General features: G+C 45.0%; 13 protein-coding genes and 6 long non-coding RNA genes across 52 annotated transcripts in view; 9 read left to right on the forward strand and 10 right to left on the reverse strand.

Moving 5' to 3' along the window:
- Positions 1–26,090: 26,090 nt before the first annotated feature.
- LOC129603068 (uncharacterized) lies at positions 26,091–29,366 on the forward strand. The gene is made up of 3 exons (XR_008692645.1): positions 26,091–28,540; positions 28,748–28,876; positions 28,989–29,366. It is a non-coding gene; the product is annotated as an uncharacterized LOC129603068 (long non-coding RNA).
- A 3,019-nt stretch (positions 29,367–32,385) lies between these two features.
- On the forward strand, positions 32,386–33,773 carry LOC129603066 (uncharacterized). 2 transcript variants are annotated; one of them, XR_008692643.1, is made up of 3 exons: positions 32,386–33,355; positions 33,542–33,601; positions 33,732–33,770. It is a non-coding gene; the product is annotated as an uncharacterized LOC129603066 (long non-coding RNA). The 2 variants fall into 2 exon arrangements; XR_008692642.1 differs by having other exon boundaries at positions 32,393–32,834; positions 33,393–33,601; positions 33,732–33,773.
- A 289-nt stretch (positions 33,774–34,062) lies between these two features.
- LOC129603067 (uncharacterized) lies at positions 34,063–34,718 on the forward strand. The gene is made up of 3 exons (XR_008692644.1): positions 34,063–34,199; positions 34,288–34,371; positions 34,484–34,718. It is a non-coding gene; the product is annotated as an uncharacterized LOC129603067 (long non-coding RNA).
- LOC114841799 (uncharacterized) lies at positions 34,499–38,221 on the reverse strand. 2 transcript variants are annotated; one of them, XM_029126945.3, is made up of 5 exons: positions 37,423–38,221; positions 37,257–37,321; positions 36,713–36,825; positions 36,445–36,534; positions 34,499–34,634 (listed from the first exon to the last, which is right to left on the reverse strand). In XM_029126945.3, the coding sequence occupies exons 1-5, from the start codon at positions 37,808–37,810 to the stop codon at positions 34,607–34,609; spliced, it is 684 nt and encodes a 227-aa protein (XP_028982778.1). In that variant the 5' UTR covers positions 37,811–38,221; the 3' UTR covers positions 34,499–34,606. The 2 variants fall into 2 exon arrangements, with proteins under 2 accessions (XP_028982778.1, XP_028982777.1); XM_029126944.3 differs by having other exon boundaries at positions 37,248–37,321; positions 37,423–38,218.
- Positions 38,222–42,341: 4,120 nt separating this feature from the next.
- LOC121202783 (uncharacterized) lies at positions 42,342–45,282 on the reverse strand. The gene is made up of 3 exons (XR_008692646.1): positions 45,080–45,282; positions 42,953–43,249; positions 42,342–42,363 (listed from the first exon to the last, which is right to left on the reverse strand). It is a non-coding gene; the product is annotated as an uncharacterized LOC121202783 (long non-coding RNA).
- On the forward strand, positions 43,999–46,218 carry LOC114841803 (uncharacterized). Its single transcript, XR_008692647.1, has 4 exons — positions 43,999–44,407; positions 45,261–45,335; positions 45,647–45,835; positions 45,967–46,218. It is a non-coding gene; the product is annotated as an uncharacterized LOC114841803 (long non-coding RNA).
- A 7,561-nt stretch (positions 46,219–53,779) lies between these two features.
- LOC114842220 (uncharacterized) lies at positions 53,780–54,483 on the forward strand. Its single transcript, XR_003783278.3, has 4 exons — positions 53,780–53,801; positions 53,881–53,963; positions 54,052–54,136; positions 54,249–54,483. It is a non-coding gene; the product is annotated as an uncharacterized LOC114842220 (long non-coding RNA).
- A 12,067-nt stretch (positions 54,484–66,550) lies between these two features.
- Positions 66,551–70,085, reverse strand: LOC114842166 (uncharacterized). Of its 2 annotated transcripts, none has more exons than XR_008692641.1 (4): positions 69,809–70,085; positions 67,844–67,969; positions 67,669–67,706; positions 66,551–67,077 (listed from the first exon to the last, which is right to left on the reverse strand). XR_008692641.1 is itself a non-coding variant. In XM_055502718.1 (4 exons), the coding sequence occupies exons 1-4, from the start codon at positions 69,885–69,887 to the stop codon at positions 66,839–66,841; spliced, it is 468 nt and encodes a 155-aa protein (XP_055358693.1). In that variant the 5' UTR covers positions 69,888–70,019; the 3' UTR covers positions 66,551–66,838. The 2 variants fall into 2 exon arrangements, 1 of the variants encoding a protein (XP_055358693.1); XM_055502718.1 differs by having other exon boundaries at positions 67,844–67,955; positions 69,809–70,019.
- Positions 70,086–70,250: 165 nt separating this feature from the next.
- On the forward strand, positions 70,251–74,885 carry LOC114841870 (E3 ubiquitin-protein ligase Midline-1-like). The gene is made up of 4 exons (XM_029127067.3): positions 70,251–73,576; positions 73,646–73,741; positions 73,830–74,187; positions 74,284–74,885. The coding sequence occupies exons 1-4, from the start codon at positions 72,932–72,934 to the stop codon at positions 74,883–74,885; spliced, it is 1,701 nt and encodes a 566-aa protein (XP_028982900.1). The 5' UTR covers positions 70,251–72,931.
- Positions 74,886–74,893: 8 nt separating this feature from the next.
- On the reverse strand, positions 74,894–78,603 carry habp2 (hyaluronan binding protein 2). The gene is made up of 13 exons (XM_029127670.3): positions 78,454–78,603; positions 78,148–78,346; positions 77,964–78,044; positions 77,785–77,895; positions 77,567–77,683; positions 77,369–77,479; positions 77,115–77,286; positions 76,939–77,036; positions 76,524–76,863; positions 76,309–76,451; positions 76,079–76,213; positions 75,846–75,991; positions 74,894–75,766 (listed from the first exon to the last, which is right to left on the reverse strand). The coding sequence occupies exons 1-13, from the start codon at positions 78,511–78,513 to the stop codon at positions 75,599–75,601; spliced, it is 1,881 nt and encodes a 626-aa protein (XP_028983503.1). The 5' UTR covers positions 78,514–78,603; the 3' UTR covers positions 74,894–75,598.
- Positions 78,604–78,733: 130 nt separating this feature from the next.
- On the reverse strand, positions 78,734–81,526 carry LOC114842130 (probable E3 ubiquitin-protein ligase TRIML1). 3 transcript variants are annotated; one of them, XM_041067576.2, is made up of 5 exons: positions 80,850–81,526; positions 80,510–80,743; positions 80,379–80,401; positions 80,153–80,295; positions 78,734–80,077 (listed from the first exon to the last, which is right to left on the reverse strand). In XM_041067576.2, the coding sequence occupies exons 2-5, from the start codon at positions 80,732–80,734 to the stop codon at positions 79,506–79,508; spliced, it is 963 nt and encodes a 320-aa protein (XP_040923510.1). In that variant the 5' UTR covers positions 80,735–80,743; positions 80,850–81,526; the 3' UTR covers positions 78,734–79,505. The 3 variants fall into 3 exon arrangements, with proteins under 3 accessions (XP_040923510.1, XP_028983507.1, XP_028983508.1); XM_029127674.3 differs by having other exon boundaries at positions 80,379–80,425; XM_029127675.3 differs by having other exon boundaries at positions 80,379–80,425; positions 80,510–81,526.
- A 140-nt stretch (positions 81,527–81,666) lies between these two features.
- On the reverse strand, positions 81,667–110,495 carry LOC114842126 (actin-binding LIM protein 1-like). Of its 19 annotated transcripts, none has more exons than XR_003783261.3 (24): positions 105,852–106,367; positions 96,726–96,863; positions 94,945–95,128; positions 94,538–94,647; positions 93,292–93,418; positions 93,094–93,187; positions 91,210–91,297; positions 90,897–90,961; positions 90,581–90,625; positions 89,853–89,930; positions 89,572–89,730; positions 89,435–89,479; positions 89,258–89,293; positions 88,955–89,084; positions 88,331–88,450; positions 87,525–87,629; positions 87,219–87,266; positions 86,282–86,422; positions 85,414–85,499; positions 85,122–85,245; positions 84,969–85,030; positions 84,783–84,843; positions 82,942–83,022; positions 81,667–82,709 (listed from the first exon to the last, which is right to left on the reverse strand). XR_003783261.3 is itself a non-coding variant. In XM_029127652.3 (24 exons), exons 1-24 carry the CDS (start codon positions 106,084–106,086, stop codon positions 82,596–82,598), a joined length of 2,373 nt encoding a protein of 790 aa, XP_028983485.1. In that variant the 5' UTR covers positions 106,087–106,350; the 3' UTR covers positions 81,667–82,595. The 19 variants fall into 19 exon arrangements, 3 of the variants coding, with proteins under 3 accessions (XP_028983485.1, XP_040923509.1, XP_028983495.1); XM_029127652.3 differs by lacking the exons at positions 86,282–86,422; positions 90,581–90,625 and adding exons at positions 83,978–84,052; positions 84,556–84,563 and having other exon boundaries at positions 105,852–106,350; XR_008692635.1 differs by lacking the exon at positions 105,852–106,367 and adding an exon at positions 109,986–110,495 and having other exon boundaries at positions 82,642–82,709; positions 82,942–84,563.
- fhip2a (FHF complex subunit HOOK interacting protein 2) lies at positions 109,857–119,662 on the forward strand. The gene is made up of 18 exons (XM_029127668.3): positions 109,857–110,003; positions 110,992–111,146; positions 112,030–112,108; positions 112,253–112,422; positions 112,627–112,731; positions 112,856–112,978; positions 113,092–113,301; positions 113,389–113,585; positions 113,725–113,839; positions 113,975–114,051; positions 114,163–114,355; positions 114,703–114,866; positions 115,582–115,728; positions 115,804–115,894; positions 115,969–116,112; positions 116,773–116,913; positions 117,003–117,106; positions 117,194–119,662. Exons 1-18 carry the CDS (start codon positions 109,946–109,948, stop codon positions 117,303–117,305), a joined length of 2,385 nt encoding a protein of 794 aa, XP_028983501.1. The 5' UTR covers positions 109,857–109,945; the 3' UTR covers positions 117,306–119,662.
- srfb (serum response factor b) lies at positions 119,578–135,160 on the reverse strand. 4 transcript variants are annotated; one of them, XM_029127672.3, is made up of 8 exons: positions 134,028–135,159; positions 130,864–131,130; positions 124,730–124,982; positions 123,211–123,375; positions 122,873–122,983; positions 122,116–122,313; positions 121,936–122,037; positions 119,578–121,567 (listed from the first exon to the last, which is right to left on the reverse strand). In XM_029127672.3, exons 1-8 carry the CDS (start codon positions 134,676–134,678, stop codon positions 121,533–121,535), a joined length of 1,782 nt encoding a protein of 593 aa, XP_028983505.1. In that variant the 5' UTR covers positions 134,679–135,159; the 3' UTR covers positions 119,578–121,532. The 4 variants fall into 4 exon arrangements, with proteins under 4 accessions (XP_028983505.1, XP_028983504.1, XP_055358690.1 ...); XM_029127671.3 differs by having other exon boundaries at positions 121,961–122,037; positions 134,028–135,157; XM_055502715.1 differs by lacking the exon at positions 130,864–131,130 and having other exon boundaries at positions 121,961–122,037; positions 134,028–135,160.
- A 1,323-nt stretch (positions 135,161–136,483) lies between these two features.
- ptk7b (protein tyrosine kinase 7b) lies at positions 136,484–184,717 on the reverse strand. Its single transcript, XM_029174949.3, has 20 exons — positions 184,146–184,717; positions 153,130–153,426; positions 148,144–148,246; positions 147,795–147,979; positions 146,497–146,644; positions 144,582–144,712; positions 142,931–143,197; positions 142,592–142,728; positions 142,353–142,488; positions 141,687–141,806; positions 141,342–141,491; positions 140,882–141,029; positions 140,638–140,765; positions 140,003–140,203; positions 139,519–139,680; positions 139,183–139,415; positions 139,025–139,105; positions 138,629–138,780; positions 138,321–138,499; positions 136,484–138,215 (listed from the first exon to the last, which is right to left on the reverse strand). Exons 1-20 carry the CDS (start codon positions 184,240–184,242, stop codon positions 138,055–138,057), a joined length of 3,216 nt encoding a protein of 1,071 aa, XP_029030782.1. The 5' UTR covers positions 184,243–184,717; the 3' UTR covers positions 136,484–138,054.
- Positions 184,718–186,718: 2,001 nt separating this feature from the next.
- Positions 186,719–204,699, reverse strand: klc1b (kinesin light chain 1b). Of its 7 annotated transcripts, none has more exons than XM_029174952.2 (17): positions 204,570–204,699; positions 199,380–199,642; positions 198,927–199,157; positions 198,150–198,228; positions 197,682–197,910; positions 197,449–197,536; positions 196,985–197,086; positions 196,318–196,491; positions 195,864–195,963; positions 194,924–194,976; positions 194,604–194,671; positions 194,240–194,348; positions 194,090–194,098; positions 193,658–193,810; positions 188,133–188,257; positions 187,980–188,037; positions 186,719–187,841 (listed from the first exon to the last, which is right to left on the reverse strand). In XM_029174952.2, exons 2-17 carry the CDS (start codon positions 199,626–199,628, stop codon positions 187,767–187,769), a joined length of 1,902 nt encoding a protein of 633 aa, XP_029030785.1. In that variant the 5' UTR covers positions 199,629–199,642; positions 204,570–204,699; the 3' UTR covers positions 186,719–187,766. The 7 variants fall into 7 exon arrangements, with proteins under 7 accessions (XP_029030785.1, XP_029030784.1, XP_029030787.1 ...); XM_029174951.2 differs by having other exon boundaries at positions 198,150–198,231; XM_029174954.2 differs by lacking the exon at positions 194,090–194,098.
- Positions 204,700–205,704: 1,005 nt separating this feature from the next.
- Positions 205,705–208,086, forward strand: mrpl2 (mitochondrial ribosomal protein L2). The gene is made up of 8 exons (XM_029175198.3): positions 205,705–205,857; positions 206,215–206,311; positions 206,397–206,565; positions 206,774–206,915; positions 206,999–207,114; positions 207,215–207,325; positions 207,581–207,654; positions 207,736–208,086. The coding sequence occupies exons 2-8, from the start codon at positions 206,240–206,242 to the stop codon at positions 207,943–207,945; spliced, it is 894 nt and encodes a 297-aa protein (XP_029031031.1). The 5' UTR covers positions 205,705–205,857; positions 206,215–206,239; the 3' UTR covers positions 207,946–208,086.
- Positions 208,059–241,563, reverse strand: zmp:0000000755 (phosphofurin acidic cluster sorting protein 2). 2 transcript variants are annotated; one of them, XM_029175196.3, is made up of 25 exons: positions 241,204–241,563; positions 228,131–228,218; positions 224,265–224,354; positions 223,306–223,431; positions 221,535–221,697; positions 220,496–220,587; positions 220,298–220,378; positions 219,892–219,951; positions 218,340–218,491; positions 217,940–218,033; positions 216,909–216,992; positions 216,294–216,421; positions 215,999–216,131; positions 215,810–215,914; positions 215,621–215,727; positions 214,711–214,865; positions 214,516–214,626; positions 213,676–213,778; positions 213,076–213,108; positions 212,124–212,166; positions 212,000–212,042; positions 211,642–211,780; positions 211,324–211,547; positions 210,918–211,031; positions 208,059–210,659 (listed from the first exon to the last, which is right to left on the reverse strand). In XM_029175196.3, the coding sequence occupies exons 1-25, from the start codon at positions 241,431–241,433 to the stop codon at positions 210,544–210,546; spliced, it is 2,814 nt and encodes a 937-aa protein (XP_029031029.1). In that variant the 5' UTR covers positions 241,434–241,563; the 3' UTR covers positions 208,059–210,543. The 2 variants fall into 2 exon arrangements, with proteins under 2 accessions (XP_029031029.1, XP_029031030.1); XM_029175197.3 differs by lacking the exon at positions 213,076–213,108 and having other exon boundaries at positions 241,204–241,562.
- A 42,518-nt stretch (positions 241,564–284,081) lies between these two features.
- Positions 284,082–284,735, forward strand: part of LOC114842170 (transmembrane protein 121) — a 2,862-nt gene continuing 2,208 nt past the window's right edge. The window contains exon 1 of the mRNA XM_029127748.3: positions 284,082–284,735. This exon is cut by the window's right edge and continues 239 nt beyond it. The gene's annotated coding sequence lies outside the window, so the exon portion shown is untranslated.

A 284,735-nucleotide genomic window follows, 5' to 3' on the forward strand; every position in this document is an offset into this window, starting at 1 on the left:
AGAAGTACAAGCACTTCAGATGCTTTCCGCTCCAGTCCTTTAGGAAGGTTAAACCTCTGCTACTGATTGGTAGTGACCATCCACAGCTCATCACTCCAATTGAGCCGGTACACCTTGGTCCTCCAGGAGGTCCTGCGGCAATGTGCACCAGATTAGGCTGGACATTGCAGGGCCCTTCCAGCCTTATCCACCCACTCTCCCAGCCACGGCAGTGCCTGTTCACCACCGCTCTCTCCCCTCAGGTGAATGAACTATCTAGACACGTGGAGAAGCTCTGGCAGGCAGATGTTATTCCAGTGAAAGACCACAAGATGGTAACTTGCTCCAGAGAAGATACCCGAGCCATTGACCTGCTTGAGACAAACGGCGTCCATGTAGAGGTGAAGGGCATGCATCGCTACGCCACGCCTCTACTCCGGCAAAAGGAGTGCACCTGCAAGCCACCGCTGATGCTGTCATGCGGAAGATCTATTTTCTATCTTTCTCCTCCATGTCGCTACACCTTGTTACAAACTAACAGTACCGCTGTCCTTCTGTAAAACAAAAGCAAAAAAAATGATTATATATCATAAATTTGCTAAAAACACAATTATTAGAATAATATCTATGTATGAAACACCCTCTTCCCCAATAAGCTAAAGAAAAACATATTAAAATTATGAACAATATCTATCCTCCTAAAGTATTATTCAGACTTCAACATAGCATCGACGATACCAACCATGTAATTTTTGTGATACAGTTCAGAGGTTCTGGCTTGACGTACACAAACAGTAAAAAAATTCATCCCCATCCCCCACGTCATGCTTCTCAAAGGTACTACTAAATATTTGTCTTAATTTCAAATAACACAGAAGATAAACTATGTATTAATAATGATTGAACAGAAGCAAAACAGAATTTTTTCCATGAATTAGTTTTCTTTTCAAGCGTCAAGCTAATGCGATATGTATTTATAATCCTAAATTGTTAATGAACCCATAGCCAGAAATATAGTTTCTTAATTAATTTATTTTAATTTTAGTATTTTTAATGATTTTTTCTCTGATTCTGAGTAGTGCATTTGCAATGCTGATTTAGATTTAGTTAAATGGAAATCTTTAGAAAAGTAATAAAATAAAGTACTCACCCCTTAGGACTACAACTACCAGGAAGCACGGTGGCCGCTGGCCATTTTGGAGATTGAAGCCGTAGTTTTAAGACTTTAAGACCTGTGCCACGCGCCAGTCAGTGTACCAAACTGCCTTCTACAGTCTGTGACATTCTAATGTCATGCATTAGTCATGCATTAGTTTATTGTGTTACTTGCATTCTTTGCAGGTCTTTTGCACACTGATGGTTATAATACGCTCTCCCTCTGTTTATTGACTTGGCCGGGCTGAGGCTGCCATCCTGAGACCTGCAGTCACTTCCCTCTGAGGAGATTTAACCTTATGTTCCATTATTCATTAAAGCTTTATTAACATTTATATACTTAAGACAGTCCCACACAAAGATGGACTTAATAATAATAAACAAGGACCCTGAACCTGAACTCAGAAGACAAACTGGAAACATAGTGAAAAGGGTGTCACTAGAAATACTTCCTGTCTGACTAGTATTTTCTACACATGGAATTTACTGCCTATGAATGTGTTTGGACATTTGAAATCTAAAAACTGAGGTTGTCATTGTTGGAAAAATACTGCATTTAATCATTGAAACCAGGACCTGATTGAGCATCTTCAAATTAAAATGGCTGTAGTTCCTACTGTAAATGGTAAGGGCTACATTATTGAGCTTGATGTAATTGGAAAGGAAAATCATTCTAATTTTGCCAGAAAGAAACTGAATTTGTTAGTTATAGTGAAGCAAAAAAACAGAGACAAGAACCTGAGGCATAAGGGACATGGCATTCATCTTGAATTTGCTGGATTACCTTCTTTTCTGTAGCGAGTTATTGCTCAGATAAAAATTTATTTTTATTATTTTTTTAGGAAAACCGAAACGCTTTACTGGATTATATTCACTAGACCATGATGAACAGAATGACACCAAACACGATGGTTATAGAATTTTGAGCCTCGATCGCTTAGAGGCGCTCTCCCTCTCACATGTACATTCCTAAATTACTCACACAACCCCCTAGTAGTGATCACTTGTTGTTTGTTACTTTTCGGACTAAAACTTTGGCTGAATAGTTTTTACTACATGTAGACTGCCTAAATTTTTGTCTGGACATTTTAAATCTGCCAGAGAAACAGAGGCTGTGATCAGTTCAGTATCCTCTGAGGGTGGAAGATCTGCGAGGTGAGTGTGGGACAAAATAGATGGCGTTTCAGCAGCTGATGAATGCCACCGGCAGTTACCAGCTACTGGCAGCTTCAAGGTAGAAGGCTAATGCTATTAGCTGCTTCCAGCTAGCATGCTAAACACTAGATGTCCTACCTCTCTCTATTGCAGTTGTTTTGGTATAGAACTCTCTAGATCTTTCTCCTGTTAGAGGGAGTGAGTTCCATGTTGCCATGGTTACAGCACATGACCATTGATTAAGTGTATCTGCACATGTTGAAATGGTCTCACATGAGCATCAGTAACATTTGGCTCATCAGAGCTGTTTGTTCTGCAGGAGCAGCAAACTGGACCCACTTTAAACTGTTTGCCTGAATCTTTATTCATGTTAAACAGGTTCAATAAACAGGTAAATGCCGTTTCTCCAAATGTTCATCTTACTTTTAACTATTTTATGATGCCAGAAATCTAGCAATTGCCCTCATTAATTCACCATACATTCAAAATGTGCTGTAGTGCACAGACACTGGTTTGTACCCTAACATGCAGATCAGCATGAGGAACATCCTGTTTTCTTCATGTGTTCTCTTCTCAATTTGTTGGGTGAAGTCGTCACGTGTCCCTTCTGTGGCGACGTTGCTGAAAAGAAAGGTGACCTGGCAGCCTTCAAGCCCATCATTGCAGACTTTGCCCAAGGTTGACAACAATCCACACATTGGTGCACTTCTTGTTTATGCTATGGATCAGATATTCACAGTAATCCAAACATTAGTGTTTGTAAAGAAAATTCCACTATCTTAAACTCAGTTTCTGTGCAGGAGCCCAGCATGTTCCTCAGGTCTGTGCTTCACATGCTGCAGTTTGTGTCATTAGATCTGCAGAGCACAGCAAGAGGCCAGTGCGTGCGTGCGTGCGTGCGTGCGTGCATACCAAGCTGTAACAGGAACTGGAGTATATCAGCAGACATCACAAAGTAGAGCTTTAGTAATGAAAAGGCCCAGTTCATTAAATAACTGTCTGAGAGAAACAATCAAAACAAAACTCATCTAATACTTTTGCTGTGGTAATGTATGATGTTAATTGTTAGTAAGTGCTCTGTTCCAGACAACTGCTGTCACTGGGTGGCATCATCAGCCATTTGGGCCCTTCAGCTACTTGTGGCAAGTGTTTATAGACACACCACTTATCAACTCTAATCACACTTTCCATTACAGTACGTCTAACACTGATAGAAAGAATTTGTATCAACACAGAATAAATCTCAGCCTCTTTACCTTTTCAAAGATGAGCAGAGTCCACACTATAACTTTGTATCATGAACTTATTTTGAGCGCATTACGATGAGAGAGGTATATATTTAATGTATAATCTGCTGCATTTTAGCTATAATCATTAATGATTTATTAATGAATAATTATGTATGCATATCTTCAGATATACATGTAGGTCTGTGAGGGGCGTCCTATGGAAGGACTGGGGGGTTACTGGGAAGTGGTCTCATCCATTGTTCCTCTCAAAGTAATATGCCCCTCTGTTTTAACTGCATTAGTCATATACACTCATCCAGGACTCTTGAGGCTGCCTTCCTTTGGGACCAGTGGATAGGGCTTTCTCTTAGTCTGTCTGCTGGGCTCCTCGGTGACTTGTCTTACAGGGTTCCTCAAACTTAATCACAAACACATACATTTAGAGCCGGGCGAGTGGACTCTGTAACTGAGGCCTGGAGGTGGGGGCCAGCTGTGGCAGCCCTGTCACCCACCAGTCCTGGTGCAAAGGATACTTTATATACTAACCTTATAGTGAGACACACAACACCAGTAACTGCTATTATTTATTGTTATCACTATGAATAATGTTTGATTATGATAGCTATTAAGTTTTATGTGATCATGTGTTACAATATCTGTGCATACAGTAGGTATGTGTGTATTTGTGTATTTATGCACACGCCATAACATTATTATAAATATTAATATTTAACAGTTAACAACAGTACAACAGTTCTTTATTTATGAATGTGTTTGCCTCAGGTGTATCTTTTTTATTTATTTGTCTTGTGCCTATTTATATTTTTCTGTTTTTCCTCATTGATTTGTTTGTTTCACGTCTTTTAGAGAATATTCTGAATAAAAAGAAAATCCCGATCCAACCGCCCTTTGATGACGTCACGCCCGTAAAACCAAACTCGCCATGAATTACCCGCTCCTTCGCCGGGTGCGGTGGCGCGTGCCTGTAGTCCAAGCTACTGGGAGGCTGAGGCTGGCGGATCGTTTGAGCTCAGGAGCTCTGAGCTGCAGCGGACTATGTCGATCGGGTGTCCGCACTAAGTTCGGTATCGATATGGTGCTTCTGGGGGAGCCCGGGACCACCAGGTCGCTTAAGGAGGGGTGCACCGGCCCAGGTCGGTAACGGAGCAGGTCAAAGCCCCCGTGCCGCTCAGTAGTGGGATCGCGCCTGTGAATAGACGCTGTAGTGCAGCCTGAGTAAAACAGCGGGACCCAGTCTTTTTACACTATTTACACTGATCCACTAACAGCTGGGACGAAACGCACCCTCCAGCTGATGGCTGATCATCAAACAACCGCTTCTTTTTTGGGTTCATATCAACTAATTTCTACGAAAACCTTCGCTGTTTGTTGGTGCAACACCGCCTTCTCCTGGACAAGAGGAGCAATGACATCACTTCCACCACAAAACGAGCAGAACGCTCTGGACGCTAGTCTGTCTGAAGTACGGTTTTAATACATGACATTAAGCTTCTCTACTTGAGCTGCTGTTACTTATGCAACTACACAAGCTGTTTGTATAGCTTTAGTTTCCAAGATAAACTTGGTAAAATGTCAAAATGTCTTGGAAACTAAAGTTATACAAACAACTTGTTGCATAATGTCGACATTTTACCCTCTAAATATCAACTGTCTCCCTCATCACATTTGTCGTTTTAGTTCATTTATTGAAATCAAACCTGTGTTTTTACATACTTAAGACTAAACACCGGTAACATTTTTAAAACACCAGAAAAGATGCAATTCTCATCCCACTGTATTTACGACAGTGTTCACGTCTTTTAGAGAATATTCTGAATAAAAAGAAAATCCCGATGCAACCGCCTTTTGATGACGTCACGCCAGTATAACCCAAACCTGCCATAAATGACCCGCTCCTTCGCCGGGTGCGGTGGCGCGTGCCTGTAATCCAAGCTACCGGGAGGCTGAGGCTGGCGGATCGTTTGAGAAATCTGACTTCTTCTATTCTGAAAAGGACTGAAGACTTACAGACACTTATACACAGAGAAAGCATAGCTTCATTAACTTAGGCTTGTGCAGATGTTTACAATTATGACAATAAATAAAAGATGAGGAATTATAGTCATAAAACTTGTTTTTCACATTCCACTGTCAAACATTAAGAGGACAAATTTCAAAAAAGCAGCATTCCCACAACGATTTTCATGTCGTTTTACAGAATCTACTGAATAAAAGTCATAAATTGATAAAAGAAAATCCCGAGCCAACCGCCCTTTGATGACGTCACGCCCGTAAAACCAAACTCGCCACGAATTACCTGCGCCTTCGCCGGGTGCGATGGCGCGTGCCTGTAATCCAAGCTGGTGCTTCTGGGGGAGCCCGGGACCACCAGGAGGTGGTGCATCGGCCCAGGTCGGTGACGGAGCAGGTCAAAGCCCCCGTGCCGCTCAGTAGTGGGATCGCGCCTGTGAAAAGACGCTGTAGTGCAGCCTGAGTAAAACAGCGGTCTTTTTACACTGATCACAGCTGGGATGACACAAACTCCAGCTGATGTTTGATCATTATACAACTGATATTTTTCTGTGTTCATATCTTCTCCTTTTCAGGAAAACCTTCGCTGTTTGTTGGTACAACACTGCCGCCTCCTGGACAAGAGGAGCAATGACATCACTTCCACCACAAAACGAGCAGAACGCTCTGGACGTCGTCTGAAGTACGGTGTTAATACATGAAATGAGGCTTCTCTACTTGAGCTGCTGTTACTTATGCAACTACACAAGCTGTTTGTATAGCTTTAGTTTCCAAGACAAAATTGGCAAAAAGGATTTGATTGTGTCACAATTTCAAAGATGTGAAAGAAAGTAGTTGAGTAGAAATAAATGTATGTATTACATTCAAATTTTTCTTTCTTCACATTCAGTTTCATAGGGAGAAGGCGATGACGGCACCAGGATACAAGTTAGTGCCCTCATCGCTCTCATGGAGATAACAGACATCATAGAACCACCTGGAGAGAAGTTGTCACCGGTGTCTATGGAGGCTCAATGCTGTAAGTAATCACCTGAGCAGTAATTTACCTGAGTAGTAAAGTGGTGATAAGCTTAACATCTCAATGCAGACTTGTATGTTAACAACACATCTGTTTGTGATGTTTCTTCTAGCATCCTTCAGCTCTTGCTCCCTCCAGCCTCCGGTCCAGACAGAGGGAGCCAGTCCTAACCACACAGAGGAAGTGTCTTTATCACTGCTCTCTCTGTGCTACTGGGTTTGGGAGACTCTTCACATAATCAGTGGTGTTGGCCTCCATCTGTAAACAGAAGTCAGTCAAGACAAGTCATTTTCTAAATATTTTGAAACTAATTGTAATAAATACGTTGCATCTTTAACGTCATTTATTTGTATTTCTTTGTGTTTTACTGTGAGATTCTGAATATGTTGGTAAAATGGTAAAAATAATGACTCATTACTTATGACACTTTCATAACACTTTCATGAAGCGATAAATAACAGACTGAGATGAGATTTTTGTTGTAACACTAGTCAGGTTGTTCATTTGTCCATAGGAACTTCCTCCTTACTTCACTTTACTACATACATCAACTTATTGAATACATATGTAATAATTAGCAAGTCTGCAACAATAATGATGTAACTGCATGTTGCGTCCACACTGGTTCGTGACAATCTCCAGGTCCTGAGTTCATCTCTAGCAAAAGGAGACAAGCTGATCTAATATCAGTGGGAGAAGTAGAACACTGTCACAGCCTAATAATCTCACATAGGAGAACCTTCAATGTCCATGTGCAGATGTTCAGCACAGACCTCCTTGAAACGCAGACGCTGCTTGTTCGACCTCTCTCAAGCTCTGCGCTTAACTTAAAAACTTTGTTTAAATATGCTTTAGTAACATGTAGCCTACATTAGGTAGCGGACGGTGTAAACGGCTGTCGGCCGTACTGACTTCTGTCAGTGTGGTGCATTTCCATCAACTAATCCCAACTGGATGGTAACATCACGAGATTCTGGGAACATTCTGTGCGGCAGGTTAGTCACATGACAGTACCTTGAAATACTGTATGGATGAACTAATAAACAAGGAAATACTAGTGACGGTCTAGCGTTATGGACCAAAGCCATTTTATTCAATACCAAAGTTGACAACTAATACTGTTTTTTAGCATTAGATGCCACTTTCAACTACTAACAAATCCTATATTATACAGTAAAAGTGCACAACCATTGTTAGATGAGAAGTTTATGGTTTATTTGTATATTAGCTATTTCTTTTGCAGATTTCCATAATTACATCTTATTATGAAAACAGAAAGTAGTGATGATAGTGAGTGTTTTTTGGGGGGGGCTCTAGCTAGATTATTGATCAATTTAAAAAATAAATGACAGATAAACGAATGTCGATTCCTTGAACCGCAGTGTTTTACTCTGATTGAGCACCAACCACATCCTTCGCTATCCAAATACGGCCATTAACGTTCAGTTCAAATGTAAGTCCATGTTGAAATTCCTGTGCATGGTAACCACGGAATTAATTTGCAGGGACAAACAGGAAATTAAAAAAAGATTGACTTGGTTTCTGACCTATCAGAGCTAAGAATGTCTTATAATTGGAATTGTTGTCACAGACTCGAGATCTGATTGGTTACCGCCTGGCGACACAAGCCTGGTGTAATATGATTGGATAAAAACTTTACAATAATATACAACAGTCGGAGCGGCGAAACCGAGCGGATATAATATGACACGAAGAAAACAGACCATGGAGAATCATTTATGACCTCTCTACAAACAAAATCTGAGCATGTTTAGGTTAGCAGAGAACGTTTTGCTGCGTCTGATGGCCGCCACTGCGTCCGAGTTTGCGTTGCCACGCACGTCCGTGCACGTGCGTCAAAACCATGGTAACCAGCGCTGAGTTAATAAAAGGAGCGCAGCTATGTGATTTTACACATTTGCCTCTGGTCTTGGAGACATTGGCAGCAACACAAAAATCTGCGACCGTATTAATTTGTTTTGCTGGAGCAATGGAGCGCCACTTGCCCCCGAGGATCTGGCAGCTCTGGAGAAGGTTCAGACGGTGGAGCCGCCTAGGCAGACAGCGGTGGCAGCCGGAGGGGGGTAAGCGGTTCCTCCTAGTGTCTTAAGTGTGTACAGTCTGACGGTCAACAATTTAAACACTAAATGAAAGGTTAATCAGTACGGAATGCTAAGTGTAAAAGCAGTTGAATATGTTAACAAAGGTAGAAGCGTTGATATTTTGCTTTGCTTTGGCATAATTCTTCCCCATTTATCATTTGAGATTTGGTAAAAACAAAAATAAAGATGGCGCCTTCGCGCCTTTTCTTGAGCACCATGGCAACAAAGTGCCCATGTTAGCTTGCTAAGCTAGACTTTTTTTTACCAAGTGCTATTGTTTTTCCATTTGGAGCTAAAAATGTGTTTGTTTGTCAGGCAAGTGTAGAGAATGTGTCTCATTGAAACAAGACACACACACATGTGAACAAGACGTCTGAGTTTGTACTTTTAAAGAGCTAAAAACTGTTGTTAGTGTTGTACTGAGTGCAGCATTACCTGTCATGTGTGAAAACACGGTAGAAACCTGACTACTAGATGATGCATGTGATGCAGAGCGGTTAGTGCAGCTAATGTGAGCATAAATGCAGTTTAGGTGCTTAGTGTTACAGGCCTCCTGTTGTAGTTTGAATGAAGAAGATGAAGTGAGTTACAAATGTCTGTTCTCTGACCTTCACACACAGTTGCTGTGCACGGTCCACCTAGACTTCCTCCACCTAGACGTCGGAGACCTCGTTGTGACCCACCCACTTCCCACGTTCAGGAAGTTGGTCCCCCCACCTCTGACATTGAGGTACCCCGCTCTGACCTGCCTTCTTACTTACATGTTCCACCACGCTGGGGACACACACCACTTCCTCTTTATTCAGATCTTTTTCCTTCTTATCCTCCTCCACGCTCTCCTGTTCCTCCTTCTTCTATTCCTTCCACACCCCCTCCTCCCTATTCTCCTGTTCCTTCTTGCTCTTGTGCTCCTCCTCATTCTCCTCCACGCTCTCCTGTTCCTTCTTCTATTCCTTCCACACCCCCTCCTCCCTATTCTCCTCCACGCTCTCCTGTTCCTTCTTCTGTTCCTTCCACACCCCCTCCTCCCTATTCTCCTCCACGCTCTCCTGTTCCTTCTTCTGTTCCTTCCACACCCCCTCCTCCCTATTCTCCTCCACGCTCTCCTGTTCCTTCTTCTGTTCCTTCCACACCTCCTCCTCCCTATTCTCCTGTTCCTTCTTGCTCTTGTGCTCCTCCTCATTCTCCTCCACGCTCTCCTGTTCCTCCTTCTTCTGTTCCTTCCACACCCCCTCCTCCCTATTCTCCTCCACGCTCTCCTGTTCCTTCTTCTGTTCCTTCCACACCCCCTCCTCCCTATTCTCCTCCACGCTCTCCTGTTCCTTCTTCTTCTGTTCCTTCCACACCTCCTCCTCCCTATTCTCCTGTTCCTTCTTGCTCTTGTGCTCCTCCTCATTCTCCTCCACGCTCTCCTGTTCCTCCTTCTTCTGTTCCTTCCACACCCCCTCCTCCCTATTCTCCTCCACGCTCTCCTGTTCCTTCTTCTGTTCCTTCCACACCCCCTCCTCCCTATTCTCCTCCACGCTCTCCTGTTCCTTCTTCTGTTCCTTCCACACCCCCTCCTCCCTATTCTCCTCCACGCTCTCCTGTTCCTTCTTCTGTTCCTTCCACCCCCCCTCCTCCCTATTCTCCTCCACGCTCTCCTGTTCCTTCTTCTGTTCCTTCCACACCTCCTCCTCCCTATTCTCCTGTTCCTTCTTGCTCTTGTGCTCCTCCTCATTCTCCTCCACGCTCTCCTGTTCCTCCTTCTTCTGTTCCTTCCACACCCCCTCCTCCCTATTCTCCTCCACGCTCTCCTGTTCCTTCTTCTGTTCCTTCCACACCCCCTCCTCCCTATTCTCCTCCACGCTCTCCTGTTCCTTCTTCTGTTCCTTCCACACCCCTCCTCCCTATTCTCCTCCACGCTCTCCTGTTCCTTTTCTGTTCCTTCCACACCTCCTCCTCCTATTCTCCTGTTCCTTCTTCTTTGTGCTCCTCCTCATTCTCCTCCACGCTCTCCTGTTCCTCCTTCTTCTGTTCCTTCCACACCCTCCCCCCTATTCTCCTCCACGCTCTCCTGTTCCTTCTTCTGTTCCTTCCACACCCCCTCCTCCCTATTCTCCTCCACGCTCTCCTGTTCCTTCTTCTGTTCCTTCCACACCCCCTCCTCCCTATTCTCCTCCACGCTCTCCTGTTCCTTCTTCTGTTCCTTCCACACCCCCTCCTCCCTATTCTCCTCCACGCTCTCCTGTTCCTTCTTCTGTTCCTTCCACACCCCCTCTTCCCTCTTCTCCTCCACGCTCTCCTGTTCCTTCTTCTGTTCCTTCCACACCCCTCCTCCTTATTCTCCTGTTCCCTCTTGCTCTCCTGCTCCTCCTCTTTCTCCTCCATGCTCTTCTGCTCTTTCTCTTCTGTTCACCTTCACCCCCTCCTCCTTCTCTTCTGGTTCCACCTATTGTGGCTCCTTCTGAGCTGCCGTGTGTTCCCGATGCTGGCCTTTTCCTGTCTCCTGTTATTCAGGACTCAGGCTCCATAGTGGAAGGGACCAGCGAGGCCTTAGCGGTTGGGGAGAACAACGAGGCTCCTAGCAGCAGCAGCAGCACATCTGCTAGAGGTAGGAAGGACAGTGATGGGGAGGGGGCTGCTCCCAAAAGACCATGTTTTACTGTGAGACACTGTGTCACACAGTAAACTTGGTCTTTCCCTTTGTTGGATGGCAGCAGCCACCTCTTCATTCACGGATAACTGGCTTCTGTTTCTGACAGGACCAGTTTATCCTACTGTCTTCTTTTTTTCTTTCCTGATTTCTTTCTTCATAATTTTAAATATTCATCCAAACCCTGAGAACTAGCCTTTGCGTCTGGCTGGGCAGTTCTTGTCCCAGGTAGCGTCTGGCACTGGGACCTTTCTTTCTTTCCTGGATGAATACAGGTTTGAATGCTAATATTTAACCTGAGAACTAGCCTTTGCGTCTGGCTGGGCAGTTCTTGTCCCAGGTTGCGTCTGGCACTGGGGCCTGCGTTTAGAGTTCAGCATGGTGGTGGGATGGACTTTTCTTTCACCCTGAAGGCTGAGTTCAGCGCCTGGCAGGGCCGTCGACCCCCCCCATACAAGTTGCTCGAGCGTCTGGCAGGGTAACTATTATGTTTATTGCTATGTTTTCCTCTACAGCAATAGGTCAGTTCAGTCACAGTGGCACTGGGGACACTTGTCATCTCCCACTGAAGCTCCTCAAGGGCAGAGGAGGATGGACTGCAGTGTCATGTGTTATGGAGGGGACACATGGTTGTCTGCTGTTCTAATCATGCTCCACACCACAGGGAGCAGTGCCGATGATACTGATGTACTGACCAGTGTGTCTGTCAGTCCAGTGGACAAAGGTGAGTACAGGATTTTGATTGTGTGACAATTTCAAAGATGTCAAAGGACGTGGTTGAGTGGGAATAAATGTTTGTATTACATTCAAATTTAACGTGATCCTACAAATTAATCATCTTTCGTCACATTCAGTTTCATAAGGAGAAGGCGATGAGGGCACCAGGAGAGGAGGAGAAGGAGGTGAGGAGGCACGTACAACTGTATTTGTTCTATTAGGGTTAAGATAAAGAAAAACATAGGAGACGTTACACTTATCTCGTGACACTTTATTTGTTTTATTATTATTTTTTCTATAGATTACGTTAAAAAAACACAAGGTAAGTAATTAAAGATGTTAAGTTGGGATAAGTTTTCATTTGACTTTTTATACATTTTAATTGACAGTAATGTAATATTTTGTCGCTCTGCCTTTTGGCTGCACAAGGTGACACCAGGCAATGGTAAAGACAACTAAAATGTCCTTCAAGTATTTCTCTGATGTATGTACTCACTCTGCATTCTAATGCTTTCACTTTACCAGAAACGACCGATCTGGACCCAGGTCCTGCAGTCCAAGGAGATGCCAAACTGATTGCAGGAACTATGGCTGCACAATTACATTCAGTAAGCATGAGATGTCGTGGCTTATTCGTAGTATGTACTTTACGCCATGTGCTCTTAAAAGCCAATGTTTTCATTTTGGTTGCGACAGGTGCAGCTGTGGAGGATGGAGACAACAGACATCATAGAACCACCTGGAGAGAAGTTGTCACCTGTGTCTATGGAGGCTCAATGCTGTAAGTAATCACCTGAGCAGTAATTTACCTGAGTAGTAAAGTGGTGATAAGCTTAACATCTCAATGCAGACTTGTATGTTAAGAACACATCTGTTTGTGATGTTTCTTCTAGCATCCTTCAGCTCTTGCTCCCTCCAGCCTCCGGTCCAGACAGAGGGGAGCCTCCCAGTCCTAACCACACAGAGGAAGTGTTTTCATCACTGCTCTCTCTGTGCTACTGGGTTTGGGAGACTCTTCACATAATCAGTGGTGTTGGCCTCCATCTGTAAACAGAAGACAGTCAAGACAAGTCATTTTCTAAATATTTTGAAACTAATTGTAATAAATACGTTGCATCTTTAACATCATTTATTTGTATTTCTTTGTGTTTTTGTATTTCTTTGTGTTTTACTGTGTGAATATGTTGGTAAAATGGTAAAAATAATGACTCATTACTTTTGACACTTTCATAACACTTTCATGAAGTGATAAATAACAGACTGAGATGAGATTTTTGTTGTAACACTAGTCAGATTGTTCATTTGTCCATAGGAACTTCCTCCTTACTTCACTTTACTACATACATCAACTTATTGAATACATATGTAATAATTAGCAAGTCTGCAACAATAATGATGTAACTGCATGCTGCGTCCACACTGGTTCGTGACAATCTCCAGTTCCTGAGTTCATCTCTAGCAAAAGGAGACAAGCTGATCTAATATCAGTGGGAGAAGTAGAACACTGTCACAGCCTCCACAACAGCCAATACACACTCTCTCTCAAGATGATTGAGAGTGATTCGTTTGGTCATCGTACAACTGCTTCTTCTGGGTTCATATCTACTAATTTCTTTGAAAACCGTCGTTGTTAGTTGGTACTACACTGCCTCTTCCTGGACAAGAGGAGCAATGACATCAGTTTCACCACAACAAATACAAAAAATATACAAACAATTTAAAATAATAATAATTAGCTTAGCTCGACGAAACCTGTGCAAAGTTCAAGATGAATATAAGTTATTTTTTACTTTTCTGTCAGAATATTTATTTTCTGTATGAACCCAATTGGACAAAAGAAGCAGCAGAAATACAGCAGCAAAATGAAGCAGAACATGCCATCAAGGACATGGAGTCACTCTATGCACAAACTTAAAAACGTTTATCACAGGCCATAACAAAGATGCAAAAGAATCAGCAGCACATTGAAAGTCTGCTGTAGCAATAATACATGATTGAAAGATTGAATGAAACCACGGAGGCTATGAAATACATATGATTTGAACACATGTATGAAAGCGTAGAATTAACATAATAAGATAAGATAAGATAAGAAAACCTTTAATAGTCCCGCAGTGGGGAAATTACTTCTCACAACAGCAGTACAGATAAGCGAGAATACAGCTACAGAACAGTTTGTGTTGGCACAGTGCAAAGCAGTACAGTACAGTTGGAGTGAGTATGAGGTCATTGCAGGGTTATTGCACAGTAATGGGTATAAGATTTGTACCGGTAACAATATACATGATTGTTCACAGATCACAAATATTGTGCAGAGCAGGTTGCTATATAAACCACTGATTAAGATTAATGAGAGTACGAATACCTTCATTAGTCCCAGAGAAAGAAAATTGCACCTGAGTATTAGGAATAAACAAAGAAAACCCTGAGCGTGTACATTACAACTGTAGATGAAGATACTGAGATGCAGGTGTACACAGTACAAGCATGTCACAAATAAATGAGTGACAGGTGGTGAAAAGTGTAAATATGGAAACATGGATGATGATTATTGCAATTTGTGAACATGTGCCAAAGTGTCCATGGCTGTTTCTCCACTGTGGGACAATTAAATGCTTACTTATTTATATTTTTGATTAGTGCTTCAGTATCAAGACATTTAGTCTTAATAATCGTAAATGTACCTAAACCAGCAACCAAACGCTAAGAACAAACGTGTTGGAGCAGTGTAAAGCAGAGAGGAGAAGAAACATACAGAATAAGTTTCAGAGGCGGGGATGGAAAGAGACCATCAAGTCACTTGTTGCTCAGTGTGTCCCAGGTCATTTCTGAAGTTCTGGTTTTGATCACCTGCTGCTGATGGGTTCATCAGAGTCTCCATTTGACAGATGTTTGCATCCTCCGACGCTGGAGTCTCTGAGCTTTCTCCCAAAAAGATCTCTGAAAACATAAACACAGTTTGTGATGTAGTTTTAGAAAGAAACATGTAAGTAATACTGCTGTTCCAAACACACCATTACATATTACTACATTCGTAATAAAATATATATGTAGAAGTTAAAAGTATTAAAAGCTATATCAAAAGTTAGATCTAACCACTTAATAAAATAACCTACTGTACGGATCTTTCTCCATTTAACCAGGACTCCAAGACCAGCCCCAAAAAGGCCAGCTCCGAAGAGGCCAAGACAAACCCAGGCAAAGGCAATGACACCGGTGTTCTTCCCTTCTGAAGAAACAAGAAAGTCTGAGAAAAAAAGTAAAATAGCAGCTTCCTCCAAGACAAACTACTGTTTGTCCTTTTTCCTGCGTTACTACCTCTTTGTAGCAGAAAATCATTTTACAATGATATATAATATAATCCAAGGCTGCTTTCACACTTTCAGATTTAGAACAAGTTACACCACTGTCAGCTTTCTGTTTTTAATCATCTGGTGAAAACCTCGCGGCCCTAACAGCTGGTGTAGTAAAGAAGGGAGAAGCTTTCTGAAGCCGAAGCTATGAATCAGCATACTAAGTTATCAGTAGGTAATTCCCCTTCCACAGGATGACTGACAAATAAACATGGAGCAGCTCTAAAACACAGACAATGACCAGGCCAATGATTAATCCACACTATGAACTTGTTTGTCGTGACGACAGAACATTTACCAGACGTACAGTAGTCATCTCGTCTTTCTTCGGAAACCTTGTTATGTTGGGAAGGACTTTTCTTGTGTTCATCACTGTTAAAAAAATAAAATCAGTTAAGCACCCTTTAAATGTTAAAGTGATTACGTCTTTATTTTCTCTGTTACTTTACATCAATTTAAATCCATGCCGTTACCAAAGAGCATGACTCGCTGGGAGAGCATTTCTGAACCCCGGCCTTTTGGCACATTACAGGAGAAGTTGCCAGTGTCACTGAGCTGAGCCAAGATCTGCAGTGTCATGACTCCTCTGCTCAGGTCTTCATGCCTTAGAGCTGTCCTGTGTCTGAACTGCGTTTCCTGTAGATCAGGACAGTCCTTTCTATCGCGGTAGACGTGGACCACCTGCTTGTCATCTTTTTTCCAGTCAACTGTCCGAGTTCTTAAATTCAATGAAGCATCAAAACAGCACTGCAGAGTGACATTTTGTCACACTTGTGCTGTAACTTGGGGGGTGAAATGACACATTCCTGCAAAAAAAAAAAAAAACATTTTAGTGCACATTGAAATGTACAGCACCACCTCATCAATTAGCTTTGAGCAATTCCCAGCAATGGTGGGACACACATGAACTGCACATTAATACAGTCTTTTTTTCATTTTTGAAAACTGGTTACACTTGGTAAAACATACTTTAGTTACTGTATTTGAATACTTTAAATCAGTGCAATTAACCAACAGCATCTAACTGAACATTTGTCAAATTTGTATCTAGTACTTTCTCCTGTTAGCATCAAAACACTTGCTTCTGTTGAAATTATCTAAACCTATAGATCAACTCCCTAAACAGCGCTGCATCATCCCTCAATAAAAAAACCTGCCTCTCTAGTCGTTGAGAAAACACTGTTCAACCCTGACACCTTGAGGAAAAACCGACACCAAACATGCAGATTTCAAGTATGTTGAAATCTGACTTTAAGTATGTTCAAATCTGCCTTTCACATTGTCGGTGGTTATGTCTGGTCGCTTACCTGGTATCGCTGTAGCCGGTACCCAGATCACCACTAACAATATTATTACAATCTTCATCATGCGACATGAACTACACAGCAACACGTTTGGAGAATGTAGACTCTCTCCTCCGTCCTATCACCCACTCATTGGCCTGCGTTACTCTTCCTCCTCTTTGGGATCGCAGTTCCTTCGGCCAGGCTCCTCGGTCAGGCTGAGAGGGGGCGGAGCTAAACCATTGGTCCAATCATTGCAGCTCAGGTGATTGGTCAAAGCGCAATGCATTCTGGGTGTTTTAGGATATGACTATTTCCAGCAACAACAACCAGAAGCAGCAACTTGCTTTTCAGCCGTGAAGTATCACTTTAAATATAAAAAAGTCACTTCACTTCGCTTCACTAATAAGCAGACTTGGCAACAATGGACCTCGCAATAAATAGCGCTATCAAGCCAACAGCAAGTCCCATGCATACCAACTGTATTTACAAAACAGTTAAAATGGCTAAAACGAACGACGAACGACATTAAAGCTGCTGTTGTTTTAATTATTGTTGATTTCATGGAGCATTTTAACACTTTGTATGGACATGGTCCAAGTAATCCAAAACCTTAGTGGAGTCGAGCACTGGGGGAGAGAGTCGTATGGTGTTATACTGTAGGTTACAAACAGTTAAAATGTACACAAACCACCTTAAGATGGTACATTGATTATTATTTTTGCTCATATTAAGAGAAACGAGAAAACCGGTGTGTTTTGTGTTTAATATTCAGGACAAATCAACCAGAAGACGACTTGATTGGCAGCATAAATACATTACATGGTTTGCAAGTGAGCACAAATTCGACATTCCCACTTACAGTCACCAAACTTCTGAACAGGTCTTCAGCATCTAAACAGCCCATTTGTTTCATTTTATTCCTCCTTGTGAGCCAAATACTCATCTTTGCCTGTACAATCAGATTAACCAAGCACACATGTCTACCTTGTGATGCACTGTAAACAGGTCAAAACATAAAAAGCTTATTGTCCTCTGTGACCACTTATCACATTCAGTCTCAGTAAACCTGTTTCTTTGTAAGAGACATGATGTGATTTCTACTGAATTTTAAGGTAAACTGTCAAATTGAACAACACACTTATTATTTTTATATGTGTATTTGGTAAATCTATATATGTACTAAAGTGAAGTAAGGAAGAAGGTGATAGAAACAAATGAACATCCTGATTTGTGTAACAACACTATTCTGATTTACTATTTCCAACAGATGTTTTTACCATTTTACCAAAATAGTCACAATCTCATAGTGGAAGTAAATCGTGAAACATTACAGAGAAAAGTATATGTTTAACATTAAATTGATTTATTGAAGCTTGTATTACATGGTTCTAAATTGTGAAAGTGATGCTTGATGTCTCGTCCTGACCATCTCCTGCTCAAAGGGAGACCAACAGTGAGTTGAAGAGCTTCCATACCCAGCAGCACAGAGGAAGCAGTGGTCCAGTCACTTCCTTTATGTGGAGCGATCAGAGAGGTGCAGGCTGCAAGAAGAAGCATCATAAACAAATGTATTGTTAACATACATCTCTACATTGTCAGTTTATGTTTTTTGATTATGTCACTACTATTATTCAAGTAAATTACTGCTCGGGTGATGACTTACCGTACTGAACCTTCAGAAACAGAGGTGATGACATCTCTCCAGGTCCTGTGGCCGTCATTTGGTCTCAAGGAAACTATTAATGAAGTTCTCCAGCCTCCACAGCTACACCTGTCATCAGGACTCTACACACGCTCACTTAGCTCTGGTATTCCTCGACTGAATTAATTTTTCTAAGAAGGCAAAGAGGAAACAAAGAGAGGGAGCGAGATAGAAAAGGGAGCGAGCTTGGAGAAAGCGGTAGGAAGAGAGTGAGTTTGGAGTGAGAGAAGGATGGAGGGACAGGGAGCAAGAGGAGGGAGAGAGGGAACTTGGAGAGAGACAAGGAGGGAGGAAGAGAGACCTGGAAGGAATCCAGGAGGCATCTAAAAGTGATGCGCAGGCAGTCAGACAACCCTAACTCCAAGCCTAAGCCCAATCCTCCTCTCCATGTGGAGGAGATGCGGCCTGTTTGTCAAATGGTCATGGTCATGAGTCAAAGATCATGACCATGGGTGAGAGAAGGTACATGGATCCACTGGTGAATGGCGGGAGGACAGGGGGCTCATCTGAAGGGGGAGGAGCACACTCATCCTCATCAGCTTTTCCAGTCAGGGCTACTGAAACCAGTCGCAGCTGTCATTTGTCCTAAGGCTGTGGTTCTGCTGGACTGGGTGAATTGAATAATGTATCTTTCTATGTGTGTATCTGGGTGAAAGGCAGCAATTACCCAGGACAGGTCGCCAGTCCATCACAGAACCACATACACAGGCCAAGAGGGACTAACTATCACTAGAGTCTTTAGACTGTGGGAGGAAACACGGTGATATGAGAAGAACATGCAAACTCCTCAGAGAAAAGCACCTGGGCCACCTGGGAATCGAACCCACATCTTTACTGTGAGGCAGCAGTAAGTCATTCCAGAAATTTCAGCCCTTCTGCCTACAATTAAAAGCTTTATGTGTTAGGTTTAGTTGTGTAATGTCCTTGACCTTTGTAAAGTGCCTTGAGATAACTTTAAGAAATAACATTTATTAAACTGAAAAATTCTTATCTTAGTTCAGTAAATTCAATTTTAACTTAGGAGCAGCCTTATTCTAAATAAAGGTTTCCAGTATAAATGCACATGGCAACATCCTGATGACACCCAACACTACCACACACACAACACTTCCACTCTAATGGGGGAGGCTGGGGGGATGCAGTCTTGGTGTAGCAGCCTCTCAGGTTATCATGACTGTGCCTCCGGTTTTTAGGTGGGATCTTACCCGTCACAGGCGAACCAGCCTTCCCAACCTGGCTAATGTTAGAGTAAATATGATTTACTGACTGATTTATGATTTGTTATTATGATGTTACGTCACTCACAAGGTTGATTTATCGTTTGTTACTTATTGTCATTATGAAGGATATATGTGTTCAATGTTTTAATCCTGTCAGAAACAGGAACATGTTATACTTTGCTGAAACTGCACCCTGCACACAGACACAGAAACAGGAAGTGGTTTTGGCCTGCTGACTTATTTTGAGTAAGCTGGAAAGGCCGTAAAAAGGTCACCAGTCTTAGGGTTAAACAGTTCATGATGCTATATGCCTTTACTTATGCAAATCAATCAAGTGTTTTATCCTTATATGGAATTTTCTTGTCTGCAGTATGATCTTCGTGTATTCATTGTGTTTCGCCTCCTTTTATCTTACTACTATCCCTCTATTGCTCGTCTCTTAACTTCATCAAGCTCACCTCCTCCTCCCTCTAAAACAATATAATTATTTTATTTAGTTGGGAGTCGGAGTGATAAATTGCCCTGGCTGTTTGGTGCAATGGTTAGTGCTTTGCATTCCTGACATCTAGGTTTTGGTGTCGCGTCAGGAGGGGCACCCGGTGCAAGATCTCACCAAATTAATAATGCAAATCATTAGCTGTGGCGGACCCTGATGCGATAAGCCAAAAGGAGTGGGATAGGGGATGAGGGTGTGTAAGTTTTTAAATTTTTTTTTTTCTTTGACATCCTGTCTATGTGTTGAATTTTCAGTTTTTAAAGTCTTTCCGTTTGATCATCTTCTTCTTTCTTCTTCCGTTCCCTTTCATCTTCTTCTTTCTTCTTTCTTTCTCTCTCATTTTCTTGTTGTGTCTTTATGATGAGGAGGGTTCGAATGACGGCGGGGGAGAAGGGGGGAATAGAGGTGGTGGTGGAGGGGGAAATCGTGATGGTTTTAGTGATGAGGATTGGTAAAATTGGTTGTTTCTGTGTCATCTTCTTCTTTCTTTCTTCTTCAACTTCCTTTTCACTCTTCTTTCTTTCCTTTTCTCTTCTTGGGAGTTCTTTTTTTTCTTTCTCAAGTCTTTCCTTTTCTTCCTGCTTTTGTCTGTTCTTCTTTTCCTTTTCTTCTTTCATCTTCCCGTTCTTCATTTCTCTTGCCTCTTCTTTGTTTTCCTTCTTTCTATCTTTCTCCTCCATGTCGCCTTGTTACAAACTTACAGTACTGCTGTCCTTCTGTAAAACAAAATAAAAATAAAATTATTATATATCATAAATTTGCTAAAAACACATTTATTAGAATAACATCTATGTATACTGTATGAAACACCCTCTTCCCCAATAAACTAGAGAAAAACATATTACAATTACGAACAATATCTATCCTCCTAAAGTATTATTCAGACTTCAACATAGCATCGACGATACCAACCATCTAATTTTTGTGATACAGTTCAGAGGTTCTGGCTTGACGTACACAAACAGTAAAAAAATTCATCCCCATCCCCCACGTCATGCTTCTCAAAAGTACTACTAAATATTTGTTTTAATTTCAAATAACACAGAAGATAAACTATGTATTAATAATGATTGAACAGAAACAAAACAGAAATGTTCCCACAAATTAGTTTTCTTTTCAAGCGTCAAGCTACTTCAATATGTATTTATAATCCTAAATTGTTAATGGCCCCATAGACAGAAATATAGTTTCTTAATTAATTTATTTTATTTTTAGTATTTTTGAATTTTTCTTGGATTTGAGCATTTGAAAAAAAACAACCTTAGTTAAATGAAAATCTTTAAAAAAGTAATAAAATAAAGTACTCACCCCTTAGGACTACAACTACCAGGAAGCACAATGGCCGCCTGCCTAATGGAGATTGAAGCCGTAGTTTTAAGACTTTAAGACCTGTGCCACGCGCCAGTCAGTGTACCAAACTGCCTCCTACAGTCTATGACATTCTTTTTTTTTTTTTTTTTTTTTTTTTTTTTTTTTTTTTTTTTTTTTTTTTTGTTCTGTCCAGCAGTTAAGCAAGCAGCATATATTACGCTGAATGCCATATTGTGATGGACAGCTTTGCTTTAACAAGAAGAGTATATATAGAATATATATACTCTTCCTGATTTATGGTTTATTTAATGGTTTATTTAGCTAATCCAAAATGTGTGTGATGTTGCTGTGTTGGTGGACAGGTTAGGTTTCTGCTTTAGGGTGTGTATGCGGGAGGGTGGGGGGGGGGGGGGGGGGGGGGGGGGGGGGGGGGGGGAAGGGGTGCAACCAGCTGCTGAAACCAAGCAAATCTGTTAAGTAAACAATCGGAGCAAAAAAAAAAAAAATAAAATAAATAAAATAAATAAGAAGCATGGATGTACCTTAGGCTAACACATTCATAACTAAACAATTTTTGTGCTGTGGTTTACCTTGGAGATTAATACTAATACCAATAATAGTGCTAAGGTATGTGCACATACTAATACAAACGAATACATACAATATACATACATATGTGCATTATTATACATATCCCATACTACTTAATAAAAGTCATGACATACAACACCACAAATTCCATATTCACACATTATTCATGTTGGTAGTGATAAGTATCAATAATACTTACAGTTGGATTTGGAAAGTGTCCCACTACAAGGTTAGTAAGGCTGTAGCTTAACATTATTCACCCAAAGGGTGAGGCAGACGTTGGTGCATGAACAATGCCACTTGTGGAAGCCAGGGTGATGTGAGGGGCTCCGCCACTACGCCCATCCAGCAAGCAGAGGAAGGAATCCTAGCAGCCAGGGAGCACACACACCTTCAGTTCCAGGAGGGCAGGTGTTGCGACCCAAGCCGCCCACACAGAGCCCCCCAGGCAGAGCTGCAGCAGCCACAGAGACAGCACCCGAGGCCAGAGTGGGCCACCGGGGGTCAACGCTGTCCGCCCATGAGAACCAGGGGCAAAACACTCCCCCCGGCGGGAGGGTCGGCCTGAAAGAGTAGAGCCCGAGGACCCACGGTCCTAGGGAGCCCGCCAGAAGATGCCCCCGCCCAGAGTGGGGCCCGCCCCGTCCACCACCACCCCCACACGGGCGGAGCGGGCCTACCCCATCGGCCGACCTCATCCCCTGGCGCTACAGCGGCCTGCAGCACAAGGCCAGCAATTGGTGGGGTCAGCAGAAAAGAGACCCAGGCAGACGATCATCGTACCCCGAAAAAACCGGACCCCCCACACTTCAACCGCACCACACAACCACCAACTCACACAAACACAGATGCATACACCCACCCACATGTGCAAACACATCATCACATCAACACACACACACACCATAGACTCTCTCATAACAAACTAGTCAATCATACGTGAACCAATGCACTCTCAGATACATTCTCCCACCCACACCATTCGCTTGATCACATTCGTGGGGAGGGTAGGTCTCCGGCCTGCCGTCCATGTGGCCCCAGGCAGGGACCGCAGCTCCTCCCGAGCCCCGACCAACCCCCCCAACCCGGAGGGGGCAGAGGGCAGCAGAAAAAGGCACCCCAGAACCCTGCAACCCAGCTTGGACGTGAGTGTGTGGAACTAAAGTGCACTGAAGGTGGGTGACACCTCCAGGAGCACAACCGCTGGCTGACGGTGTGTCCCCCGGACAGTGCCCCCCCGCGCCCTAAATGTCTTTTTGCAGTTAAAACTGGGTGGTAGTACTCACCCCTTAGGACTACAACTACCAGGAAGCACAATGGCCGCCTGCCTAATGGAGATTGAAGCCGTAGTTTTAAGACTTTAAGACCTGTGCCACGCGCCAGTCAGTGTACCAAACTGCCTCCTACAGTCTATGACATTCTAATGTCATGCATTAGTCATGCATTAGTTTATTGTGTTACTTGCATTCTTTGGAGGTCTTTTGCACATTGATGGTCGTGACACGCTCTCTCTCTCTATTTATTGACTTGGCCGGGCTGAGGCTGCCATCCTGAGACCTGCAGTCACTTCCCTCTGAGGAGATTAACCTTTTGTTGCATTATTCATTAAAGCTTCTATTAACATTTATATACTTAAGACTGTTCAACACAAAGACTGATTTAATATTAATAAACAAGGACCCTGAACCTGAACTCAGAAGACAAACTGGAAACATATAACAATAGGGTGTCACTAGAAATACTTCCTGTCCGACTAGTATTTTCTACACATGGAATTCACTGCCTGTGACTGTGTTTGGACATTTGAAATCTAAAGACTGAAGTCGTCATCAGGTGACAAGAGGATGCTCTCCTCTATGGACAAGGAGGAAAAGCTGAAGAAGTGACGGGGCAAACTGTCAGACATTCTTCTTGTTTAATCATCAGCACCTGTTTCAGATGATGGATCAGATTCAGTTCAGATTCATTTTGTGTTAATCTCCAAGCCCCATTTTGTGCATGTTGTGCATTAGGACCTGATTAGGCATACTCAAATAAAATGGTTGTAATTCCTAAATGGTAAGGGCTACATTATTAAGCTTGGTTTTGAGCTTAGTTTTGCAAGAAAGCAACTGAATTTGCTACAGGTATAGTGAAGCAAAATAACAGAGACATAAACTTGAAATAAAATTCTGATAAACCCTTGCCTAGCAAATATCAAGCAAGTAATGTCTCCCCTGGTGACTGGTGGGGAGGAACTAGAGGTTTGGAAGGCTCAAATGAAAGCTTACATGTTGTAAGGCGACCCTATAAGGCTTAATTAGCATTCAGTGTAACCTAAAAGCTTATATGTAACAATCTGGGATAATATTTCATAGGGTAATACTATGAGTCTGCGAGTGGGGGAGGGGAGGTCTCAGGGAACTGACCCTGATTGTCTACTCCTGGCAGATGCTATGCTATACTTCAGCCTTTTCCAGCATTCTCAAGTTCAAACAAAGCATAAGGGACATAGCATCCATCTTGAATTTGCTGGATTAATTTAGTTTTTTTCTGTAGCGAGTTATTACTCATAGAAGAGAAAAAATATTTTTCCCTCAGGAGTTGGAGCAGACAAACTTGCAGTTTTCAAATAACTTTTTTTAACGTTTTGGACCGAAACGCTTTACTGGACTATATTCGCTGGACTGTAATGAACACAAATCTGCCAGAGATATAGAGGCTGCAAGCAGTTCAGTAGATAATTATCCTCTGAGGGGGAAGATCTGAGAGGTGAGTGTGGGACAAAATAAATGATGTTTCAGCAGCTGATGAATGCCACCGGCAGTTACCAGCTACTGGCAGCTTCCAGCTAGCAGGCTAATGCTATTAGCTGCTTCCAGCTAGCATGCTAAACACTAATGCCATTTAGCATAAGCAGATCACATATCGTTGAGTGATGCTAATGCTGCCAACTTTAAAACATTCTTCAATTTTCTCCATTAAAATGTGTCACATTGTTACCTTTTACTCAGAAAATGTGAGCATCTATAATCTACTTACACTTTAGATAGGTGGTGTTTTAGCAGCTGATGAATGACATCAGCAGTTTTTTTAGCTAGCATGCTAATGCTAATGGGCGTTTAGCTTAAGCAAAACATAGTTAAGAGCGATGCTAATGCTGCCAACTTTAAAGGATTATTCAATTTTCTGCCCTTAAATGTTTTACTGTTACCACACACTGTGAAACCATGTGGTATCCTTTCACTCAGACAATTAGAGCATGTATGATTTAGTTACACTCACATTTATGCTAATCTTACTTTGATGGTGATTAAAAATTTGTAAAACTAATATAAAAAATTTGTAAAACTAGTATAAAACTTGACAGAAACACACAGGGAATGTAAATACATTCTTCCTAAACAGTTTGGTTCAAGTGATCACAAAATACAATGTCCTACCTCTCTCTATCGCAGTTGTTTTGGTATAGAACTCTCTAGATCTTTCTCCTGTTAGAGGGAGTGAGTTCCATGTCGCCATGGTTACAGCACATGACCATTGATTAACTGTATCTGCACATGTTGAAATGGTCTCACATGAGCATCAGTAACATTTGGCTCATCAGAGCTTTTTGTTCTGCAGGAGCAAAGAAACTGGACCCACTTTAACCTGTTGCCTGAATCTTTATTTATGTTGAAGTTGAAGTTCAATGAACAGTAAATAGCGTTTCTCCAAATGTTCATCTTACTTTTTATGTTATGACCCCAGAAATCTAAAATGTAGAAACTGACCTCATTACTTTACCAAACATTCAAAAATAATAAGTGATGCTTTAATAAAATAGCTTGTATGTGTTCGTCACTGATGAAATTAGCTTATTTTCCTGTTTTAGCTCTATCGGCTTCTGGAGGTGGGGGCCAGCTGTGGCAGCCCTGTCACCCACCAGTCCTGGTGCAAAGGATCACCACTCAGTTTTAACTGCACAATAGACATCTAGCACAGGGGGACGCTGTCCAGGAGACACACTGTCAGCAAGCCGTCAAATCTCCCCCACTTTTAATTCACTCTAGTTCCACACTCTCACATTCAAGCTGGGCTGCATGGCCCTGACCTCGGTGCCATCTCTGTGGCTGCTGTGGTTCTGCCTGGGGGGTTCTGTGTGAGTGACTCGCGTCGCAACGCCTGGCCTCCTGAAACTGAAGGTATGTAGTCTCCCTGGCTCCTAGGTTTCTGCCCTCCACTCGTTTGACTGGGTGTAGCGGCTGGGCTCCTCTCATCACCCTGGCTTCCTCAAGTGGCATTGTTCACGTACCAACGTCTGTCTCATCTGGTCATGGTGAACAATGTTATAGTACAGCTTTACTAACCTTATAGTGCGACACACAACACCAGTAACTGCTATTATTTATTGTTATCACTATGAATAATGTTTGATTATGATAGCTATTAAGTTTTATGTGATCATGTGTTACAATATCTGTGCATACAGTAGGAGTAAATATATGAGTGTATTTATGCACACGCCATAACGTTATTATAAATATTAATATTTAACAGTTAACAACAGTACAACAGTTCTTTATTCATGAATGTGTTTGCCTCACGTGTATCTTTTTTATTTATTTGTTTTGTGCCTATTTATATTTTTCTATTTTTCCTCACTGACTTGTTTGTTTTCATCTATTGACTTGTTGTTATTGGTCAAATTTCAACAAATCACATTTCCACCACCGTGTTCACGTCATTTAGAGAATTTTCTGAATAAAAAAAAGAAAATCCCGATCCAACCGCCTTTTGATGACGTCACTCCCGTAAAATCCAAACTCGCCATGAATTACCCGCTCCTTCGCCGGGTGCGGTGGCGCGTGTCTGTAATCCAAGCTACTGGGAGGCTGAAGCTGGCGGATCGTTTGAGCTCAGGAGCTCTGAGCTGCAGTGGACTATGTCGATCGGGTGTCCGCACTAAGTTCGGTATCGATATGGAGCTTCTGGGGGAGCCCGGGACCACCAGGTCGCCTAAGGAGGGGTGCATCGGCCCAGGTCGGTAACGGAGCAGGTCAAAGCCCCCGTGCCGCTCAGTAGTGGGATCGCGCCTGTGAATAGACGCTGTAGTGCAGCCTGAGTAATACAGCGGGACCCAGTCTTTTTACACCATTTACACTGATCCACTAACAGCTGGGACGAAACGCACCCTCCAGCTGATGGCTGATCATCAAACAACCGCTTCTTTTTTGGGTTCATGTCAACTAATTTCTACGAAAACCTTCTCTGTTTGTTGGTACAACACCGCCTTCTCCTGGGCAAGAGGAGCAATGACATCACTTCCACCACAAAACGAGCAGAACGCTCTGGACGCTAGTCTGTCTGAAGTACGGTTTTAATACATGACATTAAGCTTCTCTACTTGAGCTGCTGTTACTTATGCAACTACACAAGCTGTTTGTATAGCTTTAGTTTCCAAGATAAACTTGGTAAAATGTCAAAATGTCTTGGAAACTAAAGTTATACAAACAACTTGTTGCATAATGTCGACATTTTACCCTCTAAATATCAACTGTCTCCCTCATCACATTTGTCGTTTTAGTTCATTTATTGAAATCAAACCTGTGTTTTTACATACTTAAGACTAAACACCGGTAACATTTTTAAAACACCAGAAAAGATGCAATTCTCATCCCACTGTATTTACGACAGTGTTCACGTCTTTTAGAGAATATTCTGAATAAAAAGAAAATCCCGATGCAACCGCCTTTTGATGACGTCACGCCAGTATAACCCAAACCTGCCATAAATGACCCGCTCCTTCGCCGGGTGCGGTGGCGCGTGCCTGTAATCCAAGCTACCGGGAGGCTGAGGCTGGCGGATCGTTTGAGAAATCTGACTTCTTCTATTCTGAAAAGGACTGAAGACTTACAGACACTTATACACAGAGAAAGCATAGCTTCATTAACTTAGGCTTGTGCAGATGTTTACAATTATGACAATAAATAAAAGATGAGGAATTATAGTCATAAAACTTGTTTTTCACATTCCACTGTCAAACATTAAGAGGACAAATTTCAAAAAAGCAGCATTCCCACAACGATTTTCATGTCGTTTTACAGAATCTACTGAATAAAAGTCATAAATTGATAAAAGAAAATCCCGAGCCAACCGCCCTTTGATGGCGTCACGCCCGTAAAACCAAACTCGCCACGAATTACCTGCGCCTTCGCCGGGTGCGATGGCGCGTGCCTGTAATCCAAGCTGGTGCTTCTGGGGGAGCCCGGGACCACCAGGAGGTGGTGCACCGGCCCAGGTCGGTGACGGAGCAGGTCAAAGCCCCCGTGCCGCTCAGTAGTGGGATCGCGCCTGTGAAAAGACGCTGTAGTGCAGCCTGAGTAAAACAGCGGTCTTTTTACACTGATCACAGCTGGGATGACACAAACTCCAGCTGATGTTTGATCATTATACAACTGATATTTTTCTGTGTTCATATCTTCTCCTTTTCAGGAAAACCTTCGCTGTTTGTTGGTACAACACTGCCTCCTCCTGGACAAGAGGAGCAATGACATCACTTCCACCACAAAACGAGCAGAACGCTCTGGACGTCGTCTGAAGTACGGTTTCAATGCATGAAATGAGGCTTCTCTACTTGAGCTGCTGTTACTTATGCAACTACACAAGCTGTTTGTATAGCTTTAGTTTCCAAGACAAAATTGGCAAAAAGGATTTGATTGTGTCACAATTTCAAAGATGTGAAAGAAAGTAGTTGAGTAGAAATAAATGTATGTATTACATTCAAATTTTTCTTTCTTCACATTCAGTTTCATAGGGAGAAGGCGTTGACGGCACCAGGATACAAGTTAGTGCCCTCATCGCTCTCATGGAGATAACAGACATCATAGAACCACCTGGAGAGAAGTTGTCACCGGTGTCTATGGAGGCTCAATGCTGTAAGTAATCACCTGAGCAGTAATTTACCTGAGTAGTAAAGTGGTGATAAGCTTAACATCTCAATGCAGACTTGTATGTTAAGAACACATCTGTTTGTGATGTTTCTTCTAGCATCCTTCAGCTCTTGCTCCCTCCAGCCTCCGGTCCAGACAGAGGGGAGCCTCCCAGTCCTAACCACACAGAGGAAGTGTTTTCATCACTGCTCTCTCTGTGCTACTGGGTTTGGGAGACTCTTCACATAATCAGTGGTGTTGGCCTCCATCTGTAAACAGAAGTCAGTCAAGACAAGTCATTTTCTAAATATTTTGAAACTAATTGTAATAAATACGTTGCATCTTTAACGTCATTTATTTGTATTTCTTTGTGTTTTACTGTGAGATTCTGAATATGTTGGTAAAATGGTAAAAATAATGACTCATTACTTATGACACTTTCATAACACTTTCATGAAGCGATAAATAACAGACTGAGATGAGATTTTTGTTGTAACACTAGTCAGGTTGTTCATTTGTCCATAGGAACTTCCTCCTTACTTCACTTTACTACATACATCAACTTATTGAATACATATGTAATAATTAGCAAGTCTGCAACAATAATGATGTAACTGCATGTTGCTCACACTGGTTCGTGACAATCTCCAGGTCCTGAGTTCATCTCTAGCAAAGGAGACAAGCTGATCTAATATCAGTGGGAGAAGTAGAACACTGTCACAGCCTAATAATCTCACATAGGAGAACCTTCAATGTCCATGTGCAGATGTTCAGCACAGACCTCCTTGAAACGCAGACGCTGCTTGTTCGACCTCTCTCAAGCTCTGCGCTTAACTTAAAAACTTTGTTTAAATATGCTTTAGTAACATGTAGCCTACATTAGGTAGCGGACGGTGTAAACGGCTGTCGGCCGTACTGACTTCTGTCAGTGTGGTGCATTTCCATCAACTAACCCCAACTGGATGGTAACATCACGAGATTCTGGGAACATTCTGTGCGGCAGGTTAGTCACATGACAGTACCTTGAAATACTGTATGGATGAACTAATAAACAAGGAAATACTAGTGACGGTCTAGCGTTATGGACCAAAGCCATTTTATTCAATACCAAAGTTGACAACTAATACTGTTTTTTAGCATTAGATGCCACTTTCAACTACTAACAAATCCTACATTATACAGTAAAAGTGCACAACCATTGTTAGATGAGAAGTTTATGGTTTATTTGTATATTAGCTATTTCTTTTGCAGATTTCCATAATTACATCTTATTATGAAAACAGAAAGTAGTGATGATAGTGAGTGTTTTTTTGGGGGGGCTCTAGCTAGATTATTGATCAATTTAAAAAATAAATGACAGATAAACGAATGTCGATTCCTTGAACCGCAGTGTTTACTCTGATTGAGCACCAACCACATCCTTCGCTATCCAAATACGGCCATTAACGTTCAGTTCAAATGTAAGTCCATGTTGAAATTCCTGTGCATGGTAACCACGGAATTAATTTGCAGGGACAAACAGGAAATTAAAAAAAGATTGACTTGGTTTCTGACCTATCAGAGCTAAGAATGTCTTATAATTGGAATTGTTGTCACAGACTCGAGATCTGATTGGTTACCGCCTGGCGACACAAGCCTGGTGTAATATGATTGGATAAAAACTTTACAATAATATACAACAGTCGGAGCGGCGAAACCGAGCGGATATAATATGACACGAAGAAAACAGACCATGGAGAATCATTTATGACCTCTCTACAAACAAAATCTGAGCATGTTTAGGTTAGCAGAGAACGTTTTGCTGCGTCTGATGGCCGCCACTGCGTCCGAGTTTGCGTTGCCACGCACGTCCGTGCACGTGCGTCAAAACCATGGTAACCAGCGCTGAGTTAATAAAAGGAGCGCAGCTATGTGATTTTACACATTTGCCTCTGGTCTTGGAGACATTGGCAGCAACACAAAAATCTGCGACCGTATTAATTTGTTTTGCTGGAGCAATGGAGCGCCACTTGCCCCCGAGGATCTGGCAGCTCTGGAGAAGGTTCAGACGGTGGAGCCGCCTAGGCAGACAGCGGTGGCAGCCGGAGGGGGAAGGTAAGCGGTTCCTCCTAGTGTCTTAAGTGTGTACAGTCTGACGGTCAACAATTTAAACACTAAATGAAAGGTTAATCAGTACGGAATGCTAATTGTAAAAGCAGTTGAATATGTTAACAAAGGTAGAAGCGTTGATATTTTGGTTTGCTTTGGCATAATTCTTCCCCATTTATCATTTGAGATTTGGTAAAAACAAAAATAAAGATGGCGCCTTCGCGCCTTTTCTTGAGCACCATGGCAACAAAGTGCCCATGTTAGCTTGCTAAGCTAGACTTTTTTTTACCAAGTGCTATTGTTTTTCCATTTGGAGCTAAAAATGTGTTTGTTTGTCAGGCAGGTGTAGAGAATGTGTCTCATTGAAACAAGACACACACACATGTGAACAAGACGTCTGAGTTTGTACTTTTAAAGAGCTAAAAACTGTTGTTAGTGTTGTACTGAGTGCAGCATTACCTGTCATGTGTGAAAACATGGTAGAAACCTGACTACTAGATGATGCATGTGATGCAGAGCGGTTAGTGCAGCTAATGTGAGCATAAATGCAGTTTAGGTGCTTAGTGTTACAGGCCTCCTGTTGTAGTTTGAATGAAAGATGAAGTGAGTTACAAATGTCTGTTCTCTGACCTTCACACACAGTTGCTGTGCACGGTCCACCTAGACTTCCTCCACCTAGACGTCGGAGACCTCGTTGTGACCCACCCACTTCCCACGTTCAGGAAGTTGGTCCCCCCACCTCTGACATTGAGGTACCCCGCTCTGACCTGCCTTCTTACTTACATGTTCCACCACGCTGGGGACACACACCACTTCCTCTTTATTCAGATCTTTTTCCTTCTTATCCTCCTCCACGCTCTCCCTGTTCCTCCTTCTTCTATTCCTTCCACACCCCCTCCTCCCTATTCTCCTGTTCCTTCTTGCTCTTGTGCTCCTCCTCATTCTCCTCCACGCTCTCCTGTTCCTTCTTCTATTCCTTCCACACCCCCTCCTCCCTATTCTCCTCCACGCTCTCCTGTTCCTTCTTCTCTTCCTTCCACACCCCCTCCTCCCTATTCTCCTCCACGCTCTCCTGTTCCTTCTTCTGTTCCTTCCACACCCCTCCTCCCTATTCTCCTCCACGCTCTCCTGTTCCTTCTTCTGTTCCTTCCACACCTCCTCCTCCCTATTCTCCTGTTCCTTCTTGCTCTTGTGCTCCTCCTCATTCTCCTCCACGCTCTCCTGTTCCTCCTTCTTCTGTTCCTTCCACACCCCCTCCTCCCTATTCTCCTCCACGCTCTCCTGTTCCTTCTTCTGTTCCTTCCACACCCCCTCCTCCCTATTCTCCTCCACGCTCTCCTGTTCCTTCTTCTGTTCCTTCCACACCCCCTCCTCCCTATTCTCCTCCACGCTCTCCTGTTCCTTCTTCGTTCCTTCCACACCCCTCCTCCCTATTCTCCTCCACGCTCTCCTGTTCCTTCTTCTGTTCCTTCCACACCCCCTCCTCCCTATTCTCCTCCACGCTCTCCTGTTCCTTCTTCTGTTCCTTCCACACCCCCTCTTCCCTATTCTCCTCCACGCTCTCCTGTTCCTTCTTCTGTTCCTTCCACACCCCCTCCTCCTTATTCTCCTGTTCCCTCTTGCTCTCCTGCTCCTCCTCTTTCTCCTCCATGCTCTTCTGCTCTTTCTCCTTCTGTTTCACCTTCACCCCCTCCTCCTTCTCTTCTGGTTCCACCTATTGTGGCTCCTTCTGAGCTGCCGTGTGTTCCCGATGCTGGCCTTTTCCTGTCTCCTGTTATTCAGGACTCAGGCTCCATAGTGGAAGGGACCAGCGAGGCCTTAGCGGTTGGGGAGAACAACGAGGCTCCTAGCAGCAGCAGCAGCACATCTGCTAGAGGTAGGAAGGACAGTGATGGGGAGGGGGCTGCTCCCAAAAGACCATGTTTTACTGTGAGACACTGTGTCACACAGTAAACTTGGTCTTTCCCTTTGTTGGATGGCAACAGCCACCTCTTCATTCACGGATAACTGGCTTCTGTTTCTGACAGGACCAGTTTATCCTACTGTCTTCTTTTTTTCTTTCCTGATTTCTTTCTTCATAATTTTAAATATTCATCCAAACCCTGAGAACTAGCCTTTGCGTCTGGCTGGGCAGTTCTTGTCCCAGGTAGCGTCTGGCACTGGGACCTTTCTTTCTTTCCTGGATGAATACAGGTTTGAATGCTAATATTTAACCTGAGAACTAGCCTTTGCGTCTGGCTGGGCAGTTCTTGTCCCAGGTTGCGTCTGGCACTGGGGCCTGCGTTTAGAGTTCAGCATGGTGGTGGGATGGACTTTTCTTTCACCCTGAAGGCTGAGTTCAGCGCCTGGCAGGGCCGTCGACCCCCCCCCATACAAGTTGCTCGAGCGTCTGGCAGGGTAACTATTATGTTTATTGCTATGTTTTCCTCTACAGCAATAGGTCAGTTCAGTCACAGTGGCACTGGGGACACTTGTCATCTCCCACTGAAGCTCCTCAAGGGCAGAGGAGGATGGACTGCAGTGTCATGTGTTATGGAGGGGACACATGGTTGTCTGCTGTTCTAATCATGCTCCACACCACAGGGAGCAGTGCCGATGATACTGATGTACTGACCAGTGTGTCTGTCAGTCCAGTGGACAAAGGTGAGTACAGGATTTTGATTGTGTGACAATTTCAAAGATGTCAAAGGACGTGGTTGAGTGGGAATAAATGTTTGTATTACATTCAAATTTAACGTGATCCTACAAATTAATCATCTTTCGTCACATTCAGTTTCATAAGGAGAAGGCGATGAGGGCACCAGGAGAGGAGAGAAGGAGGTGAGGAGGCACGTACAACTGTATTTGTTCTATTAGGGTTAAGATAAAGAAAAACATAGGAGACGTTACACTTATCTCGTGACACTTTATTTGTTTTATTATTTTTTTTCTATAGATTACGTTAAAAAACACAAGGTAAGTAATTAAAGATGTTAAGTTGGGATAAGTTTTCATTTGACTTTTTATACATTTTAATTGACAGTAATGTAATATTTTGTCGCTCTGCCTTTTGGCTGCACAAGGTGACACCAGGCAATGGTAAAGACAACTAAAATGTCCTTCAAGTATTTCTCTGATGTATGTACTCACTCTGCATTCTAATGCTTTCACTTTACCAGAAACGACCGATCTGGACCCAGGTCCTGCAGTCCAAGGAGATGCCAAACTGATTGCAGGAACTATGGCTGCACAATTACATTCAGTAAGCATGAGATGTCGTGGCTTATTCGTAGTATGTACTTTACGCCATGTGCTCTTAAAAGCCAATGTTTTCATTTTGGTTGCGACAGGTGCAGCTGTGGAGGATGGAGACAACGACATCATAGAACCACCTGGAGAGAAGTTGTCACCTGTGTCTATGGAGGCTCAATGCTGTAAGTAATCACCTGAGCAGTAATTTACCTGAGTAGTAAAGTGGTGATAAGCTTAACATCTCAATGCAGACTTGTATGTTAAGAACACATCTGTTTGTGATGTTTCTTCTAGCATCCTTCAGCTCTTGCTCCCTCCAGCCTCCGGTCCAGACAGAGGGGAGCCTCCCAGTCCTAACCACACAGAGGAAGTGTTTTCATCACTGCTCTCTCTGTGCTACTGGGTTTGGGAGACTCTTCACATAATCAGTGGTGTTGGCCTCCATCTGTAAACAGAAGACAGTCAAGACAAGTCATTTTCTAAATATTTTGAAACTAATTGTAATAAATACGTTGCATCTTTAACATCATTTATTTGTATTTCTTTGTGTTTTTGTATTTCTTTGTGTTTTACTGTGTGAATATGTTGGTAAAATGGTAAAAATAATGACTCATTACTTTTGACACTTTCATAACACTTTCATGAAGTGATAAATAACAGACTGAGATGAGATTTTTGTTGTAACACTAGTCAGATTGTTCATTTGTCCATAGGAACTTCCTCCTTACTTCACTTTACTACATACATCAACTTATTGAATACATATGTAATAATTAGCAAGTCTGCAACAATAATGATGTAACTGCATGCTGCGTCCACACTGGTTCGTGACAATCTCCAGTTCCTGAGTTCATCTCTAGCAAAAGACAAGCTGATCTAATATCAGTGGGAGAAGTAGAACACTGTCACAGCCTCCACAACAGCCAATACACACTCTCTCTCAAGATGATTGAGAGTGATTCGTTTGGTCATCGTACAACTGCTTCTTCTGGGTTCATATCTACTAATTTCTTTGAAAACCGTCGTTGTTAGTTGGTACTACACTGCCTCTTCCTGGACAAGAGGAGCAATGACATCAGTTTCACCACAACAAATACAAAAAATATACAAACAATTTAAAATAATAATAATTAGCTTAGCTCGACGAAACCTGTGCAAAGTTCAAGATGAATATAAGTTATTTTTTACTTTTCTGTCAGAATATTTATTTTCTGTATGAACCCAATTGGACAAAAGAAGCAGCAGAAATACAGCAGCAAAATGAAGCAGAACATGCCATCAAGGACATGGAGTCACTCTATGCACAAACTTAAAAACGTTTATCACAGGCCATAACAAAGATGCAAAAGAATCAGCAGCACATTGAAAGTCTGCTGTAGCAATAATACATGATTGAAAGATTGAATGAAACCACGGAGGCTATGAAATACATATGATTTGAACACATGTATGAAAGCGTAGAATTAACATAATAAGATAAGATAAGATAAGATAAGAAAACCTTTAATAGTCCCGCAGTGGGGAAATTACTTCTCACAACAGCAGTACAGATAAGCGAGAATACAGCTACAGAACAGTTTGTGTTGGCACAGTGCAAAGCAGTACAGTACAGTTGGAGTGAGTATGAGGTCATTGCAGGGTTATTGCACAGTAATGGGTATAAGATTTGTACCGGTAACAATATACATGATTGTTCACAGATCTACACAAATATTGTGCAGAGCAGGTTGCTATATAAACCACTGATTAAGATTAATGAGAGTACGAATACCTTCATTAGTCCCAGAGAAAGAAAATTGCACCTGAGTATTAGGAATAAACAAAGAAAACCCTGAGCGTGTACATTACAACTGTAGATGAAGATACTGAGATGCAGGTGTACACAGTACAAGCATGTCACAAATAAATGAGTGACATTGGTGAAAAGTGTAAATATGGAAACATGGATGATGATTATTGCAATTTGTGAACATGTGCCAAAGTGTCCATGGCTGTTTCTCCACTGTGGGACAATTAAATGCTTACTTATTTATATTTTTGATTAGTGCTTCAGTATCAAGACATTTAGTCTTAATAATCGTAAATGTACCTAAACCAGCAACCAAACGCTAAGACCAAACGTGTTGGAGCAGTGTAAAGCAGAGAGGAGAAGAAACATACAGAATAAGTTTCAGAGGCGGGGATGGAAAGAGACCATCAAGTCACTTGTTGCTCAGTGTGTCCCAGGTCATTTCTGAAGTTCTGGTTTTGATCACCTGCTGCTGATGGGTTCATCAGAGTCTCCATTTGACAGATGTTTGCATCCTCCGACGCTGGAGTCTCTGAGCTTTCTCCCAAAAAGATCTCTGAAAACATAAACACAGTTTGTGATGTAGTTTTAGAAAGAAACATGTAAGTAATACTGCTGTTCCAAACACACCATTACATATTACTACACTTGTAATAATATATATATATGTAGAAGTTAAAAGTATTAAAAGCTATATCAAAAGTTAGATCTAACCACTTAATAAAATAACCTACTGTACGGATCTTTCTCCATTTAACCAGGACTCCAAGACCAGCCCCAAAAAGGCCAGCTCCGAAGAGGCCAAGACAAACCCAGGCAAAGGCAATGACACCGGTGTTCTTCCCTTCTGAAGAAACAAGAAAGTCTGAGAAAAAAAGTAAAATAGCAGCTTCCTCCAAGACAAACTACTGTTTGTCCTTTTTCCTGCGTTACTACCTCTTTGTAGCAGAAAATCATTTTACAATGATATATAATATAATCCAAGGCTGCTTTCACACTTTCAGATTTAGAACAAGTTACACCACTGTCAGCTTTCTGTTTTTAATCATCTGGTGAAAACCTCGCGGCCCTAACAGCTGGTGTAGTAAAGAAGGGAGAAGCTTTCTGAAGCCGAAGCTATGAATCAGCATACTAAGTTATCAGTAGGTAATTCCCCTTCCACAGGATGACTGACAAATAAACATGTAGCAGCTCTAAAACACAGACAATGACCAGGCCAATGATTAATCCACACTATGAACTTGTTTGTCGTGACGACAGAACATTTACCAGACGTACAGTAGTCATCTCGTCTTTCTTCGGAAACCTTGTTATGTTGGGAAGGACTTTTCTTGTGTTCATCACTGTTAAAAAAATAAAATCAGTTAAGCACCCTTTAAATGTTAAAGTGATTACGTCTTTATTTTCTCTGTTACTTTACATCAATTTAAATCCATGCCGTTACCAAAGAGCATGACTCGCTGGGAGAGCATTTCTGAACCCCGGCCTTTTGGCACATTACAGGAGAAGTTGCCAGTGTCACTGAGCTGAGCCAAGATCTGCAGTGTCATGACTCCTCTGCTCAGGTCTTCATGCCTTAGAGCTGTCCTGTGTCTGAACTGCGTTTCCTGTAGATCAGGACAGTCCTTTCTATCGCGGTAGACGTGGACCACCTGCTTGTCATCTTTTTTCCAGTCAACTGTCCGAGTTCTTAAATTCAATGATGCATCAAAACAGCACTGCAGAGTGACATTTTGTCCCACTTGTGCTGTAACTTGGGGGGTGAAATGACCCATTCCTGCAAAAAAAAAAAAACATTTTAGTGCACATTGAAATGTACAGCACCACCTCATCAATTAGCTTTGAGCAATTCCCAGCAATGGTGGGACACACATGAACTGCACATTAATACAGTCTTTTTTTCATTTTTGAAAACTGGTTACACTTGGTAAAACATACTTTAGTTACTGTATTTGAATACTTTAAATCAGTGCAATTAACCAACAGCATCTAACTGAACATTTGTCAAATTTGTATCTAGTACTTTCTCCTGTTAGCATCAAAACACTTGCTTCTGTTGAAATTATCTAAACCTATAGATCAACTCCCTAAACAGCGCTGCATCATCCCTCAATAAAAAAACCTGCCTCTCTAGTCGTTGAGAAAACACTGTTCAACCCTGACACCTTGAGGAAAAACCGACACCAAACATGCAGATTTCAAGTATGTTGAAATCTGACTTTAAGTATGTTCAAATCTGCCTTTCACATTGTCGGTGGTTATGTCTGGTCGCTTACCTGGTATCGCTGTAGCCGGTACCCAGATCACTACTAACAATATTATTACAATCTTCATCATGCGACATGAACTACACAGCAACACGTTTGGAGAATGTAGACTCTCTCCTCCGTCCTATCACCCACTCATTGGCCTGCGTTACTCTTCCTCCTCTTTGGGATCGCAGTTCCTTCGGCCAGGCTCCTCGGTCAGGCTGAGAGGGGGCGGAGCTAAACCATTGGTCCAATCATTGCAGCTCAGGTGATTGGTCAAAGCGCAATGCATTCTGGGTGTTTTAGGATATGACTATTTCCAGCAACAACAACCACAAGCAGCAACTTGCTTTTCAGCCGTGAAGTATCACTTCAATATCAAAAAGTCACTTCACTTCGCTTCACTAATAAGCAGACTTGGCAACAATGGACCTCGCAATAAATAGCGCTATCAAGCCAACAGCAAGTCCCATGCATACCAACTGTATTTACAAAACAGTTAAAATGGCTAAAACGAACGACGAACGACATTAAAGCTGCTGTTGTTTTAATTATTGTTGATTTCATGGAGCATTTTAACACTTTGTATGGACATGGTCCAAGTAATCCAAAACCTTAGTGGAGTCGAGCACTGGGGGAGAGAGTCGTATGGTGTTATACTGTAGGTTACAAACAGTTAAAATGTACACAAACCACCTTAAGATGGTACATTGATTATTATTTTTGCTCATATTAAGAGAAACGAGAAAACCGGTGTGTTTTGTGTTTAATATTCAGGACAAATCAACCAGAAGACGACTTGATTGGCAGCATAAATACATTACATGGTTTGCAAGTGAGCACAAATTCGACATTCCCACTTACAGTCACCAAACTTCTGAACAGGTCTTCAGCATCTAAACAGCCCATTTGTTTCATTTTATTCCTCCTTGTGAGCCAAATACTCATCTTTGCCTGTACAATCAGATTAACCAAGCACACATGTCTACCTTGTGATGCACTGTAAACAGGTCAAAACATAAAAAGCTTATTGTCCTCTGTGACCACTTATCACATTCAGTCTCAGTAAACCTGTTTCTTTGTAAGAGACATGATGTGATTTCTACTGAATTTTAAGGTAAACTGTCAAATTGAACAACACACTTATTATTTTTATATGTGTATTTGGTAAATCTATATATGTACTAAAGTGAAGTAAGGAAGAAGGTGATAGAAACAAATGAACATCCTGATTTGTGTAACAACACTATTCTGATTTACTATTTCCAACAGATGTTTTTACCATTTTACCAAAATAGTCACAATCTCATAGTGGAAGTAAATCGTGAAACATTACAGAGAAAAGTATATGTTTAACATTAAATTGATTTATTGAAGCTTGTATTACATGGTTCTAAATTGTGAAAGTGATGCTTGATGTCTCGTCCTGACCATCTCCTGCTCAAGGGAGACCAACAGTGAGTTGAAGAGCTTCCAACCCAGCAGCACAGAGGAAGCAGTGGTCCAGTCACTTCCTTTATGTGGAGCGATCAGAGAGGTGCAGGCTGCAAGAAGAAGCATCATAAACAAATGTATTGTTAACATACATCTCTACATTGTCAGTTTAAGTTTATGTCACTACTATTATTCAAGTAAATTACTGCTCGGGTGATGACTTACCGTACTGAACCTTCAGAAACAGAGGTGATGACATCTCTCCAGGTCCTGTGGCCGTCATTTGGTCTCAAGGAAACTATTAATGAAGTTCTCCAGCCTCCACAGCTACACCTGTCATCAGGACTCTACACACGCTCACTTAGCTCTGGTATTCCTCGACTGAATTAATTTTTCTAAGAAGGCAAAGAGGAAACAAAGAGAGGGAGCGAGATAGAAAAGGGAGCGAGCTTGGAGAAAGCGGTAGGAAGAGAGTGAGTTTGGAGTGAGAGAAGGATGGAGGGACAGGGAGCAAGAGGAGGGAGAGAGGGAACTTGGAGAGAGACAAGGAGGGAGGAAGAGAGACCTGGAAGGAATCCAGGAGGCATCTAAAAGTGATGCGCAGGCAGTCAGACAACCCTAACTCCAAGCCTAAGCCCAATGCTCCTCTCCATGTGGAGGAGATGCGGCCTGTTTGTCAAATGGTCATGCTCATGAGTCAAAGATCATGACCATGGGTGAGAGAAGGTACATGGATCCACTGGTGAATGGCGGGAGGACAGGGGGCTCATCTGAAGGGGGAGGAGCACACTCATCCTCATCAGCTTTTCCAGTCAGGGCTACTGAAACCAGTCGCAGCTGTCATTTGTCCTAAGGCTGTGGTTCTGCTGGACTGGGTGAATTGAATAATGTATCTTTCTATGTGTGTATCTGGGTGAAAGGCAGCAATTACCCAGGACAGGTCGCCAGTCCATCACAGAACCACATACACAGGCCAAGAGGGACTAACTATCACTAGAGTCTTTAGACTGTGGGAGGAAACACGGTGATATGAGAAGAACATGCAAACTCCTCAGAGAAAAGCACCTGGGCCACCTGGGAATCGAACCCACATCTTTACTGTGAGGCAGCAGTAAGTCATTCCAGAAATTTCAGCCCTTCTGCCTACAATTAAAAGCTTTATGTGTTAGGTTTAGTTGTGTAATGTCCTTGACCTTTGTAAAGTGCCTTGAGATAACTTTAAGAAATAACATTTATTAAACTGAAAAATTCTTATCTTAGTTCAGTAAATTCAATTTTAACTTAGGAGCAGCCTTATTCTAAATAAAGGTTTCCAGTATAAATGCACATGGCAACATCCTGATGACACCCAACACTACCACACACACAACACTTCCACTCTAATGGGGGAGGCTGGGGGGATGCAGTCTTGGTGTAGCAGCCTCTCAGGTTATCATGACTGTGCCTCCGGTTTTTAGGTGGGATCTTACCCGTCACAGGCGAACCAGCCGTCCCAACCTGGCTAATGTTAGAGTAAATATGATTTACTGACTGATTTATGATTTGTTATTATGATGTTACGTCACTCACAAGGTTGATTGATCGTTTGTTACTTAATGTCATTATGAAGGATATATGTGTTCAATGTTTTAATCCTGTCAGAAACAGGAACATGTTATACTTTGCTGAAACTGCACCCTGCACACAGACACAGAAACAGGAAGTGGTTTTGGCCTGCTGACTTATTTTGAGTAAGCTGGAAGGCGTAAAAAAGGTCACCAGTCTTAGGGTTAAACAGTTCATGATGCTATATGCCTTTACTTATGCAAATCCAATCAGTGTTTTATCCTTATATGGAATTTTCTTTGTCTGCAGTATGATCTTCGTGTATTCATTGTGTTTCGCCTCCTTTTATCTTACTACTATCCCTCTATTGCTCATCTCTTAACTTCATCAAGCTCACCTCCTCCTCACTCTATAAAACATATAAATTATTTTATTTAGTTGGGAGTACGGAGTGATAAATTTGCCCTGGCTGTTTGGTGCAATGGTTAGTGCTTTGCATTCCTGACATCCTAGGTTTTGGTGTGCTCGCGTCAGGAGGGGCACCCGGTGCAAGATCTCACCAAATTAATAATGCAAATCATTAGCTGTGGCGGACCCTGATGCGATAAGCCAAAAGGAGTGGGATAGGGGATGAGGGTGTGTAAGTTTTTAAATTTTTTTTTTTCTTTGACATCCTTGTCTATGTGTTGAATTTTCAGTTTTTAAAGTCTTTCCGTTTGATCATCTTCTTCTTTCTTCTTCGTTCCCTTTCATCTTCTTCTTTTCTCTTTCTTTCTCCTCTCATTTTCTTGTTGTTCTTTATGATAGAGGAGGGTTCGAATGACGGCGGGGGAGAAGGGGGGAATAGAGGTGGGTGGTGGAGTGGGAAATCGTGATGGTTTTAGTGATGAGGATTGGTAAAATTGGTTGTTCTGTGTCATCTTCTTCTTTCTTTCTTCTTCAACTTCCTTTTCACTCTTCTTTCTTTCCTTTTCTCTTCTTGGGAGTTCTTTTTTTTCTTTCTCAAGTCTTTCCTTTTCTTCCTGCTTTTGTCTGTTCTTCTTTTCCTTTTCTTCTTTCATCTTCCCGTTCTTCATTTCTCTTGCCTCTTCTTTGTTTTCCTTCTTTCTATCTTCCTCCATGTCGCACTTGTTACAACTTACAGTACTGCTGTCCTTCTGTAAAACAAATAAAAATAAAATTATTATATATCATAAATTGCTAAAAACACATTTATTAGAATAACATCTATGTATACTGTATGAAACACCCTCTTCCCCAATAAACTAGAGAAAAACATATTACAATTACGAACAATATCTATCCTCCTAAAGTATTATTCAGACTTCAACATAGCATCGACGATACCAACCATCTAATTTTTGTGATACAGTTCAGAGGTTCTGGCTTGACGTACACAAACAGTAAAAAAATTCATCCCCATCCCCCACGTCATGCTTCTCAAAAGTACTACTAAATATTTGTTTTAATTTCAAATAACACAGAAGATAAACTATGTATTAATAATGATTGAACAGAAACAAAACAGAAATGTTCCCACAAATTAGTTTTCTTTTCAAGCGTCAAGCTACTTCAATATGTATTTATAATCCTAAATTGTTAATGGCCCCATAGACAGAAATATAGTTTCTTAATTAATTTATTTTATTTTTAGTATTTTTGAATTTTTCTTGGATTTGAGCATTTGAAAAAAACAACCTTAGTTAAATGAAAATCTTTAAAAAAGTAACGAAATAAAGTACTCACCCCTTCAGACTACCAGGAAGCACGATGGCCGCCTGCCTAATGGAGATTGAAGCCGTAGTTTTAAGACTTTAAGACCTGTGCCACGCGCCAGTCAGTGTACCAAACTGCCTCCTACAGTCTATGACATTCTAATGTCATGCATTAGTCATGCATTAGTTTATTGTGTTACTTGCATTCTCTTTGGAGGTCTTTTGCACATTGATGGTCGTGACACGCTCTCTCTCTCTATTTATTGACTTGGCCGGGCTGAGGCTGCCATCCTGAGACCTGCAGTCACTTCCCTCTGAGGAGATTAACCTTTTGTTCCATTTTTCATTAAAGCTTCTATTAACATTTATATACTTAAGAGACTGTTTCAAACACAAAAGACTGATTTAATATTAATAAACAAGGACCCTGAACCTGAACTCAGAAGACAAACTGGAAACATATAACAATAGGGTGTTCCTGTCTGACTAGTATTTTCTACACATGGAATTCACTGCCTGTGACTGTGTTTGGACATTTGAAATCTAAAGACTGAAGTCGTCATCAGGTGACAAGAGGATGCTCTCCTCTATTGGACAAGGAGGAAAAGCTGAAGAAGTGACGGGGCAAACTGTCAGACATTCTTTCTTGTCAAATCATCAGCACCTGTTTCAGATGATGGATCAGATCAGTTCAGATTCACTTTGTGTTAATCTCCAAGCCCCATTTTGTGCATGTTGTGCATTAGGACCTGATTAGGCATACTCAAATAAAAATGGTTGTAATTCCTAAATGGTAAGGGCTACATTATTAAGCTTGGTTTTGAGCTTAGTTTTGCAAGAAAGCAACTGAATTTGCTACAGTTATAGTGAAGCAAAATAACAGAGACTTAAACCTGAAATAAAATTCTGATAAACCCTTGCCTAGCAAATATCAAGCAAGTAAATGTCTCCCCTGGTGACTGGTGGGGAGGAACTAGAGGTTTGGAAGGCTCAAATGAAAGCTTATAGCTAATTAAGCCTATAAGGCTTAATTAGCATTCAGTGTAACCTAAAAGCTTATATGTAACAATCCGGGATAATATTTCATAGGGTAATACTATGAGTCTGCGAGTGGGGGAGGGGAGGTCTCAGGGAACTGACCCTGATTGGCTACTCCTGGCAGATGCTATGCTATACTTCAGCCTTTTCCAGCATTCTCAAGTTCAAACAAAGCATAAGGGACATAGCATCCATCTTGAATTTGCTGGATTAATTTAGTTTTTTTTTTCTGTAGCGAGTTATCACTCATAGAAGAGAAAAAATATTTTTCCCTCAGGAGTTGGAGCAGACAAACTTGCAGTTTTCAAATCACTTTTTTTCACGTTTTGGACCAAAACGCTTTACTGGACTATATTCGCTGGACTGTAATGAACACAAATCTGCCAGAGATACAGAGGCTGCAAGCAGTTCAGTAGATAATGATCCTCTGAGGGGGAAGATCTGAGAGGTGAGTGTGGGACAAAATAAATGGTGTTTCAGCAGCTGATGAATGCCACCGGCAGTTACCAGCTACTGGCAGCTTCCAGCTAGCAGGCTAATGCTATTAGCTGCTTCCAGCTAGCATGCTAAACACTAATGCCATTTAGCATAAGCAGATCACATATCGTTGAGTGATGCTAATGCTGCCAACTTTAAAGCATTCTTCAATTTTCTCCATTAAAATGTGTCACATTGTTACCTTTTACTCAGAAAATGTGAGCATCTATAATCTACTTACACTTTAGATAGGTGGTGTTTTAGCAGCTGATGAATGACATCAGCAGTTTTTTTAGCTAGCATGCTAATGCTAATGGGCGTTTAGCTTAAGCAAAACATAGCATAGAGCGATGCTAATGCTGCCAACGTTAAAGGATTATTCAAATTTCTGCCCTTAAATGTTTTACTGTTACCACACACTGTGAAACCATGTGGTATCCTTTCACTCAGACAATTAGAGCATGTATGATTTAGTTACACTCACATTTATGCTAATCTTACTTTGATGGTGATTACAAATTTGTAAAACTAATATAAAAAAATTGTAAAACTAATATAAAACTTGACAGAAACACACAGGGAATGTAAATACACTTTTTCCTAAACAGTTTGGTTCAAGTGATCACAAAATGCAATGTCCTACCTCTCTCTATCGCAGTTGTTTTGGTATAGAACTCTCTAGATCTTTCTCCTGTTAGAGGGAGTGAGTTCCATGTCGCCATGGTTACAGCACATGACCATTGATTAACTGTATCTGCACATGTTGAAATGGTCTCACATGAGCATCAGTAACATTTGGCTCATCAGAGCTTTTTGTTCTGCAGGAGCAAAGAAACTGGACCCACTTTAACCTGTTGCCTGAATCTTTATTTATGTTGAAGTTGAAGTTCAATGAACAGGTAAATAGCGTTTCTCCAAATGTTCATCTTACTTTTTATGTTATGACCCCAGAAATCTAAAATGTAGAAACTGACCTCATTACTTTACCAAACATTCAAAATAATAAGTGATGCTTTAATAAAATAGCTTGTATGTGTTCGTCACTGATGAAATTAGCTTATTTTCCTGTTTTAGCTCTATCGGCTTCATGTTAACATCTGTGAGAGTGTGTGTGTAAATAACTGGTCCATCAGGCCCGTATTCTCAGATCTGTATGGTCTGATCCCTTTGTCTGTTAACTGTCGGCTGTCATTTTGCTTCTTTCATGAAGGTGCTGTGGTGCACAGACACTGGTTCGTACCCTAACATGCAGATCAGCATGAGGAACATCCTGTTTTCTTCATGTGTGCTCTTCTCAAGTTGTTGAGTGAAGTCGTCACGTGTCCCTTCTGTGGCGACGTTGCTAAAAAGAAAGGTGTCCTGGCAGCCTTCAAGCCCATCATTGCAGACTTTCCCTAAGGTTGACAACAATCCACACATTGGTGCACTTCTTGTTTATGCTATCAGATATGCACTGTAATCCAAACATGTATGTGTTTGTAAAGAAAATTCCACTATCTTAAACTCATCTTAAACTCTGTTTCTGTGCAGGAGCCCAGCATGTTTCTGAGGTCAGGTGTGTGTGTGTGTGTGCGTGTGCGTGTGTGTGTGTGTGTGTGTGTGTGTGTGTGTGTGTGTGTGTGTGTGTGTGTGTGTGTGTGTGTGTGTGTGTGTGTGTGGCCTGGAGGTGGGGGCCAGCTGTGGCAGCCCTGTCACCCACCAGTCCTGGTGCAAAGGATCACCACTCAGTTTTAACTGCACAATAGACATCTAGCACAGGGGGACGCTGTCCAGGAGACACACTGTCAGTAAGCCGTCAAAATCTCCCCCACTTTTAATTCACTCTAGTTCCACACTCTCACATTCAAGCTGGGGCTGCATGGCCCTGACCTCGGGTTGCCATCTCTGTGGCTGCTGTGGTTCTGCCTGGGGGGTTCTGTGTGAGTGACTCGCGTCGCAACGCCTGGCCTCCTGAAACTGAAGGTATGTAGTCTCCCTGGCTCCTAGGTTTCTGCCCTCCACTCGTTTGACTGGGTGTAGCGGCTGGGCTCCTCTCATCACCCTGGCTTCCTCAAGTGGCATTGTTCACGTACCAACGTCTGTCTCATCTGGTCATGGTGAACAATGTTATAGTACAGCTTTACTAACCTTATAGTGGGACACACAACACCAGTAACTGCTATTATTTATTGTTATCACTATGAATAATGTTTGATTATGATAGCTATTAAGTTTTATGTGATCATGTGTTACAATATCTGTGCATACAGTAGGAGTAAATATATGAGTGTATTTATGCACACGCCATAACATTATTATAAATATTAATATTTAACAGTTAACAACAGTACAACAGTTCTTTATTTATGAATGTGTTTGCCTCACATGTATCTTTTTTATTTATTTGTTTTGTGCCTATTTTGACGTTTCACATCATTTAGAGAACTTTCTAAATGAATAGAAAATCCCGATCCAAACGCGCTTTGATGGCGTCACGCCCGTAAAACCAAACTCTCCATGAATTACCCGCTTCTTCGCCGGGTGCGGTGGCGCGTGCCTGTAATCCAAGCTACCGGGAGGCTGAGGCTGGCGGATCGTTTGAGCTCAGGAGCTCTGAGCTGCAGCGGACTATGACGATCGGGTGTCCGCACTAAGTTCGGTATCGATATGGTGCTTCTGGGGGAGCCCGGGACCACCAGGTCGCCTAAGGAGGGGTGCACCGGCCCAGGTCGGTAACGGAGCAGGTCAAAGCCCCCGTGCCGCTCAGTAGTGGGATCGCGCCTGTGAATAGACGCTGTAGTGCAGCCTGAGTAAAACAGCGGGACCCAGTCTTTTTACACCATTTACACTGATCAGCCGAACAGCTGTGACGTCACACGCTACAGTTGACGTTTGATCATTAAAGAACTACTTCTTTTCTGGGTTCGTATCTGCTCGTTTCTATTAAATCCTTCGCTGTTTGTTGGTACAACACTGCCTTCTCCTGGACAAGAGGAGCAATGACATCACTTCCACCACAAAACGAGCAGAACGCTCTGGACGCTAGTCTGTCTGAAGTACGGTTTTAATACATGACATTAAGCTTCTCTACTTGAGCTGCTGTTACTTATGCAACTACAAAAGTTGTTTGTATAGCTTTAGTTTCCAAGACAAACTTGGCAAAAATGGCAAAATGTCTTGGAAACTAAAGCTATACAAACAACTTGTTGCATAATTTTGCCATTTTCACCCTCTAAATATCAACTGTCTCCCTCATCACATCAGTCATTTTAGTTCATTTATTGAAATCAAACCTCGGTTTTTACATTTTGATATAGACTAAACACTGGTAACATTTTAAAAACATCAGAAAAGATGCAACTCTCATCCCACTGACAAATATTAAGCGGCCAAATTTCAACAAATAACATTTCCAATACGATGTTCACGTCATTTACAGAATTTCGTGAATAAAAAGAAAATCCCGATCCAACCGCCTTTTGATGACGTCACTCCCGTAAAATCCAAACTCGCCATGAATTACCCGCTCCTTCGCCGGGTGCGGTGGCGCGTGCCTGTAATCCAAGCTACTGGGAGGCTGAGGCTGGCGGATCGTTTGAGCTCAGGAGCTCTGAGCTGCAGTGGACTATGTCGATCGGGTGTCCGCACTAAGTTCGGTATCGATATGGTGCTTCTGGGGGAGCCCGGGACCACCAGGTCGCCTAAGGAGGGGTGCACCGGCCCAGGTCGGTAACGGAGCAGGTCAAAGCCCCCGTGCCGCTCAGTAGTGGGATCGCGCCTGTGAATAGACGCTGTAGTGCAGCCTGAGTAAAACAGCGGGACCCAGTCTTTTTACACCATTTACACTGATCCACTAACAGCTGTGACGAACAAAAGCACCCTCCAGCTGATGGCTGATCATTAAACAACCGCTTCTTTTTTGGGTTCATATCAACTCATTTCAACAAACCTTCGCTATTTGTTTGTGCTACACCGCCTCCTCCTGGACAAGAGGAGCAATGGCATCACTTCCACCACAACAAAAATACAGTGAAACTCCTGGCGTGATTTTTTAAAATAAAATTATACTTAGTCACTTTGCCAGATTAGTTTTAGAGAAGTGAAAATAGACATGTGGTGCTGATTTGACGGGTTTGTAGTTCATTTGTATAGAGACTAAGACTCTCGATGTGAGAACGCGGTGAAGTCCCAGCCTGACTTTATTTCATTTATTTACCCTCCAAATATAAATATTTGAATGCACGTGACTGTCTCTCTCATCACACCAGTCATGCCAGTTAAGTTATTGAAATCAAGACGGAATTTACTGAATGAAAGTTATAAATTGTTAAACAGAACACGCCCGTAAAACCAAAACTCTTCATGAATGACCCTGAACTAATCCCAACTGGATGGTAACATCACGAGATTCTGGGAACATTCTGTGCGGCAGGTTAGTCACATGACAGTACCTTGAAATACTGTATGGATGAACTAATAATAATAATTAACAACACATCTGTTTGTGATGTTTCTTCTAGCATCCTTCAGCTCTTGCTCCCTCCAGCCTCCGGTCCAGACAGAGGGGAGCCTCCCAGTCCTAACCACACAGAGGAAGTGTCTTTATCACTGCTCTCTCTGTGCTACTGGGTTTGGAAGACTCTTCACATAATCAGTGGTGTTGGCCTCCATCAGAAGTCAGTCAAGACAAGTCATTTTCTAAATATTTTGAAACTAATTGTAATAAATACGTTGCATCTTTAACGTCATTTATTTGTATTTCTTTGTGTTTTACTGTGAGATTCTGAATATGTTGGTAAAATGGTAAAAATAATGACTCATTACTTATGACACTTTCATAACACTTTCATGAAGCGATAAATAACAGACTGAGATGAGATTTTTGTTGTAACACTAGTCAGGTTGTTCATTTGTCCATAGGAACTTCCTCCTTACTTCACTTTACTACATACATTAACTTATTGAATACATATGTAATAATTAGCAAGTCTGCAACAATAAAGATGTAACTGCATGTTGCGTCCACACTGGTTCGTGACAATCTCCAGGTCCTGATTTCATCTGTAGCAAAAGGAGACAAGCTGATCTAATATCAGTGGGAGAAGTAGAACACTGTCACAGCCTAATAATCTCACATAGGAGAACCTTCAATGTCCATGTGCAGATGTTCAGCACAGACCTCCTTGAAACGCAGACGCTGCTTGTTCGACCTCTCTCAAGCTCTGCGCTTAACTTAAAAACTTTGTTTAAATATGCTTTAGTAACATGTAGCCTACATTAGGTAGCGGACGGTGTAAACGGCTGTCGGCCGTACTGACTTCTGTCAGTGTGGTGCATTTCCATCAACTAATCCCAACTGGATGGTAACATCACGAGATTCTGGGAACATTCTGTGCGGCAGGTTAGTCACATGACAGTACCTTGAAATACTGTATGGATGAACTAATAAACAAGGAAATACTAGTGACGGTCTAGCGTTATGGACCAAAGCCATTTTATTCAATACCAAAGTTGACAACTAATACTGTTTTTTAGCATTAGATGCCACTTTCAACTACTAACAAATCCGACATTATACAGTAAAAGTGCACAACCATTGTTAGATGAGAAGTTTATGGTTTATTTGTATATTAGCTATTTCTTTTGCAGATTTCCATAATTACATCTTATTATGAAAATAGAAAGTAGTGATGATAGTGAGTGTTTTTTGGGGGGGCTCTAGCTAGATTATTGATCAATTTAAAAAATAAATGACAGATAAACGAATGTCGATTCTTTGAACCGCAGTGTTTTACTCTGATTGAGCACCAACCACATCCTTCGCTATCCAAATACGGCTGTTTAGGGCCGCGAAGTTTTCAATAAAACCGCTTCCAGATAAAACGTTATTGTTAAAACAGCCTTAAACCATTTTAACATCTTCCATTAACGTTCAGTTCAAATGTAAGTCCATGTTGAAATTCCTATGCATGGCAACCACGTAATTAATTTGCAGGGACAAACAGGAAATTAAAAAAAAAAGATTGACTTGGTTTCTGACCTATCAGAGCTAAGAATGTCTTATAATTGGAATTGTTGTCACAGACTCGAGATCTGATTGGTTACCGCCTGGCGACACAAGCCTGGTGTAATATGATTGGATAAAAACTTTACAATAATATACAACAGTCGGAGCGGCGAAACCGAGCGGATATAATATGACACGAAGAAAACAGACCATGGAGAATCATTTATGACCTCTCTACAAACAAAATCTGACCATGTTTAGGCTAGCAAAAAACGTTTTGCTGCGTCTGACGGCCGCCACTGCGTCCGAGTTTGCGTTGCCACGCACTCCCGTGCACGTGCGTCAAAACCATGGTAACCAGCTCTGAGTTAATAAAAGGAGCGCAGCTATGTGATTTTACACATTTGCCTCTGGTCTTGGAGACATTGGCAGCAAAACAAAAATCTGCGACCGTATTAATTTGTTTTGCTGGAGCAATGGAGCGCCACTTGCCCCCGAGGATCTGGCAGCTCTGGAGAAGGTTCAGACGGTGGAGCCGCCTAGGCAGACAGCGGTGGCAGCCGGAGGGGGAAGGTAAGCGGTTCCTCCTAGTGTCTTAAGTGTGTACAGTCTGACGGTCAACAATTTAAACACTAAATGAAAGGTTAATCAGTACGGAATGCTAAGTGTAAAAGCAGTTGAATATGTTAACAAAGGTAGAAGCGTTGATATTTTGCTTTGCTTTGGCATAATTCTTCCCCATTTATCATTTGAGATTTGGTAAAAACAAAAATAAAGATGGCGCCTTCGCGCCTTTTCTTGAGCACCATGGCAACAACGTGCCCATGTTAGCTTGCTAAGCTAGACTTTTTTTTACCAAGTGCTATTGTTTTTCCATTTGGAGCTAAAAATGTGTTTGTTTGTCAGGCAAGTGTAGAGAATGTGTCTCATTGAAACAAGACACACACACATGTGAACAAGACGTCTGAGTTTGTACTTTTAAAGAGCTAAAAACTGTTGTTAGTGTTGTACTGAGTGCAGCATTACCTGTCATGTGTGAAAACATGGTAGAAACCTGACTACTAGATGATGCATGTGATGCAGAGCGGTTAGTGCAGCTAATGTGAGCATAAATGCAGTTTAGGTGCTTAGTGTTACAGGCCTCCTGTTGTAGTTTGAATGAAGAAGATGAAGTGAGTTACAAATGTCTGTTCTCTGACCTTCACACACAGTTGCTGTGCACGGTCCACCTAGACTTCCTCCACCTAGACGTCGGAGACCTCGTTGTGACCCACCCACTTCCCACGTTCAGGAAGTTGGTCCCCCCACCTCTGACATTGAGGTACCCCGCTCTGACCTGCCTTCTTACTTACATGTTCCACCACGCTGGGGACACACACCACTTCCTCTTTATTCGGATCTTTTTCCTTCTTATCCTCCTCCACGCTCTCCTGTTCCTCCTTCTTCTATTCCTTCCACACCCCCTCCTCCCTATTCTCCTGTTCCTTCTTGCTCTTGTGCTCCTCCTCATTCTCCTCCACGCTCTCCTGTTCCTTCTTCTATTCCTTCCACACCCCCTCCTCCCTATTCTCCTCCACGCTCTCCTGTTCCTTCTTCTGTTCCTTCCACACCCCCTCCTCCCTATTCTCCTCCACGCTCTCCTGTTCCTTCTTCTGTTCCTTCCACACCCCCTCCTCCCTATTCTCCTCCACGCTCTCCTGTTCCTTCTTCTGTTCCTTCCACACCCCCTCCTCCCTATTCTCCTCCACGCTCTCCTGTTCCTTCTTCTGTTCCTTCCACACCCCCTCTCCCTATTCTCCTCCACGCTCTCCTGTTCCTTCTTCTGTTCCTTCCACACCCCCTCCTCCCTATTCTCCTCCCCGCTCTCCTGTTCCTTCTTCTGTTCCTTCCACACCCCCTCCTCCTTATTCTCCTGTTCCCTCTTGCTCTCCTGCTCCTCCTCTTTCTCCTCCATGCTCTTCTGCTCTTTCTCCTTCTGTTCCACCTTCACCCCCTCCTCCTTCTCTTCTGGTTCCACCTATTGTGGCTCCTTCTGAGCCGCCGTGTGTTCCCGATGCTGGCCTTTTCCTGTCTCCTGTTATTCAGGACTCAGGCTCCATAGTGGAAGGGACCAGCGAGGCCTTAGCGGTTGGGGAGAACAACGAGGCTCCTAGCAGCAGCAGCAGCACATCTGCTAGAGGTAGGAAGGACAGTGATGGGGAGGGGGCTGCTCCCAAAAGACCATGTTTTACTGTAAGACACTGTGTCACACAGTAAACTTGGTCTTTCCCTTTGTTGGATGGCAACAGCCACCTCTTCATTCACGGATAACTGGCTTCTGTTTCTGACAGGACCAGTTTATCCTACTGTCTTCTTTTTTTCTTTCCTGATTTCTTTCTTCATAATTTTAAATATTCATCCAAACCCTGAGAACTAGCCTTTGCGTCTGGCTGGGCAGTTCTTGTCCCAGGTAGCGTCTGGCACTGGGACCTTTCTTTCTTTCCTGGATGAATACAGGTTTGAATGCTAATATTTAACCTGAGAACTAGCCTTTGCGTCTGGCTGGGCAGTTCTTGTCCCAGGTTGCGTCTGGCACTGGGGCCTGCGTTTAGAGTTCAGCATGGTGGTGGGATGGACTTTTCTTTCACCCTGAAGGCTGAGTTCAGCGCCTGGCAGGGCCGTCGACCCCCCCCATACAAGTTGCTCGAGCGTCTGGCAGGGTAACTATTATGTTTATTGCTATGTTTTCCTCTACAGCAATAGGTCAGTTCAGTCACAGTGGCACTGGGGACACTTGTCATCTCCCACTGAAGCTCCTCAAGGGCAGAGGAGGATGGACTGCAGTGTCATGTGTTATGGAGGGGACACATGGTTGTCTGCTGTTCTAATCATGCTCCACACCACAGGGAGCAGTGCCGATGATACTGATGTACTGACCAGTGTGTCTGTCAGTCCAGTGGACAAAGGTGAGTACAGGATTTTGATTGTGTGACAATTTCAAAGATGTCAAAGGACGTGGTTGAGTGGGAATAAATGTTTGTATTACATTCAAATTTAACGTGATCCTACAAATTAATCATCTTTCGTCACATTCAGTTTCATAAGGAGAAGGCGATGAGGGCACCAGGAGAGGAGGAGAAGGTGAGGAGGCACGTACAACTGTATTTGTTCTATTAGGGTTAAGATAAAGAAAAACATAGGAGACGTTACACTTATCTCGTGACACTTTATTTGTTTTATTATTATTTTTTTCTATAGATTACGTTAAAAAAACACAAGGTAAGTAATTAAAGATGTTAAGTTGGGATAAGTTTTCATTTGACTTTTTATACATTTTAATTGACAGTAATGTAATATTGTCGCTCTGCCTTTTGGCTGCACAAGGTGACACCAGGCAATGGTAAAGACAACTAAAATTCCTTCAAGTATTTCTCTGATGTATGTACTCACTCTGCATTCTAATGCTTTCACTTTACCAGAAACGACCGATCTGGACCCAGGTCCTGCAGTCCAAGGAGATGCCAAACTGATTGCAGGAACTATGGCTGCACAATTACATTCAGTAAGCATGAGATGTCGTGGCTTATTCGTAGTATGTACTTTACGCCATGTGCTCTTAAAAGCCAATGTTTTCATTTTGGTTGCGACAGGTGCAGCTGTGGAGGATGGAGACAACAGACATCATAGAACCACCTGGAGAGAAGTTGTCACCTGTGTCTATGGAGGCTCAATGCTGTAAGTAATCACCTGAGCAGTAATTTACCTGAGTAGTAAAGTGGTGATAAGCTTAACATCTCAATGCAGACTTGTATGTTAAGAACACATCTGTTTGTGATGTTTCTTCTAGCATCCTTCAGCTCTTGCTCCCTCCAGCCTCCGGTCCAGACAGAGGGGAGCCTCCCAGTCCTAACCACACAGAGGAAGTGTTTTCATCACTGCTCTCTCTGTGCTACTGGGTTTGGGAGACTCTTCACATAATCAGTGGTGTTGGCCTCCATCTGTAAACAGAAGACAGTCAAGACAAGTCATTTTCTAAATATTTTGAAACTAATTGTAATAAATACGTTGCATCTTTAACATCATTTATTTGTATTTCTTTGTGTTTTTGTATTTCTTTGTGTTTTACTGTGTGAATATGTTGGTAAAATGGTAAAAATAATGACTCATTACTTTTGACACTTTCATAACACTTTCATGAAGTGATAAATAACAGACTGAGATGAGATTTTTGTTGTAACACTAGTCAGATTGTTCATTTGTCCATAGGAACTTCCTCCTTACTTCACTTTACTACATACATCAACTTATTGAATACATATGTAATAATTAGCAAGTCTGCAACAATAATGATGTAACTGCATGCTGCGTCCACACTGGTTCGTGACAATCTCCAGTTCCTGAGTTCATCTCTAGCAAAAGGAGACAAGCTGATCTAATATCAGTGGGAGAAGTAGAACACTGTCACAGCCTCCACAACAGCCAATACACACTCTCTCTCAAGATGATTGAGAGTGATTCGTTTGGTCATCGTACAACTGCTTCTTCTGGGTTCATATCTACTAATTTCTTTGAAAACCGTCGTTGTTAGTTGGTACTACACTGCCTCTTCCTGGACAAGAGGAGCAATGACATCAGTTTCACCACAACAAATACAAAAAATATACAAACAATTTAAAATAATAATAATTAGCTTAGCTCGACGAAACCTGTGCAAAGTTCAAGATGAATATAAGTTATTTTTTACTTTTCTGTCAGAATATTTATTTTCTGTATGAACCCAATTGGACAAAAGAAGCAGCAGAAATACAGCAGCAAAATGAAGCAGAACATGCCATCAAGGACATGGAGTCACTCTATGCACAAACTTAAAAACGTTTATCACAGGCCATAACAAAGATGCAAAAGAATCAGCAGCACATTGAAAGTCTGCTGTAGCAATAATACATGATTGAAAGATTGAATGAAACCACGGAGGCTATGAAATACATATGATTTGAACACATGTATGAAAGCGTAGAATTAACATAATAAGATAAGATAAGAAAACCTTTAATAGTCCCGCAGTGGGGAAATTACTTCTCACAACAGCAGTACAGATAAGCGAGAATACAGCTACAGAACAGTTTGTGTTGGCACAGTGCAAAGCAGTACAGTACAGTTGGAGTGAGTATGAGGTCATTGCAGGGTTATTGCACAGTAATGGGTATAAGATTTGTACCGGTAACAATATACATGATTGTTCACAGATCTACACAAATATTGTGCAGAGCAGGTTGCTATATAAACCACTGATTAAGATTAATGAGAGTACGAATACCTTCATTAGTCCCAGGGAAAGAAAATTGCACCTGAGTATTAGGAATAAACAAAGAAAACCCTGAGCGTGTACATTACAACTGTAGATGAAGATACTGAGATGCAGGTGTACACAGTACAAGCATGTCACAAATAAATGAGTGACATTGGTGAAAAGTGTAAATATGGAAACATGGATGATGATTATTGCAATTTGTGAACATGTGCCAAAGTGTCCATGGCTGTTTCTCCACTGTGGGACAATTAAATGCTTACTTATTTATATTTTTGATTAGTGCTTCAGTATCAAGACATTTAGTCTTAATAATCGTAAATGTACCTAAACCAGCAACCAAACGCTAAGACCAAACGTGTTGGAGCAGTGTAAAGCAGAGAGGAGAAGAAACATACAGAATAAGTTTCAGAGGCGGGGATGGAAAGAGACCATCAAGTCACTTGTTGCTCAGTGTGTCCCAGGTCATTTCTGAAGTTCTGGTTTTGATCACCTGCTGCTGATGGGTTCATCAGAGTCTCCATTTGACAGATGTTTGCATCCTCCGACGCTGGAGTCTCTGAGCTTTCTCCCAAAAAGATCTCTGAAAACATAAACACAGTTTGTGATGTAGTTTTAGAAAGAAACATGTAAGTAATACTGCTGTTCCAAACACACCATTACATATTACTACATTCGTAATAAAATATATATGTAGAAGTTAAAAGTATTAAAAGCTATATCAAAAGTTAGATCTAACCACTTAATAAAATAACCTACTGTACGGATCTTTCTCCATTTAACCAGGACTCCAAGACCAGCCCCAAAAAGGCCAGCTCCGAAGAGGCCAAGACAAACCCAGGCAAAGGCAATGACACCGGTGTTCTTCCCTTCTGAAGAAACAAGAAAGTCTGAGAAAAAAAGTAAAATAGCAGCTTCCTCCAAGACAAACTACTGTTTGTCCTTTTTCCTGCGTTACTACCTCTTTGTAGCAGAAAATCATTTTACAATGATATATAATATAATCCAAGGCTGCTTTCACACTTTCAGATTTAGAACAAGTTACACCACTGTCAGCTTTCTGTTTTTAATCATCTGGTGAAAACCTCGCGGCCCTAACAGCTGGTGTAGTAAAGAAGGGAGAAGCTTTCTGAAGCCGAAGCTATGAATCAGCATACTAAGTTATCAGTAGGTAATTCCCCTTCCACAGGATGACTGACAAATAAACATGGAGCAGCTCTAAAACACAGACAATGACCAGGCCAATGATTAATCCACACTATGAACTTGTTTGTCGTGACGACAGAACATTTACCAGACGTACAGTAGTCATCTCGTCTTTCTTCGGAAACTTGTTATGTTGGGAAGGACTTTTCTGTGTTCATCACTGTTAAAAAATAAAATCAGTTTAAGCACCCTTTAACTGTTAAGTGATTACGTCTTTATTTTCTCTGTTTACTTTACATCAATTTAAATCCATGCGTTACCAAAGAGCATGGACTCGCTGGGAGAGCATTTCTGAACCCCGGCCTCTTTGGCACATTACAGGAGAAGTTGCCAGTTGTCACTGGAGCTGAGCCAAGATCTGCAGTTGTCATGACTCCTCTGTCTCAGGTCTTCATGCCTTAGAGGCTGTCCTGTGTCTGAACTGCGTTTCCTGTAGATCAGGACAGTCTTTCTATCGCGGTAGACGTGGACCACCTGCTTGTCATCTTTTTTTCCAGTCAACTGTCCGAGTTCTTAAATTCAATGAAGCATCAAAACAGCACTGCAGAGTGACATTTTGTCACACTTGTGCTGTAACTTGGGGGGTGAAATGACACATTCCTGCAAAAAAAAAAAAAAACATTTTAGTGCACATTGAAATGTACAGCACCACCTCATCAATTAGCTTTGAGCAATTCCCAGCAATGGTGGGACACACATGAACTGCACATTAATACAGTCTTTTTTTCATTTTTGAAAATTGGTTACGCTTGGTAAAACATACTTTAGTTACTGTATTTGAATACTTTAAATCAGTGCAATTAACCAACAGCATCTAACTGAACATTTGTCAAATTTGTATCTAGTACTTTCTCCTGTTAGCATCAAAACACTTGCTTCTGTTGAAATTATCTAAACCTATAGATCAACTCCCTAAACAGCGCTGCATCATCCCTCAATAAAAAAACCTGCCTCTCTAGTCGTTGAGAAAACACTGTTCAACCCTGACACCTTGAGGAAAAACCGACACCAAACATGCAGATTTCAAGTATGTTGAAATCTGACTTTAAGTATGTTCAAATCTGCCTTTCACATTGTCGGTGGTTATGTCTGGTCGCTTACCTGGTATCGCTGTAGCCGGTACCCAGATCACTACTAACAATATTATTACAATCTTCATCATGCGACATGAACTACACAGCAACACGTTTGGAGAATGTAGACTCTCTCCTCCGTCCTATCACCCACTCATTGGCCTGCGTTACTCTTCCTCCTCTTTGGGATCGCAGTTCCTTCGGCCAGGCTCCTCGGTCAGGCTGAGAGGGGGCGGAGCTAAACCATTGGTCCAATCATTGCAGCTCAGGTGATTGGTCAAAGCGCAATGCATTCTGGGTGTTTTAGGATATGACTATTTCCAGCAACAACAACCAGAAGCAGCAACTTGCTTTTCAGCCGTGAAGTATCACTTTAAATATAAAAAAGTCACTTCACTTCGCTTCACTAATAAGCAGACTTGGCAACAATGGACCTCGCAATAAATAGCGCTATCAAGCCAACTGCAAGTCCCATGCATACCAACTGTATTTACAAAACAGTTAAAATGGCTAAAACGAACGACGAACGACATTAAAGCTGCTGTTGTTTTAATTATTGTTGATTTCATGGAGCATTTTAACACTTTGTATGGACATGGTCCAAGTAATCCAAAACCTTAGTGGAGTCGAGCACTGGGGGAGAGAGTCGTATGGTGTTATACTGTAGGTTACAAACAGTTAAAATGTACACAAACCACCTTAACATGGTACATTGATTATTATTTTTGCTCATATTAAGAGAAACGAGAAAACCGGTGTGTTTTGTGTTTAATATTCAGGACAAATCAACCAGAAGACGACTTGATTGGCAGCATAAATACATTACATGGTTTGCAAGTGAGCACAAATTCGACATTCCCACTTACAGTCACCAAACTTCTGAACAGGTCTTCAGCATCTAAACAGCCCATTTGTTTCATTTTATTCCTCCTTGTGAGCCAAATACTCATCTTTGCCTGTACAATCAGATTAACCAAGCACACATGTCTACCTTGTGATGCACTGTAAACAGGTCAAAACATAAAAAGCTTATTGTCCTCTGTGACCACTTATCACATTCAGTCTCAGTAAACCTGTTTCTTTGTAAGAGACATGATGTGATTTCTACTGAATTTTAAGGTAAAACTGTCAAATTGAACAACACACTATTATTTTTATATGTGTATTTGGTAAATCTATATATGTACTAAAGTGAAGTAAGGAAGAAGGTGATAGAAACAAATGAACATCCTGATTTGTGTAACAACACTATTCTGATTTACTATTTCCAACAGATGTTTTTACCATTTTACCAAAATAGTCACAATCTCATAGTGGAAGTAAATCGTGAAACATTACAGAGAAAAGTATATGTTTAACATTAAATTGATTTATTGAAGCTTGTATTACATGGTTCTAAATTGTGAAAGTGATGCTTGATGTCTCGTCCTGACCATCTCCTGCTCAGAGGGAGACCAACAGTGAGTTGAAGAGCTTCCAAACCCAGCAGCACAGAGGAAGCAGTGGTCCAGTCACTTCCTTTATGTGGAGCGATCAGAGAGGTGCAGGCTGCAAGAAGAAGCATCATAAACAAATGTATTGTTAACATACATCTCTACATTGTCAGTTTAAGTTTATGTCACTACTATTATTCAAGTAAATTACTGCTCGGGTGATGACTTACTGTACTGAACCTTCAGAAACAGAGGTGATGACATCTCTCCAGGTCCTGTGGCCGTCATTTGGTCTCAAGGAAACTATTAATGAAGTTCTCCAGCCTCCACAGCTACACCTGTCATCAGGACTCTACACACGCTCACTTAGCTCTGGTATTCCTCGACTGAATTAATTTTTCTAAGAAGGCAAAGAGGAAACAAAGAGAGGGAGCGAGATAGAAAAGGGAGCGAGCTTGGAGAAAGCGGTAGGAAGAGAGTGAGTTTGGAGTGAGAGAAGGATGGAGGGACAGGGAGCAAGAGGAGGGAGAGAGGGAACTTGGAGAGAGACAAGGAGGGAGGAAGAGAGGCCTGGATGGAATCCAGGAGGCATCTAAAAGTGATGCGCAGGCAGTCAGACAACCCTAACTCCAAGCCTAAGCCCAATGCTCCTCTCCATGTGGAGGAGATGCGGCCTGTTTGTCAAATGGTCATGGTCATGAGTCAAAGATCATGACCATGGGTGAGAGAAGGTACATGGATCCACTGGTGAATGGCGGGAGGACAGGGGGCTCATCTGAAGGGGGAGGAGCACACTCATCCTCATCAGCTTTTCCAGTCAGGGCTACTGAAACCAGTCGCAGCTGTCATTTGTCCTAAGGCTGTGGTTCTGCTGGACTGGGTGAATTGAATAATGTATCTTTCTATGTGTGTATCTGGGTGAAAGGCAGCAATTACCCAGGACAGGTCGCCAGTCCATCACAGAACCACATACACAGGCCAAGAGGGACTAACTATCACTAGAGTCTTTAGACTGTGGGAGGAAACACGGTGATATGAGAAGAACATGCAAACTCCTCAGAGAAAAGCACCTGGGCCACCTGGGAATCGAACCCACATCTTTACTGTGAGGCAGCAGTAAGTCATTCCAGAAATTTCAGCCCTTCTGCCTACAATTAAAAGCTTTATGTGTTAGGTTTAGTTGTGTAATGTCCTTGACCTTTGTAAAGTGCCTTGAGATAACTTTAAGAAATAACATTTATTAAACTGAAAAATTCTTATCTTAGTTCAGTAAATTCAATTTTAACTTAGGAGCAGCCTTATTCTAAATAAAGGTTTCCAGTATAAATGCACATGGCAACATCCTGATGACACCCAACACTACCACACACACAACACTTCCACTCTAATGGGGGAGGCTGGGGGGATGCAGTCTTGGTGTAGCAGCCTCTCAGGTTATCATGACTGTGCCTCCGGTTTTTAGGTGGGATCTTACCCGTCACAGGCGAACCAGCCTTCCCAACCTGGCCAATGTTAGAGTAAATATGATTTACTGACTGATTTATGATTTGTTATTATGATGTTACGTCACTCACAAGGTTGATTTATCGTTTGTTACTTATTGTCTGTCAGGACGGCGTAGATGACGGACCCACATGCACAGCACAATACGAGGTTTTCTGGTGTTAAAGAGTGTCGTTTATTCCAATATGCAGAGTCAAATCCAGGCAGGGTCATACACAGGAGGTCAAGCAGGTTAAATAAGATCAAGCAGAGACGTAGTCAGGAGCAGGCACAGATCAGATACGGGAGGTGAGTACAATACCAAACGTCAGGCGTTGAATCGTGGTCGGGCAGGCAAGGTCGGTAACAGGCAGTAGCAACAAACAAGGCAGACAAGGATCAGGCAGGCTCAGAGTCAGAGGTCAGAATAAGAAACACGGTACACAACAGGGCTAAACTAGGAACGCTGGAAAGTGGTGATCTCACGCAACAATCTGGCAACTGGAGTCTGTGAGGGGTGAATGCTATATACCGGTGTTGATTAGTTAACTGCTAACAGGTGTGCTGAGTGATCCGGGGACTGAACAGAGAAACAGGAAGTATACAAAATAAAACAGGAAGTCCTTTCAGTGTGAAGGGCGGGTGACAAGCCCGGACGTGACAGTACCCCCCCCCCAGGGCGTCTACCACGGCGCCCACGGGGAGCCCCCCCCCCCGACCAGGGCGGGTGGAGGGTGGATCAGGAGGAGGGACCGGATCCTGGCGCTGTCCCCGTCGCCGCCTCGGCATCCCGGCGGAGCCCGTCCGGGGCGGGAGCCTCCGGATGCGCCTGATGGAAGTCCCGGATGAGCGAGCGGTGCAGGATGTCTCGGGCCGGAACCCAGGACCTCTCGTCCGCCCCGTAGCCTTCCCAGTCGACCAGGTATTGGAACCCGCGGCCCCGGCGCCTGCAGTCGAGAAGGTCCCGCACCGAGTAGACCGGGTGGCCGTCCACCACCCGGGGCGGCGGTGGAGGCTGGGAAGGAGGGACCAGAGGACAGGAGCGGTGGGGCTTGAGCCGGCTGACGTGGAAGGTAGGGTGCACTTTCATGGACCTGGGCAACGAGAGTCTCACGGCCACGGGGTTAATCACTTGGGCGATACTGTACGGACCGATGAACCGTGGAGTCAACTTACGTGGAGATCCCGGGAGCCGCAGGTCCTTCGTGGACAGCCAGACCTGGTCGCCTACTTCATACGTGGGTCCTGGGGACCTCTTGCGGTCTGCTGCCTCCTTGTAGCGGGCCTGGGCCTGGAGCATCGTCCTCCGGGCTCTGAGCCACGTCTGTCAGCACCGCCGTAACAAGGCATGGGCCGAGGGGACGTGGACCTCCTTTTCTAGGAACGGAAACATAGGGGGCTGGAAGCCATAAGCACACTGGAAAGGTGTCAAACCCGTGGAGGCGCAAGGCAGGGTGTTGTGGGCGAACTCGACCCATATCAACTTCCGGGACCACGTCCCGGGACTCTTCGATGCCAACAATCGTAGTCCCACCTCCAACTGTTGGTTGACCCTCTCCGTCTGGCCGTTGGTCTCCGGGTGGTATCCAGAGGAGAGGCTGACCTCTGCCCCCAGAAGTGCGCAGAACTCCCTCCAGAAACGGGACACGAACTGGGGTCCACGGTCCGACACAATGTCCTGCGGAAATCCATGTAGGCGGAAGACATGGTCCAGCATGGCTTGGGCCGTCTGCCTGGCTGAGGGGAGTCTGGGCAGAGGAATGAAATGCGCGCACTTAGAGCAACGGTCCACCACGGTCATGACGACCCGGTTACCTGCCGAGGGTGGTAACCCGGTGACGAAATCCAGCGCCACGTGCGACCACGGCCGATGTGGGACGGGCAACGGTCGCAGGAGGCCGGAGGGTCGCTGGTGGGACGGTTTATGCATCGAGCATGTGGGACATCCGGCCACGTACTCCCGGACGTCCGATTTCATAGAGGGTCACCAGAACCGTTTGCCCACCCTGAACGCGGTGCGGGGTGCCCCGGGGTGGCAGCTGATGGCAGACGCGTGGGCCCAATGGATCACCTCCCCTCTAAGACCTGGGGGAACAAACAGACGGTTGGGTGGACATGCAGGAGGTCTGGGAAGGCCCTGGACCCGCCTCCTGGACCCGTCTCTCCACCGGCCACGTAACTGCCCCCACCAGGCACCCTGCCGGTAGGATGTGCTCCGGTTCCACCGGGACGTCTAGATGGTCATGGAGCCGGGAGAGAGCGTCCGGTTTCGTGTTCTTCGAGCCTGGGCGGTATGACAGGTGGAAATGGAAGCGGCTGAAGAACAGCGCCCAGCGGGCCTGGCGGGAGTTCAGCCTCTTTGCGGTCTTTATGTATTCTAAGTTTTTGTGGTCGGTGTAGACCAAGAAAGGCTGCGCCGCTCCCTCCAGCCAGTGCCTCCACTCCTCCAGCGCTGTCTTAACAGCTAGCAGCTCCCGGTTCCCGATATCATAGTTTCGTTCCGCGGGAGATAATTTGCGGGACATGAATGCACAGGGATGTAGCCTACCTCCGGCTGGATCGCGCTGGGAGAGCACCGCTCCTACCCCCGAATCCGAGGCGTCGACCTCCACCACGAACTGGCACTCTGGATCCGGCATGCGAAGCACGGGAGCGGTGGTGAAACTCTGTTTAAGGTGCTGGAAGGCCGACTCTGCTTCTTCCGACCACTGGAACGGAGCCTTCAGAGAGGTGAGTCTGTGCAGGGGGGCTACGATACTGCTGAACCGCCGGATGAAGCGGCGGTAGAAGTTGGCAAACCCGAGGAAGCGCTGCACGTCCCTCCGACATTGGGGCGTCGGCCAATCTTCTACCGCCTTGGTTTTAGCCGGGTCCATTTGGATCCGGCCCTGTGACACGATGAAACCCAGAAATGACACGGTGCTGACGTGAAACTCACACTTCTCGGCTTTTACGAAGAGCCGATGTTCCAAAAGTTTCTTTAGGACCTGGCGGACGTGACTCTGGTGTTCCTCCTCAGTACTAGAAAAAATCAAGATGTCGTCAAGATACACAAATGCAAATCTGTTAATCATTTGGCCCAATACTTCGTTAACAAATGACTGGAAGACGGCGGGGGCGTTGGTGAGGCCGAACGGCATCACCAGGTACTCATAGTGGCCGTTCGGGGTGTTGAATGCCGTCTTCCACTCGTCCCCTTCTCTGATGCGAACCAAGTGATATGCGTTTCGTAGATCCAATTTTGTGAACCACTTGGCTCCCGACAGTAGCTCAAACGCAGAGTGGAGGAGGGGAAGAGGGTACGAGTCCCGAATGGTAATGCCGTTGAGGCCTCGATAGTCAATACATGGTCAGAGTGTGCCATCCTTCTTTCCCAGGAAGAAAAACCCGGCCCCCGCTGGAGAGGAAGATGGCCGGATGATGCCCGTAGCCAACGCTGAGTCCAGATACTCCTTCATCGCCTGTCTTTCGGCTGGAGCCAGCTGGAATAGTCTCCCCTTGGGGGGGTTGGAACCGGGCCGTAGGTTTATGGCACAGTCGTGGGTCCTGTGGGGTGGCAGGGACATGGCCTTGGACTTGCTGAATACCGCGGCGAGGTCATGGTAGCAGGCCGGCACTCCGGTCAGATCCACTTTTTCCTGACCAGTCCCGGGCGGTGGCTCCTCCGTCTTCACCAAGGGCTGAAAACAAGTGCTCTTACAGTCCATATCCCACTCCCTTACCTCCTCGCTTCTCCAGTCCAGCCTGGGGTTGTGCCGGCACAACCACGTATGGCCCAACACCACCGGGTGGTAGCATGCCTCCACCACCAAGAAATGGATGCGTTCCGTGTGGCCGTCTGCGAACTTCATGGTGACGGCCTCTGTGTGGTGGGTCACCTTCCATAGTTTGCGGCCGTCCAGTGCTGTGGTTTCCACCGGCGCCGCGAGCGGGGAGATGGCGACGCCCATCCTCTCCACCAACCTGGCGTCCATCAGGCTGGCATCGGCCCCTGAATCGATGAGGACCGCCTGCTGGAGAGAATGAGAGCTGGACGAGAGCGTGACCGTAGGCAGTGAACGGGCGGAGGCGCTACCAAACATGGTTTGGCTCACCACGATCCTCCGTCCTCGTGGTGAGCCAGGTCTTTTAGCGGGCATTTATTGGCGAAATGTCCGTGCCTCCGCTTCCCCGGTCAGGTGCGAAACCGCGTACGCCACCTTAGCTCTCTCGGTGGGAAACGCGGGAGCGTGTAGTTCATAGTGGATCTCACATTGTGTGAGAAATGCCCGGCAGTCGCCCGACTCACCGGGAAAACGGGTTGGCGCACCGAGGCGTGCGTCGGGTGCCGGAGGGAGAGTCGGCGGAGTCGCCGCGGGTGCACTTGCCGCTGCGGTCGCTGAAACCTGGATCGGCGCGGTGCCATCGGAGTTTCCTGACGCGAGGCGGCCCACCGCCTCCACGAGTCCCGCCACTGCGTTCTCCTGACGGCGGGCGCACTCCGCCAGATTCTGGAGCGCGGAGTTGGTCCTTTCCTCCTGCTCGCTGAGCCGTTGCTCCTGGGCGGCGAGCGCAGCGCGGAGGTTCTCGATGCTGGCTGGGTCCATTTCTGGCCAGATTGTTCTGTCAGGACGGCGTAGATGACGGACCCACATGCACAGCACAATACGAGGTTTTCTGGTGTTAAAGAGTGTCGTTTATTCCAATATGCAGAGTCAAATCCAGGCAGGGTCATACACAGGAGGTCAAGCAGGTTAAATAAGATCAAGCAGAGACGTAGTCAGGAGCAGGCACAGATCAGATACGGGAGGTGAGTACAATACCAAACGTCAGGCGTTGAATCGTGGTCGGGCAGGCAAGGTCGGTAACAGGCAGTAGCAACAAACAAGGCAGACAAGGATCAGGCAGGCTCAGAGTCAGAGGTCAGAATAAGAAACACGGTACACAACAGGGCTAAACTAGGAACGCTGGAAAGTGGTGATCTCACGCAACAATCTGGCAACTGGAGTCTGTGAGGGGTGAATGCTATATACCGGTGTTGATTAGTTAACTGCTAACAGGTGTGCTGAGTGATCCGGGGACTGAACAGAGAAACAGGAAGTATACAAAATAAAACAGGAAGTCCTTTCAGTGTGAAGGGCGGGTGACAAGCCCGGACGTGACATTGTCATTATGAAGGATATATGTGTTCAATGTTTTAATCCTGTCAGAAACAGGAACATGTTATACTTTGCTGAAACTGCACCCTGCACACAGACACAGAAACAGGAAGTGGTTTTGGCCTGCTGACTTATTTTGAGTAAGCTGGAAAGGCCGTAAAAAGGTCACCAGTCTTAGGGTTAAACAGTTCATGATGCTATATGCCTTTACTTATGCAAATCAATCAAGTGTTTTATCCTTATATGGAATTTTCTTGTCTGCAGTATGATCTTCGTGTATTCATTGTGTTTCGCCTCCTTTTATCTTACTACTATCCCTCTATTGCTCATCTCTTAACTTCATTGCCCTGGCTGTTTGGTGCAATGGTTAGTGCTTTGCATTCCTGACGCCTAGGTTTTGGTGTCGCGTCAGGAGGGGCACCCGGTGCAAGATCTCACCAAATTAATAATCCAAATCATTAGCTGTGGCGGACCCTGATGCGATAAGCCAAAAGGAGTGGGATAGGGGATGAGGGTGTGTAAGTTTTTTAATTTTTTGTTTTATTTCTTTGACATCCTGTCTATGTGTTGAATTTTCAGTTTTTAAAGTCTTTCCGTTTGATCATCTTCTTCTTTCTTCTTCCGTTCCCTTTCATCTTCTTCTTTCTTCTTTCTTTCTCTCTCATTTTCTTGTTGTTTCTTTATGATCAGGAGGGTTCGAATGACGGCGGGGGAGAAGGGGGGAATAGAGGTGGCGGTGGAGGGGGAAATCGTGATGGTTTTAGTGATGAGGATTGGTAAAATTGGTTGTTTCTGTGTCATCTTCTTCTTTCTTCTTCCTTTTCACTCTTCTTTCTTTCCTTTTCTCTTCTTGGGAGTTCTTTTTTTTCTTTCTTAAGTCTTTCCTTTTCTTCCTGTTTTCGTCTGTTCTTCTTTTCCTTTTCTTCTTTCATCTTCCCTTTCTTCATTTCTCTTGCCTCTTCTTTCTTTTCCTTCTTTCTATCTTTCTCCTCCATGTCGCTACACCTTGTTACAAACTTACAGTACCGCTGTCCTTCTGTAAAACAAAATAAAAATAAAATTATTATATATCATAAATTTGCTAAAAACACAATTATTAGAATAACATCTATGTATACTGTATGAAACACCCTCTTCCCCAATAAACTAGAGAAAAACATTTTACAATTACGAACAATATCTATCCTCCTAAAGTATTATTCAGACTTCAACATAGCATCGACGATACCAACCATCTAATTTTTGTGATACAGTTCAGAGGTTCTGGCTTGACGTACACAAACAGTAAAAAAATTCATCCCCATCCCCCACGTCATGCTTCTCAAAAGTACTACTAAATATTTGTTTTAATTTCAAATAACACAGAAGATAAACTATGTATTAATATTGATTGAACAGAAACAAAACAGAAATGTTCCCACAAATTAGTTTTCTTTTCAAGCGTCAAGCTACTTCAATATGTATTTATAATCCTAAATTGTTAATGGCCCCATAGACAGAAATATAGTTTCTTAATTAATTTATTTTATTTTTAGTATTTTTGAATTTTTCTTGGATTTGAGCATTTGAAAAAAACAACCTTAGGTAAATGAAAATCTTTTAAAAAGTAATAAAATAAAGTACTCACCCCTTAGGACTACAACTACCAGGAAGCACAATGGCCGCCTGCCTAATGGAGATTGAAGCCGTAGTTTTAAGACTTTAAGACCTGTGCCACGCGCCAGTCAGTGTACCAAACTGCCTCCTACAGTCTATGACATTCTAATGTCATGCATTAGTCATGCATTAGTTTATTGTGTTACTTGCATTCTTTGGAGGTCTTTTGCACATTGATGGTCATGACACGCTCTCTCTCTCTATTTATTGACTTGGCCGGGCTGAGGCTGCCATCCTGAGACCTGCAGTCACTTCCCTCTGAGGAGATTAACCTTTTGTTGCATTATTCATTAAAGCTTCTATTAACATTTATATACTTAAGACTGTTCAACACAAAGACTGATTTAATATTAATAAACAAGGACCCTGAACCTGAACTCAGAAGACAAACTGGAAACATATAACAATAGGGTGTCACTAGAAATACTTCCTGTCCGACTAGTATTTTCTACACATGGAATTCACTGCCTGTGACTGTGTTTGGACATTTGAAATCTAAAGACTGAAGTCGTCATCAGGTGACAAGAGGATGCTCTCCTCTATTGGACAAGGAGGAAAAGCTGAAGAAGTGACGGGGCAAACTGTCAGACATTCTTTCTTGTTTAATCATCAGCACCTGTTTCAGATGATGGATCAGATTCAGTTCAGATTCATTTTGTGTTAATCTCCAAGCCCCATTTTGTGCATGTTGTGCATTAGGACCTGATTAGGCATACTCAAATAAAAATGGTTGTAATTCCTAAATGGTAAGGGCTACATTATTAAGCTTGGTTTTGAGCTTAGTTTTGCAAGAAAGCAACTGAATTTGCTACAGGTATAGTGAAGCAAAATAACAGAGACATAAACTTGAAATAAAATTCTGATAAACCCTTGCCTAGCAAATATCAAGCAAGTAAATGTCTCCCCTGGTGACTGGTGGGGAGGAACTAGAGGTTTGGAAGGCTCAAATGAAAGCTTACATGTTGTAAGGCGACCCTATAAGGCTTAATTAGCATTCAGTGTAACCTAAAAGCTTATATGTAACAATCTGGGATAATATTTCATAGGGTAATACTATGAGTCTGCGAGTGGGGGAGGGGAGGTCTCAGGGAACTGACCCTGATTGTCTACTCCTGGCAGATGCGATGCTATACTTCAGCCTTTTCCAGCATTCTCAAGTTCAAACAAAGCATAAGGGACATAGCATCCATCTTGAATTTGCTGGATTAATTTAGTTTTTTTCTGTAGCGAGTTATTACTCATAGAAGAGAAAAAATATTTTTCCCTCAGGAGTTGGAGCAGACAAACTTGCAGTTTTCAAATAACTTTTTTTCACGTTTTGGACCGAAACGCTTTACTGGACTATATTCGCTGGACTGTAATGAACACAAATCTGCCAGAGATATAGAGGCTGCAAGCAGTTCAGTAGATAATTATCCTCTGAGGGGGGAGATCTGAGAGGTGAGTGTGGGACAAAATAAATGATGTTTCAGCAGCTGATGAATGCCACCGGCAGTTACCAGCTACTGGCAGCTTCCAGCTAGCAGGCTAATGCTATTAGCTGCTTCCAGCTAGCATGCTAAACACTAATGCCATTTAGCATAAGCAGATCACATATCGTTGAGTGATGCTAATGCTGCCAACTTTAAAACATTCTTCAATTTTCTCCATTAAAATGTGTCACATTGTTACCTTTTACTCAGAAAATGTGAGCATCTATAATCTACTTACACTTTAGATAGGTGGTGTTTTAGCAGCTGATGAATGACATCAGCAGTTTTTTTAGCTAGCATGCTAATGCTAATGGGCGTTTAGCTTAAGCAAAACATAGCATAGAGCGATGCTAATGCTGCCAACTTTAAAGGATTATTCAATTTTCTGCCCTTAAATGTTTTACTGTTACCACACACTGTGAAACCATGTGGTATCCTTTCACTCAGACAATTAGAGCATGTATGATTTAGTTACACTCACATTTATGCTAATCTTACTTTGATGGTGATTACAAATTTGTAAAACTAATATAAAAAATTTGTAAAACTAGTATAAAACTTGACAGAAACACACAGGGAATGTAAATACATTCTTCCTAAACAGTTTGGTTCAAGTGATCACAAAATACAATGTCCTACCTCTCTCTATCGCAGTTGTTTTGGTATAGAACTCTCTAGATCTTTCTCCTGTTAGAGGGAGTGAGTTCCATGTCGCCATGGTTACAGCACATGACCATTGATTAACTGTATCTGCACATGTTGAAATGGTCTCACATGAGCATCAGTAACATTTGGCTCATCAGAGCTTTTTGTTCTGCAGGAGCAAAGAAACTGGACCCACTTTAACCTGTTGCCTGAATCTTTATTTATGTTGAAGTTGAAGTTCAATGAACAGGTAAATAGCGTTTCTCCAAATGTTCATCTTACTTTTTATGTTATGACCCCAGAAATCTAAAATGTAGAAACTGACCTCATTACTTTACCAAACATTCAAAATAATAAGTGATGCTTTAATAAAATAGCTTGTATGTTTTCGTCACTGATGAAATTAGCTTATTTTCCTGTTTTAGCTCTATCGGCTTCTGGAGGTGGGGGCCAGCTGTGGCAGCCCTGTCACCCACCAGTCCTGGTGCAAAGGATCACCACTCAGTTTTAACTGCACAATAGACATCTAGCACAGGGGGACGCTGTCCAGGAGACACACTGTCAGCAAGCCGTCAAAATCTCCCCCACTTTTAATTCACTCTAGTTCCACACTCTCACATTCAAGCTGGGCTGCATGGCCCTGACCTCGGGTGCCATCTCTGTGGCTGCTGTGGTTCTGCCTGGGGGGTTCTGTGTGAGTGACTCGCGTCGCAACGCCTGGCCTCCTGAAACTGAAGGTATGTAGTCTCCCTGGCTCCTAGGTTTCTGCCCTCCACTCGTTTGACTGGGTGTAGCGGCTGGGCTCCTCTCATCACCCTGGCTTCCTCAAGTGGCATTGTTCACGTACCAACGTCTGTCTCATCTGGTCATGGTGAACAATGTTATAGTACAGCTTTACTAACCTTATAGTGCGACACACAACACCAGTAACTGCTATTATTTATTGTTATCACTATGAATAATGTTTGATTATGATAGCTATTAAGTTTTATGTGATCATGTGTTACAATATCTGTGCATACAGTAGGAGTAAATATATGAGTGTATTTATGCACACGCCATAACGTTATTATAAATATTAATATTTAACAGTTAACAACAGTACAACAGTTCTTTATTCATGAATGTGTTTGCCTCACGTGTATCTTTTTTATTTATTTGTTTTGTGCCTATTTATATTTTTCTATTTTTCCTCACTGACTTGTTTGTTTTCATCTATTGACTTGTTGTTATTGGTCAAATTTCAACAAATCACATTTCCACCACCGTGTTCACGTCATTTAGAGAATTTTCTGAATAAAAAAAAGAAAACCCCGCTCCAACCGCCTTTTGATGACGTCACTCCCGTAAAACCCAAACCCGCCATTAATTACCCGCTCCTTCGCCGGGTGCGGTGGCGCGTGCCTGTAATCCAAGCTACTGGGAGGCTGAGGCTGGCGGATCGTTTGAGCTCAGGAGCTCTGAGCTGCAGCGGACTATGTCGATCGGGTGTCCGCACTAAGTTTGGTATCGATATGGTGCTTCTGGGGGAGCCCGGGACCACCAGGTCGCCTAAGGAAGGGTGCATCGGCCCAGGTCGGTAACGGAGCAGGTCAAAGCCCCCGTGCCGCTCAGTAGTGGGATCGCGCCTGTGAATAGACGCTGTAGTGCAGCCTGAGTAATACAGCGGGACCCAGTCTTTTTACACCATTTACACTGATCAGCTGAACAGCTGTGACGTCACACGCTACAGTTGATGTTTGATCATTGAAGAACTACTTCTTTTCTGGGTTCGTATCGGCTCGTTTCTATTAAATCCTTCGCTGTTTGTTGGTACAACACTGCCTCCTCCTGGACAAGAGGAGCAATGACATCACTTCAACCACAAAACGAGCAGAACGCTCTTGTTGTGTAATTTTGCCATTTTACCCTCTAAATATCAACTGTCTCCCTCATCACATTAGTCGTTTTAGTTCATTTATTGAAATCAAACATGTGTTTTTACATACTTAAGACTAAACACCGGTAACATTTTTAAAACACCAGAAAAAATGCAATTCTCATCCCACTGTATTTACGACGGTGTTCACTTCTTTTAGACAATATTCTGAATAAAAAGAAAATCCCGATCCAACCGCCTTTTGATGACGTCACTCCCGTAAAATCCAAACTCGCCATGAATTACCCGCTCCTTCGCCGGGTGCGGTGGCGCGTGCCTGTAATCCAAGCTACCGGGAGGCTGAGGCTGGCGGATCGTTTGAGCTCAGGAGCTCTGAGCTGCAGCGGACTATGTCGATCAGGTGTCCGCACTAAGTTCGGTATCGATATGGTGCTTCTGGGGGAGCCCGGGACCACCAGGTCGCTTAAGGAGGGGTGCATCGGCCCAGGTCGGTAACGGAGCAGGTCAAAGCCCCCGTGCCGCTCAGTAGTGGGATCGCGCCTGTGAATAGACGCTGTAGTGCAGCCTGAGTAATACAGCGGGACCCAGTCTTTTTACACCATTTACACTGATCCACTAACAGCTGGTGATGACGCACACTACAGTTGATGTTTGATCATCTTACAGCTGCTTCTGTACAGTATTTGTATTAGCTAATTTCTATTAAATCCTTCGCTGTTTGTTGGTACAACACTGCCTCCTCCTGGACAAGAGGAGCAATGACATCACTTCCACCACAAAACGAGCAGAACGCTCTGGACGTCGTCTGAAGTACGGTTTCAAGGCATGAAATGAGGCTTCTCTACTTGAGCTGCTGTTACTTATGCAACTACACAAGCTGTTTGTATAGGTTTAGTTTCCAACATTTTTGCCATTTCACCCTCTAATTATTACTACTTGAACTCATGTGACTCATCTGTCATGTCAGTACATTTATTGAAATCATTGAGTTTTTACATGAAAATTAGACTGTGGTAAAATAAAATAAAAAACGCAATTCCCATCCCACTGTCAAATATTAAGCTGTGAAATTTCACAATCTATATATTTATTTATATATATATGTATACACACACACATTTCTCCGCTGTGGGACTAATAAAGGCATTCTTACTGGAGCAGATCACCCTTTGTTTAGTCATTTGACACTGAGCCACATGAGTGGTGTGTGCCCGCCATGAGAGGGCTGTGAAACATTTATGAGCAGGACGGCCAGCAGCACAGAGCACTCGGGTGCGAGCAGAGCCATGGCGACTGTTGAGGAAACGTTGAAGTGTCCCGCCTGCCAGGATCTCTTCACAGACCCAGTAACTCTCCCATGCGGACATCACTTCTGTCTCACCTGCATCCGGGCTGTCTGGGAGGGAGACGGGTCTGAGGCGGGCCTTTCCTTCTGTCCGGAGTGTCAGATTCTCCTGCCCTCTGACCTCACTCTGGAGATAAACACCAGCCTCCAGACCAAAGTCAAGGAGTGCGACTCTAACAAGACACAGGCTGCGGAGCTCCAAGCAGCAGCTCCGGGCGGCGGCGCCAGATCAGCATCCACCGTCTACTGTGACCACTGCATCGCGGCGCCGTCGGAGGCTGTGGAGACCTGTCTGACCTGCGATGCCTCGCTGTGCCAGGCCCACGCCCTGCTGCACCAGCAGAGGTCTGCCCTGAGGAAGCACACGGTGGTGGAGGTGACGCGGGACCCGCTGTCCCTGAAGTGCAGGGAGCATCGGGATGAGCTCAAGCTTTTCTGTATGGAGGAACGGGCACCGGTGTGCTGCTTGTGCGTCCTGGTTGGGCCGCACAAGAACCATAAAGCCTGGCAGCTCAGTGAAGCCTGTGCAAACTTTAAGGTGAATATTAGTACAAGTTGTCTTTTATTTTCTGTCAGGATATTCATTCTCTATATGCTCTGTGTTTAGAGAACGTTAGAAACTACTATGAACCAGTTGTTGGAGAGAAGAAGTAAAGCAGAACATGCCATCAAAGACTTAGAGTCACTCTATGCACAAACTGTGGTATGATCCATGTCGAACGCCTCCTCTTCATACAACAAATAAGCAAAGACCCTTTCATATACAACGACTGGTTCATTTTTCCGCTCAGGCGTCCGCTGCCGATTTCAGGGAGAGAATCTCGGACAAGTACAGCCGGATCCGGGTGGTGCTGGATGCCGACGAGCGTCTGATGATGCAGATCATCGACGCAGAGGAGCTAAACACGACCGAGTGGCTGGAGGCCCAGAGGAGCGTCACGGAGGCCCACATCAGAGACATAGACGACCTCAGAGCTTCCAGCAAATCGCTGCTCCAGGAAACCAATGAGCTCAGTGACCCATTGGACTCAACGCCACTACAGGAAGTAGAGAGGAATCTGTGTGACCTCGAGAAGCTGAGAACGGTAGAGAGGCTGGTGGATGATCTCACTGTGTCTCTGTCGCCGCACTTTCCACGAATGTGGTCGTGTTAGTATATCGTTCAACACTTTGCCACGTAATGAAGTCCATCGCAGTCAGTACTGGTCCTGTACCTGTGCACTGAATGTAGATTTGCATTTGCAGATCTATGCTGCCCCGCTCTGGATTCCGAGACAGCTCACCCGAAGGTGGAAATATCCGAGGACGGGAAACAAGTGTGCTGGAGACGACAACCTGCCGGCGAAGGTCCCGGCACCCGGCCGTGCGATTCCCAGTACAGCGTCCTGGCCCAGGACTGCTTCACCACCGGCCAGCACTACTGGGAGGTCATCGTCCAGGACAAACCTTACTGGCTAGTAGGTGTGACCACTGGGCCCAACCACAGAACAGACGCTCCAAGCCAGAGTTCTTCCAGCTTGGGTGTGAACGGCACATCCTGGTGCATTTACCATGCAGACGGGCGGTACATGGCATGCCACGACACCCAGGAGACGCCGCTGTCTGTGGAGAAGAGAGTCAGGAAGCTGGGCGTACTGGCAGATCTCCAGAAGGGGGCGCTGTCCTTCTATGACGCCGATGCTATGACGCTGCTTCACGCCTTCTCTGTGCTGTGCACTGACAGTCTGTTCCCCATGCTGAACCCATGCATTGATGTGAACGGGCTGAATAAGCAGCCTCTCACCTTGTTTTCGATCAAGGACCTTTGGGATTCAAATACTAACGCATATCAAAGAGACAAAGACTAAACGTAGTGAACAGTCTTGAACAATTTACTTGTTTCATGTTTATTCAATTTATGCTCATGTTCTGTGAATTTCATAGAGGAAAGATCTACTGAAAATAAAGAGACTGGACTTTCTTCAGAGCTTCCTAAAATACTGTATATTATACACTGTATTACTGTGAGCCTCCAGTTTGGATTTCTAATACAGAACCTTCAAGCAAGAAAGTAATATTTTCATTTTTCTATTTCACTTTTTTTAGCGGAATGTGCAGCAAATATTTCACCACTGTCTCCTTAGTTCTGCCTTAAACACTTAGGTTCAGTGGTAAAGTCCGGCTGCTGGTTCAGTGGCTGAGCAGCTCCCATGTTTGACTTGCTGTGGTCCGGGAGTGAAACGGCCCGTGAGTAAACTGCTGGCTTGTCTTTTGTGTAACTGTCCCCTTGGCTCACCAGACCATGGAGCCTTTAGTCTCACATGTCAGTGGCTGAGATGAACACAAACACCCGTCGAGGTCAAATAACAGTCACGTTGTCTTTTTTCTACGCTGCTCTAGAACATTGAAGCATTAGGCCCCTTTACTTTGATGAGGATACACATGATATTTGTTGAAAGATATTTTCCTACCTTCATCTTACACCAGCAATAGATTTAAGTAATCAGGAAATATAACACTTTTCTCCTAAAGCTACTTTTAATATTGTATTGCTGTAGACTGTGCAGGACAAACGCGCTTCTCAAGGAGACGCAGTTTGAATCTTTGACTTGATCCAGTTCAGGAAATGAGTGACACGTGTGTAGACTCCAGGCTTGTTGGCCCTCCCGCACTCATCTCCCCAACTCACCAGGCCATAAACCACATGGGTCCTGTTCTCATTGCAGGTCAGCGGGCCCCCGGAGTCACCCTGAAACAAGAGCCAACGTCCAGCCGATCCGCACAACAGAACCCGCTTCACGTCAGTCATCTACGTTCTCTCTACCCACCTGACAGGAATCTGCCCCTCCTTGCAGGTGGCCAGCGCAGAACATGGTGGTGTCCAAGACCGGGCCGTAGATCGCAGGTTCAGAGCACTTCTCCTGGTTGATCAGCAGCACTTCGGCTTTCAGCAAGTGATTGGCTCCGTACTGTTCTGCAGACATAGGATGCAATGGCAAATGCGGATTGTCATTGCATCATTTTTATGCATTGTTATTGATGAGCATGCAATAAAAGGGACCTTGCTCTGTGACTCCCCATCCGGAAATGGTGCACTCCATCCCATCAGGCAGCGGGGCATCAGGAAGGCACGCTGCCTTCACGAACTGCGTCTCAGTGGCACAAACCCCAGCAGTCCCTTGGAGCCTCAGCAGAGCTTTGGAGAGGCAGCATAACAAAATCAAAAATGAATCATAATGAATTCATTTGATATGAATTCAGCCATTTATCTTCACGTTTATTATGAATTACCTATGTCATTGTAAACAGCTGTTGGAGTCTCCCTGAAATTTTCGTGTAAAATAACGTTTTCAACCGGCAAGGTCTGCTCTGTTCCCTCTGTCATATTGAGTGACAGATCTCCCATAACCACCTGCATGTCCCTGTTGGGCAAACTGTTCAAACACAAACACAATTCAAACCTGTTCCTTCCACAATCAGCCGTGTTTTGCCTGTGCCGCCCTTACATGCAGTGTCCAGCCGTCAGCACCCAGCAGCTGGCGATGAGAACCCCTCCGCAGATGTGCTTGAAGGCTTGATTGCTGTTCTTTGGCCTCACCTGCAGAGACACCTGCCAGGGCAGCGTCCCGGCCGTGACCTTCAGGCCCCCGAAGATGCGAGTGATGGCCCGTTTGGGCTGAGGCTTCCCACAAACGGAAAACTGCTGGGGTGGAGGGGTGGCGCTGGGGACGGGGGGTCCAGGGGGCGGCGTGTGAATGGGCGCCTTAGTCGGGGCCTTCGTGGTAGTAGTTGCCTGCGTTGTCGGCGGGGGCTTGGCAGAGGTGGGCTGAGGAGCAGCAGTCGGTCCTGAAAACACATACAGATCATGTTGCAACAGTTTTTTTTCCAAATCCTAACGTGTCCGGTGCCTTTAAAGCTGACCTGTGGGCTCAGGACACTTGGTCACGTCACAGTAGTCCCACCGCAACTTGCGACCCCTTCTGTAGAAGCACCAGGGCCTCGTGTCCCCATCCGGGTTTCTGCACGACACCCTTTGCTCAAAGACTCCGTTGCAGACGTCAAAAAGTAGTTTGAAGACACATAATTATCTCTCGAACCTGCAAAAGTTGTGAGGGCCGAGTCCGTCTTTGTCCTGGTAGGCTGTGAAGGGGTTAATTCCGTTGGCCAGGACGAAGTGGGAGTTCCAGTGGAGGCACTCGTCCCCATCGTCCGTCTCGCTCACGTTGCCGCGGTACGACTGGCCGTTGTCCACGTAGCAGTCGTTAGGGCCTGCGAAGAACACAGCGGCTTGTCAGCACTACAGCAGGAGAACCTGCACAGGCTGAACCGTCACGAGAGGCGAGGCCTTTACCGACAAGGCAGAAGCGTCCGCTGTAGCCTTGAGGGCACTCGCAGTCGAAGTCGTTACCGTCTTTAATGCAATTTCCACCATTCCTGCACGGGTTCGGTTCGCACACGGAAACTTTGGAGGGAAAACAGCACTTTGTGTGAGTTCAGGGGGGAAAAAGGGAAAGAAGTGGTCTGTGTTACTTTGGAAAAGGAGGCGTACAGGTCTTGCAGTCTGGAGGCTGGAAGGGCGCCTTGCACTTGCACTGGTAAAACGGGGGAGCTGAGGTGAGCACGCATTCTCCTCGGCCGCACAGACCTACCTTACAGATCTGTGGACCTGAGGCGACAACAGAGGAGTCTTATTACGATTCATGCTGGTTCACTATACACTGAGGAGGTATAAAGCACACCACGATAAGATGCGCTTCGAGTCCAGACCTTTTTCACATCTCTTTCCTTGGAATGGTTTGGGGCAGTCGCACTTAAATCGCCTCTTGCCTTTTTCCTTACACACCCCGTTGTTGAGACAAGGGTTCTGGCTGCACCGGCCTGGTAAATGAGAAGCATTAGGAGCGAGGCACAATCTTCAAAGGTTGGTATGAAAGTATCTATCGTACCTGTGAGCTCTTGAAGTTCAGAAAGCCAGTCATCTTCCTCATCGTCATCAGGTATTTTGTCTACAATCTTGAAGAAGATGTCTAAAACAACATGGGACATTTGATGTGTGGGGGGAAAGTCCATGTTGATTTCATTAAGCACTGCAGCTTCACTTGATTCAGTGTGGTTTAAAGAAGCACTCACCTTCCACTATGTCTTTGAATCGTCCTCTGGATCTGGTAAGTTTTCCTTTTATGTGTTTCTTTACGTCCCGATTCTCATGATCACGGGACCCATCATGACGCACGCCATCACGGTGCTCCTCACCACGATGACGCTCCTCACTGTGATGTCCGTGATCGCGCTGCTCGTGGTTTCTTCTTTTGTCCTTTTCGTCTTTCAGCTGAATTGAAACAGTCACTGACAGTGAAAACTCGCTCTAATGAAACACTTGATGCACATTTGAATCGTACAATGTGGGTCCAGCGCCAGTAAACTGTCCATACGTACGTGAGCAGGTGTGAGCAGCGCTGCAAAGAGGAAGCAGCAGAAGAGCAGCTTCAGGTCCATGATGGACGTCCAGGGGAGTAAAAGGAGAATGCGCTTGTCTGGCAGAGGGCTCACACTTTAAACATCTGTGCAAGCAAACTAACCTTTGAATCATCAGGGTCTGGCAGCCGGTCACGGCGTTGTGTCAGTCCTGTTGACTTTAACTGAGCTTTTGGGTTGCTTTTATTAAGCGTTATAACAATGAAAACACGTTAAATGAGCAAAAAGCAAACGCTGCACAATCACCATATTTGAGTTTCACACTAATAATTCGCATAGATTCATTTGGGTAAAATGGGCTAAACATTCATTCAGATGCAACATGGAGGCTCAGAAAGCAAATATGCTAAGAGTCAAATGTTTGTTTGACTGCAGACTTTGGATTCACACACTCAGTGCATCTCAGGATACACCACCTTGTGCTCCCAATTCACTTATTCAACATCAGTAAACCACTGTTAATATGGCTTAATCTGAAAGTTCTGACTCAAACTGGGTGTAAAAACACTGTGCCACAGAGAAATACATTTAATTTATTTTATTTATTTTAATTAACTCAGTATTAGGAGCGAACCACTTTCTAATGATCACTGATTGAAAATGATTACAAAGTTTTTGCACCATAAAACAAAATAAAGAAGACAAACATTTGCAACCTGGCACGTTTTGGATCAGTCTGGATGTAGTTGTGCTGTGGGAATGGAAACCATATTCTGTAAAGCAATAACATTAATTTGGGGAAATCTACTAAAATGCACAGCATTGTATTATATAATTCTGTTTAGATCTGTTGATATTCTCACTGGGCCATACTAGCTGGACACTGTTGCCACAAGACGGTCTGATCAAAATGTATCTGACCTAAAAACCTGACTGGTTATTTTTAGCCTTCGGTTGGTCTCTGTTTTATTTGTCCAACCTCACAGAGCAACAGGCATCTCTGTGACGGCCTTTTCTTATTTAAATCCATTGGTAATGACTTTCCTTATTAGAAAGCACTGCGAGCCTACTAATCAGGGAAGAGAAGTAGGAGCTGAAGTATTACAGATTACAACAGGCCTCGAGTTGAGGCCATTGTGGTCATGACCAGGACACAGGGCCAGATGCAGAGCGTCTGAGAAGGTCACCGCACAGTGACAGAACAGCGGAGTCATGTCGTCTGCCTCAAGAAACGTCACCAGTCCCACAGGGAAGCTGCACAGCACCCCGATCCGAGAGAAGCGCCTGGTGAACGGCAGCTGGTGCGGCACCGCTGCGTGCCAGGCCGTGTACTCCCCGTCGAAGAACTCCACGCACCACGACTCCTCCCCGCGGCCCAGCCAGCAGCTCTCAGTGGTGCCCCTGCGAGGAATGCTCGGATAGGTGACGCCCAGCTCCCAGTACGTCTTCCCAGTCACGTCAATCTCCCAGTAATGGCGGCCGAAGCTGAAGCCCTGCAAGCTGAGGACATTGAGGGTGGTGTCGAAGCGTCCGGGGAGGTCGGGCAGCTGCTGCCAGGTGTCTGTGTAGGCGGCGCTGTCTCCCTGGGAGGAGATGATCAGCTTTGGGTGAGCCGTGTCTGGATCCAACCTCACCTCACTGGAGTCTGAAGACAACACAGTCATTCATTTATAGATCAAGATATAGTTACACATTTGGAAGGAATAAGGTTTGAACTGACAGCTCTGGATGAGTTTCCTCATTATAGGGGTTTGTGCGCGGATGAGGACTAGCATGTTGTTGGTGAGACTGAGCATCTGTTCAGTTTTGGCCTCGTCCAGACGGACGCTGCTCGGGTCCGTCCGGTTCAGCAGATCCACAACCCTGGAGGAGCAGAGCACGCCCGCAATCAGCTGCCACTGTTTCATGTGAAAGCCTGCTTTTCAGCTGCTCATTGACATCCATACCTGTCTGTCGTCTGCACGTCCGGCTGCTCAGAGTACGAGAAGAAAGACTGAGGAGAAGGAAATCGCATCACACGACACGTAGTTACAACAGAGAATGACTCGTGGGCTTCGCTGCTGATCAGTTTAATCACCATTGTATCAGGATCTGTCTCGGTCTGGTCCAGCGCCGCCGTGAGTCTGGCCTGGTCCTGCTCAATCTCCTGGATCAGAGAGCAGGTCTTCTCCATCATCCCATCCAGAGCCAACACAGCAGCACGCTCCTCCATCTCCAGATGGGACAGAGTGATCCTGAGGTCCTCGTCGAGGACAGCCTGGATCTCCTGGTATTTTCTGAGAACGTTCTCCCTGATCACCATGGACTTTTTCTACGTCAGCCATAAGCATGAATCTGTTTACTTCACAGGTGTCCTGTTATAGGATCAGGATTATTTGTGTTATAATGATGTTTTCATGTTTCTGGTCCTAACTTACTGTGATTTGTGATTGCCGTGCTGCCAGTTTCTTCAGTCTATATTTCACTGCTTCCCTTTGCTTCTTCAGACACTCTTGGTGTTGTTCTAGTGTCTCCTGCACAAAGGGTTGTACATATGACAACTTATATGTTTGGATGATGTCTTTTTTATATGCTGCCACTGAGCCACTGGCCTGGCACTATGCACAGATGTGATCCCAAAGGCAAGTATCCGATATGTAAAGTGGGAGGTTAAATTATTAGTGAGAGCCCACTTTAGCCAGAGTTACTATACAGTAAGTCTCTAATCTGTAATGAGAGACTCAGTAAAAAGTACTCTTTCAGTATTTAGTATTGTAACTGTATTTGTACATGTCTTGCTACAGTTGCTAAATCCTTTTCTTCTCTCTTGCACTTGTATGCATCAGTTTGACGAACAACAGAAAACAAGATTTCGACATATCTTGTTTTTTAGGGTGTACTCACAAGGCCTAACAAAATTGAAACAAAGATTTTATTAATCTAACACGTATATGTATGTTTTACTTGGAATTAGTTTGAATATAACTACGGTTTTTCAAGACACAAAATCAAAAGAAGTTGAATTTATGACTTATTTAAAAGTTAGTGATCTCAGGAGCCAGAACAGATCTGTGTTTGTATAGAAGGTCAAAAAACTCCAGTGTGTGATTGGTTCAATAAAAGTCAACAGGTCCATGTACTACCTCTCACCTTGTTTACTGACCCAGTGTGTTTATTGATGAAATGCAAAGCAGGAGAATAGAGAGCAGTAAAAAGAGGCGTGGGGTACCTTTGGTATAGCTGAGGATCGTATGGTTCATGGTGATTTAAAGCTTTATTGGCTTAGATTTCATTACAACAAATGGCAGTGTGGGTTTTCATTTATAAAACAGTACTTTCAAATACAGTTGCTTCCTACATTAGGTGTTGTATCTACTTGCTGCTTCATGTATGTTGGACACTGCATTAAAATATATCAATATTTGTACTTCCAATACATGTAAAGGGAAAGAGTCAGGTCATGTTCATGGGAGCCTGAGAAGAGAGAGATTTTCTGTTTGTCAGGGTTAGATGAATGTTTGATGTGTATAGTAGCCAGAGGAGGAAGATGATGAAGATGATTTGATTGATTCGTTTTTCAAGTGGATCTAAAACAGTTAGCGGGTCAGCTGATTGCTTTACCCTTGGCTTTTTTGTTTTTTTATTCTTAATCGAAGGACTCACTGAGTCAATTCTTGCAAACTTTGGACTAAAACCATTTCAGCCCAAGCGAAGGAAAGCTGACACGCGATCGAGCAACGAGTGTGGGCATTTTGTAATGGCGCCATGAGATTCTACTTGCACTTACAAAGTTCCACAGGAATCAACAGCAACAAATAGTAGGAATAAACAAGCGAGAAAGAATGGAGAGCAGTTCCACGTAAAGCAAAGTAAGAATAAAACAAGCGCAGTCAAACGAAATAACAACCGACCCGACTGGTCATTCATTCTTTGTCATTTTTGAACATGGAAGAAAAGTCCCGTTCCTGGTTTCATGTGCAAGTCTAATTGTAGAAATCACCCGGCTCACAGTCTCAGGAAGCATCAGAGCACAAAAGAGTCCAAGTCATGGCTTCCCTGGTCATGTCAGGATAAAAAGAACAAACTGTAGAAGAAATGGAAACCAACCAAAACCTACACCTAGATTACAGTTGTCATGTGCTATCTGGATGAATGTACAGTATATACGCATGCTGCTCTGAGTGCTAGAAGAGCTTGGCCTTCTTTTTCATGTCGTTGCGTTTCCACAGGGGGAGCCTGTCAAACTCCTGGATCTCCATTCCAAAGATGTCAAAGAACGTTTCAGGTGCTAAGTGGCGCTAGAATTGAGAACAAAGGTGGAGAAAACAAAGGAGTGGGGAGGGGGGGGGGGGGGGGGGGGGGGGGGGGTCCCTGGTTAGCACCAAAGCCATAAAAAGGGTCACAGCAAAAAAGACAAGAAGCAATGGATACTGCACATTCCTTGCTACAACTACATTTGTGTAACATGTGTTGACACAAAAATAGAGAACTCCAGTATCTATTGCGAGCAGGCAGCTGGAAAACTGATACCTCCAGTCTGGTTCTGTCCACATCCCTGGGCAGTTTAGCTCTCCCTCTACTGGTTATCATGAGCATTTCATAGGGATACACCTTCAGAAGAAGACATTCATCAGTGAACAGGTCAAACCTACAAACTGGAGTCAGACCACCTTTGTCAAGCAACAATTAATTTGTTTAGTTTTTTTTGTAATTCTGACCGTGACAAAACTAGGGAAAACTAGGTGGGAGAACAGGTGTGTGACAGGGCGTGAGAGCTGGTCATTACAGTAGGTTGTTGAGGAAATGCAGGGCGCTGTGGTGAGCACACTTCGCTTGGTGTAACAACGTGCAGTAGATCGGGGCAGGAACATGAAAAACTCAGGTATGTAACTCACTTTTTGAAAAATTTAAAGCAAACTAAAATAAGGAACTAACATCAGTAATGTAGGCCGGGTAAATCCACATGGGAATGAATGTCCTGGAAAACTAAGGCCGTCTACTTTCCTACATAACTAATCCCTCCTGCACAAGACGAAACTGACAAATGGTAATTATGTTTGGTAGAAATGCTCATTAATAAGCTACATAAAGCCTTGAAACAACTCATATCAACACATAAGGACGTATATACTACATAGTATATAGTGATATGAGTTGTTTGGATGACACTGGATCCCTTCACTGTATGTCTCATACAGCATCCAGCCACTCTACAGTAGGTAAACGCTATATGCAGATGAACATGGAGAAGCCAGCATGCTTAGCGCTACAGCGACTCGCAGCTCCTGAAGCAGCATGCGAGGTGAGTTTTTCACTTCCAGCAAAGATGACGTGTTATATATATCATATATATACTGTATATATGTATATATGTATATATTCTTCCACCAACGTCCCTGCTCTATGAAGGTTAAACGCCACCTGCTGATCAGTTAATCTCATTAGGGAGGATTTGTTTTTCTTAGTTGAATGATCTCAGCTAGTTGCTGTAAATAAGTGTATAACTATGAATATTGAAGTGTAGATTACAGTGTGGTTATTAGTACAAAAAGGAGAAGATACTTGCTTTTGGTTCCAACATATTAGGCATAGATACTCCCCTGTCCATCCTTGCAAGTGCTGCACGGCCATCCTTAATGTGCTAAAGAATAGAACATACACAAATATAATATAGTGGAAGTGATGGCATGAATATGTCCACTAATGACAGTGGGCACAGTGTTCACTGGATGGAGCTTGGCTAGAATTCAGTATCTCCAGATGGGCTGATGTTTTCTGAATGTATTTGTAGGGATTTTTCTATGGTGAAGTAAAAACAAAATGTCATATATTTAACTGTAAAACTCAGCTTGAGTCCAAACATTGGTAAACAACACATGGAACAAGACATGAGGCGATGGTTGTACACTGCATTTACAGTAGACGGGTTCAACTACGGGGCGAGTGCATGTTCAAGGATCACTCCATGCCACAGCACCGCCGGCCCCGTAGTTGACGTGAATCCAGAGGTGATGCAAGCATCTAGCAGGGGTGGGGCGTGGTGCATTCAAGGGCAAAGTACCTCTCGCAAACCCGTGTGCAAGCAAATATGTATGATGCAAGGTGAGGAAGCATGCCATGTGAAAAAGCAGATGAGGGACATACCTGAAACTCTGCAGGACAAAATGGGACAGAAAATGAGACTCACAGTTAATGGTTTTGCTGTTTGCCAGGCTACTGTATCTACAACACTGCTGTCCCTGATCACACACTGTGTGACTAAGTCAGGCTTTTAGCTGCGCGTCCTTTCATGTACACAAACAGCAGCAGGCCTTTTCCTAATACTGTGGCAGGAGATCTGTGTGCTAGCCACGTTTCATGGCAGCTCTCACCTCTGCCTCCCCCACACATGTCGCCATAGCTGTTGTACTGGGTGAAATCTGTTGACTGGGGCTGTGGAAACACATATAGTGGTGCATTAATAGTAGGTTATGAACAGATTGAGAGTAAATTAGGGTTGAAATACTTTATGCAAGGTACGTAGTTACTAAATTGTGTGAGTGGAAGTGTGTTCTCACCCGATGCAGCCCATTCCTTCCATACCCAGGCAGAGAGTTAGTTTTAGTTGGAGAAGTAGCATCTGAAACAGAAGTTATGTTTGGTTTTAGGTCAAATATGACCAGACGAGTTGTTTGGTGTTTTATAGCAGTAACTACTCAGGTGCTCTGTACCTGCATCATAGTTGGTCTGTTTGGGGTCGTAGCGTTGAGCAGAGAGGCTGCGAGCGTGACGCTCTCTGATCTGCTCTTTTTCCATCTCCTCCTTCAAAATGAGCTTTCCTAACCCAGACTGAATCTACACACACACACACACACACACACACACACACACACACACACACACACACACACACACACACACACACACACACGTACAGAGATATTCAAATGCAGTGTATATCACCAAAAGAAATTGATGAAATACACACTGTTAGACGTTTGGATGCTGGGATCAGCGGCCGACCTTGCTGAGATGCTCCTCCTGCAGTTGCTTTCGTTTCAAGGCCTCTTCCTCCTCCTCCTCTCTGGATTGTCTTCTCGGTTCTGAACCTAAATAATTTGGACACCAGTGGAAAAAGTTCATGCATTACACACATATATATATATATGTAGCCTACACACACACACGCACGCACGCACACACACACACACACACGCACGCACGCACACACGCACACACACACACACACACACACACACACACACACACACACACACACACACACACACACGTCCTTCTGGGGAAAACCATGCTTCACATGTACAACCTCATGAAATGCTTCAGAGATGGAATTTAGAGAATGACAGTAAGACAACGCTACTTGATTTGACAGGTGGATGATAAAACACAAATGTGAGACAGAGTTGGTGAGACAGATATACATAGGGACTTAATATAATATTATTATATTTGATATAAGTGACATGAGGAATATTAACACTTCATGTCAAATACACAGAACAACACAATGTAAGACAGACAGACAAAAGTCAGTTTGAAGTCAGTCTCAGTTATCTCTGTCCAGGTCATTTGTGGCACTATGTGTTTAATCAGTGCACGCATCATGTGCAGTAAATTAAGGTAAAATGGGTAAAACCGAAGCTTCCTCAAGCAGAAAATAACATGACAGCAAAATAAAACTACACATTGCTGCTTAGTGCAAGCAAAGCAAAAAGGAAAATACTGTAACGCCTGAGCAGCGTGAGCTCAGAGGGAGGCGGGGATGCAGTCAGGCTTTTAGGGCTAGAGGGGAGAAACAAAAAACAAAGGCAGGTCATCGTGAGGTGTCTCTTGTAGCAGTGCAAGCAACGCCATCCGGAGCCTACTGTACCTAAAGCAGCGAGCGAGCAGGGCCAACGGTCGCCCTCACTCCGCGAGCCGTCATCCAGAGAGGGAGCATGGGCAGCGGGGAAGGTGGCGGATCTGATGATGTCATCAGCGGACTTGCTCTGACGTGCTACAGCAGTTGTATCTAGGTTGGTAACCATGGGAACTGATCTATCAGCGTCTGGGTCACAGTCTCAGCCAAAGGTTAACATCCTAGCACCATCTGATCGTCGGGCTCAACGATCGTTTCGTCTCTGGTTTCAACTAAATGGCGTCTGCAAAGAATGTCTTTCCCAACAAGTCACTGAACGCGGGACAGGATGGGATGTGGTGGTGGAATATTTTTAGCTAACTTCAGAAGGATCTTACACTTACTGTGAGCAGGGATTTTCATTTTTCTGTACAGTAGATTAACACGTCTACCTTCTGCGCTTACTCTTGGACAGTGAAGTGTCCTTATTCTGTCATGGCCACGCGGCCTCGTGTGACTTGTTAAGACCGACAAGTGCAGTGTAAAACTGGCTACAGTGTGAGACAGAAGAGGGTTGGAGACAGACTTCAAACGGTGCTCGCACACTGACACTGGACGTGACTTAGATGACCACACAGTTTCAGCCCATCAACAAAGATCCTGTTCATTAACGAGAGAACACAATAACTGGTGCAGTGGGTCCCAATCTTTGTGGCTCAAACACTCCACCAGTGTTACACCTAATATATTCTGAATAGAGAGAAATATACATATGTCACAATAGTTTTTAAGTGAAGTGTTTACATTTAGGTTTCTGTATTTTTGTAACTTAAAAAATGCTATTACTGTCTATCTAAATAAGTGGATAAATCACACTGGTTGGGATTCACTGAGCAATACATTTAAATTAACATTCAAACAGACAATTTCCTCCTCATTTTACAACAGATTATAAATACTGCATAGGTACCATGTTGTTTGTAGATGGGTGGTTTTCTGTAGATGTTGCTCCCCTGATCTGGAAACATTCAAACACAGACAGAAGGGACATTTAATGAGCATACACGGACTCCGTTATACAAATATCTATCATTATCAGCTAAACATCAAGCCATGATGGACAAGGTTACAGAAAGAAATCACCCCCTGTTGCTTCTGACACATCCATGGAGGGGCAGGCAGACAGACAGACAGACAGACAGACAGACAGACAGACAGACAGACAGACAGACAGACAGACAGGTAGAGCAATGACAGGGTGCGCTCCAACTCATACCTGGGAGGTGGAAATGTTTAGGGGTCAGAGAGAGAGGCGGGGTGACCGGCCGGCTGTCGGGCCTGAGCGGGAGAGGGGAGCTCCGGCCACTCGGCGGGTCAGTGCCTCCAGTGAGAAGAACCAAGAACAGAAAATGAGCAGGGACACCAGAGAGCCACACTCTGACTCCAACTGGTGCCACACAACGGGTTCCCAGTTGGACCGTTTAAGGCAAACGTTCTGATCGTTGCATGGTTTGGGAAAATGCACACAAGCAGATCAAGCTGGCAGGGTTATAAATAGAGATGAAATGCTTGAGAGATGAAGTACAGCGTCTGTTAGTCTGTTGTATAATACGAGTTCATGGTTCAACAGAAGTTCACATTTCAGAAGTTCCATCTCCCAGCATGCAACAGCTCAGTCGTATTACAAACCTCCTTTTATCTCTGCCTCACAGTTTATTACAAACTACCCACTGATGCTGAAAATGCAAAGACGTCCTTTAACATTCAGGGATCTGTCAGTTTAGGCATTGGATTTGGATTAAGCGTTATCTCTTACGTCCATGCATAAGTGCATAACACACAGTCACTAACTTTCTCAGAGGCTGTGCTAGTCAGACGTGAGGAACTACACGCAGGTTAGTGAGGAATCAAAGCCTTGGCAACGTGGGCTGCACTAAGACACAGCTACGACCAGAATGGAGCAATGGAGCCAAGATGGCGGATGGGACAATGAGGGGAGGTGGCACATGACCCGGGTGACAATGGAGATAGCCTGTTGCCTTTTGGGACGGACGGCAGCAAAGAGTGGAGTGGGGCCCTTACCTTGGCTATGGGGGAGGAAGTGGTGTCTGAAAGGGGAGGTGGGGCGGGAGTCACTATTTCTGGAGCCCACACTGTTACTGCACAGGGAGGAGCAGAGCTTCTGCATGCCTGTCAGAATCTCTGCAGGATGGCAGTGGGTGGGACAGCACCAGGCAGCAAGGTGGACAATGTGGGAGGGAGATAGAAGGTGAGGGATAAGGAATAGGAGTATAAACAGGAAGGAAATGTTGGAAACAAGAAATCAAAGAGACCTGAAGTAAAGTAAAAAGTACTGCATTCCAAATGAACAGTAACAAAAGGTATTATAGTTTAAAAGTAAACGTTTCAAATGGAAACTACCAAACACAAGAGGAATTGTGTTTTTTAAAGGTGCAAAATTGACTTGAAAGCTGTTGCAAATGGAAGGTTTGTAAAATATGACATAGGAAATCTAAGAATAGGAAAAATTAATAACATAACAACAAAAAGTCAATTTTGAAGTGAAGAGATCAAGACAAGGCAAGTGAGAAGCTCAAAGTGGAGGGTCAGTGACCTCAGCTACCTCCCCAGTTCAAAGCTCATTCATCCATATAGATTTGGAACAGTGTAACATAAACAGGCAGGGTGGGATTTAAAACTACTTACCTGGCCTGTGAAAATGCTGCGGAGACCGTGACAGGGTGGGGGTGTAACCATGGCGATTATAAACCGGTGATCCTATGGAGCCTTGACTGGTGGACCTTTGGAGGATGCGCTCTCTCCTGTCATAGGAGCCCTGACACACACACACACACAAACACACACACACACACACACACACACACACACACACACACACACACACACACACACACACACACACACACACACACACAGTATTTAGACCTACACTTGATGGATAGCGGGCTAGCAGCAGCGAGTGTGGCAAAACAATATGAATATGCTCACCTCACCAAATGTGGTTGGCGACATGTTTTTGGAGGACTAGGAAGAAAAGCACGGGTTTTAACTTCACAGAGGCAAAACACTTAAACACAGCATCACAGAAATCCTCCCTCAGTGGCAGCACTGCTTCCGCCCCTGACCCCTGCTTCACGCGATGAACGCCTCCGTTCCTCATCTTACCTTGTCATCCGGCAACGGGGAGCGCTCCCTCCTGGCAGTGTGGAGCTGTGAGACACACAGGGTTGTTTTCATGAGGAACACAAGAGGCAAACGCCGCTTTCTTACTGCACAGTTACTGTGTGTAACTGTGTGTTTACCTCTCCCACACTCTCTCGCCTCTCCTCTTGCTCGTCCAGGGAGGTGGTGTACATGGGTTCATAGGTAATAAGATCGGGGCGCTCAATATCATAAATGGCTTTGACTTTTGGAATGGCAGCTAGGTCTCTGTAATCAAGGATCTCATTGTCTACTTTTGCCTAGGGAGACAAATAAAGACAAACACACGGGGGCAAAAGTAAGAAGGGATTGACAGGAGATTCCTACAGTTATAAGGGTGACGACGCACAGTGTTCAGACGTGACTTCGCGGCGTGTCTTACATAGATGGTGTGACCCGGTGAGCCAGGTATGCTTGAACCAGGTCTGGAACAAATACTCTCAGACGACGACCTCGTCGGCTGTGGGTGGAGAACAGCCAAGGGTTAGTCACAGCGGTGTCTCTGTGGCTGCCGGTCTCCCGTGGTCCGCGGGCCCCAAGCTACTCACACACAACACCACTAGAGCGTCGGTCCTTATCGTGTGTAAGCAATGGGAGGAACGCCTGCGCTCAGGCTCTGAGAATCACATCGAGACGTTTGGAAACGCTAACGCGTCATCTCATGATTAGGTCATTCATTTGCATGTTTGCAAAGTGAATGAGTTGTTTTAGCGCTATGGGTTCATGTTCCTGAAAACCTCATGCCTGTTTATGCGAAACGAACCGTTTGGATGGCAGCAGCAGCAGCAGCGGCAGCAGCTCTGACTGTGGCGTAATTATGGGTTTCCTCCTAATGAGGAAATGGGGGATCTTAAAAAAAGGACAAATTAGCCATCTGCGATATTGTGTCTGCTCCTCCAAAGGCGTGCGCGTCTTCGTCTCATGCACCTTAAATGTGAGCGTGGTTTAAGGTGATCAAAAGACAAGACGGAATGGCTCCGAATGGCACACAGAGCGGGGCACTGCAGGCTGTCTCCAGCAGGGGGCAGCGTACAGTGAGTCGTGTCCTATGTACAGTGTGTGGTGGAACACGGGATGATGCCATCTCATAGCCAATAGCGAATACAGTACCTGCCTTTCTGTTTTTTGGAGGAATGAGAGGGACGGAGGCAATAGCTGTGGAGGAAGGGAGAGGGGGGCGTTCACAGGACATCACAGGGGTTGAGCCTCTCCGGCCCGACTCACACTTCACACAGACGTTAAAGGACACACCTCCCCATTGAACTGAACACACATTCGTCCACACAAACGTACAAAGGCGCGTGTTCACGCCAACAGGTCACCACGGGAGAGGCGACGCTACGCTTTCAGACACTCTCTTCATCATAACACAGCAAAGGGTTTAAGCCTGGACAAAGTCAAGAAGGGTGCAGGGGCTAAATCCTACCCGCTCCCTGTGTTTCTCCTCCGTTCTGGTGGTGTTCTTGCAGCCAGGATGCCAAACTGTCGACCCTGAGGAGGTGGACATGGAATAAAGTGAATTAAGGAAATTACACAAATATGAGCAGTGGAAATGCATTCAGAGCCAAAGCAGGCAAAAATTTCTGTCACACAACTAATGAAAGTGCTTGAACAGCTTCTAGTAAAATATAGAATAAATGATTGAAACGCTTTTTTACAGCCAGGCCTTCCTCGACTTGCAGAGGAGCGGGTAACCCATCATTTTGGAACAGTATCGACAGAACAGCAGGAGAGTTCACCTTGCAGATACATCTCTTCCCCTTCCGTGAACATCTGATTGCACCTGCTGCATCGCGCACAGCTGGGGTGGTAGTGCTTATCTCCCGCCTGCAAAACACAAACGCACGGGACCGGCACGACATCAGGGCAAAATGAAGATCAATGGAGGCCGCAGGGAAGCGCGTGAAGCGGAGCCGCGGCTTCCGGGAACTCAAGGCGGCGCGCTGCCCGACGACTCTGGGCCTTTTAACAGCCACAACCTTTTAGTGCAGGGGACGCTTTCATCAGAGCGCTCTCCCCTTTAAGATTCCCCACCGGTGGAACAGTGGAACCGAGTTGCAGTAAATCTATTGAATGCTAAGAGTATATTTTAACTCAGTAGTTCAAACATTGAGCAAACATCTGTGAATATCTCTATTCCAGCCACCTGTCTGGCACAGAGAACCTGGTTCAAATATGTGAGCGCCCTCTTTTAATACCCTGCGTAATGTAACCCAATAAAAATGATCAGACAGCTCCAGCTCCTGAAATTTCCATAGCCGCTGATGTGGCACTTTGCGTGCAGAGTGCTCCGTTTAAAAGCGAGAGCGACTTTGACCACAGGTGATAAATATCCTGGTGAAATTTGCCTGCGGAATAAAAACACTCTACACTATCACAGTTCAACAGGCAAGTAGCCATCGAGATATGGAGCCAGCGACTTACATTTGCATTTTTCAATCTACTTTATTAAAACATGTGGAGAATTGCTTCACTGCAAAGCGAGTGCTTCAGAGCTCCTACACTCACTTACATTATAGAACACAATTTGCCTCTCAGGTGTAATAAAGTTACTTATGCTGCATGTGTAGCACGCCATTAAGCGCTCTCCCTGTCTTCCCTGCTTTTAATAGCTGCATTAATTACCACTGCCTTTGTCAAAGCGTCCACGGGGGAGCAGGGACTATGCAAACCCGCTGATGCCTCCGCAGTGTTTGACCCTGGCCTTGGGTCAGTGATTAGACTATCAGACAGGCTGGTGTGGCTTTGGCTCCGCTGATCCATTGGCAGCCGCTCTGGGCTGCGATGCCGAGGCCTTTTCCTATCGTCATGAAGGCCTGCCTTAGCGCTGGATTACCATAAGCCTGGCTGGCTCGCTAGCCGTGACATTTTCATACCATTAAATGACACATAACTCAGCGTCTGATTGGATCGCTGTCCGCGCAGGGGACCAGTTAGCGCTTGTGGAAGAGTCCAGGGAAAGGAGACACTGGGAATGCTTTACGTAAACTAAGCCCAGGCAGCGTAATATCAAGGGTTTCATAACACCTGCATGGAAGGGTATTAATGCATAATGATTACTTCCCAAAGGTCAGATCACAGCAGGTGTTTTATGTAATATTTATATAAGCTAGTATAAATATGTGCAAGCATGCGAATAGTTGAGCGATGGAGGGACCTGAAATTCTGCTAAGAATTAATCTTTTAGTTGAACACAGTCATGTCGAGAGTCTGTTTGGCTCAGTGCTGAGGAGATTACACTGGAGATTAACAAACTACATATCACAATTTCCCTCCGTTGCCACATTCTCTGTCTGCAGGGAAGGCGAATTCAGATCTCACACAAAAGAACTCAGCACTAGATTAGTATGAGGGTTAAAATATCAAAGCCTAAATTATTCAGCCTATTCTAATTGTAATTTGACACCGTATGTATAATTCATAACTAAATACAGTGTTGAAATGATCAATAAGGATTAAAAGTTAAGATAAAGTCGCTGATCTATTACAAATGCAAACTTACCGTGGGTAGGTCTCATATCCATGCGCATGATAATCAATCTTTTTGTATGAACATAGACTCACTACAGATTAACCAGCTGCACTAACACTCATGTTCCTGTACATCTGTGACTGCGTCGTACCTCTAGCACCTTCCCTGTGATGAACTGATGACACGCCTCGCACTGAACTCCAAAATGGATCTGGTAGTCCTTCTCACAGTAGGGGGCGCCATCCCTGAGAAAAGAGACCGACCTAAACCTCGGAGACTCGACAGTGACATAGTGAAGCGTTCATGGGCCGCGCGCGGCCTGTAATTACAGCAAATACAAGCTGCTTACTTGCTGATGTATTCCCCAGTGAGCACTTTGCTGCAGGCCTTGCACTTAAAGCACCCTAGATGCCACTGTTTGTCCAGTGCTAGGAGAGCCTGGCCGTTCTTAATGTCTCGACCACATCCTGCGCAATCTGGCCGGGACAAAAATAACACATGAATTAAAACAGTCAAAAACAAACAGTTCTTGTGTTTATTTAGGTTGTAATGTGCAATAACTGACAGTGAATTGTGGAGTAGATTATGATGGATGCTTGAGACAACTTGTTAGTTTTGACCCTTAACACTAGATGGTGATAGAGTAATGGAAGCAACACTCCTAATATCATTGGTCTCTTACTGTGGTTTTAAAAGGCCCCTAGTATCCAAGTGGGATCCCGAGGCCCTAAAAGTGTCAGAGCTTCGCTTCTAAATGAACACTCGTCTCGGCTTCTCGTCTTTAATGAATGGAGGGTGAAAGCAACACAGAACCTACCGCAACCACGGGGGACAATAACTACGCGTAGCATAACGAGACTGCGATGATGACGTAAGGAGGATCAGCATGCCTTATTTATAGGTGACCTTGTCTAAAAGCTCTTCAAACGCCAAAAGACTGACTACTGGGGGCGAGCGAGAGGGAGCAGGAAGGAGAGAGAAAGGGGAAGAGTGGAGTTGGAGGAGAAAAGGCTTGAGGGCTGCCTGGTCCCAGCTCCAGAGGAAACGAAATGCACGGCCATGCATAATTTAGCAAGGCCTGTCTTGGTGTTAGTCATAAAGCAGCACGACTGGGCCTACGTGAGGGTGCGAATACAGAGAAAAACTAGTTACTACTGAATAAATTTTAAAAAAAGGTTGTGTCAAAAGTTGAGTTAAATTGTAGAAAAGTCACAAATGAGTGTAATTCACCATTACCGAAGGGAAATAATGTCTATAATATATAATATATAATGTATTTTCCAGTATATCCCAGTTTAAACCATGTTGGATGAACAGTTTACTGACTTTTCCACCAGTTTCCATGTATATTACTGTTTGTTTAGATTCACATCTTAACTTATTTGGACTTAACTTAATCATTTCAGGTAAACTAGCTAAAACAATTAAACGTTTAGATAATCGTTTTAGCTAAACTAACTAAATCGTTTTAGCTGAACTAGCTAAAACGATTAGTCAGCAACTACATTACATGTCATGAATGAGTCGAGCCTGATGGAAACTTCCAGATCTGAGTTGAAGTCCCACCAGCACATGTGTCCATGTCCAGTACTTACTGCTGGAGCCCAGGATGTCCTTCGGTCCCGGCGACATGGGCTCGACGCAGTACTGACACAGACAGTCCTTCCCATTAAAGGTCACCCTGTCGCCGGCAGGGAACGGCCGTCTGGAAGCAGGGCGACATTAAGGATTGGTCAGAAAACACGGGCTGTGGGCCCCAGTGGTGAGTATGGAAGTCTATTAGCTGTGGCTCGCAGGTTGTCTGACGGGGCCAAAGATGACACAGCTTCATAATGTGGACATGCGTCAACACTATTTGCCTGAGGAGGCCATTCAGAGAGATGACACAGAACATGTGACTGGAATCCATGTACAACTACGTATTCTTTGTGTTATATATGTATTTCTATCATTCCGTGTGATTTCATCAGCTTATACTGAGACCCAGGACTGGACGTCTTACTTGCAGATGGTGCAGACGAAGCAGGCGGGGTGGTAGGTCTTGCCCAGGGCAGTGACCACTTCCCCCTCCACAAAGTCCCCACAGCCATTGCAGCGGGTCCCGTGCATGCGTTGGTAGTCCAGCGTGCACAGATAGTCTCCATTCTTCATGAAGAAGCCCCCCTGGGCAAGGTCACAGCCGCACACTGTGAGGGGACACACACATCGTCAGGTCACGGCATGTACTGCCCACATGACACCATCAAGCTAACCTGCGCCTCCTCGCATCAGGGGCTTTGTTATTGACAAGTTCATAAAACACATACAATTAAATATACACACAAAGGGTTTATTAGAGGATGCATGTACTTACATCTGTATTCGTGCATATTAGACCTGTAAAATTAGACTACATAGAAAAGGTGTGTGTTGGAATGCACATTTAACCACATCATCGTCACATGTGTCACACATCACCTCAGAATTATCTCAGAAGGAGCCTGAGGATTTAATAGCCTTTTGAAAATGACACAGCTAAGAGGGAAAATATTTGGATGTTTGAGATAACAACGCCTAATCATTCTTATGCAATGAGCCAGACTCAATCCTGGGGATGAATGGGCGCGGGTGAGGGAGAGAATCTGATTTAATTGCATTAGGGCCAAAGGATGATGAGATTAGCTTGTAAGCTAACTGAGTCAAGAGAAAACCCAACAGCGGAGATTTGGTGACCTTTGTCTGCGATGTTGGCTTTTCAACAGACGCATCTCATTACATAAAATGCCGTTTTGGAATCTTTCAACTTGAAAATGGAATTGAAGTGAAATGAAAGTGGTGCATGTCACGGAAAGAGTTCGACACATGGCAAACAGCTGTTTGGAGATTTGGCTGCCAAGTGATAGTATGTGCTCATGTTTAATTCTCATCAATCAGTTTGATGAGTGTCAACCGTTTCAGTCTGTTCCTGTTGTGCGCAGACGCCCACACGCACGCATTCGCCACCACCAGCGCTGTAAAAGCAGGTATATCCAATTGTAAAGGTCAGAAATAGGTTCTAATCTGTGTTGCTTGTGTTATTCTGGGCCCGTGTCCATCTAAGCTAACTCTTTAACGGGCTCCAGTGGTGGATTAACTCCAACACCGAGGTACGTTCAGCCTCCAGGCGTGTGACTGCTTGGCCGATCATGGGCGGCTACATCATAATCTGCCAAAAATCCATCAGCCATAAGACTAAAGAAGATGGATTAGAGCTCTCGCTTGTCAGAGCTGTCTGGGCGGCACTTTAATTTAAGTCTGTCCTGGGAAGATGAAGCTGAGTCATGCCGTCATGTGTCCCCCTCACTGGAGGAGGGAGAGGGGATGCGTTTGGGGACACATATGGAAAACAGTGAGTTCACTCTGTGCTGTTGTGTGATACATCAGATACCGCACCACTACAATACAACGTTTGACAAAACTGCTGTTGATCAGGCAGCTTGTTCTGAATGAACGCAACCAAACGTTTTCCTGTTTTGAATTTTAATACATCACACGTTAGTTGCCAATATTCACACATCTCCCACATTATCCTTCCCTGGATTTAGAAAACAATACTTGTTTAGCACACATTTGTAAAATGTAAACACATAATTCATTTTCCCAAGACTCTTTTTTTATTAGGATTGTCTCACAAAGAGTAAGGCTGAGCCAAAACACAGTAGTAGTGAAACCCAATAACATAAACTCATCAAATGACTTAACTGAATCTTTGTAAATGTGATCTCTAAGTTAAGTCTGTAAATCCACAGCTGTGCAGTACTCTACCTTTACAGGTGAAGCACTTAAGGTGGAAGTGCTTGTTCTGCACCCGCAGCACCTCGCCCTTACATGGCTCCCCGCACTTGTAGCACTGAATCAGGGGCTTATCTGTGGAGTGATGATGCGTGTCCTGCGCATGAGCCACTGCAAAAGAGGAGACACCAGCTTTACCCATGAACATTGAGCGTCAGCGTGGAGACAAAGTAGAGAGAGACAAGCAGGGGTATAACATGTAACGCTTGCCCTTCGGACCATGGACATTTATGTAACGGGCATCTCAACCCTTGTTGATGAGTCACTGTGGTCCTGCACAAGGACCTGACTCTGCAACATCACACAAACACCAGAGATAGAGAGCAACCGCTGAGAGCCTGTCACAGTAAAAAAAAGAACAACACTGAGCAGGACAGCACAATTTGGGGTTCACGGTTCAGATAGGCTCTCCAGAGAGCACCGGCCTAAATACAGTCTGTTGATCAGTGCGGGAAGGAACTTCCCGCACTGCTGAGGAGACGAAACCTGGGTCTCTATTAAGTTAATGGCAGACACAGGTCTGGATGGATGAAACCATCAGCAGGGTTCATCCTCTGATGAGCATGAATGCCTCCAGAGAACAATATTTCAGAAGTGGACCAGTAACTGAAATTTAAAAATGACTCTGCTTAGAAATGTAGACATCATTTCCCAATGTGAGGTGTTATGACAGCCATCACTCTATAATTATAGACATACAGTCCATTATCATGCTGTTTTATCGCTACATTAGCCACCATTATCTAGATATCTAGTCATTCTGCAAAAACTTTGGGCGTCCCTCACATTAATCCAGCACCGCTGCATGGGACATAAACGCTGCTGCAGTGCCGCACTGCACAGAGCTCCTCATCTGTGCCGAAAGCGGCAGATGATTTCACATTCCAGCGAGGCAGCTTCTTCCCTTGATCCTCTCATTCCCTCTCCTTTTCAAACAAAGACACGCAACACGCACGCGCTTGGAGAACACACACTAGCGAGTGTTTGGTCTTTCCGCTCCGCAATGAATGAATAATTAGTCTGCAGGGCTAAAATAAGACACCACCACAGGCTCAGAAATAGCATCACGGCCAATCGATACACCACCGCACAGAGGCATTACACTGGCTTATTGATGACTCGCCTTCCAGTTGCAGGAGCCCTTTGATACTGAAAGATGGTGTAATTGCGGCAAAATCTAAAGAAATTAGAACCAGATCAGTCTCCAGAACATTATGCTTTAATGAGACGCTTTAACATCCTTTGATTCATGCTCCAGGGGAAGCGTCAACTGTCCCATGCTGCTTGTTGTGGAGAAAACCCAAAGAGCATCAATCGGTCCACATCGGGAGTAGAAGAAGAGGGTAGTAAGAATGTGGGCATGAGTGTCTCCCTGGTGCCTCTGATGTGATTACACTCAGCAGGACAATGAGTCATCTCCGGGCAAAACGCTCTACTGTGACACTGAACTGAGTCTCAGCAACTCAGCGTGTGTCATTGCACCTCCATAGAAAAACACCAGCCATCTGGACAAATGCACACGATAAAACGACCCTGAAGTTTGTTACACTTTGTTTCCTGATGTCCACTATTTCACTTGGATGTGCCAGAACTGGTCTGTCATTAAAGCGGCTGCTTAGGTTCGAGAGCACAGACTGTGCTACAGCGACGTGTGAGCACGAGACGCGAGCAGTCAAATGATCAGACATGCTGCAAGGAGTCAGTAAGGAGAAGTAATTGCAATCCTGGCTTATTTTTGATTTTATTTTATATTTTCTAAATAATAAACTTTTAAAATGCACTCTATTATATTCCTGCCTATTCACGCAGATGTGACAGATGTGGCACTGGCAGCCTAGGTTCCCGTTTCAGTCAGTATTCACAGGTTCGATCCAGTTTAAACATCCACATGTAACTACATGTAACTAACACATGTAAACTATAGGATTAAACTTTGTATTTTTTTTTATTTTTTTATTTTTTTTTGTTTTTAGCAGCATTTAAAAGTCAACATTGCTAAGGTCAGACTAACAAAAATCCAAGACAGATGCTCGGACAGTCTAAAAGCTGAGGTTTGAAAGGGATTTAGGTTGTTGTTTTTCTTTATTTTCGTCTTAACTGTAACTTGCCTCAGTTGTAGCTACAAATGGGAAGAAATTGGCAAAATCAGGTTGAGCCATGTTAACACAGTGCCTAATAAAGAACCCAACATGAAAAGATTTTAAATGTAAAAGTAAGACCCTGCATTTAAAAGTGTTTAAAATAAAGCAGCATTTGTTTTACTAGACTATACGCTATAAATAACTATATGCTATAAATAACATACAGCAAAACCACAGCACAGAGCAACTCACTGTGAAATATACAGTAGTGCACTTTTTCCGACTGCTGCTCCTGTTCCTCATTCTGGGCTGGATGCGTTGGCTGTGCTGACAAAGTGATCTGTCCTGCCTCATCACCAGGGGATAAAGTGACTGATATGAGCCTAAACACACAATGGGCACACGCTCGTGCACACACACGCAACCCACAGCGCCGAGGGAACAATAACCAGCAGAACATCCCAAAGCTGGGTGCATTCCACCTCCACCCCCACCCGCCGCTAATTTAAGCAGGGCCAAGCTGTGTTGGCAGAAATAAAGGCTGCCGATGATACTCTGGGGGGAAGCGGCGAAGGCCCTGAGGACAGGTTTTCCTGTAACACGTGCCTTGACCTCGCTGCTACATTATGCTTATTGACAGAATATCCCGGAAAGATGATTTGGATTATTTGCCTTCGGTCCTGACCGTGGAGCCCAGAAGAGTTCAGAACCACGGCAGCACTTTGCACATGCACTTGCAGTAAGAATTCAATTAAACTAGAGATGAGAGAGGATCTAATAAAATATTTAGTAGCGAGCTGCCTTTGTTATTGTAAGATTTGCAGACAGAAGAATTTCCAGACAGACAGCAGCCCCAGAGGAGTGTGACTCTGTCTGCACAGCTCTGTGTGTGCGACAAAGAGAGTTAGAAGTGCAGAAGCAGCCATCTTTAAAGCTGCTGAGGCCCCAGATGTGCCTGGAATCATGCACACTTTTTAGTCCCATTAACATCCACCCCATTCAGTTTGGGAAGAACTATTCCATGAATACTCCCCTGTGTATTTCAGTGAAATACAGCCCACAGTGAAATCCCAGTGCAAGATGGGGCGAGTGTGGACTTCGGGGGGAGGGGGTTTGGAGCTCCTTATCACTCAGACATAACAAGAAGCTGTTAACCCTCCCCTCCATGAATATGTATGGCTGCATTCACGGCCTCCCCGCCCCGCTGCCCCGCCACCAGCGCCCCAGACAAAGCACTTCAAACGCGGGCACAAATTAAAGGGGGGGCCCTATCAGTGCCCACCAGGCCCCCCAACCTACAACAAGTAATCCTCAGGGACCTGGGTTTGGAATAATGATCCGTTACGCACAGTTGATCACCACAGTGTGGAGCGCTTGTTATCGGGCAGGTACACAACAATAACAACACTGATGAACAGACACACGTCCAGTTCAGCCACTTATGAGGCCGCGTGGCTTCATGAGCTGCTGAAGCCATTGTGTGTTTAGAAGGGGACATGATGAGCGCTGCCTTTCTGCTTCCTGTGACAATCCAAACTGCACCCCGTGCTGGTGTCACGTGGTTCTCATGTGACACCCAGCCTGTGCTTTAGGTCGGTGACGCTCTCGTCTCATCTGTACATTCTGGACCAGCTGTACGAACAGCGTGGCTCCACTTCCAGGGGACAGACGGAGGCGAGCTTCAAAGACGAGGCACCACTGCAGTTGTCTGCAGCGCCCTGCGAAATCACGGTAGGAGGCTACCGAGGCACATGACACTGGACTTGAACGTTCAGATCCTCAATGCACAGAGCTGGAGGAGGCGGAGGACGTACGGGACATGTGACGGCAATCAGCCGAATCGAAGGCACGCCGTCGGCTTCTTCAATGCCCAGCGTGTGAGAAAGACAGAACGTGAGGGAATCAACCGGTTGCACAAACAGGCAGGGACCTCAGAGGAACATGTAGATGAAGTTAGAACAGATCAGATCTGCCCCGGGTTCACATGGCCCCAATAAATGACAAACTACTTCCAGGGTATTCTTGGCTTTGAAAATAGGACGACTGGCTGCACACCGACAAAACGCTAACACTGCAACCCCCTGATTATGATTCATTGTTCCTGCTGAACTGTATAATTCAGTATTTGGTCAGCTGTGCATCCTGACAGCACCGAGCCCACCTGGCCTCAGACTAGCTGTATGCTGAGCTCCACTGAGGATCCAGTCTGAGATTGGAGGCCACAGACATCTTCATCCAGCTTTTGTTCAGCAGCTGAGAATCAAGGAGTCTGTAAATGTGAATGTGGACGATGAGGACGATAAGTTTTCCTTCCAATGAAGGGAAACTTCCGTACAGGAATAGTGGGGCGTGAACATATGGCAGCAAGAGGTTACGGGTGTTCTGCCGGCACGGGGGACCCGATGGCGGTCACAACCACATAAGAAGGACTGCTCCAGCGCCGGACGCCGCCTCCAGCCACCACAACGCTATCAGATACATAAACAAAGCTACGCTGTGATCCGTCTAAAATAAAGTCTCTACAGAAGTTTTTTTTAAGCAAATTATTTTCAGGCCGAGTACAAAAATATCACATGCCCACACACAGAGCACAAAGTCTGTTTATCTGCACAGGCTGGATGAACCCGTGAAGCATTTGCTGAGACTAAGGACTAAAACTGAGTCAACCTGTGACACTTAATGGGTGTGGAATAACATATACTGCATATAATGACTTATTACTATGATTAATGACCTGTGCATTCATTTGCAGCCCAATGAGGTGAAAAGGTGATGTAATACTCTACTTTTCCCACTAAGGAATATTTATAGATCTTAAGGTTTCAGGTTTAACCTGTTTAAACAAAAGCTGCTTCAATTTCACTTAATAATAATAAATATTCAAAGTGATAATTTCCCCAGTCAGGATACAGTATTTACCACTGCTTTTAAACAGAGGATTTTTGTATTACAGCAAATTGTGACTATGTCCCTTCTTGCTGTGAGTCATTCTGACAAATAATGTCACAACCGCATGCTTCACCCAACGTCAGCGGCGCTCGGCCCTTGACTTCATTCACCTCATTTCTCCCACACAGCCGGGCGTCCCAGCCATAGGTGGTGACTGCATTTTTCTCCCTTTTTGAACAGGACTCTGTGAATGAGGCCACGGCTGACAACAATGGAGCGTACCTTTCGGATGGTCACCATGGCAACGGCTGCAGACAGAGATAGAGGGAGAGAGAGAGAGAGAGAGAGAGAGAGAGAGCGAGGAGAGAGACGGGGAGTGCGGGTCCATAGCTCTGCGCAGTGTGGATCCCTACACTAGTGCTCCACTTTTCCTCTGTCCGTGCTCCCTTTTATTCAGACACTGCTCTGAGGACGAACCAGCGATGTAAAGCCCTGCTATTAAATCCAGTGTCAGGCATCTACACAGCAAGCCACTTGCTTTGTTCCAACACACGTTGTCATCAAGGCTGATGCTGCCAAATTAAGAGTCTCTCATCAACTCATCAGCTGCTAGAGAGCGTTGAAAAGGGTGTAGCATGATCAAGTCTGTAACTATGTGCCGAGAAGTAGATTCGTGGAGAATCATGAGTCCTGCTATCTGCAAGCAATACACACCCACATGAAGAAAGACAAGCTCCTGGTGCTGTACCACCATTCCAACATGTACCCACATATACAAAAGGAATCAATTCAAAGACAGCAGAGGAAATCAAGTTGATGCCCTGCACGTCTCCACACGCACACACACACACACACACACACACACACACACACACACACACACACACACACACACACACACACACACACACACACACACACTGCAGGCAGTCAACAACATGACAGGCAAAACAAATCTTCTGAAGACACACAGGCTCAAATACCTTTTTCTTTGACCATGACCATTGGACTGCGCCAGGGAGCGCTCTGAGAATCAATCACCAGTAACGCGGCAGCTGCAAGTTCCTTTTTTTAGGCAGAACTGGAGCAAAAGGAGAGTCAAGACACCAGAGGGAGAGAGACAGAGCGAGAGAGAGGGAGAGCGGTGTAGGCACCGCTTAGCTCTCCTGCCGAAAACACAGCTACGGCGTGGTGTTTGCCTCCCGACTGTCTGTTTCCCTCCCATCCCTCCTCCTCCTCCTCCTCTGCCCACTCCTCCCCTCCTGCTCCCTCACTCAGCCCCTCTGTTGTGTCAGCCGCCTCCTCAATGCAGCAACCAGGTGGCGACTGCTGCCGCTGTTTCACTGTGACAAAAACCAGAAAACCCCCCCAATCCCCAAAGCAGAGCTATTAAACCAGTGGACTGAAAACACAGCGTCATGTAAGGATGCACTGTGAAGGCGGGTGTTGACAGCACTAGCTTCTAGCTTCTATCTTACATCAGACTTTATTATTCCCTGCATTTTTCATGTTGTTTCACAATGTGCTCATTGTTGTGCTCAACTATAATGTGAGTTTATGAAATTCATTCCATGAATCCATTCTGTTGGCTCTGTTGTGTTTAATAAATACAAAAATATGACGGCAGCAGCCTTAAATGATGAAAAAGTGCAAGGCTGACTTTATTTCATTTTTCAAATTGAGGTTTTTCATGCAGAAATTAAAAGAAAGCGTAAAACTATCAAGCACATAGAGTTTAAATGAAGTGAGCTATCTAATCAGATCCATTGCTCCATTGCTGTAGAGTAAGGTTAGCCTCGCATTGAGCGACAGGCCGAGTTGTTAAGAATGGCACTGCTTCCAAAAGGTCACAGACAGCATGAGAGGGAAGATCGCCCGTTTAAGGTTGAAGGTCAGCTTTACCCTGATCTCCAGCATCAGCTTTGCATTAATATCTTCAGTGGATCTCTCGGAATCCAATTACAGAGACCACGGGAGGGCACATTCCTCGCTGAGCTGCTTCCCCGGCTCTTATATCATCTTCTGAAATGACCACGAGAGAGCGACGCTCTCCTCTCAACTCACGTCAGAGACTCAATTCATATACTGCAATTTTAGCAGAAACATTTGCAACATTTGCAACAACAACAAGAGGGACCAACTACCAGCAGTGGAATGCGTCCATAACGCCACCAGCCATTAGAGACCACTCCTCGGCCGACCCAGTGTCCCTGTAGCTTCTGTGGCCGACTCTCAGAATACTTCCACATCAGCACCGTGCCTGTAACTGCTGATGCAGGCAGCACATTATGCATTCATGGAGCATCCGTCCACTGCAGCGTCAACTGTGCCACCTGCTGGATACCCATCGACGCGCATCCGTTTCCACCGGGGCGTTTTCCCGCCGTCGGGCGGTGGATGGAGGCCAGCGAGGCCGGCGGTAAAAATAGTTAGCGGACATTTCTCAAGCACTCCACCCTTTTTTATGACGATGGGAGGGAAATACAAGACAAGCTCTCCTAACGTTGCTTGGTCAAAGCCCCTCCTCTTGGGAAAATTACAGTTTTCCAGTGTGGCAACTAACAGCGGAACACCACACAAAGATGTCCTGTTACTGTGTGTAATGGACCTATTAACATCTTGCCTCTTTTAATAATCTCTGCAGGAGCTGCTGGACATTCATGCTACAGTAGACCTGCCAAAAGCAATTCCTGAATAGCAAAGCCTATTATCCATGGATGAAAGGTTTCTATTTGGCTCACCTGTGGATGACTGTCCGTTAATAACCTGGCCAGGAAACCGTACATTGCACAGCTTTCATATTAGTGCAGATTAAGCACCGCTCTCTTATCGCATGTGCATTTTAAACACGGAAAGGGATGACATTCAATTCACAGTATGCGTTATGTCTTGGTCAACTCGCACAAGGTGAGATGGAGCATCACATTCACAGTGAATGAATGGATTGTGTGGACACACTGAACACACACACACACAAACACACACACGTGTGTCTAGATAACGACAAGCACTTCTATTTTAAAATGGGCCTCTAACCGGGTCAACATTCCTGTTTCATACTCAGCTAGAGCAACATAGGAAAATGTTAGGTTCCACATAAATGTTGGCACTTTGCACTCAGGAACGACGTAGAAGAATGACTCCAGTCCAAAATATTCGAGCCGCGGTCAAATGACGCAGACTTTTTGATCCAGACTAAATAAAAGCACATATTGGCGGAGAGATTGGTGGAGATATAAGTCCAAACCATGCAGGAGCTGCTGGTGTCGGCGCTATTTGCAAACAGCGACTGTTCAGTAAGTGCCAAGCACTGATGATTTTACTACTGCGCCTGGCAGGCGGTCAGGAAACGCATAAGGTCTGAAAATCTCGATTTGTCCTCATGCCTACGTTTGTAATCCTGATGTAAGCCTGGTGTTGCCTCCTCATGTATGGCTGCTTGGCAAAACGCAGCGGCTCGGCCCTTGCGTATGAGTTGACTTATATAACGACGGAGAGGACGCTGATTCATTTGGTGGCGTTTTGTTCGTTTAATGTCAGGCGGGCGCACTCGCGTCACTGGACTCTTACAGTAAATGTACGCACAGGTCAGAAGTGAAAAGGCGAATAATCGCTGAGTGTCATGCAATTAAAATTGAGAAATCAAGAGCAGCAACAATCAATAATGAATACATCTATAGGCACCTACACACAAACGTGAATCCGCCATCACTCAGCTGTGGATGCTTTTATCCAAAGGAACTCGGAAGCCAAGGAGGAGAAAGTGAGAGAATGTGCGGTTTCAGGTTCATGTGAGGCAAGTGTCAGACAGGGAAGAGGATTTTAGCCAGCGTACATGAAGTTGTAATCAGCCTTCACCTGACTGAATATTAGGAGCGAGGCTGCAGAGCATGAGGCTGACACCCCGCTTAACCACGGCGGAGCCGGTGAAGTGAAGCGCTCAGACTCAGAAACTGCTCAAAGGGGAAACGCGGACGAGAAGAAGGAGTCTAAAAGAACCAAATGGAATTTAAAGTGTCTAAAGCCACTGGAATCATTCAATCATCCGTAATGCTGTGCTACACCTCCAGCTTGGGCCCAGCTACGATGGCTGGGTGAATAAACAGAGGCAGCGTTTCTACTGTCCTACCTGTGGCGACATCATTCAGCTTCTCACTGAGGTAATAGTCGTTGGGGTTCAGGTTTGGCAGCTGCTCCATGTACTGTTTAGGGATGAGGTACAGGACCTCCGCCACGTGGCCGTCCTCGATGATGGACATCCGCTTCACAGAGCTCTTGCGCTTCACCCGCACGCGGTCCACCTTCTGGCTGCGGTTGGAGCTGCACAGCTTGCCCAGGCTGTTGAGACCGGGCATCGTGGGCATGGCGCCCCGCGCCCCCTCCGACGGTCCCACAGAGAAGGGTGAAGCGCTGCACGCGGGACTCTAGAATCCAGCTGGCATCAAGAAGACGGGGTGCTCGTGGAGGCACGTGAAGGAAGCAACGGAGGAAGATCTGGATGGGCAACTTCACTACGGCTCATCATTGATCCAGCGAGGCCTTTTAGTTGGTGTTCCTCCACCCGTCGCTTCGGATGGAACGTCCACTGTGTGGTGGAGGTCCGATGGAGCACTCTGCTGCAGGTAGACTGAGACGCGGTGAAAGGAGCTTACGTTATGACTGTCTTCAGCCCAACCAGCACGGAGCTCTAAGCAGCTTAGGGCTGACGTCGAGCCTGTGATTATCTTCTGGGTGGGGTTAGGTAGCATGAGGGTGGCCCAATAGGGTGGGAGTCTCCATACCTGATCTCCATCCATCCTTCCATGGATCCTTCCATCCGCGGGTGGTGCTGGAGCCTGTCCCAGCTGGCTACGGGCGGGAGGCGGGGTTCACCCTGGACAGGTCGCCAGTCCATCACAGGGCAACACACAGAGACAACCAACCATTCACACACACACACACTCACACCTACAGGCAATCTAGAGTGACCAATTAACCTAATGCATGTTTTTGGACCGTGGGAGGAAGCCAGAGAGAAACCATGCTAACACGAGGAGAACATGCAAACTCCACACAGAAAGGATCTCCCTCCAGGACTCTCCTATTCACACCTTCAATGAAGAGGCCGCACTCTGTCATGGACCTGATGGTCCAAAACCTACTTCACATCAACCTAAAGAACCAGATGGATGCATTTTTTTCTAATTTTTTCCAACATACGTGTTCTCAGGGTTGACTCAGAAAGTTCACATTTGATGATCCTTCAAATCAAAAGCACGTATTAAATAAATATTGAATCTAGAAATGTCAGCACTCTATTATCACATAAACAGTGGTTGAAGCAGACTGAACCTAGAGAGTTGATGTTTAAACCCTTTGAACTTCCTGATGCTGCAATGATTCAGTTTCGATCTGAACACGTCGTGCAGCTTTCAGCCTGTTCTCCTTCACTCAGAGATGAATTCACCTTGCTGGGAAACGTGAGTTACGCTTTGAGTCATCGGGACGTTCTGGTGGGAGGTGAAAAGATGGATGATGATGCAGAGGGAGGAATCTGAACTAACTCCAAAAACACAAAACAAAACCCACTGCGCTCAAAACTAGCTGCTCCACACGCAGTGAGTGAAGTCATTCCAGGTAAAACCCATCAGGGCAAACACAGCAGACGATGACAAAGCATAATAAACCCCTTCAGTCTGAACATGTCGGCTTTTGGCACTGAAATTTTCATGGATTTCCTTTTTCGACCGGAGAGGGTGCGCACACACGAGTTCACTGCTACATGAAAACAGTCCGTTGCTCGTTCGTCTTAACTCCCGGTTCAGTTTGAGGCATCGTTTCCAGTCCAGTCGGCACCGTGGCGCGTGGTAGCGCTGCACATGGAGACACATGGACGTGAGAGCAGCTAAGGACGCGTTAGTCTGCTGCAGTGAGGCTCTGCCCCGCTATAACTACAACACAACTACTCGCACAACAAAGCAGCGCCGCACAAACGAACGCTTCACAAACACCGCCATCGCCTCCATCCTGCCTGAGTCGTGCTCCACCCAACACCCCCCCCCCCCCCCCTCTTACCATCCAGTCCGAAGCAGGAGGTGATTTTTTGGGCATAGTTGCAGAGCCCGTCGTAGCCGGGCTGCTGCCGCCTTGCGCCGTTCCTCTCCCCCATCTCTACACACACACGCCGGCGCGTCCGGCAGCGGTTTCACTCCTTCCCCCCTTTGCTCGTCAATTATTCAGGCTTTCACCAGGACACACGCATTGCACGGGCACGGCAACCTTCATATTCACACACACACACACACACACACACACACACACACACACACACACACACACACACACACACACACACACACACACACACATGCGGTCGCACAAACAGAGAAAAGTGCTGATGCAGAGGGTCCTGCTGAGCATAAACAGCCCTCTCCAGCGGTCAGATAAGGAGGAGGCAGCACATTATTTCATCCTGATAAGACTGCAGTGTTACAGGTACTGAGTACAGGATGGGCCAGCCTGTTCCAGAAGAGGCAGGGCGGACGGGAAGTCAGAGCAGGGCAAAGCGCAAAATTCTTCACACTAGAATAACTACATGATCTGCGGCCTGAAGATAACAAATATCCGCCCGTACGCTTGTAATAAACAGCACTATTGATCAGCAACATGTGTGGGAAGGAGAGATAAAAACTGCCACCACAACTTACACCAGGGCCAGTGAGTAGCAGAGAACACAACGAATGATCCCACATCCCACATGTTGTTTTAAGATTCCGTGGTGGAGCAGAGATGAACAACAAACCAAAGCTGTAAAAATGAACGCCAACTGTAAAAACAAGTGAAGTCATTATATTCTAAAAGCATGACTGTGGTATCGGTCATGAGTCTCAAAAACCCTGAGAGCTAATTTGTGGGCGGAGCAAATTGATGGGAAATGCCCCAACGTCACTCAAACGCCATGGGTGACCTTGGCCGGTGCACTTAACCCCCCTCAGACGGAGCCGGCTAATGGCCATCAGCAGCAGACTCATACGTGAGAGTCTCATTGGACGGAATGGAAGGTCGGCACAGGCAGGAATAATAATAAAAAAAAGACAACAGCACACGAAACATAAAGACACTAAAAGGCCCCTGACGGCGGTTTGCCTGCGAGGGTCTGTTGGAAGGTGGGTAAATAATGGGAAAGCATCCTCGCTAAGGTAAAAGCTGATGGCCTGGTGCAGATAAGTAGTAATATAGCCAGAGGTTTGTATTACAGACTGCGACCTATAGGCAGTTTTTATTGACATAGAGGAGAAGCAGCAGATCTTCATGACTGACACTAAGGGAGCTGGTGCAGATGATGATGATGATGAAGAGTGCTAATCAGCTCTAATCTAATCAGCTCCTGGACCTCCACCAGCGTCCACGGAGGTCCGATACAGCAGAGCGGGTCACGCGCTGGAGCTCACAGACATCCTGCAGCTCGGATTCCAGGCGTGAAGGGTGACATCCTGCACAGATCCCACTTCTTCAGAACCAAATGATGTCTAAGCGGAGAAACATGCTGATGAATCCAACTTCCAGTTTAATGGTGCCTTCGAGGTCGTGTCAAGAGCAGCGTACAGCTGGAGGCCCTTTATCTCTTTGGCAGAGCACGCAGGCGATTGACACAAATGCTGCACAGAGGCACAAAGTTGCACCTGATGGGAACGCACACCTGCTCCGTGTGCAGGTGTCCTTTATGCTCAGCAAGAACGCCTCCGTTCAGACAGCCCGAGACTATTGCACCAAAATAACGGTCCGTGTTTTCTGTCGCTTTTTCATTTCCTCAAATTCGCCCACTTAATTAAACATGTACATAATATGCACCCAGCCCCGCGTTGCCAGCTTTTGCCCAAGCCATAATCAGGGTGTGTGCGGCTTTTAACTAATGATGTGCATCACTCCTGATTAAAGATTATCCGCACAGTCATAAAAGACGCATCAATCAGCGGTGGTTCATCATCGCAGCTGGGGTTTTCAAACGGTGCGTCCTATTTATAGGGCGGCATCATATCAACTAAATAAGTTGGAGGCTTTTCGGAACGGCTGCAGCGGCGGCGGCTGTAGTTTCCGCTATGCACCGGTGTAACCCACTTAGAATCCGAGTCCTTACCACGGGCTGAGCCTCCCGAAAGACGACGCAAATTGGCTCTCCTCATCACTGCCTCCATCCTCGAACCGAGACCCCCTCCTCCCCAGGTTTAAGAGACTTTCCCCTGTATGTATTGTTATGAAGGCTTCTGCGGCAAAAGATACTCACCTCTAGCAGACATGCCCGGTAGGTAGAGCCTCTCTTTCTTTGCAGAGATCACCAGAAGATGCTCGCTTATAGCTTTGAGGTGCGGGGAAGCGACCGGTTGACAGCCCGGTGTTATCTATGCTTTCATTTCTGTCGTTTGAGCGGATTAAACGCTGGAGGGGGAAAAAAACCCAGCCTGCGATTTTTGTAGACTCGACTAGTCTGTGCGATGGAGAGACCACTTTCCAGTGGCAGGGCGTGTCCTGGAACACACAGCATCCATCTCGTTTTCCAACAAGTTTGTGTGCATATTTGCGCGTTACGCACCACCACGGGGAGACATTGTGGAGTTAAACGTTGGATCTGAGTGGGGATCCGTCGCCCGCGGCCGCTGTCGGGTCGCGTGAGCGTCGCACCGGCGAGCCTGCGTTGGGTTTGGGATGACGGCGCTGTTCTGGACGTGGTAGTTGGTAGTGAAATGTTGAAGTTGACAGGCACTCTGGAGCAATGGCTGCTGCCTTTTCCCCAAACTCCCCCGCAGAATTCCGACTAATTTGTGGAAAGTGCTTGACAATGTTTTCACTACATGGATTCTTCAACTTTAAAGCCTTAAAAGGGAAAATGCTGAAATGACAAAAAGCAGTGCTTCAAGTGGGAGCATTTTACAGATTCCATTACATGTGCCTATAGGAGGGGTTTACTAAATCCCCTAATTGCTTTAATGCTCCAAGTGGACTTACTGATCCACATTAAACATGCTGGTTGTTGGCACCTCACTGGTTTTACTGGCTTCTACAGGATCTATTTGTATGCACTGAGGGTTCTCACTGATTATTCGTCTGGTGCTCTTGCGCCCCCTGGTGGTTGGTCGCAGTAGCGTTTGGCGAGGGAAGTGCCACCGTGTCCACAGTGGGAATTTGAGTCTGTAGACGTCTTGTTTACAGTGGTTGTCCAAGGCCTGTGAACTCCCGCGGCCAGCGACGTGTTACAGTTTTATTACCTGCATTTTTCCCCCTTTCGTTTCAAGGGTCATTGTATGAAACCTCCAATCTGGATCGAGGCGGTAGCAACAGGAAGAAGAAGATAGAGGAATTCTCTAGGTCTTCTCGGGAGAAACTAGTCCAGTCGAAGAACAAAATGTTCTCCAAATTTACGTCTATTCTCCAACATGCTGTGGAAGCGGTGAGTCTTCAACTAAGAACATCTGGATCCACTAATTTGCTTTCTGTACAGTGTCTGTTTTGTTTGAATTGTGCATTTTATCACGAAGACACCACATATTACAACGTCAGCATTAGGAAACGTTGCTAACTAACTAGCGATACTAATTAGCCCATGCTAGCGTTAGCGTTTTGTGTTTGCGTTGACAGTTTGTTTATTCCTTCCATCACATACAATACACCGAAGGTCGTATTTACCCCTCCGTTTAATTGTGATATATACACGTTCTTCCGTTATCGGCGGCTGAAACGTTTGGTTGGCTTGGCAGTCTGAGCTAGCCATCCGCTAACGTTAGCATCGAGAGGCTAGGCTAACGTTGTAGCTAGGTAGCCTGTTTCAAACTGCAGTAGAGAAGGTGCGGTGTCGAAACGTTCACACAGCCTTCGTGGTGTTACGCAAACGTTTGAACGGCAGTGCTAGAGGGAAAAGCCCTGGGTATTCTCACTCAGTCGCTGCCTGATGTTCGTTAGCCAACTTGCTAACTAGTTATGAGGACACTAGAAACTCACCTAGTGTCTGACTCAAGCTGCTTCATACTGGGTTTTTACACAAAAGACGCCTGTCAGTTGATTAAAAGTTAACCCCTTTATATTACTAACGTTAATGGGTTCATTCGTGCTTGTTGGTTTGTATGATCATATAACAAAGGTAGAAACACTAGGTTGTTAAGTCTAGTGACAATTACTGCACTGTTTTGCAAGTTTAAAGAACACTGCAGTCTATCAGTTTCCAGTTTAGCAGCTGTTGTTTGGATAAGACAATGTGCTTTCATGATATATAGAGTGTAGCATATGGGTAAGTCACCAGTTAAATTCAATATGTGTATGCTTTCATTTTTTTTCAGCTTGCACCATCGCTACCGTTGCAGGAAGACTTTGTCTACCACTGGAAGGCCATTACGCATTATTACATTGAGACGTCAGGTAAGAAAAATCTGACAGAACAAACACTTGTTCTTGTTCCAATTGAATCGGTGGAGTATGTTTTTGTGCTTAAGGTATTCTAGGTTTGTTTTGTAAGCTTTGTTTGTATATTATGAATAACAAGATAATTTTTTTTCTTGTTAGATGACAAAGCTCCAGTCACAGACACCAACATCCCTTCACACTTGGAACAGATGCTGGACATCTTGACCCAGGAGGAAGGGGAACGTGAATCTGGAGAGACAGGACCTTGCATGGAGTATCTTCTGCACCATAAGATCCTGGAGACTCTCTACACCCTGGGCAAGGCAGATGTAAGACAGCCATGCTTTTGTAACTATTTGAAGTATACGTGAAAAAAAGGACATAGGTTCAGCACCTTCGTGTAATAGAGAATGGAAAATAAGTGAAAGTCAAAGCTGAGAATTGATTCACAATTGATCAACACCATGGGCCAGGATGGCTTTATTTGGTTGGCAAACATAAATTATAACTCTGTTTGTATGACTTCCCATCAGTGTCCTCCAGGGATGAAGCAGCAGGTGCTTAGTTTCTACACAAAACTGCTGGCACATATTCGTCAGCCTCTACTGCCCCACATCAATGTCCACAGACCTGTGCAGGTGAGAAGAATAGCAGCCTTGATCATAATGTGTTTTTTATCTTTGTCTTTTCTACTGCAGTGTTTTTTGTGGTGTTATTTCATAGCTTGGTGACATTTTCTTTCTTTACATTCCTCATTATCAGAAACTAGTTCGTTTGTGCGGTGACGTTTTGGCTGCTCCTACAGAAAATGAAGAAATTCAGTTTCTTTGTATAGTCTGTGCTAAACTGAAGCAGGACCCATACCTTGTCAACTTCTTCCTTGAGGTAGGTTGCTATGACTTCAGGGAGAAAATTGTTACAGTGTAATTTTCTTTCCTACTTAGATTACTTCTTGCAGAGTTCTGAGGAAATGTCTTCCTTTCTGATGTACTGTTCAGAATAAGTCAAAGAGACCCGAGAGAGAAGAGGGGGTGAAGGAGAATGTGTTGGCTCCAGACACCGGCCAGTCTTCAGTACAGGAACAGCCTGGGCGCCAAGAGGAGCAGCAGTGTGCAGCTACTGCCTCAACCTCTAGTCCAGCTAACAGAAACAACAATAGCAGCAACTACAATCTGGTCACTTCCCTGCTCAACCTCACAAAAAGCCCTGTGAGTCCTGATCTTAGATTGTAGGATTATTATTTTAGTTTAGTTTTTGAAGTTCTTTGTGCATCTGTCTCCTCTTCCTCTACCTAGGATGGCAGGATAGTGGTGAAGGCATGTGAGGGTCTGATGCTGCTGGTCAGTTTACCAGAACCTGCTGCTGCCAAGTGTTTGACCGAAAGTACAGAGCTGTGTGAGCTTCTCACCAACCGACTGGTCTCATTTTATAAAGCCCTGCCACAGTCCATGGACCCCTTAGACATTGAAACAGTGGAATCAGTCAACTGGGGGTAAAGTTCTTTCCTGTCTGATATGTAAATCACTAAATTAATTTATGTATTTATTCTGACGCAAAACGCTGCTGATAAATGACATTTGAGATTATTTTATTAGCGCTTATTTATTCTTTTTTATTTCCCTGTCTTTCAGTCTGGATGTATATAACCTTAAGGAGGACGCTGCTGTCTTCACAGGAAAGAGGGCTCTTATCTCTTTTTTGTCCTGGCTAGATTACTGTGACCAGCTCATCAAGGAGGCTCAAAAGGTTCCATGCTCATTCTGTGATTTGACATGTCATATAATAGACACAATCAAAAAAAAAACCTTCTAAGGAAGTTGTTTTTGTGTCTGAAAATCCTACAATGCTGAAATACTGTTTTTTTTCTTAAATGTCTTCCAGTCGGCAGCTGCAGTGATGGCAAAAGCAGTGAGAGAAAGGTTCTTTGTCTCTGTGATGGAGCCACAGCTCATGCAGACGTGCGTCTTTTGAAGCATCAATCAATCATTCAGGCTTGAATGTGTTATCTTTTATTATGTGATGTGTCAAGAGTTTTCAGTAACTTGTGGGGTGTTCGTGGGTGCGCGCAGGTCTGAAGTGGGGATCCTGACCTCCACGGCGCTGCTGAACAGGATCATCAGGCAGGTGACATCAGAGGCTCTGCTGCAGGAGATGGTCTACTTCCTGCTAGGGGAAGAGAAAGAGCCAGAGACTCCAGCTTCAGTCACTCAGAATCCACTCAGACACAGACTCATCGAGCACTGCGACCACTTATCAGACGAGGTTATTCTTTTATTGACTATACCTTTACTGTGTTCTTTGTTTGAAACACTCTTTGATTACACTCTTTGCTGGTCACAATGCACCTCACAAGTGAAGATAACATCTTTAATATTTTGCTTAGGCTTCTGAAGGATAAATAGCCATCTGCCCTTCAAAGATTGAATCATCAGATTAACCAAAAGCGCATGAATTTTAATTAGTATGTGGACAATGCTGTTGCACACATTGTCATCACAAAAGAGTGATGAATCATCTCCTTTATCTTCACACACTGTCACTGAGAAAATACTCAGCAGGTTGCTGTGGGTTGATTGTCTCAGAGCTCATTTCTTCCTCCTTCTCTCCAGATCAGCATTATGACGTTACGGTTGTTTGAGCAGCTCATCCAGAAGCCCCACCAGCATATTCTTCATAGCTTGGTGCTGCGCGGCCTGGAGGAGAGAAACTACCTGGAGAACAAGCCACAGGAGGAGCGCGAGCTCCTCGAGAACGGCCAGCCACATGACGCTGTGTAAGGACCTGACCTTTGACCTCCCCGAGCTGCCTGCTTTAAATGGAAACTCAATCTTGCACAAAATATACAGCAGTGTGAATAAAAAAAATGCATGAACTAGCTTTCTTTTTCAGATGTGCTCCCTGTTCCTTTGCATTGTTCATTGTTTATCTTGCAGTTGGTGAGAAGTTTTTGAAATATGATTAAGTGGGGTCATAAGAATAGTCAGCCACTTAATCAGAGTCACTTCTAGGAGACTGAATGATAATGAGCTGTAATTTGCTTGTTTATTCTAGTCTCTAATCCATGTAATGAATGGAAAATTGCACTTGGACATAAGCCCTTATGAGAGACTTAAGTGACTAGGTACATTATCATTTCAGTACACACAAACCCAATTCCACCTTTGAAGCTTACAGTTGAATTTTATTTTCTACTCTGACCGTCTATTAGAAAACGTCCCTATCTTAACTCATATTATACAGCAGCACTAAGAGCTGCCAAACATGTCCAGTCAACCTATAAGAAAACCTGTTCTCCCGCGAAGTTCTCTCTATTTCTGTAAAAACGACAGAACAAATCATTTAACAGTATGACAACCAGTGAGTTTTCCGCATTACAGCGAGAGGCACAGAAACTAAATGGATTTTGAATTTGGATATTTTTACTAGCTGCTTGGTTCTATAGGGTCTTATGAAAGTCATCTTTAATGAGCTGCTTTATATTTCTACAGAGACCTTGAAGAGGATCCACTGTTTGGTGATGACCTCTCTCCAGACAGCAGGCTGTCTGGTTCTGAGTGGCTGAGCGCCTCTCCACCTCTAAGTCCTGACAACTCAAAGTGTGATGGAAAGACAGAAGTCCACAAGATAGTCAACAGGTGAACATGCTGCTCATTACACCTCATTTAATCTATCGTCCTTTGTTCTGACGCTTTTAATATCTTACGGTGCAGTTTCCTGTGTTTGGTGCCGGATGAGGCAAAGTCATCATATCAAGTTGAAGGCACAGGCTATGACACCTACCTCAGAGATGCACACAGACAGGTGAACAATTGTCATTTGCCTGAAAAAGTAATGAATAACTAATGAATAATCAATTAATTAATTGTTCTCCTCAGTTCAGGGATTATTGTGGTGTCTGCCAGCAATGGGACTGGAGGGGAAATCCAAAGCCTTTTGAGAAGTGTAACTTGGACATCCCATTCTTCGAGGGCCACTTCCTCAAGGTTCTCTTTGACAGGATGGGTCGCATCCTAGATCAGGTCAGTTTGAGCTGCTCTGTGATGAACATATGGGGTACACACCTGCCTAATTTACTGTTGGATGCACGGCGCTGAGCACAGGTTGCTTGCTGCTATTAGTGTTTGTTATCATTTAAAATACAGCTGCTCAAATGGTTAGTGCTCCATTCAAGGTGCTGAAAAGTCCCAAACTGGTTAACTTAGCCGCACGCGTGGACGCAACTTTCTAGATGCAAATCACAATGTTTTACACTCAAACCCTTTTTCACTCCGACTAAATATTCATGTCCCATTGCAACAATGTTCACTGCATTTCTGAGTAAAATAAATCAGCACAGCACAAAAACTGCTTTCACTAATGTAACGTAGAGAGAAAAATGGGGAGAAAATGCAAATAAGCTGCTGATTCAGTGCTTGTTCAGTGGGTTTCACAGAAAAACTCTCAATATAATTTGACATATGGCATTTTTGAATGGTGGTGTCTAATAGACGTTCAGAAAAAAAATGCCTTAGCAGCAATAATGTTGTTGCTTGTAATCCAACAAATTCTTGTTGTTCATGTCTGTTAGAGTTTTGGGGGTTATTCTTCAAAGCTTCTTCACATTATTGGAATCACCACTTGACTCTTGGTGTCCTACGTAGTCTGATAGTCTGATAGCAGATGTGTCCCCTGTCCTCCAGCCGTACGACGTCAACCTGCAGGTGACTGCAGTGCTGTCCAAGCTGTCTTTGCTACCGCACCCCCACCTGCACGAGTATTTACTGGACCCTTACATCAGCCTGGCTCCCGGGTGCAGGTCTCTGTTCTCTGTCATCGTCAGGGTAAGTCTCCAAACAGTGCTAGTCTTATTCACCACACTCTTGTCATTTATAGACTTTTCTGCAATGTGTCGCATCCCTGTGTGTGTTAGGTGGTGGGAGATCTCATGTTGAGGATTCATCGCATCCCAGACTTTACCCCTAAACTGCTGCTTGTGAGGAAGAGATTACTGGGCCTGGAGCCAGAGGGCATCAAGTACGTGCTCCCACATTGGTCCAGAACACTTGTCGTCTGTTTTTCATTTTGTGGATGCAGCTTTTAATCCATCTTTTCCTCTTTTAGCATCGACCACATGACTCTGCTGGAGGGAGTGATCGTGCTAGAGGAGTTCTGCAAAGAGCTGGCAGCCATCGCCTTCGTCAAATACCACGCAGCTGCCTCCTCCTCACCGTAATCTTTCCTGCTGTTCCATCCATCTGCCTCGGCCAGGCGGGCAGGTCGGGACAAAACTGGGCCTTTGGGGGTGTAGTGGTACCGGTGACACAGGGTTGGCAAAATATGACCACTAGCTGCTCATCCCTGCAAGACTGTTAAAGCCCACATGGATTTCTCTGTGCCTCTCTTCTGGCGTCACCAGACGGGCTCTTTGGTTGTGTTTTTGAGCAGGTCAGAGCACAGGCACTGCCCAGCCAGCAGAGCAAACAAGAGCTGGAGAATAGAGGTCAGGTGCAGACGTTCACTGGACTCTTCAGCCTCTGCGCCTTCTCTCACCCTTCATCTTTTCTTTCTTACCATGCTAAAGATGGTAGCCTTGTAATTATGTCAAAGAGAACTGTTTGTGTATTTATTTCCTGTCTTCCTATCACCATGTGTTCACATCATCGCCTTAGTGTGGAATCACACCTTTCAGTTAAAGAAACTGTTTCCTTTTGAAACATTTTTATCCTAACCCCTCGTGTGTTATCTGTTGGAGGCTGTAGAGAAGGCAACACCCACTACCTTCACTACGCTTGTATGTATCTAGTTACATAAATACTGAACTGTACTATACAAATATTTTAAATGCCAAGTCTTCTTATTTATTGGTTTGCTTTAACGTTGCCTTTTTAATTACTGCCATTCAGTGTCATGGCTGAGTAGGCTGATGCTCTGTACTCGCTCTCGCCAGTGTTCTTCAGTTTGTCTTAGTATTTGTTCTGTCAGCTCTCAGCTGTAATTCTACTCACCCAAAGATGTCATCATTCATCACATTTGTTTTTTTAATGAAATGTTGAATGTTGCACGTGAACCTCATGGCATTGCACTTGTTACATTATTCAACCTTAGTTTTTAATTGGACGACTGTGAAATGTCAGGTTGACATTTGTGGAGTGTCTCTTCTGAAGCGTTGTTCCCCAGACCCAGTGTTGAGTCTCCCAGTTGCATTTTGTATGATTCAGCTTCTACATGTTACATTATTCTGTTGATTGTAGTTGAGCAGTGTCGAGCCATCATATAACTGACAGCAGTGGGTTTCAGTCAGTTTGTCTGTAAGTTCCAATAGAGAGAGTCCAACCTGCACAAAGACTAGAAAAAAGCCTGAATTGGAAATCTGTGTGTGTGTGTGTGTCCGCAGCAAAAATGTATCACTGACCTTTTCTGATCATTTTAGGTTTTTATCACTTTCAACAGTATTACAGTTTTTTTGGAATGGAATCTTAAATATTTACTGTCTCTGGAGAGTGGTAGTAGTTTAGAATCACAGATCAGTGTTCATTTATACCAGGCTGTGGTTTAATTATGAATGACTCTAAATGAAGCCCTCCGTCCCTCTTTCTTCTGATCCCACCTCGGACCCTCACTCAGCGCCTACTTGTATGGGTTCAGATTTGCACATAGTGTTTCTCATCTTTGTCGATAATGTAAATATACATTTAAAAAAAAAGCTTCCTGTTTCCTTCTCGCTCCAAATGTTTTCTGTCATAAACCAAACGGACTTCAGGAGGAACAGTTCTATTTTAATGGGAAACATTTTTTAAATTGTCATGCACATTTTTTGAAATCAACTCTTTCAAACCTTTTCTGTAAAGCTGTATATTGTGTTATGTACAATAGCAATAGGGATATACTACCTGGTGTAAATGCATGCTTGTGTATTATTTTTCACGGCTGAGAGAAAAGGACAGTACAGTGATGATTCTCAGCCGTCAGTCGTTTAAAGACACTGACGGGATTTGATGCCTTACATCACACTGTGGATTTCTGAGGATGGGTATAATCGATGTGACAGGTTTCTGCTTCACTAGTTTGTCGTGATCCTATTATGTTTCTCTTGTGTTCCAGACTTCTACATGTTTGTGAAGATATACAGGACTCTCTGTAGTAAAAAAAAAAATTCTGATGCCAATTACTTCCTCCTGTGTGAGCTTCGACCAATCACTGTATCGTGTTGCTGTGTCCATTGCTGCTTTCCTCTGGTGTGAAACAGGAGTGATCTTATGAATCTTCTGTCTCACGGCCAGTTTGATTTCGTGATTGTGCAATTCATAATTGAACCATTAAGGTCAGGTGCATGCTCGCGCCGCCTGCTTCACAGAGCAATCGGAAGCGGTCGCTGCGGTCTCTAGTGCTCAGAGGCATTTGTTAATTTATTACTCATCAGCCATCCTCTCTTCACTGCTGTTAGACACATGCATTAGGCTTCATTAGGGACGAGTCTTCAGCAGATGTGGTCATTTGTTGAACAATTCAAAGTGTTTCATCTTGTTTTATTATAAAATGTCTGTACAACAAAACAATAATACACAAAATAAACTAATTTCTTAAGGACAAGGTGAAAACCACAACTTGTGTTCAATAAGCCCCATTTACAAATGATACTTTAGAAGAACCACCACAAACTATGGGAGAGTGTAACATGTAATATTTGTATGCAAGCAGCCCTGTGGGGGGACGTGACAACACAGACACCAGAGAGTCTGGCTTCTGAGTAACAGCAGTCAGCATTGGGGCTTTATCTGCCACAGGTTCTTTACTCTCTGGGCACAGACGACGTGTCAGGTCCAAAACCCTTCACATCTTTTGCTTTGCACTCATTTTAAAACTAGCCATGGAAAAGAGGCACTATGGTGCAGCAAGAAGGCTCCTTGTCTGATGATTCATGATTGCTGAGGTACATAGCGAGACGCTGTCAGCTGGGGCTTATGTTGACATTTAGTAGCACCTGGAGTTGCTTCCAAATGAAGAGATTCTCGTTCTTACAAAAATAAGTGCAATACTACAGCATCGAGACCTCATTGTGCTTAGATATATATATAGAAGCAGCAAAACTTCGATCGTAGTATTGATCGAGCCAAACTGCTAAATCGACAGAGCTTCTAATTAAACCAGGCTTTTGTGTCCAGTTCACCAACTCAAGTGTCACGTAATTGAAGTTTTACTGTGTGGTGGAGGCAAATCAGGGAGACAGGCTTACAGTGTATTGCTCTTTAAACACATGACAAAATAACTGATCAGCTTCTGTAAAAACCTGTTTAACACCGATATATTTAGAAAAGGTCACATTTCAAATTAGGTGAACAAAAACTTCAATTACTCCTTATCAGCAAAGTTATCAACTGTGGACAGTGAAGAATTTAACACATCAAAATCCTATTTTGTGTCAAACACATGAAACTATACTGTAGACAGCACTGTGCTACGTCCGAGATAAATAAGCCACGATTTCTGTCAGATTGTCATAGCTCCCACACGCAAAGTGCCAGATCAGGGCTTCATCAGGAGACCTCACACTACGGCACCTTCCCAGCTGAAGTAAAGAGCATGTTTACAGTAAACCATAAATATCTAGTGATGTAGCGATTCAATACCGTTTGAAGGACAGTCCTGCAAATGTTACAATAAAAAAAAAGGAACTAAAAAAAAAACATCCAGCGTTCTTATTCCATCTCGTAGTGAAATCTCCCACAGCATGACAGTGTAATCAACATATGATGGTATATTAAATTAATTTACATGTACATGTAAATACCTCATCTTTATGCAAATCATTTTCATGTACATACAAAACCACTGCGTAAAAAACTACATGCTGTAGCACAAACTGAACCAGGCTAAAAATATGTCTCGATTAAAAAAAAAATATATATGTACATTTCCAAATGTTTCCTCCTTTTTTGTTTTTCCTTTTTTTTTTCGAACAAGCCCATTTACAAAACCCAGAAATGCACATGCACAAACTGCTCACACTGGAACATTCAGACAAACAAATGTCTCTTTGGCTGGTGTGTCGCTGTGGCACCTCGCAGTTTGTGTGTTCATGTAATTACACTTTTTCAAAAACACACGCACACAAAAAATAACACCATCTAATGGCATAGTAGTAGTGATACATTTCCTATGCATTTGCAATATATATATATATATATATATATATATATTATATATATATAGTTTATAATTTATTTATAAACCAAAACATACTGTAAGGGTCAGCCACACATATGCCCTTAATTGTGTGTGTGTTTGTGTGTACTTTGAAGACACATTCAGAGGTGTATCAAACTGTAGGAAGGCATCAATAAATAGAGATGTCAGTGAGTCTCTGTCCCTGGATGTGCTGCCTTAAACAGCGTCGGCTGTCTGTCAGTCACTCTTTGAGCTCTGTGCTGCGTCCAGGTTCACCACCTGGAGCTCCGTCAAGTTACTGCTGCCGCTCGACTGCTGGCCAATCACCATCTGTAACACACACACACACGCGGATACGTCAGCTCAGTGTCACGGCACCGTACAACATCCTGCTGCACTGCGTGCCAATTAGTTCTGCAACAATTACAGCGTTTACCTCAATAAACCCTGATTCTGTAGCGTGAAATCATCAAACCGCACAAATGTACAACTTGTTTTAAGCAACAAGGAAACACGTTTTACACCTGAATCTTCTGAACTAGTGGCGTTTGGATTAAGTTCATTTTGTGTGTGTTGCTGCAAACCACATGTAAAACAACTGGTGACACCAGTGTGGCCTCTGTGTGCCAGTGCTCTGTTAGGATGCATTAGTGCAGTCACGTGGCATGCTGGTTGCAGAGGGAATATGAGAATTTCACTTGTGAAATGTAGATCTTGCCGTACTGGATGTAGCTGCACCGCTGAGACGGGGATCTGCACCGTGCCTGGAGGTGCTGTGAGGAACACCTGAGGGACAGCACCTAGGAGAACAGCAACACACTGTTGTTTCCATCGGCCAGGGTCTGTTTTCTAGTCACAGGAACGAGTGGGAAGCTCACCTGTGTCTTGGGCCTGTGCGTGAGACACCTGCATGGCAGAGGTGCCCTGGGAGAAGGCGTTGAGCACAGCGAGGCTCCCGTCAGCGAGCGCTGGCGTGGAGGCGTACATCAATGTGTGGGGACTGGGATACATCATGTGACCCGCCACAGACGTTGGCACTGATGAGGTGACAATGGTTGCTGGGAGACTCACCGTTGCTGGGGAGGGGAAGGAGGGAGGAGAGAAATCATGTCACACAGAGGGAGAGAGGCGAGTGCACAGGTGGGCCAGCAGGTGGCGCTTCACCGCTTCGCAGAGTCAAGCGGCAGTGATGCAGTGGCCCAGCGAGAGCCACTGGTGCCATTTCAAATCGTCCATAGCCACATATTTGTTTTTTCAGACTCTGTACACAAATAAAGCATCATTAATGAGTGGTTCCCAGACTCAGTGGTTCCTACTAGGTTCATTAGTGGATCAAACTACTTTCCTGCAAGAACTACACTTGTTGATCTACAGTTTGCTCAGCTGTGTGGATGCAGCAGCTTCTATAACATGTACTGTGTTCAGGACACTTAAGGGGAATGGGGCTCGACTAGCACCTGCATCCCCTGCCCCTGATGAGCTCTGTGACTCGACACTAGTTTAATTTACACATGTATCCACACCCTAGCGGCATAACAGAGCTACATGGAGGACTCTACAAACTGGGAACCACTTCCATAAATGTCTGTAATGACCATGTGTGTTCCTCCAGGGCAGAGAGGGAACCGGAGTTACCGGTGGAGTTGGTGGAGGTGTGTGAAATCTCCGGGCTGCTGTCGTTGTTGGAGGGCGACTGGGTGTTGGGGTGGACCTGGATGGCCTGGAGCTGCTGAGGAACCCCGGCTCCTGGAGACACAGAGGACACGGAGCGATTCTATCAAACACCCCACACAGGGAGCAGCCAGTTGCAGTGAGGCACGTGTGGTGCAGCAGTGGGGACAGTGGCTGACGCAAAAGTAGACAAGGCGCTTTGCTATTAGTTACAGCAGAAGTCGTTCCGTTAGCGGCTTTAGATGAAGTCGTGGTTAGTAAAAGTAGGCAGTAGAGTGGTGGCAGCATGCAGAGCAGGTCACCTGTGAGGGAGACAGCAGCAGGGAAGCGGAAGACAGCCTGCTGTCCCTGCTGTGGCTGCGGGGCGGTGGCCAGAGCCTGGCCGTGCTGCCCCTGCAGGGCCAGGGAGTGCTGCTGCAGCTGGCTCAGAGTAATGGTGGGGGTGCCGGGGGGGAGAGGGGTGCCTCCTGAGGGGGCACACACACATACGGGGGGGGGGGGGGGGGGGGGAAGAGGATATGGAAGGATAGTGCAGTGTGAGAAAGAGCAAACACCTTCTGCCTGGGTACATTCCTACTATTGGCTGCTTGAGTCGCCCAAGGCCTTTCTATCCAGTCTCGCTGGAGATGCAACATTCACAAAATACTGCTAATAGTCAAACCCCCCTTGTAAACGACTGAATGACACATACTTTATGAATGCATGAACCCTTTACATTTTAATGTGGCTTAATATAAAATGAATCAGCACATCTGACGTCTGATTTGTAAAAGATAAATGCTTTCCTTCTGCAAAGACGTGTTATTTTGTGAGCCCCACACTGACTCTGGAGTTACACCCTCACATTTGCTCATATGCTGTATAGACAGTTGCTGCAGTAAGTGTGTGTGTGTGTGTGTGTGTGTGTGGGAGGGTGTGTTGTTCCACCTGGCATTACTGCTATGTGCCAGACAGGTGGTGAAGAGGAGAGAGGGAGCAAGCAAGCGAGAGAGAGGGGGGGGGGGCAGAGAAGGAAGGAAGAGAGAGAGAGAGAGAGAGAGAGAGAGAGAGAGAGAGAGAGAGAGAGAGAGAGAGAGAGAGAGAGAGAGAGAGAGAGGCACCACCGAGCTGTCCTTCAGCTGTCACTCAAACATCAACTAGCTGGTGACATCACTGCCACTCCTGGTATAATACAAGGCTGACGAGCATCCAACAACCTAGACTCCTCTAACAACATAATAAGTGCATCAGAAGCCTGAGGAAATCCGCTGCTCAGGCTTTTCATATATTAATATCACAGTCCTCGTTCTGTTCAGCTCAGCAGGAACCTCATGGGTTTGACATGCGCCAGTAAAGTTCGCCTTAACAAAGGGTCACGTCTTGATCAGGACCACACGAAATACACCTCAATTAGTTTCCGCACAAGGCGCCGACGCCACATTGAATATTCATGACTAATTATGGGCTGTGCTCATCGGGCCTCTTCTACAGGACTGTTGTGTCCCTCTCGCATAATTATTCCTGTCTCCGAGTGACAATCAAAGGCAGGGCCACTCACCAACAGAGAGGCCTCCCTGGTGCTGAGTGCTGGTGACTGGCTGAGAGAGAGCTGTTGTGTGCTGTAAACAGCTCGGTGAGAGAGCCACGACCCCCCCAAGAGGATGGGCAAGGTCACAGAGTGAATCCATTCAAATTCTAATCAGCTAATACGCAAGACAACAGGGTCCCATTAACAAAACATGAAGGTCTGCGAGATCTTAACGGAAGACGTTAAAGAGACTATAAAGAAAAGGATTGCGGGCTGAAACACAGCTTTACTGAAGATGAGACACCTCTACGTACCAGGCATGAAGGTGAAGCCACTGGGAAGCTGCATGACCCCCGCGGAGGCGCCGGCGCTCTTCAGGACCGTTCCGTTGGCGCTGATGTTGCTGCTGGCCGAGACGGGAGCCAGGTAGTTGGTGATGGGAAAGGAAGGCCCGCTGCTCACCTGCATGGTGGTGGAGGTGGTGGGGACCGTGGACTGGGCGCTGCTGGTGGTGCCAGGCAGGCTGGCCACCGTGAACGTGGGCTTCAGTTCCTGCAGGCTCCTTTCCTGTGGGACGAAGCCAAGCGAGTTGTTGAGAAATCAAGCAGAGCCTGCTTCAAACATTGCGTTATGATTGCAAATAAATTGAATTTGATGTGCACTTAAAAGAAAAAAAAAAAATAAAATCAGTGAAGCTCTTTCAAGATGCTACTTTTAACAACCCGTTGCCAGACTTCTACCTGCTAAGAACGGCCGAGCTTCGTACGCAGACACCTGAAACAACACCAGTAATGGGGCTCTTCCTCTTCGGGCAGCTGGACGCAGGCTTTAATGATCACAGTATTCTCAGGGATCAATGGACGGCTGACAGAAACCAGAGTGGGTTGTAATAGAGTCACAGCAAATGGGACATAAACATGTAGACGACGAGGCTGCGACCCCTCAGATTGCATCCATATGTGCAGCGCAGGCACAGAGGTTCACGGAACAAGTTCAAGTCTGAAAAGAGCAATTGATCCAACCTCTAGTAAGAAACAACAAACTCCTACAATAAATTAATCTAATCACTAATCATCATCTACTGTACTGACTAATTAGATTGTAATCTGTACGTCACGTCTGCAACCTGACGCGTCAGGAAAAGCGGCAGAAACAAGGCAGATGAGGAGCGAAGAGCGAGCGTCCATTGAACAGCGGAGCAGAATGTGTTGGTGAGTGGGCTGCATGAAAAGAGCAGGGTGGGCGTGAGGCTGGGACGATGCAGCACATCTAAGCCCACCGTGCCACACACACACACACACACACACACACACACACACACACACACACACACACACACACACACACACACACACACACACACACACACACACACACACACACACACACACACACACACACACACACACACACACACACACACACACACACACACACACACACGTTATCACATGATACTAATGAGCTGGAACAAGCCTACACACTGAACACAGCAAGGTTTTCTATGTGACTACAAGGTTCTTTGAAGCCTTTTAGGTCCCATTTAGTCGACTGGAGCTGTGTAGGTGACACTAAGCTGATTTACATCATCTATTGAAGGGAGTCCCAGTATTCCAGTGATATTTACACTTCATCAGCTGCATTTGCTGCGTACTGAAGTTGAAGGTTTTGACTGTGAGGTTAGGTCACAGTTTGGGGGTCAGACCTGCGGTGGCCACTTTCATTGGAGGACGCAGCCTGAGAACTGGGACAAGGCAACGGTGTTGTGTATAACACAGAAGTCAGGTTGCATTCAGGTTCACCGTCTCACTACAAACAGGGTCACTATGAGAAAGGGCATGTCGGATTCTCCATGAATAAGCATAAGCCGGAGGCCCAACGCTCTTAGCACAGCACTATTGGTTTTTATATGTGACTGATTACATGGGTGAGAGGTGGAGGATCCAGCATGGACTGCACTGATAAGACCTTCCAACCACACTTAAATATGCAACCATGTAAACGAAGATCCCACTCCACACAAAGCTTCATGTTTATTTATTAATTATTGACGTCTGTTCTTTGCTTCATTGAAATGAGTCACACCCTCACAAGTGATGACGCGGATAAATAACCAAAGGTGCTGCAGTGACTTGGTGCTGCACAGACGGCGGAGCAGACGTTGCCTTAAACAAACGACCCGTACACAAAACCAGAACCAGAGCGGTGGATTTGGCTCGTTTGCAGCTCAGAGCCTCTCTGCTGAGAGGCCCCGGCAGTCCAAGGTCCTTCAGCTCTTTAGTTAAACAGCAGCTGGACAGTTGTAGGGGGTGGACTGCACAGAGGACTCGCAGTTGTCCTGACCTTCCAGCCAAAAAGGAAAACTGAATAAGTTCACACAGCAGCAATCTGTCATCCATTACAGCATCAGCGCCGGCACTTAGAGCGGGACAGAGCCGCCGTTGTGGCCTCATTCTGCTGGAGGACAACAAATAACAAATAATGTGGAGGTATTACAGATGGGACCGCACGCCATGACAACGGATGAAAAAAATGATTGCTTGGTAGAGAAAGCACACGAGCATCACCATCGCGGCGCGGTATCAAGCAGTGAGCGAGAGTCCGGACCTGAGTGAGGTCCAGGACGGGACTGAGGGCGTACAAACAGCTGAGGCTCCAGACAGCTGGCAGGAAACCCGAGCGCCGCGGAGGGGAATTAACCCCTTCCAGGCCAGCTGAGACGGCAGGAGGCCACGTGTGAAGGCCGCCAGATGACGCCCAGCTCTACCTTCCTGTAAAGGACGCCGCCGATTCACCTAAAAAGACACGCAGCAAGGCGGAAGGCTCGGCGAAAGGGATGGCCGGGAATGAGCCCAACGCACGCCCTCATCTGTGACGGCGACCCACGCGCCGGGCCTCCGCTGACCCACCGCTTTGTTTGAGCATCACCGTGCCTCCTGTTCTACGGGCCGGTCTATAAACAGCCCCGGCTTTCAGCTCCGACTCCAGGCAGCACATAGTAAACATAGGGCACCGTGCTGTAACGCATTCCTTCAGACCAGGAGCGAGAAAAAAAAAAAGACTCATCTGTGATGTAGTCAAAGCCTTGGCACGGCCACTTCCTGTCCTGCTCTCAGCCACCTCGGTGCCATCAATAAACGGAATTCATTTCACCGTGAACTTCCCGCCTGACATCTGCTTAGGATTGTCTTGTGTTGCACTCAGCTGAATATTTGGCTGTTTTAAAGGAAGCCTGGATAAAATCAATATCAAGAAATGTTACCTGGGTTGTTTGTCAGCGTTCTAAAGATTATTTAGAAAGTTACAATGTAAACACAACCACCATAAAACGAGCTGCACACTCTGAACTCTGACCACAGTGTTATCTCAAACTATTTAGTTTGAGAAACAAGATTTACTTTTACAAATATACATTAAATAAGTTGATTTGCATTTACAAATGTCTAAATCGTTTATTCACCAGATTATTGAGCTCCCAGCTGCTGTCTGTCCCGACTCGGCCTGACCTGGGAAAACACTCCACTTCATATAATGAGGCACCAGAACGTATCATTCACTGCTTCTGTTAAATGAATCCTACAGACTCAAATTCAATAATAAAAAATAATTATTTACTCCATGGTTAGTTGTTAGAAATATCTTTTAACATGCTGCTTTCCAAAAATCTCCAGGGTTCTAAATATGGTGGAGGAATAAAAGCCTCCTTGGCTCCTTCTTATATTCACAGACATCATCTACAGAGCTTGTTATAAAGGAAGAGGAAACGAGACAGTAATTAAAAAGAGAAGGGCACAAATGATTCCCTATTCATGAGGGATTAATCATTCCAAATTGAAGGTGACAACTGGCAGCCCAGCCTGGTGTTGGTTGGAGAGCCCATTGTGCAGTTTACTGGTGGCTGGCCCTCGTCTAATCTCCCATTTGCTGGCTCCCGTCTCGCGGTCTGTCACCCTGCCAGCAACATGGAATTTGCAGCTCCATTTGGGACTGCTAAAAAAGGCAAGGCAGCCCAAGTCGAGGAGGTGCAGCCAATGGCGGCTGACCTGTCCAGTTGCTTGCTGTAAAATAAGGGGGTGGAGGAGGGAGGGGGGGGGGCTGACATAACGTTGCCTTCCTCCCCCTCCGGCACAGCCGACGCGCTGCTCTCGATACCGACAGAGCGTGTCAGGATCCCTTCAGCGCCGCGGCCTCACTCTTCAGTCTGTTTAGCAGCAGCCCGGTGATAATGCGAGTGGATCCACCTTCCACTGTCTCCTTCACCCACTTCAGGCCACTGCAACTACCCATAACTTATCAAATCAGCTGAGCGTGAACTTAAATATACCGAGTTGCAGTGTTGTTTGTGTGTGTGTGTGTGTGTGTGTGTGTGTGTGTGTGTGTGTGTGTGTGTGTGGCTGCCAGGTCTGTCATGAGATGCGGAGACGTCGAGCAGGTCAGCTGATAGTTAGGACAGTGGCCCCGGTCAGCGTCTGTGGAGCTATTACAGTAGAGGAAAATGTGATCTGTAATAATGAGGAGAGCAGCAAATAGACCTCAGCAGGAATACAACAGCAGCTGACAAGCAGAGCTGCAGGGAAGACGGGAGGAGAGCGAAATCCTCTGGACAAACGGGGGTTGTAATATTTGCCATCCACTTCCAAAAACAACCCAAAAAGCCCCAAAACATCTGTACAGCTATTATTAGATCATTTAGAAACACGTCTGGGATCTAGGTCCGTAGAAACAGATATAGTTTTTTTAAATGCACGGTCCATTTAATAAGAAGTTCAGGAGAACTGGGAAAACATTTTCACATCAGCTGACATGTTCGCCCATAAGGAGTACTGAGCCAGTCATTTCTTAGATGAGCCCTCAATCCAAACCACTCACCACCTGTATCTCTGGAACTATACAGCTAGTAGACAAAATACTTTCCCTAATACTAATTCCTCATTTATTCCTACTGAGATATTTAGAGACAACACCTGAACATCTGCGGTTACATGGGTTTGTGAGCAACGCTCACAGCACCAGGTCTACTTCACTTATCTACTGAGCCTCTTTTGCTTTTCTAGAATGTTTTACACTCCCCTCGACTGTTTAGACTAGCCGGGGCTGTATGTATGACATACTCCTGTCTTGATGAATAGCATCCAGATGCTGCAGAGGTGCACGAAGACCTGCTGCACAGAGGGGACCGCTCAAACCCGAGTGTTCGCGTCCACCTGTCAGGCTTCAACCATAAACGGTGGCGATGCTTTTGCGACAGTATCCAGTGGTTTCCATGTGGTGGGGTGGTGGGGGGTTCCGAGCGTGTCCCGACGCGGAGCGAAATGCGGCGTGACGTGTCGCCCAGAGCCTTTCTATTCCAGCCGCTCATATCTGCGTCCATACCTCCCCTCATATCGCTAAATGAGTTGGGGGTGGGGGGTGGGGGGGTTAGAAATCACAGGACTCCAAAGACAGCTGCAGCTTATAAGGAATGTGAGGGGCCTCAGCCAAGAGAGCAGGCAGGGAAACCACACCATATATGGCAACAGAGGCAGAATCTCATTTTTATCAATGAGCGACGCGGGCATGAGAGTGGCTTAACAAGGCTGATCCCCCATCCTCAACACAGTGCGAGTCCAAACAGCTCACGGGCCCGAGGACGTCTTCAGACGGCCGTGCCCAAAGCTGCGTCAACACCGCCGTGAATCTCGCCTCCGGAGGTGTGAACAGCGCGAAGCGTCTGCCGATGAATGCATTGTTTCTCTTAAAAAGGCGGCAGGTTCAGGTTCATGGATGCTGGTGAGCGCGGGTTTTTTGGTTCGGTGGAGCTTTCAGAAATGTTGGGCTCTGTTTAACCAGCTCAGCATTTCATCCCAGAATCAAAAGGTAAACACAGAAGTCCCCCCTGAAAGCAGGCTGAACGCTTCTCACACTAACACAAGCCAGACCCGCTGTGATTTATCTGCAGGAGAGCACGAGGCCTTCCTGGCTCAGGTCAGAAAGGTAAGGTGAAGAGGTCCCTTCAGGAGCGGAGGCTAATGCTACACATCTTATCTGGCTCAGCCCTTTGAAGATGGAAGTGTGGTTTTTCCATTTGGTTTAAAAAAATTCTGTGTTCAGAACCGAGCTAAAAGCCCAAAACAGAGGCCTCACATAAAAACAGGCTAAATTCCAAATCTGTGTTTACAATAAGACAAGATTATTTTCCGCTCCAGCTTGCGGGTTTGATTTATTCGCACTCTTCGCGTGCTTGTCTAGCCTTTTCTGGAGACAATTCCCACTGTATCCATTAGTGACTCTCTGCAGTGCTTTATCTTCTTTTAAAATTTGTCTCCATTAAAGAGCAGGCAGTCATCGGGTCATAAAGTCCTTCACTCGCTGCACTGCTGCAGCGTTGCCGCTGAGGCCGTGGACACGTACACAACTCAGACCTCGAAGCTCTACAATGAAACGACGTCTCCATTTTCCCGATTCTCACCTTCGCGTCGCCCATGCTCTCCGACTCCGACACCTGGTAGGTGAGGTCCGTCTCCTCGAAGCCCGTGGCACTCATGCGCTGGTCCATGGAGGGGTCGGTGCGCGGCGGCGAGTCCGGGGAGTTCAGGCACGTCTGGATCAGAGCTTTGCCCGTCTCACTGGTGATCATGGGCTGGAGTTTGCGAGTGGCAAAAGTGTAGACATGACCCGTTTCACTGGCCACCAGCAACAGGACCTGGGTCCCCGTCAGGGTGGAGAGCTCGTAGGCCTGTGTAGCAGAACGAGAGACGCGTGAGCGACATCAAACGGCCAGTTCAAACGGAGGATTACCCACGAATCACACACACAACAATTCCAGAGTCGAACATCTGGAAGAAGAGCCACGCGGGAAAGCGCTGGCATCTAAAAATACCCCGGTGGTGAGCTGTGACGTACGGCACAAATGAAGCAAAAATAACATGAGATAAGGCTCCTGGAATAGAGAGTGTGATATAGCTGAGAGTCTGATTGCAGCCGGGGCCTGGTCTGCACTGCAAGAGGGAGCGACGGCAGGTCAGCGCTGACGGGAGGCCTTCTACACACTGTGGAACTCCATCACACTGTGGCCCCAGTGCAGAGCCGGCCGACGCACGCTCAGTGTGTAAAGAGCTACAGCCTTTTCATCGCAACGACTCATCGTGAGGTGGAGGATGTCGTGAAGACACGGAGCTTTACCACCACCTTGGTGCACACGGAGCCATTGTATGCTGGACGGCAGTGCTCAGGCAGACGGACAGATAGAGTGAGGATGAGGAGGAGGAGGAGACGAATCACATTCAAATGAAATCATTTTATTGACCTGTTATAAAAGCGTGCCTCCGTTCCCGTCTACTCCATCAAGCTCTCCTCTGTCACACTGCCTTCATTATGGGCCGTATCAGTCCCAGCGCTCTTTATCTGAACGCACGGCGTCTGGAGCCATATCACTGTCCTTTGCATAATAATATGATGACCAGATATTACCTGCACTTTGAACGCGGCACCTGGAAGTGACCTCAGCGGCTGCCGCCCGCTCTGTTAGCTGTGCAGCAGCCCCTGAGGGCTGTGGGAAAACAGCCCCAACAGAAACAGGCCTCATTTGTCAGTGTAGGTGGCAGCGCACGCTACACAAACACAATGCGTTAATACGCTTCCGTGCCCCGATGATGTTGTTTTTAATATTTATAACTGCACAGTGTGTGGGGGTCAACTGTGGCTGTAATTGGTTCCCCTGCCACAAAAAAGGCAGTGGAGGTCTGTGTATCAAAGGCAAAGCAGCGAAAACACTCCAAGACCAAAATAAGAGCAAACTACACAAACATAAGAAGCGGGGCCTTGTTATCGCTGTGGCTCATGCAAAAGAGAACAACAGCTGTGGCGTCGGAGCCCAAACTGACCAGAAATCTGTTCAACAGACTTGTTGTAGGCTGTAAACCTCTATCTAGACTAAGTCTTAGGGATAAACTCAACTGTCTCGTAAAGGAACCACTAGTCCAAAAACTCAACATTCGTGCCTTCCAGCTCCTCAGAGAGAAGCGCTCCACTGTTTGGTGCTCGTCTCAGTTTTATACTCGCCTCAACTGAGTGTTGTTGACTTTGCACAAAACATTATTAGCACAGACAGGCTCAGCTAAATCACGACTGGCTTCTTAATTCTTGCTCCCTCCCATGACATTTCTCCAACCTAACTCAAACCTTTAACTGTCTCTTTAATAATTGTGAACTGTGTGGCATTTGTTTAAAAAAAATCTGTATATGATCAAATTGTTGCCAACTGTTGAGAAATCATTTCAACACCAGACGTGTCACAGCAGGAAAAGTGAAAATGGCTGCATTCCATCTACGTCTGCGTGTTATTTTGTTGGCAAACAATTGACGCAAGGTAAGGATCCGGTGGCATTAATGATGCAATCCTGTGTTGTGAAGATGTTAACATGCACATATGAAAGAGAACAGAGAATAATCTGATGCTTCACTTGCTACGTTCTTCAAAATGAAACCAGTTTGAGACCAATCTACTATGGCTCTTCCCACTCCACCCACCTGTCAATTTCTGTCATGGCTGACATAGTGTAGGCAACATTTTCGAAAAAATCTCCAGCCCCACAGTGTCAAATAGTGTTCATGTTGCCAAGTGCCTACATACAACACACCTCAGTTTCCACGACAACAGTCTGAGATAGATAAAAAGGGAGAAACGCTGCAGAGTACACGGTACATGTGCCTTGAAGTACAAAGAGGACAAATGAATCCTCGCTGCACTACAATAAAGCCAGTGTTTATTTGGAGACATGATGGAAACCTGCAGCACAACAACGTGCAATGGGCTCCTGCTCAGCTGACCGCTTCTGCACGTGATCAACTTTAGATGCCTCGATGGCAAATGCATCACAGGAATCCTTGACCGAGTTGTGCGTTTATATCAAAACGATGCTCTGCGTTAAGCTCTGCAGGCGGAGCAAGCGGTGTCATCTTCAATTTAACTGGAAGCAAAGGAGGCCATTACTGTGCTGCGCCGAGGCATCACGCACGCACAGACTGTCCCCAGACTGGCTCTGCTGTCACGCTGCTCCTGGACTGGCCTCCGGTCAGCTTCCCTGGGGTTTAGTCAGCTGCTGGCACCGACAGGCCCGCTTGGCTGCAGCCCGCAGCACGGTGACAGTAGGAACAGCCTGTGCACCGGCAGCCACTAATGGGAACCACGTCACACGGGCCTAAGGCTGTCAGTCACTGTTTGACAGTGTTAAAGCATGTGTGCACGGAGGAGTGTGTGTGTTTACCTGCCAACCTGTGTGTGTGTGTGTGTGTGTGTGTGTGTGTGTGTGTGTGTGTGTCAGCAGGGGGTGGGCACTGGCACAAATAGAACTGTCACTTGCTCAAATCTATTCAAAGCCCCCCCTCCTTTACGATCTGACTTCCTCCCAGACACTTCAGTTATATTCAATTGTTGTCTATTTGGAAATTACATCCACAGCTAACTCACTTTTTTTACATAATTGCATCTTTTCAGGCAGTAAGTATTATAATCACAGGTGTGTTCCTGCGCAGGTCAAGAGCTAACCAGCATCGGTGTTGATTCTGAACAGAGCAACACTGTGTTATTGTGCAGTGTGGCTGGATGTGATCCAAAACAGTCACCCGACTCACCTTTTTCATAATACCCGTCTTCCTCTTGCTGAAAGTCGTGTACCGCCTCAGCTTGTTGTCAATAAACTCCATTTTTATCTTTACGCGCCCACGTGTCTTCTTCCCCGGCTTTGCCCCGGCGACCCCTCCGGACACCATGCTGTAGCCTCCGGGGGGTCCTCCCATGTCCTGTCCCGTCACGGCGGACTCCATCTCCCCTCTCTCCCGCTTCACCCCCCTCCTGTTGTCCCCGAGTGAACCCACTGGGTCGTCGTCATCCCCGGAGTCCGAGTCATTGTCGGAGCCGCTGCAGAGTGGCGCACTCTCTCTGTCCGGGTCGAACCGGGCGGCGTGCGGCAACATAAGTCCGGTGTTCAAGCCCACCATGCCGCCCGGGCCCGCGCTCTGCAAGGCGGCGATCCCAGCTCCGTTCCCCGGTCTCGCCCCTCTCGGACCTCCTGGACCGTTCGCTCCCAGCATCCCGGCGGCGTCTCTTTCCGCCTGTCGCCCGGCAGAACCGGCGCTCTCGCTCACCCCCGGTAAGGCTTGCCCTGCTCTGATCAAAACGGGACGGATGCCGCCGCCGACAGCCCCCGAACCGTGTCCTGTCGTTCCCCTGCCCGAACCCGACCCGTTTCCAGATGGTGCAGATCCAACCTGGCTCGGTAACATTATATTTTCTGGACCGAGTCTCTAAATACCAGCCCAACAAGCTGGAGCGCGTTGTGCTGTAAATGACTAATCAGACACATACACGCCTGCGATAAAAATGTAAACAAACCAGCACGGTTTAGTTTAGAGACTCCAGGAAATTACCGACACAAACTTTAGAAAGTGGTGCTGCCCCCGAGAGCCGTCACCCCCGGTTCCGTTTGGTTCACCCTGCTCCTCTATTTCCAAAACTCTGAGCACTTTCTCAAAAAGGAAAACGCGAAGGACGTCGTAGATGTTGCTCCGCCATGTTGTATAGTTCGCGTTTGGGACCGAAAACAACGTTAACGTCGGCCTGCTCGTTTCCTTATACCACTGTCCACTGCGTTACCATCGGATTGTCTGTTTTTACGGTTTCGAAACGCACAGAAACGTTTAATTTTAAAGAAGCGTTTAAGACAGCGGAGCGATAATACAACTGAGGAACTACTTCCCTCCTTATAAAGAGATACAATGTTTCCTTATTTGGTGTCGTCTCTCCTTATTTGGTGAGTCACAGCGTCGCCTATCGATTGGCTGAGGTTTATCCGGGGAGCGCTGCCATTGGACAATAAAATGCGCTCATTAGAATAAATACCAAAATGGTTGCGCTACCGTCAACGTCACCGCGGACAAGCGGAGGCACCAAAATAACGAAATATCCAAGTTTTTATTCCCCCCAGACTGCACGATGTCATACCACAACCCATGTTTTCCCAAGGCATTTATTCCACAATCTCTCTTTATTCATCACAGATGGCTGAGAAGCTCTGACCCTGTCAGAGCAGTTACTTGACTTATTTACAGTTATGCATTGTTGTGATTGAGCAAATATCAGAATATACTGATTCTTATAATAGGTCATTTAAAAATGCACATGTTGCGTGTTGTAACAGGAAAATAAGACGCTTTGCTAATAACAATAAGCGTCCGTCAGACTTGACAGTTACCCACAATGCACTGTCCCTGAACCTTGCGACTGAAGCAATCAAAAGAAATGTTTGATCGTTTTGTCTCCACATGTGTCTTACAGCGCTTCATGATGACGCAAGCACCACCCACCCGGTCTCAGGCATGTCGGGACAAACGACATGATAGTTAATGAAAATTGTTCCTCAACTAAGTTCCTATTTTTTTAACTGAAATACAAGTAGTTTTAAATTAACTTAACTTAGCTAAATTAGCTGCAGCATCAATACATTTAACAACACGCTAAATGATAAACGCCATCCTTCATAATTACTTTTTAATAGTTGTAATTCATTTACAAATGTTGGAAGTTGTGTCAGTCTTACGTTAAGCCCATTTCTCCATCTACATCATATGATCCAGCTCCAGCACAGGCTGTGAAGTAAGACAAACGCCCATGGTCCAGATTTACAGGAGCAGGATGCGACAGCACCTGATGATCGAACGAGTACGCTGGACACATGCGATTAAAATATGACCGTTTTTAATTTACTACACATTTATCAGATTTTAAAAAAAAGTCATGAATCAAAGACAACATGAACTTTGAAGGGCACCTTCTTTTGCAGCTATAAAAGGCGATGTTCTTATTCAACTCAAGACATAATTATGAAGGGGGGGGGGGGGGGCATTTGTGTCTGGTTTAGGACACCTGTAAAAGATATATGCTGCCACCTAGTGGGCAGTTAAATAAGCTTAAGGGACAATAAACGTGTCTTAGACATGTGGGAAGTAAAAACCACTTTGCACACACTTGCATAAAGTAGTTAAGCACAACTCTGTCATCTCCACGTGAATCATAACACAGTAAAAACAGGTTAAAAACACCGTGAACCTTTATTGACAGCAGCATGTATACTTTTGTATATATCTGTGATTACTGTGATCATTTGCTGAAGCTGATTAAAAAAAAAAAAAGAAGAGGTCTAGGTGTGAGTGCCTAGCATTTATAAAAAAAAAGGACACTAAAAACAACGTATAAAAACAAGCCCATAAACAAGGGCCATTGCATTTGATTAGATAATATAAAAAAACTGAGGAACAGTTAAGATAATCCTTCATTTACCAGGCACTTTAATGAGTACACGTGACCAGCAGTCACTCGTTTGACCTCCTTTGTAACTTGTTTGCATATTTAGCTGGTTAACAGGCTGATTGCAAACCAGACAGACTGTGAGAATGAATACACAGCATCAGAGAAGTACCTTTCCATTATAGACATCGCTACAAAAACAGGACCTTCATCATAAATAAACAGGCACCTGCATGTTCTTCTACACACGAGATACAGAGAGAGAGAGGGATATTCTTGTAAGTGAAGTTAGTGCATGGTTTCTACATTATGTACACATTGCCTGGTCCACTTTGCGGCGTTTCACACAACAACTGGACCGGGAGTGGAACTGTGACTGGACCTCTAAAGACATCACACTGTAGGTCAACACAGTGATAGGATGCATCCTTGCAACTGACAGCATTGTGACGTTAACATGGTAAAGAAATACCCACTGGTAGTGACCATTAAGCACCTTAAAGTTAATACAACAGAAAACACTCAAAACATCAAGCCCACACTGGCACAGTCTTGTTCAATATATTCCTTAGTGATACGTTAGATGATTTTGTAGGTGTTATTCCTGAAGTGTTGCAATAACATTACTTTTTCAGCAAAGGGTAACAACAATGAACCTTCATGCAATCCCCATTTCACTGCTTCTTTAAAACATATACAATATCATAGTAATAGTTCAGTGGAGCGTGCACACACACAAACACACACACAGTGGAGAAAGGTGCTGCGTTCATTAGATGTCGGCAACTGGATTCAAGCAGACCTGTTAAAAATGGTCTCACTCAGTGGAAAACCCATTTTAAGTTAAAAACATGTGGGTAGCTCCCTAATCTTTAGACCATTCATCAGTCTGAGCCACTGACAGCAATGCACCAAACATCTTACAAAGCAGTTGAATGTTTCCGAACGAGTGTGTGGGTGCAAGTGTAGAGGCACTGAGGTCGCGAGGCTCCATAAAAAAACAAAAACAAAAAGAAAAAATACAACAACCAAATGCATGTCTCTGGGACAGAGTGGCTGCAGACAGGCAGGCAGGGTCACAGTGGAACCACAGGCAGGGACCTGGTGGGAGGGTCATCCAAGCTGCAGTTAAGGCAAACGTACACTCCTGGCACTGCTCACGGGGGAAGCCATTCACAAACGCACGTGTTTCCACTGATGTGGTGAACAAGTCTCATCCACACGTTCATTTATGTTTTGAAATGCATATAAAAAAATGTTTTCTCCACAACCCTCCTCCCTGAAATGAGAGACTAAAAATCCAGCATTCCTGTCTTTCTTTTGAGGGGGGGAAAGGGGGGCTGGTAAGAGTTCTCCTCAGACTTTGCTGTCAGAGGGCAGGTCTCCGAGAGCGTGGACGATATCTGTGAAGGAGGGGCGCTCCTTGAGGCTGAGCGCCCAGCAGCGGACCATGAGCTTGTAGATCCTGGAGGGACACCCTTCCGGAATGGGCAGCTTCAGTTTACCCGTCTTCAGACCTACAGGGTGGAATGATTTCGACAATTAACATTAGCAACTTTCATCTTCCACATTTCTCTTTCTGATAATCCTTTTTTTCTCCAAACAACAAGTTTCATACAGACCTTCCAGCGCCTCGTCGTCATTAAGTTTGGTGTATGGCATTTCCCCATAGCTGAACACTTCCCACATCAGCACGCCAAAGGCCCACACATCAGACTTGGTGGAGAAGTCATCCTCAAACACCGACTCCGCCGGGAGCCAGCGCAGTGGGATCCATGCCTGCCTGTAGTGGTAGTACTCGCTTCATGCACACCGACGACAGAGAAAATATTAGTCAAGTGAAAAGCAGTGGCAGTTAGAATTTATTTGTTTCAATTTTTTCATTTGTTCTATAAAAGTAATGCTTTAATGTGACCGTCGTCAAACAAACCTGTTGTAGACGTCCTTGCTCAGGCTGAGTGATGACACCTTCACACGCCTCTGGCTGTTGATCAGGCAGTTTCGTGCCGCTAAGTCTTTGTGGACAAAGCGATGATTGGACAGATGCTCCATCCCGTGGGCCACCTGGGCACAAATGGAAACCTGCAGAAAGATGGAAAACACATCATCCCCCCTGTTACTGCCTCTAATCTAAACCAATGGTTTGGATCAAGACCTGAACATGTGTTGTTTCCATGTTTTAGTGTCAACACCTGTAGTAACCATCTTCTGGATTAACATTCAGAGATTAGGTCTGATCCTATCTTATCTGTTCTTAAAAACATAAACATAACTCAAATTGCTGAGAGCTGAGCTGTGAGTCAGTTGTGGAACATGTCACACTTACTTTGGTCTTGGTGCTTATAGGTTGAGATTTGACCTTGTCATCTTTGTTCTTGGAAATTCTCAGGAACTGCTTCAGATCTCCCTGATTAAAATAAGTTAAAAAAGGAGGTTATTTAAGGGAACAATACTGTATATTTCCATGTGTATCTGTGTATTTACCAGGTCATAGTACTCTAGGATCATGTAGTGTGGCTCTGCCTCCCTACAGAGGCCCAACAAGCGGACGACGTTGGGATGGGTGAGCTTGCCAAACATTTCAGCTTCACGGCGGAAGTCGAGTTGAAGCTGCTCATCTCTGGTCTGTAAGCTCTTCACCAGCACCACGGTCTCTTCCTGGTTCTCTTCAATGCCCTTAGCTTTAGACAGCAACACCTCACCAAACTCCCCTTTGCCTGAGCACACGTTGAAAAGGTACAAATTAAACAGGCAGCACAAATATCACGTATCTGGAATTCCCAGTAAACGAGTGAAGAACTGTAGACAACTGTAGCTCACCTAAAGTTGTGAGGGTTTGTAGGTTTGCCCGAGGAAAGTGGAGCTTCTCGTTGTTAACATGGCTGTGGCGTTTTTCGGTTGTTGCCATGGTACCCATGTTGGTGAGTGCCACCTCTTCCTGGATCTCAGCAGTGGTGTGGCCATTCTGTTGAACAGCCCCTCCTAAAAAAACAACAGTCAAATGTAAATATTCATTATATTAAAAGGACACGGTTTAAGGTTTAATATTTGCTAAACATAATAAAGCATGTGTTTGTTGTGTAACCACCATCTTAACTTTTATCTTTGTGTATATAAATGTTGTCTACAGGTATACCTGATAAGCACAATACCCAAGACAGACACAAGGTGGCAGCAGATATCCTAAACATTTTAATAACGATTTGAGGACCAATAGCTTGTGTGTATATGAACCCTCCCATAACCTCTTGGCTGCTTTTCCAAATCCATAAACATTCTTCCCCATCAAGCATCAAACTCCTACCATTGAGACACTCCATCTCTGGCTCCTCTCCGTCCTGGCCCTTCTGCAGCCTCTTGGCATTGCGTCTCTTCTTGCAGTAGAACATGAGGCCCAACACAACAATGATGTAAGCCACTGCTGCGCCAACTGACAGGCCTATGGTTTGGATCATCTTGTAAGGGGCTCTGTCACCGTCTTCATCATGGGGGTGCACTGGTTTGTCTGTTGGGCAAAAGCAGGGATTAACAACAGGACCTTAACATAAGGTATTACGAACAAACAAGAGTAAACTAGGTGTCCTCTACTCTAATCTGGACTTTCGGGCTCCTTCTGTAGGGGAAAATAAATAAATATATGACACTAGTGTTAGTGTGTGGCTGTGCTTTGTTGCTTCAGTCAACACAATGAGCCCCAAAGTGTTAAATGTTATTACATCTTATTAAATCTAACGTCTGCCAAGTCCATCACCTCAGTGACAGCAATGGCCTCAGACGTGTCGTGGTTATTAGCCTGTTGAGATGGATGACGGGCAGCGACGCCGACGGTTTAATTAATGCCTTCATCTCGACTCTTTGATCCGGGCTTACGTCCCGCGTGTGCACCTTGGCTCCTGATAAAAGAAGCCTGTGGAACACTTGTGTGCATGTCCAACTCACCCACTACATACAGCTGAGCCACACGGTCTTTGATGCTGCAGCTGTTTCCGGCCACACATGTGTATCTGCCGGTGTCGTCTGTAGTGACATCTGTAATCACCAGCGAACCGTTGGGCATCTTCTGGAACCTGGAGGGAGGAGGCGTAGAGTCTATGTCAGACTGGGAAACTCTTTGCTTCATGAATTTTGATTGAAATTTGTTGATGCCAATCCACAATAGCTGAGCTGCAGCTGTGGCCTTTACCTGCGGTTCTTACTGATATCCAGCATCCTGTCCTTGACCATCCAGTGGATGTGAGGCTCAGGATCACCTGTGGCCTGACAATGCAGGATCGCTGTGTGACCTTGGTAAACCGTCGTATTATCTGGCTCCACCTTAAAGCGGATGTATACTGTATGCAGAACAAACACAAACAGGCTCATTAATACATAACATTTATCACTATGGGGACATCTGCAGTGGTTACTGTGGTTAACGTGGTCTCACTCCGCGACCCAAATGAAACTCATTACTGGACTATAAAAACGCCACTGGAGACAGTGCATGCTGCTGTGTTTGCCACCAGTTTAGAACCATCAGTGGCTGCCTACTCGTAAAACCAGTTCCCAAAAGCTTTATATGTGGGACTGTTGGCTAAGACGGTAGCATGACCCCGTCCTTTAACAAGTCCCCTGCATTCAGAATAATGAGTAAGTGGTTTTACCGGCCACGATCAGGGTGACCAATGCTCTGATCTCCCCCTGCCGGCTGTTTGAGGCGATGCAGCTGTAGTCACCGGCGTCACTGCGCGTGACCTTTGTGAAGTGCAACTGGCCGTTCCTCTGCTCCACGTGAGGTGGCAACTCTTGCCCGTCTGAAGGAGGACACAAAGAGACACAGGGACAAGATGGGGGGGGGGGTTATTAATCAGCATCTGCATAGGGAATTTATGTGTTTAAATTGATTTCATTCATTGATTTCCTATAGTTCCTTAAGAAATTGTTGAACATCCATTTCCTTATCTGATTGAAGCCGCCGTGGTCTAAAGATAAGCCAGTGGTGTGTGTACCTGCTTTAGTCCAGCGGATGGTCGGTGGCTCTCTGCCTTTGGCTGAGCACTGGATGTTGATATCTTTGTCCAGCTCCAGGCACTGAGACGGCTGAGGGGTCGGCGTAAACTTTAGCTTCTCTGAAACACAAGTTCAAAGATAGCACACATTTCACACATGGTAAACACACGAAGGCGGGGCCAGTGTCAAAGCCTCTTTTGTGCAGCTCACGCCACAGATGAAATCACATTAGGCTGAAAAATCATGTTCAGACACAGTTGGGAAAATGTGTCTACACGCACACAGATCTGATGATAAAGGTGACACCTATCAGGGGCTGAATCATATAAACAGAGAGATTGGCCAGACAAAACACTGGCATGTCAGACCATCTATCACACTAATGCTATAGGAGATAGGAATTTATCAGGGAGACAATGTGTTCAAATAGAGGAGACATGCATGATTCACAGTTAACACCTCTGTAGTCCAGAGAGACACAGGTCAAGCAGTTTCTATTTTAGGAAAGTAAAAGCCCTAAAGGCATGGCTAGATTTCTATTTTCTCCCAGCTCTCTATCTCTCACTAGCACCTCAATAAGATATTATCATTACACGTTCTTCAGTCTAAGGAATCAGGTAATGGGTGTATTCCACTGTACATATTGATTTCGAGAGCCAGCTTACCCAGCACAGTAACCTTAGCCTGCCCAGACAGCCGGCCACCCACAGTCCTGGTTTCACAGCCGTAAACATGTGCGTCGTACACCTCCACGTTGTTGATCATGAGGGTGCCGTTATGAAACACCTTGTAACGGGTGTCCTAGAAAAGAAGAGCTGTTAAGCAGAATTCTCCCGTCACAAAAACACAAAGCCCAGATTATTTTCCATCAGCTCCTCCGACTGCATGAGCGTGATTCACTAACCTCCGCCAGGATCATGTTGCCGTTGCGGAACCAGGTGACCTCGGGTTCAGGGTTGGCGTGAGCGTAACAGTGGAGGAAGCCCGGTTTGCCCTCCTCCAGCTTGCTGTCCTGGGGCATGGCAACCCACTCAGGAGCAGCTTTGGGATAAACAAGCATAAGACGTCATTCCAACAGGAATCTATTACAATTACACACACAAAGAGCACAAACACAGTACTAGCTGTATGATTGTTATGACAAGACCTATTCTAAAACTAAAGTATTCAAATTATATATTCGAATAAATATTATATATTTGAAAAAAAAAAAAAAGACTCTGTAGAACCATATATCACTCACTCGCTACGGTGAAGGTGACATTCTGCGTCTTGCGTCCAGCCTTGTTCCTGGCCACACAGGTGTAGGTGCCTGAGTCGCCCGCCTCTGTAGGACTGAAGACCAGATCCAGGCCTTCCTGGTACACCCTGCCCTCACTGGGGACCCGCTGGCCTCCTCTCTCCCACCACACCTCAGGCTCAGGTCTGCCTCGGGGCGGACGGCAGGCCACGCGCTGCATGGTGTTCGCTTCAGAAACCCTGGACATCTTGGGCACCATGTCTTCTATCTCTGTAGAAAAGAACAGTGGGAACCACAGACTTGTCAGCGGGGAGGGTTATGGGAATTACCTCTGGCCTGTGTGAGGAGGCTCATATAAAAACCAGCTACTGCTGCACAGAAAGTGGAACAGGATCTGTGATCCAAACCCACAAGACCTCCCACCACTGTGTGAACCCCAAATAAGCATTAATACTTTATTGGCCAACACTGCTATGAAAGCTGGTCAGCGGCTGCGACCTTCTACAAATCTAGGATCTAAATCAATTAATTAGACGGGAATGCACATTTCTCAGGAGATGAAAGCTGAGCCAGGAGAGGGGGAGTCCAGTGAAATGAATGAGGCGGAGTGAGGATGGAGGGACTGTTTAAACTTGTCCCTAAATACTGAATTCAGCTGTGACACAATCCCCAATAATGCCTGCAGGGATTACTTCAGATTAAGTGAATTAAGGTATTTAAGTGGAGCTGCGGTTCACTGGGTTAAAACTGCACATACAATCGCACCCTGTTAATCCAAACCCCTTGGGAGGAAAAGGGGCAGTGTGAGAGGAATCAAGTGTTCACGACACTAAAATGTGCAGAACGTTCAGCCGGGAGCTCATTCAGAATATTTGACTCGCACGCGCTTGCGTTTGAAAATGCCGGCTGATTAGAAAGATGAAAGAATACTGAGGTTTGATAACACTTTAGGCTCGAGCGGCCGTTCAACAGTTGTTGTAGTGATGCGCCTTTTTAGACCCAAGGTGAGAGACAAAAATTGAAGCAGCTTTGATGTGCCTCGACTTGTATTTAACACTAATTTCCCTGCCTGAATCAGAAGCACGACGTTATACGCACTAGTTCTGTCGTATAATGAGCAGGTTTAACAACGCTAGACGTTTTCACAACCTAATAATTACGCTGCTCGTTAGCCTGTTTGAGTCAACGCTACGGTTGTGCCAGCGGTTGCCACACTCGGAGGAGGCGTGTCGAGCTCCACAAGCAGCGGGGAACAGCTGGACTGATGGAGGAAATAATATTTAGGGGAAGCAGGAAAATGCTTCAACACAGCGAGTAGTGGATGCAGCTGGGCCGGACGTCAATAGGGAAATGCGATTATCACAGGAGAGATCTGGTGCTAAGTGAAAGAACCAGAGGAGGAGAGGGAGGGAGGAAAAAAATGAGGAGGGCAGAATAAATATGTGACCCGAATTCCCCTCTCATGCTCAGATTACAGAACCACAGGTGTTTATCTGTCACCAGTTTAACAACTGCAAGCGTGCGTGCGTGTTTTTTGTGGGGACCACAAACCATGTTTTTCCTATCAAAGTGAGGACATTGTGGACAACATGGGGACCAGCCAAGTGTCCCCACGTGTGTGTGTGTGTGTGTGCATGTGTGCGCGTGTACGTACCAGCTATGAGGAGGGAAGCCTCAAGTGGAACGCGGGACCCTCTGAGGCCGCGGCCGACGCACCTGTAGGTCCCCGTGTTCCTGGGTTTTACCTGGGTGATCAGCAGCGTGCCGTTGGTGAGCAGAACCACTCTGTAGGGAAGGAAACACATTACACACTTACTACAAATATTGCATTCCATCTTTCTCAAAGCAATAAACTCCCCGCCACACATTAATCGCGGACAGTGGGCTCATATATGTCAGTTCTCTGCAGAAGTGCAAACTATTCCCAGTCTTTGTTTTGCTCTGCCAGCAGCAGCAGATGGAGATGTTCCGCCACACAGGACAATTCAAGGAGCGCCAGAAAATGGAGGTCTACTTTTCTTGGCACACCTGACACTGAATATTGCCCCGATCCACTAAACCAAAACCATCTGCTGTTCCAAATAGGTTCAAGTAGATGCTGAGAATGTTTCCACAGGAAACAAAGAAAACTGTTCAACATGGTGAGTTCATTGAAAAGTTTGTATTCGCGGAGGTTAAAGCTGATGGTTGGTCTCTGGCAGCCAAGGGGGAAATACTGCTGCTAGGAAGCGATGGGATGTGACATGATTAAAAGCTGACCCTAATTCAGCTCTAGGGATGACGGGCAGGAAACTGGATATCCCACACAGCCCAGAAATCATGTCCAAAGACTGGATCAGTCCACTATACAGAAGTTATGTAACAATTATAGAGCTAATGGGAGAAGTGACCATGAAAAGAACAGAGAAGTGAACGAAGGTACAAATGAGGGATGTTGTAGGAGCAGGATTCATCCAGGACTGTCTGGTTCCGTGGGTTCCCTCAGGATTAGTGATATTTCTATGTCATCTTTTCTTCTCTGTTCAATAACAGATGGGGAAATTAGCTTTGGGAGCTTGTGTGTGTTTCCCCCCCAAGAGGAGAACTTTTCTCTGACAACCATCTAAGATAACTACCAACACAATGAACAAAGGCAGTGGTGTAAAAAGCAATCATTTTTACAGCTACATGCTATGGTCTCACATTCTGTGCCTACAGATTACCTCTGACCCATGGGGCAGAATTCCTCTTTCCAAAATAGCTTTGAGCTCACCTCCAGTAGGTATTTTCCTTGGTTTCACACACAAGAAGCGCATGTCACGCATTCATACATAATCTGGAGGGTTTGTCAAAACGGTGCACGTGGGAGACAGGTGACGTCCCCTGCAATACGCTGAATTATAATCAGCCTAGATCAATAAATAAAACACAGAACACCTCTGCTATGAGGTGTGTGTGTTTTATAGCCACATATATTATTCATGTGTCTCTAATCTTGGTGCTGACTCATCACCGGCTCAGTGACCAAACCCGCCTCTGACAGGCTCATTACACAAATGACTAACTATTGGTATCGGAGTCCTTTACTGACTTTTCACGCTGTGCACAATAATTATTTTAAAAATGAAACCTAGGTTCTCCATGTGTAAGAATGGTGTGCTGTGATCCCTGAGGATGACGTATAGAAATTGGTTATTACCTAGTACTTTCGTGTTCATAGGGGACATGCTGGTAAATTGATTACAGCTTGTGGGGTTCCACTGGTGGAGAGCTGCAAAGGCTTTTGTTGCAGGGTGGTGAGAAGGACTGTGTTCAAATGATGTACAGTGGAGCGCAAAGGAACTTTAAAGAGCTCTCTTCTAGTCATAACATTTTCAATGGGCAATTTAGTTGAGACAGTACACAGAACGGAGAGTCACGGGGTTCAAACACTGGATTTGAAAGAATAACTGAAGCTGAAACTTATATAATAGCAAGACATGAAAAGGAAAGCTGGAAATCATTAGTTACGGGTGCGACTGGGTGTAAGAATTAGCTTTTCAATACATTTCCTACTTTTTGGTCAAAGTAAGTGCAGACTCTCAACATACCGAGACTTGTTAACGAGCAGCTCGTTCTCGTGGTACCACTCCAGCGTTGGGGTGGGCACTGCAGTGAACTGGCAGTGGAACATGGCCTCGTCGTTCCTGTTCACCACCTGGTCCTCGGGGGAGACCACCGGCCGTGGAAAACTCTTATCTGCTCGAGAGGCAAACAAACATCTGCATGATTTCATCTGGAGGCTCTGGACCATCAAGTTCCATCTGCGCGGAGGCCCTCATGCGTCGCACCGACCAACCCTGGGCTTTATTAAAAGCTGCCAACAGCAGCGTGCGGCCGGTGAGCGAGCAGCCTTCAGGTGGCGGTGTGTGTCAACACCTCAGGGGCCCCAGGGAGACGTAATGAGGTCAGTGAACAGGCCCTGGAGCTTATCTGGACCATTATATTCTTTTTACCCCTCAGATTGTAGAATTACACACAGGATATCATCTCTCATGCTATTCCAAGAAACTGGGGTTAGAACTCAAGTGGGATTTGCTACTATGGAAACTAGAAAGTCTGCACTAGAATGGTCAGATTTATACATAACAGAAGTAACAATCACTGGTTGCATAGCATGGTCATGGTTGTTGCATTAATATCCAGTTCAATAAAAACATGTAAATAATCATAAAGCAGGTTAAGGGAAGGTAACAAATACAGCTACAGTAGCTGGTGGAGGGTTGAGGATACGGCTGCTGGCCTGCGTGAACAAACAGAAGCCCACCTGGCCCACCCAGGAAGTAGAAGGCTTTGACTCAAAAAGCCATGACAGAGCTCTGAAAACCTGTCTAAATCTGTCAGCCTTCAGCCTTTCCTTAAGGTGCAGTCCTATGGAAGAAAGGAGGGTGGCGACGCCGTAACTGGAAACTTAACAATTACCCATTCTTCCCTCGCCCAGGTGCTAACCTGGAGTCTGTGTGTGAGACGCAGGTGGCTAATTAGAGTGAAACTCTGCGTCGGGTTTCTGCACGGCACTAGTTCTGCGGCGTGTTAGAGGGGACCACGAACGAGAAAGGTCATGTTATAGGAACCCGTAGACAAATAAACCCCTTCGCTCTACAACAAACCGTCCACGGACGCTACAGTTATGCAGACAGATCAACAGAGACCCGCCTCCAGTAAGAGGAGCCTGTGTTATTGTTTGCTCTGGAGACGTTTATGATGTTTTCTGAGTGGGAGGAGGAGGAGGAGGAGGAGGGTGAAAACACTCTCTCTGGTAACAACATTAGAAACTCCATCACTTTCTGCTCTCAGTCTCTCAGAGCAATGCCCTATGGTTAAACAAGTTGAGTGGCAGGAAACACACCAATTATGTTGAGAGTGAAGTTGCTGTTGCTGCAGACGTGTCCAGCTGCATTCTTGGCACAGCAGTAGTACAGGCCATTGTCGTCTGGACTGGCACTCTTTAAGGTCACTGTCCTCTCTTTATTATTGAGCTGATGGCTCTTCTCCGTCAGCTTCACCCCATCTTTGAACCACTGGCAAGTCGGCCTGAAGGAGAGAGGAAGAGGTGGGAGACGGTGATTTAGGGAGGGACAGTAGGCAGAGTGAAGGAAGGCGTGGGGTGATTGATGAAGAGGCACAAAGGTGAGGAGCCAGGGGATGAAAGAAAAAGGTGGTCCGTGACCGTGTGGACTCAAACAGAGGAAACTCACCGTGGGTGACCATCAATATGACAACGCAAAGTAACAGGCTCAGAGCTCTCGATGTCTCCTTCTGATGCGGGCTCCTTCAGAGTCACTCCACCGCTTTCTAACCCTGCAAAGAAAGAACAGAAGAAAGTGTAAGCGGGAAGAGAGATGACGCACAGCAGGACGAGAGGAGTAGCTCAGAAGGACAGGAAGAGAAATTGATTTAAGTAGCCGTCATCTGTCCCTGTGGGGGACACAACATTACTAATAGGTGCAGTGGGAGAGCAGAGTTGAGGCCATCACTGCGACTGTCCTACCACTTGGGAACAAGGAGGCATTGGGTCAGCTGACATCATACGAATGAGCTGGACCTGAGTAAAGCTCATCGTGGACGTCTAATGACGTCTAATGGACAGTTCATGGACCGGCTTAGGAGGAAGAGAGACATTTTCAACAGTTATCATGTTTCACATCCCCCTTTATAGTGTGTAAAATGCTTTGACAAGTAGTCGTCCATCTGTTGCTCAGGATGATTTAAATCTGATCAGCGGCTTTGACATTACTCATCCCATCAGGTAACCCGACACCTGACCGACTGATCAACGGGACAATTAACGAGGAACACAGATGGCAGGAAACTGATCCACCGTTGCTCCATGAATCTTGGTGCAGGGAGAAATGATGAGAACAACGTGGTTTCTCCATTAGGATCTGATCCAGTGCCCCTGGGATTCACGTATATCACCAACATACCAACACCAACATAGCAGAAAATACTTCCCTAGACGTGGTAGCATGGTTAACATAATCGTATTTCACGGCATTAGTCTTTGAAATGTCCAAAGTAAGTATAGCTCATGCAGTAAGGCCTGAGTCGGTTAAGTTAAATGTTTAGCGAGCGATAATATATAAGCTGCGGTTGTACAAAATGCAGAAACTACATAGCTGTGCATCCACTCATTAACCAATGTTTACATATAAATCTATGGGCAATGGCTGAATCGTGTGGCTGCATCTCTGCTACTGTGCAGATCATTTATGAAATATGCATGGCACGAGCAGTCGTGCAACGTCGCGAGACGGGACGCGGAACCTCAGAAGTCCGAGTGGGCACTCGAGGAGGGCCTGTCAACGGTAAGAACGAGCCGGCGGTTCCCTGCACCCTGGGGCATCACTGGAAACCGGAACTGGACCCGCGAGTCCCCTGCTTATATCCTGCTCTGAGCCAGGCGCTGCTCATTAGCTTCACCCAAGCACCAACAACTCAGAGTGCGATAGCAAAAAGCGTTATGGATGCATTAATGCAAACATTCCAGCAATTGATGGAGAGATGATGACGGCGTCATCCCAGCTATGACAGGGCTCAGACACTCATTTGTTACCAGTAGGAGCCCAAGAGTCCGACACGGTGGGGAGAAACACTAAGCTATTGTGAAGGATTAAGATGGAATGACAAGCACCATCTGCTGTAGGACTGACAGTCCGATCCAAGCCAAACATCATTTGCAAATGAAATTGTAGAATTTGTTTTAACCTGCCTAGAGTAACAGGTGGGTGTTTCTACCATCAGGTGGTGTCAAACTGTCATCCTCAGGACATATGGCTGCCTTTTAAAGCCATTTTCTATGCTTCCTTCATAAAAGTCCATGCGTGTTTCTTCTCTCTACCGGCAAATGAAAAAAAAAAAAAAAGACTTTGACATACAGATTATAACTTCTCAAATTCTGTTCCTGTACGTCTTTCTTGGGGAAAACCCGTTGACACCTTTCTAAGTTTGTATGAAGCTTTTACATTCCAGCGGCATGAGTGTAGAACAGCGTAAAGAACCAGACAGCTTGTGTGACACTGAATGGGGAAAAGGCCTCGAGTGAATGAAAACATCCCCCGTACAGAGTGACCTCTGGCTGTGTGCAGACACCACGGCCAGCACAATCTGCCCCATGAAGGTCTCGGGTTTCCACCGGTCCTGGGCCCTTTTGTCCTACGGCGGGCTAAGACCAGCTCTTGGTGTCATTCCGTTTTCAATCTGACCTGGATTTCCAACAGCCAAGGGCTCCAACCCCGTGCTCCACTAACAGACATTCACAGTTCAGGTTTCTCCAGCTGTCCTCACGACAAACAGAAGGCGCTCTTTCATAACCTATTAGAGGGAAATACTTTGGTGTAATCCTCCTTAGAATGCATGACTAAGTGTTGGAGCAGGTCTAGCAGCTAACGCCATAATTAGGGGTGTATAATTATTATGTGGGAAGCACAACAGGAAGCCCTATCAACATGGGGATGATAACAGATGAATTGTGAGGGTGTAGTCAAGACAGATGCTCAGACTACCCATCCCTCAATGTGCCAAAAGGCAGCTGTGTGTACGTCTGCGCGTCTGTTCACGCGACCAGCGGACGAGCGGATTCGTTGCCATGGGGAAGAGGAGGGGTGGATGGTGTTATGGAGGGGAATGTTAGGGTATGATTGGACTGACAGCACCATATGGGTATGGAAATACCAAAACATGTGGCACACTGGCTTCAGACTGTAAACCTGGCTCCAGTGAAAGTAAAAAAAAAAAAAAAGAAAAAAAAAAAAGAAGTGCCCCAGCACAATCCTGGCGTGACAGAGACGGCACACTGTGTTAGAGGAGGTGTCAGATTTTATCAGCTGTGGAAGACAGAGGTCAACAAGGCCAGGCAGCAAACTAAGGCAACTCAAAGGGATGCTGCCACTGCTCTGACAAGGCAAAGAGGAGGAGGAGGAAGAAGAGGAAGGGAAGAAATAAAGTTCAACACCGGAGCACAGCCGCTCTGCAGGGAGAAGATGACGGCTGGAGCCAGGGTCATTAAAGATGAGGAGCTGCATTTCATTCAGCTACAGGAGGAACAGAAACTAACTACCAAGCTGTGGGAAATGTTGAGGGGACGGCACAACTTGGACATGCAGGGCCCTCGCTGTAACAATGTGGGCTAAGGACACGTATGATTAAACCAAGATGGCGCGTGTGTGTTTATGTGAATGGAAGACAACAGAGGCTGGAAAATATCCTCCGCTGTGGTTCTGCTGCATGTTTCCGTTCCTCCTCCATTTCCAACAACAATATGGGTCTGCATCTCGTTACTGCGTTGCCTGCAGGGTCAACAAACAGGCTGATAATAGTGATGCCTGAGCCCGACGCCTCTGCTGCATGAAGTCGGCCACAGGGACCCGGTACTCGAACGGACGGAAGGATGGGGGGGGGGTCTATTAGTGAAAACAGAGGGGGAACATTTGCTCAGGATTTGCTCATCCACTGTTGAGACCAAGATAAATTAACTTTCTCTGCAGTAGGTGGGACGGGGAGGGAGACATCTCCTCCACTACAGTCAGCGTACAGTACATATGTAAGACCCCTGGACTCCCCCCTCCCCATGTAACCCACATTTACTCCTCCACACGCAAACAAGCACACACATGAGTGAGCACACACACAGGATTAAAGCCAGAGGCGGCATTCGCTTTAAAGTCCGGCTTTATCGCTCGTTAAATGTATGTTGGGGAAATATGACAACATGTGGCAAAACACGGTGCAATCTGTCGGGGACGATCAGCCGACCTGTGTCAGGACAAACACACACAGCGTGCACAGAGATGCCGGGACTAATACGAGCGGGATTACTCCAATCTGCGTGTTGCGCTGCATGAGGTTCTTAATCTCGCAGGTCCTGGCAGAACATAAGCATAAACTGCTGTTGATATTAAGACTTCCCAACATCTAAACAAGTGTTCATATAAAGTTCCAGGATTAAACAAGTCCACTAAGATTAAAGATAACTAAATAAAAATTACCACCATGCTCCTTTCAATAAAAATTAAGCCTCCTTTAGTTGAAGTGTGTGACAGTAAGGACCTGGCAGATGATGCAGTTTATTCTAGGCCAGCTCTTAAAAACTGGTGCTTCGTGTCTAACTCGTTTTTTTTTTTTCTTTTTGGCTTCCTCTGTTTAATCTGTGGGAGAATGTCAGTTGAGCACCACTTACGCACTTGATCACGTTTAATTGCAAAACATAAAAGCGACTCCTTTCAAATCAGATGAGGTTTAGAAAGCGGATGTCTTGCTTTGCTCTGTCTGCCCAAAACATCTCAATGCTCGGAGCCTGCGCTTAACATCACACGCCACAAATAGCTCCTGGTGGAGACGCAGCATAGAGCGGGCTTAACCCCCCCCTTCCTGTCCCTCTCTATGAGGAGGTCTAAACCCTCATCTGTTCTTGTAATCAGCCTGTGAACAAATAACATCGCCGCAAAGACAAAAACCTTGTGGCTGGAAGTAGCTAGAGGACAACGTTCCCCACATGGAGCCAGCGACTCTTTGCTGTTTGTTTTCTTCTGCCAACAGCACAAACCCAGTGTTTGGAAAATACAAAGGCTTTTCAGTGGACTGGTACCTGAGGGCCTTCTACAATATGTGAACAAGGTTGTTATTTATCCTAAACGGGGCCGTGCAATACTCCCATGGCTTCCTGTGAAGCGAAACAGAGCCGCTGAGGTTTAGTTATGGGGCTGAACAACACTATTAAGACACTAGTGTGCTTTCCCTTAATGGGACAAAACGTTTAGAAAATGTCAGGAAGAGCCTGACATCAATAAAAAGCCGGCGCATCGAGGGCCGCGTTAATCCAAACCTACATAATTATATGGCTGGAAGGTAAATGACGCTGCTTAGTCATTTCCAGACAAAAGGCCGTTAGGATATATGGGAAAAGAGTGTTACACAATGGATGAGACAAAAAACAAGCAACAAGAAACACATGCTTGGTGGCACAGAGATCCAGTTTCCTTTGGAGAGAGGGAGAGGAAGCCACAAAGGTGGACGCATTCCTGCAGCTCATACTACCCGTCATCTTATCCAGGGACTTTTGTTTTGCTTTTTTGCGCCAGACGCTGAATGCACACCCTTGTTGCCATCGTGAAACTCTGTCAGCTGGCAATTCCCACTCAGGAAACGAGATGGAGGGCGAGAGCCGCCCCATGCGAGGCACTCACACTTGATATTGAAGGAGGCGTTGGTGGAGTGGAGCGACTCCCCGGTGAGCGTGTTCTGCGCCACGCACTCGAAGTTCCCGGCGTCCAGCAGCCGGTCCACGGCCGTGAACTTGAGGTTGCTGCCCTCCTGGAAGCGCCTCTCGCTGCTCTCCAGGGCCCGGCCGTCGTGGAGCCAGCTGTAGCGGACGTCGAGCGGGTCGCTGACCTCGCAGCGCAGCATGGCGCTGCGGCCGTGCAAGGCATCCTGGGATTTGGGCTCCTTGGTGAACTGGATGGCGGCAGCCTGGGTGGACAGGACTGGAAGAGAGAAACGGAGAGAATGAGCAGGACTAGAATGGGGCCGTTGTTGACATTTTACGGCTTTTTCCGTTCATTAAATGCACGCCATGGCCACCACTTAGCCCTGTGGAGGAATGTGACGTTTAGACAGCGCAGGCCGGCCATGAATTGTGTCGGCCATAAAATGATCAGGCCCAACATGAAGAAAACACTTGATGCTGCATGACGGGAAGGTGGGTGTGAGGCTTTAGCAGATTCCTTAAGTCACCACTCCATCCTCACGGACACTTAAATCTGTGATTTACCCTCATGATGCTGTGCACAGGCTTTATGGGAGATGCATTTTCTGCTCTATTTACCCACATGTCACTGGAGGAAATGGCTACTGGGTGACGGGCACTGCAGGCACAGAATAACACTTTATTCTCTTTTACTACATAGTATTCTTTATTTTAAGTAAATATCTTTTACCTTCCTGTGAACTCTGGGAATTGGGTGCTTATAATATAAATCAACGGCTGCTCCAGCGACACTCTGTCTTCATATTTGCACAGTCAGTGTAACAAATTGCGCATCAATCTCGACTTCAACAGGTTGTCCCAGCAGGCTTGTTCTCATACCTGACGTCATGGTTACCGAGCAGACCCACACCTGCATGACACGGCGTGTAGGGCCTTCATGCCCTCTCAGACCTGGAGCCAGGCAACAGGAGGATCTTTCACGACTGTTAAATCAAGGATCGTGTTGAAGTTGATCCAAGATAATCCCTCCGTGTTTGACCCTCCTCACCCGCCGCTGCTGTCTGCCTGCCGCCTGTCTGCCTGCTATCAGGCCCACCTTTGTCTGTGCTGCAGGTGGCTCCAGCTGATGAGCACACAAAACGACGCAGGAAAAACCTGGTCTCTTCAAACAAGACACATAGAGAGGCCGAAAAAAGGCTGCAACAAATAACTATGCCATAAATTTGATGATGATGATGATGATGATGAAGTTGACCAGGAACCCTGGTCAACTTTAATGGCTAGGCTGTGTGTTTACAGACACCTGCCACAGATGACTGGCTTCCACTTAACAGCATCCACTCAATTACTTTTTTTTAGCTTTTTGCATGTTCTGCCCAAACAGTGATCAAATACTAGACACTTAAAACATTTATTTCCAGGTTCTAAGAACATATTATTGGCACACGAGATGTGTTCATTAAGGGCAAAAGGGAAGAGCCCGGGTTCATAAATCATTCTTTCATCATCTGATCTGAGCTCCACATGATTTATTGCGCACAGGATTGTTGCAACTCCCCTTCTGTATAAGCAAACTGTCTCTAACCATTCCCCTAAGAGGGCTTGTTCCGTCTGTGTAAAACTGGGGTAACAGGCAGCAGATGGATTGGAACCAGCAGAAGAGGTATCGCAGCATCCACCTCAAATCATCTAGCAAGGAGAGTTCACACACGATGCCCTGCTTCCATGCCAGGCTTACAGCTGGTGCACTTTTTTGCAGCAACTTCCATCACCCTGAGCCTCCTCTGAACCGTGACATTACAAACCGCGGCAGAACTGCGGCTCATGACTGATGTGTTCATTTGAGATACTGCTTGACACACATGCACGCACGCACGACGAGTCTGTGAGTTTTGGGAAACGTTCCAGGAGAGACAGGTAGATAAGGGGTTTGCAAATGCCACAGCATGACGGAGAAGACCGGGGACGGGGGGAGAGGGAGGGAGAGCGGGACAGAGGCTGCCAGGTTTACTGTAGCGTTCATTCAGAGAAGGCGCCGTGACCTACATCTCTCCAGCACACCCCTGCTCTCCCTCTGTAACGCTTGAACAAAGTGACACAGGAAGAACCGGAGCGCACGCAAGTCATGCAGCAACGCCAACGGACCCGATCGGCACAGTTCCTAAATGAATCTTTGTTTCATTCGCCGGGAATCGGCACAGTCTGAAAAAGCAGATGAGGAGTTTTCCAATCACCCACTGACAGACTTTTAAAAGAGAGCCAAAGTTGAAAGGGAGCATTACAGCTAAAAGAACAAGCGAAAAGAGGTAAAGGCTGACAAATCACACTAACCACAGCAAATGGCACAACAAACTCATTAACTACCAATTAACTACTGAGGTTACTTTATCAGCTAATAATCAAATTAAGTGATATTTAAAGTTTTCTATGGTTTAACTCAAAAAGCACCATGAGAAGGGGAGATGCTAAGAGCAGCCTCCATCTCTACAGCGGTTAAGAAAAAAAAGAGTTCTGGCTCTGATACCAATCAATACGCACTTGCTGGGAAAAGCTTCCAGCAGATACACTAATGCAGCCAGATTAGAAGCGATCGTCATAAAATATTAACACGTCTACATTTTCAAACTAGTTTGAGTTTCGCTTGGTTTGGGTCAAGGTATGTGGAAGTGAGCTGGAAGAGACAGAAAATGGGACGAAGACGGAAGGGCAAAGTGCTGAGAAGGCTAAAATATCTGCACACAGGGACTCTCCTCTTCGGCTTGCTGCACTGACGACCCCATTAAGCCGGGCTCGGCTGTCGGGGCTGTCAGGTGGGGGTCGCTTTTAAGCCGTCCTGACAGCCAGAGCCCACCGTAATGGCCTCATCAACAGCAGACGCCTCCTTCCTCTCTTTCCCGGTTTGTCGGCTGGAACAGGCAGGCAGAGGTGAAACCATGAGGGACGCACAACACAAGCACTTAAATGTGCAGGTTTAGTCGAATGAATTAAAACACACTGTATTGGTAAAAACAGACAAAAAGATCAACAGCAGCATCAAAGTGGACGTTATCAGGATATAATAGCTGCTGCAGAGGGACCAGCGATTACGCAGCGAGCTGAGGCTGCGAGGGGGTCAAAGGGGACGACACACACACATAAAGAGCAGCAGCCACAGACGCCTGGCACCAGACACCCCCGCTGTGGCAGCTCAGATAGCCCCATGCATGTGGTTCAGAAGGACAGCTGTGCTTAAATGGAGGAGAGGCAGGACAGTAGAGTCGAACGCATCATCGCCGCTGACAGAGCGTGACACAGCGATTGGAACGAACATTCATCTCAATCACATGACACACACTTCCCAGAGTGCCACGCGCTCAGTCCCTGCAGATGTTCAAGACTTGTACATGTAAAAGTGTGTGATCGAAATAGTCTCCCTCTACTCTGCAGCTGCTATTAGAAACACAGCTACTACCACAATCACTATTTTCTTTACAAGCTCATATCCTTATCTCTGGAATCTGCATAACCTAATTAAAGATAAGAGAAGAGAGACTTCAGAGGACATCAGCCCTCTTTACTTAAAACTGCACACACTTACAACAAACTTCAAAGGCTTACGAAAAAAGGAAGCGGCGCAAAGACAATTAGAGCGCCTCTGATTGGATCAATTATTAACTGCTCCAAAAGTAAATATACGATCTGAAAGCGAGCTTACTGCCTGATTTGGTGACTAAAGGAAACATCTTGTTTAGTTAATGTCAATCACGAGGGCAAGACAAACAAGCACACAGTGGAAAACCAGGTCATCACTTATTAAAGAGCTTGGGCAGACAGGAAACACCGATGCACTCAAATCACTGTATAAAAGCTCATTTTAGTGGCATCAGAGGACAAGGGACAGTTATGGACTGCAAGTTAAAAGTCAGAAAGAGGAGCAACAAAAAAATAAAGAATTTTAACCTGAATATTTTAAATAATAAATAATATAACCACTACATATTGAGAAAAGCCTGTAATTCTGTGGAAGAATTGATCAGATCCTGAGATAGAGGTGGTTGCAGGGGTGTATGTTGGCATTTGCAGAGGGAGACAGATGACAGTGGTTTTAAAGGCAGAGGTAAAACCTCAGATGAAAATGAGTGATAAGCTTCATGCACGTCGGTTTTCATGGACCAGAACATGAAGGAGATAAATTGAAGTGTGAATGAAGCGCTGAATCCGTTTGACAGGTGTTTCATGGGCTGTCAAGAAATGAATGAATGTGTGCGGGTTTCATCACATGACTGCCTCCTTGAAATCCCACGAGGAGAAAAACTTCCCTAAAAGAGTTTATGGTCACATAGAAAAAGTGGAAAATCCCAGAAGACCATAACAAGTTAACACTGAAACTGAGAGACACATCTATTATCAACTAACCTCATTTGGAAAATTCATTTAGGTTTATTTTGTTTAGTTGAAAGATTAATTTCATCCCTCACTGCTCTCACGGTCCATGATTTTAACTTTTCTGTCATCAGCCAAACTCTGAACTCACCAACGTGAACCACACAGAGAAATCGCTGGTGCATAGAGCTGAGATGCTGCTGGAACACGGAGGTCAGGCTGCCTTGTCTAATCTGACAGCAGAACGGTTCAACATGTCGGAGTGAGGCCCGTTACAAAGCCTTTGTCAAGCCACCGAAAAGCGAGCGACACTTTGCTTTGTCGCAGGCTGATCCCAGTATTGACCTCTGTCAGCTTTTGGAGATGTGGCTTTTGCTCAACTTTTACCTTGAACGCAGTTTTAGGCGCAACAGAGACGCTGCCTGTACAACACAAAACACCTCAGTCTCTAATGATTCTGTTATTTACTGTAATTGATTTATTTCCTTACCAAACTAATGTTCAAATGCTTATTTCTGTCCAAATAAAGCCGTTAATTACTTAATTAACATTGGGAAAAACCAGGTTCATGCAGATGTATCATATTTACATTTAATAAAGTACCTGAATAAATACATAATATATTATGTTAAGTCTTCATTTAGATGACAAGATCAATACTGCTCTGCGCTGCTGTAGCTTTACCAATACTGGCAGTGGGGAACACTGCTACCTCGACTGTCCACATGGATTATGTCCATGCATTAGAAGCCAGGCCACTCTATTAATCTGCAATGGATCAAAGCAATAAAACAGAACAAGTCCCTGCTGTCCCTTTCCATTCCATCAGAAGAAAGGTGACCCTGGATAGTATTTCATTCTGTGAAGGGCAAACATCAGCGCACGGCTGTTCATTCCAGTGCTTCTAATTGAAAACCAGTGTTCAAAGCAGCGGAGCCGGGCGGCCTTTTTACCAGTGACACCAGTATGCACATCCGCTACCCTCGTTCAATCGCTCTTCTCATTATGTCGGGTAATTGCTCCGCTCCCGTGCGAAAGGAGAGGGCCGAGCTCATTACAACGAACCTCAGAGAGATCACTATCCGTTGGTGCCATTTCTCTCCATCCTACTGTCGCACCAAGCAGACAAAGGCCCCCTCCTCCACCCCCACCCACCCCAGGTTATTGCCAGGCAACACTGGCATGGCAACCGGCATGCACCCTCTCCAGGTGGAGCGCGATTCATCATTACTTTTGCTTCAACTCAAATGGCTGCTACAGTCATCCATGACGCCTCTGTGGAGTTTCTAGTTTCAGCTCTATCGCAAACATGACAACGGCTGCGCTGTGGCGTGCAGCTCGCCTCTCCAGATGACAGCAACTCATTTCAGGAGAAAACTACTTGACATTTTGACAGAAGTGTGTCACCTCTCTCCTACGACGTTACGAAATGCCCTCTCATCCCTCGTAACGAGCTGCTGCATGCAAACACACCTCCGCCGTTTGAAATGAAATGTTTCATAGGGCCCCTGTGATGGAAAGAATAATAAAAACACGCATGCGACAGCGTGAATGAGAGCGGAGGGCAGGCATCAGACAGAAATCTCTTAATAAGCAGATCGGCGGGCGGTCAGCAGCATCAAAGGCTCAGCCCCACCCAGCATTTTAAGTGTGTTTTAATAGGCCACCCATCTTAGGCAATTACCGCCTCATTATGTGCTGTAGTAGGAGGCCTACAACAGGCTTCAGGCTGGGGATCAGGACTGGCACAAGTCTGGCTCCTGAGTAACACTCAGGAGTAAAGATCCATGTTACACAAGTCTGGCTCCTGAGTAACACTCAGGAGTAAAGATCCATGTTACACAAGTCTGGCTCCTGAGTAACACTGGTAGCGCTCCCCGCAGGAGAAAAATACATAGAGCTCAGAGTCAGTGGGACAATATAATGCACTCAGTCATCCGACCTTTACAGAGACAAGCAGTTGAGATGACGAGTGAGTCAAACATTTTACACCGCGTCTCTGACTCTGGGTGTTGCTGCTGCTCAACACAAACAATGACAGACTGCTTTCATGTCATTGCTGATGTTATTTTACTTCACTCCGGAATGTCACGCCGTTCTTTGTTATCGTGCGATACGCGAACGGCCCTTCAAGGAAGGTTATCGGCCCGCGTTTATGACAGACGGAGCCCCAGCACATGAAGGTGCCTCTCAGAGGAGACGCGAGTCCCATCACTCGTCAGGCCGCCTGCTCCGTCCCTCCACACCAGGCTTCATAACTGTCATGCTGCCGATAAAACCGAGACATCTGAGCGTGGCCAGCTCTCACCGATTTTCAACACCCACTCATAACAGGCCGACTGTTGAAACACAGGCAGGCTAATGCATCTGTGTGTAACCCACGCATGCCGAAGACAGAACATGAGCTGCAAAGGGGGGGGGGGGCTCACAGAATGTGTGGAACACCCATATGATTGCAGTGAAGAAGTGGTGTGTCTATACATCTGATCCTACCTATGAAAGGGACGAGGGGTAATATTACCCATGATGCATAGCAACCTGGAGCCACTGTTGTCCCCCGCAGCTGTGTTCTTACCAGACAGTGAATCTGGGAGCAATTATTAGATTAAGATGGATTAGGCTTCGCTTAGGTGAACCACGTTAGGTTGTTCCAGTCTGCGTGGCCCTGAAAAACCAGCTCTTAATCCACTAATGAGACCACTTTTAGAGAGAAAACTAAATCCTATAGGAGTGAGGATAAAGCTTGCTCTTTTATTTGCATCATGCTTTTTTTAAACAAAGGCTCCTCACACAACCTGATGCAAACTGTTGACAAAAATAACGTCAGTAACTACCCTGTAGATGGCAGGAGCGAGGCCTAAAAGAATTTGCCAAGGCTTAATATCAAAGCGAATATAAAGAAACACTAACGTCAAACATCTGGGGCCACACTGCAATGTTTCTTTCCAGCATTCTAAGCCAAAGATGGAGGATTAAGGCACAGTGGAACAGAAGAGCTCAGCAATGTTCAGCCAGGCTAAACACAAATGTCTGATAGATGTTACAGATGCAAGAGTCTGCCTATTAAAGTGGGAGCTGGGAGAAATTAAGACAGTTGCATGGCTAAATCTTCAACGGAGTAATACTACAGATATGAGATGAAACAGAGCTGGAAGGAGTGATATCCTGTTTCCAAGTCTCCTGCCATCGGAAATATGATCTGCGAGGATGAACAACTTTAACAGATTAAACAGAGAAGTACAGCCAGTAAAAGATGCAGATTTGAGACGGAAACCTTATAGAGTGCAGCAAACAGCAGAAACCAAGCCTTCAGAATGACAAGAGCTGCTTTTTGCATCAGCAGAGGTAATAAATGATGGCTGCCTGACTAGGTCTGGCAGCAGATGGGTGCAGAGTCTCGGCTGCGTCCACACAACAGCGCCAACCACAACACCCTCAAACTTGCTGGCATGAAGGAGAGTATAGCGAGATAAGAAGGAAGTAAAAAGAGAAGAATTACAGAATAAACGTCAGAAACATGAAGAGAAGGAAAATAATCAGGATTTAAAAAAACAAAAAAACCAACACAGTTTGAAATGCAAGTCTTCTGTAAAGGTAATATTAATTTCATGGATGGTTGAATGCGTCCATTCTTGGGAGTCGGGTTCTTTCAGTCACTGAATGGGGCTCCAGAGCACAATAAAGGTTCCATTAAACCTCACTTTCTCACTTGTTGTCTGCCTCCATCACACTGTAATCATCCATCTGCCAATGCTTTTTAAAAGCTTCCTGAATTCCTCCGGTAAAAGCAATTTGCAATATCTTCGTTAAAGCACCCTGAGCCCTGCCCATGACTAACGCCGACAGAACACACGCACAATGCAATGCAATGAGGTTCAATGAGGGGAAGGCAAGACGACCGTTTGTGCACTTTCATGTAACTGCATGCACTGGAGTCTCTGCAGTCGGCAGTGAGAAAGCTCCCTGTGACTGTGGACCACAGAGGTGCGAGTGTGTGTGTTTTTTTGATAAATCTGTTGACTCTAAATACCGGAGCAAAATGTTTCAGTGGAGGAGATCCAGGAATGTGCATGTGGCCTTAAAGTCAGCAAAGGTGCCTTTATTTTCAGTGATCACAAGCTTTGTTTTAACCATTTCTACCTCTGCACCAAAGTATTTTAGTGCTGGCAGGAACGCAACCGCTTGGAAGGCACCAAGGTGTTTGCATGAGCAGCGAGAAACAGACTGACAAACCAGCAAGATTTAAAGGTAATTACCAGCTACAACACATGGTACAAACTAAATGATCATCCTCTAATATCCTCTAATTCAAAACACACAGTCCATATTCCAGTTGGGGGGGGGGGTCTATTTAATAGCAGACCTGAGACACAAGGAACTAATTCTAGATTTAATGAGAATGTGTCATCTAAATAAAATCTTACATCAAACGCAGGCCTTTACGAGAGTTAAAGCGCTCACGAGTGCGATGCTCCAGCACCACTCCTGATGTTTTTCACGCATCTGTAGTCCCCATCATTATAATTAGGCAGTATTATCTTTTAATTAGGCGAGGCCCTCTGTGCCGTCATGTTTTCGAAACCCAGCAGGCGGTCATTTTCACAGCCACGAGAAGAATGGAGTCGGAGGAGGCTGGGATTAATGGATTTCCTGGTTCCCTATGCGCTGATCAGGTCTGTTACTTGTTAGACATACCAGCTCCTCTTTGTGGAGCCAGCAAACGGGGCAGTTTATGTCTGCCGTTGAAAGCTGTTTTAATCCGCTTTGAGTGAACACCTGTTGAGCAAGTTTTTCCGTACAAGTCGTTTAACTTCACTTTAGGTAGAGGTACTAATACGCAATCCATTTAAAACCATTCCTATGCATTAGGATATATTTCCTGTGTGTTATTTTCTAAGCGTAAGTATAGTTGCTACAGCTACTGTAACACTCTTAAATCTCATGGGCAGACTGTGTGTGCCCCAGGGGGTCCATGACATTTGCTACTCGTCCGACTATTTGAATAACACAGGAATGGCCAGGATGTGGCACAATGAGTACTTAGCTCTGAGGGCAACTGGAGTATTAGCATAGAGGGAGCAGTACCTTATGAAGGTTACTGGGAAAAAAGAAAGCTAATTTTTAATTCATTGTATAATAACTTCTTTCTGAATTGAGGACATGTTGAATGAAGAGCTGATTTATGGTTCTCTTTCATATACTTTCATCTAACATGCTCCATCTGATGATAATAAAAAAAAAAAACTAACCTTGAAAAATATGACTTCAACTTTTAGATTCAACGCACTTCCCGAACATGAGAGGTAACAAAAAGTCTTTTGTTGTAAATTTTAATGTTATACAACCTAATAGCTTTTTTTCCTCCAAGAGCTGCAATGTACACCCACCATTATTAGAAACCTTCACATGACTACTTTAGAGCCGCGTTTCTTGGCAACGCGCGCCGCTTGTCGTGCTTCCACCCACTCAGGTGCTGCCGAACGTGTTCAAGGTGATTATGTTGCTTCTATGAACAATTCAACGCCTCAGCGCTCACCCGTCACACATCTGTGTGGACAAAGGCACTTTGTGCGCAGACAAGAAGGTGGCAGGGGTTGTATCAACTAAAGCCAGATTACTGTAGGCTCACCATCTCATAAGAACCATAGATTAGTTGTCTCTGGACAGGAAATACAATATTTGCTCTGCCTCAGTCCAGACTGTGATGTATTTGTCAAGGTGCTGCACCTTTTGATAGGCATCCAGACACAAACACCACATACACGGGGATCAGAGATAGAGGTTGAGGACCGACTTCCTTAGGGATAAGTAACACCACAGTTTATACAACTATACCAATATACAATCTGCATGCTCAAACTACTTCAGGGCTGCACGCTACCCGCAGGGTTTCAAGATAACGGACGTGGAACATTTAAACAGGCAGGTAAATGGAACCCTTCTGAAATACTCCTCTCAGCAAAAAATACCTTTATTACAATTCCAACTTTCATTCCAATCTAAACTTAAGGAGTGAGAAGTGGATTAGCATCCAAGTACAAGAAACAGAAATGCCAGATCTACATCTGGCATCCATCTGTTTGACACGTGTCCTCATTGAAGCCTCAAGATGAAATGCAGGATTGTACAAAGAAATGGGTAAAGAGTCAGGGAAAGAAAAAAAACATACGATGAGTGTCAACGTAACAGTATACTTCCCTTTCTGCTATTGCTCATCCACGGACACTGGTTATGATACAAGACAATCTGTATAGGATGAGATGCAGCACAGACTCATCTGTGGTCTATGGTCTGTTCAGGGCTCCGGTTTAATGAGGATGCCAGAGTGTGGAAGTACCAGCAGTCGCCCAAGTCAAGCTCTGACCAGACACTTTCACGATCATTCCCATTCTAGTGTGTCTCTATCGCAACATAACACAATAGCACATTACTTTACAAACTTTAGAAAGTAAACACTCATCAATCAAATTAAAGCGACAACACTTTAGACATTTATTCTTAAAAACTAATGGAATGAACAGTTGATCAGTCCGTTAATCCCAACGCACGCACACACAGACACAAAAGATGATAACATGCTGGTTTCCTCTCCTCCTAAATGTAAACAGCTTTGAAAACCAGTGGGGCCTGACTGGCACAATGGCCTCCTTCTGAGCAGACTGTCACTCACACTCTGGGGAGAGACACCTCTCTGTTGGAGGTGGCGCGACCCCCCTCACACCTTTACACACACACACACACAGACACACACACACTCTGCCTTTCACTCCTCTTCACCTCTGAGAGATCTGCTTCTAACAACAGCTGCGGCCTTGCACCCAGTTAGCATTCACACACAGCCAAGCAAGCCAATTAGTGGCCTTAGAGCGTATAATTGTGTGTTTGTGATTCTGTGTGTATCTGTGCGCGCGCGTCTGCGTGTTTGGAATAAAGGACGTGGTGTCATGCTGTGTTGTCCCCCAGTCTTGACAGCCAATTACCTGCGTGTGAAGTTGGAGGCCTCACTGTCTTTCTGTCAGAGCCTGTCTCATCTAAAAGCACGGTTGGACAATGCTGCTTCCTGTCTGGGTTCTCCTTCCTGCCTGGGACACCACGGTGAAGCAGTGATTCCATACTCTTTGCCATCTCTATCCACACCACCTTCAGCTGTTTTGCCCCCTCTGATCTTTAGTAGCGTTCCCTCTACAGGGAGGAAATAGCTAGAACTGACTACCTATGTACATTCTGACCCATTTTTACATTAGAACATTTTCTTAAAAGCCGTGTGATGTTATTGGAAGTGAAGAGGTGGACTGCCCGAGGGAGGGCAGCTTCTTTACTTAAAGGTCAGTGAGCTGAGTTCTGCCTGTAAACACATCACACAAAGGTGATGAGGTAAAAGAAACAACCTCTAGCACATGCATCGAGATTGCTGTAGAGCTGTAGAACTAATGCATATCCAGTAGGTATCAAATCAATCCTCAGACTGCTTAATTTACACATCAAATGATGCAAATGTGATGATAATTGCTTTGTTTGGCACCGACAAGTGACACCTCAGACAGTTTGTGAAAATCAGCCAGAGTAGTTCAGTTAATTTCACAGTGCTTCAGTTTCTTTTGTATGCTCTAGATATGTTAAGTGAGCACTTAGACTCACCTTTGATGAAAATGGCCACATCGGTGACATCGAAGGAGGCGTGAGGGGAGAAGAAAGAAAAACAGAAATGTTAGACGCGGGCTCAACATCAGCACAGTCCTAATGATGCAAACAGAGGAAGGCTGTTATCCGTTTTGTGTTTCATTATATTACGAGCTGAAGGCAATGTGAACAGTTAAAATCTAAAAAGGTGTGTTCTTTAATGTGTATTTCACACGATGCTACACCTCTAACAATGCTGTGCCTCTTGGCAAATAAATACCAGGCCCTGTGCCTTTAGTATAGGACATAAATCAGCCAAAGTGCAAACATTAATCTATCTATTCATCCTACACACATTTTACCATATCTTTACAGCCATGATAGATTTACGTTTTATCATCAGACAGCATGAGCCTCAGTGGCAACAGTATAAGTAGCCTCCATGGGCCAAAACAAAGGGCTTGTGGGTAATTCTTTCATCTAGTACGTAGCAGTTCAGGTCAACACATCTTTCTCACTCCCCTCGCTTTACGTATGCCTCGGGAGCCATCTAGGAAAAGGTGCACCGACTCCACTTTTAAAAAGCCCTGTGAGCAGTGCAACATAAATCTATTTTTCCCCCCTCACCAGCTCCCTCTCCCCATTTATCTTCCCACTCTTTCCTGGGCTCATCTTGGCTCAGCGTGAACGCCACAGGAAGAGACGGCCAATAGACGAAAAGCTAAATCACAGATTCTACATCAGAGCAGTGGATGTCTATTTCTAGTATGTGGCAGACCAGACCTTTGCCACCATGGGAGACCTCCTGTCTGCATGCTCACCCCCTGAACCTCACCCACATGCTCAGAACACATTGCTTTATTGCCTGTAAAACAGACACAGTGGCCTATTTATAAGAGGATTACGTTAAGAAAGAGCGGCAGCGGGAGAGTGTTCTGTCTCTGCCAGCGCTTCCAGCCTCAGGGAGAGGGCCCATTATAAAGACAATGCAGCATATATGTAGCCTGACGTGATCTGAGGCTCAATGCGGAGCTTGGCCAAGGTGAACGTTTTTAGGGCAGGTACAGTACATGTGTTCACCCAGACTGAGGCAAATGCGAAAGCACAAGGAAATATGACCCCCGACAGCGAGGCTGCTTAACATTTAACATCATAGCCCACAAACTATTACGCGTACCAGAGTTGCTATAACAACAGTGGAGAATAAACAGACGTGCATGTTTGTCACAAGAGCTAGATTCACTGTTGTTTTGAGTCGTGTATGATGAGATAGTAAGATGGCACCACATGAACCAGCTCAACTCGGGCAGAGTAAAATGCCTTGAAACCCAAAAAGCTTTTCCTGCTTCCCCTCACATCTATAGTGACCTTCAGTAACTGATCCGTCCCCTTGACTTTTCACTTCCCCGCCGCAACCTATAAGATCTCTTTGCAATGCTGCACAATAAAAACAATAGTATCTGCATGTTCGATTCCTCTGCCTCAGACCCTCCCAGGCGTCCAGCAACAGCCTATTGCCGGTCTATCTTTCCATCTGGCCTGGCTAATACAGCAGCGGCCCAGTTCTCAAGTGTCAGCCCTTTTGAATGGAAGCCGGGAGGAACAGAGCACTGCAGAGAGTAAACCTCCCCTTTCAAACTCTGAAACACATCCAGGACCAGTGGGACAGCTGGGAGGAGAGAAAAACCCAGGGCTAGGCTTTGTTGATTCCTTGTAGACTTCTACACACAGGCTGTTTGTTTCCATTCTCCATTCCAGTGGGATGTATTGATCTGTAGCCCTGTGCAGCTCAAGGTCTTGTCTAAGGAAGACCCAGACATGCCCTCCTAATGGCCTGACAGGCTTTCACAAAGAGTGGGTGTGAGCAGCATTACAAAGCAAGGAGAGGAATTTCTTGGCTGTGGTAGATGATGGGTCACCAACTGCAGCTATATCTAAAAGTGTGATACGATATTTTGAAGGCAACGTAACAAAGCGAAAAGGGGGTGGGGAAAATTTGTGCCTCTGTCCTGGCAGAGAGCATCTTCCAACAGGCGTTTCCATGTCAACCACAGCTGGACAGCGATCCTCACGGGAGAAGGAGCTTCCCCACTGGTCAAAGGTCAATTAAAGAAAATTTATTTTTGCTGACAAAAGCGATGATCTTTCTACCTGCAGCCGTCCTTCCATGATGCTCTGGCTGAGCAAAAGATGAGCGATAATTCTTTGAATTGAGTTAGTTTGGTTGGTTGGTGAATTTTGTAAATTAAATTAATTAAATTTGTCCTGATTCAATCCTCCTGTCTCTTCAGAATGATCAGTGCCTCTTTACCCTTTTGGCGACAATAGCATTGAGATTACAATGCAAGGCCAGTCTGACGTTTGGTGACCTGGATAAGGCGCTGCCTAAAGGGCATTTCATACAAAAGAAATCTATCTAAGGCAATATCATCTGTATGGATGTTAAGTGTTCACATGCTGACACTCCACTCTGGGCTTTAAAGGCTATGGTGTCAGTGAGAGCCAACAGTAAGGCCCTTCAATGCCATGTGAATGTTAGGGAGACATTGGACAATGCTGCAGCACTTAACTGACCCAAAGCCAGAGGCCAAACAGCCAGTGGCAGATCAGCTCAGTGGGTGAGCCGTCCTCTTGGGTTATCTAACACCAATACTCAACAGCACATCAAGAGAAATCACAACAGGCACAAATATTTCTGTATACCCCACAATGCAATCCGCTAGCATCAGGAGATATTATACAGCTAATTCAGGCAAATGACATTTACTGAAGAGTTATTTAGATGCTATCAGTAGCCTAGGTCTTTGTGCTAAGGGGATTAGCGCCACCGTGCCCAGCAATGAAAGGCGTCTTTGTGGCTGTAGTCTTTAGCGGGATGGGAGAGCAGCTCGGATGCCTGTGTGGAGGGTGTCAGTTATCAGGGATCCTGCCATGCCTTGGTAATCTCTGGCCCTGCAGAGTTCCTGAACCCCAGCCAGCATGTCCTACGCCAGCCTCTAGAGTTCCTTCAAACCAGAGGGACAATGCTACGCTTTCACACTGGGGTCCACTGGACCGTCAAGCTCCTCTCATTGAGTGAGCAGTATGAGGGCAGGGGGAAGGCTGGGGCTGCTAGACGAGGGGTCTTAAGAACCATTACCCCGTTAGCCAACATAAGCATTCACCACAGACAGGCTTGATTGGTACTGTGCACCCAAGCAGGCACAAGCTGTGGGATAAGACCATGATGCATGTTTCATTAAGGTGTCTATTGGTTATAATCCACTGTGCACCTCCATAGCCTTTGAGCCTTGTGAGTTGTACTACACCTTAGCAAGAAGCATTAAAAAAAAAAAAAAAAACAACTTGTAAAAATTTGAACACCATAACGACTTAATCAAATGCAGGCTTCCTGCAGAGAACACTGGCTGTTAGAAAAGTGGGTCAAAACATTACAGTATCTTAAGTTCCCCCGTAGATCAACAATGTTTCACTCAAACACCGATGTGTGGATTCGCTGATGTTTTAATTAAATGTAAATGGGGATGAGAAAGACGCGCTGCTGCAGAAATCTTTGTTTTAAGAGTTTTGATAGAAGCGTTGGAGAGGAATAAATAAAACAGGGATGCGTGGGTACAGAGGCCGGAGAGCAAAAGGGGAGTAAACCCGTCTAATGGGAGCAGGGGATTAGTTCGACATAATGAAGAGATGATTCACTGAAATTCTGAATTCATTTGTGGCTGTCAGGATCTTTTTCACACCATGGTGTGCAGGGTGTGGGGTGTCTCCCCCCCGCCGTTCCTTGGATCTCACCTCTTCCTCCGCATGCCTTGGCCCAGCACAGCTTGGCTCTCTTCGGCCCTGCGTGGCCCCCTTTCCACTCCACTGGGAAGCAGACATGCAGAGGAGTATCACCAACGCCTGGCCATGGAACCTCGCGGACCAGCGTCTCATCTCCTCAGGTCTCCCATTGTTTCCTGAACCTGGCCTCGGCCTGTGCTACAGCGTGTTGCGACCTCCGCGGTCCCGGTTCGGCACACATAATCTACCTCTTTCAAAAGATGTAAAGGGTTTGTTACAGTAAGCCAAGCCCCTGCAGGCATATATCCAATTGCTCCAACTGTTCTCTGGCTTCAAACGGAGCAATAAGAAGTAAGGCGAAAGATCAAGCAGCTGCAGCAACTGAACTATAAAGTAAAGTTCAGGCTACGTGTTAACTGCTGCAAACTAAAATAGTGCAGAGAAAACACATTTAGCTAAATGTCTAAAACGACTCAACTATTTTAAGTGATAAAGTTTATTGTTTGAAGTGATAACGTGTCTTTCACTGACTAGGGATGCAACACCGTCAAGATAACCAGGGACACTGAATTGGAGGGAGGGTGTCCCAACAACAATAGACCCCCAACAACCCGCCAACACACACACCTCCTTTTGGCACCACAGTGGAATGCTGCCACTAACAACTTTGTCCCGTCCCTTTGCTCGCTGAGCAGCTAAGCACAATGTCTCTTTTCAAAGGAGACACTCAGATGAAAGGAGCCGAGTTAATTGCCTTGGTTACAATAGACCCTCCATGTAGGGCCATCCCATTTCCCCTGGCAATTAGGACTTACTTCCCTCCAGGTACCCGCGAACAAGCTTGAGGCTGACACTTGTGTGTCTGAGCGGCAGAATGAAGACCTGCTGATATGATGATGATATATTGAATCCTGGATGCTTTTACTACATGTGTGACAGAGAGGATGGTCTAGTTGTAGCAACAAATTCACAATGCACACAAGGTTTGAAGGACAAGGTCTAAAAACAAAGAAACAGCTTCTAATAGCTATTAAGCTTTACTGTAAACACCAACTATGAACAGTAATTATATGGTGAGAACACTGGTTAACCACCTACACTGGTGAGACAACAGGCGTGGAATTTTACTTTTGGTGATAAAGCAAGACAATTAGGTGTAATTACTTCCTGCAGGTCATGAAAAAGAGTGTTAGCTTAAGGTACAGGCTGAGGTGCAGGAATAAGCGGAGCCGAGTTGAGGTTCCTCTTAGCGGACTCCTCAAACGCATGTATGGACATGTGAAATGTGCGCGTACGTGCACATGAACACAGTAATAACATATTTACATGAGTACACAGAGGGCTGCTTGTCAGATTAGACTAAGGAGGAACTGAGTGACAAAGCCGCCTATTAAGGGCTCATCTGTATGTACATCACAGACGCTCTTTGTAATGGAGTAAGATGTGTTGAGACGTGCTCCACTGCCCTTCAGTCAGAGCGACTGGCCTGAAAAAAAAACTCAGCCCCCCCCCCCCCTCAGAGTCACTTGAATAAGCTCGCCACACTGGGTCCACTAAGGTCCTGCTCTGCATTAGTATGGGAACCAGCTCTCCCAGAGTGGGAGGGGCAACACATGGCACAGACAAACTGCCACTGAGGAAACAACTGGCAACGGCCAAAACTTTAAATTAAACCGGAGTCAAGGTCGTGGATTGACGGACATAAAATAAAGTGTAGAAAGGTTTAAAAAAAATTTTTTAAACTATTTTAAAAGCTGTAAAAGTCTAATTAAAAGAACTAGTTGCTCCTGATTGTGTTTTTTATTATACTATCAAACAGCATTTTATCTGGGCAGAAGTTAAACTTTACTGCAAAATTAAAAAAAAAAAAAACATACAAAAAAACAACAACAACAAAACATTTGTTTAAAAAAGGGAACAAGACGTTTTTCTATTTTTCATGTGATGGCTGTGTTTTGGTTAAAAACAGAAACTCAATTAAATGGTTGTTTTAGAACTAACCAATTCCATTCCCAGTCGTCTCTTTAAGAAAACCTGAGACCAGCGTTTTAAAGAAGATAACGTAAGTGCATGCATGGATTAACCAACAGTCAAACTCCCTCTTTCATGAAAGAGCGATGATCCCCCACAACATGTGTGTTTAACCTTCCGTTGCTGCCAATGAAATCTAAGCACTAACAACTCAGGTGACTCACTGTCCACTGTGGACTGCTGACTCCCCGATGGTCTCATTGGCTGATCAAAGCCTTCTGTGGCCGAGCGCTCGCGCTTTGTATTCTTCCGACCTTGCGGCTAATATTAACAAGCCCAGGAAACCACACTCCCACCAGCAGGGATGTGTGACACACATTGTGTGAATCTCCCACAGTGTTCCCAGACCTTCGCGCTGCCACGGCCACAGGTTAAGTGTTTCATTCTCCGTGTGCTTGGGTTACAGGCAGGGGGTAAACAGTTAGAGTGCACTTAAGTATGACAAGAAAACCAGTCATGAAAACACATTAGGATGAAACTCAGTGAATCACATCTTGCTCACTTGACGCCAAGGTCACACATGCATTACAAAGGGACAAACTTGACAACATCTGTCATAAATTTAACACATGCAGATTCAAGGTGAAATGTGTGCACGCTGGGACGGCTGAAGGCGGGGGAGCCTATGCACCCTGACACCGAGAGTCATGATAATGAGCTCGCACAATCTGCAGACCACTCATCCACATCCATCACAACCACACAAGGAGAAGATTAGACGGGCTGCAATAGTTGGCAACCTGACATTGCAAAACCACTCCCGTGGGCGACGTCAACTACAGAAACTTAATCTGAAGCATGCAGCTTTCCTCTGCATTGAATGCTATTTTGGAGGAGGTTTGAGTACAGAGTGCAGCTGTGGGCACCACAAGGATGTACCAAAGTCAGAGCTCTGTCCTGGGAAAAGGACGCTGGGCAGATAACCCGGCTGTTACCACCTACATTTACCAACACAACAATAAATCTAAATCACAGCTGAGGACAGGAGGAACAAGGTGCAAGGTGCAATGAGCCAAAACGGTATGGAGCCTAAATCCCCACACTGAATATTCAGTGATTCGCTGGCAGCAAAGCACAGGGATCTTATTGTGTCTCACCCAACAACAACTTGGGTTAATAAACAAAGAGCCTTAAATTAAGCAAACGTGTGTTACCAAACTGAAATATGATGCTTTTGTGTCACTGGAATTTCCTGTTTCTTACAATTTGTAGTAGTCGTTTACAACATGGGTCCAGGCCTTCAATGTGTGTTATGTCTTTCCATCAGTCAAGCTTGTTTAATGGGGACTTGCCTCACACATAATACTGCAGTGTTGAGGCAACAAAGTAAACAATTCAGCAGCTGTTGTGACCACTTAAACAGCTGGAAAAAAAAAGTCAACTCTACCACTTTTGAAAAAAATAAAACTACATATAATACAATGATTGGCTGCTTGAGTGTCGCTGCGGTAATTAAACGTTAATCCCCTTTAACAGACAGCAACAGCTACTCAAATCTTTTTATCCCCCCATGTCAGCCCAAGGCGTCCCCCTGAAACATAAATCTTCCCCTCTTCCATCCAGCCCTCTTTTCTCTGCCCTGAAAGTAAGAGCGCCGACGCTGGCAGTGGCTGCAGCGAAGCCAGCTCGCATTTCAAGACAAAGCCAGATCCTCTGTCAGAAAGGAGACACTCTCCACACTGGAGCCGCTACTTATCACCAAGAACCAGTTTTTCTGCCGGGGCCCAGTCTCACACCTCCGTGCTGACAAACTGCCCACCAAAGTAGCCTTTCTACCCGAAGAACCAGCAGCAATCAATGTCGTCAGCGCTTTGCTGTTTCTGCTGTAAAGGAGTAGATGCCACCGAAATGACCCCAGAGTCCAGTCAGCTCTGATAATGCTGATTCTGATGTATGTGTTGATAGCGTGGACAGAAAAGTCCATTACACCATGTGAAAGCACGCAAGGTGACGCAGGCTGTGTTTGAGTTTCACTCAGAGGGAGAGACAAGTCTCTGCATCAGACCAGTGTTTGTCTGCTGTATAAACTCTGCGTGTAGCTGAACATGAGGATTTACGGAAAGGTCCAGGGAGTTATCAACAGTGCAGCCTTTGTCCGAGGACACGTACGACTGAGAACAGATGAAACTATTCAGGGAAAAAGTGAGAATGTGTCTGGCTTGGATGGAGTCTCCGGTGTGAAATTAAACGGCGGGGATAATCAGATAATGAGCCTGTAAGCAGCAGATTTAAAGGTGAGAGGTCATGCTATACAGAAGACCCAGGTTTAAGGATTTGAGGTTAAAACACAGGTCCTGACCTTGGTTCGTAAAGCTCCAACTCAGTCTTTGCAGTAGTGGGCCAGAATACTTTATTTCCTACCCGCAGTATAGAAACATCTACTGATCCCAGCATCTACAATCTACAAATAAGTGATTTTTTTGTACGTTTTGAATTTGGCTAGCTTATTTCTGTGGTCCTAAAAGAAGTGAAACCCTTGAGCTCTGGCTCCTCAGCATAGATTTCTGATTGCTGCCACCTGCTTGTCACTACTCACGTTACCAGCCAAAAGAAGATGGCAATATTAGCTAAGCGGGACTATTTAGAGAGCTCAGAGGTGGCGCAATCAAAGATGCTCTTGTTGCCTGTCAAAAACGTAATAATGTAATTTAATTACACGACAGCAGCGTCTGAGAACCATGTGCAGCAGGCTCAAAATCACATGAAGATTATTAGCGCTCAAATTTCTACAGCATGTTTATTGAGCAAGACTCTCAGTGAACCGGGGAAATACAAAAGGTTTCATTTTTTAAACAGGAAAAGTAAAAAATAAGTATCCATTCAAGCTGTACAATAGCTCGAAGCTTCTTCAGGAACTAGTCTTCATAATAGCAAGGCATTCCATCATGAAATGCTCAAAACGGTCCATTGTGTATGCCTTGTAGCGAGTAGAGTGGCAACACCACATTTCACAAGATCTAAAACAAAAAAAAAACACAGTTTTCACCAAATAAGAAGCATATGGCTTCACATTCAATTAGAGCAATTTTCTCTCTGGCTCACATTTAACAAGAACCACTTGTTCTCCGCTGCCCAAACTTCTAGACGAATCATCTCGCCGCACGGCTCGGGGTGACCTCAGGAACCAGCCGCCTGAAAGGGGGCCCCATTCATAAAAACAGGCCGTGGAGAGACATCAGAGAGGCCGCAAGACCGTGTACGTTTCTCTCCTCAGAGACAGAAGAAGCCACGCGGGAGACTGACTCAACACAAAATCCACTCCTTGTCACCACTCAATGCATCCGTCAGCAAATATTGTGAATGGCCGTTTACAGTTATAAATAAATAGACACGGTGGCTTATAAATTAGACGTTTAGGCAGGAGTAACACTGCAAGTTACAGGGGCATTAGTACAGTTTTAATCTGAGCTGCTGTATGAAAAACAAGTAAATTAGTACTGTGCCATAACCACAAAAGACTTAAACAACGTGTAATATGATTTGATGCCAACTGCTTCACAGCTACAGAATGTGCGCTTGTAAAAAGCCAGTCACCACTCGTCAACTGCTTCCACCCACCAGACAGGACTTGCTGGTACGCGATGCGGCATCAAAGCGTGATGCATCGGAGAGAGCGCTGCTCTGGTGGGAATAAATCAGACGAGTGACAAAAAAAAGATGGTTGTCAGTTTTTCCCACACAAGCACAAGGTCGGGTTAGTGTCCTGAGCTGACTCAAGTCAGTCACGCGTCAGTCATCAGCCCTTTCGCTTTCTTCTGAATGATGAAAAATCTTTTCATCGTAAACAAACAACATCTGGAACTAATGGCCCTTTGGTGTGTAGACCGTTGAATGATGACAGTTATACCTGGAAGGACACGGTCATCTACAGTGACCTAAAACCTGTGGAATCATGAGCAGGACTTTGGGGGAGCCTGGGGGAGCCTGGGGGTGTGGGGGTTGACTGCAGCTTCTCTATAAACCTCTAAACTCCCCTTTCAATCGTGGTTCACGTCCTCCAGCTGCCCAAATTATTCGGACGCCTGCTTGAGTTCTTTATTAAGACGTTTTTAGAAGCACAGTAAAACACCGTCCGGCTGCTTTATGGTCGAAACCCTCGACAGCGCGCTGCCATAAAAGTTCAAATGCAGACAAAACATTTGCTTTCACTGGCTGAAACAAAGAGAAGCAGGCATCTAATGTTAAAAAGTGACATTTTTATATAGGCAGCATTTATCCTGGATATTTTATAGTTATTCACATAAACCAACAGTGGTTGACTTTCTATCCATGCATTTATGTAATAAAGGATTTCCAAACTAAACTGACCATTAAGCAGGAGCGAGGATAAAATAGATTTATTTAATAAAATCCTAACAGTAACTGTAAAGTATCACATTTCAAAAACAATGATTAAAGTGTGAGTTTGTTAATGTGAATGTTTACTCAGGGAAATGGGTTGCAGGGGCCAACAGCCCTGAGAGGCTCCGGCCTGTTGTACGGCTCTAATACACTCAGCACATCCTGTTAACATCTTTCACCATTTACTTGCACTGGGGAGCTCGCTCATGTTTTATGCCTTTTGAACCACCACAGAGTTTTCGAAAGAGTTACCGTGCCAAATAAAAAGATCAAACAAAAGAGGAGGGGTGGCGGAGGAAAGGCTGCAGGACATCCATCTCGTTCTCTTGTAAGAGATGAGAAACATTTGCACGAGGATCTATGAATAGAAGCGCTTGTTTAATTCATGGCCAGCTACTTTTCCTGCGAATGCTTGTCAAGTTTAGCTCGAGTGGCTAAAAGGTGGCCATGATGTGAGGACAGCCGCTGCGGTGTAGCAAGTGGACGCCGACTTATTTACATAATTACTTATGTAATGGTAGAGAACGCTGCCAACGTTGCCGTCCCCCTGCTCATCTGATGATACGCAGAGATTCAAATAGATTTCTTCTTTCAAACATGCCGGCGTCAACAACAATGAAAGAGAATGAGGTGTGGGAAACAAGGTGTGCGCTCGGGGCTCGTGTGTCATCTGACCTCATTTTAAGATGGACCTGGGAGGTTGAATGGAAGGCAGGGGTGTACCTTTCACTGCAACCTTTTCTTTGTTTCCTCTGCAGTGACAGGACGGAAAGGTGCACACAAAAGCGGAGTAAGACATCAGTCTGGAAACCGTCCACGGGCTCATAAAAGAACGCCGGTGAAGTCATGCTGCAAAAACGCAACGTGCACAAGAACACAGCTACACCTCTGAATAATGAACAAGAGTCTGTTCCAAAAGATGGAAGCAGCAGACGAAACAGACGATGGATACTCAACGATTGGAATGGAGCATACAAAAGAACATTCGTAGTATTAAAATTACAATTGCTGGCTGCTAAAATTAAGTTTAGTGAATAACTACGGAAGTGATTACTGAAATTCGTAGTGCGTCTGCACATCAGTAATTATCTGCCACGCCTAATGAAATTAAAACTCAAAGGCATCGGCCTCCTTTTGACTGAAGCCAATATTTTCAGTAAGCAAATCAGGATCGCCTTTCTTTGTACATCTTCAGCCTCAGCCTCATCTGCTGGAGGCAGCATCGCAGGCTTTGTCGTGAAGCCGTCTCGAACTCACTGAAAATTTTATACCAAATAAACCAAGATCAGTCATGTGTAAAAAGGAGACAGCGAGGAGGACGAATGGAAATGGAACAATGTGTGTCCAATTTGAGCGACTCCAAAAGCGCTGGTCTGGTTCTTCGTCTGCTTTTTTAGAGTACATCAATAATGACACATTCCAGGACAAAGAGTCGGCTATAAAAATACAACAATGTTGGTCCACAGGTGCACGAGCCACATCTTTATACCCCAATAACAAATGCGCATGCATAAAATAGCATTTCCCGCATGGATTCATCCTGCGTTTACATATTCGTCTAAATTCCAGCGGCTGTGAAAGCCCCACGTGCTCAGCAAGACAGTGGCCAGTGTCCACAAGTGGGAAGTCAACCGACAAACAGCTGCCAGCCTCGGTCTGCCACAACTGTTGTCCAGCTCCTAAGGGAGGCTGCAGCCTCTGACCTCCCCCCTGACCACACATGCAGAGCTAAGACCCGGGGTCACTCGGCTCACGGTGAGGAAAGACGGGTCTGTGGCCTCCTGTCTGGGTCCTAACCTGGATGAGGATACAAAACAGCAGCAACAGCTGTGGCGTGCAATGGCGAGGTCGCTGTGGGCCTTCGCTTCCGCTCTGACGTTAACACCGGGAGGAAAGAACCACGAAAAATACCTACTTCCTCTGGTATCTAGCACACAAGGGGGAGTCAGGGACCACTGTCAATTGTCAGACAACACAGGCATGGGCGTCCGTCGTCACCTCAGCAGATAAGGCCAGGAAGCTCTGTCCGGTGCTCCCCAATCACTGAGACCTTGGTAGCTGGCTGCACCTGGTGTGTGCACGGTTTATCCTCCGCTGGGATCAACTAATGTCAGGTTGTGGAGGGCAAACGGTAACTCTGTTGATTGAGGCAGGCAGTGGCTGACGCTGATAAGAATGTGTGGAATTAACTCCATTCTCCCCCTACAAACAAACTAAAAATGGAAAATGCCAGGGTTAAACTGGAACTAGCGGTTTCACATTTCTGGTGCAAGTAACGGGTGCCTCCAAAATAAAAAAAATAAAAAAATAAAAAAAAACTAAGAAAGCACAATCAAGCGAGTGCCTTATTCAACAGGTACAGACTATAGAAATAATGTGTTCAGGTGAAATCATCATCCAAAATCTTATGTTTGCTGACGTTTCCCAGATTTTTTCCCCATGTAAAGCCGTCCTTAAATATGTAATGACGGCGTCTGCCTCAAGCCTTCTATTCCTGGCGAGGTGGAAAATCATTTAAAAGCAGCTTTTAGACCATGGAGCACCAGAATTCTCCATGGAAACTAGATTTAATACGTCTAATGCCTTAAACAGTCACAATCATCTTCACAAATTACACGAAAGTCGAGAGATCTAATAAAACACAGAGAGCAGCCCCATTCATCATGTCAGTATGGCAGAAGGCTGGAGACTGGTTGTAGTGTTTGACAAACAAGAAGCATCTTTCTGTAGTAAATCGACTTTCACCCTATACGACACAAAAAAACATTGAAAATAACATTTTTTCCCCCAGAAGTGGACACAGGAACCAAGCCAGAGCTCCGATGCTGACGGGAGAAACACACTCAGTATATCAGCAGAGGCATAGAAGAAAATTCCCCACAGCGTCTGTCTCTGACAGAAGACATTTCAGCTTCATTCCTATTTGAAGAACTGCTTCCCAAGCACTGAGCAAAGAGGAGCAGTTTCAAAAACACCCCCTTAAAACCACTCCGTTACTCTCCCACCCCTCTGTCAGAGCTGATTAAAAATACACTGAAGTCTGGCACTTATCGCAGACTCAAAGGGAGGTTCAGATAGAGGACAACAGAAAGGAGGACGGGGTTTAAAGGGATTCAGTAGTTGGCACAGTTGTGAAACTGGAACGAACAAAATGGAAGGGAGCAGTGGTAGGTGAAACAGAGAGCGGGTACGGCGGCAACATGAGGCTGCTGAGATGGTTTAACATAATTAAAACCATAGAACAGAATAATGCTGGAAGTGTAATGAGCCTGCCTCGCTGCTCTGGTAATTACAGTCTACTAATACAGAACACTCTTTGCCATAATGGATCAAGGTTACTGGTTGTACTGGGTGCAGGAGTAGAGATGCATGACCCTCAAACATAGCTGGGTAACAGGCGTCTGGTTCAGACGAGGCTTTAGTCTGATTATGCAGCCCATAAACAAATCTGCTGGAAGACCAGACTCACTGTCGGGGGTTGATTGTGGAGCAAACAGCAGGAGGACACATACGTTAACTTAAGCAACTGGGTAAAACCCTGAAAAGGAGGAACAGAACAACAAAAACCTATGTTACAGTACTAAACTACAGCACAGCAATACTTAAAAGGATCCGGGGCGTAGTCACGATTTTATGCTGAAAGGCTGAAACGACGAGTGAGAAAACGAATGGACGAGCACGAGGGGTCATCTAATAAAGGTTTTAGCTGGAGACGGAAAATACAGACTAGAGACTAACCACCATCATATGAACAGGACGAGGTAAAGAGCACAAGCGTCTACGAGGCCACATAAGCCAACACAGTGCATTAAATCAGACTAACTACAGTGAAGGATGAGGGGTGGGTGCAAAGGGTTTGACCTGTTCAATTAGCAAGGCAGCACAGCTGTTGCATCCAGCACAATGACCACAGTGGAGTAGAGAGTGGAGGGTTGACTTCCTATTAAAAGCATTTGATGCATGTGAGGTCAAAGTGTCTTCTATGAAAAAGAAACTTGTGAAAGAGGTGGAGAACAATAAAAAACATTATTGATATGATATAAGTCTTCGTGAACAGCCAAAATCACACAACTGTGTGTCACTTAGATGATGCACAGCAAGTGTGAGCATGGATCCAAAGGAACTGGGATGTTCTAAAACACTCAGGCTTTCGAGTCGGCTTCATTGTTTGCTTTCTATTAAACCCTGGCTGCACAGGCTCAGTTCCAGTGACCAGGAGGCCGACTCCGTACACACTGACATAGATCCAGGCCTTTGAGCTCCGCTCCAAGCCACAGTGGCAAGACGAAACATGGGATAATTAGTAGAAACGCCAGTTCGCTGGCTGATGTGGTGAACCAGCATGGATGAAAGCACATGCAGTCTACTGGGAAAATTCATTTCTTGCTAAACAACAAGTGACCCTGTGCAGGGTCCCTTGTAGGCAGCCGGCCTTGTTTGGGCTCAAACAGAGCCGCAGACCCTTCTCACTTAAACACCAGTGGCCTTTTCAGCCTGTTTAAACCCACTGGCGTGGAGAGGAGGAGCTGAGCACTGATAGAGAGCTGTGCGATGTCACTCCGCCTGTGGCCCGTTGCTATGATGAGTTCATTCAGCCCCGGGATACAAAGAGTTAATAGCTGCTGGGATTATGCAATGGCATGCTAGACGCCTTTCTCCTCTCTCACCCTCCATTCTTCACACCCTCCCCTTAAAAACGGTCCGCAGCCAAATTAGGCATTCCTGCACGTTTTGATCGGATGCATTTGAATGCGGCGGCGGCGCTGCACATGGTCTGGCACCGAAGTGAGAACAAAACAAGGATTTTGTTTCACTGGGAAGGAGAACCATCCCTCGCCAGGGCCTCACACCTGCCCTGCAGGGCCAATGTTGTCGTAAAGATTTACAACTGTCAAAGAGAGAAGGGGGGGGGGGTATCTGCAGAGTGTCAAAGCACCGGGAACATCTGTATACAGAGTTTTTTGAGCGTGAATGTGAAACCCCCGGTTATCACTAACAGCAGATAAGAAGTGGCATCTGGTAAAAGAACAATAAGATCAGTGACAAAAGGGTAAGAAAGTCGGATTAGCTCCTGAAATCCAGCATTAGATTAGAAGGTGTGACGATACAGCATACAATGAGGTAATGGCCCTCTGTCAGCTTAAAGACTGGATATGCATTTAATCAGCACCTCTGAGTTAGTATTTCTGACGCTTTCTGAGCATGAATACAAGAAATCAGGTTGTAAAGTAATGATTCAATGATTTTAAAGGGTTCACATACAAAAAAAACATGTTGTATGAAAACAAAGACATGTTTTCTACAAAAAAACAGAAACAAATTGCCACTAGTACTTCAGCTAATTCTATTACTGATTAATCTCTTAGATGGTATATTGATTAACCTATTGTTGGGTTTGACCAGAAATGTAAAAAAAGTGCCTGAGGTAATTTCAGTTTTGATCAATAAAACAACCCCCAAAGACGATTAGAGAGAAAAAAACAATAATTCCAACCACACTGATTCCTTAAAACAATGCTCATGCCAGTTTAAACACCTACATTTGTTAGGAGACAGAGCTGTGCAGGCAGGCACCAAGGCAATAAACCACCCTACAGAGGGAGAGAAGGAACACAAAGCAGATCCACGAGGGCCGACTCCAACCACCACTGGAGTCCAGCAGCAAAGCCGGCGAAGCCGCCAGCACGTAAACCGCCTTCACGCACGCACAAAGCAGCTACGGAACCAGTCATTACCAGCAGCACTCAGCCCCTCACACCGTCCTTTGTTTATTTGGTTTTATTGATCACGGGGGCCACAGTGGTTATTAAAACCTGTGGTTGCCTTCGATCCGAGCGAACGTGAGGGACGCCCCGCGTGCACGTGTCAGCATGTTTGCACCCTGGACACAGCAAACTTTCTCATTGGGAGCTTGGTCGATGTAGGTCGTCCATTATTCGCTCCTCGGCGCTGAAAAGAGCAGGCGGCTTTGGCAACCGCCGATGCCACTGGCATGGTGCAACTTCAAATTAGTCCACATTACAGACTCGCTGGAGGAAAACTATAAATAAATGAGGCTAAAAGAATAAAGGATTTTTCCACTTAGCCCTGCAATTAATTAGTCATACAGCAAACAAGTACGAAGAGAAATTACAGCCTGATGAGAACAATTTGTCTGTCTTCCCCAACTCACTCTCTGTCTTCACTTCAGGCCCCTTTGTCCTATACTCCTCCAGAAACCGCTTAAGATGGCAGACCTAGATCAGTTTTGGGGTCATGAGCCAGAAGACTGGGACCCAGAAGATGAGAGTGCATCGATTTAGACGTGACAAGGACCCTAAATCTGAGACGCCGGGCGGCCATGATTGCAACCTCAGAGAGAGAGAGTGCAAGAAGATCCTCCCTGGGGACAAGAGCCCTCTATAATGGAGTGAGTGCACGCTGCCATAGTGGCCGGGTGAAAGAGAGGACTCTCCAGTTCAAAAGGCTTCACCTAAACCTGAATAAACACCGTCTGATAAATGAGCAGAAACAAGAGCCGCGGGAGGAAGAATCCTCCCCCAGCTCCACAACTTGGTCGAACAAACACTAAGGACCGCGTCCTATTAATCATGTTTTTAGTTGTTTTTTTTATTGTCCTCCACAAGCGATACCTTATACAAGCCAATACAGAAGTGCATTCGTCCCTTACTGTGAAGGAGCAAATGTGTGTGTTTAAGTAGTTTCACACTTTGAGTCCGGGGGCCTCTCCCTGCAGCCGAGCAGCCGACAGGAACAGGCAGGTTAATAAAAACCAACTCAACGGATTAGAATAAGGCAACAGCAGGTGAGCACGCCGCCTCAAAGAGCCCGGGTTACCTGCTCCGAGCTGATCCACAAGCCCAAAGCTAATACTGTGCAGACCCTGTGGATTGGGTTCAGGCGGCTTTTAACAGACACGGTGGAATCGCCCATTCCGTAATCCGCAATCACTCATTAATGCGGCAGAGCGGCTGCTCAGTGCCGACTTCCTGTACTCCTGGACCCTTCTAGGCGAAACACAACCCATTTGTTGACAGTAAAACAAATCCATTACACAAACCCAGTAAAATCCACGCTGGTTTGCTGCTTCTGCAGTCGAGTTACGCTTCTTTGATTTAAAGAGGGTTGTTCAAGGCGGAGAGGAGATTCCCAAAGTCTGGATCTAGTAGATCTTCCATTAAGACGTTTTACGGCCTCACCCCTAAATCACCGTAAAGCGGTGACTGTTTTCCTGCACAGGAATGAATATATGATTATACGGGAAAACCTGATGGGCAGATGAGGTTTGTGCTACGAGGGATAGAGTTCAAAGAGAAAAGCTTGTGATGAAGACGCTCCTGTAACATCTCACATCTGTCCCGGCTCCTCTCCAACAAGCTTTTCACATCAATGCCTGAGGAATGAAAGGAGGGAGAAGGCACCGCGCGCCGCGAGGCGAAGAGGAAGTGCGGACGCGTTGGGGAGACAGACGGGAGAGATGCAGCATAAACATTATGGACATAAACGCCATAAGTGGCTCTCATCCACGAGAGCCGCTTCAGAGCACGCGGCCACAAATAGAAACCAGATCGAGAGCTGAGCGGCACAAACAGCCCTCGTACTGTAACCGAAACACAGAACTCTGGGTAAATATTTGACCGTGCCGGCTAGAACCCGCAAATTAAACATCCCTTCAGGAACACGCGGATAGCTTCATGTGGGAGTAAAGCCACCATATAAAAAAAAAAACAGATCTCATTTATGAAAATGAAAATGAGGCGTTTCTAGAGTGAGCTGAAGCACGCGGGGCCCTGGCGCTACCTGGCCTGGCTCCATTTATGCATCTTATAAACACAAACCGGCCGCGGCTTCAGTCTCCCCTGCTGCCGGCGCACAGAGGACACATTCATCCCAAAGTGGGCACCGCGAGGAGACCGTGGGGGCGGTGGTGGGGGCGGGGGGGGGGGGGGGGCGCAGACACGCTTCAACCTAAAGGAATTTTTCAGCCACTTGGACGATCGGCTGTGTTGAAGGCCGGGGGGAAAACACGGGCCCGCGCGTCCGTCCTCGCGCGGAGATCAGATAAAGGCGCCTCCGCTTTGACACGATGAGCGGCGGGGCTGATCCTGGGGCCGGAGAGGAACACGGGGGAGGAAGGAAGTTTTGGTGCCTTGGCTCCCACCCCGCAGCCGGGGTTATGAACTTTAGGCGGCTTCAATGTGGGGGGCCATCTTCCTGGTGTTTATTCCCCTCTAGCTCCTCTTTGGGGAGGGGGGGGGGCAGTCAGTCATATGAACGGCATCCACAACAGCATGCCAAGCGGCGGCTCAGAGGGGCCGTTGGAACACGCATGCAGATTTATGAATATGATAATCGCAAATAGCTGATCCGCGGTGCTGAGGGTTGGAGAGACAGGGCGACTCCTGGGAATACGTAATGGCCGCCTCCAGCGAGCGATGCGGAGGATTCCGCCCTCTCCCTGCCGCGCATCACAAACGTGATCATCTCATAACCAGATAAATATGCACTAGTGCCTAAATGATACTTCTTTATCGGAAACGCGCGAGCTCCGCGTGGGTTTCGTCAAACTGTGAACAGCCTTGACGTAGCACTCGTTAAATCCTGGGCCACTTTAAAAGCGAACAAACTTCCAGTTGTAGTTTTTTCTCCCCAAACTGGGTTTACTGGGGGAGGGGATCCCCTTCCCCCACCGCCCCCCCTCTCCTAAATAAAATGTACTTAACATTCTTTTAAAAGCAAGTCGGCATAAAGTGTTAATTGCGACCCGTCCGCTGTTTCTCCCGTTGCTCCGTTTCAGTGCGTAACTAACGTAACCAGGCGTCCGTGTGTGTGAGTGTAACGTTACAGTAGCTCGCTACCAACCTTGGAGGCAGAGAATAGCGATGCCGTACGTTAGACGCGGCGGCGGCTCCCTCCTTCCCCCGCGACGGGTCCCGCTCCCTCCTCCCGGTAGATCCATGACCGACCTGCTGGTGCTCGTCGGCGCCCCGGTGCCGTTCTCCGGTGGCCGCTGGAGAGCCGTGGGTCGAAAGGGGAGCGGCTAGCGCGAGCGGCGCGTCACCGCGTGCGTACAGGTAAGCTAAGCCCGTTACCTGCGCAGGTCCCCGGGGCTCGTGGACGCTAGCGAGCGCAGCACCGGGACATGTGCGGCGGGACGCTCGGCTCCGTCGGCGTCACGGGCACCAGACGAGCGGCGTAACGACCGAGGAGCGGGCGACGAGCAGCCGCCGAAAGTTCCGAGTGAAGTTCAAACTTCCAGCCGGAGTCGACGCGAATTGACCTCGCAGTGGTTCGTTACAGCCCGGCGTGTGTAGCCGCCATCTGCCTGCGTCCGGAGCCGCCGAGCGCCACTGAACTGGCCGTTCTCTCTCCAGTGGGAGTTTAGTTCCGCGGTGTTTCCAACTTGGCTTCCTCCACTCTCTAGTGTGATTTTTTTTACTACAGCGTCGCGTAGTACGAAATCATACAACCGAGTTCCGGTGTAGACTTTCAAAATAAATGGTCAACCTATGCTTTGTAGCGAACTCAAATATTTACCATATTTCAACACATTTACTTTCGCGCATTTTTACGTAGCACAAATTAATGTAAGCAAATAGTCAGATTTATTTTGTTTTGTTAATTTGTTATTGTTTACGCACATGCAATGATTTTTCACAATTTAGCACTTTTTTAAAATGCATTATTTCACCAAACTACATTTTCTTACATTTTTGTAAGATAAGGAAGTTTAAATTTCAGAATAGTTGAACGAGGAACTGCAGAAATTAGCCGCATGCGATGAGTTTTTTAAGAAAATACGATATATATAGGTTATATATTTTGAAATATAAACATGACACATCCTCTTTGAATCTGTACATCTCCGGTCGCTTGACAGGTATTCCCGTTTTCCTACCGTACGGCTTCCGGTGCCCGTACCTTACCTGGGATGAGGAGTGCAACACTGCGACCCCATGGACCAAGTCGATCATTGTTTCCTTCACTTGTATGGATGCTGATTTAATTTTATAATGCTAACAATTCTGAAACAACTACATCTACGTATTAATCACGCGTTAATATATCATTCCTACATACACATATAACGTCTATTTGCACCTATTCGTTTTTCCAATGCGAGGACAACGCGTTAGACGACTCTTGTTTCAGGTCTTTATACATTACTCATTTATGTAGAAATGTATATAAAGAATATTTTGACTTTAACACTACACCTTCTGTTCCTATACTGTGGCGTATAATATACCAGTGTAAACTGTGTTTGGAGAAATGCTTCCCAATGCTCTTAATAATAGAATCAAAGCACACGGTGCTAGTTAACACATTCTGTGACACTTTGGAGTTTGGCAGGTAATAAATGGCACAAACACAATAGATTCTTTCTATGCAAGTGAATCGGCCTAAGTACAAGGAGATGTCCCCTGCTGCCACAGGCGCACAGGACTGTGTGTGTGGGACTGGTGCCATGTTTGCTTTCCAGCTGGCACCTGGATGCCTGATAGACGCATTCAGTCAACCACACAGACGGATTAAAGGGTCAAAAAAGTGTCAATTAATGTTATAGAAGGGCTGTCGAGATGGAGGAAATCTTGGAGGATACATAACCATTATGTGGAAAATCTGACATCCACTTACTCACCGGAGCTGAGTTCTGAAGCGCTAATAAGCTCTGCGACTCTGAGTCACGGCTTGTTTGTACGATGGCTGAGAAAAGGAGTCTCGGAAGAACAAAAACCTTCCCGGATCAGTTCATTCAAAGCCCTCAGTAGTTATTAAATTGCTGGGGCGCCACATTAAAGCTCTGACATACTGGGATTAACAGGGAGCTGAGAAAAACCCTGGGTTTACCTCTGCCAGGAGGACGGCGAGGGAACAGCCTCAGAGACACAGCATTGCTTGGCTGGGTCTCAGTGTTTACAGAGTTCCCACACTTGTGCAGACAGACACAAAGCTCTCACTCTGTCACATTGTGCAGGTTTAGGAGCAGATTAACTCAATGGTCACATCAAAGAATTTTCCAGACCTTTAAACCAAAAATCTTAAAAGGATTATAAAGCCGGTAATCATTAAATATATCAAAATGTCATAAGACGACAAACATTATTAATCCCCAGATAGGTGTAGATAGAAGTACTGAGCACTGTCTAGTAATGCTATGGTGCTTTAAGGTCTGATGGCTGTAGGGATGATGATTTTCCGTGTTCAGTCCTGCAGCTCAGCGAGGGTCCACAGCAGCTGCTTCTCCATCTTCCTGTCAATGTCTAACGACCTACAACGCCTAAGGAACAAAATACATCTGTCTTTCTATTATGTTTATCTGTGTGAAGTGACCAGTCCAACATGATGCCCAGGTATACTTTTAGATATTTGTAGGCTGGCACCACAGATGTGGAGCTGCTCAGTAGGATGCATCTTTAGTCACAACACAACTATGACAAGCAACTGTTTTAATTTCTAAATCATGATCAGTCTGTATTTATGACAAATACGACTGCCGTACAGCTCAAACACTAGGCCTGCTAATTACATTATATTCTAGGATTTGTGAACTCACCACATTCTACATTTATTACACAGGCGGAAAGGAAAAACATTGGTAAAATAGAGACAGCAAATGTAAGAAATAACTAGAAAATATGTCAGTTCTTTTGAGCCATTTCACTAAAAATGCAATCAAAGGCAGAGACAGACCCACTTGTGCAAATAGTATCATAGTAGAGCTCTAGACATCACACATCCTGATCCGTGTAAACAACATTATAAGAACAGTCAGAAATCGGTCTTGAATTAAGTGATCTAGTTCAGCCTCAGTAATGCTTATATACAATTTAAAACACTGAACATGTTCATGGTTGTGTTTGTCATGACTCAGATTGTACCCGTGTCTTCCCCACAATGGAAAACACAAAGCTGTAGAGGTTAACGCAGCATCCTTCCAAATTTTGAACACTTTTTGAACTAAAGTTTCACCCTGTCCCCTCATGGCATTTAACCAGATTGCAGATAAATCTCAAAAGGCAAAGTGTATAACCATTAAAATGAAAATAAAAGAAAAAGATTTGTTAAACAGTGTAATCAAGTCAACTTTAACCCAACAAACCTATTTTATGTTTTTTTACAGGTAGAAAAATATTTAATCTGCACTAATACAAGGAATGGCACAATAAATTGGAGGAACACAACTTATAAAGACAACACAAGAAGAAACACACTAATACAGACGTTATGGCAACAGACAAAGTGCAGAACCACAGCAACTAAATGCAAATGCACAATGCATCAGATCAGGTTTTTCAGTGGAAGACCAAAGTAAAATAACTACAATTTATTAAATTATTAGTGCATGCGAGTGAAAATGTCTTTGGGTCAGATCCTGGCAGGCAGAAGAAGGGGGTGTGAGAGGCTGCCACTCTCTGGTAGTGTTGCTGAAGAAAGCTTCCTCAGGTCGGTGAAGTGGTTCGCTCAGAAAAAGCCACCAGTTCAGTTTCCAGTGTACAAATCCACCGTGCTGGAGCTCAGACCCCGGCTCTCTCTGAAATTGTTGCCTCCTCGAGTCTGGCAGTGACACAAAACCCCACCGATGCAGAAGACAGAAATGATGCAGGTTAGAACGTAACATTTAACAACAACAACAACAACATGGATCCACGATGAATCCATTTAATCACATGCAGCAGGCAAATGGTGTCACACCTGGAAGTGGTCATCACTGGTTCTGTTCAGGTAATTCAAGGAAGCAGCTCGCTTCATGCTGTTAAACAGAGAATATTACATTAATATACATGGTTGTGTTCCTTTTTATGCTAAGCTCACTCTTTCCTCAAAGGACATTTCTTTAGTTCTTACTTGGTGTTGCGAGGCTCTGGCGGCCCGTTGCCCTGCAGTTTCTTTACCAGCATCTCGCTGCTGCGGCGCAAAACATCCCTGAGCTTCCCCAGAGAGCCGCTGCGCTGGAGAGCTCCACTGCCGTCCTGCGAACACAGAATCATCAGCCCATCCATTCTGTACTTACCCATTGTGAGAACTGGGCTGAAGCAGGCCTTCAAGCAATGATAATATTCTTAAAGATTATTCAAGACAACCACTTAGAGAAAACACGTGTGAAAACTTGATCAGTTCTTTAAGCACAATTTAGTGCATCAGTGTGATGTGGCCTGGAGGTGATTTCAGTGCTTGTCAGAGGAATAATCCCTAAGCTTTGGTCCAATTTTGTCTTAGTTCAGATAAAACTTTTGTGACTCGTTGGACTCTTTGCTCTTCATGAAGGCAGTTATGGATTCCTCCCACACCAGTCACATCCTCCCCACGGTTATATTGTATTGGACAGCGAGCCATATATTACCCCATTTAAACATTCATTTATCTACATTCAAATATTTGGAGAGATTCGATTTTTGTAAAAACTGTATGAAAATTATTGTCAATGTTACTTTACTTGATAATTTATCTTAAATGTGTCTTTTTCTTTCTTTTCAGGCTCACGTCTTCTGGTGAGTGGGCAAAATGTGCTGCCCTTCAGAGAACATATAACTAAATATAACAAACTTAATCTGCCCAAGGTAAAAAAATATGTACTTTATTTTTTTCAATAAAACTATTACATTTTAGGAATTGGTAATTTGTCTTTTAATTATTTGTACTCATATGTAGTCCACAAATGAAATTGCCTTTCTTTTAACTATTTTGTGTGTCACCACATTATTGGAAAGCGAATAATTTATCATTTTATCCATCCATCCATTAGTCTACAGTTTGAGTTAGGTGAGAATGACCCGAGCAGAGAACAGTATGGTTTGGTGGGCTGCATGTTGAAATGCTACATGAACATTGTTGGTCTTTTGTGGATGTAGTACTGTCCTACAACCAGCAGGGGGAACTGGGGGTGAATAAAACCTTGAGCTGAAACCTAAACAATCTGATAATAAAATGACGTCTTCATCTGATGTAGAGAACAAACAAAACGTCACAAATGAAAAAGTTTATTTGAGAATACCAACAGGTGTTGATGCAATAATCTTCACAATGCAGAATGGTAAATATAATGCAATCCTACTTACTACGGTGCTTATAGACCTCACCATTTATTTATATTTTCCATTTGAGAAAACTGAAGCACACTATATATGCCAAGAATAGATAGTTCAATAAATAAGCATTCCACTAACACAGCAACATTGTCATAATTATTTTTTCTCAGTTGCATTAGAAGTATGGTGTACTCGTGGGAAGGAATGAAGTAGCACACTGAAAAGCCGTACAGTGAACGCACTTGTCCAACCTAGAAATGCAGCCTACAATTAAACTTTCAAGATGTTAAGTCATTTACATTCAGTTAATGAAACATCTGAAATTACAGAGGAAACACTCACTATACTTGAGTCTAACACACGATTCACCAAAGTGACAATGTTTATTTGCAAATAACTAAGAAAAAAAAGCATGGCAAGACACTCCAATTAGCTTTGTGTTCAAAATACAGTATCCACAGCCAGAGCGGGCACCGTGACTAAATACACACTAAACCTATAGTGAAATCCAGGCCTCCACTGAATTATTCCACTAATCCTAAACCAACAGATCAAGGCAATTTTAGGTGTTTATGTCTGTTGTTTTCAAATCTATTATTAATCAGTGTCTGTCAGTTGATATCGCATCAACGTTAATGCCTATTCCCTTTGTAAATGTGAGCTACTGTGTACATTGTATTGTGCATTGTAGAGCTTGTGTAAATACCCTAATAAAGCAACGACACTGAAGCCAGTAGGAGCAGGTTGAAAAAATAAATCACTGTTACAACACCCTGCACGCTGTGATGCGACCAATCTGCCGTCAGCTTTGGCCTAAACGATGCTGCACGCTCTGGTCTTTCACAACAGGTAACACTATGGCATCATTAAAACACTACCGCCTGAACATTCAGCCACAAAATCATTAAAAAAAGCTGTTAAATAAATGTAAACAAAGTCATATAAAATTAAAATAAGTAGGAAATACATCTATAAAAACACAAAATGGCAAAGCTCCCTTCTTATTTGTTGCCAAATATTAAAAGAAGAGGATTTTGCAAAAATCTTGATTAGCATGTGCAACTTTACAGTACCATCGTAAAACCGTTTTGCTTTTGATCTTAGGCATTAGTTTAAACTGAAAACACTGACTAAAATATACTAATATGGCTAAATACAGGCACCAATTTAGAAGCTAACTTCAAGTTAGCGTTTACTCAAATGAGCTGAGGCCGCTGAAGGCAACAGATACACAAGTAATTCACACTGAGACCAACTGTGGCATATCATTTTGTTGTAGAATATTCAGTCTAATAAACAACTTCTAGAGCTTAAGATGCTGTCAGAGGCGACACTGATCCTCAGAATCTTTCAGCATTTAGTTTAAATGAAGCCTTGAACTAAATAAATAGCACTTTTACTCAAATCAATCTACTACATGTGCATAGGAAAAAACAATTGACTGCTGGAGAGAAGAAAAATGTGCAAGTGTATTCCTCACAGCAAGGGGTTACATACGCAATGACCTTTTTTTGTTATGTGAGAACAAGAGTGGAAGTGTTGATTTCCGATATGGTGGACGACACTAGGTTAGTGAAAGGAAAGAACAGAGAAAGCGAAAAAGCAGAGGTGAAAAGACCAAACGTCCCGGCAGTTTTCACTTGAACAGGGGACAGAGGCGACAACCAGGAGAGGGCACTGAGTCTCTGCCAGAGGCGGCACCGGGACTGGTAGAGGAGCTGTTGGTGTGTTGGGACAGAGAAGGCCAGAGGGAATGACAATACATATCCTGTTGATATTGTTTTGGGGAAGGAGAGAAGGATGGAGGAATAGTCTTGATGGCTTAGGCCTGATAAGAGAGAGAGAGAGAGAGAGAGAAACAGACAAAACAATAGACATTGTGAGATTAAGAGCTCTGGGGATGGGCTTCCTATGCTCAACACCTACACAGCAGAAACTATACTGTCTGTTCTGAACCTGGCTGTATTAATGACTGCAGCTAGAATTAGGTTGAGAAAATCCTAGTGGATCGATCATAGAAATGATCGAAATGATCCCTAAAACTCATGAGCTAAAATAGCTATTTTTGAAACTGCACTCCAGTACGAGACGCAGGCCAGTGATGCGGTAAGTTGGTGGCTGCAGTCCCTGTGACTCAGCTGTTCTTTCCTCTCCGAGTACCAAAAAGTCTAAACTTAGCTCACTGCACCCAACCAGTGGTTGTTCACTGCAGATGAGACATCCACAAGAATTACCATTTAAACAGACACTGTCTACAGTATGATCTTTCATAAAATTACAGGAGTCTAAAATTCCCTAATTCAAATATGCATCTGTTGAAAGATGTTAACATAAGCTTAATTCTTCAAAGACTAGCTTCTCTTGCCTATCCTTTTAATTATGCAACTGTGCTGCAACCCACCCACGTGCGCCGTGTGGAAGAGGTCAAGAGGGAGAGTACAATCCACTGAGCGAGAAAGAGAAATTTGACTGAAAGGCTGATTGGTTGTCATGGCAAAGGTAATCAAAGACCAAGGCCAGTGCACACACAAAGGGATGAAATCTGAAAAGCATGCAAACTGAAATGTCTAGTCAGAGCACAAAGCTGTTACACACATACACAAGTCAAATCATGCATTTGTAAGAGAGACACACAATGTTAATCCCTATGAACAACCACTAAGTTGCCGAAGGCTGTAATCAGCTGTTTTCTACAGTAACAGGTTGAACATTAGGGAAATAAGTTCCTGTGAAGAGACACCTATCGAGTCCTCATTTAAATGCCTTATTCTGAGCATGTAAACCCGCTTCTGCTTCTATTTGACACTTATCAGATGTTCTGTGAGACGTGTTTAGGCAAAGTTATAAGCTCATCACACCTATCGGCAAATATCTACAGAAGCAGACAGCACTTCACAGGCCCGGTAGCTAAAACACAAGTCACACATGATGGCGTGTTTTTAGCGGGATGGATGGATGGAATTTGTTGAACAGCTATTTAGTCTTTAAGAGTTTCATTCTACTGCCGTGGGAGTAATGACGACACACCTGCAGTCACACATACACACAGGTGCACAACAGGGTGAATATGCATGCTGTGGCATTTGCTGCAGTGGATTTTACTGCAGCTTCCAGTAGCTGTGTTAAGCGTTCGAAGCGTGTACAAGAAGGCATTCAACTCACGACAGCAACTGAATGTTACGGAATTAGAAAGCAGCAGACAGGTTAACACCACTCTCAACCATGTGAGAACGCACACATGGTGCATTAGTATGAGTTTTAAGGGTGAGCCCAGCAGGCTGCCTTTGCTGCATGCGTGTCTGGACTGGGCTGCTGCAGCGAAGGGTGTGGCTGCACTTATAGTGAGGGGAGAGGCACAGGCTCAAACTAGTCATCGCTCCTGGCACAGTTCTTCCCTCTGACTGATTTAATCCTGTCCAGAGGGACTCTTTGGGCTACAGGTCACCGCTGCGCACTGATTTTCATGTTTTCAGCACCAAGAGTTTTAAATAACAAACAATAGGAATGACAAGTCAAGTGTGCAGTGCTATGTAGAAATAAAAGCCCTGCAGTGCATCAGCACTAATGATTCTTGGTGTGGGTGAGTCACAGGTGGAACCATTACGTGCCAGTCACTGGGTTCACTGAGCATCAGCCTTTTAGTTGCTGTTTATTGTTTTCATCATTAAACATGTTAGATATAGAGGCCGGATGTCTGTCTAGTAGCTCTTATTATCTATTCTGTATTTCAGGTGCCACACATTGAGCTTGTGCCTTTTTGTTACCACTCCACTAGTGCAGAAGCATTGCCAAGAAAAAAAACACTGCCAAGCTATGAACAACAAAAAAAACATGTAGTTTAAAAAAAACAAAAAACACAAATGCTGTCAAACACCAGGGGTCAGCATGCCAAGACACTCAATCAGCTTCACATGGTGCTTGGTGTATATAAAGGGGTTTGATGGACTGGTACAGACAGATCAGTGAAGGTGGAAAAATCCATAACCAGAAATGCTTCAATATCATTATGCAGGAACGCAGATGTAGCAAAGCTGGGCTTTGTTAGTGTAAGAGCGTCATATTCATCTGTCTTATATTATGTCATGCAGAGATGACTAATATTTGCTTTGGTGGGGTTTTAACTCAATGCAGAGGCTCCTGAAAGCTCTGATCATTTAGGCACTGACAGGCAGCTTCCTGCTACTGCTGCTGCAGTCTACGTCAGCACACTACACTCACTCACTGTCTACATCGCTCTGTGCTATCTGTACCAGTCCACACTCTCTATGATACTACTAGCACCACCTTGTTCTTCCAGTGAGGCTACTTGCCGTATTAACTATGTTGTAGTGGATCTGTACTCACCCCGTTCCACTCCACGCCCATACTCACTTCCTCGCCAGTCTCAGAGCCGCTCTCATACTTAACGCTGGTCAGACTGTCCCTGCTCCTCCGCCGGTCACCTTCTCCGTCCTTCAGAATCTCCACCACGCGTGTCTGGTTGATGGGGTCAATGCCCTGATGAGGAAAAACACAAACAAAGAAGCAAAAAAACTATTAGCATACAATACACACATACAGTATCAGCTAGCTTTATTTTGAGTTAGAGTGAAAAGTTATATGGAGAAACTAAGGTGAATTAAAGTTTGTTTTCTTTGTTTTGACGCATTGACAGTTTCAAATTTTGTTGAAACATCACAAGGACAATGGAACGTTGAAATGACTAAGATGGGAGTGATGTTAGGGGGGAGAGGTGAAGCTGATATAGGGGTGATCAGTTAGAGACAAACCACTTACTGTGTTGCTCTGGATCCATAGCAATGTAGAAAAAGGGAAAGAAATATCATGAGATTTACTTTCCTAACATGGGAAGCATAGTCTAGAATTTACAAAAACTGCCGCATTTGCAGGAAGAATCGGCCACTTCAGACAGGAAATGCTGCTGACCTGCTTGCGAGACCTGACGGCGCACTCTTCCAGGGTCTCAGCGGCCTCCAGCTTGCCCTGGCGGCGGTACAGAGCCCCGAGGTTCCTCAGGGTGGTGTTCACTGTGGGGCTGCAGACACAATACAGGCAGAGCATAGTTGATCCGAAGGTCAAACAAAGGAGTGTTGCATCGGAGCAAAAATGTGTCAAGGACTAATGCTTTAAGTAATGATTATGCTACATTCCAAAATTAATTAATCAGATATAGAGCTGCTATGTTTTTTCAGTGTGTAAAACTAAAAGTTAGTAAGTAATTTCCTCCCTTTTACAAGCGTCTTAGGTGAGCTGTAAAACTAATAATGCTGCCAACAGGTGTGTGACTCACCTGTTGACTTTGCAGGCCTTGTACCAGCCTCCATATTCCCCATAAGGAGTGTTGTCCCTGTGCTTGCCCTGGAAGTAAATAAGAGTTAAAAAAAAGTGAGCGTGAAAAGGGGAGTGGTCAAAGTGGGTGAACTATTTTTCCTTCTTTATATTAAATAATGTCATGTCAGATGCAACGTTGCAATTTCTAAAAGGAGTGAAATAAGCAAAACCACATTTTGTTTTGTTTTTTAAAAAACACTACGGCTGTGCATTTTGCAATAAACATAGATTGTTATTGCTTGTCCCCAGAAACACAAGATTATTACAAGCCTCCCTCACCTTGCTCATCTCCTCTCTCTCCTCTGCATGCATCCAGATGGGTTTGTTCTCAGCTGCAGAAAGAGAAACAAGAGAGGGTCGAGACAGCAAATCTGAAATCAGCTAGTCACACTCAACTTGTTTTTCCATTTTTGGCCAAAAATACAATCCTGAGATATTTTAACCAGGAGTCTGAATACTGAAAATGAAAACATGAATATTTTAAGTGTGAACAAATCCCAAAACAGAATTAGACACAATTCACGTTAGACACAACAATAACTTGGATATTTCTTTAATACAAGCAACCAAACTTAAAAAAAGAGAGATGTACAACTCATTTATTAGTTCTTTCACTAAGAACTAACATACAACAATTTTAAACCCCCTGCACCCATAGAAAAATGAATTGTCGCTGCAGCGTCCCTCACCAACAGGTTTAAAACACCTAAGTGCTACTGAAAGTTAACACGTGAAGAACAAACTGTTCAGAAGTGTGTGTGTGTGTGTGTGTGTGTGTGTGTGTGTGTCAGTGTAGTGAACTGAGTCACTTTCATTCCTTTTTCAAAGCAGTCAATCAAAGGCTCTGGAGGGAAGCCATGAAAAAGGTTTTCTTAAACCGAAAGGAAAAAAAATGCAAGGTTCCATCTTTTAGACAATAAATCTTTTATTTCTTCAAATAGTGTGTGGAAAAATTCTCTGAATCCATTGAATCCTGTTTAGAACATGGTCCACTTTTTAACCATTTGTCCATCACTGACTCTGCTCGCTGGTGTGAGACAAACAGCAGATGGAAGATGAGACAATGGTGAAAACAAAAGTCTAATTTGAACATTTTGAGGGTCAGTGTAACGCAGTGTAGGATGCATTGATTGTGTTACTAACTGAGTTTGACCATACAGCAGTAACACTTAACTAGGTGCTGCCAAATACCCTGGTTATATCTACTACGTGGTCTTACCATCAACAGATCCAAACTCTTTCTCATGAGCACGAGTCAAAATCTCTTTGTACAGAATCTCAGCCTCCTTGTATTTCCCCTGTTTGAGGTAACACGATGCCTGAAGAAAAAAGAAGCGATAGCACATTTAGTACTGGAGCAAATTGACCCATCTATTGACTCTCAGTGGTCCTGAGAGAGAGTAGGAGAAGCATGTCTGCATATTCTACCGCACGCTGTGGATCATGAAAAATTATACTGAACAGCAGACCCTCCCTTTTGTCTGCATTTAGCCCCCATCTACGTGATGAATGCCCCCACAGAGAGTAAGCTCAGGCTGACAATGACACCCAGTGGTTTTAATTATAAATAAATGCTCTCTCTGGGTTTACCTCACACTCAGCTCTATGCCAAAATTGTGTATACATATACTGTAGGATGTTAAATGAAAGCCTATAAAGTAGTGATCTCTCACCAGGTTGTTCTTGGTTTTGGCCACATTGGGATCATCGGGGCCCAGCCTGCACTCATAGATCTCCAGGGCGCGGCAGTAATAGTACTCCACCTCCTCATACTTGCCCTGGTTCTGACAGAGCAGAGCCAGGTTGTTCAGCTGCTTGGCCACATCTGGGTGGTCCTTTCCCAGGACCTGATGGAAATCAGGCAAAGGCATTGAATTAAACTTTCAGTGTGTGTCTCTATTTTTCCAGCTCCTCTTCCTGCCTTCACTAGACAGTAGTTTCTGCTGGAAGCAGGCACTCAGGAGATCTAATAAAAGGCTGGGTGATCGATAGAGCAGCTACGGAATAGAGGGTGCATATAAAGAGATCCACTGCATCTTGCTGAACTCTGCAGTCACATATCTATTTCCTGCCTTGTTCCCCCAATGTCTGCTATCTATTTCCATATGCACTCTCAATTAAACCCTCCAATTCTCCACCCTCACAGGCCCCCAGCGGAAACATTACAGACAATTCAAGAAAATTATGGGCTCAATCTTTCTATTTATAGCATCTGGTGTTACAATACACTTAATTAATTTATTCTAATGAGCTAATTGTTCACTGTTGTAGCCTTGAGATGAGGCCTTGATAGCGAAGACGTATTCTGCTCTGCTGGTGCAATCTAGGGATATGGCCTACCTTTTCTCTGATCTCCAGGGCCCTCTTACACAGAGGCTCAGCCTCTTTGTACTTCCCTCGCTTTCCATACAGCACGGCCAAGTTATTCAGCGTCGCAGCCACCTAAACAAAAACAAAAACATCCTGACTAGGATTGCTTTACAAAGATTCACACAACATAACTGCCAAAGGTAACAACCATCTCTTATTGTCTGTCATAATTTAAATGCAGGCCTTTCTGTTTGTTTGGATCATGTGTCTATAAGCAGACATGAGCAGTTCTTTGCAAGCCTTAGACACAAAAATCCATATGAAAAATCAATACAGTCTGTAGAGTAGGACAGTAAACATAGCAAAATGTGTAGTTATTGCTTCTCAGTACACAGCGCCTTTAAGCGATTATGAACAAACACAAGATGATGAGAGTCTGTCTCTAAATATGGATTTGCCCAAACACAAATATTGTTGCCATGGTGGAATCTTACAGCAGGATGATCTTTGCCCAGGGTTTTCTCCCGGATGGAGAGAGCATCATTGAGCAGATGGGCGGCCTCTTTGTATTTGTTCTGATCCCTGTGTGTGAGATTAAGAACCAGAGAAATAATCACATGAAGTTCCTAAACACTTCTAAATCTTCAGAAATGAATATAATGTGAAGTGAACAAAGGGGCAATATGACAAGTAAACATCTAGCCTTTAATAAAGGCTCTTTTCTGACCTATAGACTAAAGCCAGGATGTTGAGCATGGTGGCCACGTCAGGGTGGTCATGTCCAGAGGTCTTCTCCAGGTCCTCCAAAGCCTGCTTGCACAGAGGAACAGCCACCTCGTACCTGCCCTGGGAAGCGTACTGGATCACCAGGTTGTGCAGGGTTCTGAGGCGGGCTGGGATCTCGTAGCCTCCCTGCTGGGCGGCAGCCACAGCCGCACTGTTATGTTGCTGCTGCGCTGTGGGGTGCACAGAGGGCAAAGGTCAGCTTGGTTGCCTGACCCAATTGACCTCAATTACATGTGCATAAACGCAACACTGTGGTGGAATAATTTAATTATAGGGATAATGAGGTTAGCGTGCAATTGCATAACACAACAGCATTCTGGACTACTTTTACTACTGTAGTATTGAAATAAGTGTTAAGTGCTATTATCTCGCAATGCCTTATTGCGATGCTGTATATCATCATTCTTACTCCCTTGTCCATGCTCCTCTTCATCATTGGGGAAGAGGTCATCCAGTGAGTCCTTCTGTGTTTCCTTGTCCTTCTCTTCCTGCTGAGGGGATAAAACAAACCAACCTGTCAGACCTCCCAATATGAACAACAATTCAGGATTCAATTGCAAGGAACTGGATGCAATTACAAACAGGAGCAACACGAGAATCAGAAGCAAAAGGATCAGTTTAAAAGCATTTAAAAGTATTAGAACAACAGCCTGATAAATGAATGGTCCAAAAAACAAAAATGGCTTATAGTAAACCTGGATTGGGTTCCTGCTGAGTCAAGCAGTTAGTCTTTTTAGTGACTAATAATCGGGTCATAATGTGGAGTGATTCATCCTCATGAACAGATCAACGAGGACCTGATCAGGCTCATTCCTGGAACCACGTGGATCTTATTGTCACTAATGTATTGTGAATGTATTTAAAGCCTCATGGAATATTTGTGATAAGGTAACATTAATTAAAAAAAGAAAGACCCTACTTTTATACCTTTTACTCTGCATTTGTAAAATTCTATTGGTACATTTTTGCCCCACGTTGCACATGATAAGAACAGTTTCATTTGGAAACATGAATAATCAAGGCAGGTTATCAGTGTTAAAAAGAATGGTTTTAACCAAATCTTATCTTATATTGAGGACAGTTAAACCAAAATTTATTAATTTAGCCAGCAATACTATATGTAGATGCATTTGTAATTGGTGCCTCAGTCCCTATAAGAAACATACTTTAAGTATACAATACTTACAGTGGGTGAGACATCCTCGTCATATTTTTTGAGCTGGTTCATGAACTCCAGGTGTTTCTTCTCCTCCTCCAGCTGGGCCACACTCTGCTCACTTTTCTGTAGCTTCTGTTGGGTGTTGGCTAGCTCATCCCGGAGCCACTGGTTTTCCTGGCAGAGCCTCCTCACCTGTGCACGCAGCTTCTGCTTTTCTGACTCCACCGCATTCAGGTGGTTGGACAAGGCCATCATCACCTGGGACAGAGACAGCATTCAAGAGCACAGAGGATCAGCAAAGGCGAGCTGTTGCAGGAAAGCACAGAGCTGGAGTCGATTGTGAATGAATCATGATCACCACACAAGCTGAGTATAGAATGAGGAAGCAAAACAGCCACAGTAAAAGACAGACAGACTGATATTATTAAAAACCTTAGCCCACTTCAGGATAGACCAATTAGGTTGTTCAGCTTGCCTTACCTGTGCTTCCCCCAGGCCCAGTTCGATCATCTCCACCGACTTGCGGAGAAGGTTGGACTTCTCATGCACCAGATTGGCCTCTTCATCCTTCTTTAGGCACTTGATGGTCTCCAGGAGGCTGTGAAGGATAGAGTTGTGTTCGTTTTTCAGGGCCTCGAGGCCCTGAATCACCAGCTTTGTGTTAGAGATGATCTCCTCCTGCGAAAGCTTTTCAAGCTTCTCTTCTCGTGGATACACCATGGTGGACATCTTCTCAGTTAAACCTAAAAATATGATTAAAAGAAAAAGAAAATGGACGTTAGAACAGGTCTGCCTATTGGACCAGCTGCCATTTTAAAGGCACTTTTAAACATGCAGCCAGGCTTGTTCAACTGAACTGCAAATGCTGATTTGTTGCCTTCACTTTTCTTCAGCATCAAATTATCGTTAAAACAATAAACATCCAAGTTTTCCCTCGGCTGGAGAAACATGAAAGAAGCCAATTATTATCGCTGAAAGTTAACCATCATCTGAGTTAAGTCCAAGCCATGGATCGAAACAGAAACCACATCATTTTTTATTGCTTAACAAATTCACTGCAGCACCACAGTGGAAAATGTGACTAAATTTATGTGCACAGTTTGGTTACATTTGCATAATTTTCATTGCATCTGTTAAATCTGATGTTTAGAATTTGGTCCAGTTAAAACATTAACTAGAACCACGGTGCTCCAACTTTGTTGCGTTAAGTAGCCACATACAAGTTACCAATGCCATTAAATTGAAACACTGAAGCTAGAGAGACTGATTATTCTGGTAAACAAAGGTCTTTATTGAGACCTATATTAAGCTCTTGTTGGGTGGTAACAGAGGGGACACAGATGCTGCTGTGTGGTGCCTTCTGCTGCCAACAATTTAGACATTCAGCAGCCTAACTGGCTGCTTGACTGGTTGGGGAATCAGGGAGAAGACGGCATGAAATAAAAGCCCTTAGTCACACAGCTCACACCTGGTCAACTTAGAAAAATACTGTCACTAATACCCCGTTCTGAAGACATGCCAGCTTTGATGTTCAAATGGAATGTGTGCGTTTTCACCCAAGCTATCTGAAGAGAACCAGTGAGTCACTGAACCACATCATGCAAATATCACTGCAGAGAAACAAGCCTGCCCTTCAAATTGAGTCCATTTGAGCAGCGACCGTTGCTGATCAAAGGAACAAGAATAAAGTGACCTACAAATGTGGACGATACCATTAGTGATCAACTGCTTGTTTTTCTGTTTGCATTTAAGTAAATATTAAAGCTGGGCACTGAAAGGACAATAGCCACTAGCTCACAGCTTACTGTAGACATACAATCTATGTATAGACTTTTATTCAGTGAGGGTGACTAACTGATCTGTCTGTGACATGGAAGAAAAACATAAATATGCTAATCACACCAGAGACCAAGATGTTTTATCTGAGTATGTTGGTTTTATCCATCTAGGCTACAGATGTTGTTTATGTATCGATATTGTTCATTGCTTTCTATGCTAGAAAACACAGAAGCATGTACTTTAGAGGCTCAGACAGAAGACAGAAACTTTTATTTTTGTTGACAATAACCTAACTAGTTATCATGTCTATTTTATGAAGTGGTGCTGTCACACCACATCACAGCGATGGCAGAGAACGCTATTTACAAAACTCTTGACAAATTGTTGATAAAACATAGAGCTTTCATTAAAAACAATGAATTACACTAATAAAGTGGCTCCTCGAGATGAGGAAAAAGCAGCAGCGAAGGTGATGAAGTCACCGCATGCAGTGTTAATGCAACCAGCAGTGGCTTTCGTCTGTCAGCTAGTGACAGCGGACGACTTAATGGAGCTGGCACTCTGGGTTCAATGAGAGGATACAGTAATGATCTTTAAAACCCTCAAGGTTATGAATCCATTAAGTCAAATTAACTGCAAAATGTAATGAAAGGTATTGTACAGAGCTAAATGGAAAGAAAAGCAAAAAAATAAAAAAAAGCAGACAACAGCCCAGGTTTTCAAAAACTCCTTTCTCCTCTGATGATCAAGCATAATTAGAGACGACATCTTTTCCTCAGCTGTTACTTTGAGTCCTGCTGTATGTGAATCAAAGGACTGACTAGCTGGGAACGCACAGCAGCCACAGAAGCAAAACGCTTTGGCATCTCAGTCAGAGAAGGAACAAGCAGCTTTGAATGGATAAAATACACAAACACAATGAAGGACTCTTTCTTCCTTCAAACTGCTGGAGTTAATTTTTTCCAAGGGTTTAAAGACATGAGATAAAGTCCAACAGGCCTGCTGATTTCTTCATTGCCCTTGAATTAATCTTTAACATTTATTTTTCTCTCCATTCATAAATATCACGTCACATTCTGATAACATTATATCACACTAACAAACACAACCAACAGACACAGTAATGACACAAGCAGAGCCATGAGTCAAGGACATTACCACATATACTCACTAAGATCTGTCACTGTGCTTAGGGGACATGTACAAACGTGCATCTCTTTTTACAAGTTTCAACTTAGATTTTACAGCTGAGAGTGTATCTGGGATTTACTCCAATTGGTCTCATGATCAGGATTAAATATTACTCAAGGTTCAGGAGCAGTGAGTTAGTGGTTAGCAACACAAAACAATGCCTCACTTCTTACAACTCAGAAACCTTTTCCTATTGACTCTTCAGCCCAGAAGTACTTGCTGTGCCACATTTTTTATGCTCACCAAGGACACAACATGAAACTTCAACAATAGCTTTGGGTGATCACATTTGAGAAAATCTACAATCACAATTAGGATGCAAATTAAACCATCAGAGGACGCTATTAACAGAAATATTATCATTATATATAAAAAATAACTTCTAAACAAAAAGGCGTGTCTCCTAGGGACAAAAACCAACAGTAGGCAACAACTGACTAAATATGAAAAACAATATACAGTATACGCCCGTCTTAACAGGATAATTACATCACCTACTGAAAGCACTATATAACTACTAAATTCAAGCCATTTATTACAGCTGCTGACTGCATGTCTGCAGCTGATAAAGCTTCCTTGACTCAAAAACTAACCTGGCAGATCAGAGCTGAAGAAAAAAAAAAGGTAATGTAATACTGATTCCTATTCCAGCAGTAGCACTGTGTGACGATAAACTGCGTCATAAAAATGCAGTTTATCCAGAAACTTTTAGCGTGAAAGGATTTAAATGATGATGGAACAAGACAGTAATGAGCACTGATGCTGGGAAGAGGAGGATGCTTGCAGGATGATGGTGAGCGTTGTACTGTAGCAACCAATGTCAGCTCATGCTGCACATCAACAAACAACCACACCCATAGACGAGTGTGTGGAAAAACGGGTTAGAAAGGGGGATAAACTCTACTACTCTATACTCAGACACAAAAGAATAGTCCCAATAAGACACAATGGAAAAGGCTCTGTGCTACAGAAACAAAAGGAGTCTCACATGTCACTAAGACTGAAACAACATATTAAAACCTCACATTGATTTGCATATAGCTCCAGGTCCTGCATTCTCATTATTCCTCCAAGAACTTGAATCTCTAAAGCCAAATCATTTACACTCGGGTGATTCATATGGACAGAAAGACAATCTGGTGATGTTCAAGAGCTAATTTCTAAGAGAAGTAAAATGGGAAGTGTCTGGCTACTGATAACATGATGAACCAACAAGGTCAAATACCTTTGTGTATACAAAACAGTAGCAAATGCAAATACAGAAGTGGTGAAATATGCAAAGCACCTGCATTTTACTAGATTCGGTGTGATATTTATGGAGCAGGGAGTGAATCTTATGAACAAGTTAGATGACTCAACTTTGAGCTGGGACCAAAGGTCAGACTATACTGCTTCCAACACAGCACCTGCTCCCTAACTGCCAATATGAACGCAAAAGACGCCTCTGCTTTATAATAACATAGCCCAGGTCTAAAAGAAAAGCAATCTGCTTTATAGACAGGAAACAACTTATTTGTCATCTTGTCAGTGGAAATCTGGACAATTTCTCTGTCATGTTTGCCTTCGAAAGGCCCACACTTCATTTGCTGTTTAAACAGATGGTTTGTTCTTTCCCCTCTTTGGTTACAACCATCATCATCAAGATTTTCTTTCTCCTTTTGCATATGAGGATCTCAAAATCGTGCAGCTACGTGAAAGCTAAAGGCATAGGCACGCATTCACGCACACGGTAGATAAGCATTTGAGAAATGGTATGCGATGTGTAGACGGCTGTAGGACAACAAACAAGACAGCTGCCCTCTGTGGAGGGGCCTCAGTGTCATACTATTGGATCACTTCATCACTTGTCTGCATAAACAGCAATATAACAGACTGCCTGCATCAGTGCCAGAAACAAAGAGCACGGAGGGTGTGGCAGGGCCTGGGACGTCCAGGAGGGAGAGGCCACTGGGTGTCTACAGCCATCCATCACTCCAATGACATCAGCTGCAGGAGGACAATTTTACCACTACTGCGCTTATGACAAAATGTCACTGATTGCAATTGCCACTGATGTAAGAACGGACACCAGTGAGCGTCCACGCATCTGTGTTAAAAAGTGACACGTGTATAAAGCGCTGCTCTATAAGCGATTCTAGTGCGGTACACAGAAAAATTGAGGGGAAAAACAAACCTAGGCATTTTTTTCTAATCAGAACTTCTGGTTGATGACTTAGCACGACGTCACTGTTTGGAAACAAAAACGGGCGCTTCTCTAAATCTTACAAACAACCATAAAAAACAAACTAATTGTTTTCTATTATTTGACGTGCGTCTTGTTCGGCTCGATTTCTTTATGTTATGACTTTCGCAGTTCACCATGATTATGCGACTCTACATTTACCTACTCAGCTCCTATATAAAAGCAAGACTTTAACAGCCACTGTGTCTGCGAAACGAATTAGACGAAATACGAACTAACACTCGATGAACTGAATAAAGCTTATTAAATATGTTCCTCGCTACCGTCGGCGACTAATAAGCGCTAACTAGCTTCGGCTAACGAGCTAGCATCACCCATCCATAGTTGATAAGAGTTGACTCTGCTCAAACCGCCAAGCTTTTGTTTCATATATACGGCCCCTATCACTTACAGATAAATAGACGTTTATATATGGCTCAACAACTACTAAAGCAATTATTATTCTATCTCACACTTACCGTGAACTAGGACTGGCGGCTAGCTCAGCCCCTTTAAATCCAAAATGTCTCCGGAACAGAAAGATTCTCCCAGCAGCCTCTGCGACTCAGTTGATGTGTAGTGATGTCATGTCTTGGTGTCTGGGTGTCCAGAAACCCAAGTTTAGATGATTAAAAAGAAAACGATAAATATATTATTTTATAATAAATACATAATTTATTAGTAGATATACCATAATATACAACATAAATATATACAATAATGTTTTTTTCTTTGAAACGACCCTAAAACTATACCCGTTTTCTGTAATACCTCATAAATTCTGTCGATAAAAATTACAAAACCATACAGCGACATCTAGCGGTTATCTTGTAAAATTTAGCAAAAGACATTAATTAACTTTTCACCTTTTTTTTTATTTTACTTGATCTTTGTTTACAATAAAATAAGCAATAATTGGAGTAATGTTGACAATTTATTACACTTCAAGGCACGTGCCTAAACTGAGGCGCTAAGTAGCTCCAGTTCTTCATGTTAAAACTCAAAATAACACAGTCCTATAAATAAAAAACCAAAACAGACAAAAATGACACGGGTATGTATGTGTGTATACTTGTGTATTTTAATCTGTAGGATGCATTTAATCTCTTGAATTTATATGATTTATTATGTTTTATATAGCATAATATGTGCGATACCACCTACTGGTTGCAATAAGGGTGGCACTGAGGTGGGTGGAACATAATGGGCTGAATATTGTGAAGGAGTGGCAGGATGGTTGGGATAAAGAGGATAAAGGACGAAAGCTTTATAGCATCAAAAAGAATGTGGTGGTAGGTGGAGGACTAGGTGGACGGGGGAGAAGAAAACAGGTTATTTTAAGTAGGTTAAGAATTGGGCACACGTATTTGAATAGCACTTTACATTTGATGTGGAGACACGTGGATGGGAGGTGTGAGTTTCGGGGTGAGGTGGAGGCAGTGGAACATGTAATAATGGAGTGTGACAAGTATAGGAGGGAAAGGGATGGTGAGGAGTATGAGGGAAGCAGGAATGAAAGATGTGTACTTGAAGAGTGTGCTGGAAGTTGGAGGATCAGGGAGAGGGTGGAAGCCTTGTTTAAGTTGTTTAATGTTACTGGGCTGGGTAAAAGAATGTGAGGGGTAGAGAAATCGATAGGTGGCAGTAGTGCAACAATGTGGATGCAAGCCGCCAATAAACACCGCAGAATAAGACGACGTCATTAGTGCGCGACGCTGCGTGCAGGGCTGTGAAGGACGCTGACAAGAAGCCCGAAATGAAATAAAGGTTGGGTTAATGTTTCTGTTTTTCCCGGTTGATATCTTTAATTACACTCAAGAGAAATTTCCATCTTACCTTATTTTACTTAAACAAACAATAACAGGCGGTTGTGGTTACTGAACCTGCTTAGTTCCATGCAGTTCATGCAGAGCTAGCGGTGGTTTACTGTATTTTACTTAGTTATGGTGAGGGTAACATCATACTAGTACTTGCAGCGTTTAGCCAGAAAGCCATATATTATTAGGACGTAAAGTGATATAATCGTGTTGTTTACCAGTAATCTGTTTTATTGTGTGTCTTTGATGTTGTTATCTCACAACTATATTTAAAGCTCTGAAACTAACCGCTGTCGAACTGCTACAGATCTGTCAGGAACACGTTGCTGTTGATGGCGTTGTCCTGTCTAACTCGAGCTCTGCGCTCATTGACGGTCTCCCAGCCTGCTCTGCTCTCCTCCGAGGTACACATGTGCTACATGGCAGTCACACAAGGAGCGCTCAACCATCACCACGTCCTAACAGGCCTTTTTCCTTTTGTGCTGGCAGGCAGTTGCTCAGACTAAGCTGAGAAACCATGTGCCCATTACGCTTGGACAGTGCAGAGGCTTCCTCACCACAGCCCCTCTGGAGCAGAACCGGACATATTGGAAACAGAGGGAGAAGTACACAATCAGGCCTATAGGAATGAAAAAGACTGGCGGCAGAGACCACACGGGTAAAGACTGCAGGATACGAAATAGAGAGTTTACTGTTGTTTAGACAGAACAGTCATAATTAGAAGCACATTATATAAGCTTGAACTAATACAGACTTTAATATTGACTATTTGCTCTTAAGTGCTTAGTATGTGTTTTATACAAGTATACAGGTGTTCAGATTAAAGCGAAGGAAACATAGTTGCTGAGATTCTGTGCATTTTACAGGAAAAATACGGACGCACGGCATCGGTGGCGGCCATAAACAAAAATACAGGTGGATCGACTTCCAGCGATTACGATATGAATCTGGCAAGGAAGCCCAACCTTTTGAAGAGAAGGTTGTGGAAGTACGATACGATCCCTGCAGGTAACATCAGTTTACCCACAAATGGGCCTCTGGCTTCTCTGTGTACACAAGTCAGTTTGTCATGAGCAATGTTGTCTACACAGATCTGCCGACATCGCCCTGGTGGCTGGAGGCAATCGTAAAAGATGGATCATAGCTACAGAGAAAATGCAGGCTGGAGACATCATTAAGACGTCTGCAGTTATTGGACGCATGGCAGGTGTGAGGTTTAGTGCCTAGTCTGTTGGCTCTTAAAGCTGTCTTGAAATTCTCTGGTTTAAGTGGACGTGGGCCTGATGTGCAGTTGTTTTACTTTGCAGTCGCAGCCAATGATGGTGACGCCTACCCGTTGGGTGCTCTTTCTGTGGGGACACTGGTGAACAACCTGGAAATACAACCAGGGAAAGGAGCAGAGTACATTCGTGCTGCAGGTATAATTGTTTGTCTCAAAATATGTGTAATAATGTAGCTAGGGGTCAGTATCCATCTACTACTAGTATATATCATAAAATCACAAAATGGTAACATGTTTATCATAGTTTACCAGAGCTGTTTGTCAACAAGTGTCATGTCAAATCGCATGCTCATTTATGCTCATTATTTATGTATCCTGCTTTAACTCAAAGGCTAGTTAGTAGCCACTGTAAAGTAATTTTAAGGTAAATTGAATGTTGATGCCTTTCCAGGAACAAGTGGTGTTTTGCTCCGTAAAGTAAATGGAACAGCAATCGTCCAGCTTCCTTCAAAGCAGCAGGTTCAGGTGAGTGTATGTATATTCTGCATATACTGCCCATGTTAAAACCATTTTCTGCACTGACCCCATTGTTATCTCTGAGCACAGGTACTGGACACCTGCATGGTAACTGTAGGACGCGTGTCCAACGTTGACCACAACAAAGAAATCATCGGCAAAGCTGGTCGCAATCGCTGGCTTGGGATTCGCCCTTCGAGTGGTTTGTGGCAGAGGAAGGGAGGCTGGGCAGGACGCAAGATTAAACCTCTCCCTCCGATGAAAAGTTACATCAACCTGCCCTCGCTATCGACCGTATAACAGCAGGAGTCTGATGTGTTAAGGACTGTAGGATGATGGCATCAGTTTGGTCCTTGCAGTGAACTTGCATTGGTTTTTGTGGAGAGAAAAATTAAAGGCAAACGATTTGTACAGAAGATTAAAAACTTTTATTAAACACAACTGCTTGTGAGAGCATGGAAAGAAACAAAACAATATAAAAATCCAAAACATATTTACATCTATAGTAAAACATGCAGAGTAACCCATATTTTTAGTGGTAGATTTAAAAATACTGTCACGTCATTTAAAATAGGGTTTGTGCAAAGACACTGGGTGGTATTTCAAGTAACGGGAGCAATGAGATGGCATGTTTCTAATCCTTGTAGAGTTTTGACCAATAATAAACACTGATGTTATTTTTGTGCATTTCAAAGTAATGGAGTGGTCATGCCTGCTCATTGATCCAGCCTTGTAAAAGACCCCCATGCTACGTCTAGATTTAGGGGAAAAAAAACTGAGGTCAAATACATTGAAATACACTTGTCATTATGCCCATTTGCCATTCAAAAGCGAATTCCCATGACAAATGCCCTCCAACGACTCTTCCCTGGCAAACACTTCACAGCCTGAATGTACAAATGTGTTCGGGCCAATCGGTCTCCCTAGTAGGAGAAGACCGTTACATTGACCCTTTAAAAAACAGGAGACAAGAGAACTTAACTGTGAAGTCAGAGGCAGACATGCATGCCCAGGTAGCTGCAAAATAAACATGGTCAACATTAAGTAACAGACAGCCGTGGCTGTTTTCCGACCTCAAAAGGCGCTTAAAGCCATAAACATGAACACATCTCCTTGAAAAGGGTCCTTTTGAAAATAAAACAGCGTGACTGTAGGTAGTGGTTTACATTTCAAACAGTGTCCCAATTTGAGCCAAAATGGGTATAAAACCACATGAAAGTGCATTACAAGGGAGGGAAATGTAGGAGAAGTAACATCTACTAGTGTTTGCATTGTACAAGTCAACTTCATAGTTACGAGTTCTGTAAATATATATTTGGCATTTAGGTGAAGAAATAAAGGTAAGTTATTTGTGCTTTAATTTAGAATAAGGGGGATTTGCAATTCACAATAGTACATCTTGTATATATAGTTATATACAATACTAAAAAAGCCGACCTAACCACGCGTGTAAGCCTTCACTTTATAAAAAGCAACAACAAACTCATACAAACTCATTCCCTATTGCCAACGTTTGACCAACGCTACTGAGGAGTACCATCACACAAGTAGCACACCTACACAGACACACATAGGTAGTGATGGACATCTGGTAAAACTCCACACGTTTCTAATGATACGCAACGTTACTGTTGCTACTGTACAGCGCAATACTGAAAAGCAGCCCATCAGTGTGTTCCAGGTCGGGTGCGACCCACGTGTCCAGCCACAGTGAAGCTGTATTAGACGAAGAGATAATTGCATTCATAAAATGTGTGTAAATGTGTAAAACTAGAGCACTGATTAGTCTTTTATTGAACTTAATAATCTGCATCTGAAACATCATTGACACACTACGTTTGGCCGAGACAGGAGCTCCGGTGACTGGGTTGTAAAAACAAACTTGACTTTGGCACGTTACCGCACATCTAGTATTTGCTAAGTCACTGCAGCACCTCTGAGAGCAGCCAGTACTTCAAGCCCAGTAAATGCTGGTTCAACCAGATGAGAACAATGTCCAGGTTCAACACAGATAGGAAATGCTGCCGGGGAACTTAAAATTGGTTCAGCCCTTGAAACAATACGACAGTTGATACAGTTGCGACTAAATTTGGCGTTCAGCTGTCGGAAATACGTTAATTTACCCTGGCTCTAAGTGGAAGTTACTGTACATTCTGAATGTACACTAATGCCTCAGCAAGAACATTAACAAACTATATTGCTGAGCGTCTCGACAGGATACGAATGTCTTAGCTACATTCCTTATAGCTACCTTCAAAAATACCTTGCTTGTGTTGCTTTTGATTTGCTTTGCTTTAGGTACACAGTGTGCTTCAACGCAACGAGGCAAAAACTATTAAATGTTATTCCTATAAAGTCTTTACCCAGAGAAAGTAAAGGGACGAGTTAGAAAAACGCAACGAGCACTGAGTTAGAAGGAGTCCATCTAAATTCACAGCAATATTCCAACTGTCAACAACAAAACACAAACACAGTCTCAAACAACCTCACGCACACCACTGCACATCACCACCACACTCCTCCATTGTCTATAGAGTAACAGTAATAAATGTAGGATTTCACAGAAATAATAAATGTTAACAAAAACAAAGTGCAAACACAGCTGCCATTATTGAAATCTGGCAAATTGTCAAAAGCCTCAAAACACCTCCGAGGCGTTAGCACAAATCTTACAAAATAGTACTTGTTCTTTCTGTAGTGTGTAAAAAAACAACAACAACACCCAACAACATCAAAAAACATCAAATTGACAACATAGAGATTGTGTGTTGAACACGTGGTTGCAAGTCAGTAAGATTTCCACAGGAAAGCTATTACTGCCGGGGGCCCTGTTGGCTTTTCTTCTTATTCTCCGTAGCCTCTTGGTGAGACAAGTCTGGTGGTGGATGGCGGCTGGGGTCACACGGGCTTAGTGTAACCGAAGATTCCCACTGGGAAGTGCTTAACATGAGTTGGCCACTGGGCAGCGAGCTGGAAAAACTTCACATCATTCCACTCCACTCCATCAATAGTTACTGGAGGTGAGAAAGTGGCCGTTAAAAACATAAATGGATGAAGAACACAGTAATTGTGTCAACAATGTTTGATGTTTAGACAAGATTATATGACATAGAATGAATTATATAATATAATGCTCCTTGACACTCCTTTGGCCTTGACAGTCCTATGTGAACCAAGGGCACTCAAGTTTAAACACATTTACGTAAGGTGACATGGATGCGAGTCCACGCACCGACACCAGGTGGCAGCGCGGCTCCAGCTGTGGATCTTACCTCTCAGCATGGTGTGCTGGTGTTTGGCTGTGCAGATCAACCTGCTGATGCCATCAATCACTTGGCTTTTAGAGTCCAGCTCTTTCTCCTTGGGCTTCTTGCTGAGGAAAATCACTGTAAAGGAAGGTGGGCAGTAATATATTGAATTTAGTGGTGGGGGGGCTTGCGTGACTTTGGGAGAAGTTGAAGCTGTCACTTGAGTCAACATGATTTACTGTAGGATGAAATTTAAACGGTTAGTGGCGTATCACACCACTGATGTCCACTTACGTCTAGCAGTTTAAGGTGCTACTAGGACAACATGTCTAAACATCCAGCTAAACTGCTGCTTGCTTACATTGCATTGTGGGTATAACAGGTATTAATATCAATACATTGATTTATCACTCCTCATATCCGACTTCACCTTTCTTGTTCTTCTCCTTGGTGACTACAGTCATGGCCATGCTGGGTGGAGGGGTAAGTTCCCCCCCACAGGGCAGGCGGCTGACTTGCAGTGAACGGAAGTTACTCTTCAGGGTGTTCTTCAGGCCTACGTCTCTTTTCTCTCCTTCTTTCTTCTTCTCTGGGCCCTGCCAGGTCCAGTAGTCCACCTGGAGTCCCATGACCTCACTGCCTGAACATGGAGAGCTAAAAAGAAAAACATGAATCACATGTGATTAAAACATTCAGTTCTAAGGAAGTTAAGAAGTTCTCTTTGTTTATGGTGCGACTCGTGACGTACCCAGCTCCAGACAGGGCTGTGGACACAGATGGAGACTGTGGGGGGGTGCCCCCGATCTCCTTCCCATACGGACCGGCCGATGGGGGTGTTGGGGAGGATAGGATGCTTGTGTTTCCCCCCATCGCGTCATCCGAGTCCACTGCAAGTTGGGGGAAATATTTAAGTCATGAACAAAACTCCCAAATCACATTAAACAAAATGCTGTGACAAACGATAGTTAAAGTTTTCCTGAGTGTATACACAGTCATTATCATGCAAACAAAGTCAATAAAAGTCTGGATCATTTTCTTCTTACCTGATATGAATCTGTACCCAGTGAAAACACCCTAACATGAGAAAACATACTGCCCAGTCTCACCTGAGGTTGAGAGGCTCTGCTCCACAATTCCAACTTTCACAACCTGTCATAATAACAATTTTAGTGTGAAACACAGTTTACCAATTTTGTTTGGCATAAACGACAGAAAAATACAAACTCTTACCCCAATAAATGGCACAAATTTTTGACAGGAATCCTCATCAGGGCTATAAAAGAAAAAAAATCAAAGTGCTGTGAGTGTGAGCGGGAGGAGTGGTACAGTTGTAGTAGCAACACACCAGTGGTGCACATGAACACTCAATGGGTCCTGGAGGAAAGATGGCTGTGGTATGGCCTGCACCATGTCCCACTGCTGCGATATGGCACATGACTCGCTTTGTGTGTGATGGGGGTCATCTTAGGATCACGTTACAATGAGATGAACGAGAGGACTGCTCCTTACAACCAAAGGGCTCATCAGCCAGTGCTAGAGGCGCCGATGCTAGATGGGGCTTCACACTATGACTTGTGTTGGAACACCTATGCATTACAAAGTGCCTATACACATGCAGAACATGACAGGAGGGTTCATCAACGCGCTGACTGGTCCAACAAGGCAAAATCCAGAAATTATCTCTTATACTGCAACTAGGAAACAAGCTCATGTGTTCCTGCAGCCACAGAAAAGATGAAACGCTGAAGGTTCCAGTGCAAGTTTTCATGCAATATGCCAGTGATGTTACTTATTGCAAGATAGAAATCGTGCAAAAAAAAGCAAAACATTAATTATTTAATTATTAAAGAATTAATTTTACCAACTGCTAAAGTCAGTCGCTAAATATGTCTCTTAACTCTGCTCATCACATTGGTATCGCTGTCAGTTATATGAGGCAGAAGAACCATCCCACTATGTGAATATCTGGGGCCGTTGTAGCGGTTGTTAGGCAAATCTTCACAGCAACAACACAGACGACAGAGTTCAAACCAAATCACACCAAACCGGAGACACACGTCAGGACAAAGTGCAAAGTGAGGAAAAAAAAGAGTGACAAAGGGAAATGTTAGACACAGCAAGGAGGTCAAGCCAAATGGAGGAGAGAAAATAAGGAGGGCAAAACAAAACGAGAATTAGATACCTGATGTAAAAATCAAAATACAAACTTCTTTTCCTTGAATGCAAATCAAAGGGGAAAAGGGGGGAGGGAGAAGGAATGCAACAGTGTTAAAACTGTGTTGTATTTAGTACCTTTGGACCAATAGGAAGCTAATAGTACAAAAAGGGTCTGGTCAAACCTCAGAAAGGAAACAAGCAGATGTCTACAGAAATGCAGTGAGCTGAGAGCTAGGTGCATCGATGACGCTGTGTTCATGTAGCAACGTGTGCAGATTTCGAAATGTAACCTGTGGTCAGTTACCAAGCTTGAAATGTGACTTTAAAATGAAAACTGCTTAGAACTATTTATCAAAAATCACTCAATGCGTGTGTTTTATGTATGTTAGTGTAAATGTGTGCATGCATATGCATTTAAAAATCCTCAGTTCTCATGCATTTACGCTGATATGTACCTAAGAAGCTGGAGCCCTACTGATGGATTGGTTATATTTGATCTATAGTGTTTTTAACAAACTGATTCATATCAGTACTACCAACAGATACATGCTTACAGCACTGGAAAGGCACAAAACATGCAAACATGTGCAGTACATGAGTGTGGTCAAAGCTCAGATCACTTTACCTTTTCTGTTTGTAGGTGAGCATCGCTTCTGAGATGGGGAACTGATGGGACACGTTGGCGCCGGCCAGATACTGAATGATTCGTCCTGCTACATCGATGTTATCTACAGAAGGCAGAGACAGATTATTAACAATATGCCGGGCTAACAAGCTCCAAGACGACGGATGGAAATGCTCATTTTTGCACCCGACAGATCGCTGGAAGTCTGTGTATTAATCATTTACGTTTCACTGATTTAAGCAGACGTGTGTGAAATGTCATTAAAATGCGATTCAGTAGATAAATTGTGTGTCAAACAGACAAGCAGTGGAGCCAACATGACAGCTAGCCTTTGTTTTGGCCTATTGCCTCTGTGCAGGTGAGAACTGAGGAGGACGGGAACGGGAGCTCACACATGGTGTATGTTTCTTAAAAACTGTACGTGGGTGAAAAAACATTTCAGATCTAACAATAAAGAGATTTAATGTAACAAAATAGTCTGTAAATAAACAGATTAATAATGCAAATGTCCTCGTTTTGGATTAGTCTTATATTTGTCTGTTACTGGCATTAAAGCGGCTTAATTCTATAGCTAAAATGTGAAGCGATAAGCAGGAAGTGAAAGAAATGATTTCTATATCACAACACTGACAGTTTAGAGGGAGGAGGGAGCTGTGCCGCGATGTACGGCCGTCCGCTGCGCTGAAGCAGGCTGCAGCTGTCTCGCGTTGGGAAGAAATCCCTTCTTCCCATTCCAAAGCCCCTGACCCGTGCTCCGACCTCATCTCTTTACCTTTCAAGTTGGCTGAACATTAGACACAGTCTTGCTGTTCAGCCAGACAGGCGGGCCGCGGGTCCTACCTGAGGCGGGGCGTTCCGTCCTGCAGAACAGCTCCCTCCATGCAGTGTCCATAAAGATGCTGTTGAATCTGCTGTCAAAGGAGGCCACATACTTTGCCAGGGGATGAGAACCTGAACAAAGACAATGTCCTTGTATAAATATATCTACTACCATTACCTGGTATGTGCCACTCCAGTTATTGTGATCAGACTTACCTATGGGGATCACCAGGAAGCGGATGTAACTGAGCCAGTCGGGCGTCTTGTTGGCCAGCTGCTCCACAAAGAACCTCAGGATGGTGCTGAGGTAGCTCTGGTCTCCTGACACTGCCACCTTCATCGTCGGTGGGGTTTGTGCGTTGCAGTTACAACTGCGAGGGTTAACGTACAAAGAGAAGGAATGAGGAATTAAAAAGGAGACGGCTTCCCAAATCAGCAAAGTCATGGGAATCGTCAGGGCGTGTGATACGGAAATATCTATATCTGGTTGAAAACTGGTTTCACAGTGTTTGGGAGACAGATTACACCCCAGTATCATTTGTGAGACCCAGTGGGTACTTGCAAGCATGTGCAGGCCTTTCTTCGAATTTAACAGGAAATTATGCAAACACACTTTAGTTTTCATAAAGGAAACAAGAAACTCAATCAGTTTGAGTTTTCAATGTTTCTACATGGGTTAAAAACGTCTGTTTACTATCAGTGACTAGACTTGAGGAAAAACCCTGCAGACAGCAGTGACAGCACTCGATGAGTACGATGAGATCAGAGATGCACACGGCATAATATGATAGAGCAGAAGTAAACAGGTTGACTGTGGAGCAGGTGTGGAGAGAATGGTACAGCTGCAGTGCAGCTGCAGTTCAGCTGGATGCAACACAAAGCGGCTCAGCAGCCTCGTCTCCCACTGACAAGACTTCCTGAAGAGGAGGAAGTCAAGTAGATGTGTCCAAAGAGAAAGACAGAGAAAAGCTAAACCTGCAGGTTGAAAACTGACTCACAGACAGCGGGCACCTCAGCAGTGTGAGCGATAGCATCCTGGAATCCTCTGGCAGGGAGCCACCGTAAACATACACAGTTTGCTCCCGCTTTCTAATGCTTGTAAGTAGATTGCAAGTATGTCACTCACAATCTCTGGATACGGGTAACGATGGTGTTGAAGGCAGCCTGAACGTCAGCAGCGGAGCAGGTGGACACAATGGGCTGGCCCTGTTCGTGGAGCAATTCGGCCACATACTGCACAAAAAAAGAAACACGATGAGCTAATGGTTGTACAAGTGGCAGGATTGGTAAGATTGGACACTGCTGAAATAAACACCTGTCCCTGCCACTCTGTGGTGTTGATGAGGATGATGCTCTCCGGGAGGCGCTCATCGGAGATGAGGATCTGGTTCAGCTGGTCATACACAGACTTCCTGGGAACCTGGAAGACGAATGAAATCTGACTCTATCAGGCCAAAACCTCTCTATAAAAACAGACCTGACACTTGATTTTGAACCCGTGTACCTGGGCAATGAGGCGCGAGTCTGGGGAGCACTCGCTCTCCATGCTGCTGGTCCTGTCGCTCTGGGCCTTGGAGTTCTGCCGGTCTTTCATGGAGGTACTGCGAGGACGCCTCTGCAGCTTGTTGTCTACTTTGCTGAAGACAAATCCCAAAAAGATCAAAAGATATTAGGAATGCATTTGTAATTGATTTAAGAAGGATAAAACCCAAGGCCTAAGATGCTCAGCAACCATTTATTAAAATTAGAAAAAAAACAAAAGTAACTTGTGCATATGCGTTTCAAGTGATTCATTCTACCTCGGAGACATGTGGTTCTGGGACTCTGTCTTGCAGAGTTTGCCAACAGTGCTGGTCATCCGTTCAGTGTTGACATCCCAGCTGCTCACCTCCCCCGGCCCTGCCCCGCTGTCGTCATTCTCTGGCTCCTGACCCGGAGGAGAAGGAGCAAAAGATGAGCCAACATTCCAGAGTACTGATGATTCGTCTCGCGTGGCTCATGTACGTTCAGTTTTCTGCGTTTCAGCAGGCGAGCGTTAGGAAAGTGAGGAGGGAGGCAGAAAGTGTTGGCCAGCCGCAGCAGGAGGACGCCAGGGTTAGACATACAAGGACCCGACAGCAAACACAAACAAACACAACATCCCTGTTTCCATTCGGATCACTAAAGTACTGAGCAGTGCAGGGTTGCCTTGTCTACTCTGCTGATCCACAGTGGATAACTATGCTGTTTTTTTCCCCTTCTTGCTTAATGCCTCCCTCTTGGCTTCTTCTTGAAAAACAACTAAGACCCAGGAGAGAGAAGGGCACCGAGTGGAGAGGAGATCAGGATAGAAAAGAAAAATCTGAGCGAGGGATGCTCCAGGGAGAGTTGAAAAAAAAAAGAAACAGCACAGCTACTGCTGTTCCAAAACGCACCCCAACAGTTGTGTCTGTGACGCTGTCATCTTGATAGCGGGACCCTTGGACTTTACATCTGTCCACAGTCAGAAAGTCTCCAGTCTGCAAAATACATAACACACACAGATATTAGGGCATTTAACCATGGAGGTCACTTCTCTGGCAAAGAAATGTGACAAAGCCCCTCAGCTGCGAATGGAGGCGCTTAGGGTCCATCTGCTCCGGTCAAGACTAACGGCTCTTAGCACCAGTGGCCAATTTCACTCTGAAGCTTGGGTGATGGAGCTGGAGGATGTAAAGTGAAAGTAAAAGCCTCTGTAGGTTATACTACAGCGTCTTATTGGTAAGTTTTCTAAAAGTGCATCATGTACCGTCTCATTCACCACAGTTCAATATCAGATGACAGACTTTTTCACTTCGCCTGCAGGACGTGTTTATGAAGTTGAACCGGAGACATTTATTGTGCAAAATGGAGGGCTGTAGCGGTCTGAAAAGCCCTGGGCTATATTTTTACAGGCGAAAATGGATTCCCAGATATTTATAAACAGCACTCGCTCTCAGCATGTCTGTCTCGCTTTCTGTGCCCTTGTTGTTTCCAATTGGCCATAAATCTCTGAGAAGGAGTTTAGGGATTACTCTATCCAAGCTTCTCTCTGACTATGGGAGCAAATTTGTGTGTGTTGACGGTGATACAGAAGACATTTGGTGTCAGGCCCTATAAATAAGAGAGGGCTGTAGGGGTGAATAGGCTAAGGCCCAAAGGCCCCCATCGTATTCCGTAGGGGTGGGAGGAGGGTGGGCCACATTGCGCTCATGCTCAGAATATCTTGCCTGTCGTTTCATGGCCACGAGTCTCTTGTGCATCTCTAAACCAAAATAAGCAAAAGATGACGGGCAAAAATTTGAACACCGCCCAGGGGTCATTTCTTTACATAACACTGTGCTCAAAAAGAACCACTCCGACGATCAGGAGGCAGAATGCGACAACCGAGCAGCAGGACTGAAAAACACGAGGGGTCTGTGAATAGTGAGCTTAGTGATCAACTTACAGGGCATGTCGGCTCTCTCTGTTGGCTTTTTTGGCTGTGTATGCTTCCAATTTCTGTCTGGGAGCTGGAGTGAGACATCCCTTCAAAAAACGGTCTGAAAACACAAGAGACGAATTAGAGAAAAATAATAGCTTGGATAAAATAATTTCCTTTACCCAAAGCACCATTGTCCCTTGTCCTAAGAAATAATTGTGTTTAGATATTGATGTTTTTAATGCCTAATTAATTTATAAAAATGATTAAACCTTTATTTGCTAATGCAATATGCCACTGGACATAAGGCCGTGATGTTTCCTGATTAAGGACTTCCATTTGTAATCTTTTACCAATGTCTACACTGGATGGTTATCAAGACCAGGAGAGGGTCCTCTTTAAATGAAAGAGTTCAGAAGAGACATACTTGAGTTTTGGTTTGGGTGTGCTCAGAACACTCTCATTGTCCTCCATCTCTGGGCCACTGTCACTCTGGTTATATACTTCCAGACTGTCGTAGAGTAAGTCCAGATCCTCCTCCACCTCCTGGGTTTGGTCCACTGGGTCTGAGTCCAGGACCTGCCGCACACACAAACAAATTATCAACACTTAACCAAATTAATCAGGAGTAAATAATTATGGCTACAAATTGAATAAGTATAAGGTGTGACTAGGGCTGTTCATTGGCTAATCATGGTCGCAGCAGGGCTAATGAAATGAAACGAAGGAACAAGAATACTGAAGACTGCAAAATTAGAAAATCTATGCTATATATACTCCCCTGACTTGGGCCTAAGCAGGCCAATTAAAAGGTGAGTGCTAGAGCAGAGCTAAGGTGCTGAGCCTTGATCTGCCAGCTGCACAGTGGGAATGCATATCATAGGAACTGCACACAGCCAGGCTTGCAGACTAATCAGGTGATTAATGCCACTCCATAAGTGCAGGAGCTGGCGGGGAGCAGATAAACACAGTCTGTGTCCTCTCCTCCTATGCTATGTATTTATAGAGCTGTAACCCTGCACACTGAACCGGCCACAAGGAAGGGATTAGAGATGGGGAGCATGATAAAAGATCATCGAGCCACCTGGAGCTTCCAGAACCGTCCACGAAGGCACAGCTCTAATGGCCTAAAGGCTCTTGTAAGAAGCACTACGTTAAATCACTCCTACAAGACTCTTGATCTGAGAAACCTGAAGGGCGAAGTAAAAAAAAAAAAAAAAAAAAAGCAGCGGCAGAAATTCTTATTGAGAATGAAAACCTGCACAGCTAAAAACAAACCGTATATGTTGTAATCTAAGTTTTTCTGACATCTGGTAAAAAGAAAAAAATAGGGCAAGCAAAGCAATAGTTATGTCAATTATTTCTATAGTAATTATCATTATAATGGCCTGAGAGACATTGCTGTATGTATTAATAAGCATCTACAGGTTTTGCATACTAATGGGGGCCTCCTGCTGATGACCTGATACCAAGTCATTTTGTCGAATCCACAGGAACATTAATTTGAAAGGACTTGTGAAGAAAAACACAAGCCTAAATAGGGCAAGCACATAAGCCCACATCCCATTAGTATAAATGGCACAGAACAATAATGATATATTCACCATTCACACAGCTGAATCATAAAGCTGTAAGCTCAGGGGTAATCGAGGTTAGTGCCATAATGTGCCTCAGCTGTGGCTGTGATTTTCTCCCCCAGTCAGAAGCACGTTCACATCAATACAAAATAATAAACACAAACACCCTATACGATGTTTAGACAGTGAAGACTGAGAATACTCTTTCCTGCCCCGAGGACATTTTTATAGCCGATATGGTTTACAGTTGACTTATTAAAGCTTTATAACAAAGGGACTGAGGAATTCCCAGAGGGGATACTGACAAGGATGCTGCCCTCTTTCTAAATTTAACCACAGGCCTTGCTTTTTTATTGAGAATGTTTTCCTGTGTCAATCAATACAACCCTTTCGTTTACTCACCTCATCTGAAACCTTGAACCTTTTCAGCAAGGCCACAAACTTCTGCTTGAAGTTAGGTTGCTGCAAAAATGAGAGAAAAGAACTCAGAGTTATGAAAAAAAGTGCCAATATTAATAGGAAACTATCATGAAATAAGCATCCCACCTGAGCTCGTAATATTAAGTTCTCCCCAGACACTGCCCACTGCATTACTCATTCACAGACACTATGTAAAGTCCATTATAACCAGTCCAGTGAGCCCACACGTACATGTTCATCTACACCATCTTAATGGCTTGAACAAATGGAATGCACTGTGTGAGTCGCCCTCTTAAAAGCATGCACAACAGCAAACAGTGGTCTTGAATTATTCTCATAGTCAATGATTAGCAAGCATAAAGTGTGGTGGAAAGAGGAAGCAACCGACTCTGGTCATTGAAGTGGTTCGGATCATTTTCCTCCGGGCTTTCTTGGGCTTCCTGACCTCATCGTCTTCATCGTAAAGATCCTGAAATACAGAGTAGATTAATACACCGTCAGAAATCAGGATACTAGAGCAGAATGCAAACATGTATTTCATTACACTTTGACCCTGCCTGTACCAAAAATCTTTTTAGGCACCAACCTGGCCGTGAACTGCGTCATCACTGGCTTCCTGCTCTGACGAGTAGCTGTCGTCGTCCTCCTCAGAATAATTATCCATGTCTGGGGATCGGTCTGAGATCAGAAAAGCACATCAAATCTGTAGTTTACAAAGAGACGAGTAAAAACCAGGAGGTTCATAACCTCTTTAAGTCAATATAAAAAAGTTATACTACACTGTAATCGGTCACCTTTTTTATGAATATAAAGGTGAGTCAGTCTTTTGTGCATGTAAGTATAATTAGAATAATTCATTCTTTATCAATCTTTAATGAAACTCTTAATATGTGCCAATGCGACTGCAGAGACCCGTTTGTGGGACATGTCTCGTGTTAAAATGCATTTTACTAGAGTTCTTTTGTTTAATGGCTGATTTTATGGTTTGAACAGCCATTAGAGGTAGATGTTACTACAGACTAGGCAGCTGAGGACAGATCAAGTGATGGAAGACCTTTTTTTTTTTTTTTTTTTTTATTTAAAACAGCCAAGGTAGACTTTCTTTTTCCTGTGAAACATCCTGTTCTACATTCCTAGAATGGATGGATATTATTAAGGGTTGCTGCAGAGAGGAGAAAGACAAACAACGTTTCTTGCCTCAGAGTGACACTAGTTTAATACTTGGTGCATGAGCTCATGTGTTGCATTCGAGCGCCCTCCTTAATAACATCCAGATCAGCATAACAGCATGAAGTTGCAGAGTCCGAGCACCGCCCGATATTCACCCTCGCGGTCCAGAATTAGAACAGCGTAATGTAATAGGCCGTACATCTGTTCAACTCTCAAATCAACATTACAACCATAACTAAAGAGAATAGCATAGGTTGGCCTGGGATTAATAGAGTTTATTCTGTCCTTGGTCAGGAAATAGAAGCCATGTGGAAGGAGGGAGGAGAACGCAGCCTGGGCAGGAAGGGCTGGCTCCAGGCTGGAAGCTGAAATTACAGGCAGAATTTGGCCGGGCAGCATGGACATGGGGCCGTCTAACAGGCTCACAGAGGGGAATGGGAGATGGCTGTGCCCACCTGAGGTTTTGGTCTTACGGCCAGCCTGGCCGCTACCATCCTCGTGGTCGATGGGCTGGCTAGACAGAGAATACACGCTGATCTCCGCCACACGCACTGGTGCCTCCTTCACGTTGCTATGGAGACCCAGAATCTGTCCTCCATCTGTTGGGTGTTGCATCACCTGGACACAGGAAGATCAACACTGAGACTTGGCAAGGATTTCATAAAAACCTTTCAAATATAAAACTGGACCGAGACCAACTTATTCAAGACACTCGGCTGCAAGGTTCCTGATAATACTGTATTATCTTTTGTTGACTATAACAGAGGATTTAATAGACAGATTCCATCTGTCCCCGCATTAAATTCTTATTATGCGAGATGCCTTCATGTCGGGGACAATTCTTTCATCTGTCAGTCACTCAGCAGAGCCACGTAGAAGCAGAATGAAACTAACTATATTACTTGGCAGGATGGACGAACTGTGTCTCCCTTTTGCTGAGCTGATCCTGATCCAGCAGAGCTTGAGATATCCTCCGTTACACTGCTTTACGCTCCTTCAGATTTACCAAGTTATTACAAGCTGACGGCTATTAGAATACTGCCTTCCCATTGTGATTGTCTGAATGAGCCGAGCCAATCTGCTCACACTGTTCAGTCAAACTGTACAATACAGTTCACAAGATTAGCTGTGATCATGATGCGCTTTCATTCCAAGCACTATCTGAGGGGCACTCTGTGTGTGTCACGCGATGAATTGCCGTACAGGGATTCGGCTCATTTTGCTCAAACACCGACAGGGGTGCACTCGAACGCCCCATACAAAGTCCAATAAGTGACTTCCTCTCACAGAATTCCCTGACAAATGCAGAATGAGCTCAGTGGCGTTTACACTAAAACAGATGACAACTTAATCACCACAAAGAACGCAATAATGTCGGCCTACCTTTATTCATAGATGTCTGTGGGAAGCTTCACAGTAACACAGCTAATATGAGCACAGCAGCTCAATGTCAAAATGCAATTACAGTCAATTCCCCTGGAACTCTTCCTAGAAGGTAAATGTGTCTGTGCATAACTGTTCAGCTGATTATATACAAAATCATAGAAATAAATTTGATGCATAATATGTAATGAACTAATTACAATTTTTCTGCATATGCTATGTAAGCCCTGAGTTTAACACAAATATGGTGCATTACACAAAGAAATTGTGTCTGGCTGCACTTGTGTCAAAACAATCTGAAACACATACTGTAAAGGTCCTGTAATAAAAAACATTTAAGGAGATTTCATCCGCCGAATGTTTTAACTGGCAGTTTCAATTTGTGATCTCAGTGTTGATGTAGTCATCTTGGTGGTCCAGTGGTGTGATATAACTGTAGATACAGCGCCAATTAAAAAAAGAAACGGCATTATAGCTCGACATCACACAAACACCCACACTGGACAATATATCAGCCCTCGGTGCATTATGTCTGCGTAGCGTGGCTGAACGCGCTGTTTGCAGAAGGGTTCACATGAAAACCAGCTCCAGATGGCCCATAATCTCACACAGCGGCATGTGTGATGAGCATGAATCATCTGAAATGATGTGTAGGACAAGAGGGCCTCTCTCTAGCAACCAAGGCAAGGTTCACGACACAGACACTAACACGCCATGTCAGTCACTGTCAGGAACCAGCGGCAAGTCATCAGGAGCTCAGAGCGCCGAGACGCATTTCCCAGGTGAAGTTAAATGCCCGACGCTAGAATGTGAAATGAAAGGCCCTGGGGTGATGCCACGTACCTCGGCCATGTTGATGACTCCCACTGCCAGTGTCTTGTAGCCCAAGATGGTTCGATTCTTGTAACGTTTCCTCCTCTGCAGCATAATCTGCAGCCTATTGGCATCCCGCTTCAGAAAATGGGGGTACTGAGGAAAACAAGTTTAAGGTTGAGTCAGGGTTTCACTCTGTTTTAGCCTAGAGCAAATAATCACCTTCATTGTGAGGTCAACTTCAACTTTTTAACTTTAGATGAGTTCTCGGACGCAATTTATTCCCAGACCAAGTCTTTTCCCTGTGATCTCTGTGACTGAGTGGATTTCACTGGGCCGACTGGTTATCTGTGCCACGGATTATTACCACCAAATGCAGCACACTGAGCCCGGCCATATTATTAATGCAGTCAGGCGTTTCAACTGTTTCACTGCCAATCTGCTCCTCGCAATCTTTTTGGCTCACTTAGACCAGGTTCTCTCAGTCACAGGCCATGAAGGTAGTGGACGGATTTATCCGTGTACGGCTGTCAGCACTGAGATGTCTCCAGTGATGCAGTAGAGGCCAAACGGCTGGGTCTAATTCACACAGATAAACAGTTCCATGTACGCATGCACATACATGCCAGAAGACAAGCACTTGAGGTTTCAAATTGATAGTGCCTAAAAAAATAAATAAAACCTCATCATTTATTTATTAGACTGCCAAATGTTGGCAAGCAAGGCCTTTACTGAGGCAGATTTTTGCTCTTTTTATGCCTTTCATTTATTTGACCATTAATTGCTGTCGTGCAATACTTGATCAGCGTTTAGTTGTCTCTATAGACCAGTAAAATGGTCTGTCATAAAAACATGTTCTCCTGTAAAGCAGGAGACCTTACACCTTACAAGAAGGCCACCGGTGTACATAAAGGCTTCAACTAACTAGTGCCTGTCAAGTAGCTGCTATATCAGTGTGACAATTCACAGTATAATGTGGTAGCGCTTGCCTGTAGTGAGAACGTCAGCTCCAGATCGGTCTCCATCAGCCCACTGGGTGGAAGGATGTATTCGTTTGACCTCAGTAGACGCTTAGAACCCTGAAATCAAAGTGAAGAGATGTTTTAATTGTTGGTTGTTTTACAAATGTGACATGTGTGACATGTGGGTTTGTTTGGGCTGCAAACCTGAAATCAATTCTGTAATGGAAGCAACATTTATTTAATTTTTAAATATAAGTTGTTAAAGTCACAGACATTGACAACAAATAACTAGTTTAAATTAATAAACACATTTTTTTCTAGAACCAAAGTGAGTAAGTGCTTAAGCCTTATTTTAGTACCAGCCTGCTTCACATTCACATGCTTATGCAGATTCACACCTTGAGGCATCTCAGTACAAACCGTTCTCTACTCCTTCACTGCTTTCCAGAAATCCGTTCTACTAGAACAATTGAAATTAGGTCACATGGACGTGAATGTAAAGCCAGCGCCGGAGAAAAAATAACTGAGAAAGGCTGCTTCACTTTCAACCGTAGAGGTATTACTCAGTGCTACTAATATGCATTATAAATAAACTACAGTAATACTCCATACACAAACAAGCCACAGCTGACGTCAAATTTAGCTGTATTATTCAATACTTACTATTCTGATTAAGAGAGACTCATCACCCAAAGCTAATTCTGGGAGTTGGCACAAAGACATTGTGGCCAAACAGCCCAGGGATTTAAATGCCGTGGGTTGTTCAAGTCTCTTTCAATTGTAAGGACGCCAGTGTGCAGCGTGTCCTCAGAGCACCTGGTTCAGCCGTTAATGTCCTTCTGGATTAAAGTCTCATGTTCCCTGTCCAGTTACAATTTAATACTTCAACCGAGCACATTTTCTACCTCTTGCAATCTCGAAGCAGCAAATCAACGCGTCAACATAGGAATGGGAACAGCTTGTCAATTCTTGAGTTCACAATCTTTAGTCAAGCTGTGAGTGCTGAGGACAGGCATCTGTTGTGTAATATGTTTGACAGCTCGTTGACGGCCGTGGAGAAAAGTCAAGTTTTCAAAGGCTTTGCTCAGGTATCCGCTAAACCGAGCCAACGCTAAGGTTTGATGAAGCAGAGAACCTGTATCTGGATCCTGTAACTGCCTTAATACCAGAGGTGAAGCTCTAATAGCTGTAAGCATTACATACAACACTGGATCCTACTGTCATGAGAGAGTTGCATCCTTCATGATGCAACGGATCGCAAATAAAATACTTGGGTGAGTGTTAACGAGTCATTACTGCAATCGTTTACTACAAAGAACTTTATATCAGGTGTCACACTGCAGCAAGTAGAAGTAAATACGTGGATCAAGTAGAATTAAAGCTTTAAGCTACAGTGGAAAGCGAGACAGAGAATAGAGGGTAAATGTGTCTGAGTCCGGCCTCGTCACTAACTTGAGGCCCACAAAGAGACCTTGTATGCGGTCGTTTCTCATGCTCAGCGGCTGGTACAATGAATCAAGGCACAAAAGCCGAACGCTCTCAAACTGCCTGACATGCATTAACAATGCAGAGCTTGGCAGGGAAAGCTTGTACTGAATGTCCTCTGCCCCCCGCTTTCTCGCACCCTCTTTTTCCTTCCACTGTCTTTCTGGGGCCAGACCGGGAATGCTGCAACGCCCCTACTCTGTCAAGCTCCACAAGCCTGTGGGAAAATGGCGTTCCTCTCATTCAGATGCTTCTCCTCTCTTCCTTAACTTGCTTTAAAAAAGCAGCCTTCAATTTTTAATTCTGCTGAAGTCTCAACACGAAACTGTATTTAATGAGTTTTAGAGGCATTTGAGTCGTCTGTATTCATCCAATACACCGGCGTGCACAAACATACACCCCCACATAAATAGATCACGTCTGAGTGCACTGCAAATGCAAGTGCTTTGGACAGAGCCTTGCGCTAAAGCGAGGATTGCACGCCATTCCTATCATAATCCAGCTGACATCAGTGTCTCCCTACAACCTCTGGCTAGCAAACGCAGAAAAGTCATGTCATGCAGAGCGTAAGCATGCAGCGCACGTGAAATAGCATATATGTGGAGAGAATGTGGGCCCTAGATGATACAGCTACTTGAATGGACCCAGCAGAGACAGAAGACAATCTCCAAGGGAACATGGAGCCTCCTGCAGGCTGAACTGCAATCTCATCATCCCTGCTGCTGTGGCTTTGGGAGCCCATCCAAGTGGTTAGCCATTACAGAGCCTGTGTGCGCACGTTGGCCACTTAACCTGATGAAGCCCAGAGGAGAGAGACGGCCACTGTATGTTAAGCAGTGGGCCGATGAAATGCACGCTCGAGCTTTGTCTTGCATTGTCTGACAAACAACGGCTCCTGTATTCCTCCCCAACTGCCTCTCGATCCTCAGTGTCTCTGCTCGCAGACTAAAACCTGCTGGAAATTGCATTTAATGCTCCAGTTGCAGAGCCGCGGCGAGCGGAGCTGTGCTCGGCTGTCCTCCGGGCAGCTCAGCAGAAATGCAGAGATTACACGCTCCGAAGACAACGTAACTCTTGAATAAGGCCACACTCGGTCGGCTGCTTTCTCCTTCTGGATGACAGTAAAGGGGGCGTGATTTATATCGACCCTTTCTGCATGAAATTTCAATTACATTTCCTAATTAGATGGAAATATTGAGAGAGAGACAGAGAATCGTTTTTTTCTGAATGGAAAGCTATTTCCTTTCTGATTAGCATGTGCAGTTTCCATCCCTGATTCACATCCGTCTAGTCCTTTACCTTGACAGCTAGAATGACATATGTGCTACATGACTTGTATTTTTGTCTTATGTTTCCTAATATTTTGCTTTTTCCATCCCCACCTCCTACACAGGTATAAACACACACCCACAAAGAACAGCGATGGAGGCGGGACATTACCAAGTCAAAACAACCTCACCTACTCTCTCTTTGCCGACTGCCAACGATATGACAGACACGCCGCACAGTGCAGTGAGGGAGCAATATGCCATCCGGCCTTTGCAACCCCCCCACCCATCTTCTAGGAATAGCTTCCATTTAGGAAATGGAGCGATCACTGACCTGAAACGTGTTGCTACAGTGACTGCAAAGAGGAAACTCCATTTATCTCAACTCACCTATTCAGTTATCTCCACGCCACTCCACAGTGTAGAAGCAGGACTGCCCGAATGATTGTAAGAGACAGGAGATCTTAGACTGGCTGCCCATCAATCCACCATTATACCTGTACCTCCACCAAGAGCCACGTATTTAGCTTGTTGCTATTTTTAATTTTCCTCATATCTGCGAGAGCAATCATAAGTAGGCAAAGCAATTTCCCTCTGGGATTAATAAGTTTTTTGAATCTTAAAATTCTGTGAACATTACAAAAAATCTCTATTACAGAAATGCAGCAAGGGCTTACGTCGCACAGTCAAGACTTAAAATGTCAAAGTTATAAACCTGCATTAGCAATCGATGTAAAATGCATAATCCATCTTAAGGTACTAATGCTTCCGCTTAGAGTGGTAATGCTAGTCTGCCTTTTAAAGCACCTGAGTGGATGTGAGTCACTAGAGAAGCTAATAAGGCCTTTATCAACCAGCAGGTCTATACTTTGTGGGAGCACCCAGTCAAAGCAAAGAGCTGAGAAACAGAAAGGCTCCGACTCCAGATCCTGACATGCTGATATCAAATGTTCAGAAACTGAGCTTGTTCCATCTATCAAACACACACACACACACACACACACACACACACACACACACACACACACACACACACACACACACACACACACACACACACACACACACACACACACACACACACACACACACACACACACACACACACACACACACACACACAGAGATTAACCTACTCACCTGTATCTTGACAGCTATAGACAAGGAGTTCAGCTCTTTATCCAGTTCCTTGAGGACAACCAGCTTTTTCAGTGTGAGGCTGCAGAGCCTGTGGAACAAAAGACAGGGAGGGTGAGACAGATTAGTGGCGTGCCTAACAATGCCAGCATACCTTGACATGCTGTGGCACCTGGGAATAAAAAGCATGGCCGACAATTCAGCATTCGCTGCTGCCTGCTTTTAGGCTACAGTCCAGGGCAAATCTATGAATTTTGTCAATGGATGATTCACTAAATCAGTTTATTGAGTAATCCTTCATGGAAGGTGACACGGCACAGATGCATTGAAACACATTAAAACATTTCAAGCAGGGCTGTTACATATTAAAACAAAAACCTGCCATCTGTTCATCTTTTAATTAATAAAAGCATATCTATTTACATATTCCTCTGAGGAACCCGAACAGATTTTTGGCTGGCACGAAGGGCTTTGTATAACCACCTATTACTCTGTGATGCAGAACAGGTGAAGTGCAAAGAAATACAAGGTAAACAACATAAACAAAAGAAATGCATGCTCCAGTCCTTATCGGTCTCTTCAAAAGAAAGCTGAATCCAGATGAATGTTCACTACATGTCTTTCCACAGCATGTGACATTTAATAGACATAATATTAATATACATTTTCACCTGCATCTACTTCCTAAAAAAAAAACCTTTCAAGACACTCCATAATCAGTTTAAAGCCAAGTCACATTCACTGAACTTCCGTCTGACCCACTTTTTCCTGTCACCAATCCTACTGCATTAAAGTGTGATCATTCTTAGCCTGAATCAAAGGAGGGAGGAATGACTAAGCAAATAAACAGCAGGGCCACTCTGCAACACTCTGACTTCATTCATGTTCCCCCTGCCAGCCATGTATGATTCATAAAAAATAAGAACAAAAGACAGACTACAATGGGGCAGTCAGTCTTGAAATTAATATAGCACCTTTAATTATTCTGCATGTTGACATACACTTGATAACTGGATGAACTTTCAGAATAACTTATTAGTTGCTTTACATTCAGTTTGTGGTCTAGGCAGTGATTCCGCTCAATGAATGGGTTTACCCATAGTTTTCCTGTATTAAATGAGAAGGCTATGCAAAGGTTGGTAGCTCCCACGGTAGGTTTATCCAAGCAGAAACAGAATCTTTAAATATGACAGTTTAACATTTTTAACAAAAAGACGGTCCAGGAGCATCACGCCGCTGTGCAGAATCCCCGAGCATCAGATTGTGGGCGTACAGTAAATGCCTATCCGCTTGTCTGCATGACTACCTGAGCTGCTTCATGTGTTTGAACAGCCAATGTGAGACTGTGCGTGGATCCAGTTCGTCTTATAGAAAGGATGAGTCACCAGGCAGCCACAGCTCTCTGCTGAGAGGGTGTCAGACAGAAAGCAGCACTATGATTTGACAACATCTCCATCCTGTCACATCTCTCTCTCTCTAAGTAGACTGGGATTCACATGTACTTAAAAAGGCTGCTGGCGCTGAAGGGGTCACCTGGTGATCCCAGAATTTTTTTTTTTATTATTAGACAGAGGTGTCTGCAGCTGTGTTGTGTTGTAAGAGAAACTAATGGCCATCTGTTCTGGCCTCATGCCATGTCTGCTCCTGTGCTCATCACACAGAGCCAGTTGACTTTGACACTCAAAGATTGACTGCAGTGACAGACCAGGTGTCACATAAAAGCACATATACTAGATAGAGTCGGAAATTAATTTGGCTGGTTTTACAATGAATTGTCCTTTTGTTTGTGTCTACAGGAATATAATGACACTGGCATACACTCAAGATCAGAAAAAGAGCTTGCAGAAGCTCCTTGAAAAATGCATTAATCCTCCATTTGGCTCAACTTTCCCACATTCCCTGAGGGACCCTCTGGTGAGATCACAGCACACCTCCCTGTGCCAAAGAGGAACAAAACACAACAGGGTTATTAATCCAGAGAGGAGACCAGGTTCGATATTTCTGTGAAGGGGTGGTGGAAAGCAAAAGTAAGTGATACACTTCCTGTCTGGTTCCCAGCTGATAAGAGCCCACAGGGCTAATCCTTTTTCCACTTTCATGGCTTCTATTGGTTGATCCAACTCATCTCCTGCCAAGCTCTTGTGATTTGGTCATCACTGTTACTGACTTTATTGATCCTCACGTGTGCACTGGCGTCATTTGCTGGTTTTGCTTATTCTCAGAACACATCAATGAATGTGGAGAAGCTACGGCCCCCAAAATAACTGTAAAGGTGAAACATGCATCAACTATCCAGAGCACTGACTGTTAAAGTCAGTGGGGACAGTAAGTGGGAGGTCATGTACATCCTGGACAGGCCACCAGTCCATCACAGGGCCTACACATAAAGACATGTTTGGTCCATTTATAATGACTATTATCTTAATTCAATACAAGCTGTGGTCTTAAACTACCACTTTTATCCTCTAACACAGGAAATGGGGAGGTACAGACAGGGACGAGGCAGATGAGCTCTCACGATAATTCAGTCATCAGAATGCAACATTACCACAGCCTAATACATAGGAAGCAACCCTTTGTCCAGATGACATGGTCCATTACTGACACGCACACATAAAGCACAGCGGTGTCATGTCACAGTGAGCAGCTATTGACCGCTCTGACGGATGCTGTCCAGTAGATGCCCGAGCACTCGACAGCTAATAGATTCCGCCTGTGTGGCATCACTCACAGGAGCGTGAGTAGTACTGCCCCATCTAAGCCCATTAGTATGTCCAAGTCACTCACTGTAGCGTCACTAAGTGTTGACCTTTTTGGAATCTAAAGTAAAGAGAGGCCATTAGATTACTTGGCCATTTGCCTCTTTCAGATTCTAGACACTCCTGCCAGCGATATACCAATACTACTAATGAAATCAGAAGGATGGAGGCTTTTCTTGTGTCAAGTGTGATAAAAGAGAATTGGACATGGAACCTTTTCTATAGCAAAAGATTATAAGTCGCTTTATGCAGCATTTTATATAGGTTTAAATCTAACAATATTAGAAGATGGGAAAAAGTGAGTTACTGTGGAGATGAACTATGCGGCTACGCTTTCCCGTTTATCTGTGCTGGACAAACAAAACAAGCTATCAGATAGTTGACTCAAAGAGCCACAGTCAAATATTGGGTTTTAGATAAGAGACCTGCGATTGCAGGTTGCATGGCTTTATGTCATCTCAGCTCCTTATGTTTAGAGAAAATTGATGAAAAGTTAAAACCGAAGAGTTACAAAGAATTTTAAAATTTGTGGGCAAGTACAAGTTTAAATGCTTTGTCCCTTAAAAAACGTTTTAGACTGACAGAAACATCAGTGACAGAGAACGAGCAGACCCCATGCAGTATATATACTCATTGCTAGTTATCATAAACATAAACATAATATTCCACAAACAAATGAGGAAAAAGCCACTCTCGACCACATCTCAACTAGCCTATCTCTCCCTTTATGTACAGCAGTGATGTTGCAACATTAGAGGAAAGCAAATCAATTGAGGCGGAGGATTAAAGGTGGAAGTCTGGGACTTTCTGCACAGAAAGAATTCTTTTTGTTAACCCCACTCTGACCTCATCCTCCTTCCCTGAATTGGCCTGGCTTTCTTTAACACGCATGAGGCCTCGCACAGGTTTCTGCAGAGTCAAATCTCAAACAGAACTGAGGAAACTTCTGGCCCAACACCAAGTTTCAGTTACTCGCTGCTTTGGATTTAGCTTGTTGGTAAAATGATATGTCTCTCTGCAGACTGCTTGTGCGACAGCAGACTGGGTGTATGTCACACTGACATCAAAAGGTATTTAAACAATGTAAATCCCAAATCCCATATCAACCCCCAGGATTTAGGAGACCTGAAAAAAAAACATTTAAAGCTGAGGCAAGAACAGAGACCTACGTTGTTTTCTTTTATAGACAAAACGGAGCTTTGCATTCATATAAGTCAGATATATCATTTTAAGAGCTACACACAAATTTTTTTAACCAGCAACATTTTCTTCATTTAAGTATCACTGAAGATTTGAATTAGGTACAAAAACACCACACAAGTGTTTTGAACATCAGTCGGCAGGTGCCAGAACATTGCTGCAGACTTTCATTAAGAGATTAGTGTGGTAATGGTTCTGGTCCGGTGCCAAGCCTAACAGAGCAGGTGGACGTTTACTTTTAATATAACATAAGTTCCTGCTTGATTTTGAATAATCATTTCATCTTACTTATCATATCTTGTGAAGAAAGGAAAGCTTAGTTTTATTGTGTAGCATACTTATTTGTCTTGTCTGGACTGGTGTCAACAAAGCCGACCAAATCCCATCTACAACAACTATGAAAACCATTAGTTCAACGTCTACTACATGTGGCTACTATCTATACGTTATTTCTGGACCACTTTGCTGACAGAACTGTTTCAGCTCGTGACAGAGACACCTTTTATTTAAAGGGCTCACAAAGCTACAGCAGCTACAAGAGCCAACGGGGGAAATATCATTTCTGCTCTGAATTAAAACAAGCCCATAAAAATGTTTCAGGCAAATGAGTCGTCATAGACAAGAGTTGAGCGTGCACAGCATTGAGGGAGAGGCCAACAAACCCTCTGAACTGAACGATTTGCTGCCTAAACAAAAACAGACTTTTGTAATTCGTTTTTTCTTGGTCAGCATTCTAGTTGATGTTTTGCCAGTTCTGTGCCCTCGGATCACTGCGCAGCAATTGTCAGAGGCACAAAGAAGGGTGGAAGTGGAGGATGAGTGATGTAAGAGAGGGCTGAATGAAAAAGAGACTGTCTATGTTTGGCATGTGCTGGGAGGCTTCCAAGCTGGAAGACAAAAAAAGGGACCTTTAGTGTTTTCAATGTACTACCTCTAGTACTCGCTGCTTGTGAATGCAGTGCTTCAATAAAGCATGTTTGAACATAATGCCCTGCATGAAATTCCTCAGCAATCTGAGTATAGGGAGGGCTTGTATGTGGGAGACTGACAAAAAAGCCTCTCAGTCAAGGCCCTCGCAGAGGAAAGCCATAGCACTTTGTTCTTTCATAACTCTATTATTTGTTCATGTCTACTTGCATAATTTAGTCCATATAAAGACTGCACTAGTCTAAAAGCTACTTCTTCTGAATATTTTATTACCCTACAGGAAAAAAAAACGGGAGCAAGTCTATTCACAGACAGGACTAACCAATGGAAACAGTCAGATTTGCTCAGGCAACAATACACAGATGACTCTTTTTATAGTTTGAATTTTTTTCAGAAGCTTTAATCAAAGGAACAAAGAGATAAAGCCCCAAATGAATCCCTGCATCCTTAGATCCATACATGCACACAGTTTTCTGACAAAGATAGGAAGGTGAAGACAGCAGCAAAACACTAAAACCTACAGAGCAATCTGGGAATAAGATGAAAAAAATGGACCTCTGTTGGAAATGACTGTACAGTATGAGTGATGAGTGATGAAAGCAGCTCCAGAGGACTGAATGGATCGGTTTTAAAAGTTCAGATAGGAGGATGCCCCAGAGGAGCTTAGCCTGCACTTAGGCTTCCATGCCTAAAGCCATTTCAGCCCCCAAATATCGGGTTATGTGTGCCAGATGGCCATATGCTAGTTGAGCTTTAATTCCCTGAATGAAATCTTCTCAAGGCCACACTGAAAGAACAGGAAGAGGCTGTGACCAGTGTTCACAGAGCAAACAAGTGGAAACTATTAATTTGGCAAAGCCTGAGTCATGTTGCCGTTTGGTTTACGTGAGAAACTCGAGCACGCCCAACTGGATAGGAATGTCACTTTACAGAATGACTTGGGTTGTCATGGTTTGTAAAGCCTTCGCTGGGCGACAGCAAATGAGTGACTGCCACATCATCGACATTAAAAGGCTGTAATGATGCATGCAAGTCTGAAATACGAATCTAGCCTTTAATCTTTACCAGTTGTAACAATGTCAAATCGGCCTCTGGTCTCATGATGCAAAACAACAGATGTGCTCTTATTAATCCAAACAATACTAAATACTGTGGATCGACATGGCTGTTTAAGCTTAATCAGTAGCCAAGTGACGCTACCACACTACAGGACACGATATGAAAAGAAAAATACAGAATGAAAAGACTACATAATAGCTGCACTGTGTAATCTAGTCCTTGTAAATCTGGGCCTCCCAGAGCTGTGGGTAGAATTTGACTGTTGTAGGGATTACCAGCACTTTTTGTGTAACACTACACAGAACTGATGCATTGGTGCTCAGTGCAAGGTTTTATCTCAGTTTAGTGATTTCAGCCAGTGCCTTTTGCAAAACACACACACACACACACACACACACACACACACACACACACACACACACACACACACACACACACACACACACACACACACACACACACACACACACACACACACACACACAGAAAAGAGATTCACAGTAGTGTGAATCCGAGGACTGACCACTATGCGTTGGCTGAGTGTCTGCTTTGGTAAAAGTCTGCTCTGACTGTGTAGAGTGCGCTCACAACCCGAGTGTGTTTCATGTTGAGAAATAAGGGGCAGAGGCAAAAAAAACCCACATTTGAGGCAACAGGAAATGCATGAAAGAATGGAACAGGAAAAATAGGAGAAACCTGTTTGCTTATTTTACTAAGTCCTGCAAACACAGCAAAACAAGCTGCCAGCCAACCTTTCACAAGGGTGAACCTAAAACTCCTAAGACAGAATTGGTACAGTGCAGGAAACCCCTTTCCCTCACAGCCAATGCCTTCAGTTGCATGAGCTCCTTTCATCCAGCTGCTTGAGGTTCATTTGTGAGTTCTCTCTCGAAGCCCCATGCAGCATCTGCCACTCAGTGATCTGACAGTAATTTCTAGGAACTCAGAGCGCGGCTGTCATCGTTTGCTGTAGCTTGCGTGGTGCTAAACAGCGCTTTTGTTCCGTCCTCAGCCACAAACAGATGAGGTCAGCAGGCCCGTGTTTGTAGTGTCCATAGAAGACAAGATTGCGTTCGACGTGCCAGACGTTAGATATCATGACCAGATCAACAACTGCACATCATAAGAGAGGCAACAAACAGATGATATCTATCTTCTAAGTAGAAAAATACAGCTACTGAGTTTATCTACAGGAATAAAGATGGGACTTCAAGCTGGATCTAAGAATTGACAATGAGGCTCACAGAAACCAGTGCAACTTAAAGGGTCAATGCTGTATCACAGCCTCTGACAGCATTAACAGCATTAGCAAGAATGGAGTGAATATAAAATTTAATCAAAAAATCACAGCGCTTTATTGCTTTTTAAATTCTAAACACTTGTGATCAGAGCATTGCAGGCAGATGAATAATAACACTACCTAATCATAGAGTTGCACAATATTGAGCAAAGTATCTGTCACTATTTCAGTATTACACAACCCTACTAGAGAATATCTAGAATTGCATAGCAGGCTGAAGAGTGTCTGGGTTTAGTGCACTAAATACAGGAGGTCTGGATGATGGCAAATCACAACAGAACACACTAAATATGGCCTGAAAAAAAAATAAAGCAGTATTATGTGCTATCAGTGTTGATCAGTAATGAGGCTACCTGCTGCAGCTGGAAAAAAGGCCTTCAACGCTCAAAAATATTTTCCTGCAATGTAGACAAGACAAGACCAGAAAGAAAAATGGCACAGGGTGGTGGGAGCTGTGCAATCTATATACGTCCACTTTTCAGCACCAGCAAATATTTTCTATTGTCATTAAAACAAATGAGGGGGAGGGGGGTGATGTAGTGATGTATGGCATTGTGCAGCTATTACTGTAATATTGCCCCATGCTGATTAAACTGGCTCATCTAATTATACTGTTCAACAATATGAGTCTGCAAGTCTTTCTTCACAGCTTCGCCCAGTCCATTCCCCCCGGTGTAATGTGTCCAAATGACTAATGTGCTCAACGTGTCCAAGCTGCAGCTTTCCAACATTTTGGATCTTTCTCTGCCGCCGTGCAGCGGTTATTTGAACCGTGCTCATAAGGTGAGTGGGACCTGAAGCTAGATTTGTTGAGGCCAAAGGAATGACAACACATTCTGCCGAAGACCAAACACTGACACTGAAGACACGCACAGAAAGATACCAGAGCGTTCAGACATCCTGATCGGTGATTAAGTGAAAGCTAAAACTCTAGGGATCGTGTAATGTACTAAACAAGAAAAACTCTCATTTTTTAGGAAATTATAGGGCTAAAAGTAGTGTCCACTTGGTTTTGCACCAAACGTGATGAGATTTTAGGACTAAAAACCATTTGACCCAGTGAATTAACATAATTAATATAATTATTTAACCTTTTACTATTTAGTTTGGTTGGTAAATTTGAAATCAGTCTAATGCTGTCACTGATACCATTGCGTCCACCCCTCCTCTACCCGACCTGTTTGTCTCCAACCCTAGAATCTGCTAGAATGTAGCACTGCCATTATTGCCATTGGGCCACAGTTTCGGCACTGTCATGTGCTCTCACTGTTTTGTGTCTAAAATAACGGTCTGCGTGTTGCTGCTGGCACATGCAGCTCAGGAAATGCCTGAATGGGAGAGGTGGGAAATAAGGAAAGCAAGAACAAGAGAGAAAATGCGAGTGGAGAGACACTGTCCCCAATGTGCTTATTTTGACAGGGTCCTCCCAGTGTCAGAGGACGGTTTCCTTGCTTCGCTGGTTGGCTTGGAAAGTTCGATGTCTTCGGTAGCTGAGACCCCAGTATACACCCACACAAGAATGTGGCCTTTCTCTCGGTCTGAGGTCCAGGCGGGGGGAAACAAACCTTTTCTTCCCTTTGTGAGGAATTCAACGTTAGTACTTGTGTCTGTTCACTGGGACGTTCTGAGCCAGTTCAGCAAAACACCTTTTTAAAAGGGGGGGGGGTGAATCCTCGGCTTTAATCCTGTTCCCCCTTCTACCAGAGAGCAGGTTGCTGGTCAACAACAAAATACAAAAAAAAAAAGGGGGGTGGAGGATGGAACGGAGGCCTGGCTTCGGCTGCTTCAACAGCACCTTAGTAGTTCCTGGGAATGTGAAACGTTTCCCAAGTCTTCCTCCTCCGGCGAGCCAGAGAAGGAAACCAGGAGAATTTTGACACATTTCAGGCAGTGGGAGTGAGCACGAAAAGGGGGGGAGTGAAGGTGCTGATTGGTTACTGCTAGCAGGAGTGTGAACAGCGCGGTGGAGCAAGCAGCCGTGTTAAATCAGATTTTATTCAAGAACCCCATAAAAGTAAACCTATAGAGTTATTGATAGAAATTCCTTTCACTTTAGGAGCAAGGATTATAAAATTGTTAAATCAGCAAATATGTTTTAGCCCTTTTCTGTGATGTACTGTATGTACCTATACTGAAGAAGAGAATGAAAAGCAGGGAACGCTAATATGAACGCTTTCTATATTTCACCTTATCTGGACAAGTCAGAACAATGGCTGTGAACATGACACAAGCTAAAATGGAGCGTCGTGCGGCGTGCTGGGTCACCACCCTGACAGGCCCTGGAGATGGCTGATAGAACCTTTCTTATGATTCCAAAGGGAAGCAGGGGATTAAGCAGGCAGTGTCTGTGCGCAGCATCAGATTACCAGCTCTTCTTTTCCCGTTATGAAATCAGATTAGCGCGGCTCCCCTGCTACGAGAAACAATATCCAAGCCTTGAGATGAAGGAGGCGAAAGCATAAAAAAGCTCCTATTATTTGACAGACATACCTCCATATTTCTAGCCCGTAATAAAGAATTACACAATACAACTAAGATTAAGGCCAGGGATGATAAAGGAGATTGCATGCTAACAATTCAAACACCGGTCAACTAGAAAGAATTGTAAAAGAACATAAGGATTAGCAAAATGTAATGGCTTGATTTAATTTCACTACAGTCTAGTTCACGCACAACACACATTTATCTAATACACTAAACAGAACTGGGGCATAAGAGACAAGCATCTGGCATCGCACACTGTAGTTATTATGGCAGCGAGGCTCCGATGCGCTGAAGAAGGTGCACTCATCTTGTGGCTCAAACGAATCAGACAAGCAAAAAGAGAGATGTTCTGCTCGGCCAAGATAAACGTCAGAGGGCAAAAGAGGAGATGATGGTCGGTGGCCACACCTTTAGATATGGCCACACTCTGAAACTATGCTATATACTTAGCATGCATGAAAAAACTATCCTGGAAACATTTGAACTGAATGACTCATGTAGGAACAATTCTTATTTCTAAGTATGTAAACATGCGAGGGCTCAGTGTTGTAAACGATGAATCTGATGAGCTTGTACAGCGAGTAGAAGATAAGCTGCTTGGCTGCCCTCAGTGCCGGTGCTGGGGTGAAGATAACAACATCTGACTGGGTAAAAGCCATTTGTGCCAAGTCATTTTGTTACATATAAACACAACACTGTTCTGACTTGGAAATTAGCGTTGGTATCGTCCCATCATATACCTCAGCAAGCACAATAACATGGGACCTTTAAATGCTCAAACAGGCCGCTTTCATATACTGCAAAGACATTTTTGGCTGTGGACAAATGGAAGTCTTAGATAAGTGTGTGAACACCCCCTCAGCAGCTCGTTCCCTGGTACGGTACTCCCCAAGTGAAACATGAATGTCACCTACATGTAATTAATAAAACCGCCAGCACATATCTAGTAATGGATGACTACCTATCAATCGGGTAGATAAACATTCAACTGAAATGTGTTTTTGCCACTGTGTTTCAAATTTAAAGTCTAAAGAATGTTACCACATTTGAACCATGTAAGTGAAGTCGGCACCATTGAGAGTACAAACTGGCACGTTAAGAAGAGAGCTGCCACAATACTGGTCTGACAGGTAGAAACAGGTCCAGTGCTGTAACGCACAGCGTTAGTTTTAGGTGCACAAGTAGTCAGCAATTACTAGAGCAAGAGTAAATGAGTCACTGTCCAAATATCGGATGTAACAAGTATCTTTTTGATCTGGCTGGATCAAAGATAAACTTTTGATAATGTGCCAGTTTTTACAGAAGTGCCACATATAGATGCAAACATCAAACCACAGTGATGGAACTTGTAACAATTACTTCCCCATCGTCTGCAGGTTTTGACGGATCCGTTTTTGTTTTTTTTACAGTAAACACAGCATCCTGTAAATGACTGTCAGCAAACAACATTTGAGTGTGAGGATTTGGATTTCCACCGCAAACAACAGGCCCCTCGCCCTCATTGGAAACTGTGCCACTTCGCTGGACACCTACATTTGCTAAAGGTGAGTGGAGGACACAACAGACGCGCTCACAGGCACAAGTCAAACAGCAGAACCCCTAAAACAGACACTGGGAAAACGGACACCTTGAGCTTGAAGCTTCCCTACACAAAAGCTCCATGCGAGACCTAAGCTTGAGACCAAAGCTGTAAGTCCAAGTCACTACTACAACCGTGGAGCCTAAACAAACAACTGAGTCATACATTGCTAAGATAACCTCTAGTCCACTTATCAGACAACAGATAACTAATTATCCCAGACATCAACAAAGACTTGCGTCAAGCAGCTACTGCAGTCTTGTTCTAAACCATAACGTGAGCCTTTACTGTATGCATCATAATTAACCCATGTCATATTCCCCCCTATTCATCTTTAATACGGCCCCTGTGTGTCATCTCCCATAGGGAGGGAGCACATGGTTTATACAAAGGCACATCAAAAATCAATGCTCAGATATGGCTTTAATGAGGAAAATGGGAGATAAAGGCCCAAATATCTAACTGTCCTTTGAAGTACCGCAATAAAGCAATAATGCAATCATATTTTCAAACGACGGGGTGGCGAACAGTCAAATTAGAAGGGACGTTTGTCACTTCAAATGCAATCATTTTCATTCCAGATGCCTTTCGATGAGTCAAGTTGCCACAAACAAACCAAAATAATGTTTCAGCAGAGATCTGAAGGCTCATCATCATCACTGCAAATGATCCATGTTTTCCACATGTCATTATTACACACACACACACACACACACACACACACACACACACACACACACACTGGAGGAAACCCTCCCCTGCAAGCCCACTTCTCTCCCAATGAGTGGAACAGATCTAGGTCAAAGCTGATTAATGTGCCCACAGCTCCCCAGAGGTTTCTGGTCAGGTGGCAGCGATGCCTGCTCACTGGCGAAGAATACTAATGCGGAGTCTTACAGCACATTGCTGCTCTACTGGACCTTAAACGGCACCACCAGAATAACAACTGGAAAGGTGACGGACACACGCAGCAGCCCCGTGCACACGCTGAGTGGCAATCAGGAGGGTTTGTCTCCCGTGTCAGCTGCTGAGTCGACGCCGTGGCCGCGTCTGTTGTGGTTCTTACGTGACCCGGTAAACACGGGCTCCATAAACATCACGACAAACCCAGCGCACGACCAGAACCGGGACGCTGGCGGAGTTCTAATGGCCAGCCCGATCCGCCTCAACTGGACCGAGACAACAGCACAAAGCCATGCTAAAGGGTGGACGCTGTTCTGCTTTTACACGAGCAGCATCCACTCACTGCTTTCGCTCCGTGGATCAGATCCACGGGAGTCTCGTGTGTAATTGTGTGCGAAGCCTTGGCCACAAAGGCGGACGACGAGCAGCGACAGCCCCGCAGACTCAGAAACTTGTTAGCTGAACTTTTGTTAGCTAGTTATCATAACGGTTGGAATCACATCACACCAACACGTCGAACGCACCATTGGAGACGACGTCGGGTTGCGTGTCGTGAACGCGACAGTTCGGCGTCGCATTTCTGCAAAACGCATCTTTTCACAGTGTTAAATGGAGACTCAAACGCCTTTGGCACGACACGCGAGAGACAGTCGATCCCCAGCGCCGCTCGCGACGTAGCTGCAGCTAGCTAGCTGGCTAGCTCGCCGCGTTAGCCAGCCCAGCGCTGTTTTGGAAATGTGTGTCAGCCCGTCCGCTCGCTCCAGCCTGACGTTACGGCGGCACCGGGGCGTCGCTCATTAAAAACCCCATGTCGGTGCTTCGTAAACAAGCGGCTGGCGGCGGAGCGCAGTGACGTTACCGTTACCTCGGAACGCAGCTGGGGGACGATCGGTCTATCTCCCAGGTAGCGAAGAGGTTCATGGGAACGGGCATGCTGCCGGAGCCCGAGCCCGAGCCCGAGCCCAGGACCGCAGCCCCGGCTAACGCTCCGGTCGGGAGGCTGCTCGGTGCTGGTCCGCCGCCGCCGCCGCCGCCGCTGCTCGGGTTCAGGAAAGCGGCCCGGACGCCTCCTCTCTCTACAGCCGCCGCCATCATCACCTCCACTGCCTGGGGAGCAGCTCTAGCTAAGTGTGGGACGAACGCGGGAGCCGCTGAACTCTGCGCTGCCTGCTCCGGCTCCTCCAGACTCCCTGCTCCTCTACACTGACGGGAGATGCTGATGGGCGGGCGGGCGGAGCGTGGCTCCGCCGATAGGGGGCAGCACGTCTCCTGCCACTGGTCGGAACGTCTGTAGCATTAAATAGGCCTCAAACAGCGCTGAACACGTTCACCTATGCAGATGTAGGACACACAGTACAGCTACTGGAAATAGTCCTATTTTAAGACTGTTTATTTCAATTTGTCCATTATCTCTATTTACCTTATGTCGTTTTATGTGTCTGTGACTTAAAGCAGTAATAACGTAAAGTACAAACAGAAAGGTTTGTGCTACACACAACTTAACACTGGTTCATGTGTGTAGGTCAGTGCCGACCAAAATACAAATGTAATACATTTAGCTTTGTTTATACAATGCAATGAGACTCCCAGTAATAAACGTATAAGCAGAAGAACAACATCTATCAGTTCTCTCAAAGGACCAACACAGGATTTGTTTCCACATTCTACATAAAATGTCTACATTTCATTTCTATCCTGTATTTTACAAACAATTTACTTCAAATGAAAATGTATAACAATAATGTAGAAATGCGTCCATAAAGCTTGAAGCGAGTTTCTTCCTGACATTTAAGATGACTGGAAGAATATAGGAGCTGTAGGTTACCACAGCTGTGTAGCCACAGATGCTATTAGAATGATGAGTAATCAATTTAAAGATGTTTTTAAAATGTCTGAGTAATTTGATGTGTTTGCCTCTTAATGGTTACCAAGACCAAACAGTTAAGAATTTGATATAAAGAGAATGTTACTCAGAATTTCATTTCAGTTTTTTATGAGATATGATAACATAACATAATACACAACCCTACATAATAAACAACCCAGGTGTTTGTTTGTCTGTGCTTTTTTCACTAATGCCAGTTATTTATTGCAACATTGAAAAGTCCCTTTCACCTTTCCCCACTAAACTTTGAAAAGGTAATTGCTTTCACAATTTCTCCATGTTAGTCATTGTTATAATCCCAAAATGACACCTGGCACCTGATTTAGTCATAGTTCTCATAATGCACCTGTTGCGAAACAGTGACTTAGTGAAACTGTGAGTAAGGACTGAAATGAAGCTGACTTGACTTGACATGTTCAAGAGGGATGGTCACAGTGTGCGACAGCCTGTTTACTGTAACTGTCTGAAAAAACACAGAGGAGCATGTTTGTGTGCTTTTGAACAGTAATGAGTAATCTGATGCAAAAAAAGAATCATTCTGGCAAAACATTCTCGTTTATCACGTTTCTGCTTCCTTTCGTAGCGCTTCATGCTGTCACGCTGCGCTGCGCCACACCTAAGACAGACAGCCATGTGAAAATAAATGAGGTGAGCACTTTGTTATAATCTCACGGGATGTGTTGTAGCAGGTGAGAAGCATGCGGAGTGGAGAAATCCACTGTTTCATCACAGGCGAGGTCCACATGACGTCAGATGAAGATGAATTATGGCTAACGCTGTTTCAAAATGGTTGAAGAGAGAATATTAATCTTTATTTAGCAGGGCTTGTCTGCCTGCCCGTCTGTCTGTCTGCTTTTCTATATGTGTGCCTGCCTGTCTAGCCTACTATTTGTCTGTCTGTCTGTCTGTCTGTCTGTCTGTCTGTCTGTCTGTCTGTCTGTCTGTCTGTCTGCCTGCCTGCCTACTGTATATGTCTGTCTGTCTGTCTGTCTACTGTATATTTCTGTCCATCCGTCCGTCCGTCCGTCTGTCTGTCTTTTTCTTAAGCATGTTTTGTCTTGACTCCAGATACCTTCAAATGTATTATCATTTCCCAATCATCTTCTGATGTTAAGAGTGGCAGCAGCAACGGATAAAAAAGGGCCAGTAGGAGATCTGTGGAGTGCTCTGCCACCTAGTGTTTGAAGTGAGCGCTGCAACAAAAGGAAGGCTCCCACATGGGCACGTTGTGATCCGTCCATTAGATGGCAGACTGTCTGCATGCAACAGCAGCTGAAACCCGTTCTCTCCCTCCCTCTCTCACCCTTTACCTCCCCATCGCGCCTCCTCCTCCTATAAGTGTGAGTGGGTGGTTGCATGTATTGTGACACTATGACACCACTGATGTTTCCAAACACAGCGGTCTGATGCTCTGCACTGGAAGCCATTCATTAAACCCTGCAGACAAGTGAAAGAGCCGAGCATCCGTCTGCTCAGTAACAGGCCTCTTCCCACTAAATTAAAGACATAACGCGTGTCCTTGCATCACCGGGAGAAGAAAGAGCCGATGACACGGAGAGGATGCACAACATTTCCTGTCGTCAACAACAGGAGCGCAAACAATGAAATGCATCTCTCTGACGTAGGCAGGCAAACAATGCTAATCACCTACATCATGCGTTTGGTAACAACAGCCTTTTCTTCCATGGATGTTTGACTGGAACCGACTGATTTCATAGCACATCTTTATTTTTAGGTGTGAGCTATTGTGGAATTGTTTGCGCGCCACCTCCACACCATCAAAGTCAGACTTTTTTTTAATGAGCAAGCGTTCGTTTACTCCCCTGAATGGCTGCAGACTGCAGCCGTGCATGTTCGCATTTAAACCTCAAAACTTGAAGGACATCAAGTTACATTTGTGCAAATTTGGCAAAGTGAATGTAATAAACAAAACGCCAAGTAGAGAAAAGCTGTGGTTTTAGTCCAACAATTCAGAAGCGCTGTTTTTTTATATCTTTAGACAAATCACATCACGCAGCCATTGTTCTAGCAGGAGAACACATCAGCGCTATGTGCTCACTTTACCGTAGGTCCGTTATGCAGCCAATATGGAGCATATTGGCACATTAATGAGAAGCATTTAGGGCCACTTGAGGGTTTCAGAAGAAATTATGTGCAGCCATATGCTGACCCCTGAGGAGCTTAGTGGTGCTGCAGATGAGTACAAATACTCACACGGTGCCTGCAGGACACTGTGTGTGTGTGTGTGTGTCTGTGTGTGTCTGTGTGTGTGTGTGTAAGTTGGTGCCTCTGGAGTCGCAGTAAACATCTGCTTTATTATTCATTTCTATGTTGCCACGACAAAGATGTTAACTGGACAAAATGAAAAGAGACAGATGGAAGTTTCGATTTTATTAGATTCCCATTCAGGCGTATTAGAAATATTATTAATTGAAACCAAAGCGCGTGAACGTGCACGACGTCCTGTTTCATCACTTTCATTGAGGTTTCTGTGTGCATCAGCGTTCACTGAAGTGGTTCTCAGAGGGATCGGCATGGCGCGAGAGGCTCTCGTGCTGCAGTGACAGACAAGGGTTAACGTTTCTGGTGTATCAAAGCCAACCCATTTAACATGAGTTCAAAGAGGGTCCCATTCATCAGGGAAACGGAGCGCAGCGTTACTGTTATGTTTCTCATTTCGCACACACACATAATACAGCCGGCTGCAGCCTCAGCGCGGAGTGATTGGTCTCCAGTGAGCAGTCAGACACAATTTAAAGATCCCGTCTATTTGTAATCGGCTGGAAGAGATTGCCACATGTCCTGAAACAGTACAGCAGATCAATCCAAGGCACAGCTCCTTCATAAGGTCTCCGTACACCTCTCACTACTAATCACACTCGAAAACACTGAGGGCTGCAGATAAGCTGCTGATCTAATTAAAGTTGTGCAAGCCAAGCAAATTAAGGATATTATATCTCATGGATTATACCTCCCGTTACAGAGAAACTGAAGTACAATTTTCCTCCACTTTGATTCATCTCACTTATTATCATTACTTCTTTGTTTGGCCTGTGCTACAGGTTGAATACAGCTAAAGTAAATAGAGCAACACACTGTAAATGCCAGTGAAGTCTAATTACAGAAAACTCAGCGTGCCTTTGTTCAACACACAGCATTGCACTCAAGAGCAAGATATGAATACAAATTCATTTAAAAGTGTGTTCTATGCATCTAATATGCATTTTAATGCAGCATTCAATGAAACGTTTCTAGTAGTTTTCTAAATGACTGATTGACTGATATAAATTCCACCACACTGCCGAGTGTAAGCAAATGGGGAAAGGAACGCTGGGTCTCATTAACATCCAGCTTGTGGAGTCCATCCATTATTTGAACTGCGTCTCCTCTTTAGCGAAGTCCCAGCTGTCGATGGGTGAACGGCGGGTGAGGCCCTGCGCAAGCTGCCAGTTTATCACAAGGCCACACACGTTCCCACCTGGGAGAAATGTGGAGACCCATGGAGCATGTGCTGTGTAAACCATGTCACGCACTAACATTCCATGTGTCCTTATTACTGCACTGTGGGTCACGGGGACCATTTCTCTGGGTAGCGTACATTTGAACGCAACCTGATGAAGGAATGAGATGGAATCAGAACTGTTGGACTTCACCATCTACAGCTCCAAGGTGAGGTTCTCAAGCTTAGGCCCTTATAAAGATACAGATATTCTATTTAAAATGATTTGTTTGAATGACAATGGCAATTCCCATTCAGTCTAAACAACTAAGACAGAACACAATCCCTTTTTGATCCAACTGAAATAAACCAACTATATTCTTTTGTGAGACCAATGTGTAGCTATGCATGCACAAAGAACAATATACTAAAGAAACACAAACGGGGGGTTGTAGGGAAGGATAACAGAACAGAGGCAGCTGAGGGAAATGTACAAGTGATGGCATCACAGCGTTCAGCCCAGCAGAGATATCGTGCGGCGGCTTTGCATCTTATCTGGATCTCACAGTAAAGGAACTTAACATAAAGCACATTCATAATTCCCCCCCATTCAGATCTCTGAAGAAGGCACGAGCGCGCCTCGTCTTCCTACCCCGGACAATGCAGCCCGGGAAGACGCCGGAGGGACGGAGCGGTGGAAACCCATTTGCATGAACGTCGGCCCCGGAAAACAGAGACAAGGAGGCAAGACAAAAGCGGAGCAGGACACGGCCTCTGTGGAGGAATGGCCAAGTCTCGCTGCGCAGCCAGGCAGCGTTACAAAAGACAATCCTGGAAGACAGCCAGCAGCCGCTGAAGCGTCCTGCTGCCATTAAAGCTCCCATTTAGGCAGGAACAGGAAGTGCCCCTGCCAACTTGCTCCATTTCCTCCTTTCTTCCTTAATGCATTCAGATGGGAAACCTTTGTTGCAAGGAATCATTTTGCATTTAGATTTCCCAAAGTAAAACGAGGCGCGTGGGGAACTTCCTCATTTGGAGAGGAAGCTGCTGCTAATGAGCCCTTCCAAGCTCAGCTGATTCTTTTCTGCAACCATAGCAGGAACGCCAGGACATGTTTTCTCTTCTCTATTAGCTCCCACATTCAAAATGGCAGCCCCTGGGTATGTTTGATTGCTCTTCCCCCCGAACCTTTGAACTTCGCTGCAATGATACGACCCAAACTGCAGATGGGTTCGTTGTGGAATTTAAAAGGTATCTGTCCATCGCAGCATTCGGTTAAATCGCCCCCTTTGTGCCGAAATGCCGCCTTTGAGCACAGGCGGCATCAGAGGGGCTTCGGTATCTTTAATTCCCCTTTGTGAGACGTGCAGATTATGCAGCCATGTTTACACAGAGCGTTCAGTCTGTGCGTGTTCATCCGAGGGTCAGTCCATTTTAGTTCGCGAGCTGCAATCGTCATCTCCATCTCGTTCGTGGAGTGTGAGGACGCGCGGAGGAGAGGCTGATCCCTCCCCAGTGTCCCACCTACAGCACAAGCACTCACAACCACACCTTGTCCTGGATGTGTCGCCTCTGTAATAACTTCCAAAAATGTCTTTCACACATGGCAAATGAAAAATCTAAATAAGCCGCCTGGATTTCCCCACAGCAGGAAAATGCCACACGAGTTCAGTCCAGATGGAAATGTCAAGTTATTGTGGCGGCTGTGAAGAAGCTGGTGGGAGCAGCCTCGATGCTTTTTTAAATAAGCGAGTAAGTAAGTAAGTAAGTAAGCGAGTTTGCGTCTCAGTTCTTGTTTTGTTTTTAAAAAACAAAGCTAAAATATTTATATGTAATTGCTCTTTTCAAATGTAGCCGATGTGACTTTGAAACGCTTAGTAACACATATTTGAATGACTGCTTGAGATGCTGTCAGTGTAGGCTGTTGATGTTTTTCCCAAACCACCCACGCTGTACTGTAGATATGATGCATTGGTCCGAGCTGCCAGTCATGATGCCAGCGCAGTGACCACCACGCTGCTCAGCTCCGTCGTCCTGTAGCTGCATGCACGGGTCGCGCTCCGGCCCCACCTTTGCACGCTGCAGCTGCACAGGAAGCCGGCAAATCCGATTTCTACCAACAGAGCAGAACAAGAACGGGAAAGGGATCACTTTGCAAACGCTGCCCTTAGGGCCAAAACAGAACGAAACACACGCTGACTTCTCCTTGTCTGCGAGCTTTAAATGTCAGGAGCTTTTTTCCCAACCGCTGTCAAAGGCAAACTCTGTCAGAGTGAGGAAGTGCTTTGGTCTGTGACCTACCTGCGCCATAATATTCAGAGAAAACAAAAGCAGAACATGTTTAACTGTTTGGCCTGTTGTCATCTACAGCACAGTGGTCAGAGAGCTCCCTCTGGTCCTTCAGAAACATCTGGACAAACTTGTAGATGTACAGTTTGCTTCGAATCCACCCAGTGGCCACCTAAAACTAGACTGGAGGCATATTTCCTCACATCAACCATCAAGGAGACTCACTTAAACGTCTTTCTACACGATCCACCAGAAAAGACATGCCGCGTCTGCAGCAGATGCAACCATGGAAAATAATTGGATGAAAATCGCACATTGTGGTTCAACAGAAGCATTGTGACAAAGAAGATAATGAAACTGGCCTGGAAAAAAATGCTGCATCTCTTACGTTGATATTTTGTTACGCCGCCTTTCGATCAGTCTCTACAATCAGAGCTCTCTGTGACTCTCAGTGGAGCATCAGGTATTATGGGCTGCTCCTCATCTCAAACCCTGAGCTGACTCATTTTAGCAGGGATCCTCCACGCAGCATCTTTGAGCTCCGTCACCAGATGATGAATCTGCTTTAGTATCCAATGTTTGTTTGAGTCATTATTCTGTAGGTGTATTATTTCTACTGGAACTGTGTTTTAACAATGATACGATCAGATACAGTATGATTACTAGGATACAGTATGTGGTGAATTTTTGGCCAAAAGCGACGCACAGATACAGTCCTGCACCAGGAAACTGAAGGCAGAGAACTGGGAAGACAAATCCTCTCTTCCTTTCTGTTTTTCAGATAACACAACTTTATGGGGTTTGTGACCCAGATACGGTTTGTGAGCAGGATGTCTAAAGCTGCAGGCTATGTCAAGCATGGATCATGCAAATAATGCATTCATGAAATCACTTCCTGTTAATTCTTCAGCTGACATGATTGTAACCACCACATCCATCCTCATCAACGCCGACTCTCATTTCCTTGACTGCTTCGCGTTGATTTAGTCAAGTGAGACGAACCAAAGCTCACGACATTAAAAAAAGCACCTTTGAAGTTCACCTGAAAGAGAGTTTTTGTTTGCCGTGTTGTCTTGTTCTTGTGTTCACCCCCCGATGCTGCTTAATATGTGCTTTAAGTTCCGCTCTTTGCCGACGGCGACGTGTAAATAAAGCAGACAGGCACATCAAGAGTGCACGAAAGGAAAAGTTTTCATGTTTTCTAGAGTCTGACAAAACGCCGCATTGACTGCTTGAATGATTTTCTTTGTCACTCGGAGCCGCCGCTGTTTGAATTAGTTTTCTTTTACCTCATCAAAGTCCTGCAAGGGATTATTCATATATATATTACTGAAGGTGGAATTCCAGCCGCGGCGGCTGCACGTGACGCGGGGTCATTGACGGCCTTCATAGAACGTGTGACTGCGCGTATTAAACCAAGAATTCCAGTCATTTCATGGCTGCGTGGGGAACAGCTGTGCGGAGCTCAGACGAAGCGGAGTTCGGGGTTGGAGAAGATTAAGAGTTTGTTTATATGTGACTGTGCGGATGATTACTAGGACGGCTCGCAGTGCCGGGGCCCAGGGATTAGAAAAGCATAAGAAAGTGAAATGTAAAACGGTCTGTTATCTCGTGCCAGGGAGCATTGTGGGGAGCAGATGCTATCTTTATGTGGGTAATGGGTTATCACATCTCAGGGCACAGATTACGGATTTATTGTTCTCGTCTTTCTCTCTTAGTTACCATCATGGAAGTTTCCCCTATCTTGTCCACACACTGTCACCTCAATGACACAGTTCCTTCTCCGCAGCCCGACGCATAACCACAAAGCAGCTTATTTCCCCGTCACCTCATTTACCCTCTCACACCAATCTTAATAGGCCCTTATCACCATAAACATATCACTGAATTCTAGCAATGACTTTCCGGTTATTAACTTCCATGCTGCAGTGCTGATGCTGGAAGGGAAGAGAGGGGAATAGTTGGAGGATTAGAAATGGTTAATGGTTCTTTGGCTTCGGCCGCGCGACACGGGCGCTTTTTAAACAGAGGAACAGAATGTGAGTCAGATGTCGAGTGCAACAAAGAATCTGCGAATGACAAATGGCTTCATTTAGTGTACAGTCCATAAACGTCAGCATCTTTTAACGCCAAACGATACATGAGGAAATAAAACTAATGTCCAACATCCAAATTCAAACTGGGGCCGTGTGAATTTTAATACCTCCACCAAACCACTAGCACCTTTAATTATCCGTTGATTTAATTGGCTTTGAATGTCATTACAGTCACTGGTTTAATTACAAACCCGACTTGCTCCTTGCTCCAAACGCCAAAGGAATAAAGTGGGCTTAAAATACATTCCGCAGGCCCGCGTGAGCTGTCGTATTATTATGCACAAATTTAAGTGGGATCATGTCAAAGGAGCAGAGCCTGATATTCCTGGTTGCAAAATCACCCCACAGCGAAAAGCACAGAGCTTCCTGAAAGAACGTCGGACGCTAAGTCTCCGATATCCTCTCGATCGGAGCTGTGTTGAGGTTTAGCGTCCCGGCTGATTGTGCGCCGGGGTTTCACGGCTGGTTACTCGGTAGCCGGCGGTCGTATCGTTCGCCATCGCGGTGGCAGGAAACCAGCGGCTGATGAAATAAAATCCATCAAAGCCGACGCTTTGTCATTGCGTGCTCCACTTGTGCTGAGAGCTGTTAGCTGTGTCACATCTGTCAATACAGACGATGGGGATAAACACGTCAGAGTGGCTGCAGACAGAGACAATTCAGTTCTTTCCAATAAATGAAATCTGTTCAAAACATTACAGGGCTCCAGACAACTGCTGTTCACAGGTTACTGTAGGCGCTTCAACACGCGATTGGATCAAACTGTGTTATTCAGCTCCTCCGTCGGACACCGAGCCCACACTTGCTTGATCGGAAACTTCTGAGGGGTTGAATAGTGTTGCTGAAAGTGGATTTAGAGTCGCTTCCAGTTTGTTGGGAGCGTTAGAGATATGTGCAGAATTTCTAATCACATCTTGGACAGAGTCTGTGGATGTGTTTTACAAGGCGAGTGTCTATGCTGTAAGTGAGTCATGCCCATGAGTGGCCTCAAGGCTGCCATTCGTCTGTAGACTGATGAGGTGGTGAACATGCATCTCAGATCCAGAATCTGGAGAACACACGCGCACACACACACACACACACACACACACACACACACACACACACACACACACACACACACACACACACACACACACTGAAGCACAGTCTCACTTGTCCTCCTCGATTAACAGAGAGTCATTTGCCTCATGGCGGCCAGTTTAAATTCTCCCGGGTGTTTTGTTCTCCACATACGCTCACATTGTAAAGCAGTGCTGAAAACTCCGTGCGCTGCAGAATCGATTCAAACGGACTATTATTAGATGTGATTTCAGGAGGTTGTTTGGGGTCTTTTCAGCAATTGGATAACTCCCTCCGCACAACACAGCAATCGATCCGGAATCACCAGCCCTGCGCACACAGTGGATTTTTCCGGCTTTCTTCATCCCGCGCCGTGCTGCCACATCTGCCCGCTGTAACCGCCCCCCGCGGAGGAAGCCTGAGCTCCCGCCGCCAGGCAGTGGATACAAACTTCCCTCTGAGAGACATCCAAAATCTGCTTTGCTTCCGCAGCTTTAACAGGATAAATCTGCACATGTGATGTGTACAGTTGCACAGATCTGGCGTTCCTGGCATCCGGCCGTCCGGGTGTCGTGTTATCCTAGCGAGTCCCTTTCCGTGTGTTTTCAGCATATTACGGAGACACACAGGCCCGTGGAGTGACTGTCATGCGGACAAATGCTCTGAGTGTATGGGCGAACGCTGGAATGGGTGCTGGGAGTATGAAATGGCACCCGTTCTGAAAGTAAACACGCACATCTGTCAGGATGATGATGAGAAACCTGCTGCTTAATAATGCAAATATTTACATCATCTTTAGGTTATTAATGCACCTGAGGCCGGCCAGCGAAGGCAGATATGCGCTTCCTGAACCTTTATGTGTGATGATTATTTTTTAAAAACACGTTTTAAGTCACGTTCCGTTTGATCTCTGATGCCTTTATTCTGAGCTGTTTGAGGCTAGAAAGAAGCTCTGAGCAGTCACACTATGAAAGAGCTTGACCCGGTGCGTTTGTGCCCTGAGACAATTACCCAACGGCACGGTTGTGATTGTACCTTTTTGTAACAATGACAGTATTTGAATGCAACTTTATGCAAATGGCCGTGTTTACTGAAGTGAAGTGAAGCCCCACAGGGCAGACAGTAAATGTGCGCACACACAACACACCCAATGACACATTAGTGGAAAATAACTCCTCATCTTGTGAACACAGCAATAAAACTTCATATAATAGTTTTATGAAAACCAGCTTTATTGTTTTGAATCTATTTAGACTCTGTGTCGGTATTCAAGCTAGAACCGTGATGCTGCCGTTTGCTGTGTTGCGTTTCTTTACTTGAGAACACTTTAAAAGCCTAATCTCATAATCCGGCGGCGATTGATTTCAATGCAAGCGCTTCCGATTTAAATAATACATGTGGTCTCTGACTAACTGGCTGTCGCTCCGGATTGTCTGCTGTTGGGGGAAAAAAACACACGCACAAACAAAGAGCATTTGTTCTGAGTGACTTGGAAACAATGAGCGTGAGCTGTCATTTGCAGCCGAATCAGGCTACAGCAGCATCCACTCTTAATGCAAAAAAAAAAAAAAAGCATTTTCAACACATTTCCCGAGCCAACGGCCAACATTTCAAACTTCAAAGAACTGTTTTCACGCCCACATTCTACTGTGAATCAAATAAGAGATAGAGCATAATTGCCGCGAATGAATAATTCAGTTGTGGGATTCATGATAAGACAAAATTCTTATCGTGGCGCTCCCTTAAGGTCCTGCCGGCTGCTTCCTCCATTCCGTCCAGGCCTCTGTGGTCTCTATCTCCTTGGTCTCCCGCTGCCTCTGAAGCGCACCGGAACCAAGTCAGCAGAATCGGCGCCGGCGACAAACACGCCGCTCGCTCTGCAACACCGTGGCTCCTTCAAACAGAGAATGCGCAGGAGAGCGGACGAAGCCGCTCTATATTTAATAGGCCGCGTTCGCGGCGACGAGGGTTCAAAGAGCGCGGGGGGAGAAAATGCTAAGTGAAACCACAATGTACAGTACAGGCGAGTGTTTGGGGTAATCTTTCCTGACTGGCAGAACAATAGAGGCCGTCTGTGCGTGACAGCGTCTCTGCTCTTCCTCCCTTTGAACACATCTGTCCAGAAAAGGCAGATCTCCCCAATCTTTAGCACTTTAAAGCCCGACAAGCGTTCTCCCCCGTGTGCACTGATGTTCGTTCCTTGTTGTGAAGCCTGTACCGCAGGGTTTAGCAGTGACCTCAACAACTCGGCGACTACTTGCTTGGGAGAGTTGCCGTACTTTGCAGCTTACTTTACTTCAGACCTGTCTATCCCGGGCTCATATCAAAGGGGCGAGTTTCTTAACTGCTGCCCAATTTTACAAAGAGGGTGGTGTAAAAAAAAAAAAAAGCCTTTTTCTACTTTTTCCCTCCGCCGAAAAGTCACCTCCAGACATATCTCGCGCACATCAAACGCAGAGGTGTATTACACGAAGGAGAGGAAAAAACGATGCGTTATCATTAAAGCGCCTCGCTTGAACTGCTACATGAGGCAGGTGTATTTTCTCCCACTTATCAAATCCATTCTTGCCGTCTGAGAGTTTGCGTTCCTGCTGCGATCGCGTCCCGCGGCTCCAGTTCACTCCTGGGAGATCACAGCCGGGACTCGGTCGATGCTGAGGAATTAAGCAGGCTCAAGGTTCCGCTCGACGTCCGGCGCCTGTGTTCTGAGATGAAGATGTGACCTCGGCGGTTAATTCATTTACTGACCCGCATCCAGGTAAAAGCTGCCACCAAACGTTAGATTTTATTGTGAATAATTCCTTCCTGGGGAACACGTTTGAACTGCAGAGGAGCCCATCACGGGTCACTTCTGCTTATTTTCACTCGAGGCGGTTCTGAAACGTTTTCACACATGGCAGGCGACATCAATACTGCAGCAGGTCACAGCCTTTGCCTCCGCCCCAGGTGGACTCGTACCCTGCAGGATCCAGCGCCGGCAGACACTTTAAGGCCGCCGTCAGCCTCCGTCTGTCGCTCCGGCGCCGGCGCCGGCCGACGGTGTGGACTTTTGGCACTTCAAGGTCCTTCAGATCCCTCCTGAATGCGAGGCGCCGGAAGCTCACGGCGCCGAAAGCTCACGGCGCCGAGCGGCAGTGATCCCAGGGTATGCGTTGGAAAGCACCTCCCGCCCGCAGGAGCCGCTGGACTGTGAGCCTGTGACGGGTCCCGTGCCGTGCAGGTCCAGAGGCCTTAACAGCAGGGAGCCTGATCTCCTGTGACATTACAGCTTTCATTACAGCTCAGGTGCTGCACAGTCTTTACTGACCTCTCTACAAAGGAGACTGTAATCCCAACTTTTCTATCACAAACTTTACAAAGACATAAGAGGGCTTCGCCGCCACTTGTCGCGCGACCTTCGTGCCTTTTATCTTCGGACGCCAGGGAGGCTGAGCTCCCTACCACACGATGCTAGGTTCCCCACTACGACACCATGAGCCCAACCACTAGAACTGAGAATGAACTGATGCTTTTGAGTGCTAATTCGTCTGATTGGCTGTCAGACGCTCGTGTTCTGATCCAGTCAGAACACGTCTAATGCGCGACACTAAATCTTCTGTTTAATGCAGCTGTTGATTTTTCAAAATGAAATGTGTCAGCGTCTGATGTGACACTGCCAGACTGCCTTCCCTGCGAAACCCAACTTCAATGATCCACTCAGATATTTTTCCGCGTCTGTTCAGATGATCTTCGTGCTGAATAGAGAGACAGCCGTGCACAGATGTGAAAACGCAGAATAAAAGGGGAAGACAAGGCAGCACTGGATGCTGCGAGGGAGATGAGAAACCACATTATTAAAATGCCAATGAAATAAAAAAAAACAAACTTCCTGGTGTTGTCATTCAGTTGAAATATTCTTTATTGATTCTACAAAAATAAGAAGAGAACGATTTCACTCCACCCACTTTCCAACTTTTCTCTATCATCTGCTTTTCATCCTCCAAGAAGATCTCTGGATAATAAAATTAAATTTGTATGTGAAAGTAAACAGGGATCAAACTAAATTAGGTCATCCATCATTAAAATAAAAACTCAAATAGATCCAGAGTAACGTTTCAGATAGTTAAGAACAATTTAGGACATAAACAATATGAGTTTACCACAGCTAAGCTTTCACATCCATTTAATAAGAGGACATGATAAAAATATAGAAAAGCACTAATGGATACTGATGGACCAATAAAAGGACCGAATCAATAAAGGTAGAGTTTTTTGGAGCGAATCCAACACTTGGCTCGAGCTGCTCTGAGGTGGCGTCCTGGTTCGATGAGCCCGACTCCTAAACCCGTAACAACTGGGTCGGCCAGAATCACAGGGGTTAACGAACACTGGGCCAACATTTGCTTAGGCTGCTCCTGTTTTAAAAATCCCACACTCACACCCCGTTAAACAAACACACACACACACACACACACACACACACACACACACACACACACACACACACACACACACACACACACACACACACGCTTCCCATCCATTAGAGCGGAAAGGGCAACATCAGAAAGATTTAACACTTGGCATGAATGGCGAGTCTTGTAGCCGGGCTGTGGGGAGCGGTGTGACATACAGCCTGACAACTGTTAGCATTTGAGGTGGCAAACACACGGATCACCAGCGGAACAGGCTGTTAACGCACGCATGCTAATGGGAGCCCGCCGGAGGATGAAGAATGACTTTTTTCACAGGACGCCGTGGAACCGCAGAGGGTTGAAGGGGGGGGGAAGAGGAGCGAGGAGCAGGAGGAGAACCGGCTTGAAGCTCCTTTATTCAGCTCTGCATCAACCAAAGTGCAGACGATCCAGACGCGCGTTCGAGCTCGAAGCCGAGGCTCGACAGTCTGGCAGCGGGAGTTACCGCAGAGCAACCACCCAAAAATCAGGTCATGACAACTGTGGAAGGAGCGCGAAGACGAGGCGTGAAGCCACGTGTTTGTTTGTCATTCTCCGGATCACCCCCCGTTTGCATCGTGTTTGATAATTAAAAAACGAGGTGTCCCCGCGTGAGTCCCGCTGCTTAAATCCTCCATTATCCTCCTTCATTATCCCATTGTGTTTTTCAGCAGGCTGCCGCTTGACTCGCGCTTGTTTTATGCCTCTTTTTCTTTTAGTGTTTAATTTCCTGCTGATGCGGCAGCTTCAAAGGCAGCTCTGCCATAGAGCAATAATAAAAGCCTGCTTTATGTGTGTGTCGCCGCTATCCAAGAATGCCCCGTGCTCCGCGCTCAGAGTTGCTCTTTATTACGCGCTGGTATTTTTGTGGGATCCTAAAAATGTCCTTTCTTTCGTTTGAGGTATGTGTCTGTCTCCGCCTGCATTTGGTGACTGTTGAGCTACTGACAAGAACGTTACTGCCTGAAAAGCCTTTGTATAATTAAACGACTCGTCAATTTGAATGAATTTGAATTCAAATGAACAAATGGAAGGATTTTTTTTGCATTTATGAGTGTAAATACAAAAGAAGGCAGAATGAGCAGTTTTCCTTCCCACAGTCAAAGTGAAGCAAAGCAGACGTCACAACTGGAGCAGCCGTCTGAGGACCACGACACGCTAATCCCCTGAAATCTAATTTCCCACTAAAGGGAACGTCAGAATTCTGCTCCAGAAGCACTTTTTCCTAATCAGCTATAATTAGCTTTCATCCGCTCCCGTCCCCTCAGTTCAGGTGTGGCCTCCTCTCGCTTACATTAAAGCGTCGCGCTCTTCATTTAGCATGTTCCGTGTAATTTACTCTGACCTCCAGTCTGTAAGAGCAACCTTCGTTTCCTCATGTTAAGCCATTAATCCCGTAATTTCTCATGCCAGACTCACTGTGCGTGTTAACGGACAGCTGGAGTCATTGCAGATTGTTTTCTTTTATGGCTCACAGCACTTTTACACGTCTGTGCTTCTCCTTCGTATCCCTCAGTAGAAGCACAGCACAACAGCATTCCAAGTTTTTTGGTTTTATTATCGAATTGATCAAATTCAGTCTCATTTGAATTTAAAAATAAACTATTTAGATCCAGTTATTTCCTGTTTTAATTAAAACATAATCTCTAGTTTATCTCTTCGAATAAGAGCAACATCTGGTTCGTTAATATGAAGCAGAGAGGCCACGGTAGCTTATCTTAGCGTAAAGAAGCATAAGCAGCCACAGAAACATTGTTTTGGTACAACGTCCTTGCTGTCATCATGCTGATTGAACAAATAGGCAACTCTGTTTGGTGCCATAATGTAGGCGTGCTTATGTTTGAACACTGGTCACGGACAGCACAGACGCGATCTTGTGAGAAGAATACAATAAGCCTGCTTTCCTAAATTTCCATCTATTACTGGTTCCATCTATAGCTAGAAAGGTGGAAAACATCATATTTTATCAAAAGTTTCTTAGTTTGAAAAGGCCGATGGGAACTTCAGAGAGAGCCCAGCGTTGGAAGGAGTCCTGGAGCGCTGGTCCTGAGGGGCCGTGGAGTCTGGCGTGGCCGTGAGCCGCGCTGCAGGGGAGTGCGACGGCATTGTTCCTCAGCAGATGAATGCAGGACGCCTGCGTGTATCCACAGCCGACTGGATAAATATGTAAAACCCAGCGATTCAAGAATCGATGGGACAGACAGGAAACTCTTCCCCGCCGTAAACATTGTTTGCAGTGTGTCAGCTCCCTCAAACATCGTAAGAAAAGGCTCCGTGTCATTTGATTCCCACTGATTTTTTGATATGATTTCAGCGCCCAAACACGCTGCCTCCAGTTTTACGAGCTCTTCTGCGCAGTGGGGGTGTAACTGACTTACTGAAATATTCAGGAACTGTACTATTATTATGTCCATTGATGCTGAATGCAGCGCGTGTACTGATCCTGAGCTTTTGCTGGTGGAGTCTTTGGTTTCCAGAACCTGCTACTGGTGTGTTTGTTTGAGGATTTAATAAGAACTGGGCGCCCGTGTGTGTCTTTGTTCCTCTAACTTGTGTTTGCTGCACGTTCCCCTGTTCACCCTGAAGTCCGGTACTGTTAAGAGATTTGTCTCAGGGCCGTTTTTTAGCTTTTGGTTTGCCAGGTCCATAAAGTATTCTCTAACAAGCTGCCACAGCAACATAACATGTTTTCCTAATTGCTGTACGTCCTACATGGGTGATAGGACTCTGGTGTATCTGCTGTGGCAAACAGCTGCTTACAAAGGTCAAAGGTCATGGACAGTGATCCTGCACCCCTGGGGGTTCCACTAGTGTAAATTCACAAGGACTCGTACCGTTTTCTGTCATATTTGTGACACAAACCTAACATTTGCTACGGTAAGTGGGCTCTGGTTTATGGATTTTTGCAGAGTATCAATTCAAATTTGAATGCACGCCTTTTGTGAGTACTGAAGGGGCATTATGCTGAACGTGCACCTGCAGGCTTGACAGTAACCCAGGAAATCTAAACAGATCACACCTGTGCCCTCCCCACTGCACTGCAAAGTATGAATCCGCTACGCTTGTCAGATACCGTAGGAGCCAGGACGCACACAGCTACACCTCAGACAATCAGACAAATCACAGCTGTAATGGGCACATTTTAAAATAAAGAGCTTGGAGTAAGCATAATATAAAGTCACTCTGTGTCAAAGCATGAATCTGAATACTTGGCTCTGGGAATCAGCACTCATGAATACGCTAATTGCTTCGCGATCATCAGTCCTCTCTTCGGGCCGAACGCATTCACGCGGCTGCTCTTCAGAGTGAGTGACAGGCCATAATGCTGGATCTTGACCAGCTCGAGGAGGAGAAACCAAGAAGACGCCTCAAGGTGAAAAGTGTCAGGAACTCGGGCAGGCGGCGAACCCACATGCACAGCACGGAGGCGAGAGTATAATCAACAGAAGGTTTATTATCCAAAGGCACGGTCAGACGGTCCAGGTCATACACAAGATGGCTCGGCAACAGTACAGGCAGGGAACAGGCAAAACTCACGGTAAGTAGATAATCCAGGGTCGGGCAGGATACACGATGCAGACAGGAACAAAACACGGGAAACATGAAACACGGGGACTCCGGAAACTAGGGACGCTCAGCTCAGGGATTCACAAGAAACACGAACACTCATGGGACTCGAATACGACAATCTGGCAAGTGACTACGGGAACAGGAAGTGACTAAATACACGGGTGAGTGATTACTGATGCAGCGCAGGTGAGGATAACGACCGGGTGAAACAAGAACAGCTGTGACGTGACATGACTCGGGAGTGAAGCTAGAACACAAAACAGAGACCGGGGGACTACCAAAATAAAACAGGAAACGGAACCTGGAACCAAAATAAGACAAGGAATCAGCTAGAACAAAAACACAGATCATGACAAGAACAAAAACACAGATCATGACAAAAAGACGCGGCTGAAAACTGTGGCTTCAAGCGTCTGAGTTGAGAAGCAGCAAAACGTGCGTGACATGACTGTAAAGTAAAAAGTAGGATTTATTTCATTTCTTTCTTATTACACCTCCCCAAGTGTCCTCGTCAGTGCATCAATATCCAATAATCCACTTATTAATTAATCTTTAGTCGTGTCGATGTCCTCAGCTGATTTCTTGGTTGACGCATCCGCCTGTTTATTAAGGACGAGCTCTGTGCGATGCTGAGGATGAGGCTCCTATTAAGCCGGCATGATGTGGCATTTATAGAGAGGACCGCTGGGCAAAGCAGCACATAATGTAGAAGGGAAGCGCAGGTGCCGCTGCCTATGTGTTCCTTAATGGGTGCGTGGCTTGCGGTGGTCAAAGGGGGGGCGAGGCGCGCGCGGCGGCGGCGCGCAGATGCCTCGGCGACGACAGCTGGCGACGCAAATGGTCCAGAGTGCAAACATTCGAGGTAATTACAGAGTAATTATCCAGCATTGCCGCCATATGGAAACCAATTGAGTGTCGTGCGTCTTATTTTCGTCCCGAGATGAATCAGTTACTCATATAATCAGTGACGCGCGGGGTCTGGTTTGGAAAAGATGCGGGGATATTGATTCGGCGCTTGTGGCAATCTTAGCGAGGCCGGCGCTTCACGCCCGGAGGGATGAGTCACTTATGCTAAAGAGACCGCTCCCAGATGGACAAATGATTCACGTGCGCCTGAGGTTGCGTCGCAGTGGGAGGCTGCGGCGCGCGCAGCCTCATCAGCAGGACACGCGGCCACTTCCATCACCGCGCCGGAGCCTCATTCACATGGGGAACGGCACGATGACATTTAAAGAATGTTACTGTATTCACCCACTTCTCAGTGACCTCCTGCATTTACTCTGGGCCCCCGCCTCATGTTTACCAATGAGCTTCCTCCTCAACACGAACCGAGGGGCACAATGAACACGCCGCGTCGGGCGCCGCGGCTCGTTTTTCACACTTCTAGCAACGGAACCTCCTGCGAGAACAGCTGTAGACGTAACCCCTATCATTGATCTTGCGAGGCGGAGGCAAAGCTCGCATCTTGCCGGGTATTTTTTTTTTTTGATGTTTCTCCCCATCTCTTCACGCCGCCGAGCTGCCCCCCCACCCCCCACCCCCACCCCCTGAGGAATCACCTGCTACCTCCTCACCTACCTCCGCAGCAACCAACGCATAATCGCTTATCAACACTTGTCACGCTAAGCCTGCTACTTCTGCAGCTGTTTGTCTTTAGATCTTTGTGGATAACAGTTTTTTTTTTTTTTTGTCGGCACTCGCACAAATACACACAAGGAATAAGTATAAGAGCCCGCTGACGCATATGCACGCCGTACACGCGCTCTGCCTCCCGTCAATCATGACGCTGGCCCCTGTCCGTCACAATATTAAATCTAGCAGGTGACAATATTGTCACGGCTGATCTGTGTGTGCCAACATTTCCCTCATATACTCAGCAAATAAACCGACGGAGCCGCTCTGGAGGAACAGTCAACACTGGGCTGATCCCGATGGAAAACGTTCACTCTGACAAGTCATTTTACCAAGCGCTCAAAGCTTTGCCGCGTCGCACACACGCCTGCAAGGTGAGTTCTCTGAAGCTCTCGCCGGGCCGAGTCCAGCTCAGACCCAGAACTTCCTCATAGACGATGAGGCACGTAAGCTGTTGGCCGGCGTCGCCGCGGGAGCGAAAGGAAGACGACAGGCTGAGCAACAGCGCGAGTGGAGACGCTGCAGGGTTATTGATGGGCCTCCATAAAGCAGCAGGAGGCCTCTTAGTGCGAGCCCAAGTGCTTGTCTCCATCTTCTCAGAACTATTCATCATAAATACATTTATGGCCAATAAACTGTGGCTCATTTTATCAAATCTATTTGATAACGTGGCACAGTCTGCTCAAGAAATGTCCAAGAGTGTTCACATTAGTGTGGAACTTTGCTGCTGTGATTGGTTAATAATTAGTCCATGCATTGATGAATGAACAGATATTTCCTAAAAGGACCAGGAGGAAACTCTCTAAATGCACTGAAAGCTCTGAATGGTTGTCAGCTGGTTACAAGGTAAATTACAGTCTTACAGCAGCTATGAATCATGGCTCGTGTATCGATCTCGACGTACTGTGTGTTTCACGTGGGCCCCAAAGCTCACGTGAAACTGGTAAAAAGGTAAAAAGATGGCAGACCTAAGCTGATGAAACCCAACAATGCTCCTGTCTGAGGGCTGATCTCAGACCTGCGGTATCACTGCAGCATCAGCCTGAGCCCCTGAGGCCCAAAGCACTGACACGCAAGCGTCAACCAAATCCGATAGGGTTGTACAGTAGTCGTAAAAACAACAATGAGCTAAACGAGGCTAAAAAGCTCTAATCAGTTTTCACATTACACGTATTGATTTAACCATTGTTTATAAGAATCTATTGACAGAAGCAGCTTTAAATTCTACCTCTGCTACTAGTATCTGCAGTTGAACACCAAGTTTATTGATACATTTTTTTCTCTTTTTCTATTATTATTATTATTGTATAAACTATGTGTTATTAAACTACTACAGTAGAAATGTTGTAATTTTTTTGCTTTTGACTTGTTGAGCAGCAAAACTGAACCTTTCCTTATATACGTGTCCTCACTTTAAATGAATGTGGATCAGGAGTCAAACGGCCTCAGTGGAGATGAATCCAAACTTTCTTGCAGATGAATCTGTCTCTGCTCCAGGACTCACACACACACACACACACACACACACACACACACACACACACACACACACACACACACACACACACACACACACACACACACACACACACACACGGGCATCTTCCCTCACTCTTGTAGCATTTTTCACATACAGTGTGAGATTGGCGTTTTTATATGAACTGATTCAAAATAAACTGTCAATTTCTCTATTGTTTTTAATTCACCTCCCGTTGGCACGCTGCATTCAGGGACGGTGGATTCCATTTATTCTGAAATATTAAACATCAGAATCGCTGTCTCTCTCCTCTCCCCCTTTGTCTTCCTGCCGCCGTCGCTTATACCTTTAAATTACTTCCTTGTTTTATCTCCATAAAAAATAGGATTCAACTTTTTCCTTCTTGCTGCACCTGCAGTAGCGGAGAGTTTCTAATGGCGCGAAATTCTGCTTCGTGAGCATTTGAACGTTTCTGATCTGAGCGCGACAGTCGTCTTTCCCAACTATTAATTAGGCACAGAAACTTAGATATTTAACAGATATCGTTAAATATGTGTATGTGCAAATCCACACATACAGTGGAGTTAATGGAAAACCGCAACAAAGCTGTAATTCAGATCAGTAACTGTTAAAGATGCTGAGGAGCGGGGACTCAACCTGAAGCCCAGCAGAATGTCCTTCATCCTGCATCCATCCACCTCAACCACCTCCTGGACGTTAGAAACACTTGGTGGAAGTGGAATGTTCACTTCTGCTGACAGATGTCAAACAACTCGCACAAACGTATTCCACAGGAAAACAGGCAACACAATCGAAGTAAAATCCTTACGTTGTGATTATTAAACTATCGCTCTGAGAGTGGCCTTAATTATTTTCCATTCAGGTCCTTCTAACTTCCCCTTACGGCCCAAAAATGTGATCACGTTTCAAAGTGGAGCTCAACGTTTGAATCGCGAGAAACGTCGACAGCGGCTGAAGCGGTCCCCGGACCCGCAGGTATCGATCAACAACGCTGTCAGCGAGCCAGCAGATGGATGGTGGTCATTTAACGCTCCGGGCTCGGTCCGAACCCTAGTTATTGCTCTTTAAATCTACACTGGGGTCTGGAAGCGGGCGCCGAGAGGGGCTGACGGAGAGGATTTCACCGAGAATCAATGTGACGGTGTGATGTAGGCGCCGCGGACAGTGAGTGAAATGTGTATGAATTATGAAAGGAAACGTTGGGGTTAGAAGATGGATGCCTCTGCTCAGCCGATGATCGATTGTGACACCGCGCGTCAGGGCTGGATAATCACTCTCACTCACGTTTTTACAGATTACTCCTCCTTTGTTAAACCTTCAAGGCAATAAATCACCATATGGATTTAGACGTATTCTTTGGAATAATATATTCCTTTATTTTATTAGTTAATCTATACCTATAATTTCCTATTCTGTCTCATTTCCATCGGGTTCGTACTGACCTAACATGCAGTAATAATTAAAGGCTTTGGTGCCATTTCGTATAAAGTGAATCCCACACTGCTGTCGCCGCCACCAGCAGGACTCCCTTGACATGAGCAGCGGCCGTTAATTCAGCCTGATGGCGACCCCCCCGCCCCCCCCACGCACCGCTCTGAAGGTCATCCTCCACACCGATAAGAAAAACCCAAAGAAAAACATTCACGAGTGATAATCAGCCGCTCATTCCTTCAAATGCCACGTCGGCGAGCGTGGCTGTGTGCTGCTGGAGGGGGGAACGATTGAGGCCCGCTTCGGCGCCGAGAACCCAAAATGAGACGTGAAAATTGATGAACAACAGTCGAGGGAAGGAGTCGTGAAACACATTAGCGGAAATATATCTGTGACCGTGCTTTAGAAGCCACACACTCTAGAGCCGATGTCACATTCATCCCGATCGTCTCTATTTGCTCCTCGACACGTTATGACTCACGCATCACGGTGTTTCATCTAAATATTGACTTCGACGCATTCCCTTTTCGTCCGAGGGAGCGCCGGCGCATTGCGCATCTTCTCCGTGTCGGAGCAGAGCCTGTTTCTGTGGGCTGCGTTTCCACCAGCGAGGGTGGAAGCCTGTCTCTCCCTGAGCCCCGCGCTGCAAACACAACGGCGCGCATTCGATTCAGGATCGATTGCGCGAAAACCACAAAGCAGCAAAAGCGACTTCAAAGAGGAAGGCAGCGCAAGAGCTATGTTTGGGAGATAAGAATAATAAAGAATTGGGCATGAGTTGTGTGAGAAATTGATTGGATGCTGGAGGTTCTGAGAGAAAAACGACGCGTTCCTCCCAGTGCTTGGATTACTCACTCACGTTTGTTATATAAAGTGGGCTGTAGAAACCTGTTGGTTCCTTCAAGGTTTTGGATGCATTCGCTTCAACAGATTATGAAAACAGCTAAGTTTAAACTCCCCCAGAAACTGTTTGGAAGCGTTACCTCGCCTTCAACGCTGTGTGCATCCACTCCTTCCACTTATAGACTGGCTTGTTTTGATTTACTCTGGTTTACGCTTTTGCTGCTTTCAACTTTGGAGAGGTCAAAGGTCACACAGGTGGGATCTCGGGCTTTGGCTGCTTCACAGATGTTGCCATGGTGACATTACCACCGGTGGCAGAGATCTGTGTTGTTTGTGAGGAGTTTTGCAAATCATCACACTTGCAAGACAAAAGCGAGCCGCACACCTTCTGACCCGTTGACCCCCATGTAACAGGTTTGGGGCATTGTTGGGCAGCTACAGTAAAACTCCTGATGAGATTTATATTTAATGCTTTACTGAGCTGCGTTCCACCTGCAGGACATCATGACATGGACGTTCAGCCCCATGCGCTGTGCTGCAGTTATGCAGCATTTCATTCCATTATTTCCCACGCTCTCCTGATGGAATCCCACAGGAGGCTGCTCGTGCATTGATTAGCACTTGGGTGTGGGGTCATTAAGACTCTCAAGTGGCTTCCACTTACAGTTTGAAAGGCTTGAATAAAAGAAGCCATCACTATTAATCCAAGGATTATGCTGCAATTATTCCAAAAGGACTTTTTGTTCCTTAATGATCAGCAGTTTGATTTTCAATTGATACTACTGCAGCTGGACTGAAGCGCGAGTGTGTCTCGATACCGTGGCTAGTTGGTCACGACTCCGCGCAGTAAATCTAAGCTGTGGCGAAAAAATATACATTGCAAAAATAAAAAGCTTTGCTCAAAATGACAAAATAATAAAGCACAGGCGCTGGGAGAATTCAATATGAGCGGGACTCAAGCAAACAGGAGGGATATGAAGGATTTCCTCCCCACTCTGCTGTCGTGCTCTCTGTGGACCTTCACTTCACAAAAAATCGAGTTGGAATAACGCAGTAATCTGTCAAGTGCCTTCCAAAAAGAAAGTGGAGGCAAAGATGCATATGGACGGCATGCAGATGTACCTAACGACGCAATTTCATACAAACATGTACACGTACTGGAATCAAGGCAATTTCTTACTCAGTTTTTAATGCCAGAATGAGGTGGGTCACACAATTAGACCCATCCGTCCAGACGCCGGTTGCTGCAGATGTTCAGCCCAGTCAGCGAGACAGTTTGAGGAACTCTCGCTGCTACTCGCTGCTCCAAAGACCTTGGACTCCGGCCTTTTGTCTCCGCTGCCTGCCGGCCTCTCGGCGGGACGCCCTCAGAATGCTCGTGATTGGCAGCGCTCGGCGTTGGAGGTCACCCTTCACCTTCCGAGGAAAACGAAACCAGCAGAGCCTTTGTTTAGTTTCCGACCGTCTCCCCGAAACGTGTGAGGGAACTCCAGGCCTCGCGTCAGCGTGAACATGTTCATTAAAAGAACAGAGCAACAATGATGTCTTTCCAGATTCATTTCAGGCCAATCTTTACTCATTTCTCCCCAAGTTTGGGGAACAAGCGATGGCACAAGAAAGTTTTAAAAGTCCAAAATTTCCCTGGAATAGAGGAGCTTCTACAAAGGCTTTTCAGATGCCTGCGCTCTCCCCAGAACGGTGACATAAAGGAGCCCCGACTCGGCCGCATTCTCCCTGTGAATTGCATCTCAGAGCAGTTTTGCGGAGGCCGTTACCTCGCGCGCACCAAATCAAATCAGGCCTGTCAAATTGAAGCCGCTGGATTTCCAGCCAGTCCCAGGTCCCAGCGTGTCGCCCCCAACCCCCCCACCTCCCCACCGCTCCGCAGCGCAGCCAGACTCTCATCTGCTCTAAGCGCTGTCATTACAACCCAGTCAATAATCTGAAAACCCCGCGCTCTGCCGCGTTGAGCAACCTGGAGCATACTGATCAGTATCAGAGGTGAAAAGAATGGCTGCAAATTAATTTAGGCTCTTTGTGTCGCAGATTGAGAAGGATCGGGTGTTTAATGCTTTTGAATATGAGTCAAAGATACTGAGCTCCTGTTACAACAGTGTCTGTACAGCCTGTTAATAATAATTAGTATTTCTCCATAGACAGGGTCAATGTAGAACTGAACTACAGTAAAGTACATCAAAAATGCTTCAAGGTCACATAGTATTAAATAATAGCCAAAAAGTCCCATGAATCAACCAGTCAGGAGCAAAAGCAGCAACACGCACTGAAATTATTGATTGAAGGCAGATGAAAAGCAGAACAAATGAACGCAGCACCAAAGCGCGTCCGCTCGCTGATGTCCAATCTGCCCCGCGTTTCATCCTCAGGGATGCAGCGAGCCTCTGCCTGCTCCTTCGCTCCCTTGTTTTGGTCACCGTTAATGAGACAAATTGAATTCTGGCTGCAGCACTCATAAAGAATTCAAAACCTCAACTTTATGAGAAGTTGTAGTAAATTATTAACGGCGTCTTTCTTCCAACACAAACACAACAGGCGCAATCAGTGTCATAAAGAAAATTCATTCATTCGTTCATTCAAAATGCTTTCACGTTGTCTTAATAGAGAAGCTTTGTATGCAGACGTTCAGTTTAGCACCAAGGTTGGGTGAAAACATCTGTTATACAAATTAGAGTAAACAACTTAAAAATGATTTGCTATAATATGAGAACAGGACTATAACTGAATATTAAAAATGAGCTCAAAGCTGGAAATGTTCATCAGTTGCAGGCTCTGGTATTTTCCATTCCATCCACCAAGCAGTGGCCTGCAATCAAACACAGGAAGAACAACAGCAAAACAGTCAACAGAGGCCATAACACTCACATAACACATAACTGACCGGGCGGGATGCTAGCATGCTAATCAGCCTTAGAGACTTCATTTACTGAGCCCAGTGAACGCTTAACTGTGCAATCATTCATCATTTCAAGCCTGAAGAAATCATGCGTGTGAAATCAGTGACAGGCTGAAAATAGCAACTGTGAAACTCTGTTTTAGGCAACCTCACGCCAGTAAAACAAACAGTACGTGTATATTTTTATTGATGTCAGTGCTTGGTGCGCAGCCCTCACGGCTTTGAAAAGGTCGTAGACTGAACTGACAGCAACACGTTTTGTTTAAACAGCATCTGGATGTGGCCCCTTCAGACCTTGAGGCAGCACAGCTGGACCGACCTCTGGGCTGCTCAAAGTGGATGTGAGCCAGCAGTCTACGTCTAAAGCAGCAAATATGGCCCAAACGTGGCACAGCTGGAAATTTGGTTCCATCATGGCTGACATGAGAAAATGCTGTGGACCGCTAGAGGCTGCGCTCTGGAGTGGAGGAGGAGGATGAAACTCACTGTGAGCTGGATCTGAGAACTGAACTGGTGGAAGTGAGTGAACCTCATCACTGGACCTGAATAGGCTAAAAAGCTAAAACAGCTAAAAAGACACTGGTTCGATTAAATAACCACACAGTAGAATGAATAAATCCATTCTACCTAAGGCGTTTTCAGCATCTAGGTACAAAGCCCGTTTACTGGGTCCCTAAAGTATTTTTATATATTTATTTCATAAATTATATTAATATTTACTCTATTGCTGTTTGAATCTACAGTTTTTTTAAAACTGAAAATAATTTTATTAACACGCAAATTGATGTTACGAGCATTTCTGCAGCTGTAATGTGCTGAGAACCCGCGATAATGAAGCTACTGATCAGCCGGTAATGAGCTCGATAACGCTCTAATTTATGCATTCGCGTACCACGAGTCACATGTTGCTCGGAGCTTAAAGCCAATCAATATTCATCACACATATTTAGCCTCTTTCCATTTTCGCCCGCTACAGTACTGTAGCTGCCGTTTCGCACGTGACGCCGATGAACATCAATAATACAAGGCCTCGAACCCGTGGAGAGTTTGGAGGTGGAGACAGTCAGACACAAACGGGATCATCCCTCACTCAGACCTGCTTTCTTAGTGATCTTAACACCTCTTTTTTCCTTTTGCAATCATCCTGTCAGCTCTGCTCCACTTTTCTGACGGAGGAGAAAGACAGGGCTGCTTTCTACCCGTCACTAATGCAGCGATATTGTGTGGATTAAGGTTGATTTGGATGGACTTTACTTCCTGCACCATAAACAAAGACGGGAGGCTAATTAAAAGTTTAAAAACGGAACTGCGCAGAGAAAAAGTAGATTTGAGGTCTAAGATTGGGTGTAATAGGAGCTTTAGAGCGTCTAAAGAAGCTTGTGGAACACAGGAGCTTAAGATGGGCCCATGACTTGACTGATGATGCTGCTGATGATGAAGGAGACACCAACAGGAACGATGGGATGAGGTTTAGGTGATCAGCTGTGGATGGTGCTGTACTGTAAGTGAATCCAACCAGGAGACGCAGTAGATCTGCTCTTGAAGTGAATGGACCCTCTTAAAGTGCAGCGAGCGGAGCTGATAATAAATAGAGGCAAGAACAACAGGGTCATGCAGACCTGGCTCCTGGCAGAGGTAATCCTCAGAGGAACAAAATAACAGCCCCCGAAAGTGGGAATTGATTGTTTATAAAAAAAAAATCCATCAACAAGAGTAAGTGCAAATTGTGCCAAAGCAGAGCAGGGACAAGAAGTGTTGCATAGTGTAAAAGAAAAAAAAAAACCCCAGTCTGAGCGGTGAAGAGGTTTGGAACACGGAGGCGTCCGTCTGAGCAGAGAAACCAGGTCGGCGCTCGTTGCTCGCCTGCAGCGGAGACGTCTCCTGTCGCTGCCAGCGCGGCGTCTCCCTCTCCCAGGACGACGCTCGGCCTGCATGCGCTGGTTCAGGCCCCCGGCTGAGCACAAACAAGCAAAAAAAAAAACAAAAAACCGCCTGAGCTGTAACAAATTGGCTTTGCATCTAAGGTTTAATATGGCAGCAAATGGCTGGTATTGAATGAAGGGGTGAGGGGCAGCTGGGCGGGTGCAGGTCAGCAAATTACAGGGCTGGTAGCCGTCCAGTAAATACCCAGGACGGACTGGTACCACTGGGGCTGAAGCAGTCATGAGAAGTAATGGCATCATTTATCGGCGTAATGTTGAATTTCAGTGATCTTATAGTTTTTATTTGAGATATGAAATAAAGCTTAAGTGTGAATAACTGCTTGTAGACATAAGCAAGCTAATTCAATAACGCTGATGCTGCTTCATTTCACTGTATTTAATGCTCACTGGTCGCTCTGCTCAGCAGCTCTTATTGCCAAGACCCGGGGCTCCAGCATCCACTCTGCACTGAAACACAAAGCGGGACGTGTCCGCTGGAAGCTGGAAGCAGCTCCTCGGCTGAAGATTAGGAGCTCGAAACATGCAAATCTGTAGCTGGTGCCAACACAGAAAGTGGATGATGTCATGGAAACACTTGTGTTTCTCACTAATTTCGCTCGGTTGCGGCCGACACGCAAACAGGCGACGTTCCACCATCAGGGTGGGATCGAGTGAATGATGATGAAAGTCCAGCTGTTGAAACTAAGCTTTTAGTCCCTTTTTTATTCTTTCTGTACCTTTCTAAGAATGTGGCCTTGGATGATGTGGACTTGAAGACTTACATTACTTAAAGGGGGAGAAGCAGAGCTCATGGAACAGCAGCGAATCAGGCCTGGACGTCATAGGAGCTCATGATGATTTTCCAGCAACACTTATTTTAACATTAGAAACCGCATTTGTACAATCACACTTAATATGTGCAGATTCACGGCGCTGCAAAGCGACGCTAAGTGCTGCCGCAGTATTTTCCTTTAAACACAGGCTCCGCCGGGAACCTGAACTTTTTTCCTCGGCGAAACACGCAACGAGACACTTGAGTGACGGAGAAGCTCACACTTCCCTACGTGCGGCTTTGAGCCGCGCCGCCATCGGCAGCAGCCAGCAGGCATCTCAGCCTCACGCAGGGAGACGGCAGCTGTGATGAGTGCCCGGCAGTGTTTCTGAGGTACAGTAGCTTTAATGAGTAGCTTGAAATGGAGACGTATGCGCCTTATGGAGGCGGAGTGTCTGCACAGAGGAGAAGAGAAGAGTTCGGGGGGAAATAATGAAGTTGTGAAGGCGAATTGAGGAATAAAAAAGGTCAAATAGAAGCTTTTTAATTGTGGTGTTTCTGCAGAAAACCGGCGCAGGACGACAGACGCCGGACAAAGTTTACATGAAAGAGCCAGTTAAAACCCACCGAGCAGATGTATCCCTCACAGACGCGTGTAAATATTTGCTCTTCTGCTCCAGACGATTTAAGGAGAACTGGCTGCTCCAGGTTTTTGGTAATTGCTACTCTCAGTTTCTCAGTTTGAGCAAAAAAAAAAAAAAATTTCACTTTCCACGTTTCACTGTGCTCTCGGCCCATCTGCCGCGGCTCTGGACCGGCTCCAGCCCCCGACTGACCAGTATCACAATAAGGTGACACTCAGGCATTAGCCGCTCCCGCTGACAGAGCGTGACAGAGGCCATTATCGGCTCCCTTAGCGCTGCCCGAGTGGCCGGCCCGGGTTATTATCTGGAGCAGTGGTTGGCTTTTGGCTGGAATGGGAAAAGGAGTTTTGGACAACAGAGAAGACGGGGGAAAGACACCCGCTTTTAGCGTTTCTATAGATCCGTAGTCGGGGGAGGAATTGCTGCAGCCGAAGCTACACGAGGCATGAGGTTAGTCTCATTTCCTGTAGATTACCTACCTGTCTTCACTGGGAAAGAGCTTAACTATGGGCTGTTTGGAAAAAGCCCCACACACCCAAGAATGAAAGAATGAAGCACCTTTCAACCACGCTGCTCCATTTTGTAACGATTAAACAGAAATATGAGTTGACCTCTGACCTTTAACAAACATTTCAGTGTAAATTACAACAACAAACATGAAAAGCAGTGCGAATTCAGTTGGATCATCGTTCCCTGAACACTTCCCTATTTAGATCAGGGTCTCAACAACACCTCAGCGCTGGCTCCACCTGAAAACATCAAAGTCTCAGAGCCCAAACCTTTAAGGACAATACAGTAAACAAGCCGCTTATATTGTGCAGCCCAGATTTCCCCGCGTTTTACCGGAGGCCAGATTTAGCCGCTTTCTATTAAGCAGCCGGCGAAGGCGCAGACCTGGATCAAAGATAAGGCCGCGTAATCAAGCGCTTTTATCTCTCTTGAAGGACTTTTGACAGTGAGTCCGAGGGGAATCGAGCGCGGCGCTCAGGCTGCGTTTTCCCTCCGTCCGCGGAGAAAACAAGCGGCGCGTTCGCTGTTTGTTTTGCAAATGCCGACGTCTTTTCTGCTTTTACGAAGCTTCACTCGTTTGTCAGAGACGGAATTTTAACAGCACTACTCTCATGACCTGCATCACAACGAACCCTTATCTCACTGTATCAAATCAAATTCATGTCTCCTTCAAACTAAGACATTGAAATGTTAATATATTCATTATATGTAAAAGAAGAATTCTACTTGTCAGTCAGAGCATTATGTTTGAGAAAAGTGAAACTATTTTTAATTACTCGACCTTTTGCATCAACTGCCATTGAATAAGTCAAACAACAGCAGTGATTATGGGATTATTCTGCACAATAGCAACAGCAACATGAAATGTTCCGTTTGCTGATAACATCAATTCAAAAGCAAAACACTGTGACAAGAAATGATTTGGAGGGCTTCATATTACAGGTGCCCAAATTGCCTCAGCCTCCGGCTATTTCCCGGTAATGAGTGGAAATGAATTGAAAAATGTAGATGGACCTGCAGCGCCGGTGGAGGATTGGGTTCCGCAGCGGCTGCCGTGCTCCACGCTCAGGTTAAAGCGGAGGTGGAGGAAGAGGAGGCAGGAGGGCGAAGATGTCCGCTCCGCCCTCTACAACCCTGCTACGCCGTTCATGGGAACTTATCATATGAAGCTATCACGACGCGATGCTTCAGCGCAGCTGTTTTAGAAACGGCCATTACCAATAATGGCTCATGCTGTTCACTGCCTGATTATTTGTCCTTTCCTCAGACGCACGGCTAATGCTTTGGTTTTACGTTTCCAGCCAATAACTGCTGCGTGAGTTCGACGTGTGCGGCCCATTTTTCCTGTATAGCCTGAAATGTAGATTTTACTTAACAAACGACAACCATACTGTGTTTAATCAAAATAAGTAATGCTCCGTTTTTAGCAGTGTGTTGAGTGGAGCGCCTTCAGATGCACATGATGTAATACATCAGAGCAGAGGCCAAATTGGATGTACTCCCGTGAACTACTTACCTCTTTACATTTATTGTCAGTGAACAAAGTCAATTTCCAGTCCCATCTGCAGAGACGCGTCCGGCCTCCATCTGACTCTGCATTTATAGTCTTGTACCAACGAGGATTAATTTTGGCAGGACACGCGCACAAACGCTGCAGAATCGTTGTCACTCAAATCCTTGTATGTCGCACGTCAGAGGAGGAACCTGCGGATGAACCGGACTGTGTGAATGAGACGCTTCATTTTAACCACAGCGGCTGGGATGATTCACGCTAGCGGCGGTGGAGCCAGTTAGCTCGTCCTGAAGGACAGCGTGGGGTGCGCTTTGCTTTCATGCAACAGGGGAAGGAAGAAAGGTGTTAATACACCTTTACATGAAGCAGCAGCCGAGTGAATGAGTGAGATCATCATCCAGTAGCTAAGCTGATAACGACATGAGCTCAGGCCTGATCAGATGAGTTCAGCTTCACTTTAATTAACTGACTGATTATATGATGCTCTGTTAATTAATCTGCACAGGGGTGAAATATTAGGGGAAAAAACAATTTGTTCTGAAAGAGTTCTCACAAATTCCCATTAAGCCTGATGTGGTCACTTTAACTGTGTGGCATCAATACATTCTCACCGTTTTAATGGCACCGGGTCTCACGTCCAACACTGAGAGAATTAGCAGATGGCGCTGAACGCCGGTCTGAGGTTGTGTGATTTAGGGAGGCTTAATGCACAGTCCCGCTTGGCAGGAGGGGGTGTTCAGAGCAGAGGTGGGCCCATTACGGATCACAGGCACCAGAACGGCCTCTCTCAAACACCCGACTCAAACTTCACCCTCTCCTCCACTCAAACAAACTGAATCGAGTGGCTACTAACGCGCATTCAACAAGTGCCGAAGCAGATGCAAGTGAGACGCACACTACACACACACACACACACACACACACACACACACACACACACACACACACACACACACACACACACACACACACACACACACACACACACACACACACACTTCTCTGTGTGCAGGAGCCAGGACGGTGGACGAGAAGGAGCCTTTTCATGCTGAATCTCCTCCAACGGCCCAGTCACCGGGAACAATGTGAAACCCGGCGGGTCCGGACAGACGCTGAGCCGCCGTCTGCGGGTTGACGCAACAACAGAGGGGGGAAGCAAATCCCCCCCACACACACAGTGTCAGCGAGGGGAGCGGCGTCACGCGGGGACTTGGATCGAGGACGCGGCGAGATTCTATTTCTGGGTGAAAGGCTGAACGTGACGCGTTCGTCCAGGTGACGAGAGAGACTGAAACGTGACCTTCTTTGAGAGACGCCAGAAAAATGAAAGGGGGGGAAAACAGTTGATGTGTTTACTGCAGGACAGAGCAGCCTGTGCTCCCCTTCAGCAGCAGGAGCTGAAAAATGTAGGGCAGAGCTCCTTTACGATTCCACCCTCCCTCCCTTCTGCATCTTCTGGGTGAAAATGAGGTGTTTAAATACGGCTCTGGTGACTGGCTTCTCCTCAGCATCTCCTCTGCCTCCCACATGGCTCCATCCATCCAGCTTCTGTATTATTTTATTAGAAAACCTGTTTTTTTTTTTCCTAATCTGTTGTCAGTCGCTGCATGAAGTTTAATAGACACCCACTCGCAGCGCAGTCTCATCTTCCCACCGCTGCTTCCCCCCTTTGTTCCAGCGGCGTCTATCTCGCTCCCCCTTATCGAGCCAGCAGCGAGCGCCCCTGGCACCAGACAATGGGGGATTATGACGGGTGGTCGGCGTCGCCCGCCTCGCGCCTCCTCCCCTCTCCGGCTCCGTGTTGGGATGCCTGGGAGCGCGCGTGCCTTTGGGTGGCGTCCCTCCGCCAGCGCGCACTGACCTAAATACGTGGTTTTCAGAGGCGGTGGAACAGTCGCGCTGATGCATCCCGAGCAGCCCGCTGCCAAAATGAACGGTTTCCTTCTGAATCCCGGCTGGCACCGCGCTCAGGTGTATTTTTGTGTTCTTGTGGCTGGAATGAATTAAAAACCGAAAGGCTCCTTTGAATTAGTCCTGTTTTCCGGTGCATCGGTGCAACTGTCACGTGTCAAATATTATCTGTGAAGCGTTAATGGGCGTTGGTGCGTCGGTGGTAACCTGCTGAGGCTGCCTCATCTCACTCCCTGGCCTCTTTTCCACACTGGAACATCTCCTCTTCCCTCCTTCCCACCTCCCTCACTGGAATTACACAACACAAGTTTCTGGCTTTCCGGAAACTCACTGACTACTCTGTTTTGAAACCAAATCTCCCTGCCCATTGGAATTTCAAAGCAGTCCCAGTCTTTCTTCTCCCACCACTATCCCCGCCCCACCGCCCCACCAGCTCGCGTCTCCTCCTGCCTAACGATGGAGGACGGCGCCACAGAACGAGCCAACGAGCACATTTCATTCCGGAGCCAAAAGAGCACATGAAAGAGGAAATATTGCTGCAGTATTTTGCATGGTTACGTATTATGTTCTCGCTGTGTTGCTGTTGCATTTCTGACCTAGTTCGATAGCTTATTTTCTGTTGAGCGAATGTGATTTTTGATGTTTCTATCATTAAAAGGATAATTTGTCATTTTAATTTTCAGTCTTCAGGGTTAATGAACTCTTACTGTGCCATTCCAAAACTAGTTATAATAAATATAACCACCATCATGCTCTCCTACTATATTTCCACAGGTATTTTTACAGCAGTAGTAGTTTTTATTATGAGTCCTTTTTAAGAAATGAAATACAAACCTTAAAGTTAAAAATATCCATGATTTCAAAAGACGGCTGGTAAGAGATTAGCATTAATTCACAAAAAACATTAATTTATAAAGTACTTGACATGATTTTATTTATTCTATTCCTAATATAGAATGAAAATAAGCATAATTGAATGTATTATTATGGGTTGAACCACCACATAGAGATTAAAGTAGGTTAAAGACGGTCCGTGATGTCCAACTAAGAGGCGCATGATGTTATTTTGTACAGCCACAAACAGTTTCATCACTAGCACGATATAAGCTTTCTACTTTACCTAAATCAAAGATGTTTTACCAGCTGTTTTTTAACGAGCAAAGTTTCAGCCTTGGAAATTATAGCACAGGTAACAAGCTTCTAATTTTCAGATGAACTGTGAATAAAAGACGTCGAACGTTGGCATTTTTCTGTGAGCAGATCCTCATAATAGTTGTTAAAGAATTCTCTCCTTGAATCTTTACTTTGACTAAACTTAACAAGAGCTGAAGATGTTTGACTTTAATAGACACAAGACACTTTCATATCAAACCAGTGAGGTCTCTCTTCTGTGTTTTTATTGTAGTTTGTGTAAGTCTGTCAAGTGCAACTTTCCAGGAGTTAACACAGAAGTTTATTGTCTGCACTCCTAAAAGACCTTTATGTTCTAATGTTCAGGGTAAAACATATATTCATGCACTGATCCATTCACCCTCTATCAACACAGGACTTTCTTTTCCATTGCTGCTCTGCCGGGGCAGTAAAAGAAACAACCAGACAATCATAAAGTTTATAACGCTGCAGAGAAGACTAAACTGAGAAAGAATAAAAAGGAAGATAAAACAAGAATTAAATAAAGCAAATAAATATAACTTTAAGTAAGAGTCGAATTCATCAAAGTAAAGAGACCCTCCAACATACAGTATACGATGACACAGGCACAAACCACACCATCTTCACATCTTCACATCTATTACAATCATTACAGTAAAGTTGAGTAATACTCCACAAACAGGCGGATCTTCTTCCTTCACCAGTGATTCCTGCATCTCCGGTTGCTCAGAGCTGATTTACGACCCCGCTGCTGCTCCTCATACACCTCGGTTGATTTCTGCTACGCATAGATTTTAGCGTTCGCGCACAATGGCCAACGCTGCACTGATTCAACAAACCCATCCTGGCGCGCATTGAGTGATTAATGGCCGCCGTCAGTAATGGCGCAGCATTAGAGCAGCCATTTACCAAGAGCTGCATGATGGAGGCAAAACCACACAGAACCTGTTTCCCTCCTCTATTCCGCAAATGTGGTTATCGTTACCACTTACACATCAGAAATGTCTCGTATTCCCATTCTCTTGTACTGTACACAGGTGTGGAGAGTATGAGTATCTGCAACACAACAAAATGTGCACAAAGTTTCCTCAGTTCATGTCATTTACAGTAGTTTCTCCTCATTACACTGACAAACCTTACGCCTAAGCACTAAAGGTGAGGGCCTGTGTAGTTCCTGCCATTTATAAACCACTTCCCAAAATTAGCCAGGTCCAGGTGAGGAGAGTGGGACTCATGCCACTGACATTTCCCACGTGAACCCAGAAGGAACAAAAACGCATGCAGTCAAATGTTCCGCTGTGCTGTTTTCCAGGAGCAACGTGTTGTAATAGCCTCTGTTGCTCTTAGATAAAACAGAATGATGCAAGTGGGCGATCATCGTTTATTTGCATGAAGCTGGATCTGGTTTGACTCCTTGATACCTTTGTAAACTCCCGCAGATTATTCTAGCTCCGGGGCCCCTGCACCGTATTTAATAGTAATCATCCCCGGAGTTCATGCATGAAAAATAACACTGGCCCATCGGAACGACGCGGCAACGTGGAATGAGGACAATCGATAGCCAATAGTGCTGAGTGCAAAATGACTTCCACCACAAGACCTTGACAGAGGAGCAGCGCCTGTGCGCGTTTTTCATCTTCTCTTTTAGTTATGATTCTGGACAGTTTAATTAATGCGACCTCCAGGGAGCGCGCGGATGCGGCGCGCGGCTAAACGGCCACATCGCGGCGGCTCCGCGCTCAATTAATCAGAGTGAGGGAAAACCACAGAGAGGCTTGAACAAAGAACAGATTCATCAATGGTTTCGGGTCTAATAAGGCTGCAGACAAATCACTGTCCCACCGTGGGCTTATTACAGCGCACCTCCGCGCTGTTTATCTTCATATTCATGATTAATAAACGATAGCGCTTCTCCAAACACTGTGGTGCGTTCGCAGGTAGCTGGAAGGAGTTTATTGTATTCGGAGTCACGGTCACTCATATTGACTGAGTGGACCTCCACGGCTTTATTGTCTGTTTGTAATAATCTAATTTGCTTCAGTCACTCAACTTCACTCTGAAGCGAGTGCAGCGGCGCCATCAGAACCTGCTCTATGTGTGAGCCGCGAGCGGGCGGGTTAACAAAAAGCCTTTTAGGAGAATGTGCCGCTTAATTGGCTCGTTAAAAAATAGCATCTCAGCGCGACACTAACTCTGTCACCGATGTAATCCCAGGGTTTGGTGTAACTAAAGGAAAAGAAGCACCAGTATTATACCTGCTTACGCGAAGCTGAAGGTTTCATCAACTATAAAGAGAAACGGTAGCAACTAAAGCTAAGATGAGACGTTCACTGGCTTCATCGGGTGCAGGGATTTCACACTCTCAGCTGCTGCAGTGGGTCACAGTGTGACTGTGCTCTCCAGCATTCATCCTAGTCCTTCTGTACTGCTGCTTTCATCCGACTTCACCTGTGTACCGACCTCTGCCTGTCTGACCATGGATTTTGCATTAGATCGTGTGGCTCCTTCACCTCGCCGCTCCTGACCGATCGTGACAGTACAACCTGGCCAAGACTCGGACCCAACCAGCTCCACCTAGTCTGTGAGTTTTTGTTCTGGACTATTTCCCTTTTTGATTGTGCTTGGTGATGTTCATTTTGTTGCCATGCATCTTGTCGTGACGGGTTTACCTAAGGACTTCTGCTTGTGCCACAGAGGTCTGCTGAAATGCTTCACTGAGGCGACTCATGGACATGCTCACGATGGAGCCCGGGTGGGTTGACAACCCCGGCGAGAGGGAGCTACTGGTCAGCCCATAGCTGGATCTTGTTCCCCGCTCGCCAAAACTCGGACTCCCCGCCCTCCTCCTGGTCAAGCCCCTGGTCTATGGCTGAGACAAACAAGACCTGGACACCGGAGCATCAGCCGCTCAGTCTCAGTCTGCAAACATTACTGGTTCCCTGCCTGCTACGATGTCTCTACGTGCAGCTGCCACTGTCGCCAAGTCAAGTCAGGCCTCTGCTGCACCTGTGGCTCAGCCACGCCAAGCTCCTGTGCAGCCATCTCGCCCAGCTCAAGCTCCCGTGCTATCGTCAGGTCTGTCTCATGTTCCTGCTCGACCTCCACAGGCTACACAGGTGCTGGCTCTGTACCTAGGTCTGATTGCAGCCCTAGCCCTGCTGCAGCAGTTAACTTCCACTTCTGTCCAGCCCTAGCCCTGTCATGTCCAGCTCCAGTTCAGGCTACAGCCCAGTCTTTGAGCCTAGCTCCAGCTCAGCCACGTCTCGCCCCATCTCCAGCTCCAGCTTCTTCCCTGTTGGCCCAGAGGAGACATTCCTGCTCCTGCTGGCAGGCCAGAAAAGGCCATCCAGGCCCGTGTTGGCAGGCCAGAAGCGACCGGTCCAGACCCTGTCCCCGTCGGCCCAGAGGAGGTCACTCCAGTCCGCGTCGACCTGGAAGAGGCTGCTCCTTGAGCTCCTGGTGGTCTGGAAGAGCCCACGGTAACCCTAGTTAGTTAGTTGTTCTTTCTGGTTCTGGGCGTTTCCTGGACTCATCCTATGTGTGATTATCATGTGCCTTGTTTTTTTTTGTTTCTGGTCAAAACATTTTAACCAGTTTGTTCATAACGTGAACATTGCAAAGCATCACTGTGACAAAATTATTTTGCACAGCTCTTCTCCGGAGACTCGTTGAACTTCTCCAATTAGCTCACTTGTACTTAGCGGAATAGATTTGAGGACGTGACAGATGATGGAGTCGCTTACAGGCTTTGTTATTAATAGCCATGGGTAAAATTTAAGCTTCTGTCACAACTGTCAGCGGATTCTGTTTTTTGCTAAACACTTAAGAGCCGGTCTAGATTAAAGCACCTACACTCCTCCTCCTTAACACGGATGAAATAAAAATCGCAGGTATTTATTATCCTGCTTTTAAAGCTCAAGGACCTTTTTTTTCTTACTTTTGAAATAAAAGTGTTCTCTGATTGCTAAAACAACCTCTTTCACAGACCACGACATAAAACTACTAAGGTTTACTTCATAATTGATGTTGAGAGACTCTTTATATGCAGGACGCAGCAGGAAATATTATTTACACAGGTTTCATCTTGCATGTCCAAAGCTGTGCGTCAGACTAAAAGGCAATATGATAGGCCATGAATGATGATGCGCTCTGGAGCCGTGCCCCCCCCCTCCCCCATACCTGTCCTCGCACCGGGGGAGGCTTACATAAAAACAAAACCTGAGGAGCGATCACATGCAATGTAGACACTGAACCCGCCTGCTTATATAACCGCGCCTGCTTGTTGTGGTGCGTGTGGAGGGTTCGCTACGATGGACGCGTTCTTCAAAGCTCGAATGCGCATTAAATCGCCTCCCAGTTGATTTTCTGACTGTGGCAATAACGTGGCAATCATTGCCTTCCCCTCTGTTGCGCATCCGGCCCACGCGCAAATGCTGATGGATCTGGATCCAGGTCAGCCTTCCTGACCTCAGTCATACACATTACAACCATCAGGTCAGGAGCAGGTACAGTAAGTATCTGATCGGCACGGGGCCTGGAGCGACCTGCACCTCCTCCAGCACTGATGTCACCCCCACCCCCTCTGATCTAATAGCCCCATGGGAAGCAGCTTAGCGCGTGCACTTCATGTTTTCTGTTTGGTGGTTATAGCCCTGATGGGGATGTTTAAGGATGGGAAGCCTTAACACCCCTATTTGTTTTCCCGTAGGTAATCGATGGCAGACTCAGGGTTGCAGCTAATGTGATTTATGTGTCCTATTTCCACTGTTATGCTTCATGTACACATTGTCTTCAGCGATGTAAATTCCCCGGCCTTTTCACAACTTGCTGATAGTGAATCTCGGCTGCCGAAGCTAAGCAATCAATCCATGTTTGTGTCCCTCTCCTTTCCCCCCACCAGCACCTGCAAATCACGACACCTTGAATGTAGCGAGGCTGATATTTTCATTCTCCGCTCAACACTCACCTCTGAGCGCAAACGCGCAGAGACAAAGACGGATTAATTTCATCTGCGCTGCTTATCAAAACATCTCATCGAGAGCCTAATTGGTAGATTGTTGTTTGGATTGTGCGTGGGACATGGCACCACAAATTCAATCACGCACTTCTCTTGACTTTTAAGTAAATCATCTGCAGTCTCAACACAAAGGTAATCAAATCATCCAGCGTGATGATGCATATGCTTGTAATTGCACAACTAGCGCACCTGAAACATTTAGATGCACATTATTATTTTGTCAGCCTTGATCTGGTAAGCAGCCGTATGATAAACGGCGACTGTCTGAAGGAGTGTGTTCGGTGTCACGCTAAAAACTTTTTTATGTAATTAAGTGGCCTCTGATATATGCAACGCAATGTTTAGCAAGAAAAAGGAGGAAACAAGGAAAAAGATGAAGACAAACCGGCTGCAGTGAAGACAAAGGGGGCTAAAGAACAGACTACTGATTAAATCAGCGGCTGCAATCAGCCCAAAGTGGAGCGTGCACCAAAAAAACGCCTCGTTCTGCTGCTGTTAAGTGCATGCTGCTTTTTTGGCTCTTGCTCTGTTTTGAAAACACATTTTTTCCCTGCGATTTAAGCTGAGCTCAAGGTGCGGCTCGCAGTGGTGAATTCCTCCCATGATATCTCCCCTGACAAGAAGAGAAAACACGTTGCTCGAGCTCCTGCACTTGGTTGTCAAGGGAACATTTCTGAAAATGGAGTGCGTTGTGCTCTGAGGAAGCGCGCGCAAATATTTGCATAAATCCAAATACCACGTTTAAATGTGAAGAGATCGAACTGAGTATTTTTTTTTTCATTTCGACTCTTGAAGCGAGGATTAGACAGGCACAGCGCAGACGCACGGCTTCCTGCCCCACGCGCCTCTGATTGTTTTCTGTAGATGCATTAAGTCGTGCAGGACGTGCATCGTGTCTTACCATCTGCTGTGGTCTCAGGCGTTTGCTCCGCTCGAGCCGAGGCCGAGCACGAGCATGAGCACGAGCGATTTTGAACTTTCCCAAATCACACAGCTTTGTTTTAATATACAGCTACGATTACTCGAATCAGGGTTTGTTGGGATCTGAAAGTAAAAATGAAGAAATGCCACGGATCTTTGCAATAATTGTATTCCACCAGCTTCGCAAGAGACAGAGATTTTCTCTGTGCTCATGAATTATGACTGCAGAGAGCAGGAAGACAAAAGGGGAAATATTGAGCATATATAAATAAGATATTCAGCAGAATTGCTTCAATGACCAAACCAAGATTAAAAGCCGTTTTTAATGTTAACTTAGTCTCTCCCTGTATATCGGGAGGTTTGTACATGCAGGTATAAATTATGGATAATACTATGAGCTGTGGGAGGAATCACAAAGTGGGTGATGAAGCTGCTGCATCAGATTCTTTTAGAGGAAGAAAAACTATAAAGATACTATAATGATTTTCCCACATGCAGTCGACTCATTTACATGTTTAATTCAGAGATGGGGTGTCCAAACTGTGGCCCGCGAGCCAACTGTGGCAATAAGATACCAGAATGAAAGCTGCCGGTGTTGCATTTCTTGGTTTGAACTCTAGGTGGGGCTACTGAGTTGATGAAAGCAGTTTCTCTACAAAGAAGCACTTTGCTACAACGCACTGAAAATAACAACACCAAAGAAACGCATGAGGGACGTTTCTGAAGCTGTGTCAAATGCAATTGACAAGATAGGACTTCGATGGGACAGGGTGTAGTTACGACAGATGGAGCACTAGCTATGACGGGCGTAAAGGAATGGCCTCTGTGGTGTCCACCAACGTGTAGGAGAGTGCCTCCACTCTCCTACACGTTGGTGGACACCACACCGTTGGTGGCAGTTAAGATGCAGTGTATCATCCACCGGAGCGAGGCCGTCAGCAGGTATCACCTCAAGGACACATGGCTTTTAATGAGGACGAGACCTTTGACCTTTGACCCGCCGCCTCTAACACTTCGCTAAATGCGTTTTAGCTGCCGACCGCAGCTCCGGTCGGTGTCAAACTGACGCCTGCCATGTGTTTTATAACAACTGCCAGAATGTTGTGGAAGGAACCCCAACTTCGCAATTTGCAGAGGAGAATGGAAGCCGCCGCTGCACTTGTCACGGCTCAATTACGGCCGATAAATCCAGAGGAAATAGTCAATAAGGCAGCATCTCGGTGAAAGGCAAGCCACTAATTCATCGGAGTTCATTCCTCAGACTTGAAGCCTCCATATGCCTCCATGATAGAAGCCATAAACAGCCATGATGGCAGCTGCGAGGCGACCCACAGCTGGCGAATCTGTAACCACATCCATTCATGACTGGGAAAATCTGCACAATTGATCGCGCGCCTGTTCACTTGTCATTACACTGATCGCTGAATGAAAAGTGCAGCCAGAAAACCGATACTGTGTCTTTGACTCTTCAATAACCGCGATTCATGGAGTGAGCCGTAAACGGCTTCATACTGTAGCAGTGGAAGCAGTTTGGTTCCTCGGAGGAAAGATTATGGCTAATTGGCCCAGCTGGATAAACAGAGCTAGCGGTGGTTAGCATTCTGCACAGCAAGGCCGTGCTCCTGTCTCTTCTTTTTTAGATTCTTGCATATGTATTATGTCCCAGTCAGGTATTATTACATCTCAGGGGATGAAAATGTTCCCCTGACATTTAGTTCCACCCCCCACGTTTGCCGCTCCTCTGCTTGTTCCCTCCTCTCATGCCGCCGCTCAGCCCCTGGTTTCTCCCCCGTCTCCCCTTTGGTCCCCGGCCCCGTCTCAGTCCCCTGATTCACTGCTCCGTCGGTAGATCAATAGAAAGGCTCTCTGTCAGGAGGAGCCACTGCCACCCCCCCCCCCCCTCTCTCCCCCTCTCCCCCTCTCCCCCCCGTGTCTCCCCAGACTGCAGACATGCATGGCTGCTTGGAAGCTGCCTTTCTACATCCCAAAGTGGAGAGCATCTCTTGTCCTCTCTACACCCCCTCACCCCCCACCCCCCAAACGATTTATCCTTTCACTTCAAAGTTGCTCTAAGTGGGAAGAACGACAATCAGAGCTTTTACTGCCCCCCCCCCCCACCCCCAAAAGCACAATGTAAAAAGAAGACAGTGACAGAAAAATGAGTGAGAGAGAGAAGTTGTGCAGTGTGTTCAGTTAAGCTGCAAACGCCCCCCCCCCCCCTCCCCTCTCCACCCCCTGGAAAAGTGTTCTGTCGCTCTCTCTCTCTCTCTCTCTACCGCTTTCCTCTCTCCCACCCTCTGCAGCTGTGGTCTGCTGAGCGTCACCTCCACACAGCAAGTGCCTTTACTTGAGCAAAGGAGGGAGCAGGAAGAGGAGGGCGGCGCGAGCGCGAGAGAGAAATGCCCCAGGAGTGAGTCTCAACGCAGCAGAGGAGCATCTCTGTGACTCCTCGCGGGGAGAGCGGACGGCGGGCGGCGTTCGCAGCATCACGGAGACGTGGAGACGGGGGAACCCGCCGGCGCTGTTGATCCCGGTGTCTCTGGCAGAAGCTGCTCGAGCGGGAGACAGGAGACGGGAGCGGCGGCAGCCAGAAGCTCAGCGGGGGGTGGGCAGCGCTTTACAGCGACAGGGACGCGCGGAGCCGGCAGAAACCTGTGCACACGCACACACAGGCTGCAGAAACACTGCTTCTGAAACTTACAGACTGAACAACAGCTACAATACATCTCATCTCCTGCTCTGCGGACGGTGGATGATGGAGAGGAAAACTTCTGGAGAGGAAATGTTCTTTTAATCACGATTTACTGCAGAGATTTGTTTTGCCTGTCTTCACTTTGGAGTTCGGGGGCTTTGGACCCTCGGTCTAAGCACAACACAGAATCACCTCTATTCTTAGTTGCAGCCCTGGCGACCGTTAAGATGCCTCCTCGTGATTCAGTCTGAGCT

Source organism: Betta splendens, chromosome 15 (assembly GCF_900634795.4).
Source record: "Betta splendens chromosome 15, fBetSpl5.4, whole genome shotgun sequence".
Taxonomy (NCBI): Eukaryota; Metazoa; Chordata; class Actinopteri; order Anabantiformes; family Osphronemidae; genus Betta; species Betta splendens.

What these genes read in the sequence shown, in the direction of transcription:
- LOC114841870 (XM_029127067.3), top strand. Translation starts at nt 72,932, where the DNA reads ATGAGCAGGACGGCCAGCAGCACAGAGCACTCGGGTGCGAGCAGAGCC. An exon ending in AAGCCTGTGCAAACTTTAAG is followed by an intron (nt 73,577 to 73,645) that starts GTGAATATTAGT and finishes CTCTGTGTTTAG; the next exon opens with AGAACGTTAGAAACTACTAT. An exon ending in CACTCTATGCACAAACTGTG is followed by an intron (nt 73,742 to 73,829) that starts GTATGATCCATG and finishes TTTTCCGCTCAG; the next exon opens with GCGTCCGCTGCCGATTTCAG.
- ptk7b (XM_029174949.3), bottom strand. Translation starts at nt 184,242, where the DNA reads ATGGATCTACCGGGAGGAGGGAGCGGGACCCGTCGCGGGGGAAGGAGG. An exon ending in TGTCACCTTCACCGTAGCGA is followed by an intron (nt 142,729 to 142,930) that starts GTGAGTGATATA and finishes TTTATCCCAAAG; the next exon opens with CTGCTCCTGAGTGGGTTGCC. An exon ending in CATCCGCTGGACTAAAGCAG is followed by an intron (nt 141,492 to 141,686) that starts GTACACACACCA and finishes GTCCTCCTTCAG; the next exon opens with ACGGGCAAGAGTTGCCACCT.
- fhip2a (XM_029127668.3), top strand. Translation starts at nt 109,946, where the DNA reads ATGTATTGTTATGAAGGCTTCTGCGGCAAAAGATACTCACCTCTAGCA. An exon ending in TCAACCTCACAAAAAGCCCT is followed by an intron (nt 113,302 to 113,388) that starts GTGAGTCCTGAT and finishes TCCTCTACCTAG; the next exon opens with GATGGCAGGATAGTGGTGAA. An exon ending in GTCCACAAGATAGTCAACAG is followed by an intron (nt 115,729 to 115,803) that starts GTGAACATGCTG and finishes CTTACGGTGCAG; the next exon opens with TTTCCTGTGTTTGGTGCCGG.
- LOC114842126 (XM_029127652.3), bottom strand. Translation starts at nt 106,086, where the DNA reads ATGCCCACGATGCCCGGTCTCAACAGCCTGGGCAAGCTGTGCAGCTCC. An exon ending in AGGAGGAGCATCTCAGCAAG is followed by an intron (nt 85,246 to 85,413) that starts GTCGGCCGCTGA and finishes GTGTGTGTGTAG; the next exon opens with ATTCAGTCTGGGTTAGGAAA. An exon ending in ACAGACCAACTATGATGCAG is followed by an intron (nt 85,031 to 85,121) that starts GTACAGAGCACC and finishes CTTCTGTTTCAG; the next exon opens with ATGCTACTTCTCCAACTAAA.
- klc1b (XM_029174951.2), bottom strand. Translation starts at nt 199,628, where the DNA reads ATGTCCACCATGGTGTATCCACGAGAAGAGAAGCTTGAAAAGCTTTCG. An exon ending in AGAGAGAGGAGATGAGCAAG is followed by an intron (nt 194,672 to 194,923) that starts GTGAGGGAGGCT and finishes ATTTACTTCCAG; the next exon opens with GGCAAGCACAGGGACAACAC. An exon ending in CCAGTGATGACCACTTCCAG is followed by an intron (nt 187,842 to 187,979) that starts GTGTGACACCAT and finishes TGTCACTGCCAG; the next exon opens with ACTCGAGGAGGCAACAATTT.
- zmp:0000000755 (XM_029175196.3), bottom strand. Translation starts at nt 241,433, where the DNA reads ATGATGGCGGCGGCTGTAGAGAGAGGAGGCGTCCGGGCCGCTTTCCTG. An exon ending in TCACAGACACAACTGTTGGG is followed by an intron (nt 216,422 to 216,908) that starts GTGCGTTTTGGA and finishes CCTCCGGGTCAG; the next exon opens with GAGCCAGAGAATGACGACAG. An exon ending in AATTTGTGCCATTTATTGGG is followed by an intron (nt 212,043 to 212,123) that starts GTAAGAGTTTGT and finishes TTATTATGACAG; the next exon opens with GTTGTGAAAGTTGGAATTGT.
- LOC114842166 (XM_055502718.1), bottom strand. Translation starts at nt 69,887, where the DNA reads ATGGCGACATGGAACTCACTCCCTCTAACAGGAGAAAGATCTAGAGAG. An exon ending in AAGACCTCCAAAGAATGCAA is followed by an intron (nt 67,707 to 67,843) that starts GTAACACAATAA and finishes TCCATTAGGCAG; the next exon opens with GCGGCCATTGTGCTTCCTGG. An exon ending in GGTAGTTGTAGTCCTAAGGG is followed by an intron (nt 67,078 to 67,668) that starts GTGAGTACTTTA and finishes TTTGTTTTACAG; the next exon opens with AAGGACAGCGGTACTGTAAG.
- mrpl2 (XM_029175198.3), top strand. Translation starts at nt 206,240, where the DNA reads ATGGCGTTGTCCTGTCTAACTCGAGCTCTGCGCTCATTGACGGTCTCC. An exon ending in CTGCTCTGCTCTCCTCCGAG is followed by an intron (nt 206,312 to 206,396) that starts GTACACATGTGC and finishes TTGTGCTGGCAG; the next exon opens with GCAGTTGCTCAGACTAAGCT. An exon ending in AGAGTACATTCGTGCTGCAG is followed by an intron (nt 207,326 to 207,580) that starts GTATAATTGTTT and finishes ATGCCTTTCCAG; the next exon opens with GAACAAGTGGTGTTTTGCTC.
- LOC114841799 (XM_029126944.3), bottom strand. Translation starts at nt 37,810, where the DNA reads ATGAGGTGGTGCTGTACATTTCAATGTGCACTAAAATGTTTTTTTTTT. An exon ending in AATGGAGAAAGATCCGTACA is followed by an intron (nt 36,535 to 36,712) that starts GTAGGTTATTTT and finishes TTATGTTTTCAG; the next exon opens with AGATCTTTTTGGGAGAAAGC. An exon ending in GATGAACCCATCAGCAGCAG is followed by an intron (nt 34,635 to 36,444) that starts GTGATCAAAACC and finishes TTCTGTTTACAG; the next exon opens with ATGGAGGCCAACACCACTGA.
- LOC114842130 (XM_029127674.3), bottom strand. Translation starts at nt 80,734, where the DNA reads ATGGTGATCAGGGAGAACGTTCTCAGAAAATACCAGGAGATCCAGGCT. An exon ending in AGACAGATCCTGATACAATG is followed by an intron (nt 80,426 to 80,509) that starts GTGATTAAACTG and finishes CCTTCTCCTCAG; the next exon opens with TCTTTCTTCTCGTACTCTGA. An exon ending in GAGGAAACTCATCCAGAGCT is followed by an intron (nt 80,078 to 80,152) that starts GTCAGTTCAAAC and finishes TGTTGTCTTCAG; the next exon opens with ACTCCAGTGAGGTGAGGTTG.
- srfb (XM_029127671.3), bottom strand. Translation starts at nt 134,678, where the DNA reads ATGTTACCGAGCCAGGTTGGATCTGCACCATCTGGAAACGGGTCGGGT. An exon ending in AGACGGGTATTATGAAAAAG is followed by an intron (nt 131,131 to 134,027) that starts GTGAGTCGGGTG and finishes TCTGCTACACAG; the next exon opens with GCCTACGAGCTCTCCACCCT. An exon ending in CAGCGGTGCAGCTACATCCA is followed by an intron (nt 121,568 to 121,960) that starts GTACGGCAAGAT and finishes TGTGTGTTACAG; the next exon opens with ATGGTGATTGGCCAGCAGTC.
- habp2 (XM_029127670.3), bottom strand. Translation starts at nt 78,513, where the DNA reads ATGGACCTGAAGCTGCTCTTCTGCTGCTTCCTCTTTGCAGCGCTGCTC. An exon ending in CAAGTGTCCTGAGCCCACAG is followed by an intron (nt 76,864 to 76,938) that starts GTCAGCTTTAAA and finishes ATGTGTTTTCAG; the next exon opens with GACCGACTGCTGCTCCTCAG. An exon ending in GAGGGGCAGATTCCTGTCAG is followed by an intron (nt 75,767 to 75,845) that starts GTGGGTAGAGAG and finishes CTCTTGTTTCAG; the next exon opens with GGTGACTCCGGGGGCCCGCT.